This window comes from Leucoraja erinacea, chromosome 28, assembly GCF_028641065.1.
Source record: "Leucoraja erinacea ecotype New England chromosome 28, Leri_hhj_1, whole genome shotgun sequence".
In the NCBI taxonomy this organism is placed as follows: domain Eukaryota; kingdom Metazoa; phylum Chordata; class Chondrichthyes; order Rajiformes; family Rajidae; genus Leucoraja; species Leucoraja erinaceus.
Window position 1 is genome coordinate 17,438,402 of NC_073404.1, and position 242,334 is coordinate 17,680,735.

Below are 242,334 nucleotides of genomic sequence, written 5' to 3' on the forward strand. Positions count from 1 at the left end.
AGGAATGTGTGACGTTCCGGGTCAAGACCAGACTTCAGATTTCAGTCTGAAGAAGGGTCTTGACCTGAAACGTCACCCATTCCTTCTCTCCAGAGATGCCGCCTGTCCTGCTGAGTTACTCCAGCATTTTGTGTCTATCTTCGGTGTAAATTAGAATCTGCAGTTCCTTCCGACACTCTTCATTGTGGTAGTCGCTAGTCGGTCTTCCTGTGGCCTTCAAGCATAATCCAAACTGTGTTATAAGATATGACTCTTAAGTCTCTTAAGGTTGTGGCAGGCCACCAGCCTTAATGTAACCCTGCCCTCAGCTAACAGATGACAACACACTACCCCATCAACTAGGAGGCAATTTCTCACCGCCTCCTACAATGTGCCCTATTTTAGACTTGAGATGATTGCTCAGAAAAACTCTCTTGCAAGTCACCTATTGTTTTTATCAGCCATCTCTTCAACATCAAGACATGGTCAGTCCTCAAATGATGCATACTTCTACAAGCACGATGCAAACATATTACAAGATGACAGGCCCCAGAGTGGCAATCACAGAGCAAACCATTGCTTCTGGTCAGCAAGTGTAAGGCAGGACAGAGTGGCCAGTTGTTGCTCAATGTTGGTCCATCACTGTACTGCCGGTGGGAGCAATCTTCTGCCCGCACCATTCTGCAATCTCCGACTTGGTCTGACAATTGGAGGGACAATTGATGAGGAATGGTGAACACTGTTCAGAGAATAACTTGTCCCAAATACCATTAAAAAAATAAAGGAAATGTGGTTTGGGCAAAGTGACTTGGGTTTGAACCTAATCTCAGGTGCTATCTGTGAGGAGCTTGCAATTTATCGCTGTGACCCCATGGGTTTCCTCTAGATGCTCCAGTTTCACCTTACATCTCGAAGACAGGCAGGGCGGTGAGTTAATTAGCCACTGTAAATAGCCTCATGTTCAGATGAGTGGGGATGCCCTTGCCCTTCGCCGAATACTATCTTTTAAATAGTTTTACTGGAGCACATGGCTGACTGTTGTCGTACCCTTATCCTTTTTTCTTCATAGGAAATAAATTTTTCTTGAATTTATAGCCATGTACGTCTTATCTGTGAGGAATGCAAATTAAGGGGGAAGTTGATGGAAATGTGGGTGGAGTGAAATTGGATTAGTCTAAGATTGGTGTTTAATGCATGCACGATGGTTGGCACAAACTTGGGGGGGGGGGCAAATGGCTTGTTTTTGTGGGGTACTACTGTAGGATTAGCATTACTTTACCATATTGAAGTAAAAACCATACATGACGCATTGCAATATTAAAGAACATGTATTAAATATTTGTGACATTAAAATATTGTAATGTTACTAAAGTATCAGTGCTATATAGGGAAGTACAAGATTATGAACATGAACATAAAAGGCATTTTTTCCTTTTGTGGAAATATGTTATTAGATTAAAGGAATGCAGTGAAATTTGTTATAGATATGAATGACATCTACCCACTCCCCATTGTGCTTTCAATATTTGCAAAGTGTTTGCTGTTATTTTTACAAACTGTAATGTGAGCGTGAGAAAAATTCTGGATGGAATAGCTTTCTCGATTTTTTTCATTCGTAACCATGGGATACACACATATAACCAATCCGAGTCTTCCTGTCAGAACACACCAGGTCATTTCAGGCTGCTCCCTTTAGCAAGATTCTTCATGCTAGAGCCTGCAGTTATACAGAGATAATTCAGTGACCAGGTAGAATTATTCTGATGAAATCACTTAATTATCCAGTTATAACGTGGATACAAGAAACTGCAGATGCTGGTTTACAAAAGAAAAGACATAACGTGCTGGAGTAACACACCAGGCAGCACCTCTGGAGAACATTGATAAGTGACATTGCGGGTCAAGACTCTTCTTCAGTCTGCAGAAGGATCCCAACCCAGAACATTACCCACACATGAAGATAGTCTCAAAATGAGTCAAGTTAAGAGTCAAGAGTGTTTTATTGTCATATGTCCCAGATGGATCTGTCAGGCAAGAATAGGTGTGTAGTAAGCAATGCACAATTGAAAAGCTTATTGGAATAGACTGGAACAGCGAGGCTGAGACACTTATTAAATTGTTACCTGTCAATTAGTCAGCTTGGCCACGTGGGAGATGGTTAATGCTGTCATTTAGTGCACATTCTTTGCATGTTTTGTTGAGGCAGAAGTCTGAGTGGCCCAGTGGAACTCCACACATGGCTACATTTCCAGACATATTATTCCATTCATTATTACAGCCGTAGTTTTTTGTACCAGGGATTTGTTGCCAAGTCTCTTCTTGAGAGATTATTTCCAGATTTGAAGTCTAAGTGATCAATTCATGTCTAGGCAATGGAGCATAACATTTGTATTTAAGGGCCTAATGTTATTGTAACTTCAGTCTGAAGAAGGATCTCGACCTGAAACATCACCCATTCCTTCTCTCCAGAGATGCTGCCTGACGTGTTGAGTTACTCCAACATTTTTGTGTCTACCTTCGATTTTAACCAGCATCTGCAGTTCTTTCCTACACATTATGTAACCACTTTCCCAGGGAGATGAGTAAGTGTAAAGGAAATTTATTAAGGATGTCTTGATTGTCAAACGGAGTAAATAGGTTCTAAAATCTGTTATTTTCTGGTTCTTCCAATGAAAATAAGTTTTCGTTCATCTCGGGATAAGTTTGAAGATCCCCATTGGGTCGGCTTTAAGTTTACTACAATTAAGGAACGTTTAGAGGAAGTTTAACAGAGATGAGTGACTCTTTAGTTGATGGGATTGAAAGGAGAATAGGTTACAAGGAATATTCGTGGGGAATAGAATTGAGCTGATGTTTATTTGATGGGTTAAAGTTTCCTCCTTGTATGTTGTAAGGTATTAAAGAATAGGTTGCTTCACTCTGGGTAGAAAAGGAGAAGAAAATTGAAAAGGAGAACTGTAAGGAAGTATATAAATGATAGCGGCCTGGATTCCATCAAGTTTCATGATATTCGCAAAGAGTAATATGTTACATATCAGGTTTCCTGGCTCAGTGTCATAACTTCTCTTTAACTCCAGCGTCCTTAGGCATTGCAAACTACAAAGCTCCAAGCAGTAACAATGGAGAACTCTTAAAACCTGTTGGCATGAAGTTTAAAAGCAGCCAGCTCCATTTCAACTGTTTAAGTGTATTCTTTACTTATTTAAAACAAAAAGCAAAGTGCTGGAGCACTCAGTGGGTAAGGGGGCATCTGTGGATGAATAGACAGATGATGTTTTGGATCAGGACCCTTCTTCAGATCCCTGCCCATTGAGACATAGTCATACAACATGGAAACAGGCTCTTCGGCCCAACTTGCCCATGCAGACCAAGATGCCCCATCTACATTAGTCCCATTTGCCCGCATTAGGCCCATATCCCCCTAAATCCAATCTTCTCTTTATCTAGGAGAAAGCAACCCAAGTCTGTCTGGTTTCTCATAGCTATTGTCCTCAGAATAATTCAGACTGTATTCTGGACCTCTTCTGCACCCTCTCCAAATGCTCACATTTTCCCTGCAATGAGGTGACCAGAACTACGCACAATATTCCAAATGTGGCCCAACCAAAGACCTGTAAAGCTGCAAGTCCTACCACACAAAATGAAGTGGTTTACACATCATTTAAAAATTTGTATTGTCCAGTGGTGGAGGATGCACGGTAAAGTGTAAAAACATAACCTTGCTTAAGAAATGCACCCACCCCACATCATAAACCATATGTGAATGTTGCAGTGCAAATCATTCTGCATTCCCATTCCAACACTAGGTGGTGCCTGAGAGCAGCCGTAACCCCTCACCTCTCAATCTCTGACCTGCCCATTCCCTCCTCAGCAGCCCAAAGTTGAGCAGCTTTTTACTCTGAAGAAACATTTTTCCATGCAGTGCGCCTCCCCTCTCCCCCTCTCCCCCTCCCCCCTCCCATTCCCCCACCCCCCCCCCCCTCCCCTAATTCAATGACCGATAATCTGCCGGTGAACAAGTCAGCAGCCCTGTTTCTGACATCACACCTTCAAACAAACGTTCTTCTTTACTTCATCTGCAAATGAAAATGTTTCTCTCATATTTTTCCTTCCCCTCTCCCAGTTTTGGGCTTGATGATGAAAGATGTCTGGAGCTCTGTTGTGTTTGGAGGGTTGGATGGATCAGAGGCCTCGTCAGACCATTGTTGGTGGCCTGTTGGACAGAGCAGAGGCTTGTTACACCCCTCAACTCGGAGGGCATTCCTGCTTCTCCCACGCACGTGCAAGATAATCATGCCAGATTTGCTGCTTAGGTTTTTTGCCTTTGGGAACTGGTTCCTCATCTCAGCGTCTGGGGAAAAAGTCAGGCCTGGTTAAACACAAATCCTTCACACCCACATCATTAGCTTTGGTCCCGCAATGTAATCTGGATCATACTGTATAACACGCAAAAATCCAGAGTCACTCATTACACCTCCAAAATCAATGGAAGATTACTGCTTCTGCTTTAAACTGGATCATCGCTGAACATGGCCGTTGGCTCGGCCTGAGGCTGCTGTAGCAAATCTACAGAGTCATAGAGAGCAGCTGACAAGAATCACTGACCACTCTCATTCTATTTCTATTTCTTTCCACTACTCTGTTCCAAGACACACAAAGATTTAAAGCACCGTGGGAATCGATCTTGGTTTGGTGAGTGCTGCTGCACTGACGGCGAAATGCAGAAAATATGACAACACTCAGTGGGATTGCTCTGGAGTTGGGCCAAGCTCTGACTGAACTGTGCACTAATTAGAGGCTGGCAACAATAGCGGAGGAAGCTACTCATTTTTTATAATGGTAAATGCTTCTAAGAACCTTCCATCCCCCAATCTAAGAGCCGCAGCCCTTAATTAAAACAAAGTGTCGATTAACAGGCAAATTGTTCAGAGGAGTCCATTTTCTTTTGTCTCAGCTCTTCTAAGTTGGGGGGGGGGGGTTGGAGGGGGGAGAGGAAAATAAGTCTCCCCCCCCCCCCCCCCCGCTTATATTGCTTGTGATCATGTGGTTGGGATTATTAGTTGTTCTGATCAAGGTGTTTCATATCGTTATAAAGACTTGATAGGGTACATGTGAGGTAAGTGTTTTATCTGGACAGAGAATCAAAATGACAGAATCATTCTCTAAATATAGAGCTTAGTCATTCAGGAGGGAAATCAGGGAGCTCATCCGCATGTGCAGGATGACTGTCTCTTAAAATACTGCATTGTTAAGACAATCTGGATGATTTTAGTGGGAGATTCAAGAGACTGCAGATGCTGGCATCTGGAGCAAAAAACAAAGTGCTGGAGAAACTCAGTGGGCCAGGCAGCATCTGTGGAGGGAAATGACCAGGTGATGTTATGGGTCGGGATCCTTTCAGCAGAATGAAGTTACTGTAGATTTCAGTAACGTTTGGTTGTCCAACAGGACAAAAGGTGTTGAGGTGAAGGTCAGCTGAATGACAGCATGTGAGTGAAGGGCTGAATGGCTTCACTTTGCCCAACCTCATGGAGCATTTTACTGGGACGTGGCAGTTTCCACATGTTCACCCATGGTTTAATGGGCAAAATGGATCTCATTCCTTAGAAGCTAATTTGAAGGGGTGGAGGTAAAGTTGAATAGCTTTGAAGAAGAGATGAAGTGAATTGGGAACTATTGAACAACAGGCTCCATCCAGTAACTGCAGCCTCTCATGTCTCCACCAACCTTGCACTTGAAAATCAGATTGTAGGGGAAGGAAAGGCTGAGAGAAATGAGGAGTAACAGAATACATAAGAACATAAGAACAAATCTTTGAACTGTTTGGCTCTGAGTCAAGTTCAATTGGAATTGGGAACAGGAATGGTTCAACAATCCTGATTCCACAGAGCTCATGATAACTCCTCACTGGAATATCAGGAGCTCTGTGAATCCAGCCAGAAGGTGGAATGTTCTCATAACCTGCGTACAACTTCCTCTACCAAACCATTCCAAGTCCAGACAAGTCATGCACAAAAAGACACTGGGATTCCCGGTTGGAAGTGTTTTGCACTGCAATGGGTATGTCTGCTGCATTTATGAAATAACAAGGTGTTAAGACATCTTTGGTCCGTTCGGAAACAAGCAAAAGATGGAATCCTGACCGATGGAGACCTAAATACAAAGAGCTGGAGTACCTCAGCGAGTCAGACAGCATCTGTGGACGACATGGAAAGGTGCCATCTTCCAGATGTTTACAATTTGTAAACGTCACTTATCCGTGTTCTCCAGAGATACTGCCCGACGTGCTGCATTAGAAACATAGAAAATAGGTGCAGGAGTAGGCCATTCGGCCCTTCGAGCCTGCACTGCCATTCAGTATGATCATGGCTGATCATCCAACTCAGTATCCTGTACCTGCCTTCTCTCCATACCCCCTGAACCCTTTAGCCACAAGGGCCACATCTAACTCCCTCTTAAATATAGCCAATGAACTGGCCTCAACTACCTTCTGTGGCAGAGAATTCCACAGATTCACCACTCTTTGTGTAAAAAATGATTTTCTCATCTCGGTCCTAAAAGACTTCCCCCTTATCCTTAAACTGTGACCCCTTGTTGTGGACTTCCCCAACACCGGGAATAATCTTCCTGCATCTAGCCTGTCCAACCCCTTAAGAATTTTGTAAGTTTCTATAAGATCCCCCCTCAATCTTTTAAATTCTAGCGAATTACTCCAGCACTTTGTATTTAGGTCTGAAATGAAATCTCCTCACGGTCTAGACCTTGTTTTTTATAACCTCAAAGGTGCCACATCATTGGGACTTAGTAGCAATAGTCATGGCTTGGCAAATGAAGGTCCTGGTGCCGGAGTTCAGTCCAGCATGGTGTGCTAAGATTCTACTTACTCCCTAGAGATCTCCGAACCGCAGTTGAGTTAATAAAGAGGAGCCGTCAAACAGGGGGAAGATGCCTCCCAGGGGGATAAGATAGAGAAGTTTTGGTGCAGAGCCAAACTAAAGCTCACTTGCACTTTGTGGAATTATAATCTGTAAATATCTCACAAACATGGCTTCTACCTCATACAAAAGTTTCTTTTTTTTTAAAAAGCAAGCAAAAATTATAGTGAATTAATTATATTCCATGTTTTCAGATACCCAACAATAGTAATGTGTTCATACACTACCAGTAACAGGGTAAATTTCCAAAGACACTAGGTGGAGAATCATCAAATAAATATTGGCAATAAGTTGCACAAGGAATTAAAAGGAGAGAAGGATGGATGATAGAATGCAGGGAATGGAGAGATATGGATCACATGCAGGCAGAGAAGATTATTTGACTTGGCCTCACGTATGGCACAGACAATGTGGGCCGAAAGGCCTGTTCCTGTACTAGGTTCTATCACCAAAACAATTATATATTTCATTACAAGTGCGCTATTGATATTCTGAATATCCAAATGCCTTTACTGATTGGATTTCTGATAAAATCGTAATAGTGTAGCGTTGTGTGACAGAATTCAAAAAAAGGGTCATTCACCTCCCTGCGATGTTTGCGATCCTGCACAGTTTGTAATGTTTAAGTAATAAACTACTGTAGTTTTGCTGCTGAAGTTAAATGTTCTCTAATTGCATTTCAGAAACATCTCTGAGAAACATAAATGTAATCAAATGTTCTTTGGCAAAGGGTGGGGAAAGAGGACGGGGTCACTGATAATGTGGTGTGCCCACATGTTACGCTTCTGCTTGACTTCCATCTTGAAGCTCCAGTTACTGTTAGGACTCTCGCTTCCGATCTCCAATCCACTGCCTGACTAATTTCCACCTTGACCACCGATTGCTTGTCTGACCTCCCACAGTTGATTGCCGGTCAATTAATGTCGACACATAACCGGTCACCTGTCCGCCTGCCCCCTTCGCAAGCCTCAACGCTCGGGCCTGGCCTATTCCTCATTGCATGCAACCTGAATCCCTGGCCACAACCCCCAGCCCACTCTCCATCCCCATCTGCTCTTTGACTCTTCCCTGCAACAGGGGCTGCTGAGCCAGGTCTTTGGGCACACAAAGCATTCAAAACTTTTCCCATCGCAAATTGCCTCAGGCTCTATGCAAAGTAGACCTTTACTATTATGGGCCCCACTCAAAACTGCTTCAAACTTTTTCTTGGTTTATTCTAAACTTCGTTTGAACCTTAATATTTTTGGTTTAAATGGCTCATTCCCACAACTACCTACCAATGACAATTTGACAAAATCTTTCAGGTGACTTACAATTTCTAGTCCACAGCAGTTGCACTTGGTGAAATTTTGCCACCTACATTCATCAACAGGCAAGTAAGTTGCCCTGGACCCAAGGCGTTGTAAATCATTCACCAAATGCTGTGTCCAGTCACCCACCCCCATATTCTGCCTCCTGTGAACACAAGAATATAAGAACAGGCCATAGGCCCACTCCCCTGTCCCCAATTCCCCACAACCCTTAATTACGCGATCTTCCAAATATTTATCTATTCACTATCTCTAACTATGTGTCATGATCTGGCCTCCACTGTTCTTGTGGATAGAGTTTTCGAGAGATGTTCTACATTCTGAGAGAAAAAAAACCTTCATGCCTCAGTTTTAAATGACTGCTCTCTTATTTTGTAGCTCCATCCCTTGTTCATAATTCTCCCACTGATAATGCATATCGATACCTACCCTTAAAGTCTTACTTTTAAATATAGAGAAACAGGCTCTTCAGCCCACTTTGGGCAATCTGTTTCTCTCTGCCCCAGTTCACTCATGTTTAACATTTCCCATCTTGATAAGATGGAATAATTCCCACTGTCAAGTCAAGTCAAGTTTATTTGTCACATACACATACGAGATGTGCAGTGAAATGAAGTGGCAATGCTCGCGGAACAACAAAACAACCAAACAAATTATAAACACAATCATAACACACATATTATTTCTCACTGTTGTGAGAAGATTAGAATAAAATGCCATTCTTATTAAGAAATGAAAGATTTTCACTTACAAACAGTGGCGCAGCGGTAGAGTTGCTGCCTAACGCCAGATCCTGACTACGGGTGCTGTCTGTACTGAGCTTGCACGTTCTCCCCATGACCCGAGTGGGTTCTCCAAGATCTTTGGTTTCCTCCCACACTCCAAAGACGTGCAGGTTTGTTGGTTAATTGGCATGGTATAAATGTAAATTGTCCCTTGTGTGTGAAGGATAGAGTTAATGTGCAGGGATCGCTGGTCAGCAGTGGGCCAAAGAGCCTAAGAACTAAAAAAACTAAATCTCATCACTCAGATCAATCAATGTGCCAATATGAATAGAAATTGGTGATATGTTACCTGGGCAACTGCCTATGAGTCTAATCATATTGTATGTCTATGGGCAATATGTACTATGTGCACTATAATTATGTGCTTTTATTTCTTTACATTTTTCCTTCAAGCCATGTTTTCATGCTGGATTATGGTTAACAGTTGAATTATATTTGATATGTGTGGCTATGGGTGACTACTGTTGGGTTATACTTGATTGATATTGGCATATGGTTAACTGGTGCAAATTATATTAGTTAAAGGTTGATTCACCCTGGGTTATGGTGGAATTGTATTGGAATACAGCTGACTCACTTATACCATTGATTTTGCAGCCCTCCATAACCATATGCAAGTTGGAGGTCTTGGGTTCGATAGAGAATATCAGCAGGACATTGTGACATTGAATAAGGCACCAGTCCATCGCTATTCCTTGGACTGTTGATCAGGAACCAGTATTTGTTCAGGTGAGGTATATGATTTAGCAAACTTAAGTAACATTATCTTGTCTCTACTTTTAAACCTGAAGTCAACAATTCAGTGCAAGGCAGACCTTCTGCCCAGAGCACTGCTGGTTTGGATTGGAAGCCTTCAACATGACGCTTCCAACTGTTGTATCAGTGAAAAGCGCTGAAGGGTCCATTTCACTTCAATGTTTAATTTGTGTGCTTCTGAAGCAAAGGCCAATAATATCTTCCAAAACGATTTAGTAAAATCTGGACAGAACTAAACTTGGGGAATGACTTTAGATGGAGATTACGTCTGAGAGTCAGTCACTCCTGATTTGGAAAGATGGACACAAATGAGTAAAGAGCTGTGGAGATGGAATTTCAAAAAGACAAATCCACATGCCAACAAATATTTGGCTAATATTACAAATTATTGTGGTTGTAGAAGAAATGTATTTTTAAGGCGGGAATGCTTCTGACCTTAAATGGAATTACTATGATTTTACTCTCCTTTTCAAAATAAAGGACCCAAAATTAACTATTGTTTCCCAGCCTGTGAATTCCCATGTGCTCTATGCAGTTCGGACAGCGTGCAGCAGACAAAGCTCAGAAATCTCACTGCAAAAGGATCAGATTAAAGTTCTGCGGTTCAACTTGAATTAACCTGGTGGACCTACGCTGCACTCCCTCAATAGCAATAATGTCCTTCCTCAAATTAGGAGACCAACACTGCAAACAATACTCCAGGTGCGGTCTCACCAGGGCCCTGTACAACTGCAGTAGGACCTCCTTTCTCCTAAACTCAAATCCTCTCGCAACGAAGGCAAACATGCCATTAGCTTTCTTCACTGCCTGCTGTACCTGCATGTTTACTTTCTGTGACTTATGTACAAGCACACCCAGGTCTCGTTGCACCTCCCCTTTTCCTACTCTGACACAATTCAGATAATAATCTGCCTTCCTGTTCTTGCCACCAAAGTGGATAACCTAACATTTATCCAAATTATACTGCATCTGCCATGGGTCTGCCCACTCACCCAACCTATCCAAGTTACCCTGCAGCCTCATAGCATCCTCATTGCAGCTCACACTGCCACCCAGCTTTGTGTCATCTGCAAACTTGGAGATGTCATATTTCATTCCCTCGTCTAAATCGTTAATATATAAGGTAAATAACTGGGGTCCCAGCACCGAGCCTTGCGGCACCCCACTAGTCACCATCTGCCATTCTGAAGGGACCCGTTAATTCCTACTCTTTGCTTCCTGTCTGCCAACCAGTCCTCTATCCATGTCAATACCCTACCACCAATAACATGTGCCCTAATTTTGCACACTAATCTCTTGTGTGGGACCTTGTCAAAGGCTTTTTGAAAGTCCAGATACACCACATCCACTCCCTCTCCCTTATCCATTCTATTTGTTACATCCTCAAAAAATTCCAGTTGATTAGCCAAGCATGATTTCCCTTTCATAAATCCATGCTGACTTTGACCAATCCTGTCACTGCTTTCCAAATGCGCTTCTATAACATCTTTAACAATAAAGCATCTTCCCTTCTACCGATGTATGCTAACTGGTCTGCAATTCCCCGCTTTCTCTCTCCCTCCCTTTCTTAAATAGTGGGATATTGGCTACCCTCCAGTCCACAGGAACTGATCCAGAGTCGAGAGAACATTGGAAAATGATCACTAATCCATCCAAGATTTCTAGGGCCACCTCCTTGAGTACTCTGGGATGCAGACCATCAGGCCCTGGGGATTTATCTGCCTTCAGTCCAACAGTTTACCTTATACCTGACTAATGTGGATTCCCCTCAGTCCCTCCCTCCCACTAGATCCTCGGTCCCCTAGTATTTCCGGGACATTGTTTGTGTCTTCCTTAGTGAGATAGATTTGCCTCCAGTGTGTTAAAGGGAATGAGGGAACTGAGGCCCTGATGTATAAAAGGAAGTTTGGGAAGTGGGCCCTGCAGAAACTGTGGCTTGTGTTGAAGCAAATATGGGAGCGGGGACCCTGTGTGAGACAGACAGTGCAGAAAACAGACCAGGTGATTTTTTTGGGGGAGAAGGGAACCAGAGGGGAGGAAGGACTTCAAAGTTTCTCCCCCATTCATTCTCTGGCACAATGATAGACTTGCTGCCTTACCACGCCAGGAACCCGGGTTCAAGCCTGACTATGGCTGCTTACCTGTATTGAGTTTGTACGTTCTCCCCGTGACCTGCTTGGGTTTTTTCCGAGATCTTCAATTTCCTCCCATGTTACAAAGACATACAGGTTTGTAAGCTAATTGGCTTGATGTAATAGTAAATTGTCCCTTGTGTGTAGGATCCTGTTAGTGTGTGGGGATCGCTGGTTGCCGTGGACTCGGTGGGCCGAAGGGCCTGTTTCCGCGCTACATTTCTAAACTAAACTAAACAAATGATAACAATCATTCAACCTGGATATCTTGACAATCTTACAACTTCATGGTCAGATATTTCCCAGATGTTTTTTAACGGAATTCAAATTCTGAAATGGCCATGTCCTCTCAATTCTTAGTTCTGCAAATTAATCACTGTGCTACTGAAACACAATATTTTGAAGTGCCCCACGAAATCCTTTTGAAACCAAATGAATAATGAGAGCATGATGTGAACAGGGCTGGGCGACCTTCTTCCCAGTATTGACAGCTGCAAGATGGTAGTATATGAAAAGCAGCAGTGGCAGCAACTATCCTTTATAGAGGACCTTTAATGAGGTAAAATATCCCCCAGGCACTTCACAAGACCGTGTTAAAACAAGAGCTAAAGCTATAGAAGCAGTTGTTAGTCACATGATATGTTTTAGGGAGAGTTCGAATTGAAGAGAGGGATTGAGAGAAGCAAGGAGGTTTAGAGAGAGTATTCCAGAACATAGGATTCAGAGGCCGGAGGAAGGGACACCATTGATGGAGCAAAGAATTGTGAGGAGACAGAATGGCAGAATTGGTGCAACGTGGTCTTCTTCTTGCGTATGGCGTGCACAGCCTAACGTTGTAGGACAACTTGTTCTATTCGATCTCACTTGATTGTGCACGCCAGGTTGATTGCATTAGCCGAACCAGGGCGGACCACGTGAAGGTTGCAATCTCCTCCCCCCCCCATGCAACGTAGTCTTTCGATGGTTGTAGGTCTGAAGCAGGGGACATGGGGGATCTTTACTGAAAATTTAGGAAGTGAGGATTTTCCGGACAGGGAGTTAATGTCAGCTGGAGTACAGGGCAGGCACGGTAGTACAGTGGTAGAGCAGCTGCCTCACAGCGCCAGAGACCCGTGTTCAATCCTGACCACAGGTGATGTCTGTACGGAGTTTGTATGTTCTCACCATGACCACCCGCGTGGGTTTTTCCAGGAGCTCGGGTTTCCTCCCACACTCCAAAGACATACAGGTTAATTGGCTTTGATAACATTGTAAATTGTCCCTCGTGTGTGGAGGATAGTGTTAGTGGGCTGGAACCGCTGGTCAGCATGGACTCAGTGGGCCGAAGGGCCTGTTTCCATGCTGTAACTCTAAAGTAAAGGGTAAAGGGTAGCAGGTGAGTGAGGCTGCCTCAGAATCCCAGAGTTTCGGACGATCTTAGGATTCAGAGCAGGCTTTGTGCACGTTGCACTCATTCCTTGATGCTCAGAGCAAACCTCTGACACTTATGTTTTGGGTAGAGCATTTGGAAAAGTGGAGTGAGCTCATCTGCAACAGGGGTGGTTGACAGTTTGGAAGTGGTGTGTGCAGGCCAGACAAATGTATAAAAGAGAATTTATCATAGCAGCCTCCAGAAATAAAGCAAAACCTTTTGTTTTCTGACAAATGTTTTGTTCAAATACAAGTGCTGACAGCATAATCAGCAATAGAAGCAGACAGAAATGTCATGGCTTGCTGTGAACAAATGTAAACTATCATTAGTGACTCACAATTAGAAGCACTGGCATAATTCAGCATCACCTCTGCTCTTGCATTCCTTCCCTCACACTATCCAGTTCTTCAGCCTTCCAAGCAGACTTAACAACACAATGGTGCGTTTGGTAGAGTCGTTGCCTCACAGCTCCGGTGACCCCGGTTCAATCCCTTCATCCCTTCCCTCCAGAGATGCTGCCTGTCCTGCTGAGTTACTCCAGCTTTTTGTGTCTATCTTCCTCATATGCATCACTACATTCCAGTCTTTTGCATATATTTATAAGGTTTCGTCCTCTTAAATCTGCCCTCGACATCAAGACAATAATTGTCCAAGTGTGGCATTAAGAAGCTCTGGTAACACTGGGAATTAATTCGCATCAAGGGGAGACGTTGAAGTCATACCTTTGACAGACTAAGATGGTTGACGTGTTAGAGGTCAATCACGCCAATCGTAGGACATCATTGCAGGATTTCTTCAGGACAGTGCCTTCGGTTCAACTGCTTCATCACTGGCCTTACCTTGGATTATAAAATCAGAAATTAGGATTTCACTGGTGATAGACCATCTCCAACATGAGTGTCTTTGACGTCACTGACAATTTCATCACTAAGCCACCCGATATCAACATCCTGGTGGTCACTACTGAGTAAACATTCAGTTTGAGCAGCCTCATAAATAGTGTGGCTACAAGAACAGGTATGAGGTTGGGAGTCCTGTAGCGAGCAACAGCTCAGGTTCTTTCTGGCATTTACAAACGCCACTGGGAATGTGATGGAACACCCTCCATGCCCTGGAAGAGTGCAGATCCCCTATCACTCAGGAATCCCTATACTATCTAGGACAAAGCAGCGGACATGGTTAGTGTCCCATCCACCACCCGACACATCCATTCCCTTCACCATTAGTGTACAATGGCTGCAGATGGTGCCAGCTACAAAATGCACTGCGGTTGGTTACTTGTTTGTGGCAGCTTGCCACCATCTTCGAGGGCACATAGGGATGGACAATAAATACTTGCTCTGCCTGTGACACTCAGATCCCCAGAAATTAATCAATTAAAAAAAATGTTTGTTATTTCACATCAAATCTATGTTGCTGAAGACGAGACAAAAATTGTGATTTTGTTGTGAATAAGCCATTACTGATTTGCTGATTATATTGAGAACACTCCCTTGGTCCCCACTTAGTTTTTATCTGTTCATAGATCGCACCTGCTTATTTACACAGTTCAGCAATTCGGCCAATAGGATTTTCTTGCCTGCATGCAAGCCATCGATAGCAATGATTAACATTCTAACTTAACTACCTATATTAAATTGCCATAGCTGATTATTTGACTGCATTAACCTTTGACCTGTTATCTCGAAGTATCCAGGAGATTTTGCAACTGAAATCAAAACTGCAATTAATTTCTAAGCTTCATCCATCTGAGAATTTCAGAAATATTCAGAACCCAGCTGAATGATGCTTTCCTTATCGTGGAAAACTAGAGTGACTATAGTGGCATTGTATCTGTTGTGGAGAATTCCATTGTTCTGTTTTGGGACATATGACAATAAAACATTCTTGACTCTTGATACTGCTAGACAGAGAACAACAATGGCCTTGGTTTTATAAGAGAGACACACAGATGTGATTTACAAGGGACACAACACCCGTGTCCAAGAGCATGATAGCTCAGTCAATTATTACAGAAACAGTATCCAAAGCCTGCTGGACTGATAGGATCAGGAATTCAGTTGCCACTGGAAAAAAATAATTGGCCATTGATTTCCAAAGACATGATTGGGCCTTGATTTCCAGATGTGATTGACCCTTAATTTTCAATAAGATGATTGGCCGTCGATATTCAAAAAATAAGATCGGTCTTTGATTTTCACATTTGCAATTGGTCCTTCGTTGGGTACATGAATGGAGGGTGCAAATGTATGGCAGAAGAAGCGCTAATCTCCTATGTGGGGCTGAAAGTGTTCACCTGCCCCTTCTAAACCACTGCAGATGATGCGTAACGGCCTGCAGCCGGGCCTCTGATAGCCTGCGATCCACTTGTCCACAGGTTTGTACTGACAAGTGATTGAGAAGACCTCAGCTATAAAGGGAACGTTGACTGCAAGGTTTGGATCAACAGTGATGAAAGGGGAAAGATACCAGTCACATTTCAGTCACACTGGTGACATGGGTGAGGTAGTCGGGGGCATAGAGAGGGATTAGGGTTAATTTTCAGGTTCATAATGTTGCCTTCATGTGCCTTTTGTACTAATTTAATGTAAAATGGAAACAGAAAATGCTGGAAATACTCAGCAGGTCAGCCTGCATCCGTGGGAACGAGTAACAGGGTGAGTATTTCAGGTTAAGGACCTTCCGTCAAAACATAGTGTTTTATTGGTCCTCTGGGACCATTCCCTTACAAAAGCTACCTTTTGTGCTCAATATGTTGACCCTCGAGAAAGACTCTGAGAATAGAGTCTTCAACAAAACTTATCTGACTCTGAAAAATATATGTTCTTGATGAGCTCGAAAGTGATGTCATGAAAAATGGAGGGGATATTGGGACAGGAAACGTACAAGAAATAGAAGCAATTTGCTGAAATGAAAAGCCACACTAGTAAAATAATAAATCCATTTTCATCCTGTTACCCCTCCACGTTACCTGACGGTGGATGAGGAATGAAGTAAGAGTTAAGCATGGGAATTAGTGCATGGCCAGTACTGTGAGAAAGGCTGTGGCCCCAGGAGGCAGGGAACTACAGGGGATGCTATTAAATCTGCATTCACTGTTCTATTGCTCAGAGCGCACTTAACAAAATTCCTCAGAGGAATACTTCGGAACTATGATGCTATTGTCCACGTGCTGCGTATCCAATTATTGGATAAAGATATTCATTGTGTGAAAGAGCAGCCAAATAGAGGGACTATTTTGAGCTATAAATCTCCCAATCGGCAGAAAGTTTTTTTGCGCCTGCTGATGAAATGTAACATCACCTATTTATTTCTCCCTGCAGTACACACGGTGGCCATCTCTAAATTTTCACGCAAACGTATTGTTTTCCTTGCATTAGGTTCACATGACACTGAATGCAACGATCAATGTGGACACACCAGCCACAATCACTGGAATAGCTTTCCCCCGAGAGCAGAGGTTTAATGGGAGAGTCGGTAAAATTGCTGAAAACAATTAAAGGTTTTAAAGTGAAACTGCTTGCCAAGGTAGGAGGGAGTGTTGGTGAGAAGTAAGGAGTTTAGATTACTGGCCAAAGTTCTTGAGAGATGAGATTTGTTGCCACGTGGAGTCCACTGGTTGAAAGGATGGTGGAGGAAAGGCCAAATGAGTGGTAAAATGCACAAGGTTTTGAAAAAGTTAAAATATTATTTGTTCTAATGAAGATGCATAAAACCTTGACGTTAGAGCTGGGCTATTCTGGATTGATATTAGGAAGCAGTTATTCACTCAGGAAGTAATGGAAATGTGGAACACTCTTTGCACAAATAAAGTTGCTGAGGTCAACTGAGATTATCAAAACTGAGATTGGGGGATTTCTGTTCGGATTTAAGGAGTTTAAAACGAAGACAGGTAACTGTAATTGAATGAAAACGTTAAAAAAAAAACTGCAGATGCTGGAAAACTAAAATAGAAACATAAAATACTGGAAATATTCAAGAGGTCAGGCCGCATCTGTGGGAAGAGAAACAAAAGTGATGTTTTGCCTCACAGACTGCTTGCCAGAACATTAACTCAGTTTATCTTTACACAGATGCAGCCAGTCCTGTTGAATATTTCCAGCATTTGTTGTTGTATAACTGTAGTTAAGATCATCTATAATCTAGCTGAAACACCCTCATATTTTCTTATCGAAGTCCGTTTGGCCCATTAAATCATCTCTCATTTCCCTACTTCTTTCTCCATGATCTACTCTCACTCAAATGCCTAGCAAATGATTGTCCTACCATGCAACTAGAGTAGTGGTGACTTAGCAATCAACATATCATTGATGTGGGAGGAAACCGGAGCACATGGGAGAAAGCAGGCGGTCACGGGAAGAATGTATCAACTCCATGCAGGTGGCTCCCAAAGTCCAGCTCGAGCCAGATCACCACAGCTTAGAAGCAGCAACACTACCTGCTGCACCACTGTGCTACCTCATACTAGGTAGTTCCCAAAACATCTGTTCTTGGGTAACTTGCAGGGCTATGGGGAAGGCGTGGGCTAGTGTGAGGCCGGCAGCACACTGGTCAAGGGCACTCAGGAAGCACCGCTGCATTCTGTGCTGAAAGCCAGCTGCCTGCCACCACCCATTCCACACTGCAGCATTAAACCACACAAAGGCACACATAAAGAAGGTGTTAACACATTGAACGAGGATGATTCACTGAGTTTTTTTTCAGAACAATGCATGATTTGATTTGGAATGTCTATTTTGTGGTGGAAATGTTCTTGCATTGTGGACAAAGTGAAGGTCAGAGTGGGTGTGTTGATAAATGGGGAACAGCCGCACGGTTGCTGAAGTAGTGAGTAGGTCCTTCACTGGCAGCCACGCAATAAGAGACTCTTTCCATCACCTCTTCTCTATTCCTCCTGCATCTTCTGCCGCCTTTGACCTCATTTTGCCACCTGCCTTCTCTGATTCGTACAAATGACAGGGGTTATGGGAAGAAGGCAGGAGAATGGAGTTGAGAGGGAAAGATAGATCAGCCATGATTGAATGGCGGAGTTGACTTGTTGGGCCAAATGGCCTAATTCTCCTTATGACAAGGCTGTGCGTCAATGATGGTGATGTTGCAAAACATCTAAGAGTCTCCAAGCATTGCAGTGTTCTCCAGAATATCAAAAGCAGCAGAAGTATTTCTACAGACTAGCGATGTGGCTGGAGAACTAATTACACCATGTTTTTGCACCTCTTTGTGTTTCCCTTTGTACTCTACATAGTTTGAATGCAAAGGAATGCATCCACACACATATCCATTGCAGAGAGAGCCAGAGGTCAAGTGGAGACAAAATGTAAAAAAGGCAGAGGCCACCAAATGGAAGGAGATTTAGCTCTGCTCCCTGATCTTATCAAGGAGCCCACGGTACATGTGCCATGCCTTAAGTTACGATAGGGTCTACTTCTCGTAATATTTTCAAGCCCTGCATTCTGCATTAATGCCTAATTTATACCTCATTTCATAAACCTGTGCCCTCTGGCTTTGATTCTTCAACCAGTGAAATAGTTCCTCCCAATTTGCTACATCAAAACCCATAGTCATTTCAGAAACCTCTGCTACAATTCATGTTGAGCTTCCCTGCTTAACAGACAAATATCACCGTTGCTCCATTGCTGAAATCATTCACCCTGGTACTAGTCCAGTCAATCTCCTCCAGTCCAAGCATTGATGTTCTTCTATAAGTACGGTGCCCAGAACTGGTCGTAAATTTCCTGCTGTTTCCTCCATAAATCTGCTTCCTCTGATTATAGACCCACCTGCCAGTGGAAACTTCAATTTCAATTGCAAAATGCAGTTATTTTTCTGTCATGAGTCATAAAGTTGTAATGAGATACTGTATAGAAACAGGCCTTTTGGCCCAATGAGTCTGTGTTGACCATCAATCACCCATTACACAGCCTACTTTAATCCCACATTCTCATCAACTCCCCCCAGTTTTCTACCACTCACCCACCCAAGGGGAAAATTACAAAGGCCAATTACCAAACATGTTAATAATAATAATAATAATAATAATAATAATAAACGTTATTGTCATTGTAAATACATACAACAAAATTTCAGGTGCACTGCCCGAGCGGAGCTCCAAAGTATCAGATAAATAATAACGAATAACAAAAATGGCAAGAAAACGTCAAGTCAAGTCAGAATGTGCAATATTCACAGTATAGTGTTGTGGCAGTACAGAATATTGGCTATTGGGGCTGTGTGTTCAGTGCAGAGTTCAGAGTGATGATGGCCTTGGAGTAGAACTTGTTCATAAATCTTGTGGTGTGTGACTTGATGGAAATGTAACGCTTTCCTGAGGGCAGAAGGGCAAACAAGTGATGTGCGGGATGAGATGAGTCCTTTATTATGCGTGATGCCTTCCGCACGCGACAAGGGCTATAGATGTCTTCCAGGGCAGGCAGGATGTGTGTTGGTGATCTTCTAGGCCGTATTGATGAGCCACAGAACTGTTGCCATACCATACCAGGATGCCATGTGTCAGGACACTCTCTATGGCACAACGGTAGAATGACACTAGCAGCTGTTGTGGCAAGTTGACTTTCCGGAGTGATCTTAGGAAGTAACGCCGTTGTTGTGCCTTCTTTACCAGGGAGTGCGTGCTAGTTGACCACCTGAGATCTGCTGAGATGTGGGTGCCCAGGTACCTGAAACTGGAGACTCTGTCCACTCTTTTTCCGTTTATGTGCAGTGGGGGATGGTCACCCTGCTTCTTCCTGAAGTCAATGAGGAGCTCATTTGTTTTTTTTTGTATTGAGTGCTAAGTTGTTCTCTGAGCACCAGCCTATTAACCTCTGTACCTCCTCCCTGTAAACTGACTCATCGCCCTCAATGGTCAGCCCTGCCTCTGTCGTGTCGTCTGCAAACTTTATGATGGTGTTTGTGCTGTGGGTCGGTATGCAGTCATTGGTATAGAGGGAGTAGAGGAGCGGGCTCAGCACACAGCCTTGTGGAGCTCCTGTGCTGAGTGTAAGAGTGGGGGAGTGGTGGGGTCCCATCCTGACTGACTGCGGCTGGTCCGTAAGGAAGGCCTTAATCCATAGGCAGATGTTGTGTTTGAAGCCTAGGTCGGACAGCTTGGAGACCAGTCTACTGTTGAATGCGGAGCTGTAATCCACAAATAGCAGTCGTGCATATGCAGTTGTTCTATGTGGAGCAGTACAGTATGGAGGGCAGTGGCAATGGCATTGTCCGTTGATCGGTTTGCTCTGTATGCATATTGGTGTGGATCCAAGGTTGATGGGAGAGCGGCCTTGATGTGCTTAAGGACCAATCTCTCCAGGCACTTCATAATTATTGGCGTTGGTGCAACCGGCCTGTAGTCGTTGAGGCAGGTTTTGGCTGTCTGCTTCAGAACAGGCACTATTTCCGATGTTTTAAGGCATGTGGGGACCATGCATTGTGCCTGGGGTTGGTTGAACATTTTTGTAAATACATCCGTTAACTCAACAGCACAGCCCTGGGACTCCGTCGGGAACGGCTGCCTTCCGAATGTTAACATTCCGGAGTGTGTGTGACACCAGCAGTCCGTACGATGGGTGTCTGGCTGTTGGGTGTTGGAGCTGGTGTAGTGGGCATGACTATCTCTCTCCTCTCATGTCGGCCAAAGAAATAGTCAATAGTCAATTTAATTGTCATTTGGACCCCTTGAGGTGGTTGAAATGGTTGAGTTGTTCTTCCAGAGAGGCAGAAACTCCGCACAGACAGCACCCAAGATCAGGATTGAACTCGGATCTCTGGTGCAGTTGAGGTAGTGGTTTACCAGCTAAGCTGCCAAATTGAAAATTGATTTTACTGGAGTGAAATGTAATTACAATCCTTTCCAGATCTTGAGAGTCACTCTGGAAATTGGACTGGATACAATTCCTGTGATTTCCTCAGTAGGGGGTCGGAGCTGGAACCGGAGCCCAGCCCTGTGCTCTTGGAGCTCGTGGACCAGTGGGGAGCATTCTTGGGCTTTTCCGGGGCAACTTGGTATTCCGACCAAGTCACAGACTGCTTGCTCAGTCCATGACTTACATTCAATGTAGGGCCCCCACCTCCGAGGCGAGTTCTCACCGTTCCCATCATCCAAAGATTGCCCGTCCACCATTCGTTCCCCACCACTCAGCCCCTCCACAGGCCCAGTGAAGCCTGGCTCCATCCTGAACCCTCGCTTCAAACAGTACTGTTTGGCACATTTCAGCTCCAAAAACATCCAACTTGAAGGAAGGGAAATAAATGCTGGCAATGCCCAAATCTCCCAAAAAGAAAGGAAATTAAAAAAAACAAACAACCTTGGACCTTTGGCACAGCTGACTTTTTAAGCAAGGAGACAATGTCTGAAACCAATTAAGGATCAAAAATCCTCTCCTAGTTGCATTGTGTTTCTCATGAGGAAATGCTCCTATGGGTTGTTAAAGCTGGAGATAAATCAGAGTGAAGCCAAGTTCATTGCTTTGTAAATCAATAAACTCTACTATCTTTCACCAATATGCCCTTGTGCCTCCCTCCCCACTGACAGAAGTTTGCTGGGCTTCCGACATATGTCAACCAACCATGCCAAACAAGTTTGGGTTTGAACAACCCTGCGGATTGATCTTAACTCACCAGTTTCTGAAATGGATATCAAACGCTCAAAACAATTGAGCCTTTGGCTAAATAGGCCTTCTGCGGCTTCTGAAAGTTTGCTATGGATACAAGTTAATATCTGTCTATCCTCTAGATCACTTGCCTTCGTTGTCTAGCCTCTGTCACGTGAGAGCATTTTATTTTTCTGCCTTGCTGAGGTCACTTAACTCATTGACAAGTGCCGTATAAGAGGATTTAGTGAGGTTAAGGCTGAGTTTCCTGTTGTGTGGTTAGTCGGAGCTGTAAATTCAGAAGAAATGCTTGGCAACAGTAACCTTAACGTTGTCAGACCATGAACAAAGGCAGCTGTGAGGGAACGCCATGAATCAGGAGAGATCAAAGGATCCTGAAGAAAGGCACCCTCATTTTAAGAGAGAACGAGGCAGCCACTTAGAAGAAAATAATTAAATCCTGCATAAATCATTTACTCAACAAGACTATCAATTATTTTTGCAATTAGTTGACCACTCTGATATCTTAAAGGGGATGTCAATCTAATTGTACAGTTTGTAAAGGTGATCTGTAATAATTATTTGTTACCGTGTCCAACTTGAAGGTTTTGCCGCCCAAGTCTTGTAATATGTTTCTGAAAGATGTAACGATCTTGGTCCGGTGCTGTCTGGTTTTGTAACAGTGCAGTAAATGAGGGCTAACTGAAGTTACAAGCCTCTTGGGTGGAAGGAGTGAATTAGCTTGGCTTCTTAATTCAATGCACTGATGTCTCCTCCAGTGTGCAGGATTAAAGCAGCATTTTACAGCAGCCAATTAACCTCACTTGAGGGAAATAGGAGGCCCTAGGTGGGAGACCTATAAGAAGCACTCGAGGAAAGCACACCTGGTCACAGGGAGAACATGCACACTCCACCTAGGCAGCACCTTCGGCCAAGATCGAACACTATCTGCAGTGTCACTGCACCGCTATTATTTATACTGACAAAGTGAAGGGCTCAGAGTTATCTCTGAAGTATCAATAAAGGAGAGCTGGGAGCACACAAGTGCTGTAAATGATTATTAAGAGACCTGCCTGTTCCTGAAGTGAGCTGGCTGTGTTAATTGTTCAGCTGGTGCATTCAGTGACTCTGGATCATTGATTCAGAGCCATGAGCCTGAATCCCACTGCACCAACCAAGAAATTCAAGTCATAAATCCCGATTTAAAGCCAGGCTGAGTAATGGTTACTTGTAACTTACTGGGCAGTCCCAGAAACACATCTGGCTCAGTAAAGTCCTCCAGAGAAGAAAATCAACTGAACTCACCAGATCTGGTCAACTTATGAATCCAGACCCATCCACATGATTGTCTCTTAACTGCTCTTTCAGCTCAGGGGCAATTGGGGATGAACAATAAATGCTGGCATTACCAGCTAAGTCCTGTGAACAAGCAAAAAATACAGAGATATCATTACTTGGCCCGAGGTTACAAGAGCAGCTGGGATGTTATTGACCTGGTTTCTTTGAACTCTTGCAGTTTCACTGTTGGCTGGTACGCACCATGCTCTTACATTGCACACAGAGGACTATTAACTACATCTATGTTTTCCTTTGGTTCAGTCCTATAGTGTATTTTGTGGGAACTTAAGTGCCCGACATTGAAATTACCCAGCATTGAGACAGGACAGACTGGAGATGACTGGCCCAAAGAACAAGACAGTGGCTGCCTTCCACAGGGGCAAACTGGCAGAGGAAGACTGTCTTCATGGCTTGGGCTTCTCTATAAAGAGTGAGCTGCTCTGGAGTCCCAGCCCCTCCACTGTGGCCATCTGGCCTGTCCCAACATGGAACTAGCACACTACTGTTGACTAATGTCTTTGTCCCAACCCTGGAATTTATAGCTGAGGTCAAGGGTTTTTGCTCAAAGCTCGAACATACCCCAGCCACTTCCCACAGCGAGGGAACCTGAATCTCCAAGGGTCTTCAATGTCAAGGCAGATGCCCTTGGCTGCAGGTTGTTCACCACAGCCTTAAGTGCACATTCCATACATCTGCCAGCAACAGCAAAAATGACGCCCATGGAGCAAGGGAGAGAACACCGTGTTCCCCCAGAAGAGACATCAAGGTCCTAGTGAGTGATATAGCTGGCAGAAGAGGGATACCAGGTGACCAGCATGGGGCTTCATAAGGTGAGCCTGGCAGAATGTTCTGAGTAAGCACACAACTGAACGACATGAGGAAATGAGGCTCAAAGCCACTGGACATCAACTCTAGCACTGCTTCAAACCACAACAGAACTCTATGCACTGGCCTGGTGTAACTGCTCACGGGATACTGATTGTGGATGATCAACCATGATCACATTGAATGGCGGTGCTGACTCGAAAGGCCAAATGGCCTTTCTGCACCTATTATCTATGTATCTATTGTCTATTTCCTGCACCTATTGTCTATGTATTTATGTATCTAAATCAATGTAAGGTTGAGAAGCTGCACTACCTCACTTGACCTGATCTCTCCAAAATCTTCCTGTCAACAATCATGAAATCTTGTTGTGCTCCTAGCGTCATTCAGCGTGGATACAAGCTCTTCAGCCCATCATGTTTATGCCTCCATCATGGCTAATCTACTACTAGGATACTTGGGGCTCAAAGAATTGAAGGGTCCCCAGGATAAAAGCTTCACCACAACAGCACACCACTATAGAGTCCACAGAGGAATTTGCTGGCTTCAACATACACAGAACCCCAGCGGATGCACCTTGTAGTTCCGGACTAATGTGCAACCTTCTCTTTCATAAATAGTAAATGAAAGAATTGCCATACAGCTGATTTGGTGCAGGACAATCTGTTTGTCACACGTCTGACCACTGTATGCTTTCTCAGGAAGTACTAGAGCTATATAACTGTTGAACTCTACAGTTGGTCCAAACATTTTGCAAAATATTGATCCTTGCATATCAAGTGGCACATGAATAAATAGAGAAGGATTGGCATGGAAAACATTTGTGCCAAAAGCTTCAGCATTAAAAAAAAGTATAGAAATATTGTGTGGACTAATTAAATTAGGTGGCCTTAGTATGGAAACCTTTAACATGAAAGATAGTTTAGAAGGAATTTAAAAAATTACTTCAGGAAAAAGTGTGAACATGATTCCTTATGCCCGTCCCACTTAGGAAACCTGAACGGAAACCTCTGGAGACTTTGCGCCCCACCAAAGGTTTCCGTGCGGTTCCCAGAGGTTACAGGTGGTTGCAGGTAGTGGAAGCAGGTAGGGAGACTGACAAAAACCTCCGGGAACCACACGGAAACCTTGGGTGGGGCGCAAAGTCTCCAGAGGTTACCGTTCAGGTTTCCTAAGTGGGACAGGGGCATTAGTTTTCAAATTTTATTCTAGAAATCAGTTTGGAAAACATTTCTTATGGAACTTTTTGAGGTTGAAGACAACAACAACATATACCCCACCGTTAACTGCTTGACAAGCTTAGAATTTCACGCATTTTCTGTTTTTAATTTCTGATTTCCAAAGCCTGCAGTTTTTTTTTTTACTTCTTTCGGAAGCATTAGTTTATAATTCAGAGGGCTGAAACTTGAATTATGACAAAGATTAATGTAGGAAGTCATAAATTCCAGTTTAGAAACCATTACCACAAGAAGCTTTAGTATAGAAAGCATTCATTACTAGGTTTGAACTGGTCACTTTATATATGCATTTTCAGTCAACTTTTCAGGCTGTCTAGTTTGTTAGAATCTAGCAGTGCAAGTGAGAGATTCAGATTATGCACTGCAAATAGTTTTCTGCCTGGACAACAAATCTGTCAGTACTACATTATCTTGAAGTTTTCTAGTAAATAGTTCATGCTCTTTTCTCACAGGGGTGAAATTGCGGAACCGACTATCTGAAGAAGCAATTACTGCCGTGTCAAACTTCTTCATAAAAGAGCTAGATGACTGTCTGAATAAGGATTGGATCTGAATTGATAAGAAAAAGCATAGATCAATTCTCTACCAAAGCACGATAGTCCCTGTGTGGCTGGAATGATGAACGACTCATGGGAATATGACTGGCTAGGGTTGAACAGTGTTGGTTGTAAAACTAGATTAATATCCTGGAGATTTATTGGATTATCTTTGAGAGTCAGGATTGTGTCAACTTGGGTTGCCTCTGATTGTGCAGTTTCTATGAATTAAATAGATAAGGATTGTAGAATCATACAATGTAGAGGCTGTACACAAAAATGCTGGAGAAACTCAGCGAGTGCAGCAGCATCTATGGAGCAAAGGAAATAGGTAACATTTCGGGCCGAAACCCTTCTTCAGACTGATCTAACCTTGCCTAATTAGCGTAACCTGTGGTTTTAGCTGTCTGTGGAAACAGTATCTCAGTTGTTACTCTATCCGAATCTCTTCCACCAAAGCCACTGTAACAGGTTTATATGAACTTTTATATCTGTCTGAAGAAGGGTTCTGACCCAAAACCTCCTCTATCCATGTTCTCCAGCAATTCTGCCTGACCACCGAGTTACTCCAACATTTTGTGTCTATCTTCGAAATCTATCTGTCGCATATGACCCTCTAAAATCCTTCCAAATGTAAGTAGAGTCCACAGATAGGTTATACATGTCTTGTATGTATCTCATCCCTTGTATGCCTTTGCACCCTGACCAATGTTACTTTTTTTATAAAACGGTAAGCGGACCAATAGTGTGGACAGTATTCAAGAGTCAAGAGTGTTTTATTGTCATATGTCCCAGATAGAACAATGAAATTCTTCCAGGTGTGGCCTCACCAACATCCAGTGCAAATGCATCAAAACATTCCTTATTTTAATCCCTTTGCAATGAAGGCCAAAATACAATTTGCCTTCCTAACAATTAGTTGGACATGTCTGCTTACTTTCTGTGATTCATGCACTAGAAAGCTTAGATCCCTTTGAACCATGCGTTTCCAGACTCTTTCCACTTAGATAATAATCTTCCTTTTGATTTCCCGTAATGAAGTGCATGACATCACACTTGCCACATAAAACGTTTGTCACCTACATCCACTCGCTCAGTTTATCTATATCCTGTCGCAGAATCACGGTATTCTTAGAGTTAACATGCCCTTCCACTTACTTTGATTGCACCATCTCCATTCTGTTTGTCCAATGTAGGAATGCTTGTTGTTTAAATATTGCCGCAATAAAGGATGCTTTGACATGGAAAGGTTTCAGTTGTGCAGCAGTCTAAAAGCAGTTCACAAATGTTTTCCTATTGTTCACACCTGCAAACCCCTATTGAGGACAGACTCACCACAATGGAACGACTTTGCGATAATCTGCAACTTTAGTAATCTTGTCACACGGCAGCGATCCAGAAGAAATACTTGTGTCTGCATTAACAAATTCTCCAGGATTTCCTCCCCAGCTTTAGGCCTGTACAAAAGGTTCAGTAGTGACTTTGGGAAAGGAATTGCAGTCAATTTTCAGTCAACTTCAGTTCATCGTGCATGTGTTCTTGCTGAAGCTGCAACTACAAGCCAAGGGAGATGTACGCTGCTTTAGGGGATTGCAGCAGTCTGGCAATGCTGACTCAAGAACAATGTTCCTTCCCCACACGGGCATCTTCCATTGTGTGGAAAAAATATATAAGAATGATCAAATAGAGGTTTGCATTCTCCAGCTGCAAGCAGGAGAAAGATGAACCAGTTTTGCACAGAGATTCAAGGAAACATGACGGGGCTTTCGGTGCTTCACCGAATATCTTGATGACAATGAAGAGGGGTTTAAAACAGAGAGATCAAAAAGGCATCAAATATTGCACTGGTTAACTATATAATTTAAGTATGATGAATAAGAAACATAAATTCTTGCTCGCTTCCAATCGATGAATTATCGCTGCGTATCTCAACTGCAGTAAAACAGTGAATCCCCTGTGTGGTTTGTCTCTGGCTGATTAAGTGGGTCTTCTTCAAATGATTAATGCAAGGCCTGGCGCAAACACACTCATCTCCATCCCCTTCCAAAAATAATGCTTTCCATAATTAAACAATAATTTAAATCAAATACATTTGCTTTCTCAGTATCTGGCCCCATGCTCTTGCCATTTATTCAGAGATAACACGAAAACATTGCACACTCCATCAGCTTGGCTGTCTCTCCACACACAACTGTTCTCTGGCCGTGACTTACACCCTTGTTCTTCTTACCTCAGGCCCTCCAGCCGCATCCTCCATTAATCCAGCCATTTAGCGCCTTCAAATGTCTCCATTACCATCAGTCTAATGATTCCCAGCTGTCCATCATCACCAAATCCCTTAATTAGATTCTAGTCTGTAATCACTCCCAACTATCCTTTGCTCTATATATATATATAAACCATCAGAGCTCCTCAAGTAGATTTCAGCCAGCCACTCATCTTAGATATCTGTTATTCCACATTAACCTATTCGAACCTCCTGATTATTTCCCAAAGAGCATGCTATTTATATGTACCCATTGCCATGCCTTGAGTTTAATATTCTCATCCTTGTTTTCTAAAACCCTTCCATGTCACTACCCTTCTCAATTTAGGTGATCTGCTTCAGCTGGTCAACCCTCTGAACCTCGGGGCCTTGTTCAACTTGATTTGGATCGCTCTCCCACAGGAACAAACCCAAGGCTTTATGCTCAGGAGTTTTTTCCTTAATCATTCTCCCTCTCTATTTCTATTATCTCTTTTCAGGTGTTCATTCTCTCTCTTGTGTAGTCCCTTGAGGTAGAAACATATATATAGGCAATAGGTGCAGGAGTAGGCCATCCGGCCCTTCAAGCCAGCACTGCCATTCAATGTGTTCATGGCTGATCATTAACAATCAGTACTCTGTTCCTGCCTTCTTCCCATATCCCTTGATTCCGCTAGCCCTAAGAGCTCTATCTAACTCTCTTTTGAATCCATCCAGTGAATCAGCCTCCACTGCCTCCTGAGGTAGAGAATTCCACAAATTCACCACTTTGGTTGAAAACATTTTCCTCATCTCAGCTCTAAATGGCCTACCTGTCATTCTTAAACTGTGGCCCCTGGTTCTGGACTCCGCCAACATTGGGAACATGTTTCCTGCACCTGGCGTGTCCAATCCCTTAAAAACTTTATATTTTTCTATAAGATTTCCTCTCATCCTTCTAAATTCCAATGAATACAAACCCAGTCGCTCCATTCTTTCATCATATGACAGTCCCACCATCCCGGGAATTAACCTTGTGAACCTACACTGCATTCCCCCAATAGCAAGAATGTCCTTCCTCAAATTAGGAGATGAAAACTGCACACAATACTCCAGGTATGGTCTCACCAGGGCCCTGTACAACTGCAGAAGGACCTCTTCGCTCCTATACTCAACTCCTCTCATTATGAGCAGGATTTGCCTTCACTCCAGCTTTGAGGGGTGGTTGATATTGGAGTGTGAATTATTTTAACTATGGGTGGCTGTTGCACTGGATACCACACGGGCTGCACAGAATGGGGTCTTGGTCCAGTGGCAAGGAGGTCCTGAATGACTGGAGACCAGGCTCAATTGCAGGCACATGTACATTTTCACACACACGCACACACGCACACACGCACACGCACACACACAATGAACATACCCATACATACAACACACACTATGAACATGAATACACACACATAAGCACATATACATAAAACCTGCACACAACACACATGCAGATGCATGCAAGGCAGACAGATATTTTCATCTGTCAGAAACTAAGAATGATATGGATTGGTAGGAAGGTGGAGCTGAGGCCAAGATTTGGTCAGCCAAAGGAGCAGGGTGGTGGGTAAATGACTGACTCCTGCCCTCATTCCTGTGTCCTTAGGTTGGTGGCTCTCCTGAACTTTTGAAGTTAACGTGCTCCAACAAAGAATTGCAAGAATGGTCACTCCAGAAAGCATGTCCTGTCCTCTCACCAAACTCAACACCCACAGCACCATCTCAGACTGATGCTCTTCATCAGTTGAACATTTATTTCATGAGCAAATTAATTTCTATGCCAATATGCCTGGCTCTGTGTACTCAGTGTATCCGTATCTCAGAAGATGTGCAATATCCCCCTCCCCTGCTCGGTAATTCCCAAAGGCCTATTTCCTGTATGTTGTCTCGGTTAATTAACATCACTATGTCAAGAAAACAATGCATTGAGTGGCTCCTCAGACCAAAGAATGTCACATATAACATTTACAAACTGAAGCTCTTAACCGTTGCATCTTGAACTATTTATGCACCCAGCCAATGTAGACAATGACAAATTATTTAATCTCATGCATTAAGCCAGAGGAAATGGCTGTGCCTGAAATTGCAGTGGGAAAAAATATTGCAGTGAGCAAGTGCTCGTCAATGGAGAAGACTCCCAAGGTAGTCAGTGGAAGCAGATAGGTGAAACTGGTGTTAAAGGGCACAAGGACAAATCCATGTGAAAACCTGGTATACAACTTAGAGTTCTAATCATTGATTATGGTCATTTGAAATTGTCTGGACACCCACAAAATTCGAAGGCACCCTATCAGATTAATCAATCCTATAGGCTGCAGAATTTGTTTCCAGTTTGAACTGCAATTGTAAGAGCCTATTATGAGAGTCATTCATGCTTGCCAGAAAATTGGACAGCACTGAAGGTGGTGTCAATCCTTGGGGAACATTAGGTTAACCCCAGTCCTGTCAAACTGGAAAACAATAATGTAACTAACATACAATTTGCATTGAAGCCGCAGAAAAAAACAGCCATTTCACTACCTGCTCTTCTTGGAGGGAACCCCACAGGTTTATTTGCATTTATAGACACATGTAGTAGATGAAGGGGCTTACTGAGTGTGCCGAGCATCAGCCACCAACTTACAACACCCTTCCACTCACCCATTCCACTCACCCAGGACGACAGATAGCACAATGGGCTAAGAGTTCGGCTGGCGACCGGAAGGTAGCCGGTTCAAATCCCGCTTGGAGTGCATACTGTCGTTGTGTCCTTGGGCAAGACACTTCACCCACCTTTGCCTGTAATGGAATGTTACGGCGGCAGGCGCGGGCACACCGCGACGCCCTGTGTCTCCCTTTCAAGGGAGATGCTAAAAATGCATTTCGTTGTCTCTGTACTGTACACTGACAATGACAATAAATTGAATCATCATCATCATTTTGTTCACCCCTCATTCAATGGTATGCACTTAGTCATTCATCACTGTCATTTGTTATAGCTCTATAAACTCCACAGAGGGTAGTGCAACTCCAGCTGAGTTTACCATGGGTTATTGTATTGTATTGTATTGTATATATCTTTATTGTCATTTTCCTGAGTACTCACATACCCAGAGGAAACAAAAAAACGTTGCTCAACCAGTGTTGTGCTGTTATAACACCAACTACTTAATGTGATGCCAGGAATGGCTGCGCTGATGACTGTTAGTCCGCATTTCTGACATGAGAGAGTCGAGCAGTTCAACCTGTTAGAGAAGAAGGTGAAGAAAGGCTCTGGCCAGAGGCAAAGGGTGAGGAGATGAAGCAAAGTACTCTTTGCATCTCCTCAGAACTTAGGTGCTTTCCCATCCAGAGCAAAAAACAAAATGCTGAAGGAACTCAGCAAGCCGGGTAGCATTTGTGGAGAGAAATAGACAGACAGGCAGACCCAAAACATGCTCAGTTCCTCCAGCACTTTGCTTTATGTTCAAGATTCAAATGTCTGCAGTTTCTTGCGTCTCTCTTGCTTTCCCATCCACCTTAATGTTGTCAGTGAATTTGGCTACAGTACTGCCAGACACTTTGCTTGAATCATTAGTAAAGGTTGTAAACAATTGACTCATTGTGGCACCCAGTGGCTAAAACTAACCAATGACACTTAATGCCAGGAGATGATCATTGAATCCAACTATTCTTGCAAGTCACTGGGCAAGTAGGAAGCAATAACATCAACGGCAGAAAAAAAATGTGATCAGCCATCCCACTGTTCTGCTGCCAACTTTGAGAGCCTATTGGAAAAGGGAACACGGGAATGAGGCAGAATGCCTGCAGAGACTGCACTTGCTGGAGGGACAGTGATGGAGCCTGAAGCTCCTGCTGCACAGCCGGGCAGGGACTGCACTGCCTGTGGCAGTAAAGCGGCTGGTGGTCCTCAACCTGTTCACTGCAGGGTGATTCCTGACCTGTGCCAGTGACTGCTCCATTGTGTCAAACGAAACAATCTACACCTGGCTTCAGGGACTTTCTACACAAGGAGAGGTAAATTCTTCCCCCTCTCCTTGGCTTGAGAGTAGCTGTCAGCACTGTGTGGGGCATTGCAGACAGAGAGGCTTCATATCGAGGAAGGGTTGACAGGTTACAATTACCTTATATAGTTGGCTTGTTTATACAACATAGGAATACATTGCAACACTTCAGTAATAATCAATGCTTCTGCAACCAGATGTGGAAAGTTCTGAGGACTCATCTACCCTCATCATACAACGTTAAGCTGTGCCTGCTATCATAACACTACTGTTTGAATTAATGTGTGACTACTAGGGGTGAAGAACTATCTCATATACATCTGACCCTTTTCCGCAGTACAAACTCAAGCACCAAACATAGTGGGACTTATATTGAGGGACATATAATGATTTTGCTATCTATGGACAATTTGCGGCCACACCAGGAGCATCACTAGACTAGTAGGGAGAAGCCTGAACAAGATCATCAAAGTTTAGGTAATGAACCAGACCGTGCCCATGTGCACCCACATTTGGGGTACTGTGTACAGTTCTGGTCTCCCTGCTGTAGGATGTCATTAAACTGGAAAAGATGCAAAATAAATTTACAACGGTGTTAAACATTTACACGATATGGGCGATTTGAGTTATAAAGATATACTCAATAGGCTAGGACTGTTTCCCCTGCTTTGTAAGTGTTGGAGGGATGGCTTTATAGACGTTTGTAAATTCATGATAGATGAGGCAAAATGTCAGTATTTTCCTCATGCTAGGGGAGTCTCAAACTAGCAGACCCTGGGCTTAGGGTGAGAAAGAGAGAAGATTTAAAAGATTTAATAGGCCCTTTTCACAAGGAGGTCAGCACATTCATGGAGCATGCATTCATGGATATACAGTGGCTTGCAAAAGTATTCATACCCCTTGAACTTTTCCACATTTTGTCACATTACAATCACAAACTTAAAAGTATTTTATTGGGATTTTATGTGATAGACCAACACAAAGTGGCGCATAATTGTGGAGTGGAAGGAAAATGATACATGGTTTTCAAATTATTTTACTAATAAAAAACTGAAAAGTGTGGCGTGCAAAAGTATTCAGCCCCCATTTACTCTGATACCCCTAAATAAAATTCAGTGCAACCAATTGCCTTCAGAAGTCACCTAATTAGTAAATAGAGTCCACTTGTGTGAAATCTAATCTCAGTATAAATACATCGGTTCTGTGAAGACCTCAGAGGTTTGTTAGAGAACATTAGTGAACAAACAGCATCACGAAGCCCAAGGAATACACCAGACAGGTCAGGGATAAAGTTGTGGAGAAGCTTAAAGCAGGGTTAGGTTATAAAAAAATATCCCAAGCTTTGAACATCTCACGGAGCACTGTTCAATCCATCATCCGAAAATGGAAAGAGTATGGCACAACTGCAAACCTACCAAGACATGGCCGTCCACCTAAACTGACAAGGAGAGCATTGATCAGAGAAGCCGGGCAAGGAGAGCATTGATCAGAGAAGCAGCCAAGGTAACTCTGGAGGAGCTGTAGAGATCCACAGCTCAGGTGGGAGAATCTGTTCACAGGACAACTATTAGTCGTGCACTCCACAAATTGGGACTTTATGGAAGAGTGGCAAGAAGAAAGCCATTGGTGAAAAAAAGCCACAAGAAGTCCCGTTTGCAGTTTGCCACAAGCCATGTGGGGGACACAGCAAACATGTGGAGGAAGGTGCTCTGGTCAGATGAGACCAAAATTGAATTTTTTGGCCTAAATACAAAACGCTATGTGTGGTGGAAAACTAACACTGCACATCACCTTGAACACACCATCCCCACAGTGAAATATGGTGGTGACAGCATCATGCTGTGGGGATGCTTTTCTTCAGCAGGGACAGGGAAGCTGGTCAGAGTTGATGGGAAGATGGATGGAGCCAAATACAGGGCAATCTTGGAAGAAAACCTGTTAGAGTCTGCAAAGGACTTGAGACTGGGGCGGAGGTTCACCTTCCAGTAGGACAACGACCCTAAACATACAGCCATAGCGACAATGGAATGGTTTAGATCAAAGCATATTCATGTGTTAGAATGGCCCAGTCAAAGTCCAGACCTAAATCCAATTGAGAATCTCTGGCAAGACTTGAAAATTGCTGTTCACAGACGCTCTCCATCCAATCTGACTGAGCTTGAGCTATTTTGCAAAGAAGAATGGGCAAAAATTTCAGTCTCTAGATGTGCAAAGCTGGTAGAGACATACCCCAAAAGGCTTGCAGCTGTAATTGCAGCGAAAGGTGGTTCTACAAAGTATTGACTCAGGGGGGCTGAATACTTTTGCACATATGGGAGGTGTCCACTCCCCTCTGCCTGCTACACTGAGACCTCCTGTGCTGATCCACTCCTTCCTGGGATTTGGCACTCTTGAACATCTTCCTGCTTTTTGTGTGCCAGGACTCACCATGGACACAGTTCGTGGCCCTTTATGCTCAGACTGGCTCTGTCCATGAATTTGCCCACCTATTGAAGTGAACAGAGTTGGAAGTGATCAAACTCACACATAGTGATTAGAATCCATAGTCTTTGGTTTCGGCCCGAAACGTTGCCTATTTGCTTCGCTCCATAGATGCTGCTGCACCCGCTGAGTTTCTCCAGCATTTTTGTGTACCTTCGTCTTTTATTAGCAACTCTGCAGAGGAAACACAAGATGCTTTCTTTTCAGCATGCATACCATCAGTCTTCTAGAGAGAGAGAGAGAGAGAGAGAGAGAGCTCTCTAATAAGCCTGTGGGTGGAGCCACAGTATGTGGGACACTAATCTACATACAGCGAATGAAGGGTTGAGTTAGGAATGGCTGCACATAACTACACCAAGTATGGTCAGGATATGGTTTGCATCAAGAGCAATAAGGCACAGTGGGGCAGCCCTTTACAGCGCCAGAAACTCAGGTTCGATCCTGAGTATGGGTGCTTGGCTGAATGGAGTTTGTACGTTCTCCCCGTGACCGGCATGGGTTTTCTCTGTGATCTCTAGTTTCCTCCCACACTCCAAAGACATACAGGCTTGTAGGTTAATTGGCTTGGTGTAATTGTAAATTGTCCCTAGTGTGTGTAGGATAGTGTTGGTGTGCATGGATTGCTGGTCGGTGCTGACTCGGTGGGCTAACAGGCCTGTTTCAGTGCTGTATCTCCAAACTAAACTAACAATGAAATCGCAATCCCTACACCTGGTTTTGGAGGTCAGGGATGGCATAGAATTTACTGCTTATATTTCTCCACCACTAGGGTTTTATCTCAGATGACATTGTCTCTAACTTGATTAATTGCTCAACATTGATCACTTTGACATGTAACGCTTCACCTTGAAGTGGCCAGTCGATGACTTCCTGAGAAACAAAAATCCTCCAGAATCAGCCCCCAATGGACAGGTTGTTCATTGTGTATTTTCTATTGTTGATGTGCTGTGTTCTATAATTTGTCACCTATTTGTAGCTATTCAGCAGCTTGCATTATTGGAGCTAGTGGCTGCAATATCTGTGGCCCATGCGGGTTCTGTTACATCAGGTAGTGGGGTCAGTTGTCTGATTTGGTCAATGATGATGATATTTTAACAGTCTCAGTTATTCAAAGGTAATTCCTTCATCTAACATCTACCTGGATAGATCTTATCAACAAGGATACCAGTGCTTTATATTTACCTTGCAGGTAACATGAACTACACATTGAGCTGCTCTAAAGAGCTCAGTTCATAAAGGTTCCCCATCTTGGCTAATGCTTTGTGTTGGATCAATATTGATTCTATCGAGTCTCTGCCCCATCCAGCTGCAGAATGCTGAAGCTGCATCATTGTACTGGATGCTCTCAGTGCTTCTCTTTTATTGATCAGGTTGCATTTGAAAATTCTATTACGGGGTTTCTGCAACAGTATGAAAGGCATTATTTTAATAACGCTGATCAGGAGTTTGCTTTAGGAATATAGTCATGCCCAACAGGGCACATTGCTCAGTGAGTGACTGGAAATGGTAAGTGTGCAGCTAATTGGAGATATCCAGGAGGTGTTGCCTCACCTCCCTTCTCTCCCATACGCTTTGTTCTACTGTATCTCACAAAGTGACATGCCACTTTCAGCACAATGCTATGCACTTCCTGGGCTCCAAAGCCTGACAGAATTACCAGTTATTCCCCAAACATGACACAAAATGTTATGCTGCCGTACGTGCAATTAACTAAACTTTTAACGGATTGATTGGTCACAATTAATGTTAGGACGGTGGAAATTCAATTTTATGTGCAGATTCTAATTTTTCCAATATTTAATATTGGAATATATAAAATATATACGTTTCATTTGACACATCTGTTTTTATCTCTTTTGTAATCCCATACATCTTTACTAAACCTTTACACTGTTTTGTTAAAGATTTGTACAATTTATACATTAGTTTCTTCTTCCTTATTTAAACAGTGGCAACATTCAGCTTCAGGGCATCTGTAATTTGGTTCCAATTGATAATAATGTTTCTGCAGTGCCAAAGTCCACCATAAATTCCCAGAGTAGGCAAATTATGTGTCAGTTCACCATCAAATGCAGATGCCATCTGATACTGATGGAAATCAATAATCTCTCTCTTAATCTTGCAACAAATAAAAATGTGCATGCAGCATCAAAGATCCTCTCCCCTGCTAAAAGGAACAGTGACTATTGTTCTTGATAGTAACCATTTCACTTCTGATGATTCTGTAAAGGACTGGTGTATTCCTGGGACTATTAAAGATGCACAAGCCCATAGGTTGCAGTATGCAAGGTCTGAGGGAATTGGGAACACCATAGGGAACAAAATGTGGCAACTTATCTTGGGCAGCAAGGACAAGCCAGGGAACTTCAGGCCAGTGAGCCTGACATCAGTGGAAAAGTTAATAGAGGAGATTCAAGGGGTTTCCACTGCAAAAATGTAATGCGATGGCCTCAGAAGCAAGGTATTGCAAAATTATCCAGGTTGATTGAATTATATACTGGTCTGCAGAGGAAATGAACAAAGAAAAGAATGTTGGAAAAGGTAAGACAGCTTTATACTAGATTTTGTAACAATTAGATACTATCAAAAACAAATTTGGAAGTGATTGTCAAAGCAATTAGAGCTTCATATCCCAAAGAAAAGGCTTCCCTTTATATAGTGCCTTTCACAAGCACTTTCTATAAAGCACCTGCCACTTGAGTGTGAATGGCTGATAAAGATGTCTATTTTTTCTCTGCTTTGGCATCAGCTTTTCCCCATTAGTTACATCATATATACAGATGGGACATATCCTCCAATTTACCCCAGAGCTTTAGGATGGGGTGACTCTTTATCACTTTGAGAAACTATCACCATCTGTCTAAAATACACATCATCTCCTGCATGGATTAACACCCCTTTACTATGCTTGTTTCAATAAGGCATCTCTGAAAATGCGAACAAGAGGATCACTCTGCACAACTTCATTTTGTGTAGTGCATGGTTTGTTTCATGGTTATTGAAAGTTTTGATGTTGAACAGACTTATATTGATTCAGAATGTCTGTTTTCTGCAATCCGCTGCACAGATTCCAAGAGAAATAGGAGAAATCAGCACACTATGGTATCATCTAAAGGGATCTGCACTCCAACCTTCATTTAATTCTTTCAACTATTCCATACACAAACACGAACTCACTGCCGAGACTAACAATATTCTAAGGAGCGCATTTCTCACGGTTTGGGCCGATTAGCACAGGAGCCTGCAGATCCTGAAGGCAAATTGCAAAATGTTATGAAAGCTTCTGAAAATTCTTGCATCAGATCAACAGATGAGATGTTAATCGTAAGTGGGTTAAGTTGCCAAGAGTGTCAAAGAATTAAAAAATAATTTTCATATGAGGGTGTTGTGCGTGTGTTTGACTGGTAGTCAGGAAATAAATAATCCCTTCTGATTGCTTTCTGATTCATACGGAAAAGCTATGCATCATAATAATGTAGAACTAGGTGACCAATAGTGAGACTAGGAGGCGGGGGAAAAGACATGAAACAACTGGAGTCAAGGCATTTTGCAATGAAACTTCCAGAGACATGCCATCCCGAGCTGGCAATCATATGAGTGGGTTGACCTTTCTGTCTGCCTATTCAGCCTAGTAATCAGGCACTGCCTATCCCCACACAGAGCAGGAGTTCTTAACTCAACTCTTTATTGAATGAGAAAATACAAAAAATTCAGTTGTGCATGACCTTAAATTTCATTGAGCAGTCGTGCAAAGTTTCACTCAAAAGCAGCAATTCAACATCCGTGCTCTGGTAAAATGGTGGGTCTTCAGCACTAATGCACAGGAAAATACTGTAACATGACAAATATTTCTGGAAATAAATAACACCCAGCATCTGAAAGGAGAAAAGGCCAGGTTATCGCTTCAGAAGTACACTATACGGAACTGTTTTTAAAAGATGGGAACAATTGGACATTCAAAATAAAAATACCGGCTCTCTCGTTTTCTCTGAAACTTGCAAGAGTCCACAAAGTTGGTATTGCCAGAGCTCATTCCCATAATGATCCCTAAATGGTGACCTGATTATCTGCTTACATTCCCATAGTAACCAGCAGTCTGACTAAGCATTGGAATGGGCTGAGACCCTTCCCCCTACAACCCCTGTAACAATAGAGGGTGGAACTCACTTCCTACACCTGCTGGTGTACACAATACTGAACAGCACCACTCAACAAGTAAAGATATAATCTCCCACCGTGGTCCAGCCCCACTCCTACAGTCCCCTTCTGTTAGGTCATTAATGATAGCAATAAGATTCTTTGAAGACAATAATAGACACCAATCTCTTCAGATATTTTGTCCAGTTCCTGAGATATAAAATCATTTGCTTTATTTCTTCCTGTGTAAAATGAACAACGAAAATAAAAGTAAACCACTGAACCATTGATCTTTCGGAAACAAATTTTGTGCTGCTGCTGCTGCTCGACTTTCCATTATTTAGGCTTGCGCTTTGTTATTTCTAGTCATAATTATCTGCATGCTTTTCTGGATGGCTTCTTGTCTTCCACGATCTATAAACTTGAATTTATCCAAATTTCTGCTGTCACTAATGCTAACTGACACCCAGAATCCATCACTTTCCTTCGGCTCCTAGCTCTGCAGCATATCAAATTCAAAACCTCTCACCTTAGTAAACGTCACACATCAGTATTACTACATTCCTCTAGCTCCAGCTTCCTGTATAACCCCCATTTGTTTCATTCCACTGGTTGCCTGCCTTTGCCAGGAGTCACTCAGCACCATATTCTGGAATTCTGTCTCTAAATCTCATCACTTCTCTCTGCTGTTATGTTAATCCTTAAAATATATACCTATGATCAAAATGTTTGTAGCCTGTCTCCTATTAATCATTGCCTAATTACGCATCTGTGAAAGACCCTTGGGAGGTGTACCTATGGTGTATGTGTTGTAGAAATGCAAGGGCCTGGACATTCCTTTACATAGAGCGATATTTTTTCTGTACCACGCAGATGAGTTTAACTAAAATAGTGCTCAGTTTTAGCAATTGGGTATGTGTTGCATGGTTTTGATAGGCCAGAAATTTGATATGATTCACTTAGGCGCAAGTTGCCCTGACTTGCATGGTAGTATCAAATGGCATGCAAAGCACATTTTGACGTGACTCACAAAAATGTAAATTGCTTGAGGTGTGATGGACACAGAGCACATGCAGAAGCAGGTCTGCACAAGGCAAATTGGGAGGACAGGTCTGACCTGCTCCATCACTGTTGGCTCACGCATCCTCCCTTTAAAATGTTTGACTTGTTCCTACCCTACTTGAAGGAGGTGTTCCTCAGTACCCCGGCTCTTGGACCTCCATTCTAATAACCACCTCCTTTCTAAGTAGACAATCACAACCCCTCCTGTATCCCAAACTAATTACGGCAATCCCTCAATGGACCTTCTCAACATTCCAAATCCTGAACCTTTACCAAAACCATCCAATTCATCCTTCATCTGCGAAGCTCTCCTAATAAAATACGGTCCCCAACTCTTATTTGCATCTCAATCCCAAGTACCGGGATCAGTGATCCTCATCCACTACTAATGGCGGAGGTTGTACAAGTGGTGAAAAGCCTTTGTTTCGCTCCATCTGATGTGCATCTCACCTTGGCATTTCTTGCATATTGGACAATAGACAGTGGGTGCAGGAGTAGGCAATTCGGCCCTTCCAACCAACACCACCATTCAATGTAATCATGGCTGATCATCCACAATCAGTACCCCATTCCTGCCTTCTCCCCATATCCCCTGACTCCACTATCTTTAAGAGCCCTATCAAGTTCTCTTGAAAGTATCCAGAGAACCGGCCTCCACCACAGACTCACAGCGCTCTGTGTGAAAAGGTATTTCCTCATTTCCGTTCTAAATGCCTTACCTCTTATTCTTAAACTGTGGCCCCTGGTTCTGGACTCCCCCAACATCGGGAACATGTTTTCTGCCTCTAGCGTGTCCAAACCCCTAATAATCTTATGTTTCAATAAGATCCCCTATCATCCTTCTAAATTCCAGAGTATACAAGCCCAGCCGCTCCATTCTCTCAGCATATCACAGTCCCGCCATCACGGGAAGTAACCTTGTGAACCCACACTACACTCCCTCAATAGCAATAATGTCCTTCCTCAAATTAGGGGACCTAACTGCACACAACACTCGAGGTGTGGTCTCACTAGGGCCCCATACAACTGCAGAAGGACCTCTTTGCTCCTATACCCAACTTCCCTCGTTATGAAGGCCAACATGCCATTTGCTTTCTTCACTGCCTGCTGTACCTGCATGCTTACTTTCATTGACTGATGAACAAGGAACCCCAGATCCCGTTGTACTTCCCCTTTTCCCAACTTGACGCCATTTAGATAATAATCTGCCTTCCTGTTTTTGCTACCAAAGTGGATAACCTCACATTTATCCACATTAAATTGCATCTGCACACTCACCCAACCTGTCCAAGTCACCCTGCATCCTCATAGCATACTCCTCACAGTTCACACTGCCACCCAGCTTTGTGTCACCTGCAAATTTGCTAATGTTGCTTTGAATCCCTTCATCTAAATCATTGATGTATATTGTAAATTGCTGCGGTCCCAGCACCAAGCCTTGCGGTGCCCAACATCGAGGAGCTCGCAGTCTCGGGTAGAGACTGATGTTGGGAAGCTCCAAGCCGCAGGAGGTTCAACTAGCCCCAATTCGGGAGTCCGATCGCCCGGCACGGGGAACTGAGGTCCCCCTGATGCGGGAGCTTGATCGTCCTGATGCGGAGGGCTCGGCCGCCGGCTGCGGGAGCCAAGATCGCCCCGACAACGGAAGGTTCGAGTTCCACGACCACGGGAGAACAAAGAAGGGAAGAAGATTTAACATTTTTTGAGGAATATGGGGGAGTCGCTGCGGTGGATGTTCATGTTAAAAATTTATTTGGGTGTCTTGCTGCTCTTTATTTGTATGACTGTATGGCAAATCAAATTCCTCGTATGTTGCAAAACATACTTGGCTAATAAATTACTTTTATGATTATGATTATTATGACTAATGCATGTGGTTGAAATGTACTTCTGAAAGATTAAGTCGTCAACTTTATTTGTCACATACACATACAAAATGTGCAGTGAAATGAAAGTGGCAATGCCTGCGGATTATGCAAAACAACAGAACACCAGAACAGAACAGAACCAGTATTTACCTATAATTACATTAATTTACATTACATTAATACTGAATCATCAGGCCTTCACATTAAAATCAATACATGACTTCCTGCTGCATATTACATGGGGAAAACAAGGGTGGAACTTTATATTTCTCACATATTAAAGCGTTTCAGTGCAATCACAGCTATTGCTTTGTAGGTAACAGGGATAAACAAAACAACATCCCACAAACACAAGGCAAATTAAAAGATAATGTACTGTATGGAGATCAACAGGGCAGCACAGAACACTTTAGATTGGGACCAGAGGATATCTGAATGATGGTGCCTCTGACACTGCCTGGATTCATGCTTTTTTGATTAAATATATGTTAGATTATGTGGTTGAGATGCATAATCTAGATTGCGTGCAATTTGAGCCCACAGCCTTCAGAAGTGAAACACAACTGACAAACATAGTGGCCCACACCTGTGGCAACACTTAGACGTTCATACGTTTAAGATCCACTTCAGATATTCATAATCTAGCTGCATTTTAACATCAAGCTGTAAAACTCCAATAATCCATAATATTAGGGATAGTTACTGACCAGAGCATTGGAACACAAAATGCTGGAATAACTCAGGCAGTATCTCTGGAAGAATTTCGGGTTGACACCCTTCCTCCGAAATTCTTCCAGAAATACTGCCTGAGTTATTCCAGCATTTCGTGTCTATCTTTGGTGGAACCCAGCATCTGCAGTTCCTTCCTACACCATCAAGACTTCTAAATAACTGTTTGCTGGATTTATTAGAGTTTTAGTGGGATGACAGCAGGTTGCACTGCTCAGGTGAGATCAATAGCATTGTTCCAATGCTCTGGTCAGTAACTATCCCTCACCCATTACCTGGAACCGGTTATTGCAGGTGGTGAGATCCAATATTGTTGCATTACCACCAGAAATATTTTTGTGTTGGTAAAGTGTTTTGGGACACTTTCACATTGTGAAAGTATCTAACTGAGCAAAATTGATAGATAACTGCAGAGGAATGATGCAGCGTGCTCACTGGCTTCAAATTCCAGGCCATTTTCAAATACAAAATTGGGCAAACTCTTGAGGAAAAAGATTAAAAAATGTGTGCATCTATTTAACCTGTCCTATGAAATGGAGCTGTCAGGTTTGGCTTCAGTTGTGTACACTCGGTATTTTATCTCTCAGGAAAATTAGTTTTTGAATAGGGGGAGGACAACTATTTTGGAGACCTTGGAGGCCTGGGATTGTGTTTAGTTCCTTACTCATTATTTTGCTGTAGGTGTAACTGGCAGTAGAGGATGCATCTGACAACCACAGTCATGATGAGTCCCATCAACTCCAGCCCTATTAGATGGTTGGATTATACAGAAAAGAAAAATGTGATTCTACCTGTCTTGCCTTGCAAGAACTGACAAGCAAAATGCAGAAATGAAACTTCCATGTACATTCACCTCCGAGATCTGTAAACAAGGCATAAAATTGGCCCCAAATGCTGTCGCCTTTGATTTATTAAGGGGGGTAATTAGCACTTGCCATCCTACAACAAGAGTAACCACGGTTCTAAGACTGAAGACAACTGAATGACATGTAAAAGGCAGGAATGTCAGATTGTAGAAATGAGGAACTAGATACTCATTTACAAAAAGAAAGGCACACAGTGCTGGAGTAACTCAGCAGGTCAGACAGTCTCTCTGGAGAACACGGATAGATGACGCTTCGGGTCAGGGAGGGGGTAGAAGAGAGGAGGGGCAGGCCAAAGCATAGGAGGTAATAGGTGAACACAGGCATGGGGTGGCGGGGGTTGATAGGCAGAGGGTTGATAGGCAGAGGGTTGGACAAAGGCCAGAGATGAAAGAAGGTGTGAGTCGAGATGGAGAGAAGATTTGTAATTGTGAGTCCAGAGGAAGGAATGGTGTTGTTGTATTCGCTGTTGTTGTATTCAATTTATTGTCATTATCTCATATTAGAGACAACAAAATGAATTTTCCTTACAGTCAAGTATCATAAAAAATAAATAAATAATAAATAAATAAAACATTTAAAATACAAAAAAAGCACAAACACAGAAGTCCATGACACAACATAACCACAACACAACACAGTGGCACCAAAGTTGAGGTACCATAGTCCAGCCAGCCTCCCCTCCGATCTTCCCAGATGTTCACCCGTGGTCGGGGCATCCCAAACACCCGCAGTCGCCACCACGGGCGGCCCGATGCTCAGGCCCTCAAGCCGGGCTGATGGAACACCGACGCCGAACTCCGACGGAGAACATCCTCAGCGGCCCAGACCTCCAGATGAGCTACCTCCCACCGGAGTCCGCGACTCCCGTGTCCGCAGGCCGGGCCGGGCGGAGTCACAGGACTCCGCGATGTTGATCAGTGCCGCCCACGTTGGGAGCTTCGCGATGTCGGTGCAGCAGGCCCAGCACTCCGGGGCTCCAAACGGCGATCCCCGGTAAGGCATCGCCCGCCCCGTGATGTTTCCAACGCTGCGCCGCTGCTGCTGCTGGAGCTCTGGTCGGTCCCGGCAAGAAAGGCAGCGCCAATCCAGTAGGTAGGCCGCTGTGGGGGGAGGGTGGGGGGGGGGCGAGGATGCGACTCGAATAATAGTCGCATCCTTTCCAGGAAGCAACTGAAGGACGGTATCCCCCTTACCGTACCTTCTTCTCCCACATAAAGACATTTTAAAAAAAACACAAAAAAACACACTTCAACATAACAAAAAAAAAAAAGATTTGTTAATCTGAAGGTGGAGGCAGCTAGCACCAACGCCACCGTAAATACAAATGTAGGTGGAGGGGGAGGGAGAAAGGATAAATTAATGTCTAGGTTGGGGGTGGGGGGGAGGGGAAGAAAGGGGAGCGGGTAGAGGGGGAGAGGAGGATGTTGTCAGAGGTCACCTAAAAATTCAGATTTCTACGTTTATACCATTTGGTTGACAGCTACCTAAGCAGAATATGATGTGCTGTTCCTCCAGTTTGCCTGTGGCCTCACTCTGGCATTTCATTTTACAGTGCTCTGTGGCAAATCAGCCCAGAACAATTGAACAATATGTTTCTCTTATCATTCAAATGATTCATCTTACATTAATGTGGCACATTTAATATAATAAAAGTCAATATGTGCAATATATAATCGTAATTGTGAAATATTTTATAGTCACCTCCTACACTCCATGCTTAAAGACTGTACACTTAAAGAACATACACTTTTAAAGTAGATTTTGCAGAGGGACTACAGATAGCTGAATGATTAATGGCAAGCTAAATTAGCCCTTGTGCTGAAGATGTGGTAGGAAGAACATTATGATAAACTGCTTCTGATTAAGCAAAATAGATAAAGCTGTCAACAGTAAGACGTCGACTGCTTTATTTCCTTCTCTCAACCCCTATCTTCCATCCCAAAGGTGGGATAATATTCCTTTTCTCATCATTTTCCTTCCCACCAACATCCGATGGATTATCTTCTGCCAGAATCAACAAGATCATCAGGAAGGCGGGCTCCATCCTGGAAGTGGAGTTGGATTCATTGGAGGTGTTCTTGGAGGGGAGGATGCTCCTCAAACTGCAGAGAATCTTGGACAGTACAGCTCACCCTTCCATGACACCCTGGTCAACCTGAGGAGCACCTTCAGCAACAGACTGGTTCCACCAAGATGCAGCACAGAATGTCACAGGAGATCCCTTTCCCCTGTAGCTATTAAACTGTACAATCCCCCCTCCCCCATCGTCGGGTAGACTGACTTCCCTCCTCCCCAATCTTTGCACATCCCCAGTCCTGGACTTTCCACTCTTCACTTTAATTTCATGTTTCATGTTGTGTTTTATGACTGTTGGCAGACCAATTTCACTCCTGGGATAAAGTTCTATCGTATCATATCGTATTTCTGCCACATCTTCAGACACTTCTTCTTCCCCTCTCCATCCCTTTCAGCATTCCAAGGGGATTGTCCACTCCGCAGCTCTCTGCTACATTCATTTAGCCCCTCCAACACCCACTCACCTTCCCATACTACCATGGTAGATGCCACATCTGCGCTTTTGACTTCCCCTCCGGGCATTCAGGGATCCACACAAATAATAGGATAATGCAGAGTTAACATAGATTTGTGAAGGGAAAATAGTGAAAGTGTTTGACTAAACTGCTGCAGTTCCCTGAGGATGTAATTGATAAAATAGATAAAGGGGGACGAGTGGATGTAGTGCATTTGGTTTTTTAATAACATCCCACACAAAAGGCTGGTCAATGAAGTGATAGCACATGAAATTGGGGGCAGTGTACTGATGTTAATTGAGAATTAGTTAACAGAAAGAAAGTGAATAAACTGATTCTCCTTGGTTTGGCAGTCCATGACTTGTAAGTGTGACAGGGCGCTAGCTTTTCTCAATCCAAGCCAGCAATTCAGCTGTGGGAAATCAAATGTCATATTTTCAAGTTTGCTGATGATACAAAGCAATGCAGGCTGTTTCCGAGTAGGACGAGAATGTAACAAGGCTTTAAGGAGATATAAATAAACTGAGTGAGTGGGCAAGAAAAGAGAAGATTAAATATAATGTGGAAAAATGAGACATAATCCGCATTGCTGCACAAACAGAAGAGCAGATTAATGGTTGAATGATGAGAGGTTAGGTAATTTGATGTTCAGGGACCTGATTGTGCTTGTACTTAAACCACTGAAAGCCAACATGCAGGTCCAACAAGCTATTAAGAAAGTAAATGGTCTGTTCACCTTTATAATGAGAGTGTTTGAGTGCAGGAGTAAGGAAATTTTACTACAATTACCCAGGGCCACAGTGAGATCAGATATAGAGTATTGTGTACAATCTTAGTTTCCTCCCAAAAAAAAAAGATGTCCTCGCCATAACGGAGTCCAGTGAAAATTCAGGGATGGCAGATTTGCTGTACGAGGAGAAATTGCATGCACTGGGCCTGCATCTTTCAGAGTTCAGATAAAAGTGAAATGATTTCATTGGTTTTTACAAAATTCTTACAGGGCTTAACCAGAGTGAATGCAGGATGGTGGATGCTTCCATCAGGGGCCCTCTGCAGAGGGCTGTGGATGATTAGTCAGAGTTCATTCCATCATCTATATGACTAAAAGTAAGATATTGACCGCTTTTGACTCACTGCGATGCGAATTCCGAGAGAATGCCGCCACTTACGGCCGTCACTTTTGGCCACCTTGCTCAGAGCCCTCCTCCGCCGACTGGACTGGAGGATTTTTCCCATCGATGAAAAATCAGAGAGATATTAATGTTTTTTTACAAATTGCCATTCTCTCTGCTGCCCCCGCTGGCGGCAGGGGGGAGGGACTATAAAACCCGGAAGTGTCATGGCACACTCAGTCTTTGCCACATGGAGGAAGTGAGAGGGTCACAGCTCTCTGAGCTGCGAATAACACTGAACGCACGTCTACTCCACGGTGAGTCCCCGGGATGTGGTTTTCAGCAAATGTGTTCGTTGTTTGCAAAGTGTTTGCCCAATTAGGTTGGCTTTTTAAAAGGCTTTCAGCAAATGTTTTTTGTTGGCTTGCAAAGTGTTTTGTCTGATTGGCTTGGCTTTTAAAGGGCTGGCTTGAAACAGTTTTCGGATGGATAAAGCGTGAATAAACATTTTTATTAGATCAGAACTGTGTTTAATTTCAAAATTGGCGCTCATTCTGTGATTTTCGCTTAGTTGCATGATGGCGCCGATGACGTCATTTCCGGTTAGCGGCATGCAGGCGCTGAGTGCGTCATTTCCGGTTCGTGGCATGAAGCGAGAGGGTGACGTCAAGATGGCGTTGAGTGCAGGCGCTGTTGAATAATTCAAGAGAGCTGCTCTGTCTATGGTGAGCGTGTTTGTTGGATGTTATTTAAAATATATTTTTGCTTCAGCAGCCTCTACAGGAGACTTTAAACATTTGTTTTACACACTGTATATTCAACATGTTCTGAAGTTACTTGGCATTTTAGTATTGGGTGTGTGTGTGTGTGTGTGCGTGCTTGCGTGCGTGTGTGTGTATATAAGTCTGTGTGTGCGTGAATAAGTCTTTGTGTGTGTGTGAATGAGTCTGTATGTGTGTGTGTGAATGGGACTGTGTGTGTGTGTGTGAGTCTGTGTGTGAGTCTGTGTGTGAGTGGCTGTATGAGATGGAGGGTGTGTGTGATCAACAAATAACAAATAGTACAAACTAGCGCAACTAGCACAACAGAAAGCCCCCCACTGACCAGCAATATTGGAATTGGTGGAGTGGTGGAATATTGCGTAGGGTGACCAGCCCTCCCGTGTGATGCTGGGACCCAACGGGTCCCACTTAGTCTAGTAGATCAATATATGTCTGGGAGTTAAAGGAATCAAGACATATGGAGTTAGTGTATATGAAAATGGTTACAGAAGGCCACTCAGATCCTCAGGCCTGCCCCAGCATTCAGTATGATGTCCAGCACAAACATTATGGGCCAAAGAGCCTGTTACTGTGTTGAACTGTTCTATGGTCTGTGTTAATGGCTGATTTGTACCAGGCCTCATCTCCTCCGAGTCAGTTCCTCTGAGCCCCCAGTGATTTTGCCTTTAATAACCTTCCGTTTTGAGAAATCCAGAGATTCACTATCATTTACATGACGTTATTATGGGGAACAAGGAAATGGCAGATGAGTTGAACAGGTACTTTGGATCCTTCTTCACTAAGGAGGACATAAACAATCTCCCTGATATACTAGTGGCCAGAGGATCTGGGGTGACGGCGGAACTGAAGGAAATCCACATTAGGCAGGAAATGGTGTTGGGTAGACTGGGGACTGAAAGCTGATATATCCCCAGGGCCTGATGGTCTGCATCACAGGGTACTTAAGGAAGTGGCTCTAGAAATCGTGGACGCATTGGTGATAATTTTCCAATGTTCCATAGATTCAGGATCAGTTCGTGTGGATTGGAGGGTAGCTAATGTTATCCCACTTTTTAAGAAAGGCGGGAGAGAGAAAACAGGGAATTATAGGCCAGTTAGCCTGACATCGGTGGTGAGGAAGATGCTGGAGTCAATTATAAAAGATTAAATAGCGGCACATTTGGATAGCAGTAACAGGATCGGTCTGAGTCAGCATGGATTTACGAAGGGGAAATCATGCTTGACTGATCTTTTGGAATTTTTTGAGGATGTAACAGGAAAATGGACAAGGGAGAGCCAGTGCATGTAGTGTACCTGGACTTTCAGAAAGCATTTGATAAGATCCCACATAGGAGATTAGTGGGCAAAATTAGGGCACATGGTATTGGGGGTAGAGTGCTGACATGGATAGAAAAATGGTTGGCAGACAGGAAACAAAGAGAAGGGATTAACGGGTCCCTTTCGGAATGGCAGGCAGTGACTAGTGGGGTACTGCGTGGCTTGGTGCTGGGACCACAGCTATTTACAATATACATCAATGGTTTAGATGAAGGGAATCAAAGTAACATTCGCAAATTTGCAGATGACACAAAGTTGGGTGGCAGTGTGAAATGTAAGGATGATGTTATGAGAATGCAGGGTGACTTGGACAGGTTGGGTGAGTGGGCAGCTGCATGACAGATGCAACTTAATGTGGATAAATGAGAGGTTATCCACTTTGGTAGCAAAAACAGGAAGGCAGATTACTATCTAAATGGTGTCAAGTTGGGAAAAGGGAGAGTACAACATGATCTGGGGGTCCTTGTTCATCAGTCAATGAAAGTATGCATGCAGTTACAGCAGGCAGTGAAGAAAGCGAATGGCATTTTGGCCTTTATAACACGAGGAGTTGAATATAAGAGCAAAGAGGTCCTTCTGAAGTTGTACAGGGCCCTAGTGAGACCACACCTGGAGTATTGTGTGCAATTTTGGTCCTCTAATTTGAGGAACGACGTTCTTGCTATTGAGGGAGTGCAGCATAGGTTTACAGAAGGGATGGCGGGACTGTCAAATGCTGAGAGAATAGAACGGCTGGGCTTGTATACTCTGTAGTTTAGAAGGATGAGAGGGAACCTTATTGAAACATATAAGATTATTAAGGGTTCGGACACGCCAGAGGCAGGAAACATGTTCCCGATGTTAGGGGAGTCCAGAACCAAGAGAGTTCAGGAGTTCAAGAGACATTTATTATCACATGCACCAATTGGTCCAGTGAGATTTGAATTACCATACAGCCATACGAATAAAAACACAAAGACACGATAGAATTTAACATAAACATCCCCACACAGCAGAATCAATGTTTTCCACTGTGAGGGATGGCAATAAAGTACAGTCCTCTTCCTCTTTGTTCACCCGGGGCCTTCTGATCCCTCCGCTACGGGCGGCCCGATGTTTCAGGCCCTCTCGCCGGGATGATCAGAGCTCCAGCGTCGGAACGGAGAACACTACCAATGGCTTGGAGTTTCCGAATCGGCCACTTCCTACCGGGGATCGCGGCTCCCGAAGTCCACAGGCCGAGGTGGGCGGAGATTCAACACTGGCGATCCTCGGCAAGGATCCCAGGCTCCGCGATGTTAAAGTCAGCGCCGCCCATGGCGGGAAGCTCCGCAAACCACAGCTCCACGATGCTAAAGTCGGCGGGCCCAACACTCCGGAGCTCCAACACGAACATACTTTTAAACAGAATGAAAATAACAAAAAGTGTGAAAGGATGAACTGACTGCTGTTGAGGCTGCCTCGTGCGGTGCCACCCGATGAAGCCACCTAGGGGCCATAGTTTAAGAATAAGCGGTAAGCCATTTAGAACGGAGACGAGGAAACACCTTTTCTCACAGAGAGTTGTGAGTCTGTGGAATTCTCTGTCTCAGAGGGCGGTGGAGGCCAGTTCTCTGGAAACTTTCAAGAGTGAGCTAATTAGGGCTCTTAATGATAGAGGAGTCAGGGGATATGGGGAGAAGGCAGGAACGGGGTACTGATTGGGGATGATCAGCCTTGATCACATTGAATGGCGGTGCTGGCTCGAAGTGCCAAATGGCCTACTTCTGCATCTATTGACTATTGCCGGAAATAGCAGGGGACCGCGGGTCAAAGGAGTTGGAGGAGTTCCAGGTTAGTCGGGAAGTGGTGTTGGGTAAATTGAATTGATTAAAGGCCGATAAATCCCCAGGGCCAGATAGGCTGCATCCCAGAGTATTTAAGGAAGTAGCTCCAGAAATAGTGGATGCATTAGTAATAATCTTTCAAAACTCTTTCGATTCTGGAGTAGTTCCTGAGGATTGGCGGGTAGCAAACGTAACCCCACTTTTTAAGAAGGGAGGGAGAGAGAAAACGGGGAATTACAGACCAGTTAGTCTAACATCGGTAGTGGGGAAACTGCTGGAGTCAGTTATTAAAGATGGGATAGCAGCACATTTGGAAAGTGGTGAAATCATTGGACAAAGTCAGCATGGATTTACGAAAGGTAAATCATGTCTGACGAATCTTATAGAATTTTTCGAGGATGTAACTTGTAGCGTGGATAGGGGAGAACCAGTGGATGTGGTGTATCTGGACTTCCAGAAGGCTTTCGACAAGGTCCCACATAAGAGATTAGTATACAAACTTAAAGCACACGGCATTTGGGGGTTCAGTATTGATGTGGATAGAGAACTGGCTGGCAAACAGGAAGCAAAGAGTAGGAGTAAACGGGTCCTTTTCACAATGGCGGGCAGTGACTAGTGGGGTACCGCAAGGCTCAGTGCTGGGACCCCAGCTATTTACAATATATATTAATGATCTGGATGAGGGAATTGAAGGCAATATCTCCAAGTTTGTGGATGACACTAAGCTGGGGGGCAGTGTTAGCTGTGAGGAGGATGCTAGGAGATTGCAAGGTGACTTGGATAGGCTGGGTGAGTGGGCAAATGTTTGGCAGATGCAGTATAATGTGGATAAATGTGAGGTTATCCATTTTGGTGGCAAAAACAGGAAAGCAGACTATTATCTAAATGGTGGCCGATTAGGAAAAGGGGAGATGCAGCGAGACCTGGGTGTCATGGTACACCAGACATTGAAAGTAGGCATGCAAGTGCAGCAGGCAGTGAAGAAAGCGAATGGTATGTTAGCTTTCATAGCAAAAGGATTTGAGTATAGGAGCAGGGAAGCTCTACTGCAGTTGTACAGGGTCTTGGTGAGACCACACCTGGAGTATTGCGTACAGTTTTGGTCTCCAAATCTGAGGAAGGACATTATTGCCATAGAGGGAGTGCAGAGAAGGTTCACCAGACTGATTCCTGGGATGTCAGGACTGTCTTATGAAGAAAGACTGGATAGACTTGGTTTATACTCTCTAGAATTTAGGAGATTGAGAGGGGATCTTATAGGAAACTTACAAAATTCTTAAGGTGTTGGACAGGCTAGATGCAGGAAGATTGTTCCCGATGTTGGGGAAGTCCAGGACAAGGGGTCACAGTTTAAGGATAAGGGGGAAATCCTTTAAAACCGAGATGAGAAAAACATTTTTCACACAGAGAGTGGTGAATCTCTGGAACTCTCTGCCACAGAGGGTAGTTGAGGCCAGTTCATTGGCTATATTTAAGAGGGAGTTAGATGTGGCCCTTGTGGCTAAAGGGATCAGAGGGTATGGAGAGAAGGCAGGTACGGGATACTGAGTTGGATGATCAGCCATGATCATATTGAATGGCGGTGCAGGCTCGAAGGGCCAAATGGCCTACTCCAGCACCTAATTTCTATGTTTCTATGTTCACCTAATTTTCAAGTGACTCCTCTCAATCCTGCAAAACTAGTGTCAGGAGAATGGTGCTGAGGTGAAAGATTACCCATGATCTCACTGACTGGCAGGGTAAACATGACCTCGCTCACTCCTGCTCTATTTCTAATGTTCTAATTTCTCCACAAATTCTTATTCCACTGTGACTCTGCAACCTACTGATGCTGTTGCAAAGTGGTTATATCACATGACTCAGCCACGATCTTGCTGTAAACAGAAGCAAGCTTGGTCGAATGACCCATTTCTATGTGCCTTACACTTATTCCTACTTCGCTCTGTGTAAACAAGGTAGGAGGCCTTACATTTTTTGTCATATTATATTCCAATGTCTTTTCACTCAGCTTGTCCAGATCCCCCACAAGTCTCTTTAGCGTCCATCTTCACAGTCACATACGTTAAGAAAATGAATGAATTTGTGGTTTGTTACATTTATCATAATGTATATTCATTTCTGTAAATAAAAATTAACTCTACAAGTTCATACATTAAGTGACATGCAATCATTTATCAAGTAGATAGTGGCCGACATGGGTTTATTATTTTTTTAAAGGCATATTCACGTGTGAGTGTGTGTGCCTTCAAGAGCTGAGTGTACCATGTGGTATGTTTCTGATACACTGTTATAATTGAAAATGTAGTTTAGTTTGAAACTCATTTAATCTTCCCTAAGCCCACCGCCCCCCTCTCAGTGCACATTCATTTATTTCACTCTTTTCCCTCTTTTACACCCCCACCCCTTCCCCCACCATTCCCTTCCACCCGATATTCTCCCTCTGACTTTACATTTCGCTCCTCTTCTCTCCTTATCTATTCTCTCTTCTCTCCATAATCTAAATGTAACTGTAAATTAACGGTTTTGTACAAGCTATTATGCAACCATGTGATCCATATGCACATCCCAGACTTTGTTGATGATTGGAACAAAATATCATTCACGGCATAGCAACAGTAGGTCCAATTTCACATTTACAGTATGTGCATACATTTGTTTGGATTTAAAAAAACCCCAAATATAACCACAGATCTGCAATCTTATTTTAGAAAAACAACATTTCTGTTCTCCTTTAATCAAAAAACCTAAACACGGCAGACTCTGGAAATACTCAACAAGTTACAAAACATCTGTGGAGAGAGAAACACTGACCTGAATCTTGAAATCTATTTCTCTCTCCACAGATGCTGCCAGAGTATGCTAAGTGTTTCCAGTATTTTCTTTCTCACTTTCTGTTCTGCTCTTCAGACGTAATAGAACCAGACTTGATGTACAATCATATTTTCATGGGAAGTATTGCTGACTTGTACTCTGTGGCATTGTGTGCAGTATTTCATTGTCTTTATAGGAAAGTTGCCAATCAGAATTGACAACTGATAACAAAGACGAAAATCCCCGAAGCACATGTTTTTTAAGGCATCATTGACAATTGTGATATGTCATTCAACTGTGCTTAGTTTAGTTTGGGGATCAACATGGGAACAGGCCCTTCAGCCCACCAAGCCTGCGCCGACTAGTGATCACCCGTACACTAGTTCTATCCTGTGCACTAGGGACAATTTACTGAAGCCAACTATCCAACAAACCTGCACGCCTTTGGAATGTGGGAGGAAACCGGAGCACCAGGAGAAAACCCACGCGGTCACAGAAAAAATGTACAGATACCGCACCCCATATCAGGATCAAACCCAGGTCACTGCCGTGGTAAGGCAACAACTCTACTGCTGCGCCACTGCGCCATCCTTCAGAATATCAGATGACAAAGGGTTACTAAGGTATATTCTCACAAAACCATTTAACTCTCCGTCGGAGTCTCAACCAGAAACATCACCTATTATTTTTCTCCAGAGATGTTGCCTGACCCGTTGAGTTACTCCAGCATTTTGTGTCCAAGTGACATGAACGACGCCCTGGGTGTGTTGCCAGAAACTATTACCTCTGATATACATGACATATAAAAATTCTTCTTAGCTCACCCAAGGAATGCCGCAACCACTTACAATAGCTTAGAAAAGGTCCCAACCTTTCTCATAAACATCAAAGTATACTCACTGAAGGATTTTTTGACCATGCCCAAATTTGTTTTCCTGAAAGTCGATCTGTACTGCTGACAGATAATACATTGACCTGTCAGCTCCTCGACATCTCAATCCAACCCTAGCCAGTACACTAAATTGCCAGCAATTGCCTTTGTTGTTTCTCTTCCAATTTGTTCCACGTACAAGTCGACAAGTACAATTGGTCTTAAAACAGCAGGAATTACCATAAGCAGGCCATATTTTAAACACCCTTATTTGAATAATGACTCATTTAGGCAGAAATGCAATGGTTCTGGTTCTGCATTTGTGCACTCTTCCAATACCGTCTACCCCCCGATTGCATGTTCATAAACATGACTCACAACTTGAATTTTCTGCGTTTGTTTTCAATTTCCGCAGCTGTCATCAGAAAGTCGTCACCTCACGTGCTTCAGGATATAAGCAATGTTTTCACATTGCATATTTAAGATCTCATGGGGTATTTTAGAGAATGCATCTGCCATTGCATTCTTGTATTCATACTGACATAAGAGAAATGCCACTTCTGGGTCCAGAATTACTGTATAGCAATGATTTGTGGAAAGAGAAATAGAGTTAATATTTCAGGTTGACAACCCTTCATCACAACTGGGAAAGACAGAAAATAAGTCCTCTCTGTACCATTACTCTGAACCTATGCAAACCAGACACCTATGCCCTGGGCAGTTTGAACAAAACTTTGTTTTTCGTCGAAGTGCAGGAGCTAAAAGCAATTTTTTTTTCTCCTGGCCATGATTCATGGAATGCTTAATTCACAAATATATAATGGACAAGCTCCTGACTACCCAACCCATACTGTAAGCATGTTGTTGATTTTGTCCCTGGGTTCATGGGACATTCTTAAAAAAAAGGGCAGGACAAAAATATTATGCCAAATTCAATAAAAGTCATGTGTGGTATTGCACCATTCACGAGAACAATCTCAGTTCAGCTACATTAGCGGGTTTCAGTGTATTTAAAATGGCTTGTACATTTTCCTTTATAGACTGTAAATTATGTGCATCCATTCAGAAGCAAGATGAACCACTTCATATTGTAGTGAAGTACACTTGCTTCTCTTTAATTTCACATTATGACTGTGTAATTGCTTCAATATCTCTGCTGATCTTTGAATGTGTTCATCTTCAGTACACAATGATCAGAACATCTTCCTGATTACACGGACAGAGATTAATTCCGTGCAAAATTTTGTCCGTTGTGGGTCCAGTTAACAATGATTTAATACCATATTAGAAGTTTGTTTATGACAATAGTCACCTGTCTGTAACGCCAGTTATATGCTGTTGGCTATCCTAATTCACACTTAGCTGCATGGGTGTAATGAACAAATCTTATTTATTTAATACATAGTTTCAGCCAGCCATTAAGGTCTTGTGATATACATTGCGAGCACACTACTTGTCAACCGTTTGACTGAGTGTGACCTTCCAGTCACCACACAGTTTGACTGTTTTATCTGCTTTTGGAACCCAACAATCACAATTGATCTGTGATCATTAAAGCCTCAACTTGTACAATTAATCCAATTCCTGTTCATCCTGGACTTTACATGTAGAAGGAACTGGTCACCACTTGCAATAAACACCAGGTTTAATGTGGATGTGCACATTGCGGCCGTTAATACCATCAAAGTAACCTTTAAAGCCAACTTCATACTTGTTAAGTAGGTCAACCAGAAATGATTTTGCCATATTTACATTAGTTGCATACATTTCCTGAACCCAACTTCAATTGGACTGTGGTTTTTCCTCAAAAGGATATTGTTGAGGCAACAATAGAGTACATAGTCAAAATTCTTTTCCCATGGTAGGGGTATCAAAAACAAGAGGACACAAGTGGGAGGAAATAGTTTAAAAGACATTCACAGGGAATGTATGTTTACATTTTACATAGGGAACCAGTTAAGCACTGAATAATTTGTAGAGCTATTGGGAAAATGCAGAGGATTAGGACTGAAGGGATTTCTCTACTAGGAATGGACATAGACTTTGAACAGCCTCCTTTTATGTTATCACAATTCTATTACACTATTCTATGAAATATTTAGCTGCTTCTGATAACTTATTAGGCAAGTTTCATAATTAAGGCCAAGTTCCCTTCACAAAAAGAAACATTGAAACATTGAAAATAGGTGCAGGAGTAGGCCATTCGGCCCTTCGAGCCAGCACCGCCATTCAATATGATCATGACTGATCATCCAATATCAGTACCCCATTCTTTTCTCCCCATATCCCTTGATTCCATTCGCCCTAAGAGCTATTTCTAACTCTCTTGAATACATTGAATACATTGAATGGCACACAATTATCGTGGATCGACATACCATCAAATATATTAATTGCTCAATGAAGCAAGTAATTACAGTATTGGTAAATAGCTAATCAAACCTAGTTTAAGCAATCAATGTAAATTAATTTTAAGACAATTTAATTGTCTATTTGAGTTTCTAAGTTTCTCTCCACTTTCCCTGAAAGCAGTGATTTATTCTTCGTTTGATTCCATGGACACTGGCTATCCTCCAACATCCTCACATGGGGAAAATATTTTCAGGCTATTTCATCATTAGTAGAATCTATCCCATCTTGCCCTGACTTTCCCACACTTGCAGACAGGGTTACTAAATATCAATCATCAGTGAGAAATGGGATCAATATATTTCCTTCTATCCCCAAGTCACAGAGGATAACTAGAACTTCCTTTCAAATCTAACTTGGAATGACTGTAACAATAACACACTCACATATTTTCATTTTAGGCTAAGGGTGATGATTATTTCGACGTCCTACATGGACATTACTGGTTGCTTGTTCAAGGTAAAAACCTAACATTTATAACATTGTCTAAGAATCACATGTAAGGTTGTGACTTTGCTGGATAGAACGCGGAGGATATTCACTAGGATGTTGCTAGTTATGGAGAGAGATTGAGTAGGATTGTTTTCCAAGAAAGAAGGAGGTTGACAGTGAACTGATTGACGTATATAAGATTATGAGAGTCATAGATAGGGTGTACCTAAAACAAGAGGTGCATAGGCTTAATGTGTAGGAAAGAACTGCAGATGCTTTGTTTAAATCAAAGGTGGACAGAAAATGCTGGAGTAACTCAGCGGGACAGGCAGGAACTTTGGAGAGAAGGAATGGGTGACGTTTCGGGTCGTGACCCTTCTTCAGACATAGGCATCGGCTTACGTTGGGAGGGAGGAGTTTTAAATGGGATTTGTGGGGAATGAGTGATTGATATCTAAATGGTGGTGCCAGTGTAGGTTGTGAAATCAAACACAGTTACTTTTACAAGTTTAAAATTACAACTGTACCAAGATACAGTGAAAAGCGTTTGTTGCATGCTATCCAGTCAGCAGAAAGACAATACATGATTACAATCCTCCCTGGATATGGGCTGGCCCACCATCAGTACAGACGTACCAGAGAGACCGGCATGTATACAGGCTAGAGGGAGTAGCCTCATGAATCTTTGACATTGCTTGTAGACCAAATAAAGTCTGTGGTATCCAGTCGAATACGGAAATAGATTACCATCTACATTTTTCCTACATTTGATGAATTAGTGCTCTTCCACGTTGAAAAACACTTGGAAGGAGTATTGGAAGTAGCAAGGACACACAATGAGGGGGATCAATGTCCATCACTAACAATGGTTGGTAATGCCACCACTGTCTGAGCTGCGCGAGTCCGAAAGGTCATATCTCATAGACTGGATTTCTAACATAGGTGAGTGGACCATCACAAGGGATTAACCTACTTGGCCTTCTCTTCACTTTCAACTTGTAACTCTTGCATCTGTCCATGATGGCAATTATAGAAATTATCGGCAAGGGGTCCTTATGCAGACAGTCCACATGAAGGACACTTTCCATATGCCATGTTAATCGTGATAACTGGGCATCCATGAAGCGCTGCGATCATCAGCAGCAGTGGAAATGTACTGTACATCACCACAATCTGTAGCTTTGTGTCCCAGCATATCCCTCGCACTATTTCACTCTACGGCATCTACACGGGAGTATGCAGGGCATACTGAGATCTGCTCCAGATATTCCGCATCTATGAATACGCTAAATAGCAAGACAGCATGCAATAAACTGGGCTAAGCAATTTCACAACCAAAACTACAGATCAAGACTCTACAGTTCTGCCATACCTGGTATTGAATGGTGATAAATAATTACGTGACTAATGAGTTGAGAATCTGCAAGGACAACCTTTCCTCAAAGGTGCTAACGAAAGGGATGTTGAAGCATTTGCTGGCACATTCAGAAAAGGAAAAAAAAGATCCATTGTGACTTCCTGCTGAGATCACTGCGGATCATTTCAGGATCCTGCGGAGCCTGAAATCTGGTACATCCAGGTTCAGGAACAGCTTCTTCCCCACAGCCATCAGGCTATTAAACTTGCCATCAAACAAACTCTGAACTATAACAGTGTATTGCACTTTATCTGTTTATTTATGTGTATATATGGTTCATGCTATATAGACACACTGAACTATTCTGTATTTATGCTTACAATATTCTGTTGTGCTGCAGCAAGCAAGAATTTCATTGTCCTATCTGGGACACATGACAATAAACTCTCTTGACTTGGCTTGACATAGATGCTAATCTTCAGCCAGTTCAATTCACCCCATGTGACATCAAGAAATTACTGAGAATGCTGGATGCCACAACAATGGCTATAGGAGCAGACAATGTCCCAGCTGTGGTACTGAATCTTTAGTACAGAACTGGCTGTGGGTCTCGAGCCGAAACGTCACCCATTCCTTTCCAGAGATGCTGCCTGTCCTGCTGAGTTACGCCAGCATTTGTGTCTATCTTTGGCTGCAACTTTAGCCAAGTTGTTCCAAAAATGCTATACCACTGGTATCTATTCAAGAACTGGAAAGGTTATGTCCTGTTCATAAAAGGGAGGACAAACAAATCAAAATCCAGCTAATTAAAACCCAATTAGTCTACTCTCAATCCCTGAGCAAAGTGATCAAAGAGTGATCAGGGCAGCCATATGAAATGGTAATCTTTAGCCACTTCATGAATAACCTCAAATCCATCCTGAGACCAGAAATGGGGATATTCACTGATTGTGCTGTGGAAGTTAAAAAGATTTATTCTTTACAAAAATGGATTCAGCTGAAATTAAAGACAGGCTATTACTTTTCTCCGAATTAATTGCAAAGCCAGCAGGAAGCTCTTACAAGGCTAACGGTGATGTTGAAATACCTTTCTCCAATAACAAGTGAGATAACAAGCACAGCTTCATGAATGTCTCCTTTATAATATAAACATTTAGAGGGAATTCAGACTTTTGGCACTAACCCTTGCTCTATAAGATTATAATGTGCGTCATAAGTAGAAAAAAAAACAAAATGCTTGTTCTGCAGAAATATAGCCTTCTCATATAACCATATATGGCTAACCCTTCCTCTGTCAGAAGAACCTGTCAATCTTAAGAAGCTGTCAATCTTAAGAAGCAAGAGGCTGTACTATGCTCTGTAGATAAGGTATTGCTGAATCGTTAATTATTGGAGTATATATATATGTAATTAGATCACTGCCCCTTTGTGTGGGGATGAGAACTCTGTATAGTCTGTAATCTGCATACTGTAAAGAGTTTTATCACAACCGCCTGGCAAAATAAAGATTGTACTGCTTGATACTGATTTTATTTGCTTTTTTGGCTTTTTAAGAACATTGAACCACGAAAGTGCAAGGTTCAGTTCAATGTGTAATTTCTCACCAAATGAGGCCACACTAGCCGGCAAACAGCAAGGCCTGAACAACATTAAGGTATGAGCTGATAAGTGGAAGTCGTGTCACAGAAATGTTAGGTAATGACCATCTTGCTAGGTAATGACCATTCCTTAATATTAAGCGGTATTACCATCACCAAATCCCCTAGCACAATTATCTTAGCAGCAACCACTGACCAGAAATTCATATGTATCAGCCATATAAATACTATGGAAATGAGCAAGTCAGTGAATTACTCACTCTTGATACTCCAAAAAGTTTCCATCCACTACAAGGAATGTCAAGACTCTGATAGAATATTTCAAAGGAGAATTGGATAGGTGCTAGAAAATTATGGTGGTAAAGCAAATTAAGAATAGTCATCAAAGGGGAACTGGATGAGCATTGGAGTTATAGAAAAATAATACACTGGGACTGACCAATTTGTTTTATCAATATGTACACAAGGAACTGCAGATGCTGGTTTACAAAGGAAGATACAAAGTCCTGGACTAAGTGGGTCAAAGAGCATTTCTAGAGATCATGAAGAGCTGACGTTTTGGGTCGGGATCCTTCAAGGATCTTGAACCAAAATAGCACATATTCATGTTCTCCAGAGATGCTGTCTGACCGCTGTATTGTTCTGGCACTTTGTTTTTCTTTTGTTCTATATATATAGTCAGCACAGTGCCAAATGGACATTTTCTAGACTGTAATAATTCTATGATTTTATTAATTAGGCAGAGAATTCCAGCCGTATCATAGATTGTTTACTCTCTCCAGCACGGGATTGCTGATGCCTATAGGGCAACACCAATTGAGCTCCCTGAAGTTTAATTGCAAGACTTTGTCTCTGCTACTGTAATCTGATAGTTCGCCAAATGTTCAATTTTTCGATGTGGTGTGACAGCTGTTATCACTCGGATAAAATGATATACAAACAGATGGGTGAAGCCATTGGGATAATGAGTCATTCCTGGCCTCACAAATTAAAAAAGATCAAAATTTATTATAGAGCATTTCATTAATTCTCTAGTGAGGCACAGCCTTGGCTGAAAAGGTCACCTAGAAAGAAACCAAATAAAATCTTTAATAGGGGATCATAAAGGGAAGAGCAATGAGACAATTGTGATGCACTGTCTCATTCAGTAAGGGAAGTGAACAAAGGTTATGAAAAGAGCACAGTTAATTAGTGCAATTCATGTGTTGAGGGATAATTGGTTCTGCGAATGTTTCCTCTAGGATCAGTTGCTTGGTTTAAAATGGGTTCCTTTGATAGCCTTGATGGGGCACAGTATCCCTTTGAATTGCTGGTTGTTAAACTGTAATACAATTTGAATGTCAACATAAGGGTATTCTCTGATGTGGCTGAATGTTTTAACGTAACATTACTGAGCACTTTACCTTGCCAAATATAACATATGCAGAATTTAACAAAAGGCAGCAGTTTGCACATGTACTTTCCTATCCTACCACGTTTAAGACGAAGTTTTCTGCTTTTGTTCTCCAAGGTGTAATGCTCTTTTAAGCATTGAATAAAGAATTAAGGGAGGGTTTGTGGGAACTGCTTCAGTGCACGAAGGGTTTCCATCATCTTCACTTGCAGACCACCCAGTTGGCGTGGTGCACCTCTGCTCAGACCAGATCCTGTGTGAGATGCTTTGATAGGTGAATGGCCTTTGTATTGTCCGGCTGCACACAATGGAATATGGTCTTTTGACTGGTAACAGGATAATGACAGTATAAGTTTGTGAAAAGCAACTCATCCTTTAAGATGATATCAATCTCAACCATAGTAACACCTACTGTACTGTATGTTCACAGATAATAAAATAACTCAAAGTTCTTTATCAGACCCATTACAAACACAATTTCTAAGTGTGCTACATACAGTAACTATGGAAACAGGTGCAATAGAGAAAGGGAAGTGTTAGTGAGGTGTCAGCTTCATCTTTGTTGGCTGCCTTGGAGTCTCAATTCAAATCTGATTCCAGATTTTAGCACATATCTAGATTAGAATTTGATGTGCCACACCAAGAGAATGCTGCCCCATTACATTTGCCATTTTTTCAGTTAAAGTAACTCAGATGAAAAAGGATTTCAAGGCACTATTTCCTAGGAAAGCAGGTGTGATTTCCAAGGTGTCCTTGCAGATGTCTATTTTGCAAACAACATTCCAAGTAAAGATAATTTAATTATAATCACAATGCTGTTTGTGCGAACATGTTCTGTTTAAATTGACTGCTGCTATTCCTATATTAGAACAGTGACTGCACTTCAAAAATAATTCAATGATGGTAAGGCACTTTCGGAGATTGTGTAAAGTATATAGATGAAAGACTTTCTCTTTTTCCTTTATGTCTAATTTGTTGAATCCACGTCTGGCTGTGGCTCAAAAAAAAATAACGGACACATATGGCCAACAGTGGAGAAATGCAGTGATGCTGAAGAAGCCAAAAGTGTAGGGCCACAGAGGCAAAGGTGAGCACTTAAGATTCAGCCAGTACTATGCTGGGAGACAATGTCCACTGAGTACAATGTAAGGGAGGATATTTGTAGAACATTGTCATTCACAGCTTTATGATCTCAGAATCATTCCAAGATCTCTGCCACACCTACATCAGCAGTGAGGCAACCCAAATAAGGGTAGGAGTCCTTGTCGACATTTCCATCAGCTCACAGGAGCAGGCAACAAGCATTACTGGCTTCCCCACAATTCTGCTATTCCTAGACTTCATTCCAGTCCTCAGAGACCAATCTCCTTCTAGGAATCACTAGCTGTTGTCCTGAAAGACTCCATGACTACCCAGACACTAAGAACATATCTCCTGCAGATATGTTCTTTTCCAGCCTGTCCAGGTCTTTTTGACCCTTTGGCAATACCACCGTGAAATCTTGAATTGTAAAGTTCACATTGTCTGTTTTCCACATGCCAGCTTCAGAGTGGTTTTCTCTTTTTGTGTGTTCTAATTGGGAGGATGTAGCTCTTATCGGGACACTCCATTATAGAGGTGATACCTTTCCAGCTCTAACATTCTGGTGTCCTGCAATTCTACTTAGTTCAAAGGTAAAAAGGAAACACGGTGATTCATGATAAAACTAGAAGCTAAAATAAATTAAAGAGAGCACCTTATTCAATCGTGGGTGTGTTTTAAAGTTTCCTAAACTTGTGGGAAAGTAGAATCACTGCAGGAAATAGAGATCATGAGAAAATTTGGAACATTTCCCAGGAAGGAATCAGGGATATGCTAATAGAGATATAAAATACTGTAGTTTGAAAGGTTAGAGAGTATATGTGAGGTCATCAAAATTGGATAGTTATCAACTAATGTAATAGGGAATTGACGGGAAATCCCTTTAGCCATTAACCATCATATATCTTTAAGGGAAAACTAAATAAACATATGGGGGAGAATTTCTGTAAGCACTCTTGTTTTAGCGAATGATAAAAATAGTGAGTTGAATTATTTTTAAACTTCTGGTCTTATATTTGGAAACAAGCCTCACCAGATCTTTGAATCGAATTCTTGAAAGTGCAATTTGTTGGTGTAATCAGGAAAGTCATTAGATGGTATTGAGCAAAATAAGCTGAATATTTCAGGAGCAGAGGGGACCACATGATAATACCTTCATTTAATCCATTTTGGCAGAACACCACGATGGTTGGTGAGACATCTGTTGCCCAGATGGCCAAACTATCTCAATCTTCAAGGTTAAGGAGGTGGTATAAATAGCTTAAAGAAATGAAAATTCGCCTGAATAAAAATACATGAAATCTATTTATCAGAATTTCCAATGGAAGCAATATGATCAGAAAAATGCATGTAAAATTTAATCTACTGTACTAGGTTCTGATGAATGAAATATAATGACATAAATATATTTTCTATTATTAAGTAATAATTAGCTTTGTATAAATTTGACATTATTCCCTCTTCGGTAAAATAACGGGCAAACCTGCTGGCAGCATATTGTGAAAACTGAAAAAATAAAAATAAAAGGAAAATATTTATAAGGCTAATGTCTGATATACATATCAAATCTGCAGCTGAATGATGATAGGGGATGGTGAATAGGAAGGTGGGAGAGCATCTCTGGAGAAAGTAATAGCGGGAATGGGGGGTGAGTTGCATTAAACACTGGCCTAACATTATTTGGACTTTTCAAATATAGCCTTTGTCGTAAAGATCAAAATCTCTTTTGTGTGTCTATTCTGTAAGGGTTCTATATTACATATAATCTTAACCAGGATAGACACAAAATGCTGGAGTAACTGAGCAGGTCAGGCAGCATCTCTGGAGAAAAGGAATAGGTGATGTTTCGGGCCGAGACCTTTCTTCAGACTCGCTTAACCATGTTCCTACTAGGTAGGGAGCCCAAAGTTTAAAAATATGACTATTATTGCAATAGGGGGAGGGGGGGCAGGACTAAAACCCCGGATGCCTGGACGTGACTCAGTCATTCTGCAAGATCATGAGTGAGAGGCCACGACTCTCATTCTAAGCTGTGAATCAACTGAACTGTGAGTCTGCAATGTACTTGCAATAAATTATTTGTTAGCCCTTAATCACAATGCCGTATTGTTTGGCCTGCTGCCCTGCCTGTGCTTGAAACTGCAATGCTTTATTAGGTCCGACTGTGTTTGGAAGGAATAAATGCTTAATTAGGTCCGACTGTGTTTAGTCCAAAAGTCCCGCTCATTTTGTGACTTCCATTTAGTGGACAGGTTGCGCTGATTGCATAATTTCCGGTGAGTGCAGAGGTCTCATTGATTGCGTAATTTCCAGGAATTGCAGAGGTCACGCTGATTCAGAAGTGCCACTGATTGCAGAAGCCCCAAAGTGGAGAAGCCGCGCTCAGCCGTGTGAGTATTCAAGTAAGTTTACTGCCATATATATGGTGTGTGAGTCAGTGAGTGTGTGTGTATGTGTGTGTGCGTGTGTGCGTGTGTGCGCGTGCGTGTGTGTGTGTTTGTCAGTGTATGTGTGGGAGTGTGTGAGTGTGTGAGTGAGTGTGAGTGTGTGTGGTCTCAGTGACTGAGCTGCCAACCCAAGAATCCATTCAGCCCACAATGTCCATAGTAGCCCTCTGGAAACCAGTCCCTTCGGCCCACAACACCATGCTAGAGCTCCAGAAAGCCCCCCGCCCCCCCATTGGCCAGCAATATTGGAATTAGTGGAGAGGTGGAATATTGTGTTGTGGGACCAGCCCTCCCGTGTGAAGCTGGGACCCAACGGGTCCCACAGTCTAGTTAGAGATAAAACCCAGCATATTTCCCCTTTTTTGGTCCATACCTAACTGAAGTATCAAATTTACATTTAATTTAGAATATAGTTTAGAGATACAGCATGATATCTCTTAAGGCCACTGAGTCCATGCCAACCATCGATCACCCATTACATTAGTTCTATGTTATCCCACTTTCTCATCCCTACACATTAGGACCAATTTACACCAGTCAATTAACCTACAATTATCCGCATGTCTTAGGGATGTGAGAGGAAACTGGAGCTCCTGGAGAAAACTCACTTGGTCGCAGGGAGAATGTGCAAACTCCACAGAGACAGCACCTGAGGTCAGGATCGAACCCGGGTCTCTGGCGCTGTGGCTGAGCTGCGGCATTGTGCCCCCTGACTCTTGTTGTTGACCCTTGAATAAATTCAGTTGTAAGGACATCCAAAGGGCACACATGCTGAACTTTCTGGTGGCATCCACATGCTGAGAATGAATAAAAAATGTTAACTAGTACATTCATTCATGAGATTATGAAAAGAGGCAGTCAGCAACAGCAATAATGGCATGTGATTGAGGACAAGTACATTAGAGCATACTGTACATCTCTGCATTGGAACTGGAATTGGAACTGCACACTGGATAACATTATTTGGGTGTCAATGTTATTATCCTTCGCTCATTGCCCCTAAGATTGAACTAACTGCAAGAGGGCATTTAAGAGACAACTACGTTGGTGAGTCTGGAGTCCCATTTGGTCTGATAAGGATGGCAAATTTCCCACTAAAGGACATGAGTGAATCTAATTAGTTTTTTTTTTGCAAAACTATCCATTATTTTTGTGCCCATCATTACTAATGCCAGGTTGTCTTATTCGTTCTAATCCATTAGCTGGATTTAAATTCGTCAGAGGCCCAAAACACAAAAGGAGACATTGGGCTCATCATGTCAGTTCTCAGAACAATCCTGTCAATTTCAATCCCTTATTTCCCTGTCTTCCTCTTATATCATCAACCACCCCCTGTTCCTCTGCCACCCACCCATAACAGTGGCAAATTAACTTACTCGAATATCGGTGGGATGTGGAAGGAAACTAGAGCATTAGGGAAACAGACAGTCACAGACAGAACATGCAACCTCCACTGAGTGTTGAACCCAGGTCACTGGAGCTGTCTGACTGTGCTGTTACAGTTAATGCCCCTTCATTGGAAATGGAGAACAAGAAAAACTGTGTGTTAATTTGCAGAGGGGGCGAATGATGGATAGAACAGAGAGAGTGTCTGTGGCCGGGTGACCAATAGCAGACTAAGATTGTGCAGGCGACAATACTTCTTATAATATCTAGTCAAATGCATAGTTAGTTGGAGAAAGAGAAAGATAAAAACAGAAAATGATGCTTAAATTGTGAGAGGCAGTAGAGCTGTTGTGGGAAAGTCACTTCTCAAAACAATTCTCCATCCTAGTCGTTTTACCAGTTACGCAGATGCATTGTTTTCCTCTTGAGATCACACCTTCCCGAGCCACCAATGAGTTTAACAGGCGCTTGAGATTATTTGTGGCTGACCCTGATTGGTCCAGTTCTTCACCACCCACCCCCACTTTTTCATCTGAAGAAGGGTCCCAACCCAAAATGTCACCCATCCTTTTTCTCCAGTGATGTTGCCTGACTCGCTGAGTTGCTCCAGCTCTTTGTGTCTGAATTTGGTTTAAACCAGCATCTGCTGTTCCTTGTTTCTACTTCTAAACAGAGAAGGAATTTCTTCTCGCAAAAGGTTGAGTGTATTTTGGAATTCTACACATACGGAGACTCTGTCATTAAATATATCCCAGATGAAGACTGACAGACTTAATTTACAAAGAAGTATATGGGGAGAGAATGGGAAAGTGGTGCTGGGGCCAAGATTAGATCAGCAACAATCTGACTGAATTGCAGAGCAAATTCAAGGGGCCCACCAAATGCATAACATCAGAGTTCAATCCTTCCTCAGCTGAACATTGCATGTGTGTCCCAGCAGGAGTCATCGACGAGCGTACAGGAACCCAAATCCTGATTTATATTGTTTCCAGGATGCTAGGATCAATTGCAAAGCTAGTAATGCTGTGCTGGAAGAATCTAATTAACTCAGCACAAATGACACCCAGATGCAGACTCAATATTAAAATATTTGACTTTTTTTTCCAGTTAAGTTGGTTGGACCACAGAGTCACAAAGTGCAATACATTAGTTTCAACTGATATCATGAGTATGTCACAACAATGCTGATTGTTGAGATTGTATTACACTGTGACTCAATCCTAATATGAAAAAAAAATACTGATTTGGATTTCTTTTTTCACTGCAATATCCGTTACTCACAACCAGAGGACACATTTAGACTTGATAACAGGGTTATGTTGCCTTCTAATTAGCTATGATGTCCTGTTTGGATCACCAGTGCAGAGGTTACTTACCTGGTGAAGTTCTGACTTTTCAGTCCTACATTGTGTAGTGGATGTACTGACACATGTGCATTCTCTGATCTGCAATACTAACCAATAAGGCTCTAACCCATCACTGTGCCTTCATTATAACCAAGGAAAACATCAGTCTCAGCTACCAGGAATTATCATGATTACCCCTGCCAATAATAATTTTCACACTTTACGCAATCCTAAAATTGAACGTGACCTAAAATGTACTTGATTTCAAAACTGAACATAGTTCTGCCAACTAATATTTGAAAAAAACAGCATTATTAAATGGGAAAAGACCAAGATCATAAGTGATAGCCATAGAATTGGGCCCATCAAGTCTACTCCGCTATTCAATCATGACTGATCTATCTCCCTCTCATAACCCTATTCTCCTGCCTTCTCCCCATAACCTCTGATCAAGAAAATCAGTTGTAGCGGGACTATTAATTCTATTGATCTTTTCATTGTTAGCACAGGTATGATGAAAAAATAGTTATGTTGTCTGATCTTCTACTCTTTGGAATGGCTTCCGAAAGAGACATATGTATAGAAGTGATTATGATGCAGTTATCTGGTACAGAGGCTCGGATCATAAATGATAAATAGATACTAATAAATTGAATTGAAGAACTTGTTTTGAATACCCAGAGAATTATTCTCAACATCATCAGAAACTTGAGATTCAATTACTGTCTGTGCCACTTTTTATATGCTCTGCAATCAATATACTGTAGTGTTCACATTCACGGCTAAAGAGTTGCTGTCAGCCATTTTTCACAGAGTTATTACTCTTTAGTTTTGAGGAATGGTATCTGTGAATGGAGTCAGTGATAGAATGAAAAAATAAACAGTGATAAAATAAATCAGTGCTTTTCCATCACTCTGGAACACCCACGCAACAAGGTAGGGAATACAATAATGTAGAGAAAGGCTTATCTACCAGCTGTGCAAATTAAGAAATCAGTGGCGCTGCCCACAGCATCCCATGAGCTGGTGCCCATAAGAAGGACAATGCACCGACAGTACAAAATCAGAAAACAATTTCACTACTTCTATCAGGAATGTCCTCTTTGTTCATGTTGTTGGTCTGAGTTATCAGTAAACTGGTGTGAAAACACTAAAAACTTACCAAAGACTCATTTGTAATGGAATTTATACCATTGCTACTCAGATTTATTTGCTTTCATTTTTCAAAGATAATATGTACATAATAATTATTATTTACTCAGCATCCGTTATGCCTCTACTAATTTAAATCCAAACACCCCTGATCCATAATCATACATATTAAAGGGGCTGGCCCACTGCGGCGACCTAATCTGCGAGTTTAGAAGAGTTTGCCCTCGACTCAAACTCGCAGCATGGTCGACACGTAGTCCTAGGAGGTCCTATGAGGTCACTGGCACTCTACTTCATGCTCAAGGGTATTTCCCGAATACTCGCGGCCTCACGTTTGGTCGATGGAAAATGTTTCAGCAGGTTGAAAAATTTTCCGCGAGTAAAAATTAGTCGGCATGGTTCTTTTGAACTCGTAGTGCAGTGGACGCTATGTAGTTACAGGCAGTCGATGGCAGCCGTAGGCAATCTCCTTCACTGACTGGGCATTTTAATTGGCTCATTGGAGTTTTCAGGACCAAGGAAAACAGACCGGTAAGTGCCCACTAAACTTTATAAGGTAGACAAAAGTGCTCGAGAAACTCAGCGGGTGCAGCAGCATCTATGGAGCATAAGAAATAGGCAATGTTTCGGGCCAAAACCCTTCTTCAGACTGATGTAGGGTGAGGGGGGGTGGGAAGAAGAAAGGAGAAAGGCAGAGGAGGAGCCAGAGGGCTGAGGGAGAGCTGACAAGGGGAGGAGAAGAGGAGGAGACAGCAAGGGCTACCGGAAATTGGAGAAGTCAATGTTTATGTGCAAACTGCTCAAGGTACTGCTCCTCCAATTTCCGGTGGTGCTCACTCTGGCCATGGAGGAGGCCCAGGACAGAAAGGTCGGATTCGGAATGGGAAGGGGAGTTGAAATGCTGAGCCACAGGGAGATCAGGTTGGTTAATGCGGACCGAGCGGAGGTGTTCAGCGAAATGATTGCTAAGCCTACGCTTGATCTCACCGATGTAGATCAGCTGACATCTAAAGCAGCAGATGCAATAGATGAGGTTGGAGATGCAGGTGAACCTCTGTTGCACCTGAACGACTGCTTGAGTCATTAGGTGAAGTCGAGGGGGGAGGTAAAGCGACAAGTGTAGCATCTCTTGCGGTTGCAAGGGAAAGTGCCCGGGGAGGGGAAGGGAAGAATTGACCAGGGAGTTACGGAGGGAGTGGTCCTTGCGGAAAGCAGACAGGGGGGGAGATGGGAAGATGTGGCGAGTGATGGGGTCACGTTGGAGGTGGCGAATATGACGGAGGACTATTTGTTGTATGTGACGGCTAGTGGGGTGAAAGGTGAGGACTAGGGGGACTCTGCCCTTGTTGCGAGTGGGGGGATGGGGAGAGAGTGCAGTGTTATGGGGTATTGAAGAAACCCTGGTGAGTAGGGAATTGGGAGTAGGGGATGGAGTCCTTACAGGAAGCAGGGTGGGAAAAAGTGTAGTCTAGATAGCCCTGGGAGTCAGTGGGTTTATAGTGGATGTCGGTGAGAAGTCTATCACCTGCGATGGAGACAGTGAGGTCAAGAAATGGTAGGGAAGTGTCGGAAATGGTCCAGGTGTATTTGAGTGTCTACCTTCGATTTTCCAGCATCTGCAGTTCCTTCTTAAACGCTAAACCTTTTAAGTTGTCTGGCTTCTTAAAAGTGTCTCCATTCCTTCTCCACCACTTCTCTCTCTCTTCTCTCCCCCCCCCCCCCCCCCCCACCGCGCTCTCTAAAGGACTTACCATACACTGTGCAGCCGTCTTTTACCTTCCTGTTGAGCTTGAAGGTCGAAGACAGTTGCTGATAGGTCGCGTCAGTGGGACAGGACCTTAAGTCTGTGCTGTAGAGAACTTATGAATTATACCATACCGTTGCTATTCTGCTGCAAGTATTTTATATTGTGGCTTCTTTACAGAGTCAGACATTAGTAAGTGAAATAATTGTTAGAATATTTTTCAAAGTTGTTTGAAAGTATCAATTGTACATGAAAAATGTATATTAAAATGAAAATAAACATGAGCAACTAGTGCTTGATTGGCAAAGAGTCCTTCAACTATTGTGAAAATAGTTTCTAAAAACAGTTTTGATGATGAGCTTTAGTTATGATTTTCCAGACTTCTCTTGGGTCAGGAATTGTCTTTGGTTGGAAAGTTTCCAATATCATTCCATTACTTTATAAGGTTGGGAGAGACAACTGTAGGACTAACATCTGTTGTGGGAAAATGGAATCCACAACTAGAGACCCAGTAACTGAGCACTTAGACCAATATGATTCATACAGTGGTTGCAAAATTATTGTAAACAGTAAATAGGTCAAGTGTAAGTAGCCTTTCTGAATTTAATGAGAAAGTTGTTGTCGTTCGTCACTCATTCTTGAGTAAAATGCATGGCATCTAGTCGATAGATTTGTGAAGTGTTTGGAGGTGGCTGATTAGATCAATCTGGGTCAATAGTTCCTTCCACACAAGGTACAGAGGCATAGGGATGCTGCAGCATCAGTGGTTCTTGATTTTTGAGATTTTGTTTCCCTTTTTGCTTCATCCTTTCTAGTCTCCTCATATGAACGAGCACCACTTTATATGCAGGTATACCAAACAGGATGATCCAATGCTTGTTGTTTCGAGAAGTAAGTGTCAATGTTGAAAATCCTCAGGGATGTTCGAAGAAGATCCCTGGAACATCCCTTTGAATCTCTTCTTCTGTCCATCATCTGATAGTTTGCCCCTAGTCAGCTCTCCATAAGGGAGTTGCTTTGGTTTCTGTTTTCAGATATTCTTCTGACGTATACTGCCCACATGAACTACGATTCATTCAAAGTGTAGACACTGTGGAGGTTTGTCTGGGACATTATCTGAAGATGCTGGGGATGTGTGTGTCTGGAATTCTGCCAAGTATTCTGTGCAGACAGGTCATGTGGAAGTGATGAAGCTGTCTGGCATGTCTGTATACTGTTCATTTTCACTAGGATGAGTAAGGTGGGTATGACAGTACAATACACCTTCAGCTTGGTAAATAAACTGATTCTTCATCATTCCTACACTTTACTTCTCAGTCTTCCAAAAGCATTTTGCTATCCTGTTGTTAACTGTTCAAGTAAGTTTAAGTAAGTAAGTTTATTGGCCAAGTATTCACATACAAGGAATTTGCCTTGGGACTCCGCCCACAAGTAACAACATGACATACAGTGACAGTTACGAATGACTCAGAAAACACTAAACATTAATAGTAATAAAACATTAATGATAAAACACCATTGATCAAGCATGTGAACCAACAAAACACCAGATCAAAAGGGGGCTACAGAGTTTTGGCTGTTGAGTAGATAGTGTGGAGTTGAGTAGATGATCCTGTGGATAAAAACTGTTTTTATGTCTGGCTTTGGCAGCTTTGACAATCTGGAGTCGCCTTCCAGAGGGAAGTGATTCAAAGAGTTTGTGGCCAGGGTGAGAAAGGTCAGAGATGACCTTGCCCGCTCGCTTCCTGGCCCTTGCAGTGTACAGTTCATCAATGGAGGGAAGGTTGCAGCCAATAACCTTCTCTGCAGATCGGATGATTCGCTGCAGCCTCCAGGTGTCGTGCTTGGTGGCTGAGCATGATGGAGAAGGTGAGAACAGACTCTACGATGGCCATGTAGAATTGGACCATCATTGCCTGTGGCAGATTGTGCTTCCTCAGCTGCCATAGGAAGTACATCCTCTGTAGTGCCTTTTTGACAGTGGACTCGATGGTAACCCCCCACTTAAGGTCCTTGGAGATGATGGTTCCCAGGAACTTAAAAAACTCCACAGATGTGGTTGATGGTGAGTGGGGTGAGGAGAGGGGGAACTCTCCTAAAGTCTACAATCAATTCCACTGTCTTAAGAGCATTGAGCTCTAGGTTGTTGCGATGGCACCAGGACGCGAGCTGCGACACTTCCTGTCTGTAGGCAGATTCCTCCCCATCCTGGATCAGTCCAATCAGGGTTGTGTCATTCGCGAACTTGAGAAGCTTGACAGGGGTGTCTGTGGAGGTGCAGTCGTTGGTGTAGAGAGAGTAAAGGAGAGGAGAGAGTACACAGCCTTGCGGTGCTCCTATGCTGTTCACTGTTCACTGATCTTGTTCAATGTTCACTGCTCTTGAGAGAGTGCTGCCAAGTTGTGTGAACCTGTCTACTATAGAAAGCCTCTGACTATGCTGAAGAATATTTGGGTCTGTGTATGGGGTGTTCGGTGTAGGCTGGTGCTTATTTTCTATTTTCTTCTGCTAATTGTTAAACTAAAGTTGCCACAGTCTTTGGCAAACTTTACCAAGCTTTCCTGCACATCAGCTTCTGAGATTGGATTGAGTGTACAGTCGTCAGCAAAGAGCAAGTCCTTTAAGGTGGTTTCCCGTACTTTGGTTTTGGTTGAGAGTCTCCTTAGGTTTAAAAGAGCACCAGCAGGCCTGTATATAAGGTTGATTCCATCTTCTTTATCAGGGTAGGCATCATACAGCATTGCAGAGAAAATCACACTAAACAATGTGGGGGAGAGCACACAGCCTTGTTTCGCACCATTGGTGGGGTGGGAGATTGCAACCTTCACGTGGTCCACCCTGTTTCGACGAATGCAATCAGCCCGGCATGTACAATCAAATAAGATCAAATAGAACAAGTTGTCCTACAACTTTAGGCTGTGCGCGCCATACGCAAGAAGAAGAAGCACTATTGGTGACCTGAAATGGGTCTGAAGATTCTCTATCATCCATTACTCTGACAATCATAACATCATGGAGTTGTCTTTGGAGTGGTGAACTTCTCGGGGCAGCTGTACTTTGCCATGATCTTCTATAAGCCCTACCGACAAACAGTGTTTAAAGCTTTAGTGACATTGACAAAAGTTGTGTGCTCTCCTGGAATTGTCTTGTGGAAATCACGTCAAGTGTTCCACGCCCTTCACGGAAATACCACTGGCTTTCAAGGACTAGACAATAGACAATAGGTGCAGGAATAGGCCATTCGGCCCTTCGAGCTGATCATCCCCAATCAGTACCCGATTCCTGCCTTCTCCCCATATCTCCTGACTCTGCTATCTTTAAGAGTCCTATCTAGCTCTCTCTTGAAAGTATCCAGAGAACCGGCCTCCACCGCCCTCTGAGGCAGAGAATTCCACAGACTCACAATTCTCTGTTTCCTCGTCTCCGTTCTAAATGGCTTACCCCTTATTCTTAAACTGTGGCCCCTGGTTCTGGACTCCCCCAACATCGGGAACATGTTTCCTGCCACTAGCGTGTCCAAACCCTTAACAATCTTATATGTTACAATAAGATATCCTCTCATCCTTCTAAACTCCAGAGTGTACAAGCCCAGCCACTCCATTTTCACAGCATATATGACAGTCCCGCTATCCCGGGAATTAACCTTGTAAACCTACCTCCCTCAATAGCAGGAATGTTCTTCCTCAAATTAGGGGACCAAAACGGCACAATACTCCAGGCGTGGTCTCACTAGGGCCCTGTACAACTGCAGAAGGACCTCTTTGCTCCTATACTCGACTCCTCTTGTTATGAAGGCCAACATGCCATTTGCTTTCTTCACTGCCTGCTGTACCTACATGCTTACTTTCATTGGTACACAAAAAAGCTGGAGAAACTCAGCGGGTGCAGCAGCATCTATGGAGCGAAGGAAATAGGCAACGTTTCGGGCCAAAACCCTTCTTCAGACTGATCGGGGGGTGGGGGGGGCGGGGACAAGAAAGGAAAAAGGAGGAGGAGCCCGACGGCTGGGGGATGGGAGGAGACAGCAGGGGGACTGAGGAAGGGGAGGAGATAGCAAGGACTAACAAAATTGGGAGAATTCGATGTTCATGCCCCCAGGATGCAGACTCCCCAAGCGGAATATGAGGTGCTGTTCCTTCAATTTCCGGTGCTGCTCGCTGTGGCCATGGAGGAGACCCAGGACAGAGAGGTCGGAGACGGAATGGGAGGGGGAGTTGAAGTGCTGAGCCACCGGGAGGTCAGCTTGGTTATTGCAGACCGAGCGGAGGTGTTCGGCGAAACGATCGCCCAACCTCCGCTTGGTCTCACCGATATAGATCTGCTGACATCTAGAGCAGCGGATGCAATAGATGAGGTTGGAGGAGATGCAGGTAAACCTCTGTCGCACCTGGAACGACTGCTTGGGTCCTTGAACGGAGTCGAGGGGGGAGGTAAAGGGACAAGTGTTGCATCTCTTGCGGTTGCAAGGGAAAGTGCCCGGGGAGAGGGTGGTACAAGAGGGAAGGGAAGAATTGACAAGGGAGTTATGCGGAAGGCAGATATGGGGGGAGATGGGAAGATGTGGCGAGTGGTGGGGTCACGTTGGAGGTGACCTTATGCTTACTTTCATTGACTGATGAACAAGGACCCCCAGATCCCGTTGTACTTCCCCTTTTCCCAACTTGACGCCATTTAGATAGTAATCTGCCTTCCTGGTTTTTATACCAAAGTGGATAACCTCACATCTATCCACATTAAACTTCATCTGCCATGCATCTAGGCATCCTTCAAGGTGAATTATCAATCTATTTAACAGGACGCAAGAGAGGATTGTACAAGCAGTCATGAGCAAAGAGATTCATCTGTGATCATCACAGACGATGGCCCCCTTATGCTTGCTTCGTGTACGTCCCAGGGTGATTTTTCCACCTGAAGTAACTGTCGATTTCTTAAGCAACTGTGGGCCCCATTCTTTTAAGCTTATTGCTGATAAAGCATTTGCTCTCAGAGCACCTGGACAAATATGAATTGAACAGCGGTAGCATGGTTTTGTAAAATATAAATAGGTCAATGTCTAACTAGCCTAGCTGATTTTAATGAGAAGGCTACTACTGTAATCATCTGTGGACTAAAAACAGAAAATGGTGGAATCATTCAGCAGCAGTGGCCATGTCTGTAGAAAGAAACAGTGAATATTTCAGAATTGGGACCTTTCATCGGAACCAAGAAAGAGAGATACAAGTTAGTCTAATTAGCAAAGCAGATGGGGGTGAAATGTGTGGAACAGAAGTTTTCTTTCACTGACAGTGAAATAATGGGGCGTTTAAAATCAGCTTTTATGTAACGTGTTGCTGTTATATAGTCTGCGCAATGTATAATCTGACTAAATGGAAAAAGGAAAAGAAAAAATAGATGGTAGGAAAAGAAAAAATAGATGGTAGGCAAAGAACCCTGCATTTATAGTTTTAATTTCATATTTCTGGAATTTACAATTTTTATTTTCATTTACAAGTGTATATGGATGATATTTATATAGTCATACACAAGTTGTTGAATTAAATTCTCAATAGGATTTTGAAAAATGAAAGCATGTTAAATTGGAGGAATCTACAATATAATATTTAATCAGTTAGGAGACAGCAGACGCAGATCATACAGGTACGTCCTCTAATTTGTGGATGTGATTTGTAGAGACCTATAATTGGTGCCTTGGCTTTTTACTATAATTCATCAGTAATTTAGATGAAGGAAGTGAGAAAGAGAAGATAAAATTCACTGGGCTTCCCAGCAGACCACAATACCATTGAGCAACAGGGGAAAATAAACTGATTTTCATCTTAAATTAACATATTGCCCTAGATATAGTCTTAAGGTTTAATAAAGGAAACAAATTGCAAGTCACATGAATCACAATCACCAGTCTTACCTCTCCCTCCCTCCCTCCCTGTCTCATACATTTTCACAAAGTTCAAGCTATGTTCAGATAAAATGTCAGGCTTGAAACTGAAGAAGAACCCAATGAAAAATATTGCAGACATTAAAAAGCAGAAATTAAAATAGAAAATACTGGAAATAATCATTGGGGTCAGGCAGCAATGTGTTCAAAGAAAAAACAGTAATGTTGCAAGTCAGTGACCTACTCCAAAAATAGAAAAAGTTCAGAATGCAATATGTTTTATGTTGCAAGGAAAGTGGGGAGATGTAAATGAAAGAGGTCTGTGATAAGGCTGAGATCAAGAGAGATTGACTGACATAGTGGGGATGCCAGCTGAAAAGGGATTTCGAGGGAAAAAACAAGAATTACAAGGTTCTGGAAAGGCTGATTATCTGGAATCAATCAATTCAATGTAGAGACAAAGTGAACAGTTTCTTCACCTGGAAGGAGTGTTTGGGTGGTTGGAAAATGGGGAGGTGGTAAAAGTACTAATGTTGCATTTCTCATGCAGTGGTAATAAAATGTATTTGAGAGGTTGAAAAGAGGACCAAGCATTAGAGTGGGAGCAGTCCCTGCAGAATGCTGAAATTATATAGCAGAAACAATATGCCTTGTGGCTGGATCACGTTGGTGGTCCAATAATGGAAGATAAAATTATAGATAAAGCTACACAGCACAGAAGCAGGCCCTTTGGTCCAATTTTGTACAAGCCAACTAATATGTCTATTTGAGGTAACCCCGCTTCCAGGGCCGGCCTTAAGCCGATTGGACCAATTGCTTCCGCGCCTAAGGGGGCCCCGCGCTAGAGTAATCTACTGTCGGCTCGGGTAGGTCTACCCCGGGTGGAGGGGGGAGAAGGGGTGGAGGGAGGGTGGAGGAGGAAGAAAGGGGGAAAATGGGGAGGGCTGTGTGAGGGTGAATGGAGAAAGGGGAGAGGTGGAGGTGGGTCGTTCCCTCACAGTCCCGGGGCAGCGCTCCCACTCCTCCAGTCGCCGTGCTTCATGCACACAGCCCAGGCTCCACCCCTCTCTCTCCCCGGGGAGACGCGGTGAACAATATAGGGGAACAATATAGGGGGGGGGGGGGGGGGGGGCAACGTTTATAAACCTCGGCCTCAGCTCACACCCGTCCGCCTAGACCCCGGCATCTGCTCCTGCCACTGGCCCTCTCCCTCCCTTCCCTTTTCCCTCCCTCCCTTCACTCCTTCCCTCCCTCCTTCCTCTCTCTCTTTTCCATTCTCTCCTTCCTTCCATCCCTTCTTTCTCTCCTTCCCTCCCTCCCTTCTGTCCTTCCTACCTTCTCTCTCCCTCCCTTCTCCCTTCTCTCCTTCTCTCCCACACACACACACACACATCACGCACAGACAACCAACACACACACAACTAACACACACGCACGCACACACACACACACACACACAACTAAGTTAGGATGGGGTAGAAGCCCAAAGGGTAGGATGGGGCTGCAGCCCAAAATTTAATGCCTGGACTGGTTTTTCGCCAATGGTTATTGGTTTTCCAGGATCTACTTAATTAAATTACTTTTCTTTTCATTTTACAGTCATTAAAACAAGTGTTATAGTAACTATGTACTTTTCAGCGGTGATCTACACATTTTATTTGTTACTTGTAGGCTTACATGCATGCAATTTAATATTAAAATGTAGCTTAGATCTGTTTGGTTCATTAGCTCGCATGCACATTTTAAGCGCACAATTGGATGACTTTCCATTCTACCATTGAGATATAAAGTCTATAATAGACTTTATTTCTATTTCTATGATTCTACAGACCTTGGCTGGGAATGTGGGGCTCACCAAAATTGTTCCCAATTGGGCCCCGCACCTCCTAATGCCGGCCCTGCCCGCTTCCCTGCATTTGACAATATCCCTCTACACATTTTCTACCCCAGAACCTGCCCAAATGGGCATAGTAACTGTATCTGCCTTTACAGCTTCTCCTGGCAGCTCATTCCTTACACCCAATTATGTGAAAAAGATGTGTAAGAAGGAACTGCAGATGCTGGTTTCAACCGAATATAGACACTCAAAGCTGGAGTAACTCAGCGGGACAGGCATTATCTCTGAAGAGAAGGAATGGGCGACATTTCGGGTCGAGACTCTTCAGACTGGTTAGGACTCTTAAACATCGGCAAGACCAAATACAGACTGGGCGATCATTTTGCCGAACACCTTCGCTCAGCCCCTGAACCTACCTGATCTCCCGGTTGCTGGACACTTTAATTCTCCTTCCCATTCGTACACAGACCTTTCTGTCCTAGGTCTCCTCCATGGAGGAGTGAGGCTAAATACAAATTGGAGGAACAGCACCTCATATTTCACCTAGGCAGCTTACAGCCCAGTGGTATGAATATTGATTTCTCTCACATCAGGTAACCCCGGCATTCCCACTCTCTCTATCCCCCCCACCCAAGTCGCACTAGCTTCTCATTTTCACCCTACAAACAGCTAACAATGGCCCGTTTCCTTTATCATCGTTACATTTTTGCATATCTTTCATTCATAGTTCTTTATCTCTCCACATTACCGTCTATATCTCTCGTTTCCTTTATCCATAACCACTGAAGAAAGGTCTTGACCCGGAAAGTCACCCATTCCTTTTCTCCAGAGATGCTGCCTGACCCGCTGAGATACTCCAGCTTTTTGTGTCTATCTTACGTGAAAAAGATGAGCAATTGATCATCCAGTTTGTATTGACGCTTAAAGTTTTTTTTCAGGATTGTGAAATGTTTTTTACATTGTTATTTTTACTTGCATGCACAATCTTGAGAAAATAAATAGACTAATGGCTGAAAATTTCTGAATATGAGTAATCTGATTGGTCTCTTTATTGTTAACTTTGGAATCGAGAAATTTAATCAGTTTACTTTCTCATGTTTTTTTGTTTCCCATTTGAGAGTTTTGACTTGTTCATAGTTCATCAATCCAACTTTTTGATTGATTATGATGCTGAGTCCTATTGTAATCTTTCTTCAGGAGGTGCGTGGCAATTTACTCTCTACATGCCTCTTCATCAAACATTGCCCACCTGATGCCTTTGAGAATTCCAAGTGATTAGAGGGCACAAGATCAACAACTGTGCTTTACTGATGAAATAAATCTCTCAGCAAGGAAAAGCTGGTTTATAAATGCTGTACAAAACTGCAAAATGCATTGCAAAGTAAAATTACTGCTGGGAAAACCAAAGCGGTTTTCAAACCTCACGATCACCAAGAGCAACGATAGAATAGAATAGAAGAATAGAATAGAATAGAATGCAATTTATTGTCATTCAAACCTAGATTTGAACGATGTAGGATCAGCAATAAAACATTGGAAAGAGTAACGAGTTATAAATATCTGGATATCACCAAAGTAGACCTGAAAAGGAAATCAAGACTAGAATAGCTGTTGCCATAAGCTGCCCAATAATACTATTGAAAATCTGTTCAATAGAAATAATATACCAAAGATAGTGCTGCATCTGCTATGTGCAATCATTTTTTCTATGACGCTTTATGGCTGGTGCATGAATGCCCAACAAGACATTAGAGAAGTGAAAGATTTGATGCGCACTACTTCAGGAAATTATTCTCATTTGAGTTAAGAGCAGAACTCAACCACTTGGCTCCTCAATGACTTTAATGCAGTAGGACACTCACATCCCTCTGCTTCTCAAGAGCTCTGCAATTTCTCACCATTTAGATAATGTGCTTTTTCATTTTCCTATCAAAATTGACAATTTCACATTTTCCCACACTACTTACACAATCTGACAGATCTTTGCCCACTCATCAACAACTATTTCTCTTTGTAGCCCCATTAATTCCTATTTACAGCTTGCCTTCCTACCTATGCTTGTGACACTAGCAAATACAGCAGTCATGCTTTTGCTTTATTTATACACCATTCAATACATCTTGGAACCAGAAAAAGACCCAATTATGCTGACCTGTTTCCTGTTAGCCAGGCAACATTCCATCCATGCCAATATGTTACCTCCCAGATTGTGAGCTTTTATATTCACAATAAGTTTAGATCTGGCACCTTATCAAATGCCTTCTGGAAAACTAAGTATATCCACTGGTTCCATTTTATCTACAGCACATGTTATTTCTTCAAAGAACTTCAATAAATTGGTCAAACATGATTTCCCTTTCACAACACGATGTGCGTTTTGCCAAATTATGAGTTTTCCAAGTGCTTTGCCGTAACATCTTTAAAAATAATTTTTAACATTTCCCTATGACAGCTGCTGACATAACTGGCCTGTGGATTCTTGCCATCTGTTTCTCTCTCTTTGAATAAGGGGAATGCATTTACTATTTTCAATCTAATTCAAAATTTAGGTTTAGGTTTATTATTGTCATGGGTACCAAGATACAGTGTAAAGCTTTTGTTTGTTTGCTAACCAATCAAATTAAATAATACTCAGTATGAATATAATCAAGCCAAACACAAGTACAAGATGGAGCAATGAGAAAGATACCGATAAAGATATAAACATGTACAAAAGATAAAGATAGCGGAGTGCCGAATACAACTCTCAGCAATGTAGCATAACAGTTCCAGAGGATCACTGCAACATATGAGGAATGAAATTCCTCGTATGTTGCAAAACATACTTGGCAAATAAAGCACTATTCTGATTCTGATGATATCTGCAATGAGGTAGGTTGGAGAATTGGGACTGTAACCTAGCTTATGAAAGTACTATTCTGAAGTCTGATCACAGAGAGGAAGTAGCTGTTCCCGAGTCTGGTTTGTACACATTTTTAAGTATCTTCTGCCCAACGAGGGCAGAGAGAAGGAATGGCTGGGTCGGAAAGGTCCTACATTATGTTGGTTGCCTTCCCGAATTATTGGGATTTGTTTACAACCCATACTGTTTGTTTACAACCCAACAGTATGAACATTGAATTCTCCAATTTTACTTTACACCCCCTCCCCCCCACATTCCCCCCCTCTCTTTCCTGTGTCCCATCCTGTCCTTCTCCCTTAATGGGAGAAGTACTCCCAACAGCAAAGAGATCTAGAGGAGGCATTGCCTCAAAAAGGCAGCCAGCCCAACATCAAGAACCCACACTTTCCTGGCCCAGCTCTCATTTCACTCCTGCCTTTGGGAAGAAGGCATAGCAGTCTGAAAACTGTAAAGTGTAGGTTCAGGAACAACTTCTTCCCAACAGGCTATTGAACACAACAAAGTCCAACTAAACTACGAACTACTTTGGTTACTTTGGGGTATATTTTGTTTTCGGCACTATATTGTTTTTTAAATTTATTGAATTTAATTTTAAATGTTTGTTTATTATATTGTCTATTGAGTACTGTGTTTACAAACCTGTTGTGCTCCAGCAAGTAAGAATTCCATTGTTCCGTTTCAGTACATATGACAATGAAACACTGTTGACTCTTGGCTTCCACTTTAATTAAATTTCATTTGAAGGCTTCTAAAAGTTCACTTAAATTCTCTGTATACAACTTCAATCACCTCTTCAAAACTTTGGGCTAACGAGTGTGATGATATGCATGGTGTACTTACCTGAAGGATTTTTGACTCTCCCAGTCCAATTGCAAATATTAACCCAAGAGAAACAATATCATTTTAAAACAATTTTTGGGTGTTTTCTGGGGCACAATAGGTTTTTCTTCTTTCCCAAGATTTAGACAAATTGCTACATTATAGAAGCTACTGCAAAAAAGGGAACCTACCACTATTTCTAAGAATTGTTTAAAGGAAGCCTTCTGGGCATGCAACATCTTCCACTATTCAGTTTATTCCAAAGGGTGTCACAATCAAATATTTTAGAAATGTAGTCATCATGTTTATATAGGAATCACTCCCTGACTACTGGACTAAAATACTAGGCTAGATTCTATGCTTAATTCTGTGGAATGGGACTTGAACTCACAACCTCTCAGTACTTCACCAAGGACTCAATTAGTAACTGAAGCATCCAGTGTGCAAACAGAATGTAAGGTTCACCCATATTCATTTATGATTTGATTTGGGAAGAACCTAAAAATAAATACTTCACAACAGTCATGATCAAGTGTTTTTTTTCCCCCACAGTTAAGGCAAATGTATTCACTGCGGTTTTGCTTATACTAATCACCACAGGAATGACAGAAAAAAGGAGAGCAGTTCTTTTTCTTGTTCAGCAATTCTTAAGTATTGTCATGCTGACTCCTGTCTCCTGTCATTTTCTTGCCATGATGCTTGGACTGTGGGAGTATGTCAAAGGTGATACTTATGAGCTGACTCAGAGTAGCTAAAAATTTGTGGTACTGAAACATTACTCCCACGTACCTTCAACCTTTAGTATTTACAACAATTAAAATAAAACTGGTTAATCTCTCATTGCATTGTTCATGGATAAATATATACTCTAAAAGCCCCGTTGTCTGTTTGCCTCCCACTCTCTTTCTGTGTTGTTCTATTTGTTATCCCACTCATTCATTCCTTTTGTTTCATTTGGTTATAATGGAGCATAAGAAGGAGTATTGCACCAGAGCTTGCCTATTATGTGATTATGAAATACTTTCTTCTAGTTTTTAACACCTGGGCATCACTAGCAAAATCAACATTTTTTGCCGGCCATAATTGCTCTTGAGAAGCTGGCAAGGAGCTGCGTTCTTGAATAGTTTAGTTTGGAGATACACCATGGATATAGCCCTTTGGCCGACCGAGTTCATGCCAACCACCAGGAAATGATGGCCATTCCAAGACATGATGTGCGACATGCAGGGTAACCAGGAAATGTTAGTATTCCCATGCTTTTGAAGCTCTTGATCTTCATTAGTTGGGGTGAGGAGGGGGAGACTCTTCAAATAGCTGTGCATTTTAATACAGTGCAGTATTCATACATCAATGGTTTTTAGGGTGGTAAATTAGGTGCCAAACCAGTGGGCCCTTTGTCCTGGACGGTACTATGTCTCATGGATGTTATGGAGATGCACTCATTGAAGTACACATCCCATCACACTCCTGAAGTGAATTATAGATGGAAAAGCTCTGTGGTGGCAAGAGATGAGACATTTGCCACAGAATGCCAAACCTCTGACTGTTTTTATAGCCAAAGCAGTTAAGGGCCTGTCCCACTTGACGATTTTTTCGACCACTGCCGGTGGTATATCAGGGTCGCCAAAAGATTTTGAACATTTCAAAATCCAGCGGCAACAAAACATATGTTGTGACACTTGAGGAAACACCGTGCGTTAATACATCATCACATCGCGTCACGCCGTGTCACACCGCATCACGCTGCGACTTTTTCGGTGACCTGATACGTCAGTCAATGATGCCGGCAGTCATCGAAAAAAATCGCCAAATGGGACAGGCCCTTTAAGTGGCTCATCCAATTGAGATTCAGGTCAATTATGACCTTCAGAATGGTGGGGATCCAGTGACAACAATGGTACTGATATCAAGTGGGGCCACAGTGGCGCAGCGGTAGTTGCTGCCTTACAGCGCTTGCAGCGCCGGAGACCCGGGTTTGATCCCGCCTAATGAAGATAAGCGTACCATACACCTTCGTTACCACAAGTTACTTGTGTTTTCACTTTCAGAGACCTATGAACGTGGACCCGAAGAACTCTCTGTACATCAGAGTAACAGTGAACCCTGTCCTCCATCAAGTACCTGATAGCTTTAGAGGGATATGGGCCAATATGGGCCACGGATATCTCATGCCACTTTTTGCTCTCCTAATTTCCATCTTAAGCGTATTCCTAAATCCTTTATACTCATCAAGGGATTCACAATCTCATTTGCATATTCCTGACATCTGCCTCCTCCTTTTCATGATGAAACATTGATTTCCTACATCACTCTAGCTTGCATCCTCATGTGCAGTCATCTAATCCAGTGAGAGGCAAAGAAAAAAAGAGGAAAATAAACACTGGGCCAATCAAAAAAAATATCACTCAGGTGATTACATTAGTCCAGAAGATCTTATGATCCCATGGGACAAGGATTGTCAATTCCATAGGTCTGATGTGATATCTAGTTTCATCAAGAATCACTCCAGCTATCTCCAGCAGCAAAGTTGTGTAACATTTGCCATGATTATTGGCAAGGCATTTCAGAGACTCACATCTATATGAGAAAACAAGAACAGCCTATCCCTGACTATTCCTATCTTTATACTGTTTAAACTGATGTCTGATCAGGTAAACCCATCAGATTATAATTTTAGAAAAAATATCCATATTAGTTTAGTTGAGTTTAATTTTGTTTAGAGATATAACGTGGAAAGATGCCCATGGCCTACCAAATCCACGCTGACCAATAATCATGAATACACTAACTATATCCTACACCCGAGGAACAATTTATAGAAGCCAATTAACCTACAAACCTGCACGTCTTTGGAATGTGTGCAGGAGCCGGAACACCTGGAGGAAACCAATCGGTCACATGGAGAACGTACAAATCCTGAGATCAGGATCGAACCTAAGTCTCCGGCGCTGAAAGGCAACAACTCTACTGCTGTGTCACTGTGTCGCCCTTGCAGATATTGATTGTTAAAATTGTCTCTATCAGCAACAAAACTCTCCACATACAGGAAGTATACAGTTTAATTTAGAAGTAAAATTAATGGGAATTTATTTTTAATTTTGAGCACACCAAAAATTATTCTCAAGTTAACCCCTTTGACTGTGACTGTAGACTTCAGTCAACAGTTAACCTTCTCTATTCTTTGTCACTGATCAGGGTTAGCTTTCACACAGATGAATTGCTGTGCTAGCCACTTTATTTACTTCCAGAATTACTACTGAAATATGGGAGGCAACCACTTTTTCAAAGTTAGGAGATATCATCAAACCGGTCAAAACATCAACATGTTCAGGTGCAAGATTTGCAAGTATTTATTACAAAATTCTAAAATTAACTTAGATAACCTTTACTTGACCATCTTTAATGTACCGTGGGTCACTACAGGTTAATTGAGTATTGCTTAAAAGCCTTCCATAAACATTGGGTTCAGCGTAGAGGTTAAGCAGTTTGTCTGGGGTCAAGAACTTTTCTGTGTGCTAAGTTGAGGAGTTGAGCATGAAGTTACTGAAGGAAGTTGTTGAATTCCATTTACTCTGCAAAAATCTGGCTCCATTTTTTCAGCTTTAGCACACCATATGTATTGCTAACTTGCTGATGTATTTATAGTCTGGTTTTGTCATTGAAAAAAATACTGTACAAAGTAGAATCACAAATGTATTGTGGCACCTTATTTTTAATTTTGTATTTTTATACGTATTTGTACTCTGCTCTATTGCTTCAAAACTCATTATGTATATAATCCAGATACTTCAGTGCAGTGCAAAGATGAGGGAGTGCGATATTATCAGAAGTACCATATTTCAGGTAAGATGTCAAATCCGCACCCATTTGCCTGTGCAAGAGGTAGAAAACTATTCCATGGGACTATTTTAAAGGAGACCAGAATCGTTCCTGTGCTATCATTCCTATTAGATCGAAGACTAGACATAAAAATGGTTTGTCATCTAATATGTTTAGGTTGTAACTGGCCATGCTTTGAAAATCAAAACAACACAGCAGATGCTGGAAATCTAAAATTAAACAGAAGACACCAGAAATAATTAGCCAGTCAGGCTGCATTTGTGGGAAGACTAACTGTTCTGGCAATGGACTCTGACATAAAACATGGACCGCATTTCTCTTCTCACAGATGTGGTCTGACTTGCAGAGCATTTTCTTTAAAAGCATTTAATTGCATGGAAACTACTTTGGGTTATTCTTAGAATAGGAACACCATAAAAATAAATTTGTCAATGACAAGCAATTTACCAAATAATTTACAAAATCATTTACAAAGTTTAATAGCAAATACTTTGAAATCACTGAATGCTAGGTTAGGAGTACTTAAAGAATGAAGAAGAATAATGATTGTGTAGGAAAATTATCGAGACTGCAGTAAGGCTGGGAAAAGGTCTGATCAAATAACAACATCTAAAACACTGAATTACAGAGTTTGTCTGAAGATATCAACAAGTCGTCTGTTCTCAAATAAAGGTTTGCAATCTGGCTAGTGCAATAAAATGAAATAATTTTCTTAGTTAACATTAAAGCTGAATGTGAAGTTAAAACAGCTTATTTTCTCAGTAAAAGCTGGTATAGCACATAGTTTCTGTCCATCTTGGTTCAGGGATTAAGCTTCCATCTTCTTCTGGGGTAGGTATAAGTGATGGAGGATGGAGCGGGGTGGAAATCCAAACTACCTTATTTGAAACACAAAATTCTAGTATTATAAATGGAACCTTTCCTAGTCTTTCATGAACAATTTTCACTCCTAATTAGAAAGCTAGCCATTTTCAAATTAAATATACGGGAAGCATTACACAAAGCCCCATAACTTGTCTTCCATACCTGACATGTTGCTTTTCAGTAATGGTGGGGCCCACTGAGGGTTCAAATGTAATGTACATAGCAAGTGATCTGATGTTAAATGAAGCAGCCATGTAACAATATACTGAACATCTGGTCTTAGTTTCCTTGGCAGTGGTTATAAGTATCCAAGAGGATGAGGAGGTGTCCTGGCTAAAAGTTCAACAGTATATTCTTACAAAAAGGGTCAAAGATTACACAGGAAATACATCAAGTAAAGAAGTACAACTAAAGAGAGATAAAGGAGTAACTTTAACCCCAATGTGTGGTCTGTTTGGAAGTGTATGGGGGCAGGGGGATGCAGTGGTTAAGTCTTCAGAAGTTGATCAAGGAAGGGAGGGTGGCATCTTGATGTTCAACCACACACTTTACAGGCCTGGGAAAATCCATCCATTGACTGCTGGGGGTATTCCCTGGTATGGGATGCTAATGTGGCATCGTCGACAGAGAGCAACTCACTAATATGGACCTGGCACACTGCTGTCTTCGCTCTCAGGTATGAAAAGACATTTATCCTTTAGTTTTGTGGTGTAAGCAGACTCCCCTGTAGATGAGCTGAAGAAAAAATATCCGGTGCAACAGCAAAGACATCTGTAAAGTGATGTCAAAAATCCCAATATAAAATGCCATCTCAAGATAAGAGTCATGATGTTGCAGGTCTTCATGATTATGTCTTTGGGGGGGGGGGGGTTGCGGGATATCTAGGACAATTTAAACAAACTCTCTACATTCAGGTTTATGTCAAATGTAGCTCTGAATACAGTTGACCAGATCTGTCTTGACCGTCACAAGAACACAATAGGATTGGGAGTAGGCCACCAGGCCCCTCAAACCTGCCCCACCATTCAATATGATCTTGGATAATTTATACTGGCCTCAACATCTCTTCTGTGCCATTTCCCCATTACCTTTAATCACAGTTATGTGAAGGATGTTTATGTTAAATGTAATTATGTTGTGTCTGGGGTCTATTTGTGTGTAATGTATGGCTGCAGAAACGGCATTTCGTTTGGACCTCCAGGGGTCCAAATGACAATTAAATTGACTCTGACTCTGACGGGGATTCAAATATTTATCTATTTCCACCTTAAATATATTTAATGATGTGGTCTCCACTACCCATGGGGCAGTGAATTTGAGATATTGTCCAGGATCGGGCCTCACTTTCCCTGCTCTTCACTCAAACACTCTGCCTCTTCAGCGGCACAGATTCTTAGAGATATGCAGCATGTAAACAGGCCCCTCAGCCTAACTCATTCATGTTGAACAAGATGTCTATCTGACCTAGTTCCAGTTGCATGTGTTTGGCATATTTTCCTCAAAATCTTTTCACTCCACGAACCTGTCCAAATATCTTTTAAACATTGTAATTGTACCCTCCCCTACAGCTTCCTCTGGCCAAATACCCACCACCCTCTGTATTAAACAGTTGCCCCTCACATCTCTATTAATCTTTCCCCTCTCACCTGAAATCTCAATCTTCTAGTTTTCCCATCCTTGAGAAATGTTCTGTCACCATGCACTTTATATGCGGTCCTCATTATTTTATGTGCCTCTATAAGGTCATCCCTCAGCCTCCTACACTACAAGGAAAAATAATTCCAGCCTATCCTTATAACTAAAACCAACCAGTTCCAGTAACATCCTCACAAATCACCATTGCACTCTTTCCAGCTTACTGACATTCTTCCAATAGCTGGGTGACCAGACCCATAGACAATTCTCCAAGTGTGGTCTCACCAATGACTTTATAGTTGCAACATGAGATCCCAACTTCTGTACTTAATGCCTGAAGGATGAAAGTAAGCGTGCCAAACATCTTCTTCACCATCCTCTCTATCTGAGTCACCACATTCAGGGAGCTCTGAACATGAACCCCTAGATCTCTCTGTTTTACTACATTCTCCAGTGCGTACCATTTACTATGTAAGTAAATATGTATCTGATGTACAGCACAAACATTAGCACACATTGAAAGACCTGGTCCCAATGCAAATGTTGCTAGTAGGGAAATGTTGGGGAGTCATAAAAGGAAAGTGTTGACTGGGGACATGGGACTCTAACCAAAGTATTGTACATTCCCTTAACAATAGTTGTTCCCTGCCTCAGTTATTTTTCCACAGGCTGGTTAGTGTGCTGATTTTTCATGGTAAAATCTGCCTTGACACCAGTGCCGGTGAAGCTGTCCTTGGAACCCACCATGGCTTTGTTAAATTCATCTTATTAAGAACTTGTTAAATTCTTATGATCATCTCAGCTATCATAGCACAGTTCTGAGTAGTCTGTCTCAGCCTCTGCTGAAGCTAAATATCAGTACACATCAAGTGTAGAAAAGAGAGTCAAGATCTGGGATTGCAGAAGAATGCACGTATTACAGGTTCTAGATTCCACTGAGATGGAACAATTTCATATAATTAGTAATTTAGCGTTCGAATCTACTATTTCCAGCAGTCATTACTTTTTATATTGCTGCTGGAAATCTTATTGAATTACTAATAATCTGTTTCACACCGTCTCCTGACCTATTTTTTATTATTCACAGTTGCCTCTATCATCCTATGTTTTTCCCCTAAACTATCAACAATGTGTCATTTAATCTCTCTTTCCCTCCAGCCTTTCGGAGACCTTTCTTTGCGATCTAATTTTTCCTTCCCTATTTATTAACATCTCAAAACTTGTTTGATCTTCTCTCAATTTTGAAGAATTTTTGAAGACCCATATTCTGTTCCATTCTTTGGACAAACACAAAATTTGCTTCTTGACGCTAAATTTTTGTTGGAAATATTTGGGGTAATTGGAAAGCAAATGGGTTTTCAACTTGTATGGAATGGGGAGGCATCAGATCAATGCCATGTAATAGAAGGATGTGGGATTTTCTTTTGTGTTATGGAAAGGGTTGAGACAAACACTGTCATCTGGATGCAGCTGGAGGATTCCAATTGAAGAAGAACAACAGCAACACACACAAAGCTCTTTACGCAGTCATCAGTCCCAGCTTTTTACACTATGTGGAGTAATAATGCAAAGGAAGAAGACAGTGAAGACCTCATGAAATGAATGTCCATGAAAGACGTGCCTCTGAAGATTGCTTCCTATCTTGATAGTACAAGCACCAAAACCATTCCAAGGTTGACCTGATGCAGGAGCTTGAGGTAAGCCCCCCACTCTAACCCATGTGGTTCTTAACTTCACAATGCCTTCAACACATTCAAAACAGATAATTGGCAACATTAAAATAAGGGTACATTTATCAAGAAGCTACCATGTATAAATTGGGGAGCATAAATGGAAATGGAAACCATAAACATTCCTACTGTACAATCAGTGATTAAGAATACACTATGGAAAAAGAACACTGCTTCAGAAGTGACCAATCGTACTGTGGCTCATCCATTTGTAAACCTGATTTAAAAACAAACTTCTAGAGGAACGTTGGGTCAGGCAGCATGTGTGTGACATAATGAACAGACAATGTTTTGGATCAGGAGCCCTCTTTAGAAAATCGTGCATGACCTTCTGAGTTCCTCCAGCAGTTTGTTATCTGCTGAAGATTCCAGCATCTAGTCTCTCATGTCTCCATCTGTAATGCTGGTTAGTTTTCCTCTCCCATAGCACTTGACTTGCAGGGCATTTCCTTCAGCTCTGCATTTCAATTTCCACATTTGTTTGTGCTCTCTCTCTAACCGCCCTCATTTCACAACTTTCTTTGCTAACGCTGCCTCTCTCTATTTGCCTTCATTATCCTATCTACCAAATGACTTAATCTACAGCTCATTCCCAACACAGCCCTGGCTTCACCCTATATTTGCCCTATCCATCCCTCCCCTATCTTCTCTATATTATAATACCAACTCTTTGCTCTATTTTCCACTGTTGACAAAGTCCTTGATCTAAAACATTTCTGTTTCTCTTTCCACAGACCCTGCCTGGCTTGCTGAATATCTCCACATTTGCTGTTTTTATTTTATGAAAACATATGACTCATTGCTTAATCCACAAACATGAATGAACTGAGCTGATGCATTTCTGCTATCACCAGAGCCATTACTTGTTTTAAGGATCTAAATATAAAATTACAGTTGCTGCCATGACTTGACTCGATGCCACATGAAAGAAGGTTGGAGTATTGTATATTGAATATTATAGTTCTAACAGCAAGTCAATGACCTGAAACCCTATAGGAAGTGAGTTACCCCTTAACTCACAAAGCACTTTCATCACCTACTTGGCACAGGGCAGCCATGTGATTAAATAATCTCCACTTGCCATTGCATGCCTGAATCGTAGCCAGGTTTTGATGTCAAAGACAATCACTCTCACTTTAGCTCTCAACTTCAATTCTTCCAATCCACATTTAGGCAATCGTTGTAATGAGATTGGAACTGAGTGGTTCTGACAAAATGCAAACGGAACATCAGCTGCAGATTGTTGGACAGTACGTGTAGCTTGATTGTAATCATAATATCAAAGCCTGGACAACTTTCAGCAAAGGCTTGATAGTGCAGGTGACATTCCTGATATTTTTATCACTTTCCTGTGATAAGCTAATGGTAGCTCCAACACTGAAGAAACTCAAGTTCATTTAGGACTAACCACCCCACATAAAAGGTGGTTAATATTCAACCCTAAAAAATAATTTTAGCTGCAATGTGTATTATCTCCAACATGCAACTAGCTAAGACTTCTAGAATAATATCTCCCAAATGCATAACTGCCATTACAGAGGAATGATCATTCCCTCATGTGGCTGTAAGAAGTGATGAACTGGAGTAAAGCAAAGTGGGCGTAATGAGTGAATAAGGTCAATTGCCACATCAGGATAAAAGTGAATGTGCCATTGTGATAATTCTTCCTAATCCAATGAGAATTACAGTGCTTCCAGCATTAGGCCCAGAAATGGGGTAGATTTACTCCTGCCTCATGCCATACATTTTTGCTAGCATCTGCAGTTTTCTTTCCTCCATAGAAATAAAAATCATAATCCTGCAGTGCAGATGGCCTCCAACATGGTATTAAAGAATGTAGTCAAGAGTCAAGAGTGTTTTATTGTCAAATGTCCCAGACAGAACAATGAAATATGTACTTGCAGCAGCACAACAGAATATGTAAACATAGTACTCTATAAACAACATAATAAATGAGAAAAACAAGTTCAGTATATATATATATATATAACACTTTGTGTTTTGCTCAGGATTCTAGCAGTTGTCCAATGTATATATTATACATACACATAAAAACAAACAATAATAGTGCAAAGAGACAAAACCAATGCCCCCAAGTCTATATAGTTCAGAGCTTATATGGAGGTTGTAGTGTTTAATAGCCTGATGACTGCATGGAAGAAGTTGTCCTGAATCTAGACGTTATAGTTTTCAGGTGTTTTAGTTTCTTCCCGATGGCAGGAATGAAATGAGTGTGTGGCCAAGGTGGTGTGGGTCTCTGATGATGCTGAGTACCTTTTTGAGGCAGCAACCACTTTGACGGAGGTGAGGTCAGAACCTGTGATGGTCTGTGCAGTGTTCACCACTTTTTGCAGTCTTCTTCGCTCCTGGGTGTTCAAATTGCCAAACCAGGCCGTGATGCAACCAGGCAATATGTTTTCATAAGACAAGTTTTCAGTGCATTCTAATGGGCCCGTCCCACTTAGGCGATTTTTCAGGCGACTACAAGAGACTATGAGGTCACCACATGCTCACCGGAGGTTCCCAGGGTGTCGCCTGCATGGTGGTGAGTAGTTCCCACATTCTCGTAACTAGTAGCGGCTTCATTCTGGTCGCCACTAATTTTTCAACATGTATATATTATACATACACATAAAAACAAACAATAATAGTGCAAAGAGACAAAACCAATGTTGAAAAATTAGCGGCTACCTGAATTTTGACGCCATGGAGAGTGGCGAGAATTCTCGTGACCTAGATGCAGTGGTAGTGGGTTGCCAGGAGGTCGTAGATTGTCATAGGTTGTCGTAGGTTGTCGCCGGTGCTGATCGGTGAATTTCATTGGCTTATTGGGGGAAAAAAAACGTAAACAGTAGTTTTCAGAACCAAGGATAACTGACCAGTAATGTCCGCTGAGCTTCACAGCTGTGTATCTTTGGCTTCTTAAAAGTTGTCTCCACTCCTTCTCCCCACCCTGTCTCCCCCTTCTTCCCCCTCTTTTAAAGGACTTAAGTGACCCTTCCCATACACTGTGTCTGTGTCATATTAGTTTTGCAGCGTGTGAATTTCACTCAGACAGTGCTTCTCCCCGCTTGCCTTGTCCCCCGCCTGCATAACTGGCTGGTGAAGGAATCGATGTGTGTATGTGTGTGTATGTTCCAATCTTGACAGACGCCATTCCAGTTGTCATTCCAGTCGCCAGTTTTTCAGCCACCTGCTACGACTTGAAAAATCGCCTAAGTGGGACAGGCCCATAAGGCTTCTCTTTTCTTCTCTGTTGTGTAATGTTTGCATGTACTGCAGCTCTTAATTGTGGATGTGAAACAGAGTTGTGTGTGTCATCATTGTACTTGGGAAGCTTGAACAGTTTTTATAAATCCATTGCAGACACTTTTATATCTCCAATTTGGAGGTGGTCTCCTCCATTCCCGGCACTTTGTAATTGTTAACATTCAGCACAAAACATTGACAAACGGAAAAGCAAGTAAGCAAATGGGAGAAGGTAAAATATTCTCGAAAATGTGAAACTGAATAGGAAGCAAATTGGTGAAAAGAAAGGCAGATGACCAAGACAAAGGTACTGATGACCAATGAGATGGTGGAATTGCAAAAACATATGGAGGAAAGACAAAACAAAGTTCCTTCATTGTACCATGTTTTTGCATTCCTATTACTCATTCAATAGTGTATCTGCAATAATAATTGTACACATCTTCATCCTCAACATAGAGTTATTATTTAGCTTGTCTCCTTAGCCTTAAAATTGTTGTGTTTTATCTGCATGCATTTATGTCATTGCATTAGTCTGAAGTTATATTCTTTAATATTTATTTTAAGCAGATAGACATCCCACAAAAGGGAAAAGAAAGGAATTGTAGAAAAATATTTAATAATGTTGTACATATTTATAATGTTGCTGTTTTGCCTAAAAGATCCAATAATATGATAAGAAAAATAAATAACACAGCATATCAGAAATTTAATGTCAACTGTATTCAATTATAAAATAATTCAGATTAAACTCACCTTATTTAAGAAATGTGGACATTAACCCTCTGTATCTGTGGAGAGAGAAACTGAATTAACATTTCAGGTCAAATTGAAGGGTTAGAAATTAAGGGTTAATTAAGAACATTGTTTATGAGCAATAGAAAGTCCTGATCCAGCATTGTAGGACTTTGGCTTCATTTGGAGTACTGTGAGGAGTTTTGCTTGCCCCAATACAGGAAGGGAGTGGAGGCTTTGGAAAGGGTGCAGAGGAGGTTTACCAGAATGATGTCTGGATAAGAGGTATTAGCTACGGGGAGAGGTTGGACAGACTATGGTTGTTTTCTCTGGAACGCCGGAGTTTGCAGGGACATCTGACAGAAGTATATATAATTATGAGAGGCATAGATAGGGTAGGCAGTCAGAATATTTTTTCCAGGATGGATAAATCAAATATTAGAGGGCATAGCTTTGAGAGGTGTTATTTTAAAGGAAATGTGTGTGGTAAGTTGTTATACACAGGGGGTGATGAATGCCTGGAACGTGATGCCAGGGGTGGTGGTTGAAGCAATACGTTAGAGGCATTTAAAAGTATTTTGGATAGGTATATCAATATGCAGTAATGGAAGGAAATGGGTTAATGGCAGCAGATTAGTGATAGTCTCGGCATCATGTTTGGCACAGATATTGTGGGCCAAAGGGCCCGTTCTTGTGCTGTACTATTTGATCTTCCAAATCAAACAGGTTTTAAATTGCAGAGAAAAATCAAGGGTGGAGAAAACATAGGTGATGGAGACAAGTGACAAGATGCCGGCACATAGCTCTGCCACAGATCAACAGTGAATGCAATCTCGCTGGCTCTCCATCATATACTGGACTTCTTGGACACCAGGAACATGTCCGTCAGGCTGTTGTTCATCAACTTTATCTCAGTTATATCTATATAAAATAATTCCTTTAATTAAATAAATCACTAATGACAAGTTAGTATCAATAAAGAGATGAAATGTATCGAATTGTTTTGAAAAACCATCTAGACATACTTGTATCAAACATGGTCTGGCCTTTGTTTGATTTCATTCCTGTAGCCAAGCAGCAAACTTTTAATTGCTCTCTGAAATGGTTATGCTAACATTTCAGTTCAAGAACAGTGTGAAATGAAGAAAATACTTTGGCTTTGCCGATTACACTAACATCTCATAAAAACAAGCTGTGGTCTCCGGTGAAATAAAGAACTAGAAAGACAAACTTAAGATGGAGTGGCGGGCATTACACCAGAGGAAGATTGGGAAAATCAAACATAAATTGATAGAAAGTGTGGAGAGATCAGCAGTGAATTCTTGGTTTAGTTTAGCTTAGTTTAGAGATACAGCGCGGAAACAGGACTTTCGGCCCACCGGGTCTGCACCGACCAGTGATCCTGGCACACTAACACTATCCTACAAACACTAGGGACAATTTATAATTTTACCAAGTCAATTAGCCCACAAGCCTGTACGTCTTTGCAATGTGGGAGGAAACTGGAGCTCCCAGAGAAAACCCATGCCGGTCATGGGGAGAACATACAAACTCCATCCAGACAGCACTTGTAGTCAGGATCAAGCCCATGTCTCTGGCGTTGTAAGGCAGCAACTCTACCGCTGCACCACCTGTCTCGTAATCCTAAAATAATATTGAAAAAGCTCCATCTTCTCACCTTACTATAATTGCTGAGATTCCTGAGGCTGGAAAATATGAACTGCCATCAAGTTCGGAGCAGAGAAATATATCTGAGTCTTAAACTTCATTAAAACAGCTAAATTAGAACATCACTTTCTTATGCAAATTGATTGCTCTTTCTGAGAACCATATGCTGAAATTGGAAGTGTAGGGAAAGAAGAAAGGGAAGAAAATATGGAAGCTCAGACTCTCACCTTTCAATTTTTCTTGACTACAGAGGAGTGGTGCCTGAAGATCCCCATCTTATGCAATGTACTCTCTCCATTTCAATCCTCTTAAAGTGACTAAAACAGATAGAAAATATGTCAATTCAAAGCTCCCCAGCTATGGATAACTTCAAAATCATCACAGATCGAAAGTGGATGCCATCTCGCTGGCTCTCCACTCCGCACTGGACCACTTGACAACAGGAAAATGTACATCAGGTTGTTCGTCATTGATCTTTCATTCATCTTCATTATCCCTTTCAAACTCATTGTCAAACACACAGAATTGGGTCCCTCCTCCTCGAATGTTAGCAAGTTCAAGGATATGACTTGACTATGGGAAGGTTACGCTGATTTTCCGTGAACCTGTCCTCATTAGTGGGACAGCAGTGGGGAGAAACAACAGCTTCAAATTCCTGGGCTACACATCGCTGATGATTTGTTCTGGCCCAAAACATTGAAGCAATTACACAGCAAATTAATCAATTCCTCTTCTTCCACAGAAGTTTGAGGAGATGTTGTTGAATACTCTATCAAACTTCTAAAGCTGTGTGATGGAAATTATACTGACTGGTTGCATCATGATTTAGTTTGGTAACTCGAATGCTCGACATTGAAGGAGGCTGCAGAAAACGGTAGACAATGCCCGGTCCATCATGGGAATTGACTTTACCACCATCAAAGAGATCCACAGGATGCACTGCTTCAAGAAAACAGCTATAATCAAAGAACCACACCACTCGGGTAACTCTCGCTTCTACCATTGGGAAGAAGGTATAAGAACTTGGGAACTGTTACCTTGGTATTCAAGAGCAACTTCTTCCCATCAAGCTCTTAAACAACCCTGCACATCCCTCACCACACTGTGTCAGCATTGAACTACTATGAACTTTGTGTAAGTTTACTCTGCATACTTGAGCTTGCACCATTGTCACCCAGTTTACCTAAAAATAACTGAGTTTGTATATTTGTCTTGATTCATTTAATTTAACTACACTAAGTAAGAATTTCATTGTTCTGGTCCTGGGGCATATAATAATGCCCCTTGCTTGCAAATCAGGAGCTCTTAGATTACTTTGTTGGCGGTGGGAAAGAGGAGAATATAAGATCCAAGAGAAGTCTGCATGTAATGATTGTCTCACTAAAATGGCAGCACCCATGCCTACATTTCACTCCAAAACAAGATCAGGATGCATTTCATGATTAAAGTATGGTGTTTGTGGGGGAGGGGGGTAAGTATATTTACTGGGCAGATAGGGTGCAGATGGTAACCCCCTAGATTTGCTCCGAGGGCAACGGAGCAATTCACAATATTATGGTCAAACATTTGGCCTGACGTTGAAATGTTGATGTAATTCAATGAAAGGAATGAGGTAGGCCTGGGACTACAGATGATGTCATTGCTCGATGTCTCTTTATGTTTACGAGGTGTAATATGCCTTTAAAATAACTGCAACATTCAAGCAAACAAAAGGAAAACTAAACCTCACGTATTGCAGGCCAGAATTTTCGTCCAACCCTGGACCTGGGACAAACCCCCCCACGGGTAACGTCATCGCGCTTGGTCGCGTCATTCAATTCGACGAGGGACGTATATGAATGACGTGCGCATCGGCCAATCGGGGCGGGGGGCTTTGATGTCGACGCGCTGGGTGACGTCACGCGCATGGCGCGGGAGGCGGGACTTGGTTACCTTCAGCGGTTACGGTTGGGCGGAGGGAGGGGGAGATGCCGGGCGGGGAATGTTGTTCGTCACCGCGTGCACCTCTCCGCGCGTGCTCACTTTTGAATGATCAACGCACCGCCCGCGCGCGATGATTGACGCGGCGAAAACACCACCTCGGCCGAATGGTGCAACGCTGATTCCGCCCACCTCCCCTTATCATTGGCGACGGTGATCGCGGAGGGCGGGCAATCGTGCCAGATCCGAGCGCCGATTAGACAACACCCGCGTCAGTTAATCAGATCCCGAGGCTTTTTTTTCATTGTGAAGTTAGGTTGAGCAGCAGTAGATGGAGGAAGCTCCTTAGTGAATGTTGAGTGTATTCTGTTAGAGTCTGCTAATAGAGCCATGACTGGATTTCTTTGGCTGGGCAGCATGAATTGTGAAAGGTCATGGCACTGAGTCCTGATGATGAAGACTATGACACCTCCCAGGTCAGCCTTTAAGAATCATTTTGCTACTTTACTTAAAGGCTTAATGTGCTTGCGTGTGTTGTGTGGTAATATGAGGAGGAAAGTCTCAGTAGTGTCTGCTGTTGCTACTGGGCAAGGCCTTTTCATACCACTCTTACAAAACACACAGCACTGGGAAATAATGGTATCCTTTTCAGAGACAAGTGAAAGGTTCAAGCAAGTGGGATAGTTTGTAGCTCAAGGTGTCAATCTCTCCATTTGGGGGAAAAAAGTGACCTAATTGATTATTCAAGCTAACCGTGCAGGAATTTGCTTTAATGAGTCATAAATCTTTTCAGAGATTACATGAGATAGCAGGATATCGCCTTGTTGTGCATCATCTGTACATAAAGATGGTGTACACATGGAATGAGTGTAACTGATCTTTCTTTTGTGGTGCTATTTAAAAAAAATAGTTGTAACTCTAGATAGGTTCCCATGTGCTTCAGTATAATTTTGAATGTATTTTGAAACGTTATGAAATGCAGTTTAAAGCTGTAAATATTTGTGGTTCAAACCAATGTTAGATCTCGTTGCAGAAACCTTTTCACATTAAATTAACTAAAATAATGATTGGTTAATTGGTAATGGTTTGCTATATCAATATATTAAATATCTACATCAGCAATGCCCTTGTGTTTGAATTAAAATTTAAAGCATTACTGTCTCAATATGTCATGCTCATTACAATTTTTAATGACAGTTTTTAATATGTGATTATTTTTTTTGAATTGGTTCTAGGAGTAATTTTATTAGGAAGGGAATTTCATTGTTATTCTGACATCAAAAAGGAAATAAAATAATCGTTGAGCCTACAAAATTAACCTTTAAATTTAATTAGCTAATGTTTTACCAAAAGTCTATTGTTCTGCAATGCAAGAACTTAAGGGGATCAGGGTTACAGTGTTTTTTTTGTATGTTCCTAACTTTACTGAAGGATCAATATATGTAGACATTGAGCTGCATTTTTGCAAGCTAATAATTATCTTGCATGGGTACTCTTTAAGTGTTAAGATGGCTCTTGTGGAAGTTTTATATTGACTTGTTTGCTATATTGTGTGAATGGTGAAGGACAGTTTGTTCTTTGTATTTTTGCAGAAATGGTCAGTTTCATTTTCTTGTGATGATTGTGAAGTACTCTCACTTCCTTTTTAGATTTAAAGGAAACCAGTGTGACTTCTGAAATGCAGATTTTAGAGCAAAACCTTGTATGTTTCTTATATTTCTTATCTGTTATTGCCCTCTGGACATACTGCTGTCTCAAGTTGGCAGCCATTAAGCTTGCCAAAGCTAATTTTGTAACCTGTCCCAGGTTCTAAACGATTTTAGTTGAATTTTCAAACACTGAAATGTGAATCTCTGCATCAAAACACCCAAGCTATCCCATGTCATGTTTAACTGGAAATAGCTGTGAGGAATGGGCAATGATTTAACTGAATTTGAAATGTGGAGCAGCTATTATTTAAAGAAAAAAATCAAATGTTGCGATGAGTTATAAGCTATCATTTTTATGGCCACTGGGATTGGACCCTCAAATACCATGTTGTTTGTCCTGCAGCATCACAATGGTACCTAATGTAATCACTTGCCATATTGTTAATTAATACAATCTTGTTTAAAATTGGGCCTATCAGTGAAGTTGGTGAATATGTTTATGTTGTGCAGCAAGAGGCATAACTGGATATCTATACAGTTCAGACTTCAAACTGTCCTCTTTTTGTTGCATTTTATTTACTTTTTTTTATTAATAGATGTTTGTTTACTTTAGTTTTAGTCTGGCAAAGCACTAAGTAAAGGCTTCATTTTGGCAGTGTGGATGGCTCAGTAAGTTCCTTTGTGACCGATTGGCAGTGTTTTGGACAGTAAATGCTTTGATTGCTTTTATGATTTGGTTTATCAGGGTAAGATTTGAGAAGTAACCTGAGCACATTTCATTTGTCTAAGCTACCGTGTTGTCTTGCTGCAACACTATTCTTAGCTGCTGTCTTGTGGGTGCCTGCAGAATTTCTGTGGTTGCTATATTGGTGAGTGTGTTCCTTGTCAGCTGGTACTGTAACTGCAGAAGTAGTTTAAAGTTTATAGTGGGAGTGTAATAATAAATTGTTTCAAACCTCTGCATGTCATTTAATTATGTTTCAGTACTTTAATATTCTGTATTTTAACACAGCGATTGTGTTTTATACTGCACATTTTAAGCTAGACCACTGTCTAAAAATAAGATGGAAGCTGATTGCATAGTAATTTTCTTAAAGGAAATTGATCATTTTCAGGGATTATGGGAAAGAGTGGACAAATTAGACAATTTCATCGCCTGACTCCCCTCCATGCTGACAGATAGGGAAAAAGGCTTTCATGTTCCACTGTGCTACCTCACTGAGATGACAGTAGGTCACCTGGTAGCTTTTGATGTAGTAAACCCAATTGTTTAGATGCCACGTATCATTCCCACAATGCAGGAATCTAGTCAGGATCCCTATCACTATCCCAGTCTATTTGTGGAAAAATTACATTCAAACATATACATACTCTGTTTCATACCCCCAAAGACATAGAGCTATTTCTTTTAGTATTTTCTTTTCCAACAAGGCTCTTATGTGTGTATTTTTGACTTGGAGTGGCAGAAAATATTGATACTCTGGTTAATTATCAAATGTTAGTAACTTGGAGTTTACAACAAATTTTACTGTAAAGTTGTTTGCGGGTCGCAAGTTGTTTCAGAGTAATGTAGGATAATGGAGATTAATAGAGATGGGGTTAATGCAGGAAAATGCTATTGAAGTAAAAGATCAACCATGACCTTACTGAATGGCAAATGGCCTACTACCCTTTTCCTCCTATTGAAGAAAGGTTCAAGTTGCAGGGTGGAAGGCATCAGGATAGAAAGGTTGACTAGGACATAGTGGTTGAATGAGAAGCTAGATTGTGGATATGGTGGAGTGGAATTTGGAGAAGTATTTTTTGGGATACGAAGGGTACATCAACAGTGCAAGGAGGATACCAAGTTCGGCAGGGCGAGGCTCAGAAGGATTGAGTACAAGAATTTTGAAATCAACTGCGTAGTGTGGAAAGCCACTGGCGTTTATGTAGCTGTGAGGGTTGTGCCTTCTTGAGATGCATTTTGCTATGGGATAGATTGTTATATAGTCGAAGTTTAAAAGTGACAAACTCTCTCATTTTGAACAATTGTGGTTACTTTTTCGCAGACTTAAAATTTTAAAGCAAATGCTTCATTCCACTCGAACTTTGTATCAATTTTGGTTGCTTCCTCTTTAAGTACATGTTGAGCCTTGCCTTTGCAACACCAAAGTTTGTTTGTGAGAATGTTGCTGTACTTGAAATTACAGCCTTTGCATTTCAATGCTTTTTTTACAGTTAATATTTATATTAATGGTTTTTTATTTAGAAGTCTTTCCAGCTGCACCTTTGTGGCTCCGAAATGTTTAAGTTTACATATTTTATGTAAACTTGAAAGTAAATGTGTTCGGAAACTGAATTGTTTGGGTTTTAACTTTTAATTCTCGTGTCAATTACAGTGAAACTCCCAAATTCTCGTGTCCAATTGTTTGGAAACCCTGATGATCTGACATTAGGCTTATTAGTCCAGGGTGCGAGTTGGGGGTCTAGAGCGCAAAGAGGATGTGCTCTCAGACCCTGTGGTACGGAATACATCTTCAGATGAAGTTGTGGTCTGGAATCCCAAAGGGGCAGGAACATGGGTGGGTTTGCAGCAGGAGTACTTGTATATTTCTGGCTCCCTTTAAACTGACTAGGTACATGCAACATCTATTCCAGAGAGAATCCAAAGAACTATAGGCCAGTGAGCCTCACAGCACTAGTAGGGAAACTATTGGAGGGAATTCTTTGAGATGGGATTTACTCCCATTGGAATGGACTAATTTGGGATAGTCAGTATGATTTTATACACGATAGGTTGTGTCTTACTAATTTGATTATGTTTTTTGAGGAGGTGATGAAGGAAATTAATGATAGTAGGGTGGTGGATGTTGTATACATGGATTTTGATAAGGCCCCTCATGGTAGGCAGATCCGGTAGATTAAGGTGTACAGGATTCATGATGATTTTATCGTATGAACTGGCTTATTGATAGAAAACAGGCTGGAGATCTGTGACCAGTGGAATTCTGCAGGGATCTTTGCTGAAACCCCTGTGTGTGTGTGTGTACGCACATGCACGCGCGCACACACACACATCTGGAAGAGTTGTAGACAGTGAGGAATGTTGTCAGAAGATACAGTGGGATATAGATCAGCAGTAGAAATGGGCAGAGAAATGCAGATGGGGTGGTAAAGAAGGTATATGGCAGATAGGGCAGTAAAGCAGGTGTATGCTTCCCTTCATTGCTAGGGGCATTGAATAAGAGTCAGGAAGTTATGATGGTGCTCTGTAGGACTTTGGTTAGGCCGCATTTGGATTATTGCGTGAAGTTCTGGTTGCCTCATTACAGGAAAGATGTGCAGGCTTTGGAGAGAGCGCAGAGGAGGTTTACCAGAATACTGCCTGGATCAGAGGGTTTTAGCTACAGGGAGAGGTTGGATGGACTTGGATTGTTTCTTCTGGAACTTCAGAAGGTTTGGGAAAACCTGATAGATGTATATAATTATGAGAGGCATAGATAGGGTAGACAGAACCTTTTTCCCCAGTGTGGAAATGTGCATTACTGGAGAGCATTGCTATTGAGAGCGGAAAAGTTTAATTTGGGGGGGGGGGGGGGGGGGGGGGGGGGGGGGGCAGTTTTTGTTTTACAGTGTCGTGGGGTGCTGGAATCCACTGCCTGGGGTGGTGTTGGAGGCTGATGCGATAGTGATGTTTAACCAGCGTTCTTCTTCCTTGTGTCCGGCCATCTTCTATATCACGTCTTTCCGGTTGGTCAGTGACGGTTGACGGTCGGTGGTTGCAGAATTGGCAATCATGTACAGGCAGATGAGATCAGTTTAACTTGGAATCATGTTTGGCACAAACATTGTTGGCCGTAGGGGCAAATCCTGCGATGTACTGTTCTGTTCTATATAATACTATTGTTTCACTTTTTTTTTAATGAATTTAAAGTGATTGGTTATTAATAGGGATATCGTCCAATAATTGAGAAAATCTGCTTGTCTGGTGCTACCAAAGTCCCAAAGATGCTGCATTAATGGACTTTTACCAAAAATAGTTTGCAAATTATCTGAGCTACGAGTTGGGACTCACTGTGATTCTTTGATCAATTTAATATGTGATTTTTCTTCATTTTGGACCTTTTATTGTATGGGTCTTGTAAGATGCTTTCTGACAAAGTTGCTACTTGGAGTAATTTATGTTATCAACTGATGATCATTCTAAAGGTTTAGTGATTTGTGACTGAAGAATTTGATTGTGATGAACTGTCAGTTAAAGGAAATAATCTGATTCATTCCTCCATACCCAGGAACACTCAGTAGACATTGGGTTGTCTATATCTCTATATATATAATTTTCAGTACAGAATCTGTGCGATTTTATAAATATTTTTTTTTGATATATATTTTGTCACAGTTTGATCTTGCATGTTTTTCAATTCCCTGGAAAAAGTGGAGAAACTTGTTTGTTTCTTGAACCCCTTTATTTCTTTCCTTTAATCATCCAAACCCATATCTTTCAGTCTCTGACATATGATGTACTTTCCAGCACTTCCTTGATCAGACTTTTCTTTTTGCTTGCTTTTCCCAAGGAGATGTTTGGCTCTGCTGCTTGCATTGCATGTAATGAGAAGTTCAGCACATGGGGATTCCTCGTTGAATTGCCTCCGTGTATTCATGGTTGCAGAGCCCTTTGATATATTCTATTATGTTCGTTTGTAATGTTTTATGATGAAGAGAAATTTCTCCAATATAATGACCAGGAAATTCTCTTCAGTTATATCCTTATTACAGGAATAAATGAGGTTAAGCTAATTATTTTATGGATATTCTTGTTCATTTTTGAGATGGCGAGACTACTGGCGCGGCCATAATTTATTGTCTATCCCTTGTGAAGATGGTGCCGATACAACATTTTGAGGCACTATAATCCTCATGATATTAGTACTTCCGCAGTCTTTACACTTTACACTTCTGCGTTTTGGACTGTTATCTTTTTGTTGCTGGGATAATGTGACCTGGATGGCAACTTGCAAACAACGGTTCTCCCTGTGCCCTTACTTGTCCTTCTAAGAGGTGAAGGTTACAGATTTGGGAGATGGTCTTGAAGATGCGGTACCAAATAATTACACTGCTGACTTGGTCTGCTGATGTTTAAGAAAGTGAATATTTAGGTTGGTTAATGGGCTTCTTTGTTTGGGATGGAGTTAGTTTCTTGAATGTTTTCATCCATGCAGGTGGAATTTGTTAAGTCATTCTCCTGAGTGTGCTTTGCACTTAATGGAAAGGCCTTTGCGACTAATGTGGGTTGCTCAGCATTTGACCTGTTCTTGTTAGCCTCAGCATTTAATTGACCTGTCCAAAAATTTCTGGTCAGTCCTGAACTCAGCGATAATCTCATGACAATAATAGTGGCTTGACTGTCAAGTGGATGTTGTTCAATGCCTCATATTTATGTGGCTCAGTTGTAACTTGACAATGCCTACATGTTTTTTTTCTGTCTTCAGACATGCAAGCATGCTTCACTTCCTACAAATGGAATTCAGCATTGTTCGATCCCATCCTCTCCCATCATGATTACTGATCTATAACAATCATTACCTGATCCTTTTGTGCAAAGTTTGATAGAGCAAATGGAGAATGATCTTCCCTGATTCTCATTAATTTCAATTTTGGTAGGGATATTAAATGCCTCCACTGACCACTTGTAACCTGACATCAGGAACAGCCATTTTCACCTTCTCTTTCGCAAAATTTTTCAATACTTGGACCAAGTTTGTAATCTAGAACCAAATAATTTGAGAAAAATTTGAAAGCTGTCATTGGAGAGTAGCGCTGCTTCATTGCATTGTCAAGAGCACCATTGATTGAGTGAAATTTAATTTTACTGGGAACTGGATATGGAACATTTTGAGTATTAAATGCAACACCAATTCTGTTATGGTAATCAAGTATTTGAAAGTATTTTGAATCCAGTACAAAATGGTTGCTATATAAACAAAATTCTGAAAATGGCAAGACGGGCAGCATTTGTGGAGAGAAACAAGTTCATATTTCAGATCAATGACTTTTCATCGGCATGGTTATTGTTTTTCGATGAAATGCGTTGTATGACATTTGTGTTTCCGTGACATTGATCATCCATGCATATTGTTTCGTATAGTATACTATTGGATACAGCCCTTATTTCCCTAACTCCTCTTTTATAAAATAAAGTACTCAGAAATTGTATGTCGATTTTGTTGCAGCAGTTAACTTCATAAACTACAGTCTGGAGGCCTGAATAAAAATTCAAATCCTACCATTTTAGTTGTGGAATTTAACTTCATTTACTCATTTGAATTTTTTTTTTTAAATCACTAATGACCATAAAACTACTAGATTGTTGAAAAGTCATACATGGTTCTGTAACTGTCTCCTTGCTCATGACTCTCCCACCCGTGAAAACATCTCATCATCCACCCTATCGGGCTTTCTTAGCATCTTATATGTTTAAAAAAGGCCATCTCTCATTCTTATGGACTCCAGGGAATACAGTCTCAAACTCTTTGGCCTCTTTTAATAGGGTATATCTTGCTCGTCCCAGAATTGACCAGGTAAATCTCCTTGCACTGCCGGTAATGCTACAATATCCTTTTAGGAAGTAGGATTGAATGCATAGTACAGTGATGAGGTCTCACTACCCAGCTATAACAAAACCTATCTTTTAAACTCAATTTGGGTTGAAACCCTTCTTCAGACCTATTAAACTCTATTCATTTTATTCTATTCTAGTAAACTCAATTCATTTGTTGTTCAGGCCAAAAAGCAATACACTTTCTTAACTACTTGCTGGACCTGGCTGCTAACATTTGTGCCATGCACCAGAATATCTAGATTCATCTGCTTCACTGTCTTGCAATCTCTCCATTTAGTTAATCCACCTTTTGATTCTTCTTGACCTCTCGCATGCCCACATTAAACTCCATTAACAAGGTTTTTGTTCAGTCGCCCAATCTATCCATATGTGTTTGTGAAATCACAATGTCCACATTGCAGTGTGCCCTTTACCCACTTTCATATCGTTGGCAAACTTGGAAACTTAGATTTTGTTCCGTCCTCTAGGTCATTTAATGTAAATGGTAAATAATTATGTAAGAGCCAAATTGTAATCCCTGGAGTACATTTTGCCCTTCTGATAAAGATCCATTTATTCCAGCTCATTAGTTTTATATGTGAGACACAATTTTCAATGCACTTATTACAATACCTTGGGCTCTTAATTTATGCACCAACCTCTTATGTGGCATGTTGTCTAATGTCTTTTGGAAATCTAAATACGCTACATTTGTAGGTAACCCTCTATTGACACTCCCCATCGTGCTTGCTAGTTTACCAACTTTCAGGGGATGAAAAACTGTCATGCTTGTCAAGTTTGGACCATATGTATAGACCCACCAATTAAGTTGTTTCTTAAAGCACTGTCTGATAATTGCTAAGTATGCTCTTTGTTCAAGACCAATGAAGGATGGGCAAAAAATAATCTTACATCCGATTTTTGAAACAATCAATCCACTGTCACTCAAACTTTCTATTCATGTAGAGACGTTTTGTAATGGCAAAAACTATTTCATTTAGAACTGCCTTGATAAGGGAATATGGTGCCTATGAACGATGCAAATATAAATTGGTTATTTAACTTGCTAGTTTCTTCAGATGTGAATTTGTTCAAAATTAAAAGTACAATTTTCTCTGAAACTAGACTTACATTGAGTAGCTGATTTATTTTCTTGTTTTTAATGCTTAAAAATAAAAATTGAAAAACACCTGGAGGGGAAATTTTTTTGAAACGTTAATAATGAAAATTAATTTAACAGATCGTATGTTATAACAAAATAAAAATGAAACAATTTCCTCCAGTTTCATTGAAACTAGTGTTTTTAAGACCTAAAACTACAGACCCTAATTACAACTAAATTACAATTGTATTCTGGTGTTTCTTTTGGAACTAATGAATTAAGGATTGACTCGTAGATTTTCTTTGATTTCAGTAATCACCATTCAATTAAGAGCTATTTTTGACTGACAAAAATGCACTGAGCTTTTCTTGCTACTGGAGACGCTTGGAATTGCACATGCTAAAATCTGAAAAATAAATGCTGGAGGAACGTAGAGGGTCAGCCAAAATCTAGGAAGGCAATGGACAGAGGACTGGTTGCTAGCCCCCCCCCCCCCCCCCCCCCCCCCCCCCCCCCCCCCCAAAGCATGGTGTGCCCACATTTCTCCCACCACCTAAGTCATGCTGCTCCCTTCTTTGAATGCTCAGCTCCTGTCCCCCTTCCATCTTTCACCCCTGGCCCTCCCCTCTGGCTTTTAGCCTTCTCCTCAAATCAGTCTGAGGGTGAATTCTGACTCAAATTCATCTGTCTATCTCTCCATTGCTGCCTCGCCCACTAGTTCCTCTAACACTCTTTATTACTTGCCACTTCTATTCTTCTTTGGTAGAGACTTGGTGGAGCTAGTCTCTATTGAATTAGAACTAATTTGGTAGAAATATGTTCTATCAAATTCTTAGCTCTGAAAACAACATCTGTGTCTATGGATGTTAAGCAACAGCAGAATTGAGCTAGCTATCCTGTAGTTAGCATCTTGAGTGCTCGGCACGCAGCTCAGTTGGGTGAATTATGTGGAGTTAACATGGAAATGGAAGAGCATGCAGTGGACGTTGGTACATTTTATTTAATTTTGTTTTGTTTGGAGAATCACAGTTGCTTATGTCTTTTGCAGGGTTAAGTTATTGCAAAAATTCATAAAGCTGAGGGAACAGTGCTGTCCTTTGGAGCTAGAAACCAGTGTGATAAAATTGCAATAATTAGTGCCCCAAAGGGAACTTGAATTGCTATTTAAGGCAATATGTTGAAAGAAAATTGCTTTGGATTCCATTTGCCTTCTCCATCCAGGATTTTTGTGTTTAGAATAATTGCATTTGTTCTTCAATTTTAAGGAATGCAAGACTCGTTGTTTTACAACAAATATATTGACATGAATTGCTTCTTAATTGACCTAAAGTCATAGCCACAATAGTGTAGAATCTTTTTCAAAGCCTCTAATTGGTATCATTCATTGACACTTGGATTTTGTATGAATAACTAGTTATGTATTAATTTTTATCTTAAAATGTGCAGTCAATTCAAGAAAATGCTGTGGCCTATGCATGTACCACATAGGAAATAACATGCACAGAAGCAAAGAAGGTAGAATAAATGATTATGCGGTGGAATTGATATGGTGTTTGCAGAAGAAAGGTGCTCAATTGCATGGTTCACATATTTCTGACTCCTTTAAAGTGTACCACTATGAAATAAGGCATTGCAATGCATAGTTAAACTGCCCCCATTATGAGCAATACAACAGTCTGGAGCTCTATGAACAGCACTGCCATCTTTTGATATGATGATCAACATGCTGTTCCACGTGAGTTGCAAAGCAAGCATTTTTCCAAAGGGCATTTCTGGATTATAATGTGTGATGATTTTTCAAAGCAGAGATCTGGTTTTGCTTGCTTATTTATGCTTTATAGCATCAAGAATTACATTTGCAGTCTTTGTCTTGAACAAAAGTATATATTTTTGATACGTCATTTTATTTACATTTTTTACATCATTAAGATTGGTTATCTGCCAAAAAATAAGCATTTGGATCCATGTTTATGTTTGCATTTTATTTGAACTCTGGTGTATAGAAAATGAGGCAGACAATTTTTGATAAAAAAAATTCCAACAAAACCACCAGAATACACTTTTCTTAATGTTACTTAAGGGATAAAAATTGGCCTGGAAGAATGGCCTCGATCCATCTGAGAGATAAAAGGGGATTTCTTAACATCTCCTCTGACAGTGAACTAATCCTTTGGGAGTGATATCATACAAACTTGGATTGTGTTTCTTCTTGATCTTGATTCTAATTGACTGCCTAATTTGCTAACATGATAGTTCTGAGTGGCTGATAACCCCAATATATGATCCATAGGTGAGCCAAGAGATCCTGATAAGGGAGGTAGTGGGTAGTTTGGGAGGCAGTCCAATCCTTGTTTAACTTTAGTGTTTTGTCTGTTCCCAAAAAAGAGACATCAGGTTCTTGTGCCTTTCCTGATGTCACTTCTCTGCAGCGAATCCTTATGAGGATGTTGCTTTACATTTCCCAGAAAGCTATGCATTTCTGGTTATCTTTCCCCTTGAAGGGACTTCAGGAGTCTGGTGTCAGGCCTATGAACAGTGTAGCTCACACTAACACTGATTTATTGCACCTCGTAGCTGGGAGCTTTATTTTGGGAAAGGAGATTACTTTGCCTCGACTAAATCCTAGTAGAACAAGCAATATTGGTGGTACCTCTCCAATATTTTGAGGTGCCTAATATAAGGTAGAGCATTCCCTCTGAAGTATTTGGGAACATGGTAACTACTGGCCACTAAATCATGAGCTCAGTGCCAAGTTTAAGGCCTTGAGTTTCAGATTATTTTCCTCAGCACTAAGGTGTGCTGGCAAGGTGGAACTGATGATGAATTTCATTATTGATGTCTGCCTTTGCTGAGAGATGACTTCTATTTGGAAAGTGTTCAATATTTTCTATGGTCTCATCATCTGCCTTTTTTATGAATGTCTCATGTAAGGCTTGTGCTTGGGTATGTTTCAATGAACAAATTAGCAATGACTTAAAGCTTGACCCATAAATGTGCACAAAGCAAACCGCCTTAGTTGTATGCAACATGGTAGGTTGTGACGGCTTTAAAATGAAGGTGATAAATATTGAATCGTTTCGCACTTATCCTGATTATTAGCTGCACCATAATTGGCAACTTATTAGATGTGAGGTACAATATGTTGGCAGAGAAGGCAGATTTGATGGGGATATTGGCAAGCTCAATGCATTCTATGCTTGCTTTGAACTGAAGCTCAGATGGTATGACATCATCCTCTCTGACGGCCTCTGGTACGCTTGTGCCCACAGTCACTATTGCAGATGTCGAATTAGCCATCCTGAGAGTGAACCCGTAGAAAGCATCAGGCCTGGATGGAGTTCCTGGCTGTGTCCTCGGGACCTGTGAGGACCAGCTGGCAGGTGTTTTCATAGATATCTTTAAACTCTTGCTATTTCATTCTGAGGTCCCCACCAGCTTTAAGGATACCACTATCATCTTGCTGCCAAAGAAAAGGAAGGTAGTATTAATTAATGATTACCGTCCAGTGGCTCTGATGTCTATCATCATAAAGTGCTTTAAGAGATAGGTTATAGTGCACATTTACTCCAAGCTCCCAGATGACCTTGATCTGCTGCAATTTGCCTATTCGTAACAGGTCAGCAACAGACACTATCTCCTTGGCCCTGCACCCGTCCCTGAAGAATCTTGATAACAAGGACGGCCAGTTAGTGTATGTATAACCGACTAAACTGCCCTAGAAGTCCATACTCTGCAACTAGATCTTTGACCTCCTGACCGGGAGACTATATTCAGTGAGGATAAACAACAAAACATTCTTCACAATGATTGTTAACACACAGTGTCTTGCAGGGATGCATTCTCAGTCTACTATATTCCCTATTAATTTTCAATTATGCCATCAAATTCTAACTACATTTACAAGTTTGCAAAACTAGTGGGCTGCATCTAAAACAATGCCGAGACAGAGTACAGAAAGGAGGCGGAGAGAACATGGTCAAGGCAATAACCTCTCCCTTGGTGTCAGCAAGGCAAAGGTGCTTGAAATTCACTTGGAGTGAGTTGATGTGCAGGTGCCTGTCAGCATCAATGGTGCTGAAGTGGACAAGGTTAGGAGCTTCAGGTCCCTATGTGTAATTATCACTATCAATCTCTTCTGGACGATCCACATTGAAGCTATGGCCAAGATAGTACACCAAACCCTCTACTTCCTTTGAAAACTAAGAATGTTTGCCATTTTGTTTAGTTTTACAAATACAGAATGGAAGCAGGCCCTTCAATGATAATAAAGTAGGCTTTAAATTTGTGAGGCATGAATGCTGCGTTAACCAGCATTTTTCAAGAGCACAAGAAATGAATTTGCAACTGGAGAAAGGATTGGGGTACTAAGTATAATAATACATTATTATAAGGTCATAAGTGATAGGAGCAGAATTAGCCCATTCAGCCTATCAAGTCTACTCCGCCATTCAATCATGGCTGATCTATCTCTTCTTCCTAACCCCTTCTCCTGTCTTCTCCCTATAACCCTTGACACCCATACATCAGTAGAGCCAGGATTTTGCCATAAATGCCATGTGCCTTTTATGCCTTTTTTTGATGATTTCACCAGGATAATGCCTTTTTCACGATCGAGTGCCTAAATCAGCCTTTTTCTGCCGTTTTGCTCAAAGGTCGTGCTATTTCCTCTAGTTGTACCGTGATTACAATGTCGTTTTCTATGTTAATATTAATGTTATCATTAACGTGTTAACATAGTATAACATACAAGAAAACGTCCGGGGCAAAATCGGGGGCGTCACCGTCGCTCGTTCATTCGTTTGTGCCGCTGCCCACTGGTTCAATTTTATCGAAGATCTATTTAAGAAAGAACTGCAGATGCTGGAAAAAAATCAAACGTAGACAAAAAAATGCTGGAGAAACAGTGAATGAGGCGGCATCTATGGAGAGAAGGAACAGGCGAGACTCTTCTTCAGTCTGATGTGGGGGGGAGGGGGAAAGAAAGGAAGAAGCAGAGACAGTAGGACTAGAAGGAGAGCTGGGAAGGGGAGGGGGAGGAGGGAGAAGACAAGGGCTAGCTAAAATTAGAGAAGTCAATGTTGATACCACTGGGGTGCAGGCTACCCAAGCGAAATACCCAAGCTTGTCTCCTCACTACATTTACTGCTGGCTCCAGTCACAAGTATGAGGTTTTGAGTGATCTGTGTAAGGCATTCATTGATGCTGGAATTCCACTGTGGAAATTGGAAAACAAATCTCTCAGAGGTTTTTTAGAGAAATACACAGTGGAACATATACCTAGTCATCATTATGGAAAAATTATGTTGACAGCAACTTCAACATTGTTGTGCCGAAAATTAGAGATGAAGTTGCATGCAACAAAACATAGATCCCAATAGGCAAGACAACTGATGCTGTGGTTGCCATGTTGCCAATGTGGTCATCTATACACTGGAGGCAGGTCAACCATCAAAGGAGTATTTGTTGACATCGGAAGTATTGGAGAAGTAAAACAGTTCAACTATTGCTCAGTTGTATACATCTTCACTTGGTGGACTTTGGCCAGAAGGTATGAAACACGATAATGTACTTCTGTTTATGACTTAAAGTTTTATTCCCCAAAATGTTGCAATTGACATGCTTAGCTCAAGGACTTCATAGAATTGCCAGGCACAGACGTAGCATGTTTCCAAATGTCGATCGCCTACGCATTGTCAAGAAAATGTTCCTCAAAATACTGTCATGTGTGCAGTTCAAGGAAATAGCACCCGAGATTCCGCTACCACCTCAGCCTGTTTTGACTAGGTGGGGTACATGGCTCTCTGCTGCACTCTACCATGCTGCAAATTTTGAAAATATAAAATAAATCGTCAACTGTTTTGCAGAAGAAGGATCTGCTGCAGTCAGGAACGACAGTGAAATCATGCAGAAAAAGTCCCTCCACCATGATCTTGGGTTTATTGCTTCCAATTTTGCTAACTTCCCACAAGCTATCACTTCCCTTGATAAACGTGGTGAAACATTAGTGAATAACTTGCAGGCTTTCAACAAAGTAACTGACGATATTCGTAAAGTTCTTGGCGATGTAGGTAAAGACATGCAAGGAAAATGTGAGAGTGATTATAGCTAAGAAGATCTTGAAGAAATAGAAAACATAGCTAAAGTTCTCAAAGGTAGTTGTAATGCACAAGATATCAATATGAATTTGCTGTGGCTTGTTTCGGGTATGCACCAGTATCACAACTGAAGCATATTCCGTCTGACATACGGCATAGTTTACCACAAGATAATTTGAAAAAAATGTTAATAATTTTGAGCAACCAGGCAACTTTGGTAATTTAATGTAGTATGCCTTTAAGGGCCTGTCCCACTTACACGACTTTTTCGGCGACTGCCGTCACCCGTCACAGGTCGTTGCAGGTCAGCGAAAATTTCCAACATGTTGAAAATTCAACGGCGACCAGAAAGACGCTACGACTCTGTGGGTGACTGAGGAGACTATTCATGACCATACAGGCCACACCCTGGCGACATCCGCGGGGTGAAGCCTGTATGGTCGTGAGTAGTCGTCCAAAGAGTCGTACCTTGTTCTGGTCGCCGCTGGATTTTCAACATATTGAAAATTTCCGGCCTGCAACGACCTATGACGGGTGCCGGCGGTCGCCTAAAAAGTCGTGTAAGTTTGACAGGCCCTTTGTACTATTTTTAACCACATTTTGGTGGAGGAAATAAATGCCTTTTTATGCCTTTTTTGTCAATAAATGTCTTTTCGTTACTTTTTTGTAATTTTATTTTGCCTTTTTGCCTGCCTATTTCAGTTTTGGTTTTTTTACACGCCTAAAGCCCCTGTCCCACTTGCGTGTCCTTGGCATGCTAATTACGCGACCTCGTGGTCGCGTTGAGGCGCGATGGTCCCGCGAAAGTTGGGCGCGACTTAATACGTCCGCACAGCCGTCCGGAGCGCGTGACATCATTTGAAGATGGATACAAAATGCAGGAGTAACTCAGCGGGACCGGCAGCATCTCTGGAGAGAAGGAATGGGTGATGTTTCGAGACAAGACCCTTATTCAGTCTGAAAGAAGGGTCTTGACCCGAAACGTCAAGACCCTTCTTTCAGACTGAATAAGGGTCTCGACTCGAAACATTACCCATTCCTTCTCTCCAGAGATGCTGCCAGTCCTGCTGAGTTACTGCTGCATTTTGTGTCTATCTTCAATTTTTTTGGCCCCACTCTAGGAGGCGGATCAAACGGCCGTGAACCCCAGGATGAGTTCGACGATCGTTTACCTGCTTCTGCTGCTGTTGGAAGTGAGACGTTGCGTCACGCCAGGGTCTTGGGCCTGTCCCACTTTGGCCGTCAGTTACGCGACAGGCCGGAGGCGCTCGAAGATTTTGTTCGCTACAAAATTTTGGAGCGCCGCGCGATACCGCGCACAACTCCATACCCCTCTGTGCTACTCAGTGGGACTGGCCCCGCATGCCCACACGATGCCCGTGCGCCTCAACGCGACAACGAGGTCACTTAATTTGCATGCCAAGGACACGTAAGTGGGACAGGGCCTTAAACGTCCTGGCTCTACTTAGCAGGGATCTATCTGTATCTGCCTTAAAAATATCCATTGACGGCCTCCACAGCCTTCCGTGGCAAATAATTCCACAGATTTACCACCTTCTGACTAAATAAATTCCATCTCATCTCCTTCCTAAAGGAAGGTTCTTTAATTCTGAGGCTATGACCTCTGGATGGGCCGAATGGCCTAATTCTCCTCTCACTTATGACCTTGTAATTTATTTTTAATATCCATCTTAATACCACCAGTGGGAGAGTCTACTATCCAAGCCTTTCACTATTCTCATTTAAAGAAAGGATAATTTACTCTCAAATTAACTTGTTACCAGCTCCAAGCACTGTGATCAAAGCCAATGGAAAGCTGTACATAATATATATAACTAAAAGCCTCATCTTGACCACTTTCTGTCTGCGCTGTATATTGATTTTAGAACAAAAGCTACCGTTTATCACTATGATTTTTGCCCATCTTATTCACAGTCCTCCACCGCTGAGGCAGCCCCACGGATTTTTCCGAGCAATGAAAAATAAAAAAGTTATGAGTGTTTAAAAAATCTTGATCAGCTGACTGGTCATCTTGTCTGTCAATCACCACGATGAAGGTAACACTCCTTCCGGGGGGGGGGGGGGGGGGGGGGGGGGGGGGGGGGGCGGGGCAGGACTATAAAACCCCGGATGGCTGGACGTGAGTCAGTCACTCTTGAAGATCGCGAGGGAGAGTCCACAACTATGAATCTAAGCAGTGAATCAACTGAACTGTGAGTCTGCAATGTACTTGCAATAAATGATTTGTTAGCCCTTAATGACAATGCAATGAGTTGTTTGGCAATTTGGTGGCCTGCACTCTGCTTGAAATCCTATGAAATTGAACTTGGTGGCCTGCGCTCTGCTTGAAATGCTATGAAATTCATTTTGTTGGCCTGCACTCTACTTGAAATGCTATGAAATTGAATTTGGTGGCCTGCACTCTGCTTAAAATGGAATTTCAAGGAATAACCGTGAGTGAACTACCAGCCCTGAGTGACTGAGCTGCCAGCCCAAGAATCCATTCGGCCCACAATGTCCATACTAGCCTTCTGGAAACCATTATCTTCAGCCCACAACACCCATACTAGCGCTCTAGAAAGCCCCCCCCCCCCCCACTGGTCACCAATATTGGAATTGGTGGAGAGGTGGAATATTGCATTGGGGAACCAGCCCTCCTATGTGAACATGGGACCCAACGGGTCCCACTTAGTCTAGTAGCTATCTAAATAGATTATGTTTTGTGATAGTTTGGGGCAGCATTTTAGCAGAAAACAAAACATGTTGGAAATGCTCAGCAAGTACCATTTATGTGGAGAAAAACATTTGATGTTTTTATTTTAATCTCAAGGGCTGCATGTGCCGAGATGGAAGATGAGTTTATGTTCTTTGAGCTTCCATTGGGCTTCTTGGGAAATGTCTTTGGCCTTCTACAGTGAGATCAGCAAAGGATGGAGAATTACATTGCCAGGCAATTGGAATCTCTGAGTCACTCTTACTTTCTGAGCAAAGGTGTTTTGTGAATGGGATATCTATTCTGCATTTGTAATTTTTGTGAGCAATAGATTTGGTTTCACTGAATTGGAAAAAGTGCAAATGAACCTAGAACTCTGAATGATGGATGCAAAGGTGTAAAGGGGCTACCTGCTGTTGCGCTAACTGCAGTTGCTTAGGAACAATAGGAGATGCATTCTGGATGCTTGTGATATAACTTGAGTGCTTACATTTCATAAGTCTGGCAACATTGGTTTAACAATCACATTTAATCTATTCATGACTTGGGTTATGGGCTACTTCAATTATTTTCATTTTTACTCCTGACTCTATTTTGCTTTTATCATTTTTGCTGTTCCTTTTCCAACCATCACCACCACTCTCTTCGCTGATTTTTCTCCTCTTCATTGGACCAACACGTCCAAAGGCTTTCTATACGAATAGGATAGTTCTTAACAATGCAGATGAAGGCTATTTAGTCCAACAGTTTCATGTCATTTTTCTCTCTCTGCATTCCTATGGAAGTAGCTTCAAATTATTTAATAACATGTGATCGCAATGACTAGGCAAAAATGTTTTGGATGGATGTACTACAATGAGATAATTGAACTTATATTTGATTAGAGATTTGCAAAATATCGTACCAATGTATATTGAAATACAACAAATTTTAAGGAAGACATTTACATTGTCATTCTAAGAAACAATCATATTATTAAAACAGGGTGAAGGAAGGTTTCGGCCAAAAACGTTGCCTATTTCCTTCGCTCCATAGATGCTGCTGCACCCGCTGAGTTTCTCCAGCTTTTTTGTGTACCTTCGATTCTCCAGCATCTGCAGTTCCTTCTTAAACACTAAATATTATTAAAACAATTTTCTGTACTGTCTAATAATAGATTGAACGAGAGTATATTGAGACAGAATTTTAGGATCTGGGGATTATTTGTATGAAATATTTGAATGCATCTAAAAAGTTTAGAATTGTCTTGTGGAACTAGTACTGCAAACCAATTTATCTCCTTGCCCAATAAAACAATAATTTTATCCATTTAACATTCCCATTATTCTGAGGTTGCATATACACATATCATAGAAGGTGAGTTAAGATAACAGTCTACATTCCATTAACTTTTTGATCTTTGTGACAATGAAGATGGCCTTTGATAATAAATACCTAAAATTATTACTAGTAATAAGCTACATAATTGAGAAATCTGCAATAAAAGCAAGAAAATGCAGGAAACCTGTAATAAAATCAGAAGGTGGTCAAATCCATTTTTAAAGGCAGAAAATGTGAAAAATCTTTGGGCCAAGCCATATTTGTTGAGATGTCAACAGTTTATGTTTCGGGTCAATTACTATTTTGATTGACCTTAATTATATTCTCTTTTTCTTTCTACACATGCTACCTGTTCTGAGTATTGAAGCATTTTTCCCAATTTTAATCCTAACTCTTTTCCTTGTGCATTTCTGCATTTGAAACCGCGTTTAACAGCCTTGACTTCACTGTGCTCCATTATACCTTATTTATTCATTCTTCCTTACCTGGTGTCATCTCAAGTTTTGAATGTACTCTCTGCTATTTCTTCTTTAAAGTCATTGAGTAGACTCCCCACAATTTCAAATTTGAACAAAGAAAACTTTGGCTTCAAATGCAAAAGCTGGACATTTCAAATTATGGATAGGCCTTTGCAAAGTGTATAGTATTTTGCGAGGCATGATTATGTTTAAATCTCACTTTTTTAGAAATATTTTGTATGCTTTTATGGCAGTATATTCTACTGCACTTTAATTTGTTGTTGAGGCAGGGTGCTTTTGAACATTTTGGTTGTTGGGCTCCTGCTGAAAATATCAGTTGTATCAAATATGCTGCTGGAAATTCTGTGGGATAGGAATGGGATGATAGCTGGAAGCTATGGATTCTGACCTGTCACAGAGTCACGAAACAGGCCCTTCTGCCCAACTTGCCCACACCAGCCAACATGTCCCAGCTACACTGGTCCCACCTGCCTGTGTTTGATCCATATTCCTCCAAACCTATCCTATCCATGTACCTGTTTAACTGTTTCTTAAATGTTGGGATAGACCCTGCCACAACTACCTCCTCTGGCAGCTTGTTCCATACACTCACCACCCTTTGTGTGGAAAAGATACCCCTCATATTCCTATTAAATATTTTCCTCTTCACCTTAAACCTGTGTCTTCTGGCCCTCAATTCACCTACTCTGGGCAAGGGACTCTGTGCATCAAAGGAACTGAGAAAAATGAATGTAGTAGAGAGGTATGAGTATGTGGAAATTTATAATAATAATACATTTTATTTAATGGGCGCCTTTCAGACATCTCAAGGACACCTTACCTAGATTAATAGGCATAAAAACATATAATCAGAATAAAATAAGTAATAAAGACATCACAGAGACACAAATTAAAAACAAAATTCAATCCGTCCACTCTCTCTTCACGGCAGCCATCTTGGGCACAGACTTACAGGATTACATTAGACAAAAAAATCATCCCCCCACAATGGATACCACTGTGGGGGAAGGCACAATGTCCAGTCCCCAACCCCAAGTTCACCCCAAAGTCAGGCCTATTGAATTTGAATAGGATTGGGATGTGGGGGGAGAGATAAAAATCGGATGAGTTTGGGGATTGCTGGATTGTGTGCAAGTGGTCGGATTGAATCATCAGTGAGTTGAGGTAGCGGATGGGGAGGAATGGTGTCAGGACTGTATGAGCAGTTAGGGAGTGGAATGATTGCAGAAGAATCAAAGATACGCAAAGGACTTGAACTACAGGGAACTAAAACTGCTGTTACAATAATTCAAATATTGTTGACCCATGAAATTTCTCTGACCAAGAAAATTTAGACCGTTCCTCAAACCTTCAAACGATTTTTGTGGGAATGGCATAATACCTGACATAATAGTGACTATTATGGAAACTGACAGTCAAAAGTGGCTAAAATTCAGAACTGTTTAGAGTGATGTGAGACATCTTGGAACTGATTGTTAAAATGTAAAGGTATATTTACAAAAAGTTTAAATAATGGTTAATGTGCTTTTATTTAAAAAAAAATCAAAACCAAAAGTGTTTATCCAGTCGAATATTTTTCCCATTCAATCAAGATGAATGATAGATGCTCTGTCAGTTTTCAACAAATATAGGCACGTCCATTCTTGATCTTAATCCAATATATTGCACGGTTAAAGTTCCCAATCGTGAAGCTTGAGCAATACAAAATTAGTTATGGGAAAAATACTTTTGAGGAGGTGAAGAACTGAAGCTTTAATTTTAACGATGTGTGATATTTTGTAATGAACATTTTGAGGCTACTGTGACTAATGTTTAAGCATTACCACCTATTTGAATAAACAGGAAATGTTTATGGACTATGACGTTAAAGGTTTAAACCAGCTGCATCTCTTGTGAATGAAATAGTCATAGTTAGAATAAAAAAAAAGTTATCTTACTATAGACGGCTGTTTTGAAGTTAGATGTCAAATGTAAATGTGGCTGTCACTGGCAAAAACATCGATTGTTGTCCATCGCTAACTGAGAAGGCAATAAAAAGTCACAATGAAAGCCTGTTTCCAATAGGCCTGACAGAGTGAAGATGGCATTTTGCCTCCCTGAGGAATGTTGATGAACCAGATGGTTCGACACATGGCAATCCGTAGTTTCATGACTATTACTAATGCCCACTTTTAATTCCAGATTTATTTAATTACTTGAATATAAATTCCCCAGTTGGGATTCAAACTGCCTTGAAACGGTAATCTTGGCCTCTAGGTACCAGTTCAATAATTTAAGCACTGTTACCATTTCCTATTTTCCTGTATGACAAACCTTTCAACGATATTACAACATACAGTTATTTTAATGCATTCATGTTAGATATAAATGAAAAATATTTGACATTGAAAAATGTTTTAACCAGATGGAAAAGATACCGGTTTTAAAGGTAGTTTCACTGAATAGTTTGTCTGCTCTACGTGAATTTAAAAGTGAACTTCTCAGTTTTGGCTTTGCTTATTCAGCATTTCCTGGCTGCATGCTAAACCTGATTACTGTTTGGGGAAAAATGTGTTGCAATTTAAATTTTGTGGAATCTGTAAAAAGTGTGCACAAATTAAATGGCTTGCATTAATAATGACATTTAGCATTTTGGCAGCCATTAAGATCTAACAAGATTAATATTTGATAAACTATAATATTTTAAATTCCATGAAATGTTAGTTGTCCCTAATTAAAGTATTTTTGTACATGCAGTTTTTCTGACACTGCCAGGCAAAAGCACAGATAGTCCATTAATATATTTGCTGCTGAGTACCTCAGAGCTCTCTGTTGTTCTTTTTGCCTATTGTTTGGTAGTTGTAATGAATCTGGAAAGCAAAATGCTGCTTTATTTTCACTTGTTTCTTTCCACCCAGCACATTGCTCTTCCTTTAAAAGTAAACCAGGAACCATTGCACTAAATTTACAATGATGTTTTAGAATCAAATATTCTGAATGCGCTCAGCGCACTGCTATTTTTGCAACATGTTCTGAAAATCAAATCAGTACTTCTGTGATAATGTCAAATGTTGTTTGAAATGGTTGCCCCATTACAGGGAGGATGTTGAGACTTTAAGAGGATGCTGAAGAGGTTTACCAGAATATTGCTTGGAATAGAGCATTTTAACGATATGAGAGATAGACAGACGCATCGTTTTATCTGGAACATCGGAGGTTGAGGGGAGACAGTAGAAGTATATATTATATGAAGTATATGGCCTATAAAGGGCATGGATAGGATAGACAGTCAGAATTTTTTTTCCAGGGTGAAAATGTCAAAGACTAGGGTCTATAGCTTTAAGGTGAGAGGAGCAAAGTTCAAAGGAGATGTGAGGAGCAAATGTTTTACTCAAAGAATGGTGGGTGCCTGGAATGCGCTGCCAGGGGTGGTGATGGAGGTTGACACAATGATAGTGGCATTTAAGAAACTTTTAGATAGGCACATGGATATGCCAAAAATAGAGGCACATGGATCACATGCAAGTTCGGCAAGGACATTGTGGGCTGTAGGCCCTGTTCCTGTACTGTACTGTTCTAGAAGTGAGCGGCTAAATTACAATGAGAAGGTGACCTATCAATGTCATTTGTACTGAGATTTTGTGACTTCTCAACATGGTACAAATTTGTACATGATATTGAAAGAGTTAGTTATTAATTGATTGTTATCATATTTAAGCTTTCCTGTTGTAAAAAGCCAATTGTAATGCATGATGGGATTTGGACAACTCCCATCGTGACGAGGGTTTTTTTTTTAACTGGAAATGAAATGAGTAGTTTGGCCTGCCTGAAACAACTCATTTCGGCCCACAAGACCCCTATTAGCCGAGAAACCAGTCCCTTTTGCCCAGCAAGCCTTTACTAGTCCAGGAGGAGTCCCTTCATCCCATCAGTGAGTATTCCCCCTGCAAGTATTAAACCTCACCTCATTGGACCTCACCACCATTGGCTCCCTGTGAGATCCAGGCCAGGATAGACTTTCCTCCCTCATTGCTGTGATCTGCAGAAAAAGTTGAAAAATGTCTAAAATTGATTCTCCACCCTCTCCCGCTTCTCTTTCACAGTCTCTCACCTGTTTTGGGCAGAATTTCTGGCAGTTTCTGAGCAGCCAGCCCACCAGGCCTGAGTGCTGAGCTGCCAGCCCACCAGGCCTGAGTGACTGAGCTGCCAGCCCACCAGGCCTGAGTGACTGAGCTGCCAGCCCACCAGGCCTGAGTGACTGAGCTGCCAGCCCACCAGGCCTGAGTGACTGAGCTGCCAGCCCAAGAATCCATTCGGCCTGCAATGTCCATACTAGCCCTCTGGAAACCAGTCTCTTTTGCCCACAACCCATACTAGTGCTCCAGAAATTTACAATCAGTGAAGTGCAGCTGCTGATAAAGTGCACAATAAACTACCGCAAATGACAATGTACCAAGGATAACATTCCAATCCTTTTGGAGATAATAACTTAAGATCTTAATATGTACTTAAGGATAAAAAAGACATTGATTTGAAGGATGTCACCTCTTCCAGTGAGCTTTTTCACAATACTGCACTGGAATGCCAACCCAAGGTTTTTGTTGTTGGGCCTCACTTGGGAACCTTGGCCCATGACCATTCTAATGTGTGTCACACCTAACACAATTATGGTTTTTAAAATATTTGTATTTGGACTGCTACTAACATACTAATAATTCTGTACTACTGTAAATTGGATCAGCTGTGCTAACTTGTAATCAATCACGACTCTTGTATACAAGAAAGATTGAAAAGGTGATAATGATACAGCCTTGTCTGACACCAGTCTTCATGGCTCACACGTCATCAGAAAACAAACATAAATTGGAGTCTCATTTCTGTGGGAACTGAATTTAAGGAGGGTACTACAGTTGTACCTGTTTGAAGTCAACGATTTTCATGAAAAACTCACTCCAAAAATCCATCTACTGTTCCCTCAATTTCATTTGAATTTCTCACGCAGTGCAAATCATGTCCTTGGTGTCTCCAAGATGAATGAAGACTACACTGCATTTCATGATGCAGCTCTTTGACAACTGTGATAAGTCATTTGAGAAGGACCCCGGCAACAACTTTTCCCATAGGCAACAACAGGAAATTATCACAGATCTTGTTTTTTTTTGACAATGCACACAATTGACTTTTAAATTTCGTTGTACCATGTGCAATGACAATAAAGAGATTCATTCATTCATTCAAGTATGAAGTCCCTGATCTGTTCCCAGGGGCAGATGATAAGGTTGTGGATTTGTGGCGTGAAGCTTTTCACAGTCACATTTTAGATGTTCTGTGGTTATACTGTCTATTCCAAAGGTCCTGTTTTATTTATCTGGGATATAACCCATACCTGGAGTATTGTGTGCAGTTTTGGTCTCCTAATTTGAGGAAGGACATTCTTGCTATTGAGTGAATGCAGCGTAGGTTCACGAGATCTTAAATAAAACAGGGCCTTGGGAATAGACAGTATAACCACAGAACATCTAAAATGTGGCTGTGAAAAATTTCACGTCACAAATCCACAACCTTATCATCTGCCACAGGGAACAGATCTACGGTCCCTGATCTTAGGTTTACAATGTTAATTCCCGGGATGGCGGGACTGTCATATGATGAAAGAATGGAGCGCCTGGGCTTGTATTCACTGGAATTTAGAAGGATGAGAGGGGATCTTTTAGAAACATATAGCATTATTAAGGGATTAGACACGCTAGATGCAGGAAACGTGTTCCCAATGTTGCTGGAATCCAGAAACAGGGGCCACAGTTTAAGAATAAGGGGTAGGCCATTTTGAACTGAGATGACAAAATTGGTGGCAAAAACAGGAAAGCAAACTATTATCTAAATGGTGGCCGATTGGGAAAGGGGGAGATGCAGCGAGACCTGGGTGTCATGGTACACCAGTCATTGAAGGTAGGCATGCAGGTGCAGCAGGCAGTAAAGAAAGCGAATGGTATGTTAGCTTTCATTGCAAAAGGATTTGAGTATAGGAGCAGAGAGGTTCTACTGCAGTTGTACAGGGTCTTGGTGAGACCACACCTGGAGTATTGCGTACAGTTTTGGTCTCCAAATCTGAGGAAGGACATTATTGCCATAGAGGGAGTGCAGAGACGGTTCACCAGACTGATTCCTGGGATGTCAGGACTGTCTTATGAAGAAAGACTGGATAGACTTGGTTTATACTCTCTAGAATTTAGAAGATTGAGAGGGGATCTTATAGAAACTTACAAAATTCTTAAGGGGTTGGACAGGCTAGATGCAGGAAGATTGTTCCCGATGTTAGGGAAGTCCAGGACAAGGGGTCACAGCTTAAGGATAAAGGGGAAATCCTTTAAAACCGAGATGAGAAGAACGTTTTTCACGCAGAGAGTGGTGAATCTCTGGAACTCTCTGCCACAGAGGGTAGTTGAGGCCAGTTCATTGGCTATATTTAAGAGGGAGTTAGATGTGGCCCTTGTGGCTAAGGGGATCAGGGGGTATGGAGAGAAGGCAGGTACGGGATACTGAGTTGGATGATCAGCCATGATCATATTGAATGGCGGTGCAGGCTCGAAGGGCCGAATGGCCTACTCCTGCACCTAATTTCTATGTTTCTATGTTTCTATGAGGAAAAACTTTTTCACAGAGTTGTGAATTTGTGGAATTCTCTGCCTCATTAGGCAAAGGCGGTCGATTCACTGGATGCATTCAAAAGAGAGTTGGATAGAGCTCTTGGGGCTAGCGGAATCAAGGGGTATGGGGAGGAGGCAGGAACTGGGTACTGATTGTGGACGATTAGCCATGATCACATTGAATGGCGGTGCTGACTCGAAGGGCTGAATGGCCTATTCCTGCACCTATTGTCTATGTATCTATGCATAAAATCATGAGAGGAATAGATCTGGTAGATGCCCAGAGTAGGTGAATCGGTGACCAGAGGACATAGGATTAAATTAAAGGGGAAAATATTTAATTGGAATCTGATGGGTAACTTTTTCACACAAAGGGTGGTGGGTGTGTGGAACCAGCTACCAGAGGAGGTATTGAGGCACAAACTATCCCAACGTTTAAGAAACGGTTGGACAGGTACATGGATAGGGCTGGTTTTGTGGGGTGTGGACCAAATGTGGGCAGGTGGGACAATAGACAATAAGGGCAGGAGTAGGCCATTCAGCCCTTCGAGCCAGCACCACCATTCAATGTGATCATGGCTGATCATCCCCAATCAGTACCCTGTTCCTGCCTTCTCCCCATATACCCTGACTGCTATCTTTAAGAGCCCTATCTAGTTCTCTCTTGAAAGTATCCAGAGAACTAGCCTCCACCGCCCTCTGAAGCAGAGAATTCCACAGGCTCACAACTCTCTGTATAAAAAAAGTGTTTCCTCATCTCCGTTCTAAATGGCTTACCCCTTATTCTTAAACGGTGGCCCCTGGTTCTGGACTCCCCCAACATCAGGAACATGTTTCCTGCCTCTAGCATATCCAAACCCTTAATAATCTTATGTTTCGATAAGATACCCTCTCATCTTTCTAAACTCCAGAGTATACAAGATGGGACAAGTTGAGTGGTGTGGGCAAGTTGGGCCGAATGGCCTGTTTCCACACTGTATCACCCTATAAATGTTGATGCAAGAAAATCAAAGATTTCTCTTCTCAATGGTATCCTTAAAATCAACCTGTCAACTCTCAACCAATGTAGGATGTAGTGTCCATAGCTTGTGGGCTGCCCTGAAATCCACCATAATTGATGTGTGTATAATCTGCTGGCTTTTCTGCCAAGATGAACCAAGAATGACTGTGTGAATCTCCAGGACATTGACATTTTCAGTTAATTAGTTTCACAATGGCTATAATATATTGACATCTGAATATTCTAAGAAAGTTAGGTTTATTTTAATAAGGGGTTTCTATATAACTGCCTTGGTTAACCTAGAAAGGTTGGCAAGATTTGGCTTGAATTATATAGAGTATATTTGTCCTATTGCGGGCCTCCACCACATCCCAATGATTAATGCAAGACGGCAAACTAGATTGTATATGGTGGATTTGGGTGAATTTATTTGATACTGATTGGCACTTTTATAAGGTCAGTGGAATATTGTTCCTATGGCATTCTACCAATCATTCTTTAAGTGGATCTCTTTTGTTTTGGAAATAAACTTTTCAAACTGAATTTGCTTCTTCCTGTTTGGGGGAGAAAAAAAACCTTGAAACCAACAGCTTCCTCTTCCTGGCCATTTGTAATACTTATACTTCAACTGTGGCCTTGATTACTTGTCAGGCACTTTGCTAACCCAGTAGCCTGAAATTTCTGTTTTTAAACAAAAAAAGTTCCACATGTAACAGCTGGATTTATCTCTGTGGCGAAATGAACATCCTTACAGCTGATTGCTGCTGACAAGTTCCTAGTCTGGACTCCTTGTGGAGTGCAGCAACAGTGCATGAACTGTATGCAGTTTCCTTAATTTATGTTGGAAATCTGCTAATTTTAGTTCTTTAACTCCATTTTGTTTCAATGGAACAGCACAGCCAAGAGAGTTTGAATGTCTCATTTTGTAAATTTTTAGTGTTTGATATTTTAATATTTTAATGTAATTTACAATTTTTTGTAATGATATTTTTGAACATGGGAGATATTAATAAACCTTCCAGTTTGAGTTCATTGATAGCCAGTACAGCCTAGGAGTTGAACAGCTTTAAAACTTTTATCTGGGTTATTTATTGCCATTTAAGTTGAAACCAGCTTCCGTGAGGAAGTTCATGCCAAGCAACATGATCCAACGGTGTAGGTGTAATAGTTGGGATCTGAAGGGTGCAGATGTCACTGACGGGGAAGTCTGCTTTTGGTAGTTTTTTCACAGGATGTGCTCACATGCCCTTTATAAAGTTGATGTGGGTGAGCTGTGTTAAGATGGTGGAATTCTAAGATAAATGCAGCTGTGCAATGTTGTTTTCTGCTGTAAAAACGCCTGAAAATTATCATTCAAGTAAAAACCTCAAAAAACATACTTGCTTTGCAATGATTTTTGTTTTGCAATAAAATGGAAAAGAAAAACATAACTTAACAACATGGGATGAAATCAGTTTATTGTTTTCTATCTCCGTTAAAATTTTGGTCACGGGACATGTTTTTTTTTTTACAAAGTCATCATCAAGTACTCGTACTCATTTGCATAATTTTACTTCATTCCCATTGGAGGACCTGGACATATTAGGAGAGTGTGCAGAGAAGTGGCAAATGGAATACAGCAGAGGAAGTCTTGCACTTTGGTAGAAAGAATAAAGGCATAGTCTACTTTCTGAATTAGAGGATTTCGAAATTGGATGTGCTAAGGGACTTGGGGGTGCTAATGCATTCATTTCGAGGGGATAAGAATATAAACGCAAGGATGTAATGTTGAGGACTTGTGATGTGTCACTGAGGACATATTTTGGACTGCATATCTGAGGAAGGATGTCCTGGCTTTGAAGAATGGTCCAGAGAAGCTTTACGAGAATGATCCTGGGAATGATTGGGTTAATGTATGAGGAGCGTTTGCTGGCTCTGGGACTACTCACTAGTGTTTAGAAAGATGAGAGAGGGCAGAATCTCATTGAAACCTACTGAGTTATGAAACACCTAGATAGAATTGATATAGAAAGGATGTTACTAGTAATAGGAGGGTCTAGAACCAGAGAGCACAGCCTCAGATTAAAAGGATGTACCTTTTTTTTAGAATGGAGATGAGAAAGAATTTCTTTAGCCAGAAGATGGTGAATCTGTGGAATTCATTGCCACATACGGCCGTGGAGGCCAAGACGAGTGGTACTTTTAAAGCGGACATGGGTTATTGATTAGTAAGGACGTCAAAGGTTACGGGGACCCATAAAGAGAATGGAGTTTAGATGAAAAGAATAGGTCAACCATGATTGAATGGTGGTGTAGGGTGGCGCAGTGGCAGAGTTGCTGCCTTACAGCACCAGAGACCCAGGGTCGATCCTGACTATGGGTGCTGTCTGTATGGAGTTTGTACGTTCACCCTGTGACCACTTCGGTTTTCTCTGGGTGTTCCGGTTTCCTCCCACACAAAAGATTTGCAGACTTGTAGGTAAATTGGCTATTGTAAATTGTCCCTGTTGTGTAGGATACTGCTAGTGTATGGAGTGATTGCTGGTTGGCATGCACTCATTGGGCCTAAGGGCCTATTTCCACTCTATCTCGTCTAAAGTAGACGCAATGGGCTAAATGGCCCAATTCTGCTCCCATGTCTTATATTTCTAAGATTATTTTAATGAGAATCAAAGAAGCAAATATTTTGAATATGATGAGATCTAGTTTCTTAAGAACATATTTGTTTGAGTTATTTGGAGAACGTGTGAATAATTGCCCCGGCCTGGCATCCCTGCAGCGGGAATCCAGTTCTCTGACTTTAGTGGCATGTTATTGACATTCTATAAAGGATGTGAAGGATGCTGCTTAAATGCATGTTTATTTTTCCTTTGAGTCAGAAGCACTTTGGTTGCTGGATTTCACTTGTACAATAAAATATATTCTTTATTAGAAACTAGATGGGCAGTGAAAAGAGTTAAAGGTTTTTTTTTGCAGAAGAAGTTTGAATTTGATAAATTAGATTTTTCAGCCATTCTCTACTTAACCAAGATTGGGAGTGCTGGATTGCATTAGATAGTTAAACATGGTCTCTTGGTTGGGTATAAAGTTTGCAAAAGTGCAATTTCACAAGCAGTTTGAAGAAGAGCTGTGAAAGCTGCTGGTGTTCTGGCCAACAGTTAACAGTTAACGACATCGCCATGGTCATTTATTTTATTATTGTTTGAAGACTCTTGTATGTGTATATTGGCTTGAATGAGTCAGTAACTGAGAAATAAATGCATGTTTCACGCAATGGCCATCTTTTGTAGGAGATTGAACATTGCATCTGCTGAATTTCTTAAATAACCTGTGGCTGTCATTCACTAGAAATCTGAATGTACTACTCGTAGAACCAATACAATTAGGAAGAGTAGATCAGAGGTTGAGCATTCTATAGTTAGTGGTCTTTTGACTTTCCAAGCGTTTTCAGTCTGTAAAGTACGTCAGAGATGTGATAGAATTCTTCCTTGTTAATTGAATGAGTGTCTGTCCAATAGCCCATGAAGCTTAATACCATCTAGGAAAAAGTATTTCCTTAAGTGACATTCAACCCACCATTCATTCCTTCCACCACATTTCTTTCTATGGTCCTAGTTTGCAGAATCAGTAATATAGAGCGCAGCAACTCGACAAAATTAAACACTACCTCAAAAAGGACCTGCAGTTTAATTCAAATTTTGCTATTTGCTGGCCTGGAAATGTATTTGCCTTGTTGCTGATTCAAAATCTTGGAATTACACTCCAAACGGCATTTGGCTATGCCATCACCATGATTACAGTAGATAAGAAGATGTTTCATCACCATCATTGCCTTGCTAATGGGAAACAAGGACAGGCATTAAATGCTGGATTTCCTATTGATGCCCATGCTATCAAAGTTAGCATTTCTTTGGATGTATTTTGTAGTATTCATCATTTACTGCTGTGTTCATTGCTTATGCCAAGAAAATGCTCTGAGGAGTCTTTCTGTACTGCATGATATTCAATGGATTATTTTGTTCTTGGAAAGATGTGCTATGCTTTGAATAATTGAATGCTGGAAGTAAGATGGGATTCTAGTTAAAAAACGGTATTTTGAAGTGCTTATTTATAGATTCTCTCTCAACATAACACAAACGCCCATTTGACCCAACAGATCCAAACCACTACATACTTAATGTTTGAGCCACCCCCTTCACTATCTTTTTTACACCCTCTCACAGGGCCTGAAATATGCCAAAGTTGCCTTTTAATCACACGGTATGGCACTTTACTGTTTTTGAAATAGTCAATTAACCAATTTTTTTTTTTTTTACCAGCATATGTTTTACGGTTATATTCGGTTTGCATCAGGGTGCTATGTGTTCATATATTTGACTTTGTGGAGGATTAGTGGTCAGCTCATTTGTTTTAAGTTTCATTGTTGCTAACTGCATACATAAAGTTTGCAAATTGATGAGTTGTATGGGTGTTCAATCATGTAAGCTGCTTTGCCCTTAATGGTGTCGAACAACTCGTTTCTGAAAGTTCAGTCAATTTGAGAATATTTCGTCAATTTGCTCACGTGTCTTTTCGAGGGTGGAAAGGTTTTGAGGTGTCAGGAGGTGAGTAGCTCACTGCAGGAGACACAGCCCCTGTCGTTGTAGTCATGTTATTTATGGCTGGTCCAGTCGAGTTCCTCATCAATGGAGAACACTGCCTCCATCACCTCCCTGTAGCATTCTCCATTGTTATTTGTCATTGCCTAGCATTTGGTTGGAAGCTCCTACTTCGTGATGTGAGTGTTCTACTTCTAACTCGTAAGCAAGGTTACCACTCACAATTTCCTGGTGCTGGGATGCTTTGCACACTGACTGTATTGCTCTACTTTCCTGGAGTAAATAGCTTTGCAATTCTGCTCCCAGCATCCTGGAGACAGAATATATCATTGCTGCTGTTCTCGGTTTAGTTTCTGGCTCTGGTTTCTTGTCTTGGCATCATTGGCAATGTCACCTTTCTTTCTTTTCCCTCTTCACCCTATGCTTTGTCACTTTTCCTAATTTCCTTGTTCCATCGTACTGTAGAACTCTCTTTTGTCTGAAAAGATGTTTGGGCATCTCTTGCACCTTGAACATTGGTACTGCAAGCTTTTCTTTCTCCAGTTGTATGATGTAGCCCTAATCAGCTGCTGGGTCGCTTTAAACTCTATAACCTCTTGTCTCAGTTCTCGGGTAACACAATGGCGTAGCGGTAGAGTTGATGCCTTGTCATGCCAGAGACCAGGTTCAATCCTGAATATGGATGCTGTCTGTACGAAGCTTGTACTTTCTCCCTGTGATTGTGTGGGTTTCCTCCCTCATTCCAAAGGTGTGCAAGTTTATAAGGTAATTGGCTTCCGTAAATTGTCCCTAGTGTGTAGGATAGAACCATTGCACGGGTGGTCGTTGGTCAGCACGGACTCTGTGCTGAATGGCCTGTTTCTACACTGTATCTCTAAACATAAACTGAACTAAACTGTCTGGATTAATTACATTCCTTCTCAACATTGTCCTGTTTCTCTGTTGCTGAATACCACATAGGATGTGTCGCCTATGAATACCACATAGGATGTGTCGCCTAATCCTGCTTGATTTTGTCAAGTTATTCCAAATATGGAACAATCCTGCATGATTTGATTTCCAGTCAAAGCTGAGAGTAACTTTGCTTAAAAACAGTTGTGTTCTTGGGAATGTGCTTGCATATGAAATCTGGGTTAATTTTTAATTCTTATGCATTGCTAAACCTCAAAGTATGAGACCCAAATTTGTTTTTGAAAAATATTGTAATGACAATATTAATAATTGGGTATTTATTTTCAATCAAATAACTGATGGTGTTACTTGTCCCTTGTACTTCTGTACCTTTTTTTGTTACTTTTCCTGAGGTTAGATTCAAGATTGACATAAACCTACAAGTTTTCATGTGTAAAACACACAGTACTGGACGAACTCAGCAGGTCAGGCAGCATCTGTGGAGGGAATGAACTGGCAATGTTTCATATATGCCTGGCTTTGGATTTTTGTAACTGGAAGATGAGTTTGTAAAATATGAAAGCTGTTCAAAGGCAAATTAGCATACAAGATAATTAAAATCTATATTTTCATGGTTAGGAATACACACAGTAATTCATAAAAGTACTTTTCTTGCACTGCAGATTTGAAATTTACTATAATTTGATTTATTAATTGCATTATAGCTTTATTGAAAATTAGCTAAGTAGAGTATTAGAATATGTGAAAAAGACAAAGGTTTGCAATTAATTTAAGACTAAATATTTGTTATTATGGAAAAAATTACACACGTGCAATAAAACAAGTGCTTTAGTGATTTAATTAGATTGTTTACTATAGGTACATTGGACACTAGCTACTAGCTGGACTAATATCCTACGTATAGGGTTCAAAAACTGGATTGATATTCCTCCAAGCACAATGTTGCCATTTGGATCAGTTAGTTCTGGCACGCTGTAATGTACTTGATTACTTCACAGCCAAGCTGATATGAATAAATAAAAAACATTGAAGAACAAATCTTTTGTTTTAAAGAGTTTTGTTCTGTCAGATTTGTGGCTGTTTAAAGACCATCTGGTTGGATCTCATTGAATTCTGCCAGCCGTATGGAATTTGAAAAGAGGAACTGCAGATGCAGCTTTACAAAAAAAGGCACTGTACCAGAATGACTCAGCGGGTTGGGCAGCATCTCTGGTGTTTTTAAAAAAAAAAAAATGTTTTTTAATTTTAAAATTAAAAAAAAAATAAAAATTCTGGTGTTTAAAAAAAAAAAAAAAAAAAAAAAAAAAAAAAAAAAACCCCAGAGGATGGAACCTAAAGAATTAGAAAATGCAGAGTTATTTATACAGATAGAAATGAAAGGTTAGATCTAGCTCCCATTACAGGGTGTTAGCAGCATCAAGTGTAGGATCTCATTTTGGGATCCCAAAATGTCATCGCTGGTTGGTGTCTGCAGACACTTTATATAGAAGCACAGGTGGCGAGTCATTTTGAATCATAGAATATAGAACAGTACAGCACAGGAACAGGCCTCTCAACCCACAGTACCCACGCCATACATAATGTCAGGCCAAACTGACTCAACGTTACCTCCATGTTCTCCAGAGATGTTGCCTGACCCGCTGGGTTACTTCAGTACTTTTTTTAAGCTGTATGGAATTGCTGATTGTAGTCCCAGTGCTCTCCCCACTTTTACCCCAACCCCCAAATCCTCAGGACAGGAGGTACAGGCCTAAATTAATTTTCCCTTTGTAGATTCAAGGTGGATAGCATGGTTTTTGGCAATGACAAGGCCTTAAATTATGTATCCAGAAGGCAACTGAAGTTATTGTTTCTATCAAAGCTACTGAGGGCTTTAAGTTTTAAACTGTTGCTAAAAATTATTAAAAGTGAAATTCAATTATCAGAGGTAATCAGACTTACATTTTATTTTATTTGTTTCCGTTTCAAAAAAAATTGCCCACTCTTTTTGGTTTTCATCAGCAGTTCTAAAATCCTCATTGAAATCTGTAGGGTTTGACCAGATATCAAAGAGAATCTGCAGAGAATTAATGGAAATTGGGAAAAATAAAATGGGATCAATTTAGGCTTAATGTAAATGGGTGGTCAATGAACAGTGCAGAATCAGTCTGAAGAAGGGTCTTGACCCGAAACGTCACCCATTCCTTCTACCCAGAGATGCTGCCTGCCCTGCTGAGATACTCCAGCATTTTGTGTCTATCTTCTGTGGCTTGAAGGGCATGTTTCCATGCTATTTCTCCCAATTACCTTAAATCTCAAACTTCATGTTGATCAGCATGTGCACCAAAGTCCAAGATTTGCTGAATTATCTGATCAGACAAAGAGCCTTGCTTCACAAAGGAAACTGGTTAGTGTAGAGTGATCGGTTCCAGAGAAAAAAATGAAGCAATTCCAATGTCACAAAACCTTTAATGTCCGTTTGCTGCTATATCAAGAGTTTGTCTCCTGTAATGCATTTGATTCTGTAACAGATGGTCCAACTAAGGTTTTGTTTTTGTTATCCTTGTCCTTGGGGCAACTCTGATAAATGGTTAGGTCCATTACATATTGCTCTTCCAGCTGAATTACATGTCAGAAATAGGTAATGTAATGTATTTCTTGTTGCTTTGATGCATTGTTGCCATTCTGTAAAACTGGATGGCCTATATTTCAGCAGCGTTTCTTTTATTCCCCTCAACCATTTTTAAGTGGTTGCTTTTCTAAGTAGGGATAGTACACTAATGTTGGGGGTGGGAGGAGAATTGGCTTTAGAAATGTTTGCAGTTTCATTTGACTAATTTTGGACAATTTTAATTTTTTCTATTAAAGTTCCGAAGGTTTTTTTATACTTCCACTCTGGTTTTGTGGGGTTTGTGGTGACTGAGGCTAATGTGTGAATTGTAGACTTTTCTACAGATGGTTAATGGTGGTGGTTAATGCAATGGGTAGATTGTGAAATTGTCTGCTCCTTCCATCACCTTGCTCGATCTCTGCGCTGTTGAATGGCCTTAAAATTTTCAATAGCTTTGGTTTCATTTAGAGATGCAGCGTGGAAACAGGCCCTTCAGTCCACCGAGTCAACACTGACATTGATCACCTGCACACTAGTTCTATGTTGTTCCACTTTTGCATTCACTTCCTACACACTAGTGAATTTACAGAGGCTAATGAACCTACAACCCGCACGTCTTTGGGAAGGGGGAAGAAACTGAAGCACCCAGAGGAACCCCACACTGTTACAGGGAGAATGTGCAAACTCCACTCAGCAGGCACCCAAGGTCAGGATTGACTGCAGATCTCTGGTGTTATGAGGCAGGAACCCTACCAGCTGTGCCACTGAGCTGCCTTGTTGAAGGGTAGTGTAGAGCAGCAGGGGGAGTTGATAGAGGACTTTTATCTTGCTGGTGTTGAGTACAAGGCTCAACCTTGTGTGCTACACCTCAAGTACTTGCTTTAGGGTAACCTTGCTTCTGGAATATAATTGATATTGTTTGAACAACGTCATTAGTTCTGAAAATCAGTTAAAATCAATTTGGAAATTTGTTAGAAGTGAGTAGCAACTTTTGTGGCAAGGAAATTTGAGAAAAGTCTGACAACGAAACCACCTGTGTTTGACGAGTGTCTTCTCTGAGAATAGTTGCATTCCAAATCACATTGGTTAATATTACAGTTTCCACACCATGGAGCCAGCATAAAGTGGAGTTTCCAGCATCAACAGCGAAACTTGCACAGGCTGTTTTACAACACCTACTGGCTGTTGAAGTCAAACTCTTTGTACGAATAAAATAGGCAATGATTGATGACCAGTGCACATTGTGATTTGTGACTAGTTTTTTGGCCAAGCCAATTATTAATGTTTTGTGTCATTCCTAACTGTCACTATGTCATGTCACTTGCAGGCGGAACACCAAGGCAAATTCCTTGTATGGGAATACTTGGCCAATAAACTTTTTCAACTTTTTCATTCATTCATTGGGAGGAAGTAGCAGAGGACCCTGGCGATGATTTGGTCTGCGGTGGTTATTCGGGAGGTCCAACTGTATGGCATATTTCCACTTGTCACCAGATGGTTACAATCTCTGCATCTCAGAGGACCCCAGGGCCAATCTTTCAAGGTATGGCTGAGGCTGTAGATTAGAGACTTAATTTCAGCAGGAATATCTGCTCCCAAGGCCTAGTTGTCTCTTGAGTTGAAGTATGATTTTTTATTTTTTTCAACCTTTTGGTCACTGGCTCTGAAAAGATGCTTTTATGAAGAAATCAAGTTTCACCGAATTTGCGCCGACCAGCAATTCCTCGTATATTAACATTATCCGACACACACTAGGGATAATTTACAATTATACCAAGCCAATTGACCTATACACTTGTAAGTCTTTTGAGTGTGGGAGGAAACCGGAAATCCCAAAGAAAACTCATGCAGATCACGGGGAGAAAGTACAAATTCCATACAGACAGCGCCTATAGTCCTGATCAAACCTGGGCCTCTGCCGCTGTATGGCAGCAACTCTACCACTGTGCCACTATGCCCTTCACTTAAAGAGCAGAATGGAAACTTAAGGGCATGTCCCACTTGGCCGTCATTTGCTCATAATTTATGAGTTACGACGCGCGCATTACCCACGCTTGGTGCGCGATGACATGGGCAGTGATGCGCGGCGTCGCAGGATTTTGTGATGTACAAAATCTTTGCGCGCCATCTGCCTGACGCACAAATGATGGCCAAGTGGGACAGGCCCTTATGTCTCAGTCACTCTCTCGTACCACCATCACTCCTTTAGGTTACAGACATTTGCGAATAGCCTCATGCCTTCTCTAAAAAGGGTAACTTGGACTAGTTGGATGAGAATGACTAGAAGATTGTAGGACAAATTTACTGTACATTTGATCCTGGATTGGAAGGATGGCAGAGGTACAACAGATATTATTTTAATCTATGCTTGATGGAGAACTTCACTTCATTTTTCCTCATCCCTAATAGTCGGGCCTCTTGATGGTAAATAATAGAACCTCTTTGGAGACTGCAGGAATAGTGGGTAGAATTTTTTAGTGACAATAGCTTTATTGTTTTTAATTGTTATCTTAATCCACCTTTCAAATTAGCAAAGTGCCAAGATATTTGGGTATGCATTCTCAAGATTTTAATTAATACTCCTATAGCATGATTAATTGCAATGCTGCCTGGTCAAGCAGCATCACATTGTTTTGAGAATGTTAATGTTATTTTGGCTGAAATTGGAATCAAATTCAATACAGAGCATGTTTATTGGATCGGTATAATTTGAGTGAGCATGTTTTGTTTGTTTCTAAGGTTGAAATTTCATTTTAAAAGTCAAAGATCTCATTTATTGCCTACGAGAAATAATTTGATAATTGGATTACTATTTCAATTTTAATCTATTTTTAGGATTTAATATTCATATTGTTCAGATTTATGCACTGGTTGATGCTGGCCAAGAGGCAGAAATTAAAATCTTTTCAATTACCAACAAATTATAAAGCCCTCACATTCTTGAATTTGTGCAAAAATCAACTGTCACAATTACATCTGTAGCTTTTGAAACCTCAACAGCAGCCTTAGCTTAGTAACCTTCCAACCCAGCAATACACTCTGAATTGTGTTGTGTGATAACAATATTTTGAGCAGCTACAAGAACTGGGACACATTGTGCTTGGAGTGTTTACGATAATTATGATCATCATCTGGCCTCAATAATTGTGTACTTTTACTTTTTGCTTCTAATCTTCAAAGGAGCCACAGAATCAGTGTTTGGTGAGAGATTTAAGAACTTTATATATGTTCATCAAATCGCAACTATGATATGCTTCTGAAATGGATAAGTGTAGAACAAAAGCATTTTGGAAAAATACCTAATAAATGGTCGACATTTTTTTAAGTCTTGTGATGCCAGAGTTGTCCTTTTAAAGGCCTTAATATTAGTTGATTTTCCCAGAAGGGAAATATCTTAATGTGCAACTCATTTTTCAGCAAAGGAAAATTGTGATATGGAAATTTTCAAATCTTTAGTTCAACTTGTTGAGAATTTTCCTTTAAATTGCTACGTTAGTAAATGAAATCTTTCAAATTTTACGCACGCTGCCATTTTCCTTTGCCTCCACATCTCTAACTGAATTTGGGTTTGTAGATTTTTTTTAAACAAGACTTTTGTGACATCTGTCTAGGCCAGTGGTTCCCAACCTTTTTTTGGCCATGCCACACCTAATCACTTCTAAAATCCTTGCTTTCCTTTGAGAGAAAACAGAGGAAATAGATATTATAAGGGTAACTTAGCAAAAGCTCTTTGAATCGCATTTCTAAATCCAATTCAATAAATAAGGTTCTCCCATGACCTCGCGCGCTTCGTGCGACGTGCATGAAGAGCGATGGCACGGTGATTATGTAATAACTACAAAATAAAGACCTTTTTTACCCAATAAAAATTATTTACTCAAAATAACATCTGAAACATAAACTACATATGTTTACCTGATGGAAAATCCAAAAAAAACAAAATCGAAAATCGATCTAGACCTCCTCAGTCGCGCTCAATTGCCCCCCTTAAAAATCAAATTGCCCCCCGAGGGGCGTACGCCCCACGTTGGGAACCACTGGTCTAGGCCTTATGAATTGTACAATCGGATTGCTTCAAAGATCTCAGGGTATCCTGCATGTAAAATAAACTTATGTATCATGTATATTACTAAAACTCTTTGTTTGTGCCAACCATGTGTCACTCTGCTCTGCGTTTTCCTTTCTTCTTCCTAATGCTACATGTTCCATTGCATTAACCCCCTCCCTCTCTACCCCCTCCACCTCCACCTCAGCCTCCCTGTCTACCCCCCCGTCCCCCGTCCCTCTCGAGGGAGTGGCGAGTATTGGGACCTATGGGTGAGTGGTGGAATATTGCGTTCGGGGGCCAGCCCTGTGACGTCGCCCTCCCCTCAACGTGGTCTAGTTATTTCTATCATTTATTGCTTGACAATCTTACTGATTTTTTAAAAACATGGTGCTTAATTGAAATCTTTTACAAATTAATAGGTTACATCATTAATTTAGGTCATCCCCCAATACAGTAAAGCATTGAACAATGTGTCTGCTATCTCAATCAGTGCTGTGCCTCCTATTTTTTTAAATATCTGCTTCCAGGGGGACAAAAGTCATTGATGTGTATATCGTAGTGTTACACACACCACGAGCAGACACAGCAAAAACTGTATGGCTATCCTTCAAAAATCATGACAGCATATCAACTCTATCCATGTTCTCCAAAGATGATGCCTGACTTGCTGAGTTACTCTAGCACTTTATTTCCTTTTTTTCGTAAACCAGAATCTGCAGTTCCTTGTTTCAATATCTATTCTACCCCTGTTTTGAAATGGTTTGTCTGTGTTTAATCAAATGTGTTGAATAATAGGAAGTAAAAGGAGATGGTAAAAGTACAAAAGGCCTTGCTGTTTCCATCTTTGTTTCATTTGACATTGAATTGAATTCCTTTATTGTCATTCAGACCTTACGGTCTGAACGCAATTTCGTGCCTGCAGTCATTACATACAATCATACAATATTAAACAACACTAAACACAAATTAACATCCACCACAGTGTATCCTCCAAGCACCTCCTCACTGTGGTGGAGGCAAAAATCTTAGGGCTGCAGTCTCTTCCCTCCTCTTCTCCCTCTGCGCTGACATGTATCATTGTGGGAAATTGTCAGTATTAATACTTGCCTGGACATTGCTGTGTTAAAATATCGCTGTGCTTAGTGCAAATGCCCATTTCTGTATCCCAGCAAAAGATCATGTAATTGACCAAAATCAAATTGAAATTACATTAAGTAGGTTTACTTCTGGAAGCAAGCATTGACACAGAACCTGCATGTTTCCCCATAGGGCCTTGCCTAATTTAGCATACTCCACGTTGTTGTGTAACATTCAGAAGAGCATTCCCCTTGAAGGCCCACTTTTCTTGCCAGCTGCACAGCAACAATTTATACTTTGGTTGCTACAGAGTATATCCGACTGTCGCATTCCAGACTTTCAGGTTACGGAAATTTGCCCCTCAGAATTTATAATTCGTTACCTAAAAATTTGTGAAACAGAAAATTCACAGTCATAGTTTTGAATGAAAAGTAAATACAGATTGTTTTTTAAACTTGACGCATTTATAGATTACATGACTTTCGGGTCGCCTTCATACAGAAATCAGAGGAAAACTTGGCAGCTCCTACAATCATTTGTCATTGAAATCATGATGGGAAGAAGTCCTTCGTATTGGGAGACCAGGAAATGAATGAGGCCCACTAAACAACTCCTGGCAAGATGAAGCTATAGTAGTCTCCACCATGAGTGGGAATCTCTACATACTGGTTAAATGCTGAGAGAAGCATGTTATAACAAGCTATGTTGAAAACTTATCTTGTGATGAGATTTAAGCCATTAAATGAGGTGCCACGCTTTAGGAACTGAACATTCGTGCAAAGTAATTGAATCGTGAACTGATTTTGCTATTGTTTCAAATGATTAGTTTCTACGTCCATCATTTGTATTTGTATTTAAATCCAATAACATCCAAAATAAATTACAAGCAAAATTGCGGCTGCCCAGTGTTTTATTATCATTTGAGAAGATTTATTTTATTATCATTTGCAAAACGTAGACTACTCTGAGAGATGAGGTCTTGCTGATTTGGGAAACTAAGAATGATCAGTGAAAGACAAGTGATGCCCAGAAGATTTTGAGGCAGCAGGTGTCTCAAAAAGATCCAGCACTGTGTACTGACAGAAGACCTGTGGGGGAAAAAAAGAAACACCTAACTAGTGTGATGAAGAAACGGTAACAGTGGGCCTTAAAATATAAAGATTGCACATGTGAGGACTAAAGGAGTTGTCCAGTGTCGGGGCCAAATATAGTAGATATGTCAACAGTGAGAAAACACCCCATCGACCAGTTTGACAAACGTCCTGATGAAATGATGTTCAGGGATTGTTTCAGCTGCCACCATGTTCGTCTGCTGTACCCAGTTAATAGAATGATGAGATTGTTGCAATATATCAACAATTGCAGAAAAGAATGCTGTTAGATGGCTAAGACTTTTCCAAATGGATTTGGGATATTCCAGCAAGACTTCAAAGATGGTGACTCAATATTTCCAGCAGAAAGGGATGCGTGTCTTGGACTGGCCTGGTAACTTGCCTGACCTGAATCCGATTGAGAATTTGTGATCAATTATCAAGGAGAGACTGAAAGGAAAGGTTTGTACCATTTGTATCATCGGGGCCACAATTCTGCTGTGGCATCAAGATGTAAATTTTCTTGAACTGTCAGAATCGGGTTGATTCCATGTCAAATACTGGATAAAAATCTGTGGTGGGCATATAATGTAAATAAAACTTTATGGTGCGATAATAATGAATAAAAGGTAGATTTGTGGCATTTATATTGACTTGTTATATCCAAGAATGTAGCTGATTCAAGTAATTTGCAAAAGGATGTAACAAATTGAGGCAGGATTTTATTCATTCATTTTATTTCATTCATTCAGCTCACATTTAGTGCAGTTGTGTCTGTATAATGGGATTGAGGGAATTTTATGTTATAAATCAATCATATCTCTCGGTTCCCTCTCCCCTGACTCGACCTGAAACATCACCTTTTCTCCAGAGATGATGAGTTACTCCAGCTTTTTGTGCCTATCAGGGATTATAGAATTGTCTGATTATAGGCAATAAAATCTCATATCCAGATGACCAATGGTATTTTCTGTGATTGTATTTTGCACTATGATCCTAGCTCTTCTGTGGCTCTTATTCTATTTGCATGCATTGCCTTGGTTGTTGTACGCAATAGTGTGATGAGTGTTATCGCCTATTGTGATGAGTTTAAGAGTTAATCATCATGGACAAACCCAACTAGGTGTAGGAGTGTGATTGAAAGTGTTCCTGCAAAATTCTATGTGCTAGTGGTAATATTGGAAAATCTGGTTCTGTGAATATCTTTTGTCAGCGAGGCCTATTTGGGATGTTGCGATTTGGACAAGTCCCTGCCTTTTGCCTCCTGCCATGATGTCCCTGACCAGTCATTGTCACAGCGATACGCTCAGGCATTTAAGTGTTGACAATGGTGTCATTGCTAAAGTATTAATTGAATAAATATCTCAATAGCTAAAAAAATACTTCTAATATGATTTCTCCAAATAATATTACTTGATGTCAACCAAATGATCCTTTTTATTTGTTTAAGAAGGAACTGCAGATGCTGGAAATTCAAAGGTAGACAAAAGGGCTGGAGAAACTCAGCGGGTGCGGCAGCATCTATGGAACAAAGAAATTAGGCAACATTTTGGGCTGAAACCCTTCTTCAGACTTCTTTTTATTTGTTGAGAAAATGGGCAAACCAAAACAATGAACTAGTTCTTATATTATTCCATGATGGCCATAACATGAAGACTTCTGCACCAATTTAAGCTGTTATGGATGGAAATTGGTATTGTGTAAATATTTTGGTGTGTACGTGACACTGAGAAAAGGAATTTACAATGTCTGGTCCAGTTTTGTACTTGGCTCAATTATCTTTTCACCTGAACATTGTTGCCTATTCTGACTATAGTAAAAATTGAGTTATGATGGAACAACGTTTTGCCCATTTATTAGCAATTCCTACTTAGTCCATGAAAGCACATAGCAAGCATTATCTCAAATGCTAGGGGTATACTTAGGTGGGGGTTCTTCCATTATGGTGCTCTTATAGACCTCGTAGTTTAAAATAAAATTAGTTAGAGGTGAGTAATAAATACCAGCTTTTTCAATGACATGCGCATTCAAAAAATTAAATAATAAATAATGAGCATTTTGCTATCTAATTCAACCTGAATTTCATCATAGGTAAACAATTACCTCCCCTCATCTATGTCTTTTGACCTTGCATAAAGAAATCATTTCTCAACTCTGTGGCATCAAGTGAGGTTTTGGTTTTAACATAGCTAGTTGGGAGGAATAGAGGCATGGTGACCTTCAGCACATTGAAGAGCAGTGCACTGGTGTAGTAGTTAACACTAGTTGTGGAGTCTCAAACACCAGCTCTCGAGTTGGTTTCCGTACTTGGGAGTTTGCTTGTTCTCCACATGAACAGGTTCTCTGCTTTCCTCCCGCATTCGAAAGATCCACAAGTAGGTTAATTGGCTGCTGTAAGTTATCCCTCAGTGGATATGTGTCAAAAATCAAAGGGGATTTGGTGAGTATGAGATGTATGTTGGTCTGCAGGGAAAATAAGGAGTGAGAGGATGGATCTGATGAGCAGAATGGCCTCCTATATTGTAACAAGTAACCGGGCACTATGGATGCATTTTTAGTTTTGGGAAGAACTTTTGTAATATTGGAACATTATCAAGCAAGAATATTTTAAATATTTGAGCTTGTGGATATATTAATAGCATATTGAGTTTTCTTTTAAAATGCCATGACCAAATGAATTAATTTATCTCCAGATATGCACGTTTACTGTGGCTGTAAACTTGTAGGGAGGATAATTTCCTTCAGAGGACCTTTCAAGATCTGTTTGGTTGGCCTGCCCAAGTATAGACCTGTTTCTTCATAACTGCTTGGGTCATGGTTGGCAGTTAGTTTAGATTTTAGTTTAGAAATACAGCGCTGAAACAGGCCCTTCGGCCCACCGAGTCCGCGCTGACCAACGATCCCGCACGTTAACACTATCCAACACACACTAGGGACAATTTACAATTATACCAATCCAATTAACCTACATACCTGTACGTCTTTGGAGTGTGGGAGGAAACTGAAGATCTCGGAGAAACCTCACAGGGCGAGCGTGCAAACTCTGTACAGACAAGTACCCATGGTCGGGATCGAACCCGGGTCTCCGGCGCTGTAAGCACTGTAAGGCAGCAAATCTACCACCGTGTCGCCCTATTGCAGTTCCATTGCAGTTTTCTGTAATTGTGCTTCACGATTTTTTCTTATGATGAAGCTTTGAGCAAAGATAGTGGCAATTCAGGAGATGGCCCCTAAATAAAATTCAACGCAAATAATCTCATTAGCAGCTGTATATTGGGATTGATTTGTTTCCCAGAGAAATTTCACTTTTCTTTTTAATCTTTATTCAACTATCGACCTGAATATTTAATGTTCGGATATCCAAAAGCAATTCCAAATCAGTGGGTTATTGTGAAATATGATGTTCAACAGTCAAATATTGTAGTCCATTTGCTTAAACTATAGGTAGGAGAACTAAAAGTAGCAAGGTTCTGCTTAAGAATGGTAGTTGAATAACCAAGGCAACAAAATCTCAGTTGACCATGTTGCCTCAAAGGATATGATTTGGATAACAACGTATTCCTGCTGTAATGCATAACGATGTCAAGATATGAAGCAGCACTTGAATCTGTAATCTTTTGATACTGTGCCAAATTCATTTACCTAAGATTAATCACAAACAGATAGTGACAATGCGCAATTCATTAGGTTTAGAAAGCATGAGGAAATCTGCCCCCAGTGAGTCAAAAATCATTTTCTTTTGCTAATCTGCATGAATTTTGGAGAAAACATTTCTTCAAGGATTATTTCATGCAATGTTTATAGGATAATATTAAAGCAATGTTACAAAATTTTGACCATTTGGAACGTTGCGGTTTGCAGTGATTTAGATCCCCATATCTGCATGGAAAACACTGCTGGTTGGTATGGGGACTAAGTCACCGTTTCGCAACATAAAATGTGAACTAAAGGTATCTTAAGGACCACTTTTATACATAAAAATAAACCGCTTTCTTTTACCTGTCACCTACATGAAATCCGTCCCCGTTGTCGGCGTTGACGGCTTTAGAAGCTGACTTTAAAATTAATCCAGCGCTGAACGAGTCGGATGATTCGTTTTTAAAAATAAATAAACAAATAAATAAAAAAAGACAGAACGCCCGTCGGAACGATTCTTCAACAAAAGCTTGCACTCCAACCAAATATAATCCAGGACAAGGTAAGAAAAAAAACGCGTTTTAACCCCCCCCCTCAAACGCACCAAAATCACGCACATGGCCAGTGGCAGAATTGCAGCGCCACTGAAGGTAAGTATTGTAACATACTCACCAGAAGGAACAACTGTCAATTAGAAATGAAACTGAACTAATTTTGAGAAGAAAGGTAATGTCCTTTCCTTCAACATAGGTTTGAGGTAGTTGAGGCAGGGACAACCCAACATTTAAGAAACAGTTAGACGGGTACATGGATAGGACATGTTTGAAGGGATATGGACCAAATGCGGGCATGTGGGACTAGTGTAGCTGGTACATGTGTGGCAAGTTGGGCTGAAAGGCCTGTTTCCACACTATCACTCTATGACTCTTAACGTCATTCATGTTCATTGCAATATAAGGTGTCATTCAAGCAGCCATTCAAGAAAATTGTTTGCCAATTTTGACCAGTCTTCAGATATGTACACATTAAAAGAATATATCTCTCTGAGTGGCATTAGCAGGGAAGGCTAGTGTCTCACTTAAAGCCCTGAATTGGCATATTTTTATGAATTGGCTATTTCCTGAAGTAGCAGAAGAGAGGTCACCTTTATCATGTCAATTGGCAGGCATATCAGACAATAAAGTAGAAATCGTAAATGATTTTCTTAATGTGTAGTCAGTCATTAGTCAAGTGTAAATTATGTCTTCTGGCTCCTAATTAGCCCTTATAGTTGAAAAAGATAACATTACTCAATGTTTTTTTGTTCATTAATATTCAAATATTGTTGCCTAGCTTGTCTGTTCTCATCTTCTTTTGATCAGTTATGTAGCATTCACTGTCATTCAAATATATGTGGTCATTGTTTCCAGAACATATTGTAAAATTGTCGTATTTCATTCAGTTTAGGTTTAGATAGTGTGGAGGAACAGGGCAACTTAGGGGTTCACGCTTTCAATTAAATATCTGTTTTTGATTACATCCTCTCATTTACTAATCCTGCAGTCTTCTTTGCTTTTAAAATGGAAATGAAAAATTGCCACTAAATATGGAACTTCCTGTTTTAAAACTGGCCCAGCCCATTTCTAAATTAAAAAATCATCCAAATGACAGTGGATTACTACTATTTATAATTAAATAAATATACTGTGTTGAAAAGGATACTTTGGGCAGATTGGAAACTATCTCGCGTTCTTGTCAAATATAACTTTCTTCTTATGAACTGTTTTGATTGTGAAGGTGGTATTTCGAGATCCATTCTTGGGAAATGGTGACATCCTGATTCTTTTAATGGGCACAGCTGTCCCAGCATTGAAGCAATGCTAGAATTCCTTCTGACCAAGAAAATATCAGAGATTTGTTGCAGCACAGAAGGCCATTCAACTCGTGTTTTATGGTGGCTTCTGGAAGAACAATCCTATTCTAATACACTTGTTTCCATGGCTTGCACATTATTATCTCGAGTGGCTTTTCAATTTATTTTAATTTCTAATGAATTGCAGATCATATAACAGTTTTTATTCTTCTATGTATCTTAAGGCTCTGGTCCTTCAACCATCTGCTAATGAGAATATCTTCCCTCTATCTACCCTATTATCACATAATTCTTGTTTAGATCTTCTCTCCACCTCCTGAGTGGAAGGAGAACAGTCCCAGCTTCTTCATTCTAACAATGTCACTGAAATCCCTCATCCTCATAAACCTTTACGTAACTTTTCTGAACCCTGTCTAGGACTTTCACTTCCTTCCTAAAATTAGCAGAATAGAAATCGATGCAATACTTCATTTGTGGCCTAACTGGTATTTATATGTATTCATCATATCTTCCCTAGTTTTGAACTCTGTCTATATTTATGATTTCCAGTATCCAAGGTGCTTGAGGAAAGAACTGCAGATGCTGGTTTAAATCAAAGGTAGACACAACCTGCTGGAGTAACTCTGCGGGGCAGGCATCATCTCTGGAAAGAAGGAATGGGTGACTTTCAGACTGTTGTCAGGGGAGTGGGCGGGACAGAGATAGAATGTGGTCGGAGACAGTAAGACAGGTGGGAGAACTGGGAAGGGGAGAGGATGGAAAGAGAGGGTTATTTGAAGTTAGATTTTGATGGCTCCCAATGGCAGTATCCCCAAACTGCTTTATTTACCAGCTGCTCTCTCTTAACATCAGCCACTTTCAAGTATCTATATGCATGTACACTTAAGTTTCTCTATTACGGCACAACCTTTTATACTGTGCCATTCATCAGTATTGTTTCTGCTTTTTTCTTTTTACCAAGGTGTACCATCTATTAAATTTAATCTGTCACTCGTCTTCCCTTTCAGCCAGCCTCTGTGTCTTGCTGTCCTATTACCTCACCTTGGAGCTTCATGTGATGTAATGAGAATTTCTATCTGTACCACCCTTTCTGTAAGAGAGTTCCAAACCTCTATTTTCTTATTCCTCATCTCACTTCTAATCTTTCTACCAATTACTTTAAATCTATGCCCGTGGGTTTTTGACCTCTGCGAAGGAAATAGATTTTATTGCTCCAAGCTCATTATTTTATTCACTTCCCTCGGGCTCATCCTTTCCAAAATAAACAATGCTAGCTTATTCAATTTGCCCCTCAGCTGTAGTATTCCAGACCTGGCAACATCACTGTAAATCACCGGTGCATGCTCTCGAACTGCAATCACATATTTTCTGTGATCAAGTATTAGCATCGTACTACATTGAAATGGGCCCTTTGGCCCACTTTGTCTGAACAGATCATGTATGCACCTATAAAAATGCAATTTTATCAGTAACTAGCATATACCCTTGGCGACTCAGATACTCATCTAGATATTGTGAGAATATCTGCCCCGCACTCGGAGTGTGTTCCAGCTCGGCTTCAGCTGAAACTCACATGTCCATACCTGCTGGGTGAAATAATCTTCCTCCAATACCTTTCAAATCTTTTGCCCTGAAGCTACACTCTCTCCAATCTTCTCAACAGCTGAAATGCTCCATCTTGGTTAGCATGGTGTTGCGTTTTACCTTTAGACCTGCCAAAGAGCACAACCACTCGCTTATCGAGATTAAATTGCATCTGCCTTGCTTGGACCTATTTTAGCCACTGCTCAATGTCATCCTGTAGCCTAACACTATCCTCCTCGCTACCAACAATACAACACATTTTCATATTCTCTACGTATCTATTAATTATGCCTCCAACATGTTCAATTTTGGCAGGTGAAAACATGGCAGGAATGGTGGAATAATTAAATCTGGAAATGCTTCATAGCAAGATTGGAGGAATGCTTTATTTTGGAAGTTGTGGACTGGAGGACGTTGAGGATGGAAATGGGGTTGTCCATAGAGGGATTTAAAATGAGTGAGTTGTTACATAATCAAGAGTCAATGGATGTTTTGGAATGAATGGTGAAGAAAGTGCAAAGATGCTGGTAGAAAACGTTTTGGATGTCCAGCCTGGAGCCAGTAAGCAGTTCTTCAGAATAGTCTGATCTAAAGATTTACAAAAATATACATGTGAGTTTTGGCTGCAGGTGATCTGAGCCAAGGCTGTAGTTGAGCAGCATGGAGAGACTGGAGTAAATTGTCTGTGGTGGCATTGATCTGAACCTTAGCTCTGGTTATATGCACAAAGAAATACCTATTGCCCCTGGAGATTACTCCACCAATTAATATGATTTTGGTCCACACCAATCCCCATGTCATCTGATTCCATAGTGATTTAAAACTCTAATATGCTCAACTTTGAATATAAGTAAGGTTTTTCAACTTTTCATTTTCAACCAATACACAAATGCCTGCTTAAAAAAAACAAGTTTTCTTTTGTTCTGTTCAATACTAAAGCTCTTTGCCAGCAGTAAAATTTTGACCATGCAGAATTTGCATTTGCACCCTCGTACTTTAAAAATGCCCATCATTCAAAATGGGCAGATACACCACCAGCCAATCTCATTTGTCTGTGGGGTGGTGTGGTCAGAAGTGCAACTGTGGTGGCAAAAATAAAAAATAAAAAGTAAAAATAAAGATATAAATGGATGAGAACTTTCTTCAAAAACGTACAAAGGCGCGAAACAAAATGTTCTTGCTGAAGAAATAATTAAGACAAATTCTGAACATGCCTGTAATAATTACTGAAGAATTGTAATTTCTATGGTTTCTGGATAACTGGCCTGCAATTGAAGGTATAGATTTGCTTTAGGCAAACATACAAACTATTCACTATTTTGTAAGCAATTTTTCTGAATTATTGATAATTACATTTAAGGGATGCCGCAGATTCACTCCATGGAGTGCGTAATCACTCCAGTATCTAAAAATCTGGATGTTGGTGCATTATGTGCTGGAAAGGACTATGCGCAGCAGCCAAAACGTAACCAACTTTTTTTTAATTGTTTTTAATTTCATTAATAACTACACAGAATGAGTATTGATGTCTACAGAAACATTAAAAAAAAGTTCCACCATAATAGATTTTGTTAATCATAATCATGGAAGTGCTTCAATCTTACTATTCTTTTATGTACAGCTATACCTTTATACAGTTATTGTGTAGATATTTTTGGCATATTTTGTATATTTTAACTGATTTGGTAAGGATTCTGGTAGGGCCTTGAGAGTGTTAATATACAGGGAATCCTTGAGGTTCATGTACCAATAATCCCTGAAAGTGTTAACACTGATACTGAAAAAAGCATTTGGCATGCTTGCCTTTGCAGGATGAGGTATTGTGTATGTGTGTTGTGGCATCATGTTGCAATTATGCAAAACATTGATTAGACCATACTTATAATATTGTGTACCAAATCTGGTCACTACAATATAGGAAGGATGAAGTAGTAATAGAAAGTGTGTGGAAGAGATTCGCCAGAATGTTGCCTGCAATGGAATCCTGCAATTATAAGGAGAGATTGTATAGGCTGGGTTTATTTTCACAGGAACATAGGAGACTGAGAAGTGAGCTGTAGAAGTATTAATAGTCATGGGTCATAGATACAATGGTCAAAATCTTTTTTACCCTAGGGCAGGGATGTCTAGGAAGCGAGGATGCAGGTCTAAGATGAGGAGAAAATTTAAAGGAGGCGAGAGGGATATGTTTTTCCTGACATTGTGGTAAATATCTGGTATGAGCTGGCAGAGGAGGTGATAGATGCAGATACAATTACTATGTTCAAAATATGTTTGAACAGGTGCTTTGTAAGGAAAGGAGTAAAGGGATATGGGCCTAATATAGCCAAATAGAGTTAACATAGATAGGCAAAATATAGCCAAAAGAGCTTATTTTTGTGCTGTATGTTTCTATCTATGATTTTATATTTAATTTGTTTTTGAAGATGGAATGCTCTGGGGCATAAATGGTGATTTTTTAAATTAATATTAATAGAATTTTGTGTTATTGGTAATTCTAATTTAATTGCATTTTGTGGAAATAAATTGCATCTCAAAGATGAAGTCAAAATTACGTGATTTCTTGTGCAGAAAGCAAAACATTACTAAATTGTTCAAAATATGTTTAGAGACTGGTAGCTTTGCAAAAGGATAAGGAGGTAAAGGGATATTAGGCCTAATATAGCCAAATAGAGTTAACATAGATAGGCAAAATATAGCCAAAAGAGCTTATTTTTGTGCTGTATGTTTCTATCTATGATTTTATATTTAATTTGTTTTTGAAGATGGAATGCTCTGGGGCATAAATGGTGATTTTTTAAATTAATATTAATAGAATTTTGTGTTATTGGTAATTCTAATTTAATTGCATTTTGTGGAAATAAATTGCATCTCAAAGATGAAGTCAAAATTACGTAATTTTCTTGTGTACTAATAAAAAGCAAAACATCCCTAAATTCATCAAATTACCATCCACTGGGTAGAGACTGATAGATTTGCAAACCTTCACATAACTTCCCCAGGCTTAAAGGGGTGTTAAATTAGGACAAACACTGCTTATTTCCTGGTTCTAAGATGAGGAAACAATCCCTTGTTATCCGCATCAGGCATCTATGACCATCTATGCATAGCAGAGGAGCTGAGGCCTGGGTGAGTTTAACCATAATCATATTGAATGGAAAAGTTGGATTGGGGAGCCAGGTGACTGCCTACTACAATTTTCATATGTTCCTATAACAGAAGTTGAATTTGTATGCAGCAGTCAAATCATGGACTAACTAGTTTTGTATACAGATCTAACATAACTTCCCTGCTTTTACTTTCTACACCTCAACTAATAAAGTAAAACATTCCAACTATTATTTTTATGACCTGTCCTGATTACTTTTCAAGTTCAGTTCAATATTAGAAAAACTGTATGTAAGTAGATTAGATAACTTTATCGAGAAGCACGAATTGCTAGTTGATAGTCAATATGGATTCAGGTCAAACAGATCGACATCCATGGCATTAATGGAGTTAATTGAAGACATTACCAGTTCTATAGATAACAAGAAATATGCAGTGGGTGTATTTATAGATTTGAAAAAAGCATTTGATACAATTGATCATTTGCTAATCAAAAAACTGGAAAAGTATGGAATCAGAGGGGTTGTACTAGAGTGGATGAGAAGCTACATAAGTAAAATACATCAGTTTGTGCAAATAGGGGACTGCAAATCAACACACTTAGAAATAACTTGTGGAGTCCCACAGGGACTTGGGTTTTGGGCCCCAAATTATTTATTTTGTATAGTAATGATATATGTAGGGTGTCAAACCTCTTGAAATTTTGTGTTATTTGCAGATGACACTAATATTTTCTGTGATGGGGACAATTTGCAGCAGCTTTTGGAGGTGGTCACAGCAGAAATTAGTAAACTAAAAACATGGTTTGATTTGAATAAATTATCATTAAATTTAAACAAAACCAAACTTATGCTGTTTGGAAAACGCAAAAATAAATACACAAGTAAAAGTAATGATAAATAATGTTGAAATAGAAAGAGTGTATGAAAATAAATTTCTGGGTGTGATTCTTGATCACAAAATCTGCTGGAAACCCCATATAAAACATGTGAGAGCAAAAGTAGCATGGAGTGGTGGGGAAAGCAAGGCATGTTTTGAATGAGAGAGCACTCTATATTCTGTACAGCTCACTTGTGTTACCTTATTTAAATTACTTGTGTGGAAGTATGGGGCAACACCTACAAAACCACCTTACAATCACTAAGCACACTACAAAAAAGAGCTATTCATATAGTAAACAATGTAGGATATCATGAACACACCAATATACTGTATTTAAAATTACACACCTTAAAGATTAAGGATCTGGTAGAATTTAAGACTGCACAAATAATTTATAAAGCAAAAAATAAACTGCTACCTGTAAACATACAAAAACTGTTCAAAGACAGAGAGGGAGGTTATAACTTTAGAGGGAAACTAAACTTGAAACAGCATTATGCTTGGACCAATTTAAAAAGTATGTATTTCCATTTGTGGGGTGGTTTTGTGGAATGGTCTTGACGAAACGATTAAACAAAGTATGAATATAATGTAATTTAAAAAAATGTACCAAAGACATATCTTTGAAAAGTACAGTAATGAGGAAGGAGAATGTAAATCTCACAGATGTTAATGGTGCTTGTTCTTTTTGTTCTTTTCTTTTTTTGTCCTTTTTCTTAATAGCTTGATTGTAGTTTATTTGAATTGTCTTCAGTTTAGTTTATTGAATTTTGCATTTGTTAATGGTGAAGAATGGGGGTAGAACTTGACAAGCATAGGCTTCTTCCTAGCCCTTTTCGAACGAGTCTAATGTGTATTATGTTGAAATTGGCTTTTGATTTTTTAATTTATGTATGTACATATATGTTATGTATATGTGTATGTCTGTATATGTATGTATATATGTACATGTATGTGTATGTATTTATATGTATATATATATGTGTGTATATATATAATTTTGCTTTTATTTATTCATTTTCATCTTTTCTTTTCTTTTTTTTTGAATTGTTCGAAATAAAAGAAAAAAGATAAAGATAATTTCCATATTGAAGGAGAGAAAACGGAAAACTGAAGAACAGTTAGCCTGACAACAGTAATTGAGAAATTGCTAGAATGTATTACTAAATTGGTAAAGTAATTACAAGATTATAATAATAATGCTGGACAGTGCGAGTTGTAGCTTGTCTGTATCGCACTTTATATCATTGACAAACTTTAGATATTTTATGTCATTTGGTCCTCTCAGCCAAATTTTTCTTTGCCTTTATGAATAGATGGGCTCTCAAGCACCAATCTTAGGCCAAGTGATAGTTTCCAGTTTCCTTTCTTCCTTCCATAATGCAGTCACATTTACGACGCAACAATCCATAGACAATTCCAGAATCAATAGAGTTGTGGAACATGTTTTCCAGATCAATTGCCTCTTTCAAAACTCTGGTGTATAGATCACTATATCTTTGCAATGTATTAGCTTTGAGTTTCATCAATTTCTCTTGTACTATTATTACTTCCAATCCCTCATTCTCAAAAGACTTTGTTCTGTATATTTCTGGCAGCTTTTTGGTGTCTTGTTAATTCGGTCACAAAATAGTTTAATTTTGCTGCCACTCCAGTATAAAGCTCCTATCTCTGTGTAACACAACCACATTTTTCCTTACTAGTTTGCACTTTACCTACTTATACGTTCTTACAATTTATTTTTAATGTTTCTTGCCAGTTTACTCATTGATTCCTGGTTTGTTGTGGGAGATATTTAGCAGACCGAGTCGCTTGAAGACAGAATCCTTGGCAAGGATTGATGCAGTAAATGAAGGAATGATTGCTTCCCACTCTATCTACTTGAGTCACCACTTTCTGGGAGTTATGGACTCCAAGATCCGCTGTACGTTAATGTTGTTAAGGGTCATGCCATTTATTGTACATTTTTCCTTTACATTTAACCTCACACTTGCTCTGACTAAACTCCATCTTCAGTTTTGTTTATTGTCATGTGTACTGAGGTACAGTGAATTAATTTTGTTGTGTGCTAACCAGTCGGCGGAAAGACAATACATGGTTACAATCAAAGTGTACAGATACATAATAAGAATAACATTTAGTGCCAGATAAAACCAGTAAAATCCAATCAATGATAGTCCAAGGGTCTCCAATGAGGTAGACTGCTCTCTTGTTGTGGTAGGATTGTTCAATTGCGATAGCAGCTGGGAAGAAACTGTTCTTGAATCTGGAGGTGTGCGTTTTCACACTTCTATACCTTTTACAAGATGGGAGAGGGGAGAAGCGGGAGTGGCCAGAGTGCAACTCGTCGTTGATTATTCTGCTGGCCTTGCCGAGATATAAATGGAGTCAATACAAGGGAGGTTGGTTTGAGTGATGGTTTGGGCTGCATCCACAATTCTCTGCAATTCCTTGGGGTATTGGATGAAGCTGTTCCCAAACCAAGCTGTGATGCATCCCCATAAAATGTGTTCTGCCATCTGACATTTCTTCATCAATTTCTGTAGTTGATCTATATATCCCGCCGTATACTTTGACAGCCTTCCTCGCAGTCTGCTCCCTCAACAATCTTGATGTCATCTGCAAACTTACTAACCAACCTGTCTACATTTATGTCCAAACCACTGGTCATAGACCTCCAATATTGTTCTTCCACCATAACCCTCTATCTTCTATCAGTAAGCCAGTTTTGAGTCCATACGACCAATCTCATGCATTTTAATTTTCTGGATCAGCCTACCAGGGGATTTTACCAAATGCCTTACCAAAGTCCATGTCGTTGCTCTCTCCACATTTTCACATTTTGACTTCATTTCAAATTATGCGCCTGTGGTATATCTTGTTTGTGTGATATTGAATAATGTCTTATGACATTTTGAAAAGTCTAGTTGCGATATTTCAGTTTCAGTTTCTACTTCATTTGTACATTTACATTATGATCTTTATTTATTGCAAACTAACGAAAATTAACAATGTGAATATCACAGCTGCAGCATTTTTTTTTTGTCTCTCTATTTGCATGAATGTGCTATTTAATGCGCTTGGCTTGCTCAGCCTGATGACACCACAGCTAGTGGACATGAGGAAATAACTGAACTAAGTAGACAGAATTGAAACGCCCAAAGAGATTTCCTAGAATGCTTTGACTCATCTATACATAGAATCAGCAGTAATGATTTTACTCTATGAATCAGCTATTAAGCTGGAAATTGAAAGAGAGTAGGAAAGATTTACCCGAGGGACTGAGTTCTAGAGCGAGGTTGGGCAGGCTTGGAATTTATTCCTTGGAACATGGGAGACTGAGGGGTGGTATAAAATCATGAGGGGCATAGATGGGGTGAATGCACACAATCTTTCTCCCCAGGGTTGGGGAATCAAGAAGTTGAAGGCATACATTTAAGGTGATAGGGGAAAGGTTTAATAGAAACTTGAGGAACCATTTTGAGGGTGGCACGTATATGGAATAAGCTGCTAGAGGAAGTAGTTGAACAATAACAACATTTAAGGGACATTTAGACAAGTACATAGACAGGAAACTGTTAGAGCGATATGGGTCAAACATAGGCAAATGGAACTACTATAGGTAGGCATCTTGGGTTGGGCAAAAGTGCCTGCCTCCAAGCTGTATGGCTATGACTGTACCCACACCACAGATTCTGCTTAGTGTCAGTGTCAATCCTTTGGTCCTTTGCTCATATCCAATCACATTTCTATCCTTTGGCAGCACCCATCCAATAGAATAACAATCATAGAAACATAGAAAATAGGTGCAGGAGTTGACCATTTGGCCCTTCAAGCCAGCACCACATTTCAATATGATCATGGCTGATCATCCAGAATCAGTATCCTGTTCCTGCTTTATCCCCATATCCCTTGATTCAGTTAGCCCTAAGAACTATATCTAATTCTCTCTTGAATACATCCAGTGAATTGGCCTACATTGCCTTCCGTGGCACAGAATTCCACAGATTCACAACTCTCTGGCTGAAAAAGATTTTCTTTATCTCAGTCCTAAATGACCTACCTCTTTTTCTTAAACGGTGACCCTTGGTTCTGGATTCTCCCAACATAGGGAAAATTTTTCCTCCAATCCCTTAAGAATTTTATATGTTTCTAGAAAATCCCCTCTCATCCGTCAAAATTCCAGTGAATAATCCAAGTCGATCCATTCTTTCATCATATATCAGTCCCGCCATCCCGGGAATTAACCTGTTGAACTTACACTGCACTACCTCAACAGCAAGAATGTCCTTCCCAAATTAGGAAACCAAAACTGCACACAATACTCCAGGTGTGGTCTCACCAGGCCCCTGTACAACTGCAATAGGACCTCCTTGCTCCTATACTCAAATCCTCTTGCGATGTAGGCCAACATGCCATTTGCTTTCTTCACTGCCTGCTGTACCTGCATGCTTACTTTCAGGTCTCCCTCAACCTCGGGTGTTCTCGAGAAAACAATTCAAGTTGTTCAACTTTCACTTGTAGCTAATAACCCCTCACCCAGGCAGCATTCTGGTAAACCTGTTCTGCACCCTCCCAAAAGCCTCCGCATCTTGCCAAATCAAAGTTTTACGGAGCTGCATCATGACTTCCTGATTCTAATACTTTATGCCCCAACCAAGACGAGCATAGCATATCCCTCCTTTACCACTCTATCTATTTCTGTTGCCACCTTCAGGGAATTATGGGCCTGCAAAATCTCTCTGTACATCAATGCTGTCAATTTATTTCACTACACTCAGCATAAGGGAAAATAATAAACTTAAACCTAAACCTAAAATCAGCCAAATACCTTCCCGTTACATTCAACCTCCTAAGGTGCAGCACCTTACACTTGCTTGGATTAAACTCAACCTGCCATCTCTCTGCCCATTTCTGTAGCTGATCAACTTCTCATCGCGCTGTCCCGCACCCTCACCCGCGCGGAGCCCAACGGTGCACGCAGCACGACCTGAGCAGCAGTTTTAAAACACTAAGTGACAAATTTAAAGAAGTAAAAGTTAAGAAGCCAAGAAGTACAGAAGACAGTACAGGGGTGACGTCACTCGAAGCGCGATCAGAGGCATCATATCCATTGTGACAGCGCGAGCAGAGGCAGGCAGGCAGAGCCATTGTGACATCATCAGCGAGACCATCTCATTTATTTACCAAGTTATTTGAATTTTTTGAACATTTTCATAAATAATTCGGGGAAATAATACATAAAATTTGTAGATGAGGCGATTTTTGGCATCATGGCATAAATCTCTATCGGAATATGTAAAAATGTCACCGTTAGCACGTCGTGTTTTCGAGGAGATGTGAATCGCAGACAAACGAACAAATACACAAATAAATACATCCACAATCAGAGTTTTCTAATTATAGAGATAGAACAGTACATCACAGGAACGAACCCAAGTTAAACTAATCACATCTGCCTGTACATGATCCATATCTCTCTAGTCCCTGCGCCTCCATGTGTCTCTTAAAAGCCACCATCGTGTCTACGTCCCCCGCCACCTCTGGCAGTGCGCTCCAGGCCCCCACCATTCTCTTTGTATAAAAGAAACTTGCCCCAGACACTTCTATTAAACTCTTCCCCCTCTCACCGTACAGCGATGCCCTCTTGCACATCGATGCTGTTAAGGATTTTGCCATTAAAAATGTATACTCCTGGCATTAAACTGTACCACCTCACACTTGCCCGAGTTAAACACAATCTGCATTTTTCCACACAGTTCTGCAGTTGCTCCCTGTGCCACTGTATCTGCTGACAGCATTCTTCACTGTTTGCAACTCTTCCAATTTTGTTATTGTCAGCATACTCACTCACCAATCCATCTACATTTAAGCCTAGTGTGTAGGAAGGAACTGCAGATACTCGTTTGAACCAAAAATAGGCACAAAAAGTGGGAGTAACTCAGCTGGACGGGCAGCATCTCTGGAGAAAAGGAATGGGTGACGTTTCGGGTCGAGTCCAGGCAGATCATACCATACAGGAGTTCATCAGGTAGTGCAAAAGAGAATTAAATAGAGTACATAATTTAATGTTACTGTTACAGAGAAAGTGCAGGTAAATAAAAGTGCGAGTGCCGCAAGAAGGAGATTGTAAAATGGGTAATATATATCCTTGGTATATGAACAAGAGTCTCAACCCAAAAGGTCACCTAAACTTCTCTCCAGAGATGCTGCCCACCCCCGCTGAGTTAATCCAGCTTTTTGTGTCTCTGACATTGAAGTCTAGGTGTTTTGTTTGTCTCATTTTAATACTATAAAAGTTGGCCTTAGCCTGTTTACGGTAACAGCTTTCAAATATTTACCCAATCTACCTTTGTTAATCTGGCCCTGGCTGCACAGCCCACATTGCATTAGGGAACTATAAATGAGCACAATGCCAAACCATCAGGATTTCCAAGTAATTCCAAGTATTATCAGAGTTTTATTATAATCCTTTGGCAACTTTCATAACCAGCAGTAGTGTTAAAGTTAATGCTATTTTAAGGCTTCAATTCTGGGTCTTTTTTCTGGTTTTTACCATTCTTTTTCTTTGTTCACTCAGCATCATGTAATGTGTCACTTTTTGCATCTGTAATTTGTCTTTTGGAGTGTCGTGATTCCAAGTTTACAAATTAGCCCTGGATGTCAAATAATATTGAAGCACTGGTTTGGTCAGTCACTCAATTGATTTAAGTCTTTCTCCAAAAGAGGTTGATTATCTAGTGTTGGAAGGTGTTATCGTATTTGGCTTATCTGACAGGTAATCCATTGAATAACTCTATTGGATTCACTCCGAGTCCCATCCTTTAAAACCTGCTGCATTGCTAAAACTCATCCATCACCATTCAGCATTTTATCGGGATGCATCACAGCATGGTTTAGGAACAGCTTCATCCAAGACCGGAAGACATTGCAGAGAATTGTGGATGTAGCCCAAACTATCACGCAAACAAACTTCCTTTGCATTGACTCCATCTACACTTCATGCTGCCTCAGCAAGGCCACCAGCATAATCAAACACAAGTCTTATTTTGGTTACTCCCTATTCTCCCCTCTCCCATCAGGCAGGAGGTACAGAAGTTTGAAAATGCATGCCTTCAGATTCAGGGCTAGTTTCTTCCTGGCTGTTATCAAGCAACTGAACCGTCCTCTCACCAGCTACAGTATGGTCCTGACCTCCCATCTGCCTCATTGGAGACCTGTGAACTATCTTTAATTGGACTTTATCTTGTACTAAATATGTACCTTTTATCCTTTGCGTGTGCACTTTGGACGGCTTGATTGTAATCATGTACAGTCTTTGGTTGGATAGCACGCAACAAAAAGCTTTTCACTGTCACTAGTACATGTGATAATAAACTAAACTAAATTGTTTTTCACCAGAGTAACCAGTCAGATAAGACTTGGGAACATTGCATATTAAGTCATCATGTTCTGAATGGAACAAACAAAACGGTAACACTTAAAGGTGGTTTGGCTCTGACATTTTTTTTCTTGTTAGATTATTTGTTAAAAGAATTATAAATTCCTCATTCATGTAGTCAAATTCTTAATTAACTGAAGCATATCAGGAAATTGCTTTCTGCATTTGATGCAGAGAGGCTAAGTGGTGAATGGCCCAGTCGATTTAAGAACAGTACTCTCCTTTTATATGATCTAATGACTAGGTTCACTGCCAATTTGCTCTGAATGGGAAAAATGTGACAATTACAATGTTGTCTAAAGTATTTTTTTTTTTGAATGTTGGATGTTTTTGTAAAGATGTTATTACTTTATTACAGTCCAGGGCTTCAGCAAGACTAAAACCTCGGCCAGCCCCTTCATCAGGACCCAAACTCCTTCCTCACAAATCAACCAGTGGTGCACGCAGACGCAGAACACGATGCCGCAAATGCGAAGCATGCTTGCGAACGGAATGTGGAGAATGCAACTTCTGCAAAGACATGAAGAAGTTTGGAGGCCCTGGCAGAATGAAGCAGTCCTGTATCAAGAGGCAATGTATTGCTGTAAGTGCAAGGGTATAATGCTTTGATTACTCTGGCGGTGGGCAGCATGGAAACCTATTTCGGTGAGGATGATGTTATTCGTTACTTAAATTTGAGAATGCCGTAACCAATCCGGTTCAGATCATCAAGGTTAGGATCATAGAATCCTATGGTACGGAAAAGGGCCCTTTGGCCCAATTTGTCTATGTCGATCAAGATGCCTCATGTAAGCCAGTCTCATTTGGCCCATATCCCTCTAGACCTTTCCTATTCAAGCACCAGTCTTTTCATTGATTTCATTGATATATCCACCACCCTCTGAGTGAAAAGGTTCATAGTAAATCTCTTATCCTGCATGTTTACTTTCAGTGACTGGTGCACAAGGACATCCAGGTATTGTTGCACTTCCCTTTTTCCTAATCTGACACCATTGAGATAATAATCTGCCTCCTTGTTCTTGCCGCCAAAGTGGATAACCTCACATTTATATTATACTGCATCTGCCATGCATCTGCCCACTCACTCAACCTGTCCAAGTCAACCTACAACCTCCAAGCATCCTCTTCGCAGTTTACACTGCCACCCAGCTTTGTCACCTGCAAATTTACTAGTGTTACTTTTAATTCCATCATCTAAATAGTTGCGGCCCCAGCACCGAGTCTTACGGCACTCCACTCGCCACTGCCCGCCATTGACAGGGACCCTTTTTATTCCTACTCTTTGTTTCCTGTCTGCCAATCAACTCTCCATGTCAATACCCTACCCCCAGTACCATGTGCTCTAATTTTGCCCACAAATCTCCTGTGTGGGACCTTATCAGATGCTTTCTGAGAGTCCAGATACACTACATCCACTGACTCTCCTTCATCCATTTTACATCACATCCTCAAAAAATTCCAGAAGATTAGTCAAGCAGGATTTCCCCTTCATAAATCCATGCTGATTTGAAATAATCCTTTTACTGCTATCCAAATGTGCAGTTATTACTTCTTTAATAATTGACTCCAGCATCTTCCCCACCACCGATGTCAGGCGAACTGGTCTATAATTCCCAGTTTTCTCTCTCGCTCCTTTCTTGGAAAGTGAGATAACATTAGTTACCCTCCAATCCACAGGAACTGATCCTGAAACTATAGAACATTGGAAAATGATCACGAATGCGTCCACGATTTCTAGAGCCACCTCCTTGAGTACCCTGGGATGCAGACCATCAGGCCCTGTGGATTTATCAGCCTTCAGTCCCATCAGTCTACCAAATATTATTTCTCGCCTAATGCAAATTTCTTTCAGTTACTCTGTCTCCCTAGATCTTCTGTCCTCTAGTACATCTAGGAGATTATTTGTGTCTTCCTTGGTGAAGACGGAACCAAAGTACCTGTTCAACTCCTTTGCCATTTCCTTGTTCCTCATAATAATTTCACCTGTTTCTGTCTTCAAGGGATCCACATTTGTCTTTACTAATCTTTTTCTCTTAACATATCTAAAGAAGCTTTTACTCTCCTTTATATTCTTGGCAAGCTTACCTTCGTAATTCATCTTTTCACCCCGTATTGCTCTTTTTGTTACCTTCTGATGTCCTTTGAAATTTTCCCATTCCTCTGGCTTCCCGCTACTCTTTGTTATGTTATACACTTTTTCTTTAAGTTTTATACCGTCCATAACTTCCCTTGCCAGCCATGGTTGCCTCTTACTCCCCTTAGAATCTTCCTTCTTCTTTGGAATGAAATGATCCTGCATCTTTTGGATTATACCCAGAAATTCCTGCCATTGCTGTTCCATGTCATTTCTGCTAGGATCCTTTTCCAGTCAACCTTGGCCAGCTCCTCTCTCATGCCTTCATAGTCCCCTTTGTTCAACTGCAACGCTGACACTTCTGATTTAACCTAGTCCCTCTCAAATTGCAGATTAAAACTTATCATGTTATGGTCACTACCTCTTCGCGGTTCCTTTACCTTGAGTTCCCTTGTTAAATCTGGTTCATTAGACAACACTAAATCCAGAATTGCCTTCTCTGTGGTAGGCTCCAATACAAGCTGCTCTAAGAATCCACCTCGGAGGCACTATACAAACTCCCTTTCTTGGGGTCCAGAACCAACCTGATTTTCTCAGTCTACCTACATATTGAAATCTCCCATAACCACAGTGACATTAACTTTGTTACATGCCAATTTTAACTCCTGCTGCAACTTGCACCGTATATCCAGGCTACTGTTTGGGGGCCTGTAGATAAATCCCATTAATGTCTTCTTACCTTTACAATTCCTCAATTCTATCCACAGCGACTCTACATCGTCAGTCCCCATGTCACACCTCGCAAGGGACTGAATTTCATCCCTCACCAACAGAGCTACCCCACCTCCTCTGCCCACCTTCCTGTCCTTTCTATTGGACGTATAACCCTGAATATTCAGATCCCAGCCCCGATCCTCCTGCAGCCATGTCTCTGTAATCCCCACAATGTCATATCTACCAATCTCTAACTGAGCGCGCATTCATATAAAATACTATAAATCCATTACTCACCTCGCATTTCACATTGATTCCTATTTCACTTGGCCATATTATCCTATCCCTTAGTGAGCTTTCTGGTCACCTGCCTGCATTCTGCCTGCCAGAATGCCTGGTCCCCCACCTGTTGAGGTGCAACCCGTCCCTTTTGCAAAATTCACCCTTACCCCAAAACAGATCCCAGTAGTCTAAGAATCAAAATCTCTGCCCCCTGCACCAGCTCGACAGCCACACATTCAGATCCCTTACCTCCCTGTTCCTGCATGAGGAACTGGAAGCAAACCGGAGATAACCACCCTGGAGGTCCTGCTTTTCAGCCGCCTTCCGAGCTCTCCAAAGTCTCGCTGCAGAATCTCTTTCCTCTTTTTCCCCCAATGTCATTTGTGCTGACATGCACTACTACTTCCGGCTGCCCCCCCTCCCCCTTGAGGATGCCCTGCAATCGGTCTGTGACGTTCCGGATCCTAGCACCAGGGAGGCAACACACCATCCTTGAATCCCGCCTGTTGCCGCAGAAACCCCTGTCTGTACCTCTCACTATGGAGTCCCCTACTATCACGGCTCTGCCTGACGTCTGTCTCTTCGGCTTTGCCTCAGTGCCATGTTTTGACTCGCAGACCTGTCCGCCGCACCGACTGGCAATGTCTTCTGCCCCGACAGCTTCCAAGAGGGTGTATCTGTTTTCAAGAGGTACAACCCCTGGGGTCTCCTGCAGTTGAAGCTTCCTTCCCTTCCTCATCGTCACTCGCCTTCTCTCTTCCGGTAACCAGGAAACTCTCGTTTTCCCAGATGATCCTGAGGTCATCCAGTTGCCTCTCCAGTTCCCTAACACGGTCTTTCAGGAGCTGAACCTGGACACAGTTGTAGCAGCCAGAGGCACCAGCAGTGTCCCTGACCTCCCACATCCTGCAAACGTCACACTGAATCAGCTTGCCTGTCATTTATTCACTGCATCTCATCCTCTCCAATTTATGGTGTAGTCTCCTCACCTCAGCCTCCTCGCCTCACACATTTGTGTTTTGTATAATTGAACAGTAATCCAAACACAGAATATTGCAATTGCTGAAAATGTAGACCCTGGATGTCTGAAAGCACTTCACAGCCAGACATTTTTAAATGTAGTTTGACTCCTGTTATTTTGGAGGGTGTGTTGGACATGTGGATCAGGTCCTATGATTTCTTCTGAATGGACAGCAAAACATAAAGCCAATGTTTTTCTTTGCGTTGGTGCAGGTGCTAACTAAAGTCATGACATTAATGGATGGCAGCTTTCTAATAAGTTTATAATAAACACATTAAATTACCTAATTTATATAATTTAAACATTGAGCTGTATGTGCAAGTTCAAATGTAATGGAATGCAGGATCTCAAATATGTTTTCTTTAATTAGATACCATATTGAAAACTCATAGTAGTCCACATAGATTAGTTATCATTTAAATATAATTATCGAGTGCTGTGATGGCAGCAATTCTATATTATTTTTACCAGCAGGAACTTTCCAAGGCACCTAGGCTGCTGAAACGTGGTATATTATGAGCACATTTGACTTGATTAAGTTTATCTACATTTCACTCGAGTAATATAATGATAAACATTTTCAAGGTTGATTCTACATTTATTTTAAGAGATACTTCAGGAATTCATTTATATAATTTTAAATAGTAGATTGCTAGTTAGTTTAACCTCTCCTTTTATAAGGTTTATGTGGACAAGTATTTTTTGTTTGACACCATATTTGCATAAGCAAATTGTGAGTCTTTGCCAGCAATTCTAAAAATAATTACGCAAAATCTAATTTAAACAACTAATCAGAATGGAATCTGCTTGTTAACCAAATGTTCTGCAAGCTGCTCCCAATGGGTGTGCAAAAACAATTTAGTAATGAAGTACTTCCGGAATTTATTCTGCTTGACTCAAGGGCACTAGGGGAATTGACAATGTCTCAATCTTTTCTGAGTTAGAGATTAAGAGTTCAGCCTTCAATGCAGCACCAAACACACCATATAGGCCAGCTCACGGAAGTTTTGAGGTACTGCTTCGCTCTCTGAAGTGTAGTCTGTCATGTTGTAAAATACCTAAAGTAAGGTCTTGCCCACCATTTAGGTGAAGGTAATAGAATCTAAAGAAATGCATCGCTGTTCAACAAAAAACGAACTTATTCTCCTGTTCTGGCTAGCAATTCACATTTAAATTACTTAATGAATAACAAAATAACATGCCGCCCTTTTCATTTAGTGTTGGTGGTCCTTGCTTTCAATATGACAGTGGTCACATTTCAATAGTAATTCATTCATTGTGAAGAGCTGTAGGATACTCATGAAATTAATTATTGTCATGAAATCTTGCCTGATAGTTGGATAGTAAATAAGTTTTTGAAGGTGGGTAGATATTAGTTACCAAATATTAACGTAGGCTAGCTTTGTCGTCTTTTGAAAGTGAAAGTGATACATTTTGTCAAAGCTTTCTGTACTTTAGGATGTTCTGCAATACAGAGCTTGCTGTATGCCAAACGAATGTAGATCATCCTGGAGTCGGTCTTGGAGTCATCCCAGTACAGAATGGGAACATTCAGCCTATTGATTATGTGCTAGCTTGCTGTTGACAAATCTAGTTCTCTCATTGCTCTATCCTATTCCAACAGTCCTGCAAGTATATTACCTTGAATACCTATCCAATTTCCTGTTTTTAAATCATTTGGCCATCTCTACTTTTATAACGTTTTGCAGGCTGCAACTTCCAAGATCCCTTCAATAGTTCCTCATTAGATTTAGTGATAATGAATTAAATCAAATTTCATAAATCAATACCTGTAGAGTACCCCAGTGCAACCTGACGTGGTGACTCAATCCAATTTTACCTTCTCTCTGTGGAGATTTCTAGCCTCTGAACAATGGATAAATAAGCTTGTTTTCTGAGATTGAAATATGGTGGAAATCAAATTTGAACAATAGTGATATTGTATCAAACTTTGCCATCACCAAATTTATGCTGTTTCTAAAATAGTAGGCAAAAAAACCTGAATGGTGATTTTATGAATATTTAATGCTGAGTATTATTGTGGAGCAGAATCTATTGACCTCTATTACTTTATTGCAGCCTGTGCTACCACACACTGCAGTATGCAAGATCTGCGGTGAGGCAGGAAAGGAGGACAATGTGGTGGATGAAGCGGAGAAATTTAATGCAAGCTTAATGGAATGCTCCATCTGCAATGAAATAATACACCCAGGTTGTTTAAAGGTATGCTGGATTTAATTGACCTGATGGCTTAGAACTTAGAGAAAAATTGATCTTGTCTCTTTCATTTTTGAAATAATTTTTTAGAATTAATTCAAATAATGAAAGATCAACAGTATGTCTTGTGTGAATAATTGAATGTCAGTGAGATCATGCATATTCACAACATGTACGACAGTTAGTGACACCAGGAAATTATTTGTTTTGGTTTGCAGTAGAGTATTGATCATTTTGGTTTTATTGAATAAAGCTCTGCAAAGAAAGTTCTATTCCTAAAGTTTTAATCTAGTCTGTATAACTCCATAAATGGAACCTTCAGACAATAGGTGCAGGAGTAGGCCATTCGGCCCTTTGTGCCAGCATGATCATGATCACTGTGATCATGGCTGATCATCCACAATCAGTACCCCGTTCCTGCCTTCTCCCCATATCCCTTGACTCTGTTATCTTTAAGAGCTCTATCTAACTCTCTATTGAAAGCATCCAGAGAATTGGCCTCCACTGCCTTCTGAGGCAGAGAATTCCACAGATTCACAACTCTCTGGGTGAAATGTTTTTTGTCATCTCTGTTCTAAATGGCCTACCCCTTATTCTTAAACTGTGGCCCCTGGTCTGGACTCCCCCAACTTTGCACACAATATTGTACACAATACTCCGGGTGTGGTCTCACCAACTGCAGAAGGACCTCTTTGCTCCGATACTCAACTCCTCTTGTTATGAAGGCCAACATGCCATTAGTTTTCTTCACTGCCTTTAGACCTTCATGCCTATTTATTTCCCGTGTCTTTGAAGCCAATTTGGTCAGAATTTTATTCAAGCTGTTGTCCCACCTCTTGTGCTACTACTGAAATTTTGGTTTGGTGAAAAAGCGTGCAGTATAGACGTGAGAATGTCAATTATTGTAGCAATCCATTTAGTTAATGCCTCATGTAAAGCCATCTAGTTAATGCACTATGTAAGTTGTGAATTGAAAGCAGGGTCTTGCAGGAAGAATACCCTAATCATACTATAAGATTTTTATACGAAGGCAGGGAGGATAGAAATTCTTGCCTATCTCCGAAATGGGAGCGTTATTGTTGATACACTGGGCATCCAGCCTAGAACCAGTGAAGGCTGATGAAAGATTGGGGGAAAGGGTATCGACCAAGAGTCTGATTCAACGTGAATCCTCTGGGCCTTTTTTTCAGATTCGATGCTTGTAATGAGTGGTATGCCACAGGAATTGGTGCTGGGTTTCCGTTCAGTATTTAGACGTGAATGTAAGTGGCATGGTTAGTAAGTTTGTAGATGACGCTAAAATTTGAAGTATTATTGAAGTGAAGAATCTACAATAACAGCGAGGTCATCTTTAACTGAACTGAGGAATGGCAGATGGAGTTTAGAACATAGAATAGTACAGCACAAGAACAGTCCCTTTTGTCCACAATGCATGCACCAAATATGATGTCAAACCCATTTCTTATCTACTTGTGCATAATCCGTATCCCTCCATTCCCTGCATATCCATATTCCTATCCAAAAGTCTCTTAAATGGCGATGTTGTATCTGTCTCAACCACCCACATATAGCTAGTCATCATGTGCTGCCTCTAATAAACTTCCATATTCTACTAGTGAATAAAAATAAAGAAGTAAAGTCTCCATTACATCAGAGTTGTCACTAACCCCAGGTGACAATCTATACATTCCGCCCTTTTGTTACAGAATAATCTGAGTATTGGAGTAAAGACATCTTGCTGCATTCATGAAATCCTTGGTCAGCAGAAATATCATGTACAATTTGCAAAGAATGTATTTGCTGTAAAGAGTACAACAAAGATTTCTTGGACTTGTTCTAGACTGATGTTTGCAAAAGGATGAGAGATTGAGTAGAATAGGTCTGCATTTCCTAGAGTTTAGAAGCATGATAGGAGCTCTCATTTGAATTTACAAAAGTCTGATGGGCTTTATGTGCTCGATATAGGAAGGATGTTCCCACAGGATAAGATGCCTAGAAACGGTCAGTTTGGAATTAAGGGTAGGCCATTTAAGACTGATTTGAGGCTAATTCGTTATCTCTAAGAACTGAAAGCACATTGAGTTAATTCAAAATGGAGAACAATATGTTTCTGAGATAATGAGGAATGTGAGGATTGCAAAGGAAAGTGGCACAGAGGTAGAAAATAAATCACGATCATGACAAAAGTAGAGATTTAAAGGACCTACTCCTGCTTCTATATCTTGTGTAATCTGTTGGCTGGATTGCTGGAGTTGACAACTTCTAACAGCTCGAGGTTCTACCCGGAGTTGTGATGCCACAAGTATGACATTCCGTGGCAGGTGTTGAACTTCCATACGAGTACATGAGCATCGTTCTCCTTCCTAAGTAACAATAGAAGTAGAGGCAGATTACTTCATATGCTGCAATAGTCAGGCCATGAGTTTTTAAAGGAGGTGGCCACTTTTTCCATTTGAGATAATTTATTTTGCGACACGCCTCATCAAGGTCTTGACTTCGACATTCCTCTGAATTCCCAATAATGTAAAATTATTATCTTCCTGGCCATAAATTCTATTGTCTTACACCAATCACCCCTTTAAAAAAAGATGCCCACTTTTACTGCAACTCCTGTATTCGGTAGCATATATTCCAGTTGTGAAAGGAGGCAGTAAGTATCTCTCCTTTGAGGTGTAGTCATTTCTTCAATTGGATCAGTTGGTGCTAACAACTCCTGGAATTGCCTCCATGAAATTGCACTTAATGATACTGTTGATGTTACTTGTTTGTTCCAGTCATTAAAATGAGTTGCGTGAATGCATTTCAGGTATAACCGGTGCTGGGTCACATCGGCAAGGATTTATTGCATCCCATTTCCAGTACAATGTTGCTAAACCACAGTTGTTGGACTACCTGCGAGCTTTATCATGTAATTTGATGCTGCCAAATATTATATGGTTACATTTGGACATTTTATGCATGACAGTGTACATATAGCACCTTAATGTAGGTTCTATCTCAAGACACTTCTTAAATGAGCAAATAAAAGTAGAGAGGTAGGAAAATTGAAAGTGAATTTTAAAGATGAGGGCTTTTGGCATGCAAAGGCATAACTAATAACAGGAAAGTTATTGTATATGTGCAAATGAATACTATTAATTTCCTTTTCTAGTGAGTATGGTGTTGAAATTCTGGGGCATGTTTTGCGATATCAACTTGTGGTTTGATGGATTATAATATAAGCGAGTCAATCCTGTGTTGCGATTGTTCCGAACCTCTTACTGCCACATAGATCCAGTGATGCACATTCCATCGTGACTTAGTGGTGTCTACATTAAATTTTAGTGTTTCCCCCTGTGACAACATGGCTTTTCCCTAGGTATTCCAGTTTCTTGCCATATCCAAAATACTAGCCAATTTATAGATTAATTAACAACTATAAATTACCCAATGGTAGGAGAATCAGGATGGATTTGATGGGCATCTGTGCGAGTTTACTGGGAATTGTAGTTCTATTGATCCCCAAGTGAGCAGACATAGTTTCATAAGTGATAGGAGCAGGATTATGCTACTTGGCCCATCAAGTCTACTCTGCCATTCAATCATGGCTGATCTATCTCTGCTTCCTAACTCCATTCCCCTGCCATCTCCCCATAACCTCTGTCACCTACACTAATCAAGAATATCTCTATCACTGCCTTAGTTTAGTTTGGTCTAGATATACAATGTGGAACCAGGACCTTTGGCCCACCGAGCCCACGCTGACCATCGATCACCTGTATATTAGTTCTGCCCTATTCACTAGAGACAATTTACAGAAGCCAATTAATCCACAGACCTGCACCTTTAGAATGTGCGAGTAAATCAAAGCACCCGGAGAAAACCCATGCAGTTCCAGAGAGAACTGACAAAATCCATGCATTCAGCATCTAGTCATGATCTAACCTGGATCTCTCACACTGTAACTCAACTTTTGTGCCATTGTGTCTTAATGGGCTCACTGGCCTTCTATATCATAAGAAAGTATGAATATAAGAATTTAAAGAAATTAAAAACAATGAAAATGCATAATGTATACATTGTACATTTTTAATATTCATCTTAATATGTTTTGATTTTCCTATAAATCCTTTCATTTTCTAACACGCTCATTAAAAGCTATCTGAACACCTTGAGTTTTTTGAATTACCTTATTTATTGAACTGCCCATTGTCGACTTAGACCAGTGGATGAAGAATTCCATGGATTGCACGTAGATAGGACCGTCTATTTCTGTGATTTGCGTCAACTCTATTATCCAAGGAGACAATCCACAGATGTTGCTAGAGCTGCACAGGCGTTGGGGGATGGATGTCAGAGAAGAATTGGGAATGGAGGTGGGAGTGTGCTAATGAGCTCTCTTGAAGTTTTGCATCTCCCATTTCCAGGTAGAAGATGTTACTCTGCCCTGAATGTATGAAGCTTCCCCTTTAAAACAAAATAATCTTTGCAATCTACTGATGTGAACTTCATTTATGTTATGCTAATATCTAGACATATTTTGATTTTTGCAATGTAAATCTTATTACCAAGAGCTTAGTTTTCGGAATGTTTTCTCTTGATCTGGAAGGTTCAGAGTTCTTTATGGATAGGAAAGGTTTAGAAGGATATGGGCCAAATGGGACACATCTTCGTCGGCATGAATGGGTTGGGCTGAGGTGCCTGTTTCCGTGCTATATAATTCCATGACTTTGTTGACAAGTGTTTTTCCTACTTGAGGAAAAAAATCATCGAGCTTGCATTGAATGTTGCAGATAATGTCAAACTTTGTAGCAGGTGAGCTATTAAAATATTTTGTATGCTACTGCAAATTTGATTGGATGTTTGTTGCTGTTCAGCACTTCCTTTCAAATTACAATTTTATTTTATTTAAATCATTAATATGGTTGTTTAACTTAGTACATTACATCATTCAATGCAGAAAATTACTAATTTGCTTTGGGTCTGTTATGGTTGCAGGTATATCAAATGCAGTAATTAATACATATCTATTATCTTTTGAATCAGGTGGAAGAGTCGGAAGGGGTTATAAATGATGAGTTACCAAATTGCTGGGAATGTCCAAAGTGTAACCAGGAGGGAAAAACTGGAAAAGTAAGTACTGACAAAATGTGATTTACTTACAAGGAAAATTTGTGATCTAATAGAATTTTTAAACCTAATAGGCACAGCTATGTCAAGAACTGTTTGGATTAGATATAATTTGAAGCAAAAATTTAAAATAAAATAAATACTGTGTAATCTCACATTGATGTATTTATTATAAGTTAATTGTCGCATAATTCCCAATGTTACCCTCAATCAAGATTTCCCATTTTCCACCCACCCCCCTTATTTCTTTCCCCACCACATTATAAATATTAAAAATTCAAAGCAGAATGTTTCCTTATTTAGTATACTTTAAAGGAATGTTTGTGTACACATCACTAACAATTAGTGCAAAACCCAATCAAAAAGGTTATTACAATATTGGCCAGAGAAATGGAACAGAGAAATGTTTGGAGGACATACGAGGAAGTGGTACTTCAACGTTTGTTTCTTTTTTTTGTTTTATCTTAAATCTTTGTGACTGAAATGAACCACTTCCAAAAACAATATTTGGTGACCTGTCTCATTATAAAAATTTCCATCAAAAGTATTTGTAATTGATTCCACCCACTACCAGATATAGCAAGTGAATATTTAAGATTGGCAATTTTTCAAAATGTCATGATGCACATAATTGATAAACCAGATTAGAATATAAAGGGATATCCCCATTGAAGAAGGTGAGATTGTTTTTCTCACTGGTCTGAGGGTAACTCCAAAGTAGGTAATCTGACTAAAACACAATAAGTTTGAGTGGTTTACAGTAGTTTTCTAATTAGCTTTATTGTTTGTGAGCATTTTGCATTTGTTGGGAGAGGAATAAAGTGTGAAGCCATAACTAATCCAGCCGGCAAATAGAATATGGAACAGTACAGCACAAGAATGGGGTCCTTTGGGTCCCATTGTCTGTGCCGAACATAATGCCAAGACCACCTCTTATCTGCTTGCACATCGTTTGGTTGAATTGGGTGATCAACCTCTTGATAGGTATCCATATCTGTCGATCACCTGACTGACAATATTCCCCACTTTCTATTGCACAACCCAAGCTACTTAAAATGAACAATCATTTGTACTGTGAAGCATAAAAGAGAGCAAGCAGGTGTTTGAGACGCATGTTAAATGTTATATACATGTGATACAGTGAATACATAAAACCATCTTTGTAAATTTCAGCAGCACCAAGAATGCATGCACATAATTAATCTTTACTCTTGTCACGATATTTATAGATCTGTTTTTGTAGTACAGAAATAATTTGAAAAGTGAACGCAATGTAAAGGTCTACACAACAGTTGCAGTATTTTTTTTTTTTCCAGACCAGTTTTAGGGAAATAGGATTATTTTTCAATACAATTTTAATCTTCTGGGGTGAAGTTAAATCCAGGTATTTAATGTGTTAATATGAAATTTTATTTTCTAGAATTTATCACTTTGTTAAACATGTATAGCTTTATAGTTATAAATAAATAAAGTACGGGGGGGGGGGAAATGGATTAAAGTAAAGTATATGTAGACCACATACCACACCAGGCAGTGCTGCGCAAGCTTCTCTGCAACAGCGGGTGGTAATGTGCGTTTATTCCCATTTCCGATCTTCATGCAGAAGAGAGGCCCTGGGTTTAAATTCGCCTCCAATCTTCCTGGGTCTCTCTTAAAGGAGTTTAAAGAAGGTGAAGATGGAGGGAGACGAAAATCTGAAGATCTTGGACGTCCAAGAATGGAGGAGTATCATTCCAATAGGCGGAAATCTGATGATGGGCTAGGACTCAAACGAAGAAAAGACAAGGATCTACCTACAGATTTGGGCCCAAGGAAAAAGGTATTGCATTTTTTAAATGTTTATGTTAAAAAAAAATATTTTAACCTTTTTAAAAAGTCCACCCAGATACAAACATAAATTCACATTACAAGGATACTGTTTTACAAAATTACTTGCACATCTGCAAACTCTTTGTAAGAATACATGGAGTTTTGGGTATTTAGGGGGGGCGGCGGCGAATTGTGGATTGTACTGACCTTGCATCAATTGATGTATTGGATTATGTGAAATTTATTAGTTGAAACAGGAAATGAGCTGCTGCAATATCTGATTTATCTTCATTAATGTCCATATCAAAGAATAACTTAATTTTGTGAACTGCAGTTGTTAACTACCAATTTTATGAATATAAAGAGTTGTGGTTATTGGAATGTGCAAGACCCAGTAGGAAATGAAAGCCCCAGTGATAATGATGAAGAAACATTGAAGCAGGACAAAGCCAGTTTGCATTTCTAGCTCGTGCTACCATTTAAATAGATCATGACTGAAACATAATCTAACTCAATTTACCTGCTTTTTTAATCTCCAATACCTCGACCCCAAGCAGATCTTTTAATGCTTTTGGTTATGAAACATATCGTCAACTCAGAATTTAAACATTATCAGTTGCTATTTGTAGATAGATGAGTGTTCCAAAGTTCTACCATTCTAATCCTTCACTCAAAGGTTTAAACTTTTTAAAGACTGTATCCCTGGATCTTAATACCTCAGCTGGGGGAATGGTCCTTCAAGGATTCACTGAATAGCTTATTTTTTTTATTCATTAATTTGCAAGTATGGGTGTTATTGATAAGGCCAGCATTTATTGCCAATCCCCAATTATCCTCAGAAATCAGTGATGAGCTACCTTTTTGAATCGCTACAGTCTTTCTGGTAAGTACTTTAATAGGAACTTCGTACTTAGACCCAACAATGATGAAGGGACATGATGGTAATACTTTTCCAAGTAAAGATAATATCTGATTTCGAAGGCAATTTGTAGGTGATAGTTTTCCCCTTTTCGTATGTTTGAAAGGCCACCAGAGGCGCTGGAGAGATGGCAGCCTTGCCGGCAGTCTGTTTGGCTTTTCACTCTTTTTGTTATTTTTAGTTTGTTAAAAGTTTTTGTTTTAATGTTCTTCGGTTTGTTTTATGAGGAGGGAGGGAATCTGGGGAAACTTTTTTTCAAGTTCCTACCATGCCGGAGAAGTGATCAAGTTTTGGATGGAAGCCCCCTCGGACTGTCGTGAGCCCCACCGCGGGGCGCGGACTTAACATCGGAGCTGATCCCTTGCCTGGGATCGCTCCCACCGTGGAATCACCATCAAGGGCTCGCAGTCTCCTGGTGAGGCCGAGTCGGGAGCTCCAATGTCGTGGAAGGTTCACCAGCCCCGTTGCGAGGTTCGATCGCCCGGCGCGGGGGAGCTGACATCCCCTCGATCGTCTCGACGCGGAGGGCCCGAACGCAGCCGGCTATGAGAGTCAAAATTGTCCTGTCAACGGGGGCTTGAGGAAGAATTAAGGGAAGGGCTTGAGCTTTATTTCGCTTTCCATCACAGTGAGGAATGTGTAGGAGTCACTGTGGTGGATGTTTATATTAAAATGTGTTTTTGAGTGTTCTGTTACTTTTAATTGTATGACTGACCTGCCAATGAAATTCCTCGTATGTTGTAAAACATACTTGGCGAATAAAGTGTGATTCTGATTCTGATTTGCTTGCAGTCCTTGTCTTTCATGATGGTAATTATTGTGAATTTGGAAGGTGATATTTAAATACTGTAGGTGAGAAATTGCAGTGCATTTTTGGAGATGGCATGTATTGCTACAGACTACTGGGGTAAAACAAGTGAATGGTTCAAAATCAGATTAGTTTATTATCAAATACACCAAGGTCCACTTAAATTCTTTGATCATTTAAGATCACAGTAAACAGCATATATATAGTAATGATACATATAACTGATTATAATGATGAGTACAAATCAGCAGAACGGTACAAAATTGTAGTGTAACATTAGAGTACAGTATTTCCCGGCAATGAAGACACACCTGCGTCGAAGATGCACCCCACCACCTCCACCGGTTGTGCCTGTGTCGAAGGACACAGTGGCTGGCTGGCCGGCAGAAGGCGCTGAGGTGGTGGCCGGTTCCGCTGTCCGGTCCTGGCGGCTGCTCACAGCCACCCGAGCTACTCCCCTCCCCGGTCACAATGCGGTGGCACTGCGCCCAGAGCGCCGCAGCAGCAGTGAGTGAGTTGCTGGCACAATCTCCGACCCCCTCCTTCTCAACGCTCCTGCCCTCCCTGCAACTGTACCCCTGGCGGCCCAGCCAAGTTTACTACTTTGTGCAGCCCAGGCCGGTGCTGACCCGGGCCAGACTCCCCACACGCTGTGGAAAGGAACTCTCCCCCCCCAGCAGCGCTGTCCTTTTACAGCCGCTCCCACTTCACACAGATCCAGGTTCAAAGGCGTGGCAGGTTCTGCGGAGCAGTCGCTACGAGAGTGGCATTGCTTTGCCTAACCTTCGGCCTACGAGATACAGGTAAATTTTCGGGCCTTATTTTAGAGTAAAAAATAGCGTCTTGGACGCTGGGAAATACGGTACTTCAAATGAATATTAAAGTACAATAACAGAATGAGATAGAGATAAGAGTGCAGGTCAACACTTCCTGATATGGTGTGTGAAAGAGATGATTGGATAGCAATGGGGAAGAAGCTGTTCTTGCATCTGAGCTTTCAAGTTCCTGTATCTTCTCCCAGAAACATAGAAATGTAGAAAATAGGTGCAGGAGTAGACCATTCAGCCCTTCGAGCCTGCACCGCCATTCAATATGATCATGGTTGATCATCCAACAGTATCCTGTACCTGCCTTCTCTCCGTACCCCCTGATCCCTTTAGCCACAAGGGCCACATCTAACTCCCTCTTAAATATAGCCAATGAACTGGCCTCAACTACCTTCTGCGGGAGAGAATTCCAGAGATTCACCACTCTCTGTGTGAAAAAAGCTTTCCTCATCTCGGTCCTAAAAGATTTCCCCCTTATCCTTAAACTGTGACCCCTTGTTCTGGACTTCCCCAACATCGGGAACAATCTTCCTGCATCTAGCCTGTCCAACCCCTTAAGAATTTTGTAAGTATCTATAAGATCCCCCCTCAATCTTCTAAATTCTAGCGAGTACAAACCAAGTCTATCCAGTCTTTCTTCATATGAAAGTCCTGACATCCCAGGAATCAGTCTGGTGAACCTTCTCTGTACTCCCTCTATGGCAAGAATGTCTTTCCTCAGATTAGGAGACCAAAACTGTACGCAATACACCAGGTGTGGTCTCACCAAGATCCTGTACAACTGCAGTAGAACAGATCTGTTTGAAGAAGGGTCTCTACCCGAAATGTCGCCTATTCCTTCTTTCCATAGATGCTGCCTCACCCACTGAGTTTCTCTAGCATTTTTTGTCTACTTTCGATTTTTCCAGCATCTGTAGTTCCTTCTTAAACAACCTGTTTTGTTCCCCTCTCCCACCTGGTTTTATCTGCTTATCACTAAAACATTTAATCTACTGGGTTTCCTATTCCATTTGCCCATCGGTTCTACCTTGTGGTTTCACATATTAGGTTCCATCCTCTACCTCCCTCTCCCCTCTTCACCTGGTTTCACCTGCCAGCCCCTACTTTACCGTTCGCTCACATCTCTTTACTTACTCTAAATCTCCCAGTTACTCTCAACCTTGCTGCAAAGTCTCAACCTGAAACATTAACAATCGCTTTGCCTCCAAGATGCTGCTTAACCTATCCAGTTCCTCCAGTTTTGGTTTTTTTTTTTTTGCTCCATTGATGTACCTTTTAATAATCACTCTTTTCTTAAATTCGAAGTGGATGACCTCACATTTACTTACATCAATATTCATTATCCAGTGTGTTGGTTATTCCTTAATCTATTTATATGTCTTTGTAATTTAATTTTGCCATCTACACTGCTACTTATGTGACTTAGCTTTGTCATCAGCAAATCTATATATATCCTACGAAACTGGGTCATTTAGCATCTCGGTTTTTGCACTACATTTTCCAATTTCCATGAAAGATAAACATTGCTTCACATTCGGAATTTCAAATAGGAACTTCTCTGTTAGTTCTGGGTCGTTACAATGTCTCATGCAAAAATGTATGCAGGACTGTGGTCATGTTCATGTTTAATCCCCAGTGTGTCATACAGCATGGAAACAGGCCCTTCAGCCCAGCTTGCCCAGGCTGATCAAGGTGCTCCATCTACACTGATTCAACATGCCTATGTTTGGTCCATATCTCTCTAAAATGTTCCTATCCACCTGTCCAAATGTCTTTTCAATGTTGTTATAAAACATCTGAGAGCCCCTCCCCTCCCCCTCCCTGCCCATTCATTATAAGCATGCCCAATTCTATCATCAGGCAACTCGTAGCAGTCCAGTCTTTTGTGAAGCTAACAATTTAAGAGGAAGTATGTTTGTGGCTGTTGCTGTAACCTAGAGCCTGGTGTGACCCCTTCGTCTGCTTTCTCAGCTCCCCTCTAGGGACACTAATCATTGCATGATCCACCAGCAACCTCCCCTACCCACTCCCATAACTGAATCCTGAAGCTCTCAATCTTTACCCAATCCTGTCTCCACCTACTTAGCCCAACCAGGAATTTATTCTGGATCAATTACCACCACTTCTACCAGTTGCAGCTCCCCAGCCCAACTCCCAATCCCATGCAGACCCTTCCCCCCCTCAGAATCTTAAAAATCAAAAACACATGCAAATCAGAGATACATAAAGAGTGATACATGCACAATTCTTCCTTTCTGCTGGATAGTCATTAAAATAATCCAGCGGAAAGACTAATGCATAGATTAATGCCTTCAGTCAGTCTGAAGAAGGGTTTCGGCCTGAAACGTTGCCCATTTCCTTCGCTCCATAGATGCTGCTGCATCCGCATTTTTGTGTACCTTCGATTTTCCAGCATCTGCAGTTCCTTCTTAAACACCATTGAATTGCTTGACTCTGAGAAGGAAGAGTAGTTAGAGTGAAAAAACATAAATAGGTTTCTTAAATATTTATGCATTTCCTCACATTCTGTTGTGAATTTGAATCTTCATTCATTGAATAAAGTATAGGGAGATGTACTGTTTTAAATAAGGCCAGTCCCCAAATTGTATTTATATACACTTTGCTGCCTTTTTTTATTCTGCCTGTTCAATCCAGTATACTTTATTCTGCTGGCAGAAAGTAATGTATTTTTAGATGCTGTGGTGGCAGCCTATTTTAGGCTTGAGTATGTTTTTCATTAAACCTTGAATCACATTAATTTTATCTGATTGGTCAGTTGGACAGTATTAAACATTTTGCAATTTGAATGATGAAATGAAACCTAAGAGGGCAAAATGTGATTAAGAAAATAATGTTGAACTGCCACTGAAGGGATGAATTGAAAGCAAGGCGGTGTAAATCTCAAATACTCCATCTTGGAGCTGTGCCCTTTTTTATGCTGTTAAAACTGTTTTTAGAGTCATAGAACAATGCAGCATAGGAGGAAGTGCTTGCCAGGATTTTTACCATTGCTGTTTTGGAGTCAGTTGACTGGGCAATGTTCAAGGTCTCGGCAACGGACCTGAATGAATTTGCCTCAGTCGTTACAGACTTCATAAGGAAATGTGTGGAGGACTGTGTTCTTACACAAACTATCCGAGTGTTTCCTAACCAGAAGCCTTGCATGAACCAGGAGATGTGCATTCTTCTGAAGACCAAAAGCTTAGGTTTCCTATATTTCAAAACGGAGGATGTAAATATTCAGCAGCCAGGCAGCATTTGTGTGTGACAAGGGAAACAATTACCAATGCTTCTGGAACAATGACTTTCCATCAGGTCATCTTAATCTTTTTTAACAATGTCTTGATCTGCCTTATGTTCAATTCAAGGAGTGGCTTTAATCCAGTCACTCAGTCGAATAGATGAATGAAAACTCTGATATTGTCCTGAATTAAAGACTGGTAAATATATTCCATATACTATTATTGGTCATTCATAAACTGGTTGCATTAACTATGTATGGAAAATTAACAAAAGTAAATACATTTTTGAAGACTTTTCAGATTGCATATTTATGTCTCAATGTTTTTCCTACAGAGTAGTGTATGTAGAATAATCCCCTCAAACTGTAACTGTCATGATAATTCTAGCACTTTCTTATCCTTTATTTCCCTCTTTGTCTGTTTTTAAATAGTCATAACTTAGCTCTTCTCATCACCTTTAAAACCTTACGTACTAAAACATTTGCTACTTTTGTTGGGAAAGTAGTGCGAGTTCTAAAGCTTTGCCAGAGCCTGCTATCTCATCCATTGACATTCATTAATTTAGACCATAAAAAAATGTATCTACGGAGATATGAAATAATCGGAAAAGCTAATTTAATGATGGGTCTTTAGCCTGGAGAATCACAATGCAAGAGGTGAGAATTTTGTTGCAATTGTATAACATCCCATTTAAGCAGCAGATACTGAATGCCTCTGACCATACTATATGACGGAAAGAATGTTTTTGGAGGATATTCAGCAGGAATTTATTAGAATTATAATCTGAGTTGAATGGTTGAATCATGAGAGAATGCTGCATAACTAGAGCTACATTCCCAAGAACTGAAAAGGGTAATTAAATCAAAGCTTTCAAGATCGAAGTTTCAAGATGAGATTGGTAGAACTTTGGAACCAATGCCAGTGAATTCTGGGTTAGTTGTCAATTTTAAAGTTAAGCTAGAAAGGTTTTTATGAATGCATTCAGTTAAGCAAAGTTATTTCTTATGGAGCAAGGTCCCAGATTTTGCCTAATGGCAAAAACGTTAAAAGGGTGAAATGCTTTCTCTTAATGGTCCCAGATTCCTTTACTCGAGGACAAAAATGAAATTCATAATGCATCTGATTCAGACTTAACTCTCTGAAATTACAATCCATTATCTAATGTTTTTTAATTACTGATCTTTGACTAATAGTGTGGTGTGTCATTTATTTTGTACAAGAGATTATGTATGATGTAGCAAAGTGAAAAAGTTGTATGAAAAATTCTAACCATGATGTACTTTTTTTTAGCTGAGAGGAGGAAAAGATGACAAACTTCAAAAGAGAAAGGTAGGCAATGTTGGCTTTAGAAGAAAATATTATGTTGCTCGGTTTTATTGTCTCCAGTAAACTAATATGAACATCTTCGTGAAACAGTTCTATACGGCAGTAGTTAACAGGCATTAAACTGCTTTTAACCCGATTTTTTTTTCAATTTGAGAATACACAATTTTTAAGAATTTTGGATTATTATTTCAGTTTTATGGAAACCACAGTGGCAGGTTGCTGAACTAATTCCAGGTTGAACGACCTTTTGTGGCTGCTAGTCTTCTGAGTTCTGTGCATTAGTCACTCTTTTAATGCAGTTGAAATGTTTGGGTGTCAAATAATTTAATAATATCTATCAACATAATGATACATCCTGTTTTGTTTAGAATGTTCTTAAAATCCAAAGGCATGGAGCTTCAGGCCTTGAGTGCAGTGATTCGTTGTGATCAACCTCATTAGTTGCATTCATCTGATAACTTTGAATGCAAAATTGCATCTTCATCCTTGTGTTAGAGAGGATCATCTGAAAATATTTCTTCTTCCACTCCTGTAACTATTTATTGGAACTGTGTTACCAGGGTGCAATTTTTTTGAACAGCTAAGTAATAGCCAACTGTCTTATGTGCATTTGATCAGGTGCTAATGTGCAGAAAGGTGTTCATTTTGTTGGTGATACAGGAACAGGTCAGGTTTTTTTTGTTTGATGAACCTTAACACTAATGTCACGAGTTTTGGGTGTATTGTTTAATTGTGCTTATGCCCATTATGTCATAAATAATAGCCCTTATGCTATCCTGCTTGGGTTCATTTACCATTGCATAGGTTTGAAGTTAATTAGAATTAAGTGCAGTAATTATGGGTTGTGCAACCTTTTTGTTTAAGATCGTTTACCTAGGTTGCTGGAGTGATTTTTAGCTTCTGAAATGTTTTAAAAAAAAAAAAAAATAATGGGATATTTAGTGAATATACATGACATTGACTGTAAATTGAAATTTCAGAAGTTTAGTTTTACATAGAAACATAGAAAATAGGTGCAGGAGTAGGCCATTCGGCCCTTCGAGCCTGCACCGCCATTCAATATGATCATGGCTGATCATCCAACTCAGTATCCTGTCTTCTCTCCATACCCCCTGATCCATTTAGCCACAAGGGCCACATCTAACTCCCTCTTAAATATAGCCAATGAGCTGGCCTCAACTACTTTCTGTGGCAGAGAATTCCAGAGATTCACCACTCTCTGTGTGAAAAACGTTTTCCTCATCTCAGTCCTAAAAGATTTCCCCCTTATCCTTAAACTGTGACCCCTTGTTCTGGACTTCCCCAACATCGGGAACAATCTTCCTGCATCTAGCCTGTCCAACCCCTTAAGAAATTTGTAAGTTTCTATACGATCCCCCCTCAATCTTCTAAACTCTAGCGAGTACAAACCGAGTCTATCCAGTCTTTCTTCATATGAAAGTCCTGACATCCCAGGAATCAGTCTGGTGAACCTTCTCTGTACTCCCTCTATGGCAAGAATGTATTTCCTCAGATTAGGAGACCAAAACTGTACGCAATACACCAGGTGTGGTCTCACCAAGACCCTGTACAACTGCAGTAGAACCTCCCTGCTCCTATACTCAAATCCTTTTGCTATGAATGCTAACATGCCATTTGCCTTCTTCACTGCCTGCTGCACCTGCATGCCTACTTTTAATGACTGGTGTACCATGATACCCAGATCTCGTTGCATCTCCCCCTTTCCTAATCGGCCACAATTCACATAATAGTCTACTTTCCTGTTTTTGCCACCAAAGTGGATAATCTCACATTTATCCACATTATACTGCATCTGCCATGCATTTGCCCACTCACCCAGCCTATCCAAGTCACCTTGCAGCCTCCTAGCATCCTCCACACAGCTAACACTGCCCCCCAGCTTCGTGTCATCCGCAAATTTTGAGATGTTGCATTCAATTCCCTCGTCCAAATCATTAATATATATCGTAAATAGCTGGGGTCCCAGCACTGAGCCTTGCGGTACCCCACTAGTCACTGCCTGCCATTGTGAAAAGGACCCGTTTACTCCTACTCTTAGCTTCCTGTCTGCCAGCCAGTTCTCTATCCACATCAATATTGAACCCCCAATACCGTGTGCTTTAAGTTTGTATACTAATCTCTTATGTGGGACCTTGTCGAAAGCCTTCTGAAAGTCCAGATATAACACATCCACTGGTTCTCCCTTATCCACTCTACTAGTTACATCCTCGAAAAATTCTATAAGATTCGTCAGACATGATTTACCTTTCATAAAATCCATACTGACTTTGTCCAATGATTTCAACACTTTCCAAATGTGCTGCTATCCCATCTTTAATAACTGATTCTAGCAGTTTCCCCACTACCGACGTTAGACTAACTGGTCTGTAATTCCCCGTTTTCTCTCTCCCTCCCTTTTTAAAAAGTGGGGTTACATTAGCTACCCTCCAATCCTCAGGAACTACTCCAGAATCTAAAGAGTTTTGAAAACTTATCACTAATGCATCCACTATTTCTGGGGCTACTTCCTTAAGTACTCTGGGATGCTGCTTATCTGGCCCTGGGGATTTATCGGCCTTTAATCCATTCAATTTACCTAACACCACTTCCCGGCTAACCTGGATTTCACTCAGTTCCTCCATCTCATTTGACCCCCGGTCCCCTGCTATTTCCGGCAGATTATTTATGGCTTCCTTAGTGAAGACAGAACCAAAGTGTTTGAACTTAAACTCTTATGGTTTTTAGTGCAGATAAAAAGGTTAATCTAATCTTTGTAGGTAGATTCTTTAGAATATCCTTTCAGATCAGTGCCATGCTGGGATATTTTAACAATTTAGCAACTGATTTGTACCGTGCAAAATTGCAAAAGGTAAAATTTCTTAATCCACATACTAGTTGTCACCCTTGCAGAAGATGACAGAAAATAGTTTCTGATGTTAATTGTACCAAAAGTGGGTCACAATGTTCATAGGCAAACTACAAATACTTTTGGATTAATATAACCCAGAGGCATTGAACCTGTTTATAATAGTAGATTTGCAGGTCTCGGTATACTGTATGTAGCAATGTTGCAACATTTTGAGGTTTAAAAAATCAAGTCTGCAATTTATCTCATCAGATAAAGCATAAAAACAAGTTTAATTTGACACCTAATTCACTTTCATATCTTCAGTATTAAAAAAGTTATGGCCATTTTCATACTCGGAAATTAGCATCTTGTTCCCTATTGCTTTTCCATTGACTTCACAAAAGCTGCGATCGAGGACAGTCAAAAGTCCATAACTTTCTTAAAAATTAAGAGAACTGAAAGAAATTTTCAGTTATTGTAGATTGAAGCATTCTGAAACAAATATAAAACATCTTATTTGGATGACCTGAAATTAAAGCATATAATTAGTTAATTACCTAATTGTAGCTAATTACAAAACTGACCGTTGTGATGGAAATAATAATAAACACCCAGACTGCCTTGAAAATTCAAAAATGTGATATTCTCAAAAATGTGATATTCTCAAAAATGTGATATTCTCAAAAATGTGATATTCTCAAGATCAGAACTTTAATATTATTGTATAATATGCTGTAAGTCCGTAACTGATGGGTAAATAAATTACAATTTCTAGCAATTGACCAAGTCTTTATGGAGAAGATCGGTTGCTAGCTGGTACATTGGCATATCATAATCAGTAGCATCATCATACTCCTCAGATTGTAACCAATAAGCAATTCTGTACAATTTCTCAACTTTTCAATTTTGGTATTGTAAACTACAAGTTTTTGCTCTTCAAACCGCACATAACATGCCTTTCTGCCCACTACTTTCCCCATTAACCATGTCCTGTAGATTCCATTTCTTACGAATTTTTTAAATTTTTTATATAGCCTAAGTATCCAAATAACAAACTAATCCCATTCACACAAGAATTCACAATATAACATGATTTTTAATCTGTCATGAATTTATATCCCAGATGGAAGGAATTTAATGTTTAATTCCCATAAATTAATCTAGAAATATCCACCCAAAATATAATCAAATTATTGTTTTTTGCACAATACATGTGACTCAAACTGTTGTGAATATTTAGTTTAAAAATAATGATCATGGAGAGAGAGAGAATAACACAAAATATAGACAATTTAGATGGCTTATCTCCAAAAAAAAGGGCATTTTAATCATCTTGCTTCTGGAACGCAATCGATTGGAACGTTGCATTTGCGGTGAATTTGAACCCCATATTGGCAGGAAAAACACTGCTGGTTTGTATGGGGCCCAAATCACATTTTCGCAAGCCATCCCATGAAGCAAGATTATATGTAAAATAGACGACTTACACTTTGTTTCGTCCCGTTCTTGCGATCCGTCATATTGTAGGCATTGAGGGCGTTCAAGGCCACTTTTTTATTTTAATCCAAATATTAAATTGTGCAACGACTCTTTCTTAAATGTCATCCATTTATTTATTTATTTATTATTTTAAAACTAAAAAACGGGAGGCGGATGGATTTTTCTGCAGCACTTAGCAGCCCGAGGAAGTCCGCCTCCGATAGGCAGTATAAAACGGCATTTTAGTCCCACCGCGTCCCCCCCCCCCTCCCCTCAAAGGTGCCAAAGTCATGCACACGGCTTTGTCTTTTGGATGCCTATTGTAATGTACTTGCAGATGGACCCGGGACTATGCTGGGGAGTGTTAGTCTAAATGCCACAATTTCAACAGGACATTAGAAGCTTCTAAACAGGTCTTTCTACTTTATTCTTGTCTAACAGCAAGGCACTCCCAACATGTGAGAACACATTCTATGATGTGATTATGTTCTTATATTGCATTGCATATTTCCATTTTGCACAGAAATGTGTAGAAAGGAACTACAGATGCTAATGGAATGTTGGCCTTCATAACAAGAAGATTTCAGTATAGGAGTAGAGAGTTTCTTCTGCAGTTGTATAGGGCTCTGGTGAGACCACATCTGGAGTATTGTGTACAGTTTTGGTCTCCTAATTTGAGGAAGGACACCCTTGTGATTGAGGCAGTGCAGCGTAGGTTCACGAGATTGATCCCTGGAATGGCGGGACTGTCATATGAGGAAAGATTGAAAAGACTAGGCTTGTATTCACTGGAGTTTAGAAGGATGAGGGGGATCTTATAGACACATATAACATTATAAATGGACTGGACAAGCTAGATGCAGGTAAAATGTTCCCTATGTTGGGCGAATCCAGAACCAGGGGCCACAGTCTTAGAATAAAGGGGAGGTCATTTAAGACTGAGGTGAGAAAAAACATTTTCTCCCAGAGAGTTGTGAATTTATGAAATTCCCTGCCACAAAGGGCAGTGGAGGCCAAATCACTGGATGGATTTAAGAGAGAGTTAGATAGAGCTCTAGGGGCTAGTGGAGTCAAGGGATATGGGGAGAAGGCAGGCACGGGTTATTGATAGGGGACGATCAGCCGTGATCACAATGAATGGCGGTGCTGGCTCGAAGGGCTGAATGGCCTCCTCCTGTACATATTTTCTATGTTTCTATGCTGGTTTACACCAAAGGTAGACACAAAATCCTGGAGTAGCTCAGTGGGACAGGCAGCTGTCAGCAGTTACTCCAGCATTTTGCACAAAAATATACTATATCTCTGAACCTGTTGCTGTGAATTTCCTCAGTGTTGCTCTTGTTCACATGCATCTTTCAATAATGGCTGTCTGCTGTCTTCAGATATTGCTACCTTTCCTCCTAAATTAATTTTAGATGTTAGATTTTTCTATATAGCATTCACAAATGGGAGTGGTAACTAATTGTTATCAATTTGATAGAATCCAAGGAAGATGTTTATGGCTATTGAATCCAAGTGTCATTTTTCTAACTAGGACTGGACTGACTAAATTGTGAATATCGTAGAGGCTGTTATGTCATTGGGTGAGGCAGTTGTAATCGGTTTAAAAAAATATTTATTTTGCTGCATTAATGTTTATTAGTACTATTAATTGGGCAGGCAGATCATTACGATGGCATCTAATCAATCTATTAATCTGATTTTAATTCGGAGGACAATGGGTCATAAATTCTGTGCAAAATTAAATTTTATATCAGATAATGATGTTTTTGCAGGTGACACAAATGGTTGTTGGTAGTAGGGCCACAGAATGATATTGATCAGTTGGTAAATTTGGCGGAGCTCTAGCAGATGGAATTTAATCCCAAAAAGTGCAAATTAATGCTTATTTGCGAGGTCAACAAAGGGTAGGATATATAAGAATGATGGGGCCAAGGATTGAGGAATAGGTGCCTTTGGGGAAAAAGTCTGTGGATTTTAAAGAGGTCAGCACAGATAGATGAGATGAGTATAAGGGATGTTTGCCTCCATTATTTGGTATGAGAATATAAAAGCATAGAGGCCATGTACATCATGACAAAACATTTCTTTGACCACAAATGGGATATTGTGTCCAGTTCTGGTTGCCACAGTGGAGGCAGGACAATAGCTCTGAAGAAGGTGCAGATGGGATTTACCAAGGTATTGTCTGGGATGCAATGTTTCAGTCATGAGGAAGTATTGGATAGATTGGGTTAGTTGTCCTTGAAGCAGAGGAGGCTGAGGCACCTGATAGATGTATACAAAATTGAGGGACATAGATAGGGCAGTGAATTTGAAAATCTTGCCCATAGCAGAGATGTTTGAAACTAGAAGACATTGGTTTTCGGGTAAGGAGTAAGAGGTTTAAAAGTGATTTGAGGAATTATTTTTTTTTCAACCAGAGGATAGTTGGAAATTGGAATACAATGTCTATGTGGGTGGAGACGAGTACTTTCACAGAATGGATGTAGTATCTGGACAAGCATTTGGAAGGCGATGGACCAAGCGCTAGTAAATGAAATTAGTATGGATGCATACTTGGTCAGCAAGAACAGTGTAGGACATGGGGTCCTATTTCTTTGCTAAAATAACTTGAAAAATAATTTGCTTATTGCTATGACAACTATTCACTTTGTATATAATAATTATAAATTCTTCTCTATATTACTGTATACATTATTTTAATGTAGTGCATTATGTCCCTTATAAAATACTCTTAATTGCACCTAATATATAACAAAAACAAGTGTATCTTTTTTATATTTTAGCATAATCTAAGAGCAACCAATGTAATCATAAAATGAAATCTTGCATTTTCTGCATTCGATATCTGACTAATTTCTTGAAAATGTTAAAATATTTGAAATTATCTATAGGCCATATTATTGCCTTGCCCTTGTTCCATGCCCTTCTATTCTGTGATAAATTTAAAATGTGACTGCTGCATCACAAATGCTGTCCATTGCTTTGTTTGCATTGTTTTGTATTTTCTATTACATTTTTGTTAGCACACAGTACTTCATTTGCAAAAAAATCTAACTTTAAGCAATGCCCCCCCCCCCCCTCACATAGCTCACATGTTGAACTATTGGTTGGAATTTCAATTTAATATGAATCCCTGCATTCATGCACTAACAATCTCAACCATTCAACTTTACAGGTATGGTATATGAAATGCTTTTTGTGCTGTCATCATTGTTGAACATGTGATTACTAATTTCAATGTGACCTGATCTGATCTTCAAACATCAATTTGCTGAAGACTAAATAATTGTTTTATTTGAAGTTGAGATGCGTATTAACAAAGACATCTCTTAAGCCCCTTGAATGGAAATTTTAAAATTGACACGGAGCCTAAAATGTCACAACTGAGCCACCATTATCTTTTAAGTTTGCTCCTCTGAAACAGTAATTCAACCACCTCTCCATGCTGAGCAAATGTTGGTGTATATTTTTGTTTTATTGCAGATTCCCTTAATCAGCAGCTTTTTTTCTTAACAAAGTATTACCATCACTTATACTTTGGTTAATGTTTCACTTTCTTCCATTGAGTTAAATTTTTATTAATGCAATCACACTTTTAAATGTGAAGCAAAGCATGTTGTCTCTTAAGCTTTCAATATACTCATACTGGTCCTTGGTATCAGAAATATTGGCTGGTATTGTTGAATGGAATCTCAATCACTAGCTCAGGACACTAATACAACAATGTCTCAATTAGATTCTACATGATTATCCCATCAACTTGATATAAAATGCTTTAAATTATTTTCCAAATCTCTTATCACATTTCCAGCAGCTTCCATCCAATTCCAAGCCTGAATTCTAAACATTATCTGTTTTTATCACATTATATTTAATTAGTAAAAACCATATCATTTTGTACAAAGCAACAGTAACAGAGAGCAAGGTTAATATTTTAGTGGTCAATATATAGGTGCAGGAGTAGGCCATTCGGCCTTTCGAGCCAGCACCGCCATTCAATGTGATCATGGCTGATCATCCCCAATCAGTACCCCGTTCCTGCCTTCTCCCCATATCCCCTGACTCCACTATCTTTAAGAGCCCTATCTCGCTCTCTCTTGAAAGTATCCAGAGAACCGGCCTCCACCGCCCTCCAAGGCAGAGAATTCCACAGACTCACAACTATCTGTGTGAAAAAGTGTTTCCTCGGCTCTGTTCTAAATGGCTTACCCCTTATTCTTAAAACTTACCCCTTATTCTTATTTTCATCATAATTAGACATGCTTACATTAAAAATATAATGAGACATTGAAAGAGAGCAAAAAACACTTTATTCATTTCTGTGTTCCTTGTCAAGAGGGCTCTTTTGAAGATTCTTTTGAATGCTTCAGGTGGCTCCAGTGATATTCGAGATTAATATCAAAACAAATTTTCTAGTCCTATATGTGCAGTATTAATGATCACTGCGTTCTGGTTAAGCCGGTACTTCAGGTTAGATGATAACAATTGCATGGTTTGCTGGTCGGTATTCCTTCTTCAGCAGGTGCAACCAACATTGTTGATTGTAATGTGGCCACTGTATTTAGCATATAAAATTTAAGTGAGCAATTTTGAGGTACATTATAATCGTAGGCATTTTAATTACAACAGAAATAAGATAAAAATGGATGCACTGGGTTTGGTTCCCAAGTTGATTGACATTTGTCAAACTGTACTTTGGCAGGAATTTCATATATACATCGAAAAATATGTTTTTTTAAATCATTGCAAATTCTGTTGATGCAAACCTGAAAATTGTAATCATTAGTCAGAAAGGGGGGGGGGGTTTACATTCTCAATTTATTGTGCTGAAAAGAAAAAATAATTGGAAGTTTTTATCTTCTCATTTTGAATATTGTCAATTTTTATTTGATTATGAAGTTCAGAATTTGAATGTATATTTTGTTTTACTTAACTATTTAAATTTGATTTTTGTTCCATAGAAAAGGAAAGTAACTCCAGACTCGGAAGAATCTAATAAAGTAAACCACCTTGAAAGGTCAGAGCATGCAGATAGGATAGAACGGATACGTCAAATGATGAAACGTGTCAACAGAAATGAAGCTACCAGCTCCAGCTCCAGCTCAGATTCTGACTCCGATTCTAGCTCTGGTTCGGAATCCAGTCTACAGAGATCCGAAGGAAGCAGTGGGGAATCTAGTCCGAGGTCCATTGCAAAGACAGATAGCCAAAGGTCAAAGCTCAGAAGATTTTCCAATGACATTTTTAGTGAAGAGGATGACGAGGAAGAAGAAGATGAAGATGAAGAGAATGCAAGGAATACAAAATCTAATTTGCTTTCCTTGGCTTCAAAAGTTGGTGAAAATAACTATTATTCCTTAAGGGGAGAAAATATTCAAAAAAACTCTTTCAGGACAGTGGAGGTTTCATTAAAGAAGAAAAATGGACCATCCAGTCAGCTTTGTCACAAGGTTCTTGGAAATATATCTCGTCCACGGATACTAAGCAAACTTCCAGTGCAGTCTCCTCCCAAGCCATTTCAAATGGAGAGACATGTGGTTCGTCCTCCACCTCATAGCCCTGAACCTGATTCTTTACCACTTACCAGTGGATCAGAACATGTGGTGCAAAGAGAGGTGTGGCTGGCAATATTCAGTTACCTGAGCCATAGGGACCTATGCATCTGTATGAGAGTATGCAAGACGTGGAATAAGTGGTAAGTGTCAAAACTGAGAAATGTACTGTAATTTGTGATCTACCTTCGACCAATGATAATTTCGGCAGTCACACTGGGTAGCAAGGTAATGAAGTGTGGCTACCTGGGTTATGGTCTGATCTCTTGTACTGTCTGTGTGGAGTTTACATGTTCTCTCGGGCTATTTGGGTTTCTCCTGGGTGCTTCAGTTTCCTGTTGCATCCCAATGCTGTGCTGGATGTTCAATTAATTAGCTATTGTAAATTGCCTCTATGGTGGGAGGATCAGGGGAAGTTAATGGGCAAGTGCAAATTGCAGATTATGGAATATTCAATCTCAACAGACTCACTGGGCCAAATGGATGACTTCTGTGTTTTGAGAAAATATGAAATCATTTTGTGTTAAATACTGGTGACAATACTGTTGAAGTATGAATGGATAACTCAACACTTAGAAGCTATAGTTGCTGATTTAACTTTGAATTATGTGGTGTTCTGAAGTTTAATGTAGGGAATTTGCAAGAATATTATGTGAACATTTGTTATTGCAAATGTAGAAGCTTTAACAAGAGGCAAATGTGAATTTACTTAGATTGAACCATTTGAATTATCCAAAAATTGTCAGTTATATTTTTGCTCAAGCCTATATAGGCTAAGAATTTATGGCTTATAAAATAGAAAATGCTGTCACTATAATTTTTTTAAATATTTGTTGTAATAATTTATATATTTATAGCTTGCATTCAAAAATTAATGCTGCCATTTTGATAAACTGACAATTGAAATTAGGTTGGAGAATAAGAGGGTGCAGATGCTGTTTGGAGCTAAAAACAAACTGAAGGAGGATTTTAGCAGGTATGGGGGTATCTGTGGAGATAATGAATGGTTGAAGTTTCAGGTCAAGATCTTACATCATGATTGCACGTGTGCAGAGGAAATGGCTAGTGTAAAGTGGTGAGGGGGAATGACGAGGTGTGATGGATAGTGACATTGAGGGAGAGAGGAAAAATAAGAGGAACCAAATGGCAGAGGGATTAGTGGGTTGAAATAATGGTTTGCAACACTAAAACCACACCTGTACCTGACAATTGGATAATTACAGTTAGCCCAATATTCACCACTATCTTAATGTCTCGCTATTAATCCCACATCTACTATTAATTTCTCAATGAGATCAGGTTTAAATATAAATGCTGTTATAATATAATGATCAACATCAAGTGTAAGGCTTTCTTGCTGTGTGAGATTCATGTGAGAACCAATTACCACCCCTGTTATGGGTCAGCTTTAAATTTTCACGATGGTTAGTAAGTGGTTGGTGATTAAGATCTATTGTAATAGTTTATTAAATCAATGAATTCACTGTTAATGTGAACTTTCATCAGAACTGGCTAATTTTAATACACTGAAGAAACAGTTTCTGGAAATTGTTCAATTTGATGTTGAGTTCAGAGCTGTAGCATTCCCAGCTGAAAGGTGATATGCTGTAGTTTAAGCTTACACTGGGGTTTGGCAAAACAGTGTAAGAGGCCAAAGACAGATGTCAGAATTGGAATGGGATAGAGAAAGTGGCAAGTAACTGGAAGCTCTCTGTCACCATTATTTACGAAATGGAGGTGTACTATAAAGCGGTCACTCAATCTGTATTTGTTTTTTGTTTGTTCCCAGTGTGGAGAAAACCACACTGAGTACTGAATGCAACATATGAAATTAGGAAAAGTACAATTTGAATTGCCGCCTTCATCTGAAAGAATTAGTGGGTTACTGGATAAAGGAAAAAGGTGAAAGAACGGGTGGACTATTAGAAGAAAGTGCACAAACTGATATCTTTGTCGACTTTTATGAAGGTCGTCTTTGAAATGGGTCACCACTAACAAGATGTTAAGACAGGAACAGAAACATTAAAAATTAAAAAAATAACAACCACAAACCAGATGTCAAAACAGAGAGCCACCCACCAGAGGTACTGAGCAGGGAAAGACCAGCCTAGTTAATTTGTATATGTTAATGTTAAAATAAGATATGAAGAAACTTTAGTATAAGGTTTAAAACATTATAAAAGTAGAAAAACTCTGGAGCAAATACCCAACACAACCACACAGAATCAAATTATAAAATGTAACTGTTCAACATTTTTAATGGGCCCAGTAAGTCCCATTATTGAAACACGTGAAGAAAACCTCAATGTTGTGATCTTAGGAAAGTTTAGTAAAGTCATTCTCAAGGGGCCATTCCACACACCTTTGCAAAATTGTTATAAGCTAACAAACTCTGCCGAGCAATGCTCCATAATTGTATCTTCTGAATGTTTATATTTGTGTTTTTACTGAGCATAGACCTTGCCGAAAGAGTCATTGTTACCTTCAAACCGAACTGCAACATCAATGACTGCAGATGTGTTTACCACCTTGAAAATGGCGTCATCCTTTTCCATCTACATCTAAAAACAGAAGTTCTTCAAAATAGAACTATTCCTGTTTGGTAATCTAGTTTCACAACAGTTCTACAATTCTCTCATGCCTCTTCATCTGGGGCATTTTTACTGCCAGGATCTAAAAACATGACAATCCTTGTTTCTACTGTCCCAATGTTTTGTGTGCCAACTGATAATGCTTGCATGATTGTCCACAATCATTGAACTAATTTAGATCAAAATCTTCACTAAAACGCCCAATGCACAGGTTAATCTTGGTTCCAATGTTTTTCACATATGACCCTGGAGTAATAAAATCAGGTTCTATATTGTTAATCTTCCATTTCTTGGTATTATAAATTAAAATCTTATTTTTGACCATCGTGACAACCAGCTGTTGTCTTAGTATTTTGAAATGCACCCTCCCACAAAATGTATCCACTATTTTAAGGTTTCTAGCCTTAAATTCTCATAATTGCTCATAAATGCGATCTCATTAGGAAAGACAAGTGCTGAACATGACCATTCCTATTTTGCTCTAATGATCATGAAAGTGGATCGTTCTGCTTAATTCACCGTTTAATTTTAAATAGGATTGCTTTTACAGCCCCATATAAATAAGGCCACAGGTAACTGGCCTTGCTTCTTAATTGTGAACTACAAATCGATCTACTGTGAGAACCTATGTCATTATCCTCAACTTATATAAGGGAGGATGTTATATATAACCTCTCCTGATCTTTGGTATCTGCCATATCAGCACATCTTGCCAAAGTACATCACACCAACATCCATATTGAAATGACATCTTTTTTACTTATGGCACCTGAACATTTTTACTTTTACATCTGAACATTCCCTGTGCTCTGGCTGATATGTCAAAGAAACACATACTTCCCTGTTGTACTGCTTAAACTCAAAGTTGTAGAGTAATGGAATTGAAATCAATGTTCTATTGATTCTGTGAATCAGTAGCATACATGAATATTGAACTTTTAATCACTTGCCCTTCTGAAGGTGCCACAATATGTCAGGCTACAGAACTGTCTCAGACATGGTAGTGAGCAACGCAGGGGCCCCACGGGACGGTTCTCTCTCCCTTCTTATTCACCATCTACATCGCAGACTTCAGATATAACAGACTCCTGACACCTGCAGAAGTTTTCAGATGATTCTGCAATTGTGGGCTGTATCAGTGAGGGGAGGGAAGTTGAATATAGAGGTGTAGTCGACGACTTCGTTGAGTGGTGTGGGCTGAATCACCTGCAAGACTAAGTAGTGGTTGACTTTAGGGGGAGAGGAATACCCCTGTCCTCTGTCTCCATCAATGGTGTGGATGTGCAGTTTATCAGGGAGTACAAATACCTAGGAGTGTACCTGGACAGTAAACTTGTACTGGTTGAGTGAGGCTCTGCACAAAAAGGTACAGAGCCGGCTGTACTTTTTGAGAATGCTACGTTCCTTCAACGCAAGATGCTGCAGATGTTCTACCAAACTGTGGTAGCCAGTGCCATCTTCTTTGTTGTCGTGTGCTGGGGCAGCATGGCGAAGGCTGCGGACACCAATGGGATTAATACATTCCTCAGGAAGGCTGGCTCTGTCCTGGGGCGGAGTTGGATTTATGGGAGGTGGTCTTGGAAAGGAGGATGCTCCTCGAACATTGGTCAACCTGAGTACCTTCAGCAACAGATTGGTTCCACCAAGATGCAGTACAGAATGCCACAGGAGATCCTTCTTCCCTGTGGCTATAAAACTGTACAACTACTCCCCTTTCTGACCCCCCCCTCCCAATATTTGCGCATCCCAATCCTTTCCACTCGTTGCTTTAATTTCATGTTTCATGTATTTTGTGTTTTATGACTGTTGGCAGATCAATTTCCCTCTTGGGATTAATAAAGTTCTATCGTATTGTACCAAAATGACTTTCTGGAGTTACAAGCTTCAAAGCTTTCAAATTTGGCCAGAAAAACTAGCTGCTTGCCAGTTCTTAATTAGTGAAATCACGTTCATAAAGGAAAGATGTTGTAAAATATAGTCCTAGTTCCCTGTTACCTTGACACTTTGCATTAAAAGGTAGACGGCATCGCAAGGAGTAATGGAAAATAACTCAAGCATCCAATGTGTAAGAAGGAACTGCAGATGCTGGTTTAAACCAAAGACAGACACACAAATCTGGAGCAACTCAGCGGGACAGAGAGCATCTCTGAAGAGAATGAATGGGTGATCCTACTTCGACCCGAAACGTCCCCCATTCCTTCTCTCCAGCAATGCTGCCTGTCCCGCTGAGTTACTCCAGCTTTTTGTGTCAAGCATCCAATGACTTTGCTAATGGCTTTAGCTGGAGTTATCTGCAAGGTCACGCTGGCTAAGGAATTAGCAGGGAGCACAGGTAAGCCCGAGCAAAGTCAAAATCAATTTTATTCGTCGCATACACCCGAAGGTGCAGTGAAATGAATTTGCCAGCAGCGATACACTTAAAAAGAACACAATACACAATAAGATTTAACACAAACATCCACCACAGCATTCTTCACTGTGGTGGAAGGCACAAAGTTCAGCCAGTCCTCCTCCCTTGTTCACCCGTGGTCGTAGCCATGTATGGTGGAGTGCCCGAATCGCCACTTTCTTATGCAGACCGCGACTTCAGGATGTTATAGGCTGCAGACTGGCGGTCGGAGCTCTTCTCCGGCGATTCTCCTCAAGATATCCCAGACTCTGCGATGGAAACTCCACGGCGTGCCCGCAGTTAGAAGCTCCGCATTCCGCGACTTCAGGATGTCGTAGTCCGCGGACTAGTGATTGAGCACTCATCTCTGGCGACCCCCGGCAAGGGTTCGCCCGCTTCGCGGTGGAAAAAGTCCACGCTGCGCCCGCTGCTGATGCTCCAGGCCCGACTCCAGGAAAAGCCGCTGTAATCTAAGCTGTTAGGCCGCGAGAGGGGAGGCAGAGAAGCGACATGGAAAAAGTCGCCTCTCCGTCGAGGATGACTGAAGAGCAAGAAGGGCTGTTTTCCCCTTTTCAACCCCCCCCCCCCCCCCCCCCACAAGACACATCGAGAAACACTCAAAACAAACACTTAGACAAACCAAAAAAAACCGGAAAAAGTCAAAATAACGGACACACTGCTGAACAGGGCAGCCGACTCGCAACGCCCCCACCGACTGAGCAGACATGACTCCAACAGTGGGTCCTCATGCACTGTAAATATCGCCATCTGAGTGTCTTTCGTTTAGATTGATTGCACCTCGTGCATCTTCTTGGGGCACATTGACTAGAATGTAATATTTACGATGAATATTTTAAAGTTGCTACAAGACACACCTCTGTCATTGGTTGCACTTTCTTTTTTTTTGACAACTTAAAAGTTGCTGATCAGGTACCGTACATTTCCATCCTATTCCTGTCTCCAAAGGGCTTGAAATGTATTCCTCTCTGATTTAGATTATCGACATGCATCAAGACTTTTTTTTGGGGAATCATACAAATATGCAGCTGATGAAACAGGATTGTTTAACTTTTTTTAATGTTTCGTTTAGAATATTAGAAATTGATTTTATACAAAGAACAATCTTGTCACTCAACACCACAGATCTAAAAAATGCTACTGGATATTAGATTAATAATTACAAGATTAATAGAAAAGGATCAGAAAAGGCTGAAGTTACATTCAGTATTTCTTATCCCCAAATATCATCGACCCCACGTCAGTTCCCAGCAAAGCAATCCAAACAGTCCTTTTTCCTTCTGCTTAATATTTCTCTGTAGCCCTGCAACTTATTTTATCTCAGTTGGCCATCAACTTCCCTTCTTTTTGTCACTTACTAAGGGTTAACATAACAGCCAATAGACCTGCCAATATATGTTTTTGTGATGCAGAGACTGAGGTACCCAATGGAAATCAACAGTTATGGGTCAAAAATACAAATTCAGTACTGAACATAAGTGCTTTGAGGCAGCAGCACCCTTTTGCACAGGGACTTCTGGACCCTCACCACTTTAAGATGAAAAGCTTTTCTTATCTATAATTATACCAATTAATTTCACCTCGCTGTTTTTTGACCCAATTGGTCAAGAAAATGGGTCTTCCATGTTTACTCACTTCAGACATCAAAATTCTATATACCAGAGTTAGGTTGTACTTCTGTCTTCACTGGTTCAAAGAAAACAACATGAACTTATCCAATCTTTCCTACAATCTTCCAATTCTGGCAACATTTTTGTAAATCTGTTTTGCATCCTTTCCAGTGTGATTATATCTTTCCTGACATGTGGTGTTGAGGGCCATGCACTAATGGCCTAACCAGTGTTGTAGACATATCGAGCATTACCTCCTTGCTCTTCTATTATGTACTTCAGTTGATTAAGGGAAGGATTCTCTTTTTAACCATCTAATTCATCCGTTTTCTTTAAGTATCTGTGTACATATAAATCTAAAAACATCCTCTTCCACTGGTGACTCATTATCATGTCATTTATCATAAAGACCCTTGCGTTGTTGCCCCTCCCCAAATGCAATACCTCGCTCTGCACTGGATTGAATTCAATTTGCCTTATTTGACCAACTAGCCATATATCTAGATATTCTTGCAATCTAAAGCTTTCATCTTTATCATCTGCATGCTGCTTTATCACACTAACAAGTGGTTGAGCATTAAGCTCTAAACCTGACTGGCTATACTACCTTCCAATTGCAAAAACACCTACCAACCATTATTCTTTCTGCCACCAAGCCAATCTTGGATCCAATTTGCCTCTCTCTCTCAATTCCCATGGACTTTTACTTGGTTGGTGAAAAGAACAATGCATCATAAGCACAAGTATTAGAAGTGCAATGACCATAGAAACATAGAAAACAAAGAAAATATGTGCAGGAGTAGGCCTGTTATTTGGCTGATCATCCAAATTCAGTACGCCGTTCTGGCTTTTGTCCCCATACCCCTTGATTCCCTTAGCCAAAAGGGCTAAATCTAACACTCTCGGGAAAACATCCAGTGAATTGGTCTCCACTGCCTTCTGTGGCAGGGAAGTCCACAGATTCACAACGCTCTCGGTGAACAAATGTGACAAATTTGGCAACAAGAATGGAATGTAATCCTGGCAGAAATTAGGGTTTCATGAGGTATTGTACTAGTAACCATATTGTATATACAGTGCCCTCCATAATGTTTGGGACAAAATAATAATAATAATAAACTTTATTACGGACTCGAGGTCCAGACATGGGGCTACGTTACATAAAAATGCATTGCATATTAAAACAATATCATAAGTACATATAAAATCTTAGTATATCACTTATAAAAGCATCATAAATTATATATTTTTTAAAACACAATACATGAGTTAAAAATCCAGATTAAAAGAATGATCAATGTCCTACAACGAGACAACGATACCAGTGTCTCCACAGCTGGGATTCGTAGCGTGTAGTGCTAACCCTTATGTTTGACAAGGCCACAATAATTACATTTTTAGTCATTTATCCTGTAAATGAATTTATACATATGATTTCTTAGGATGGTTTCTAAAGCACTAACTCCTGCAGCCACAAACATATTACGGGCACTACACCATCTAGGTTTCCTTATCAGTGTTCTCATGGCATCGTTATATGCCACCTTTAGTCTCCGCAAACTTGTCTTTCCATAGTTGGACAACAGGTGCGCAGTGTAGAGTGGTGTGCAGTACGCTCTAAATAGCGACAACTTTACCACATTTGCACACGCACCAAATTTACGCAAGAGAATATTCGCCTGTACATACAGCATGCATCGTTGCCTATAAATATCCTCATCATCTGTCATTTGTTCTGTAATAAAATGCCCTAGATATTTTACCTTATTACAGACACTAAGATGGGACAAAGACCCATCATTTATTTATTTGCCTCTGTACTCCACAATTTGAGATTTGTAATAGAAAAAAAAATTACATGTGGTTAAAGTGCACATTGTCAGATTTAATTAAAGGCCAATTTTATACCTTTTGGTTTCACCATGTAGAAATTACAGCTGTTTTTATTCATAATCTCCCCCCCCCCCCCCCCGTTTCAGGGCACCATAATGTTTGGAACACATAGCTTCCCACGTGTTTGTAATTGCTCGGTGTGTTTAATTGCCTCCTTAATGCAGGTATAAGAGAGCTCTCAGCACCTAGTCTTTCCTCCAGTCTTTCTATCACGTTTGAAACTTTTATTGGTGTTTATCAACATGAGGACCAAAGTTGTGCCAATGAAAGTCAAAGAAGCCATTATGAGACTGAGAAACAAGAATAAAACTGTTAGAGACATCAGCCAAACCTTAGGCTTACCAAAATCAACTGTTTGGAACATCATCATCACTTATCTTCATTGATGAATTCTGAAGTGTATAGACACATCCTATCTGGTCAAGTTCAAGCAAATGCCTCAAAACTCATTGGCTCGTGGTTCATTCTACAGCAAGACAATGATCTGAAACATACTGCAAAAGCAACAAAGGAGTTTTTCCAAAGCTAAAAAATATTAAATTCTTGAGTGGCCAAGTCAATCACCCGATCTGAGCATGACTTTTACATGCTAAAGTGAAAACTGAAGGGGACTAGCCCCCAAAACAAGCATAAGCTAAAGATGGCTGCAATACAGATCTGGCCAGAAACCTGAAAAGACACCCAGCAACTGGTTATGTCCATGAATCGCAGACTTCAAGCAGTCATTGCATGCAAAGTATATGCAACAAAACACTAACATGATTACTTTCATTTACATGACATTACTGTGTCCCAAACATTATGGTGCCCTGAAATGGGGGGGACTATGTATAAACAAAATGTATAAAAATACCCTTTAATAAAATATGACAATGAGCACTTGAACCACATGTGATTTTTTTTTTTTTTTTTTCTATTACAAATCTCAAATTGTGGAGTACAGATGCAAATAAATAAATGATAATCTGTGTCCCAAACATTATGGAGGGCACTGTAGTCACTGGCTATGAACTGGGCACTGGTGTGTTGGATAGAAATGTTAAGGAAGAGAAATAAATGAAAATTGGCAGCCTTGTTGATAACATTTTCTGATTTGGATATGAGGAAGAAATGGTATGTATTAAAGTTATTGGTGAACTAGTAAACCAGGTAGAGAAAGTCTAAGTAGAACTGAATCAAAGGATATTGCGCATATTCCACAGAGCTGCATGCTTCTGTTGTAACATTTATTTATTGAAATCTTTTGAAAGGTACTTGTTTCAATAAATATCTTTTTACATTCATTCTACTTGCTTGTTGCAGTGTTAAAAATAACCCTATATGCATGCGTCATAAATTATTGGACACTACCTATTTATATTTGCTGAAAACAATGGCATTACCATCCCAGAGACCTTTTGGTTGGTCAAGTGACTACTTTTTTTAATTAGAAAAAATGCACCTAGTCATTTGAGATAAGTTATGGAGAGATGGTTGAAGGAATGAGACTGTTAGGAATATTTTCCTGTGCTAACACAAATTGATGGACTGAAGGGCCTCATTTTGTAACAAGAAAATATGTTATGTTTGACTCGAACTTGATTATGTTCACAAACCTCTGCGGTAGGATTGTCAGAGTCATCCAAAGGCCACATCCTGCCCTAATATGTGAATGATCCCAAAATGCTCTTAAACATTTATTGACTGCGAGAACAAAAAACTCTGGAGAGGCTCTGCAGTTGATTTTATAACCACTGTGAAATTTATTTAGAAAATGACACAACATGCCTTAATTAATACAATCTTGCAAATACCTTATTTTACAGGGTTTGTACAAACTTTCCATATCAATGTATTCTGCAGATTAAATTATTTTGAAACATGCAGATACTACTGAACAAAGTCATTTATCTGCTAGTCCAACTGAAATAGGGAAAATAAAGCCTGGCTTTTTTCTTCTTGCCATATTATGATCTTCTGTCTTAGTGTAAAATAATACTGCTGTCCTTGAGAGTTTAAATCTTTGTTACAACTGAGACAGCAGATTCCATGGATACAGCCATGACGTAATGGAATTTACTATGGACAAGATGTGCTGCAATTTTGTTCAAAGTATCATTTTTCATTCTAGCTGTGTACCATGTCCAATTATTGTAAGTTCAAATGAAATGTGATCTGATTACATTTCCTGCAATAATTCTAGATATCGAAGCCTGCTCTTGGTAATCAAAGGCTCAACTTCATTATGGTTGCTGATAGATGGTAATGGATAAGAAAGGAGGAAATTTCTTCCTCATTCACAATTAACTTCAGTGTGACTAATACAAGTGACAGAACAATTCAAATTAGGAGATTCAAGAACAATAAAATATTTTTAACATGGTTGTGTTTTGTATTTAGTTGAGAAACTAGCATTCTGGTTATTCTCTGCATCTGCTACAAAGTTGATTGTGCAGTAAATATAGGACATAATTTAACAATGTAGCAATCATAAAATTTAAATTTTGTTACTTTGATCAATGGATTTGTAATCTGCAGGGACTTTCTTTTCAGTTAAATTTAACTATCTTGAGTGTAAGAAGACTTTATAAATCGGTTGGAAATACTTTGAGGCAAGTTTAATTTATCTGTAAATTAGATCTGTAGTTCCATGATTAATAGACTGGGGATAACTTTCAATTTCATTGCCTGAGTTGTAACCTCCAGAGGTAACCTGAGAGAACTGGTCTTTCTGTTGTAGAGACTGCAACATAGTTTTCAGTTGTGGCAAACTAAAAACACTCCACATCTTGAACAAACATCCTCCTCTTTCTCCATACTCTGTGTTTGGAATTGAAAAGTACAAATACAGGTTAGCATTCTAAGTTTATTTTTATCTAATATAGAATAAATGTATACTTGAAGCTCCAGTGCGTATCCTTTTGAACTTATACTTTTGTGATAATAGTCGTGAAGCCAAAACAGCAACACCAATTGTTTGTATTTATGAGCACATGGTATTTCACAGCATTATTGTCAAACAAATTAAGCAACCAACATCAGAAGATATGGTAATGATGACCAAAGATGGATAAATCTAAAGGTGGAGAAGTTAGACTTACAGTTAAACAATGTTTCATAGCTTTGGTTTTGGTTGCTTAACAATGTCTGGCAAAGGTATTTAAAACCAGGTTGTGAAATTTACAATAACCTCTGCATTACCAAATATGATGAATGATCAGATCTGGGTAGAAATTAACACAACAGCAAAATTTTGGATGACTTCAAGTTGAGCCAGGAGTCTTAAACCCCCTTTTCACGGGGCGACTTGACGCAAGAGGTAACCAGAGTTTAACATCGTGGGAACCTCGTGCGGTAACAGTACGGCATTCGTGGACCACCGTGGCGCTAACGGCAGGTAATCGTGTAACTTGGGTACTCGGGAGAAAATTCAAACATGTTTGAATTTGTCCAAGAGTGACTTGTACACTTGTGGTTGAGCATTGCAACATTTTATGAACGTAGTGGCCAGTGCGATATCCGTAGTAACTCTTGTGGTCACCGTGGGAACTCCTGCGAACGGTGAACCCGGAAGTTGGATAGAGTGAATCCAGCCAGTTTGCTATTTACATACAAATCTAATAAAACTAGCTAACAAGCATTTCATTAATGTCAGTGTGTCTCTTTTTGTCTGAAAGCAGTTTCTAACTGGAGGAACTCCGCGGACCAGGCAGCATCTACGGAGGGAAATTGACAAGCGAGCCTTTCCTCAGGCTGCCTTATCTCTCTACCCCCCAACTCCCACCCACACACACAAATGCTGGAGAAACTCAGCGGGTGCAGCAGCATCTATGGAACGAAGGAAATAGGCAACGTTTCGGCCCGAAAAGTTGCTTATTTCTTGTGTATGTGTCGGAAGGAACAGCAGATGCCGGTTTAAAGAGAATGAGTTCGACGGCAGGCAGCATCTTTGGGGAGAAGGAATGGGTGACATTTCGGGTCGAGACCCTTCTGATATGCTGCTTGTCCCGCTGAGCTACATGTTGTGTCTATCTTCGTTTTAATCCAGCATCTGCAGTTCCTTCCTGGCCGAACCCGATTGAAAGATGAGAGGCTGGGCGATAGAAATCATTAATTGAATTAAATAACTAGATACCTGTCTAATCGTATCTACTGGATTGGACAGGCTAGATGGAGGAAGAATGTTCCCGATGTTGGGGGAGTCCAGAACCAGGGTCCCAATTTTACAGTCTACCGTGGGAACTCTTTAATTACAGCGGGAAACCTTCAGTTTCCCAGGGGGTCGGGACGGGACTGGAGTTGGGAGGGAAAGGTGGGGGAGTCGAGGGAGAGGAGGGGGAGACAGATGGGGGTGTCTTCGTTTACTGGCGGTGGGCGTCTGTCACTGAAACAGGCAGGTGAGATTTCGCATCCACCTTGTGTGTGCCTCTCTCTCTCTCTCTCTCTCTCTCTCCCTCCCTCCCTCTCACACAGGCATGAATAGAGGAACTCTGCAGGCCAGTCAGCATTTACGGAGGGAAATGGACAAGCGACCCATTCTTCAGGCTGCCTTATGTCTCTCTCCCCCCCAACTCCCACCCACACACGCGAATGCTGGAGAAACTCCGCGGGTGCAGCAGCATCTATGGAACGAAGGAAATAGACAACGTTTCGGCCCCGCTGCACCCGCTGAGTTTCTCCAGCATTCGTGTGTGTGGGTGGGAGTTGGGGTGAGGGGGGGGGGGGGAGAGAGACATAAGGCAGCCTGAAGAATGGGTCGCCTGTCCATTTCCCTCCGTAGATGCTGCCTGGCCCGCGGAGTTCATCCATTCATGCCTGTGTGAGAGAGAGGGAGGGAGAGAGAGAGAGGCAGTCCTGGTCAGTCCTTTGAAGATAGACACCAGTTGCTTGGAGCAACTCAGCGGGACAGGCAGCATCTCTGGAGAGAAGGAACGGGTGGCGTTTCGGGTCGAGAGCCTTCTTCAGACTGAAAGTTTCACCTCTCAGTAGATCATAAAATAACACAATCATCACGGTCAATGTGAGACACAGTCTTTATTCATATTTGACAAAATAAAAAGACGACTTCTTGCACATATTGAGAGAAGGTGCATCACACCAAACAATATTTGTCTAAAAAAACACAGATTATTCTTCAGCTCATTAAAGAGCTCGGGTGAAAAAAACCAATATAGTGTGTGACAACAAAGTAACATCATTTGTGCCACGTGATTAACTACACTACAGTCCACGATGTTCATTCACGATTAACGGGAAAGATCGGGAGACGGACAAGTCACTCGCACAAATGACAGAATTGCCGAGTACCGTGGGAACTCTTTACTCTACCCCCGTTATATCGTGTGATATCGTGCTAGACCACGACCACTCCACTCTGGCTACATCTTGCGTCAAGTTGCCCCGTGAAAACTAGCCATTAAACTAACAAAGACACCTTGGGTTTTGGCAGGAGCAGAAGTCTGATAATGTCATAAAAATGGAAAGGGTAGCATTGGAGTATGTTCAAATCTATGGTCCAATGCCATATGCTGAGCCTTCCTGTACCATCACTTGTAATGGCGGATCCATTACCTGATGGATTACAGAAAAAGCTGAGATACCATTTATCAGCCAGATCAATGATGGAACGGAGCACTGGAAACATTGGGAATTGTATCATACATTCGTGCATTCCTGTATCGTGCATTCTTACCATTAATTCTATCTCATCTAGTTATTCTGTTATTGTACTTTAGTATTTTGCTTTTGCTCTACTTTAGATTGCACTACAATTTTTGTACGATTCTGTTGTTTTGCATTAATTGGTGTATTTATTGTTGGACCTATAATTACTGTATAAATATAGGCAATTGCTATGTTTCTCAAATTTTAATTTGCCAATTGTGGAACTCTTTCCTTCAAAGTTTAAATTTATTTATTTTTTTCTTTCCAAATCTTTTTCATTTTCTGTTTGAATCAAGTCTCATTTAGATTTCCTTGTTTAACTCTACAACTCTGTGAAGGTACTTCATTCTTGTAGTTTGAAAGGGCATACTGTCATAATTCTACCATTAATGGATTAATGCAGATAGTTCTTTATTCTGTGTAGGAAGGAGCTGCAGGTGTTGGTTTACACCGAAGCTAGAAACAAATGCGGGAGCAACTCAGCGGGGAGGCAGCACCTCTGGAGAGAAGGAATGGGTGATGTTTCAGAAGAAGGGTCTAGATTCGAAACGTCACCTGACTTATGGAAATCTGACTGAAAGCATTACCACAGAACTCAAGTTCAGAGTCTCAAGTTCAACTCAAGAACAGAGTCTGAAGAAGGGTTTCGGCCCGAAACGTTACCCATTTCCTTCGCTCCATAGATGCTGCTGCACCCGCTGAGTTTCTCCAGCATTTTTGTGTACCACAGAACTCAAGACAGATTGTAACATTTGTGCAAAAACATTTTCGAATAAAAAGCAATTCACTATTATCAGTGTTAATCTGAAAAGGGAACGGTTAATGGGATGCTGCATATGTTTTTGGAAAAGGCTTTTGAGATTTTGGATTAACTTAATTAATTTAAAAAATGATCGGAAAAATGATTGGGAAAATGAAACAAACTGTGGAAATGCACAAAGTATCAAGGATCTGTTGGATAAACAGTTTTCTTTATTTTCCAGTCCAACTTGCTCTGGTTTCAAAACTGGCTGAGATGTATTTCTAAATATGAAATTTGGCCATGCAAGTTTGCCACAAAATCTGGGGGTTAACTAATTAAATTCAAGCCTGATTTGTTAAATTCTACACTTATTACATAATGTATGAAGTCATTTTGTGGCTCGATAAAGTTTTGATTATGTTGGAAAGCATTTTATTAGCATGACCATAATAAGCCCCAAATTTGACACATGCAATGATACTCTTTAACAATGTATTATGCAGCCTTTAGAATTTTTAGCTTGCAATAATAAAAGTAAATTTAAAGTTATTAGAAAGGCCTACAAGAGAATCTGTTATTTGGAGTGAAACTCCTCGCTGCTCACTCTCCTTTTCCCAATGACACAATCATTTTTATAAAGTGATTTTCTAAAACATGGTTTTATAAAGTGATTTTTTTAATAACGGGATTCTTAGATGCGCAACTATTACATTATAGCAGAACTACTTGTGTTGCACACAAATACAGTTTATATTAAATGATACTTTAAGTTCCTGACAGATATCTTGCTATTTTAAAACGGTGTTACTTGTATTTACAACAGCAACACATTGTGTAGTTTTCAGCATAACACCTTGAGGACATTTAATATATGCTTAGAATTCATGTATTAAGCAGCTGTGGCTCGCCTGCAGTTAGTTTGTCTTTTTTTCTTTTTGTCTTTTTTTGTCTTGTTAGGGGTATGTTTTGGTTTATTTTTAGTTGTGTATATGTGGGGGGTGGGGGAAACTTTTTTTAATCTCTTCCTCGAATGGGGACGTGACCTTTTCCTTGTCGTGTCTCCGTTTCGCTGGGGCCTAACGTCGTGGAGCTGGTGGCCTCCAACTGGAATCGATCTGATGGTTCCGGCTGCAGAGCCTGTGGACTTACCATCACGGAGCTGGCTGACTTTGGGGGCTGTGGTGGCGCTGTGGCTGCGACCCGACTTCGGCTGCAGGCCCTGTGGACGTTAACATAGAGAGCTCGCAGGCCTCTGGTAGGAGACCGATTTTAAGGAGCTCCCGCAATGGCAACTTCACCCGCCCCGAATTGAGTGGTTTGAATCGGCCCGTCGCAGGGCTTTTCATCGCCTGGTGCGGCTTAATCGGCCGCGGGGCTTACCATCGCCCACCGGGAACTTTAACATCAAGAGCCTCGATCACCTCAATGCAGCTGTTTGACTGCCTGACGGCGGAAGAAGAACAGGGAAGAGATAAGACTTTTGCCTTCCATCACAGAGAGGAGTGTTTGGAGATTCACTGTGATGGATGTTTGTGTGAAACTAGTGTTAATTGTGTGTTTTGTTTTTTGCTGTTATGACTGCAGGGAACAAAATTTAGTTCAAACTTTTTGTTTGAATGACAATAAAATGCATTCTATTCTATATTAGCAAAAATAACAATTTGCACAGAATTTAAGAGAAATCTGGTGCAAATTAATTAAATGCAAAGCAGAAACCAATAAACCTAAAGAAAAAAGCAATGCTACGAGCAAAATTACCTCAAACAGAGAAAATAAAAGTGAAGGGAAATTAAACATATTAATAACTAAACTGAAGATGTTTGCTAAATGCCTGCTAAAATGATTGTGATCATTGATCAGCATCTCAGGAGATCAATTAGTTGGATTAAAAACTCTGCATACAAAAAAATCCCTTCATAAATTTTATCTTAATGAGCAAAATGCACTTTAAATAATTGAGTAAGTGTCACACTATGTTTAATTTTGTAAATAGTTGATATGCTGATCCCAGCCTTTGAAACAATAGCTGTCCTATGTAAATGTAGTAGAAAATATTTCTTAAACCCACATTGTATGAAACTGGGCCCTGTTAAGTGGTATAGATCGACCAATCTAGACTGACAGAGTGTCAACACTTAATTAATTGCTAACATCAGGAAAATAAAATCATCTGCTGACTGAGATTATTTTACAATTTCTGTTTCAATATTACACAACCTTTTTTAGATGATTAACTGAGCTAGACCTATGATTTTTAAAATTAAAAATAACTATGGGTATGGCTCGCAGTTAATCATCTAAAAAGGCTGTGTAATATTAAAATAGGAATTATAAAATAATCTCACTCAGGAGCAGATTTTAGTTTCCAGATGTTAGTAATTAATCAACTGTAAAGAAATTGATGCAGTAAGTCATTGTTTCATCATTTTGGTTCATTTTCTGTGCATGCGTCAAATAAATGCTCTTGAACTCTTGCAGCTCTGGTATATTCAGATGGAGGCAGTGAATGAACAGTAGACAGGGTGCCAACAATGATTTTTGTCCTTGAGGCCACTGGTGTGAATTTCATTTGTGCCCTAGGATACAAATGGGTGGTTGGTTGAATCAACAGCTCTGAGTTAAATCAGAACCTCTGCTGGTGATGGGCAAATGGTCGGTGAGTGATTGCTGGTAGATGAATGGCTAATAACTGTTCTGAGAATGGAGGAGAGAAAAACAATTTCACAAAATCAGGAAGGGTGGTGCGCTACAGATGTTGGAAATATAGATGTGTATCAGTAGTGGTAGAATTTGTACAACTCTGCAAGTGGATTAGTGGGTCTCTGGTGACCTAGCCTGTCCGTGTCTTTGAGGGACTGGAGGAGGCATTGAGAGCTAGTGAGTTTGTTTGGAGGATTTGTGTGGACCAAATGATAAAAGGCAGATAAATTAGTGGATCAAATTTTAATTCTGAGTAGTGGACAACCAGTTGGCTCCATTCTGACCACTGAAGACTGCATTGTTTCTTGTTTTCTGGCCAAACTTCGATTAATTATGCTAAAGCACCATTTGTTCAGTCCTGATGACAAATGTATTATGTGGTATTTTATCAACTCTTATTTGAATGTCTGATGTTGGTCTCTCATTTGTGAACAAGACCATGACATTTCTGGAAAAATTATCTATCTTGCTAAGCAGCTCAGATTTTAAACCCGATTAGTTTCCCAATAACAACAGAACATCAGCATATTCACTTACAGTCTAACTGAAAGAGTCTACAAAACCTCCAAGCATAGGATGCAGCGAAGATGGATTGTTACAGCATCTAGCATGACCCAACTATTGCAACAGCCATAGACTGCATTGACAGTATAACTCAACACCATCATCTAACATTTAATGCTCATCCACCTCTATCCATTTCACTTGAAGACAGCTCAATGTGTAATCTCACAAGAAACCAAGGGTATAAAACCTCAACTTTTTCAGTATCGTCAGAGTAGATGTTGTCCTTGATTTAATAAGCTCCATGAATTATTTTAAGGTGTTGGTGTGGGTGTTGAATTCCATGTATAAAGTTTGATTTCACTGACTTCAATACTCTTAAATAATGCATCATACTGCCTTTAGTATCTTGTGCTTGCGTACAGTAAAATAAACGTAGTCAATTTTATGTTTGAAAATCTTTGACTTCAATTTTAACCCTCCAATTTAATCAAAATTCATAGCTCAGCTTTGACTGGTTAGTGATTGCATATTTGCAAAACCATGCAACATCGAAATGTAAATGTGCACTCTATTTATGGGCGAGTTGCATTAGTTGCATCGGACTCTTATTAATTGTTCACTACCTTCGAATCTTCAGTTTACCTTTAGATTGAAGCAATTTTGGAATATTTTTTTAAACTTCCCATTTGGTGGATACTTGCCAATTTCTGACTGCCACAAATCCAATTAATTTATCACTTACATATTTTCTGTTGCAACCAATGCCCATCAGATTCTCATTTCACTAATTCCCGTCTTTCCAATATGTCTAATATTAGAGGCTCCCTTTTCCGCTGCCTGAAGTAAGCTATTTAGTTACCAATTGTGCTGTTATCTTGTGCTTATTACACCTGAACTTGTTTTTTTAATGTGCTGGTCTACACTCATACTTTGACATGATATCTAGCAGTTGATTTAAGTAGAAAGGCTTGTGATGTGGCTTTGTTTAATGTATTATTTTTGACAGTTATGACATTCATCACAAATTCCAGTTCAATTTTTGCGGAAACACTCAAAATGTAGATTACTGGGTTTTCGGAAAATACTTGGCCTGTTTTGAATAAATCATTGGATAAATTTGCTCAACAAATATGGTGCAAACTTGCAATTTTAAATACTGTTTATATACTTAGCAAGTTATATTTAAGAATTTAGCTCTGTATATACTGAATTTGGTGTGTGAACTGTTGATTGTTTATTTAAATTGAAGAGGCAGCAAATGTAATTGTCTGCAAAGAAAGGTTTGCAGTATAGAACAAGGTGTTTATTGAAAAATTATTGTTGATTGAAATATTAAACAGCTACAGTGCCGTCCATAATGTTTGGGACAGACCCATTTATTTATTTGCCTCTGTACTGCACAATTTGAGATTTGTAATAGAAAAAATCACGTGGTTATAGTGCACATTGTTAGATTTTAATAAAGGGCATTTTGATACTAGTTCCATCATGTATAAATTACAGCAGTATTTATACATAGTCCCCCCATTTCAGGGCACCATAGTGTTTGGGACAAAGCAATGTCATGTAAATGAAAGTAGTCATGTTTAGTATTTTGTTGCATATACTTTGCAATGACTGCTTGAAGTCTGCGATTCATGGACATCACCAGTTGCTGGGTGTCTTCTCTGGTGATGCTCTGCCAGGCCTGTATTGCAGCCATCTTTAGCTTATGCTTGTTTTGGGGGCTAGTCCCCTTCAGTTTTCTCTTCAGCATGTAAAAGACATGCTCAGATCAGATGATTGACTTGGCCACTCAAGAATTTAATATTTTTTAGCTTTGAAAAACTCCTTTGTTGCTTTAGCAGTATGTTTCAGATCATTGTCTTGCTGTAGAATGAACTGCCAGCCAATGAGTTTTGAGGCATTTGTTTGAACTTGAGCAGATAGGATGTGTCTATACACTTCAGAATTCATCAATGAAGATAAGTGAGCCAGTACCTTCAGCAGCCATACATGCCCAGGCCATAACACCCCCACCATTGTGTTTCACAGATGAGGTGGTATGCTTTGGATCTTGGGCAGTTCCTTCTCTCCTCCATACTTTGCTCTTGCCATCACTCTGTTATCAATTAATCTTCCTCTCATCTGTCTTCAAGACCTTTTTCCATAGCTGTGGTTGCTCTTTTAAGTACTTCTTTGCAAACTGTAACCTGGTCATCCTATTTTTGCAGCTGACCAGTGGTTTGCATCTTGCAGTGTATTTCTGTTCAAGTAGTCTTCTGCGGACAGTGGTCATTGACAAATCCGTCAAATCAAGTTTATTCGTCACGTACGCATACGAGATGTGCAGTGAAATGAAAAGTGGCAATGCTTGCGGTTTGTGCAAAAAAACTACAAAACAGAATGGAACAGAATCACATTCACATATTACATATTTGTGGGAGGGAAAATTAGGAAAAAGGACAGCAATTTAAAAAAGACACCACACAACAGTAAATTGGTATAGTAAAGTTAGTCCCTCGTGAGATAGGAATTTACAGTCCTAATGGCCTCTGGGAAGAAACTCCTTCTCATCCTCTCTGTTTTCACAGCACAGCAACGGAGGAGTTTGCCTGACCGTAGCAGCTGTAACAGTCCGTTGCTGGGGTGGAAGGGGTCTCCCATGATCTTGTTTGCTCTGGTGTTGCACCTTCTGATGTATAGTTCCTGCAGGGGGGCGAGTGTAGTTCCCATAGTGCGTTTGGCCAAACGTACTACTCTCTGCAGAGCCTTCTTGTCCTGGGCAGAGCAGTTCCCAAACCAAATTATGATGTTTCTGGACGAGATGCTTTCCACAGCCGCTGAGTAGAAGCACTGGAGGATCCTCAGAGACACTCTGAATTTCCTCAATTGCCTGAGGTGGTAAAGGCGCTCCACACCTGACTCCTGGAGAGTGTTTCTGATTTGTCGAACAGGTCTTTAGGGATTTTTCTTTATTATAGATAGAATTCTTCTGACATGAGCTGTGGAGGTCTTCCTTGGCCTGCCAGTCCCTTTGCGATTAGTAAGCTCACCGGTGCTCTCTTTCTTCCTAATGATGTTCCAAACAGTTGATTTTGGTAAGCCTAAGGTTTGGCTGATGTATCTAACAGTTTTATTCTTGTTTCCCAGTCCCATAATGGCTTCTTTGACTTTCATTGGCACAACCTTTGGTCCTCATGTTGATAAACCGCAATAAAAGTTTCGGAAGGTGATGGAAAGACTGGAGGAAAGACCTGGTGCTGAGAGCTCTCTTATACCTGCATCAAGGAGGCAATTAAACACACCTGAGCAATTACAAACCCCTGTGAAGCCATGTGTCCCAAACATTATGGTGCCCTGAAATGGGGGGACTGTATAAACACAACTGTAATTTCTACATGGTGAAACCAAAAACTATAAATATGGCCTTTAATAAAATCTGACAATGTGTACTTTAACCACATGTGATTTTTTTTTCTATTACAAATCTCAAATTGTGTACAGAGGCAAATAAATGAATGATGGGTCTTTGTCCCAATCATTATGCAGGGCACTGTGCATTTTATGTCTCTTAACTCTTGAACATTTCCACTGTTTTATATTTTGTATTAATATGAATCTATTCTTACTGTTTCAATCCACCTTGAGAAATGTATGTCATCATAATTTTCATACCATAGCTATTGGAAAAATCTTGGAAAAGTGTTTTAAATGGCTAACTGAATTATCTGCAAGTTTTTATGTATAAGTAGTACATGCAGAAAACTACCCAAGGCTAGAAGTTATTAGCTTATAGTTATCAGTGAATCTAGTGCTATATCTATTATTGTTTGATCTTGTGCATGGCTTATAAAGCAATCTCATTCCCTGATTGAAGTTGTATCGGAGTGTCTGAGGCTTGCTTTATTTGCTGATCTCGACCAAGGAAATATCTGGGACAATACAATTTTACTGTTTTTCCTACTGTCACCCTGATCCTCTGGCCAGAGGAAATCAGCTTGGATTTGTAAGCTTGCTCAGTGAGAATCGCAAGAAAGGGCTATTGTGGATAGGAATAGGTTTGACAGTCATACTTCTTTCCTTCAGTGACCTTCAACACAGATTCCCATTTGATTAAAAAAAAAGTATATTTAGGCAGAAGAAAACATCTTTAGCAGTGTTCAATGGATTATAAATGAACAATACTCATCCTCAAAGCATCCTTGATCCATTGTACTCATAAACTATCTGATTATTTTCTAACTTTTATAGTTTATTTATGAAGTAGTTCCATTTATATCCCTGTAAAATAACCTATATCATTGTTTTAATTTACTGTCACTGACAATTTATTCTGTAAAGAGCAAAATGTATCCTATTAAGAGTCTTAAAAGTTATCATCAGATAATGACCCACCTTTATTAAATGATTTTCTTTTAGCAATCTGAGTTGCACAATGCCAGCTTGAAGGTGTATCACAAGGTTTGTGAAATACTAATATTTCAGCTCAGTAGCTTAGAAGCTGAATACTGTGCATTGCTTCCATGCTGTATAGGTGCTATTCCTTTCAGAAATAGGTATGCTGATAAATGTGTACATTGATATATATAAGCTGTCAGGAATTCTGATTGGGCAGGTCGGTCATCTTGGAAATTTTCAAAATGGGGTTATACCTAATATTCATGAATCACTTTGCTCAATACTTGTGCTTTCTTTGTATGTGTGAAATATTCTAGATCAATTTATAATGAACAACCTAATTATCTCAATAATATATTTTAATAATGTATAACTTGAGGGCAGTTAAAATGCCTACTTCCAGACTCTGTTTTCGAGCATCTATGGATTGATCAGCATTTTTGTAGGCTGGCCTGGATGATTCCCACACTGATGGACCATGTGTTTGCAGGTTTGATTTTTCCACGGCTGTGTTTGATTTTCTGTGAAATGACCTTTGGTCACACTTACGTGCCTAGACTGCTCTCGCCATGGAAGCCAAGGTCAAGTTGACAAAACTTTCTCACAGCAGGATCCTTCCAAGTGGCCACAGAAGACAGTTCCCAGGTTTCACAATTTCCATTTGCTCAATATTACATCGGAAGGGATATTGAGGAATGATTTTGACTGATTTCAGCGATGAACAGTTATAAAACTTTCAACATGCAGCTTGTTGTGGATCGGAAGACCTTCAGCAGAGCGTGCCATTTTTGCAATGAAGAACACATGACTTTCATCCTGTGAACGGCCTTGCTACTGAATTTCCAGTAGCTAGTAATGCCAGATAGCATAAGGATTGCGTCTGTATACACTCCAAATACTGTAGCCTAACTGTGTAAGGAGGACTAAACAAATAGAGGTGGAAAATGCCATAAGAATCCTGAAGATGGAATATTATTTTCTGCACCAGTTCAGAGGAACCCTATAGTTGTCATTGTCGTCTTAAGTTGCACATCTTTAAATGATAAGGTAGAAGATGACGAACAGTACAAGTTAGAAGAGATTGACAGCCTCATCTATCAGCCAGACAGGAAGAAATACTGTTGGCACAGGTACAAGGAACTCCAAAGGAACCTTCATAATTCTAGTTCCCAATGCAAGCTAATTAATTCCCTTTGGTATATGCCATATGCCGGCAACTTTATGTGCCAATATTCAGGTGGGGAACCCATGTTACTTCAGTGATTTGCTGAAGGGGTGTGATTCAGTCTGATAGGTCACAAGAATGTCACAGAAACAACTTCTATTGTGTTCTTCTGTGTGACCTCCTGGCCTTCCTTGATGCACAGGATCTTCCCAATAGCATGCACTTATGACTGGGACAGAGTGAATTTTAAGCTTCATTCTCTCCCTATGCCCTTTTCAGTGCAGCTATACTACGTGTGCTTACTATCTAGTTGTCATGGGGAGAGTGTCTTTAGAGGCTTTTGCCATTCCCAGTTTTCTTATTGTACACTTTCTGCGATTTGGACTTCATTTGCAATGCCATCATTTATTGCCCATCCATAATTGCCCTTGAAAAAGAGACTGCACTGCTGCCTCAAACTACCAAAGTTATTCTGGTGAAGATAATCCTACAGTGCTGTTGGAGAAGGAATTCCAGGATTTAGACCTAGCAATAAGCTCTTGGAATGGGCCTCATTCATGGTGGAAAGGGTTTGGGGTGTCAGGAAGTCACTTACTCACTGAAGGATACTCATGCTAAGACCTGTTCTTGTTGCCATGGTTTTTGAGTTTGTGGTTGGTGATCCACATGATGTTGATGATGGGAGACTTGGCAATGGTAGAGCTACTGAGAGTCAATGAAAGCTGGTTAGATTTTGACCTATTGCAACTGGTCATTGCCTGCTACTTCTGTTGCACAAATGTTACTGGACAATTATCTTTAGCTCATGCCCAAATGTTGTCCAGCTCTTGATGACTTTAAATAAGGGCCTCCTCATTTGCTTAGTAGTTGCCAAGAATGGTGCAATCATCAGCAAACAATTCCACCTCCAATATAATGGAAGTAAAGTTGTTGATGAAGCAGCTGAAAATAGATAAGTCTGGGACATTACCCCGAGGAACTCCTACAATGGTGTCCTGCAACTGAGATGATCGACCTCTGATCACCCCAACCAGCTTGATTTCTGTGAGCTATGAATCCAAGTGCTTTCCTTTTGATGCCCATTGATTTCAGTTTAACAAGCGCAGGTTGATGCCACACTAGGTCAAATGTAAATGTGATGCTAAAGGCAGATACTGCTGACTTGTATTTTTGAATTTGGGTCTTTTGTTCTGTGTTTGGGCCAAGACTGTGATGAGGTTTGGACTGAGGAGGCCCTGTAAGACCCAATGTGTGTGTTGACGTGGAGGTTATTGAGGACTAAGTGCCACTTAATAGTACCATTGATGACAGCTTCAAGAAAACTTGATTAGCCAGTTTGGATTTTGTGAGCAGAGCATACCTGGGCAATTGTCCACATTGGCTAGATTCCAGTATTAGTTAACTGGAGTAGTTTGACTGGAAGTGTGGCTATTTCTGGAGTGTAGAATGCTTGTGCCATAACAAAGATATTGACCGATCCCATAGTCTTTGTATCTGATGTGCACTGCCATTTCTGCACATTAAGATATCTGAGGTTTTAGAATTGGGTACTGTCCTGAATATGTGTGTAACTTGCCCTAATGCCAATTGACAATGAATTTTGGCCAATTTCTCATGTTTCTGGGAAATCCAATTTGCAGAGAACAACAACACTCAACCAAAAATAGACAAAGATCCAAATTCTTGGAGATCTGATTTTCATGTGCGCACAATATGTTGTGTCGCATGCATAAACAATTAGATCAAGAATCAAAGTGTAGCTAGGATCTTTAGTAATCTGCACCCTTCACATCTGCTGCAAATATGTATTATTAAACACACATCTCCAAGGGTTACTCATTGTGTTCTACTTGATATTGTTTGACAATGTAATGAATGCAAATCATGGTGTATTTTGGAGACGGTTAGGAAAGCAGTTGCAAAAGGGTGAATGTTCCTTTCAGAAAGTTTAGCATTGATGGCTTAATAATATTTAAAATTTTCAACTAATCAGAAAGATTGCTGTGAGATCACTGAAAGTTAATCTGCAGTTGCTGCAAGTAATTGGAAAAGCAAACTCTGAATTTTGCAAGGGGTTTTAACTACCAGAATAATAATTTATTACTATAATTATAGGACTGGTGTGACTGCATCATTGTATACAGATTTGGTTTCCATGCCCATGGAAGGATATACTTGCAACGGAGAGAGTGCACTTTAGGTTTACTAGACTAGATTGATTATTGAAGATTGTCCTGTAAGGCAAGATTAAACCTCCTAAACTGTATTCCTGTAGAATTCGGAGAGATGATCTCCCTGAAACGCACATAATTATGGGTCTTGACAGGATGGATGCAGAGTTGACAATTACTAAAGGGATGTTTAGAACCAGGGGTCACGAAGTAAGGGACCAGCTATTCAAGACTAGGATGCAGCGGATGCTGACAAATTCTCTTTCATGTTATTGACATGTTTTCGGACTGTTCTCTTCCATGATTTTCCCTATGTACCATGTCTGTATCCACATTACATACATCACAAATAAAAAGTATTCATTTACGACTTCATTTGCCTCCCGTGGCGCCACACATGGAAGAACTCACTGATCCTTAAGGGGACCCATTCTCTTCCCAGTTAGCCTTTTGCTCTAGCTATATTGAATCACATTCGAAAGTAGTCTTGCATTGAATGCTACTGCCTTTTGATGATTTTGTACTGAAACTGTGAAATTTGAGTTGCACTGTGTGCGAAAGCATGCTTTGCAGATACAGTTCCCCTGCAAATAGATCACAGAATCTCATGCCTACTTTGTAACTTAGCTCGTATAACTGTAAGCAGCTTAAATTATTTCTCAAGGTAATTATTTATTATTTAGATGCAGTTTTCATTAGAAATGTGAACATTTAATCTGAGATTATGTGAAATTAAAATGAACAATTTGGGTTAAAATATAAAATTTACACAGATAAATCAGAGTATTCTTCCATTTGGATATGTTGACATTACTTTATTTTAAAGATGCTAGAAGAAATCTTTCCTTTGTGATTTTTGGAAGATTAAATTTTAAATCACAGCAGTACAGTGGCACAGATGGTAGAGCCGCTGCCTCCGCACCAAAGACGGGTTCAATCCCGACCTCTGGTGCTGTCTGCATGGAGTTTGCATGTTCTTCCAAGTGTGTAGGGAATGGATGTGAAAGTGGGATAACATAGAACCAGTGTGAACGGTTGATCGATGGTGGACCAGTGTGGACTCAGTGGACCAAAGGGCCTGTTTCCATGCTTTACCTTTCAATCATTTCAATCAATTGCTCAAATATAAGCATTCTACATATGGAGGTGGCTGATTACTGTTTCCCAAACAATGTACCTGATCAGAGGGTGGAGAACCAGTAGTCCATTTAGAGGATTAACTTGACAAATTATTTTTCTCAGTTCATTTTATGCCAATCATAACTGAGTTATTCAACCTTAGCCAAATTGTACCTTAATTTTTGCTGACTACAGGGTTAATGCCCTGAATCTCTGGATGTGCTGTAGATCTGTGCGGCTGAGGCATTGCTATTATGAGGCATTCCAATGCCATAAGAATGACAGAAATTAAAAGCTATTTGTGGCTGTTCCAAATGGAACCCCTGCCTTTCATTGATTCATACTGCAGTTGCAGTGTTGACCTATGCATAAATTAAAATTTAGACTAGCTGTTAGATTTGACGATCAATAAAAATTAAAAAGATTGCACCAAAATTCCCAATGTTGATCTCTGCAATCTTAATAATAAAACAGATCTTGAAGTACTCGAGATTCATTTTCATGAATCATCAAGACTTAAATGCACCCTGGTAATTCTGATGATTCATTTTTTATATGTGAATGGACTTTGGCATTAATGTCCTTTGACCCTTAAATGTAGCAGTTTAGGCCATAATGTATACTGGCTGCTCCCTTTCGTAGCTGAATTATAGAATTTAATGGCAAAAAGGTGATGGTGAAATATTACACAAAACTAATTATTGATATAACATTGTTGGTAAATATGTGATTGAAGTAGATTAACAAACATGCTGTTAGACATTTAAAATTATGGATGACTGGATACGTCTGGGGGGGGGGGGGGGGGAGGGAGAGAGGAGAGAGAGCCTAGATAGTGTAAATAGGAAGAACCTGTTTTCCTATTGGAGGAGTCGAGGATTGGGAGGGAATGGATGGTGGGCAGGGAGATTAATTGGTTGGTGTCACCACAAAACTTCTCATTTAAAAGCCCCAGTAAAGAAAGATGGGATTAAAGTTGGTGGCTCATTTTTGACTGCCACAAACACGATGTTCTACTTTTTAAAGTTCTTTGGCTAGATCTCCTGTGGTGTTGTGCATCATATAGGCAATGATTTTTGCTTCATCTTGACAGATGTGGTTGGCCATGTGATGTAATATTTTGCTGTTGGATTTTAGCATTGTCTTTTAAGATAAATAGAATTGCTGCATAGAGTCTTTCATTGTCATAATTCTATCTTTGCCTTTTAAGTCTTGGTTTCAAATGTCAGGTAAGAGTTTGTGGCCAGCTTGACTCCAGTTGCTGATGAGTGTCCTGAACAGTTGTTTTTCAGGATAACATAAAATTTATGTGCACTATTTAAAGAAAATCTAAGCTATATGTGTTGGTGTTTTATATTACAGAACGTGCTTTAATGATCATTAAATCCCTAGTCCACCATTAATATAGGGTTTCTGTTTCATTATAAGGCATGGAGGGAGCAGGGAATCTTATTTCTAGCTTCAGTGATGTACTCAGATATACACTGGAGAAATGTGCTGTAATGCCTCAATAGTTGGTCTGAAAGCTGCTCCTGAACCACTATTTGAAAGTTATTTTGAGCTGCAGTGTCTGTTCATGTTATATTTAGAAACTGATAAGAAACCCGGCTTTGAGGGTAGAGTGGAATAAGGTGGATGTTGCATAGCACCTGGATTTGAGATTAAAGTATTTTTGATATTTTCTAGTTTTAGAACAGGAACTTCATCTTTCCCGCTCAACAGACACCAAAGGATATTAATAGTATGGTTATTTGGGGGGAGAGAATTTTGAAGCAAATAACATAATTGGATAATTTTGAGGTTTGTGAGCTCTTCTAGTTCCAGTACATTATGTGAATAAATAACCGTTTCCAACACAATGATAATCTACACTTTTGCTTGATGCTCAAAAGTGTACATTAGTGTAATTAATGTATTGGAACTAGAAGAGCTCACAAATACGTTAGATGCTTGTATGTTAATATTTTTGAAGAAAGAAGAAATATTATAAAATATTAACGTTCTTAACTGAGGTTTAATTCATTTGAAAATTTATTTTTCATTTTAATTAACCAAAAAAATGCCCAGCCATCGTAATTCTCACATTCCTAGCCAAAGCCCAGTGGAATATCCTGAAATGCACTGCGAACATTGTTAATTGGTTGCTTGATTTTTAAATTGAACCAAAACAGTTCTGAATGCCGAACTGTACATATAATTTGTCATATGATTGATAAAATAAACCAACACTCTTTGTACTCATTTGTATAAAAGAACTTGAATATCCTTGAGATGTAATTGCATCATCTCAACATAGGGCTGGTCTGAAAACTGTATATAAATCTGTTTTTGAAGAGATTCGTAGTAGTGCAACCACTTTGTGCTTGCTGCTTGCCTTTCTAAGTGATATATACTTCACCGAGACTCCAACAAATAATGGATTAACTTAACTGTACAACTAGTTATACTTTGGATACATTTGTGAATGGCTTTATTTATACTTCAGAGAATATAAGAGACATGCCAGTTGGCAGCATGGAAGATGTTTTGGTTGGTGAGGGGAAAATCATGCCTCATGAGAGATTTGATTTTCAAATCCTTTGCTATTGCATTTGTGGTTTTTGGAGTGGAATTCCAAAATGCATCTTTTTCAGATATTGTGTTTACATAAATGGAGTTCTGCCACTGATGGAAATAAGTGGCTGGAGTCTGGATTTAGGTAGGGTAAGCTCTGGTGTCACTGCCATTTATATCGCAATTGATGCTTCTATTCTTGTAAACCACCTGAAATCAGGATCAAGCTAATTACATAGTGCATGCTGTTGTGTAGTAGTTTGGTAAGACTACATCTGGGTACAATGTCAAGGGTTAGTCTCTTTATTTACGGAAAACAATATTTGCCTTGGAGACAGAGACGCAAAGTAACTCGGCAGATCGGGCAGCATCAGAGGAGACCATGAATAGGTGACGTTTCGGGTTGGGACCCTTCAGATTGGGAGGCAGTACAGAGAGGATTTATTGGATTGAATCCTGAGCAGAATGTGTTATCTTATCAGGAAAGGTTGAATAGATTTGTCCAATGGTCACTGGAATTTAGAATAATGTGAAGTGAACTTATTGAAGCATATAAGGCTCTGAGTGGGCTTGACTGGGTAGAAATGTTTTCCTAGTGGGTTAAACTGGAATAGTGGAGATAGATGTGGATGCAGGTTCATTAAACAGTGAACATACACAGTGCAGTCCATTACACAGGCTAACCTTCCTTACTCCCCTTGTGTCCCTTGCACTTTTTTAAATCTCCACTTTCTCTGCGGCAGTAACATTGGAATGCTGTAACACTGTTCTACACTCTAGTTATTTTTCACTACACTACCTGCTGTACTTATGTAGGGCATGATTGTAATTGTATATGACATGATTTGATTAGTCTGAGGAAGGGTCTTGACCCGAAACGTCACCCATTCCTTCTCTCCAGAGATGCTGCCTGTCCCGCTGAGTTACTCCAGCATTTTGTGTCTACATGATTTGATTAGATAGCATTCAAAACAAAGTGTTTCACTATCTCGAACACATGACAAAAATAATAAACCAGTACCAATATCAATACCAATAAAGATTTGCCACTGGCTATAAAATGAGGAGGGATTTCTCCTCCCAGAAGCTTGTTACTACTTTGTTACTACTACTATTTAAGTAACACTACCCCCAAAAAAATAAGGGTGGCCTGCGGGCTGCCCCTTTGTTATTGTAAAAGATTCCTCAAAGTTCATCTGGCATTAAGCTGGAAGGCTGGAGATTTGATCAAGAAGTACTGGACTTTTATTCAGTTGCAATATGTGATTTTAATGATGCCAAAAATTGTTGAGTTGCCATTGTGATCTGACAGAAGGGTTGACATGTGCATTTATGCTGTTCTAACTACAGAAACCCAGAATTTGCTATCAATGATTTCTTCCACTGCCCCACCTTTTTGGGTGCAACAATGCTGATGCAGTCAAACATTTTTTGTGGTGATGCTTTTCTAGTGAGGATGCACAATATGAAGCTGTCCATTGGCAGAAACAGCATGTGGTGTTTCTGCAGCTGCCCTTGCGCAGCCAATGTTTTTGATTTATTTTGCATAGGCACAGTGTTCCCACACTGGGCAAGTGCACACAGTATTAGGGTTACACGAGTAAGTGTGGAGGATCTGACCATGAATAGAGATGTGCTCACACAGGAAACAGAGTGGTTTATAAATTAGGTGCAATACATTGCCAGTTTCACAGTTGTTGAGCAAATTTGATACTGTGACTCGCACTGGGCCTGGCCACTGATTCGACAGTGTTCAAATCCTTTAGCAGAAGACTCTATCACAAAAAGGAAAAAAAAAACCATTCAGTTGGTCTGACAAAACATAATGATTGAAGGAACCGAAAGAAATCTCACATATGTCACAACACCAAGAAAGCTTTGTCGACAGTTAAATAGCTGAGCAATGAGCCCCAGAAAATGTAGCAAATCTCTATTGCACCAGATAAACAGTAACACACCTACTACTTGAAAATGACAAACCTCAAACAGACAGTAGAAAAAGAAACTGCAATGAGAGGGATGTAAAGCAAGCAATTTCAAAACCCACTTCATGTCATCAATGACCTTTTCCATTTCAGCTTGTGTAAAGACCAGCAATTCCACAGTCCATAACAGTAAAAGCTCACACTGAACAGACAAATAAATTGGGATCAGTGGTAAGGGATTAGCTGCTGAGACTGTTCAATACCTTGATGTCTGGAGATGAATATGCATAACTGCACTACTGAATTTCAGTGAAGATCCCTCGGATCAGGCGAGCTTTTGGATCGTTCCCTTGATTTATCATTTCCACAAACCACAAGTGGAACCACACTCTAGACTCCTGACAATGTGATCACTTACCAGGATCTCAGTAATAGGCAATTCTGTCAATAATCAAGTGTTGCTTTGGAAGATCTGTAAGATGGCAAAGGACAGTCATCTGGTCCAGTTAGTCCACATATTTGTGGAAAACTGTTCCTATGTCAGATTCAGAAAAATCTTTCAAAATGTTGGACTACTCCAAGGAAGTGTATTGGAAATCCTAGTCTTTAACATTTACGTCAATGACCAACCGATTCATCCAAACACACAGAGCTTTATCTACGTCGGTGATCTGAGAGTAGATGTGCTGGTGAGGGATCTTGTCTAGACGAAGCACACTGTAGGTGCTTGGCTCACTGCTGGTGATCAACTGCAATCAAATGCAAATAACTAAAAGGACCATGGTGAGGTTAAAGTAAAGACAAAAATAGAAGTATTGTTGGCCATGTGCTCAGTGCAATTCAATAAGCACAAGGTCCTTGTGATGGGTAAATGGCACAATGAGGAATGAGGTATGGGGAACAATTTTGGAAGAGCTCCAATGTATGGAAGATAAAAGGAGATATGTGTAGGAAGGAACTGCAGATGCTGGTTTAAACCGAAGATAGACACAAGAAGCTGGAGTAACTCGGGCAACATCTCTGGAGAGAAGGAATGGGTGATGGTTCGGTTCGAGGCCCTTCTTCAGATTGGTTAGGGATAATGGGTTGTCCCACTTAGGCGAATGCAGGAGACTATGCAGTCGCCACATGTTCTCGGGTAGTTGCCGGGGAGTCGCCTTCATGGTTGCGAGGAGTTCCTGCATTCTGGGAACTAGTCGTGATCTCATTATGGTCGCCGCGAATGGAGAGTAGCGAGAGTTCTCGTGCCGTATGTGTGTTGGCAGGAGGTCCTAATGGGTTGCCAGGAGGTCGAAGGTTCTCATAGGTTGTAGCCGGTGAATTTCATTGGCTGATTGGGGGGAAAAAAAAGGTAAGCAGCAGTTTTCAGGATAACCGACCGGTAACGCTAAATGTCCGCCGAGCTTCACAGCCGTGTATCACTGGCTTCTTAAAAGTTGTCTCCACTCCTTCCTCTCCCCCCCCCCCCCTCTTTTAAAGGACTTACCATACAATGTGCTTTAGCCGTCTTAATTACAGCGCCAACCTCCCTATTCATCGCGGTGTGTGTCTGTATCACCTTGGCTTTGCACCGTGTGAATTTTTTAGACGGGGCACCGATACAGTTATCATCAATGTAAAGGAGATAGAGTTTGGGGATAGGACCAGTGTACACCTGGAACGGGGATTGTTCAATGTATCCTATAAAATGGCAGGCACAGCTGGGGCCCATATGGGTGTGGGTGTGGCCATAGCTATACCTTGGACTCGGAGGAAGTGGGAAGGTTGGACCGGGGGGGATAGGATGGCGCCAAGGTATGTGGAAATCATTTCCATGGGACAGGAGCAGGCAGAAACAATGGGTCTGCCAGGGCAGTTGTGTTTGTGGGTTTTGGGGAGAAGATAAACTGGCTGTGCTGGGCTGGGAAATGAAAAGGTTGGAGGCTGGGGAAGGAAGACAGCCAGAAGTGATGAAATCAGTAATGGTGTTTGAGATTAAGGCCTGGTGTTCATCTGTGGGATCATGGTCCAAGAATAAGTAGGAGGAGGTGTCTGAGAGTTGTCGCCTTGCCTCAGCCCGGTAGAGGTCAGCGCGCTAGACAACCACGGCACCTCCCTTGTCGACGGGTTTGATTATAATGTCAGGGTTGCTGTAGAGAGGTCTCAAGAGGGTAAAAGGTGATATAGTGGTTAAGAAAAGTTTCGAACAGTTGAGCCGAAATGTAACAGTTTGAAAGCATTATCGCACTCTTTGCTCATCAACTATTCAGGTCGTCTCATTATTTCTTCCACCTTGGCTATGTTATTTTAAAATTGTGTGTTGAAATCTTTGTTATTTAATGGTACACATCTTAATTTTTATCATTTGACAGTTGGAGAGGGTGCGTCAGTGTGGGTTTCATCCAGAAGAAGAAAAAAAGGAAAACTTTGTTTGGAGAAAGGATTCCCATGACCCAGTTAATTTAATGTTAATATAGCTCATAAAAATATAAAAGAGACCAAGATATGCCAAATAGATTTTTAAAGAAATATCAAAGAATGAACCACGTATACACTTTTTAATTGAATTCAAAGAAATCAATGTGTTTTTAAAATGACTCATTTATACAATGCTTACTTGTAAACATTATTAGTGACAGCCATTTGGAGGAGTGGAATAGCATGAAGTGACTGTAAAGACAGCATGTTGTTGACATTAGATCTGGGACGTAATTGGTCAGCTAACTTGCTGTACAATTTCCAGCTGGTATATAAATGCTGCCACATGCTGGTGAACTTTGGATTACATTCCAGTTTTACCATTGCATGCTCAAGAAATTGGAAATGAGTGTTGTCAATAATCAATAAATGTCAAACGCATTTGTACGTGATATCCTAAAAATGTGGGTATCACCCCATTGGCCAGAAATGTGAGTGTATTTATTGCAGAATCACAAAACTGAAAATGCACCAAAATTGCTTCAGTTCCCTTTTGGTTACATGCTATTGAAAATACAACTGTTGCTGCACTACAATGGTTCTGGTCAGCAGAGGTAAAAATACCAACAGAAGTGGAACAGAAATTTGACGATGCGCTGTACAAGTTGATTCCTCAGCAATATTTGTAATTAAGCAGTTTTAAAGTGCAACTGACCTGAGTTTTTATTGCTTTTAGTATAGGGGGGTTGCACGGAAGGTCACTTGGTCATAGGGCTCGACGCACGAAGCCGCTAAATCCAACTGGAAGACATCCATCACTTCTGGTGTATGTTATTAATGCTTGAAACGCGTACTTTCCTAACTGTTAAAAACCGCCAAAATGTTGAATTTTTACGCTGAAAAAAATTGTGGGAGTCGGGGTAAGTGTGAGAGACATGTACCCAACTTCAGAATTCCAAACGTGAAGCGAAATGAAGGTATAGAGAAGCGAGAACTGAAGGGACTACAACAGCTAAAGTGCTTGGTAAACATTGAAAATATTTGGAATTATCGCAGTTTGCTCACTGCATTTCATCAAGTAAGGCATTATTTGTGTTTTTTTGATTCCTTTGGCATCTAAAAATTCTCAGAAGTGATAAATCTGGCTGTAAATTTTTCTTCAGATGCATTTTCATTTTGTATGTAAAAACCCACGAGAACCATGGGCGATTTAAAGAAATTACAGCCAGATTTATCAATTCTGAAACTTTTTAGGTGCCAAAGGAATCAAGAAAAAACACAAATAATGCCTTACTGTTGATGAAATGCAGTGAGCAAACGGCCAATGTTCGCCAAGCACTTTGGCTGTTGTTGTCCCCTTCAGCTCTCGTTTCTATCTACCGTCATTTCTCCTCACTTTTGGAATTGTGAAGTATGCTAAATGTCTCTCACGCTTATCCCGATTTCCATAATTATTTACAGCGCAAAAATTGACAATTTCAGCGGGTTTTAACGGGCCCGCTACGCTGGAAACAATGGTAAGTGCCTACCTGCAGTACATCGGGTGTAATCCATTTGGAGTAGCGTAGCAACAGTACGGGTCATGGGTCGTGACCCGACTGCCGTGAAACCTCCCTATTAACACACCTAAACCTAATTGAAAGTTTTAAAAGTATACATCGTTATGCATACTTTTAGAAATCTGTCTTTAAAATTAAGAGTGTTGTACCTCTAAATTGAATAATACCAACAACTTGTGGACAACATAATCTTGGCTTGGCTTTCTAATGCCATTATTATGGAATATATGAATTTTGGTAGTTAAATCTGCATTATTATTTTGAGATGGAAATTGAATGCACACTTTGCACATCTCAATCTTAGTATTGGGCTCTACCACACTGTCATAGTTGATACATGCTTGATGCTAACTTGCACAGTAATATGGTTTCTAATGATCGTCAAGTATTGGAAAAGTTATTTTAATGTGTGATAATTGTAATAATATTTATTAAAGCTTCATAGACTTTTTTCCAATCCCAAGATATCTGAGTTTCCAATTATGTTCCAAATTTCTCTGAACTTGCATGCAGTTAAATAATTGTGAAATACACCGTTTGGAGTTACAATGCAAGTATTCATGTTGGAGAGAGTCTTGCAAACCAATGTGGTTTGTAAAACTCTCCAATGTGAATACTTGCATTGTGTTACTTTTTAGCTTTTGTACTTTAATGTAACCTCTGGCCAGTGTTACAAATTGCTTTTGATGTAATAAGAATTGGCATCCCTTTAAGAACAGAATTTATGTGCTGTTTTTATTTGCTAGGACTGCATATAATGGTGGTATTTTGTCAAAATGCATATTTGATAACTTTTAACCAGTCTACTGAATGGTTTCATCGGCTGGCTTAATTTCTTATTGTTTGCAGGTGTTGTGACAAGCGGTTATGGACCACCATTAACTTGAGTCGCTGCAAATCGATCACTCCAACAATGCTGAGTGGGATCATCAGGAGACAGCCCATCATTCTAGACCTTAGCTGGACAAATATCTCAAAGAAACAACTCAGTTGGCTCATAAACAAGTTGCAAAGTAAGGGTGGATTTGGTTTGTTTATCTGTGCAAATAAGAAGAGGTGTATTGGATCTTGTGTTTTTATAAATCACTATTTTCGAAAAAGGCAACTGTGCTATCAAATTTAAAATACAATATTTGAAATATTAGAATTGTTCAATAATTTAACGTTACTAATTTAAATTTGGGTATGAATTTTAAGATCATTCCTTTTGTTCAGAACTTCTTTTAAAGTTGTAATATGGGAATACTGTAATGAAGGTTATTTCCATCAAGCATGCATACATGGATAGATTATTTTGCAACATGCTTGGTTTCTTTTGCTATTGTACAGTTTGCAGGCCCATTTTGCAGTATACTGGCCATTCTATGGACACTAACCAATTCAGGAAATTCAAATTTGTTTAATGCTTTCCAAAAGGTAAAGATTTCCCAAGGCATTTAACGTTCACTAAAGCTTTATTAAATAATCACTGTTGTGGCAACCACTTTGCTCGAGGCAAGGTCTTAAACCACAGAAGGTAAATTACTAGTATTTTGTGTTTGTTACAGTTGAATATTGCCACTTCAACCATTAAGGGCCTAGGTTATAAAGAGATTTGATAGGCTGGATCTGTTACCCAGGAACAAACGAGGCTGGAGGGGCGACCTGATAATGGTGTGTAAAGTTGAGATGCAATACAGTGGCTTGCAAAAGTTTTCATACCCCTTGAACTTTTCCACATTTTGTCATGTTACAACCACAAACGTAAATGTATTTTATTGGGATTTTATGTGATAGACCAACACAAAGTGGTGCATAATTGTGAAGTGGAAGGAAAATGATACATGGTTTTCAATTTTTTTTACAAATAAAAAACTGAAAAGTGTGGCGTGCAAAAGTATTCAGCCCCCCTGAGTCAATACTTTGTAGAACCACCTTTCGCTGCAATTACAGCTGCAAGTCTTTTGGGGTATGTCTCTACCAGCTTTGCACATCTAGAGACTGAAATTTTTGCCCATTCTTCTTTGCAAAATAGCTCAAGCTCAGTCAGATTGGATGGAGAGCGTCTGTGAACAGCAATTTTCAAGTCTTGCCAGAGATTCTCAATTGGATTTAGGTCTGGACTTTGACTGGGCCATTCTAACACATGAATATGCTTTGATCTAAACCATTCCATTGTAGCTCTGGCTGTATGTTTAGGGTCGTTGTCCTGCTGGAAGGTGAACCTCCACCCCAGTCTCAAGTCTTTTGCAGACTCTAACAGGTTTTCTTCCAAGATTGCCCTATATTTGGCTCCATCCATCTTCCCATCAACTCTGACCAGCTTCCCTGTCCCTCCTGAAGAAAAGCATCCCCACAGCATGATGCTGCCACCACCATGTTTCACTGTGGGGATGGTGTGTTCAATGTGATGTGCAGTGTTAGTTTTGCGCCACACATAGCGTTTTGCATTTAGGCCAAAAACTTCAATTTTGGTCTCATCTGACCAGAGCACCTTCCTCCACATGTTTGCTGTGTCCCCCACATGTCTTGTGGCAAACTGCAAACGGGACTTCTTATGGCTTTTTTTCAACAATGGCTTTCTTCTTGCCACTCTTCCATAAAGGCCCGATTTGTGGAGTGCACGACTAATAGTTGTCCTGTGGACAGATTCTCCCACCTGAGCTGTGGATCTCTGCAGCTCCTCCAGAGTTACCATGGGCCTCTTGGCTGCTTCTCTGATCAATGCTCTCCTTGCCCGGCCTGTCATTTTAGGTGGACGGCCATGTCTTGGTAGGTTTGCAGTTGTGCCATACTCTTTCCATTTTCGGATGATGGATTGAACAGTGCTCCGTGAGATGTTCAAAGCTTGGGATATTTTATTATAACCTAACCCTGCTTTAAACTTCTCCACAACTTTATCCCTGACCTGTCTAGTGTGTTCCTTGGGCTTCATGATGCTGTTTGTTCACTAAAGTTCTCTAACAAACCTCTGAGGCCTTCACAGAACAGCTGTATTTATACTGGGATTAGATTACACACAAGTGGACTCTATTTACTAATTAGGTGACTTCTGAAGGCAATTGGTTGCACTGGATTTTATTTAGGGGTATCAGAGTAAAGGGGGCTGAATACTTTTGCACGCCACACTTTTCAGTTTTTTATTTGTAAAAACATTTGTAAAAACCATGTATCATTTTCCTTCCACTTCACAATTATGCGCCACTTTGTGTTGGTGTATCACATAAAATCCCAATAAAATACATTTACGTTTGTGGTTGTAACGTGACAAAATGTGGAAAAGTTCAAGGGGTATGAATACTTTTGCAAGCCATTGTATATAGCCAAAGTGTCTCTCCCGTGGTAGCGGTGTCTAAAACAAGAGGGCATAGATTTAAGATGAGAGGAAAGTTTCCATTTTCCCAAAGTGGTAGCTGATATCTAGAACAAGCTTCCAGATGAGATCGTGGAAGCAGGACCACATTTAACAGTCATAACATTTAAGAGGCATCTGGACAGGTATTTGAGTTAGAAAGGCATAGAGAGAGATAAAAGAGTGCAGAGGCTGGAATCCTCAGCACAAAACAAACTGTTGGAGGGACTCAGTGGGTCAGGCAGCTTCTGTGGAAGGAAATAGATGATGTTTGAGGCCATGACCCTTTTTGAAGACATAGAATGTGGAATTAATGCAGGCAAGTGAGATTAGTATAGATGGGCATGATAGCCTGCATGAACACGATGGGCCGAATGGCATGTTTCTCTATTGTACAACTTTCCTATGACTGAGGAAGATTTTGATTTAATTAAATTAACAACTGATAATTATGTTGTTCCTTGAAATCAGAGGATTAGATAGAAACAAAGAAAATAGGTGCAGGAGTAGGCCCTTCGAGCCTGCACCGCCATTCAATATGATCATGGCTGATCATCCAACTCAGTATCCCGTACCTGCCTTCTCTCCATACCTCCTGATCCCTTTAGCCACAAGGGCCACATCTAACTCCCTCTTAAATATAGCCAATGAACTGGCCTCAACTACCTTCTGTGGCAGAGAGTTCCAGAGATTCATCACTCTCTGTGTGAAAAATGTTTTCCTCATCTCGGTCCTAAAGGATTTCCCCTCTATCCTTAAGCTGTGACCCCTTGTCCTGGACTTCCCCAACAATGCAGTTTATGCAGTTATGATGTATACACTGCATATAAGAAAGTATTTTGTTCAACATATAATTGTTAGCGTTTGTCTAAATTAGTTACATTTCTATCTTAGCCGTTGCTTACAACAAAAACTAGTGCACTCCAAATTAGTCTATGACATAGTTTGAAAGAAGTTCAGAAACTGACCAAAATCAGACTGGTGTTAAGTGTTTTAGCTTGAGCCTTCCTCCTTGTATGAAGTGGATTTGTGCCTCCATTCACGAGGATGATTGTTTTTCTGAAGTCTGCAATCCACCAATTAATCATACACAGTGCATTTCTGTGGTGCTACACACCAGCTGTAACACAGTGAAAAATGGAAGCTTAGTGCTGCTTTGTATCCGTAGGAAATGATAGTTTGGCAGAGTTCTCTTTTTTGAGTATATGCTTATAAATAACTCCCAATGTTGCACGAAATGTTGTTGTAGCAGGACCAATTAAGCATAACCACAAGTATTGGTTTATATCTAATGACCATGAAACTAATGAGCACACATCTTAGATGTGTTTATTTTAACTACAGATTTTGATGTATTTGAATACAGCAATCACTGGTTAATCTGAATAATGCAACTTAAAATCAATTTGAAAATCCAAGCCTTGAGCACTATTTTGTCCTGGAAAGATTTAATTCTGAAGGAACAGCTCGTCCCTCTGGTTTTCATTCTTGTACTACTGCCAAAAATAGATCTGTGCAGATTGTCTTTGATTCTGCAAAACAGTAAATGGGAGAGGGGGCAGGGATGAAGAGGAACAGAGGTAGCATTTTCCCTCAGAACTAGAAGGGTTTATGTCTGTCTTCAGATCATTTCAGCATACACTTATATTACAGAAGCACTTTAAACATGTAATGTGAGCATTTGACTATATTAAGTGTGCCTTCTATTATATGCAGCTGAAATTTTGATCTGTCCGTTTATACGTTGAAAGTAAGGTGACCGGCTGTCCTTTGGGAAGACGGCAAAGTGGTTTGGATGATAAATTAATTCTTATAGAAATAAGAAACTTATTAGAAGTGGTCAGTGATTGCTTCTCCCTGAAAATCATAATGTTGTGAAAAGCTTGAAGAGCAGAGGATGATTTATGTGGAAAGATTGAAGTGTGGAGCTAAAAGTGGAACAGCTTGCTGTGATTAAAATTTGAAATGTACAGCACCACACAATGACTCAGCAGCTTCGTGTGATTTTTTTTTAATTTATTTTTTAAAGGCAGCTAATTGTTTGTGTCTACCAGAGAGTCGTGGACACAACATCTACAGATGGACGTATTCAAAAATAAAGGAGATTCTGCATTTGCATCTGGCAATTGTAATTTAATCCAAGACCAATTTTAATGCCCCAAATTTTCCATTTTAAACTGATTCAGTTCACAGTGCATTTGTTGCTGTTCAGAAGCTCCTGTTGTATTTCCTTGTGGTTTTTATGTCACATGGATATGAAAAAAATGAGCTTTTAAGTGATCCTATTGTCACTTAACTGTAGTTTGCAGTGTGAAAGATAATCAGTGTATGGGTGCATACCTTAAAGTAGAAGGTAGACACAAAATGCTGGAGTAACTCAGCAGGACAGGCAGCATCTCTGGAGAGAAGGAATGGGTGACGTTTCGAATCGAGACCCTCCTTCAGACTCTCGACCCGAAAGGTCACTTTCCTTCTCTCCAGAGATGTTACCTGTCCCGCATAGTTACTCCAGCATTTTGTGTCTACCTTTGATTTAAACTAGCATCTGCAGTTCTCTCCTACGTACCTTAAAGTAGAGTCCAGTTGTTCAAAGGGATAATTCTCCTTTGATGATCTTGTGTTGGTTGAAAACTCTGCGTCTTTACACACAGTTTAGTTAGTATCAGGTTCTGAACCTGTGCTCTCTAATGTATGGGATATAATGCTGTAAGTGTTCTTCTGTTAGCTGTGGCTTCTCAATTGCAACAAAATGGTATCTGGTAGCTCAACTGTAACTAATCCTGTTTCTTATGTTCTAAAAATGGAGAAGATATTGAACAAAGCACACTAAATTCTCTGTGACAATAACACTTATATGTGCACCCAGATGAGTTAGTAACGTTATCGTTTATTCTGATTATCGGGTGTATTATATTTTGATACAAACATAGGATATGGAAAATACAACCTATTTTGCCGTTAATATTTTAAATATAAAGAACCTTTTTTTTCTGAACCTTCACCCTTCACTGAAAGCATATCCTGGGTTTTTAGTTCTGGCCTATGTGTAATGTTCCCATACTTTCCAGATTGCTTGCTGAACCAGCATTTTAACTTTCAGTGATCCATGTACAAAGAAGCCAGGTCTCTCCAACCACAAATATATTTTGATTTGATGCCATTTGAAAAACAAAGGTAGTATTTTCCAAAGTAGATTACATAATTTTCCCAGGTTAATATTCCATTTGCCACATCCTTGTCCTCGCTTAATCTTTCTGTAACTGTTTGTCTTTCTCCCTGGCCCAGCACTCCTCCTCTGCCTCTTTCTTGCAGCCCACACTGCCACCTGGCTTTGTATCATCACCAAATTGACTGTATTATACATGATCCCCTCATCCAAATTATTAATATAAATTGAGAAGTAGAGCTGCAGCACCATTTGTCATGGCCTCTCAGTAATATTTCATTTCCTGCCATCAACATAAAATACCAACTAAAGCTGTCAACTGCGTCATAGAAATTATGTCAACTTTCAGTTCTATAATGAAATGTTATTTTGTTGTACTTGTGATGCATTTGTGGAGGCGGAGAGTACCCAACAAAAACAGATACATTTTTGTATTTCATAATAATATAGAGATCAATTGACTGTAGGGTAAATGTTCATTATATACCAGTAGAATGCTTCCAGTTTTTTGCCCAAAAATTAAAACAAATGTTTTTCTTCACATTTGAAAGTCCAAGTAGTCTTTCTATACTCGAGGGATTAACAATAAATAACATAGCTTTTCCTCTAAGGCAGAAAGAGAAATAATTCTGTTGTAGGTCAATGTCCCTCCACTTGCCACCACATGCTCCCAAGTGCCTTTTTATATCCAATAAATGTTGTGTTCTGGTGTGTGAGAGGTACTGCATATGTTCAAGAATAGTCACAAAATATATAATCTTTTAAAAGCTTCTGGTAGCTCTGAGAATGGCATTGGTTAACAACTTATGAGCAACTTGTGTATATGTTTCTTGTTTCTTTAAATTAAGTAATATTAACTTTTTTTAACAGATTTAAAAATTCTGGCACTAGCAGGATGCATCTGGAGTGCGATCTCTGCACTTTGTACATCGAGTTGTCCTCTTCTACGCATGCTCGATCTTCGTTGGGTGGAGGATCTCAAAGACTCGCAAATGAGGGAGTTGCTCTCACCGCCTACAGATTGCAGAGTAGGTCAGTTGAAGGTGTAGTGCAAGGTGCAAGCTGCATAGTTCAATTTTTCAATGATTTTGCAAACATGTTTCTGATTTGCCCATTAACTTTACTGACAATAAAGATCAAATAATCTGAAGAAGGGTCCCGACCCAAAACGTCACCCATTCCTTCTCTACAGAGCTGCTGCCTGTCCCGCTGAGTTATTCCGGCTTTGTGAGTCTACGGTTTAAACCAGCATCTGCAGTTCCTTCCTATGCAAATAGTTTTCATCACTTCTGATAGGTTGAGGCTGCCTGATTACGTAGAAAGATTGGCTGTGTATTTTGAATAGAACAGTCTGCTTGGTGTTCTGTCATCAATTTGTTTAGCATTAAATTGATTGTTGGTAAATGTTCTCTAACAAAAGGAACCCAATCTCCCCCATCTTTTGCTTCCTTCCATGCTTCCTACCCTTCCCCCAAGAAAAATATCGACATATCCCCAGTTAATGAAATAAATTAAAAAATGAGACGCTTGATTCAGAAAGTAAGTGAATACGATTCAAATTGGGAATTATATACTTGACATTACACCCTGCGTGTGTCCAAGTCTCCATTAACTATTAATATTTCAGGAAGGCAAAAGATTACAGTCATGTAAGGTTGCTGGGTTGGATTGCGTTTACCTGTAATTGGGGCATTCAATTAATGCTACTAAAACTGTTTGGATACAATTAAACCAGAGTATCATAATTTTTCTATTTAAACTCTCTGAGTCTACCACTGATTTTTGAATAAAATGACTCTCTGCCTCTGATACATTTGGTTGCGCAGTTTTTAAAGGAAATATATAAAACTGCATTGAATGGTTTGTGTGTAATACCATTTTGCCATGAAGGGAAATATATAAAAAAATTTCATCAACAAATGTGGAATATGGATGAACAAGCTGATGGATAAAAAAGTGTAGAGTGTAATCCAGTAGAATCCACTTTGGTAAGATATTTGTTCATGACAGCTCAATGGTATTTACAAGTTTCAACCTTGATGTAGTTATTTTAATTAAACATACTTACTACTTTTATTACAGACTCAAGGTCCAGATAAAAGACAAGACATTACATAGAATAAATTACTTACAAAAACACAGTAAATTACTTACAAAAGCACAATACATCGTTTAAGATCAAGAATTAAAAAAAATGTCCAACAACGAGACACCTATACCAATGTCTCCACAGCTGAGATTGGAAGCGTGTAGCAAAGTGGAAACCTTATGTTTAATAAGGCCAAGATAATTTAATTATCAGTGTCATTAATCCGGCAAATAGATTTATACATAAGATTTCTTAAGACAGTTTGTGAAGTATTGACTCCTGCAGCCACAAACACTTCACTTGCACTACGCCATCTAGGCCTCTTAAGTAATATTCTCATGGCATAATTAAGCTACTAAGCTACTATGGTCTCTAAGCTTGCTTTTCTGTAGTTTGACCATAGGTGTGCAGTATAGAGTGGTGTACAATATACTCTGAACAGAGACAACTTCACTCCATCTGTACACGCACTAAACTTGCATAAGAGAATGTTTGCTGGTGCATACATCATACGGCGTTGCCTATAAATATCCACATCATCTGCCATTTGTTCTGTAATAAAATGTCCAAGATATTTTCCTTATTACAGACACTAAGATTATTATTGGACAATTTAAAATCAGGAAATTTTAGATCTTTATCCTCTTTGGTTCTACAGATCATAACAGCACTCTTACCAGCATTATATTTAATATCATGTTCCACACCATACACAGAACATATAGTAAGGGCAGAACATATAGTAAGGAGCTGCTGGAGACCAGCGCTAGATGGACTAAAGACCACAAGATAATTTGCATACATAATATGGTTCACTAGAGTATTAACAATCATGCACCCAGTATTACAGGCTTTCAATTGCTTGGACAGATCATCAATGTATAGATTAAAAAGAACTGGGGACAAAATTCCCTCTTGTCTGACACCATTGCTAACCCCTATTTAATTTTTTTGTGAAACCTTCACGGAGCTGTTTTGGATATCGCTAAGAGTTAATCTCATTAAGTATTAGAGCAAAAAAGGAATATGGCATTGAGCAATGGAGAGCATGTGGAGTTCAGGGAAGTGTCATGATTTTAATGCCAGTTGACAAGAGCACGAGGCTAGTTTCATGAGAGTCGACATTCCATAAGAGCATTCTAAGGCCTGTTGTTAAAATGTCAGACAGGTTAGTTTAACGCTCTGTTGCCACTTCCATATGTTCTCCCCTCTCCCCAGTAAGGGTCACCCTTTCCTTTTTCCCTCTCACTTCCCCCCTGCTCAGGTTTATTTTTGCAAATGCCTTGCTATACTTTCTAACTAATTTTAGCACAACATTTTAAAAGAAGATGCTCTTCCATTGTTTTCTATAGGTCATAACCAGAGCAAACTGTGCAACCTGACAGAATTTCATTTAGCGGGTTTGGATATTACTGACTGCTCGTTGGCGCTGATGATACGCTACATGCCAATGCTAAACAAGCTGGACCTGAGTCAATGTAACCACGTGACTGATCAATCCATTGCCCTCTTGACAGCTGCTGGATCTTCCACACGGGAAACACTGACTGAAATTAATCTTTCAGGTAAAGGACTTGCAGCATCTCATCAAGATCTTTTATTTCCTATGGTCTCTGAAAGCAGGAATTTGATCCTATAGATAAAGCCAAACATAGTCAGTAGTGACAACTATTAGCAAATTTAATCAGGTCACTATTTAAAGAAGCCACTTTGGAAAATGGGGAAATTGGACCAATCGTCTCTCTTGTTAATAGTCCACCAGTGATCCTTTAAGAGATCATATAATATATTAATGCAGGAGAACAGACATTGCTCTCCAAAAACAATGAAAACAGCTTTAAAATACAAAAAATTGCAATAGTAATGGTGTTTGTCAACATATGTTAATAATTCACCTTTAATCGGCTTCTTTCAGGTTGCCATCGAATAACAGACCAGTGCCTGTTGCTGCTTCAACACTGCCCAAACCTTAATCGAATCGACCTTCGGAGTTGCAAACTGATTTCTCCCCAGGCTTGCCAGCAGCTTGCGGAAGGGCTGGCAGGTGTCACCTCATTTGAACTCGTGGAAGACAAACTGTTAAAGAGAAGCAGTTTACAATTGACAAAGTAGCCTCATGGATGCCGATAAGCATTGCCAGAATGTTCCTCCAAGTCCTGACTGAAACAGCGCAATTGCAAGCTCTGGGGGAAATGCCTCCACTCTTCTAGCCGATTGCTTTCTGTGTGTCTGTATGGACCATGCTGTGACGGTCTGGAGTCGTCATGGCAATCATGTCCTTCACTGCTGCTGAAGTCAGTGATCCAATGACAGCTGTATAGTTTTGGAGGAAAATTACTGGTGTAATTATCTAGGCCTCAAAAATGAAGCATGATTTTTGGACAAAAATGTTTTTATATTGCAAATACAGGGTTTTAAGCATTACGCTCTGGTAATAATTCCTTCCTCCTTTTCTCTTCCCTCAAAAGTGTAGATTTAGAAAATATTTAAAAATACACAGAACTTGGAGGTATACGTAAAATTTCTGATATAATGCTTATTTGGAAATAAAAACACATGGGCTTAAAGATGGGCTGTAATTTAATTTTGGAAAAGACAATAACTGTTCTTGTCTAAACTTGATTGCAGTCCAAAATAATACTCATTACTTTTAAAACAGTACATTTTAATTATTTTTTTTATTCCACTGGAATGCCCGCTGTTTCAGTAGACATTCAGTTTTATCACACTGCATTTCCAAATGTTGATGAATAGGTGGTGCATGAATCTGCACCTTAATACTGAAATGAGATCAGTCAGATTGCAAAACTACAGTGGTGAAATAATTCCTGTAATTAATATCTTTATGTCATTCCTTCAATGGATTTTTCTCGGTGGCTTCCTATTCCTTGGTCTAAACAAACAAGCTCATTTATTTAGGTTACATTGGTTGCTATGAGATTTGAGTTCTGTTCAAAATTGTGGAGAAAGAACCTGCTTTGAAAATGAAAGTCCTCATGGGCTATATTGTTTTCCTGTAATATGTTTTATTACAACATTTTGGGATGTGTTTTAATAGTGAAAATGCTTCATAGCAACCCAAATTATCTAATTAAGTGAGTACATAGTGCTTTAATGGGGGAAAAAAATCTGAAATGTGCAGTGATTGACTTTCGTAAATATGAATACTCTGATGGAATAGCTTTTGTCCACTAAATGTGACAAAGAAAATAAAAATATGATAAGATTTAGACCACTAAGTAAACAGATATGTAAGATTTTTGAGAGTCCTATAACAGCTTGTTATATTCCATCACTGCAGTTCTAGCCAAGGGACAGAAATTTGGGATATTTTAGCCAGGTTAAATTTCTTGTTTTGTTTTTGCACTGGCAATGTCTTTTTTAAAAAGAACGTGCGTTGGGTTAGGTACTGGATTTTATAATAACTGAGTTTAATTATAAACCATTCCTACCCAAACATACCCCTTGCCAAAATGGTGGGCCGTTTGTTCCATTGTACATTACTGGTTCTCTAACAATAGGTTTTTAATTGGATCGGTAACAACCAGCCTGTAAATAACAGCAGAAAATATTTTTTAACTTAAGAATGCTGCCAAACACAACTAAATGGACATTTTATAATTATTTTCAGTTGTTACCATAGAAAGAACACTGGAGAAATTGCATTTAAAAAAAAAAAAAAAAAAAAAAAAAAAAAAAGATTTTAACTTCTAAAGGTCTGAGTGAGTTAATTTGTTCTTGCCCTGAAGATGAGAAGCCACCATGTAGACTGGGCCCGCTCTGAAATATCCATCATTTGTAATTTCTGAAGCTCTGGTGGAGCTTCAGGGGCTTGGTTCTAGTTTGGTCTGGTGATTTGCTATACTCACTTTATTTTACTAATTTAAACGTGTGTTCTTCCTAAGAACAAAGATTCTTGAGTTCTGTGTATTATTGGCTCGATTTTCCACCCAGTAAAAGTTTCAGTCATTAATCTGTTCCCTGTGGAGGGGGAAGTTAATTGATGGAGAACTTCAGACATCAAAAGCAATGCAGAAATATGCTTGTCTGCCTTGCTTTTCAACTAGAAGTGCTAGCAGTGTATGCTTCCAAGTACTGGCCACAGAATGCTACCTATGGGTAATACCTGATATGAATGTCATCTAACAAAAGAAAATAGATTAATTATCTGAGAAGGCACTATATTTCTTTCACATTTGCCCTTGAAACTGCAGATGGTACTTGCACATGGACCAATTCAAGACGGTGGCAGATATAAAGATCCTTGCAGTATGTTGCTTCATTCCAATGGGATTTGAAATAGATTATAATGTAAAAAAGATATGTAATAAATGTATAGCTAACGGCAAAGCTTTGGTTTGTTAAATCGAAAGGTAAAATGGCCAGGATACAATCTGAAAAAGTGTGATATTCTTAAGAAATTGTGTTCCCTGTTCATTGTAGTATAGGCTCATAACCTTGTTGATCGAGAGGCAATGTTCCACACATGGGCATCTGAGTGTCTCAGTTGAGCCATCCACCGTTTATGCTGTAAAAACACCTGATATAAATAGTCCCAACATTTTCATAGTTTTTTTTCTTTGTAATAGGCTTTTCCTACATTTCTGCCCACCAACTTGTGTCTTTTGATTTAGATAGTACTGTACAAGAGTTCATGGTGGCAACTTGGTTTAATAGTTTGTTCTATTTACATGTGTGCACTATGAAATCAAGCTCTGTGTATAAATACATTTTATATGCATAATAAGCTTCAGTACATTTGTTCAAACACTTGTCTAAAGGTGCAAGGAAGTCATCTTAATATGTATGTTATTGACCCTATTACAATAACATGTTTACACAAATTGCCGAATGTTTGACATTCAACATATGTTATATACTACTTTGCAAATTTCCTGTGGTCTGCAACGTTAATCCCCAATGTAGAATTGACATACATTTTCTTTTTGTTTTCTTCCCAGTGCATTGTTGATATGAGTAAATTACTCCAGAAAATTGCAGTTAGCAAGAACTTTGTGCTATATTGAAAACCTTATAAAGGTTGATTTTCTTTCTTTAAAAAAAATCCAAATCAGGACCTGGAACATATTTCAAAATAGATTTTAATTGGGCAGTTTTCATCTCTTAAATTTATCTCTTGTAAGATTCACAATATTTTAGATTTTGCCTATTTCTGAGCATTATAACAATGTTTATTTTCTGCAAACTTGATGTTTCTATTCTCAAAAGGAATTAATTAATGCTTCGAGAAGTGATTGTGATAAAGACAATAAGAACCAAAAGCTGATGGCAATAAGTAAGATATAGACTATACTGGATTTGATATCGGTATTGAGAGGATTCGACTGCTTGTCTCTCAACTGAAGCAAGTGTGTTGTTTGCTCATAAGAGCAACTTTTCAATCTATTGATGTATAATCAGGCAAGAGCTTTGCTTAACTTAGTAGACACACATCACTGGGTCATTTGACCTTAAGAAAATGGACTGGTTTTCGAGCAAATTTGCCGAGCTCCAAAACATGAATCTAGATGTTGAAATTCCCAGATTTACTGCCAATATTCAAATAATTTTGTAAGCCAAAGCCTGTTGTTTTTTGCATTTTTAACCCAATGCATTTTCAGATGTCAACAGTAACAATATCTTCCACATGAATCTACTAATATGACCAGCTCACTAAGTCCCAAATATATATAATTTCAAAAGAATGCAAGTTACAATTTGCCATGAATAAAACCATGCAAAAATATTTGCACCTAAAAAAGTTAGTTCTTAAACCTCTTAATGAAATTTGTCAGACTTGCTTTGTGAATATTTTTCTATCAAATATTTAAATGAATACAGTTTGTGGATTATGAAATGTAACCAGTAAACTATACAAATATGACTCTTGCAATTGCTGGTTTACATTTTCTTGTAATTTTCACAGTGGAAGCCTAATTTGTGCAGTTCAATACAACCTTATTTTTGTGTATTTCGGTGCCTTATGATTTGCCGTTAAGATCCCTAAAATTTGTACAATGCCACTCTGCCATTGTGACTTGGTCAGAGGTGGGCTTCTTAATAAAACTATAGGTTAATTCAAATGGGCTGTAAGGATATGAAGCCACTGCACTTTTCTAACGTCTATCTGCAGTTAGTCCTCACAGACTGGATGTGTGCATAAGTAATTTGAAAGGTTTTTGCACTCAAATGTAAGTTTTCTCATCATCTATTTGCAAATATTCAGTTACTGTTGGACTACTGTTGTAGCTAGCAGTATTTTGATGTTTCTAGGCAGAACAATTTGGTTGGTTTTAAAATCTCTGGCTCATTTTGACTAATATCCATTTTCTTTGTTATAAACTACCGTCATTCTAGTCTCCAACCACTGGATGTCACTCGAGTAGTTTATAATTTACAGCAGTGTGTCTGGCTATTAGTGAAGTTGTCTACAAGAAAGTTGGACATTGTTTTCCTTCAGTACCTCTGCCACTCTCTCTACTGCTATTTGGTGTATCAATGTCATTTTCCTGCCATTAAGCTCACCATAGACACCAGCAGGTATAAACTCGTAAGTTTCTGCCAAACATTCTGTACATCCTGCAAGATTGCTGTTGTCTAGTCTTTCTTTCCTCTCATGTAATAATCAAGAATACTAATTCATCCTTTTATTGCTGATAGCGTTCCATCCCATGGCAGTTCTAATGTGCCATCAGATCAAGTACTCTTGGTGTTCAACCAAACAATCACTTCTAACATTTTGACACTATCCTTTGTTCTTCAGCTAACTTTGTAGTTCTATCAGTGCCTAACGTCAACACTTGTATTGACCTCCTTCATCCCAGCATTAGAATGCAAAACTACAAAAATGTAGCGATGCCTGGCTCCTGTAAACCAAGCACTAAATGTAAAAACAATCTTGCGTTAATTAACACAGCATTAAGAGGAACATTTTCTGCATGCTTTCCTTGAAGTGAAGGTTGAAGTAGTGAACTACTTACATTGATAGCCTCTCATTTCATACCAACACAAGACTAGACCCATCCATAAATAATCTGCTCCAGTGTCTTTGCACTAGCCTGCACATTTTGATGAAATATGGAATTCACCCCTTTTCATACTGAGCTCTACTGCAAAGAGAGACCACCTTGCTTAACTCCAGGACATTCTTACCAATTTTATTGAAATATAATTAACCACAGTTTATCACTAAGTCTGCTTCCCACTTTGGTATCTATTTGAGGACACTTTTTTTCTCCTATGACCCAACGTTGTTCCGTGTCAGGGAAGCAAAATAGGTCTCTGTCTGGACTTATATTCTTGCAGTTATTCATTGTTCGTGGTGCGAAAAGTGAGTAACGCCAATAAGATTACCCTGGTAAAGAATAAGGAGGCAACAACAGTGTTAATGAGTAATGCATACTTCCTACATCTTCTCTCCCCAACCCCACAATGCTATTATCCATTCAATTCTACCTTGCTAAATTATGGCAATCTCTAGACGGGAGGTGCGTTTATCACTTTGCCTGATTTGAAAGTTATTCACTTGGCTGTCAATTTAATTTTATTGATAATTTCCTCTACTTTTTTTAATATGCATAAAACTGTTTCTAAGAAACTATCAATGTATTCATAAACTTGTCACAAGTTTCATTTAATGTTTTTGCAGTTAAAGCAGCATAGTCACATTTTTTACTTTAAATATATATTCACGAGATTTGCTTTCTTCTCCTTCTCCACAATCTCACTAACTCTAGTTTCCAAATTTAAGGCAGTATTGGCAGTGGTGTATCCCTACACAGAGTATATCGCAGCTTCATTTTGGTGTTTTCACAGGACAAAATAGGGCACGAAAGCACGCCCAGCCAAACGCTAACTAGCCCTTTCAGAGCTGAGAATGTTCTGCCTGTAAACCTAGCCCCCCCCCCCCCCCCCCCCCCCCCCCCCCCCCCCCCCCCCCCCCCCCCCCCCCCCCCCCCCCCCCCCCCCCCCCCCCACCATTTACTGCTATCACTTGCACAGGTTGCTTTCAATGTTTTGGTGTAACAGAGAATGAAGGGCTGTACAGCCACCCACGTTTAGTTGGTTTCATTTGTCTTTCTTGAATCAGATTGACTTGTGTGTATTAAAGGGTTGATTAGATTGGCCTGTTCATATAATGTGCTGTAAGGAGTTTGAAGAACTTCTGTGTGTGGGGAATGTGGTTTCTTGTTTCATAATGCCTGAATTCTAGCCTTAGGAAGATAACCTCTTAACCCAGACCAATGAATATTCTGCCCTGCGGCTTTCTGAGTTTATAATGTACTGTTTCTTGTCATTAAGGAGCATCTACCTTTGACTGACGCCAGACTTTCTAATTTAATCTTCTAACCATTCAAAACTTTTACATTAGATTTGTTCATCTTTTGAGCACTGGGATATTTGTCCATGGCTATAACATACTGCAGCAATCCCACAATATCATCCGACAGCTATTGACAAATGTTAAACAGAAGAAGCTGGTATTGTCACACTCCATGTCCAAGTAACTTTTGAATTTGACTTGGAAATGTGAAGCAGTTTCCATCAGTTTAAAAAGTTGTGTGTAAATGCAAGTTGGTATCCTGATCAATTAGTTATTTTCAATATTGTATTTGCTAAGCTAAGAATTATTCTATCAAGTATTGAGAATAATGTCTTCAATATCTTGAAGCATCTCCCCCCCAGATTTATGAAGTATATTCCTTTATAAATCTGCACTTTTTACTGCTGGCTCTTCACAGTATTGAAACAGTTGCCCAATAGTTTGCAGCTTGTAAATATGATATTATCCCAACGATATGACTGTTAATATTAATGGACAAATACTTTGAATCGATATGAAGTTCTTTACTTATTTTCGCAGGCATGTTAATCTTTTAATATAGGTAGGTTAATACCATTGTTAAATGTAAAGTAAGCAGAGGAATGGTGGAGTAATGCAGGAAACACAATCTTGTGGATCTGCTAAACGTGCTATTAAAGCAATTTGAATGTCTATACTGCTAAAGATAAACAATTGCAGTATATCCAATAGCATTCCCATTCTCAGGACATACGTTTTAAAGTTGCATTGGCAGCTTGAATTTGTGAAATAGTTATACTGTTCGAAACTTTTGAAATCATATCCTATGCCAGTACTTTTGTCTAGGGTCTACATATGTTCACCTCTTCCATTGAATTCTGCCCTAATGGTTACGGTGCGATTGTCAGTGGACTTTAAATCATCATGCATGCTGGGCTCAATGCATAAGCAAAAGCTTTCTGCATTGAAACCACAAATCATGTTGCATATGAATTTGCATGCTTCCAGTCCTGTGGTATTTTACCTCTGACCTCCCTCCCCAACCAGTGGACGTCAAAACAAATTGTGTTTACTGCATTCTTCTGTCAGTCCTCTGCTTACTTTATATTTAACAACGGTGTTAATGTGCCGGTGTGACACTGAGAAGCTTTTGGTGGTGACGGTGTTTATTCTTCACTGCAACTCCACTGCATTTGCTTAAAACATGTGTTGTACCATTTCATTCCTTGTCACTTTCTCTTTTTTTTTTTTGTTTTAAACAAGTTGTTACTGCCATTGTTATGTTGGTTGTTTAAGATGTTTATAAAGCAAAAGAAATGGTGGCTTTGGAAGATTTCAAGATGGTAGCAGACTAAAATGTATTGAATCTTTATCACTTGCCTTGACTTGTCAGAAATAATGCATGGAATAGTTGTAAGACGTGTCCTAGAATAATCTGAGTCGAGTGAACAAGAACCATCCCAACTGTTACTACGAAAGTCATTAACCTATTTGTGTTTCCCTTCCACCTGGCCTTCCCTTCCCAACTGCCTGTGCTTTTCTATATGTACAGTACTTCACAAAAGAACAATCAAAATAAAATAGTGCGTCAAGAGAAAAATACTAAGG

General features: G+C 40.3%; 1 protein-coding gene and 1 long non-coding RNA gene across 6 annotated transcripts; one reads left to right on the forward strand and one right to left on the reverse strand.

Moving 5' to 3' along the window:
• Positions 1 to 88,263: 88,263 nt before the first annotated feature.
• Positions 88,264 to 98,024, reverse strand: LOC129710721 (uncharacterized). 3 transcript variants are annotated; one of them, XR_008725717.1, is made up of 4 exons: positions 97,897 to 98,024; positions 96,192 to 96,281; positions 94,318 to 94,352; positions 88,264 to 93,136 (listed from the first exon to the last, which is right to left on the reverse strand). It is a non-coding gene; the product is annotated as an uncharacterized LOC129710721 (long non-coding RNA). The 3 variants fall into 3 exon arrangements; XR_008725716.1 differs by lacking the exon at positions 97,897 to 98,024 and adding an exon at positions 97,689 to 97,757; XR_008725715.1 differs by lacking the exon at positions 97,897 to 98,024 and adding an exon at positions 97,694 to 97,745.
• A 136-nt stretch (positions 98,025 to 98,160) lies between these two features.
• LOC129710720 (lysine-specific demethylase 2B-like) lies at positions 98,161 to 236,580 on the forward strand. 3 transcript variants are annotated; one of them, XM_055657907.1, is made up of 11 exons: positions 98,169 to 98,360; positions 158,602 to 158,826; positions 164,414 to 164,557; positions 169,577 to 169,663; positions 171,318 to 171,479; positions 178,556 to 178,594; positions 187,886 to 188,619; positions 224,688 to 224,851; positions 231,206 to 231,367; positions 233,777 to 233,989; positions 234,340 to 236,580. In XM_055657907.1, the coding sequence occupies exons 1-11, from the start codon at positions 98,319 to 98,321 to the stop codon at positions 234,534 to 234,536; spliced, it is 2,169 nt and encodes a 722-aa protein (XP_055513882.1). In that variant the 5' UTR covers positions 98,169 to 98,318; the 3' UTR covers positions 234,537 to 236,580. The 3 variants fall into 3 exon arrangements, with proteins under 3 accessions (XP_055513883.1, XP_055513885.1, XP_055513882.1); XM_055657908.1 differs by lacking the exon at positions 164,414 to 164,557 and having other exon boundaries at positions 98,161 to 98,360; XM_055657910.1 differs by lacking the exon at positions 234,340 to 236,580 and having other exon boundaries at positions 98,167 to 98,360; positions 231,206 to 231,363; positions 233,777 to 233,955.
• The last annotated feature ends 5,754 nt before the right edge of the window (positions 236,581 to 242,334 follow it).

What these genes read in the sequence shown, in the direction of transcription:
- LOC129710720 (XM_055657907.1), top strand. Translation starts at nt 98,319, where the DNA reads ATGGCACTGAGTCCTGATGATGAAGACTATGACACCTCCCAG. An exon ending in TACACCCAGGTTGTTTAAAG is followed by an intron (nt 164,558 to 169,576) that starts GTATGCTGGATT and finishes CTTTTGAATCAG; the next exon opens with GTGGAAGAGTCGGAAGGGGT. An exon ending in ATTTGGGCCCAAGGAAAAAG is followed by an intron (nt 171,480 to 178,555) that starts GTATTGCATTTT and finishes ACTTTTTTTTAG; the next exon opens with CTGAGAGGAGGAAAAGATGA.